We start from the raw sequence: 282,691 nt of genomic DNA on the forward strand, positions 1-282,691 counted from the left end.
GCTTAACTCCGTGCAGCCAAGGGGAGGGAGGGACTGAACCCACTGCACCCAGTAAGGTTCCCACTGGTGTGGGAGCAACGGACCCACTGGCGCTGGGTCTCTATCAGTCGAGGTTGTGGGGAGACACCAGGAGGCTGTTACTTGGGGCTGACGGCCTCTCTGCAAGCAGGGATCAACCCAGCCCAGGCTTTTGAGAAGGGAAACGGGTGAAACACCCAACAGCATGCTCCTCAGAGAGTGGGCTTCTTCACTTCAAGCACCCCCCGAGTCCTCACAGCAACTTCACAGCCTCACAACGCTGGGCAGCAGAAGGGTTATTTGCATTTATAGAGCCTGATTTGTAAAGGCTGAGGCAAAAAAAAAAAAAAAAAAAAACCAAACAAAAAACCCAAACAACTCCAAACCAACCCCACACCCTGTGCAACTGTAGAGCTGCCTACGATCGCTGCAATTCCACCTCGGTGGGACTCTTGCTCTTGTGCTCTTGTGTCACTAGGGGGAAGCGTTTGACTGCTGGATGGAGCTGGTGCTCTCAGGGTCCCCGCTGTCCCCGCCCGGGTGGTGGCATCCCCCCGGCTCCCTTCCCGCAGAGCCCCCACGGCCGGGCTCACTGGGACATGAAGGGCATGGCCAACCCCAAATGTCCCGGCCATCAGGCACTTTCCTGGCTCAGACTGCAGTTTCATTCGAGGGGCCAATCCTGGATCACACCCTGTTTCAAAATCTTTATTAACGATCTGGATGATGGGGAAGAATGTGCCCCCCAGCAAATTTGCGGGTGACGCCAAACTGGGATGAGTGGCTGATACACCAGAGGGTCGTGCCGTTGTCCAGAGGGACCTCAACAAGCTGGAGAAATGGGCTGGCAGGAACCTCATGAAACCCAACGAGGAGGAGTGCAACGTCCTACCCCTGAGGAGGAGCAGCCCCAGGCACCAGGGTGTGCTGGGGATCACCCAGATAGAAAGCGGCCTCGCAGAAAGTCTTTCTGGGGGTCCTGGTGGGCACCAAATCCGACATCAGGCAGCAATGTGGCCTTGCTGCAAAGACAGCAAACGGTATCCTGGGCTGGCTTAGGTAAAGTATTGCTGGTGGATGAAGGGAGGTGATTCCTCCCCTCTGCTCAACACTGGTGAGGCCACCCCTGGAGCGCTGGGTCCAGTTCTGGGCTCCTCAATACAGGTGAGACATGGACTTACTGGAGAGAGTTCAATGAAGGACCACAAAGACGAGGAAGGGGCTGGAGCATGTTTGCTATGAGGAAAGTCTGAGAGAGCTGGGGCTGTTCATCCTGGAGGAGAGAAGGCTCGGGGGGGATCTTATTAATGTCTGGAAATACCAGCAGAGAGGGTGCAAAGAGGGTGGAGCCAGGCTCTTTTCGGTGGTGCCCAGGACAAGGGGCACAAACCAAAACACAGGAGGTTCCCTCCGAACCCCGGGAAATGCTTTCTCACCGTGAGGGTGACCGAGCGCTGGCAGAGGTTGCCCAGGGAGGTTGTGGAGTCTCCATCCTTGGAGATATTTAAAACCCATCTGGACGCAGTCCCGGTCAACTGGCTGTAGGTGACCCAGCTTGAGCAGGGGGCTTGGACCAGATGACCTCTGCAGGTCCCTTCCAACCTCAGCCAGCCTGTGCTCCCGTGATTTCTGCGTGGCTTCCATCACCCCAGCGTGGTTCAGCAGAGGCAACATCAGCCATGGGCCAGCCTGCATCTCTGCTGCTCTTCCTGCAGCTTGAGACCCATTCCCAACAAACATCCCTGACCCTAAGTGGGTTAAAAATAGTTCACCCGGAGGCTACTGCATCCTTGGAGACCAAGCCCAATGTGGGAGACAGAAGACAGAAAAAAACAAAGACAGAAAATTACTACTACTAAATGATACCTTAAATAAACTCAGCTTCTCCTCTTATGCATTCAGGTCTTGTTTAAGATTTCCTGTAGACTGGGGATGCGAAGAAGCAATTTAAATTGAGGAGATTAATTAATTAGTGTCAGGCACACAGAGCCCATTCACCAAATGGGAATGCTTCAGAGAATTTAGAGCTGTTTCAGGCTTTTTTTTTTTTTTTTTTCCCAAAGATGGATATTTCTTAGAGGTTTGTTATCAACCAGCAATCTATGACAATAAAACAAGAAGCCAGGTCTTCTGAAACACAGATAGTGTCACCACTATTTCTTACTATATTTCTTACAGCAATTTATATTCTTCTGTTTAAACCATGGGAGGGGGGATTAATTGTTAATCTTTGCTTTCCTTGTTAAAAGAAAAACCTTACTATTTTTTTTTTTTTTTTAATCTTATGGTTGTCAAGCTAGTTGCAGAATGGAGAGGTAAGACCCACGAATATTGAATAAACTCTCATGATTTTTAAGAAAACGAGCCAGGTTCTTTGGGTGTTTGATGTTGTCAGTGTTGCTAGCCCTGCAGGAGGGCGTACGATGGCATTTTCAAGATCGTTTGGCCAGGAATTTGCACTGAAGGTGAACATAAATCAGTCCACAGTGATTTTTTCTTAGGCTGGAACAAAACCACGGCTGAATCCTGCAAGCCTTTCTCCTGTTAAATAAGGCAAAAACCCCAGTGTGAATCAGGAGCACGACCAGCTGAGGGGCTGGGAAAGAGATGTGGACCCAGGAGCTCGCCCAGAGCCCTTCCCACCAGCAAGAGGTTTATTAATCATGGAGGAAAGGTTTTGGTGACATGGAGGGAGGCTGCAGTACCCGACAGGGACCAACGCTCATTTTCCAGGCTCTCATCTCACCTGACAAATATAATAGAGCTCAGCACAGATAAACAGAAGTGACTGCTATTTCTAATGAAACTTTACAAGGGAGACAAAGCCATTTTACATGGCCTGCCCTGCATTGATCCACCTGGCAGCGAGAGAGGTCCCTGCCCATATGGCCACAGCAAGTGCTCCCAGAGGCAGGATGTGTCTATCACCCTGGCATGTCTCTCCTGAAAATCTTTCTTGACGTGTTTCCCAGCTGTGCTGCCATGGCATACGGTGTATTTTTAGCCTCTCCTCTGTACACATCTACCTGGGGACATCTGGTGCAGCGTGCGCCGTAGCGGCTCTGCACTTACTTCTGCCTCTCACTGAGCGCCTGTGACTCGGGCCACCGCTGGGCTCATGGGCTGGTTTTCCAGATTTGGAAAGACTTTCACCCTTTTGGTGGATATTCCAGTGGCCAACGTACATGGCGATGGCAGGGAGGATGGTGGCAAGAATGGGTGATACATCTCCCAAACACTCTTGCTCCTCTGACTGTTTTCATCTCCCCTTGAGCCCAGGGACATTTCAGCATCCACCATCTACTTCCATGAGGAGCCGGACCCTGGAGGAGCCACCTCCTCTTGTTTGAGTTGAGCTTTGTCCGTGCCACCTTCACTTGATTCCTCCCTAGGAACATCCAGTCTGTCTGGAGGAGGCAGCATCCTCCCTCTTGAGAAAGGGCAAGGGAACAGACCCAAAAGCCCAGTCTTTCCGAAGGACACATCTAAATTGCCCACAGAGGAGGAGCTGGGAGCCCGGGTTTGCTGGGAGCTCCTAAGCTGCTTCCAGCTGCCACAACAGGAAGGAAAGGCAGCAGTATCCCAGGAAAGCTGGCTCCCTGAGGACTGTCTCCCAAACTTCAAGGATTTGGCTGCAGAAGGGAGCATACGTTGAGTTTTAATTCAAATACCCAACAGTCTGGCACGTGGTGTGGTCTGGCATCTGCTCTTCTGGAAATGGGAGTGTTTCCCACGTGTGTCACCGGAATATGAGATGACTGGGATATGAGATCAGGGCTGGAAAGACGATGTCACTCCAAGTCATCCTCTCTGACATGCTGCTTGCCAAGATGTTAGTCTCCGCGTGAAGATACTGCCAGCATCCCCCCCTTGCCCTGCTGCTCTCCAAGTCCTGCCTGTGGGTAGCTGGCTCTGTCGCCAGTCAGCTTGGTGGAGCAGGGTATGGGATGTCCCCAGCACACCACGGAGCAGCCCTGAAGGCAGCATCTCAGACATGGGATCCAACAGCAGCGGTGTTCGAGCTGATCATTGCAGGCAGCAAGGGCCGTGGCGAAGAATTGCTGCGTACACCTCCCGGGGTGTGGTCCCATCACGGCCTCTGGAGGCATTTTCCTCCCCGGAAAGGGACATACTTGCCGTGCAAATTGAAAGATGAAAGTCTGCTCTAGGAGGTTGGTTTTTTTTTGTCAAAAGAGATAAATGTCCCAGCTTGTGTAGCAGGGAGAAATGGAAAGGGATTGACCTCCCTCATTATCTTCACTCATACTAGAGGAAAGAAGCTCTAAAAAGTAGTCTGATGATTTGTTCTCCTTTAAAAATATCCCTGTCATCACGCTGCATTATTTATACCAGCAGCATTGTTGGAACTGAGCCTAGTCTGGGAAGAAAAATAATATGGAGACATCCCCTCCTCTTTCTGCTGCTTTCCCAGTCTTCCCTCTGAAGGAGACATGGGTCTGCGCTAGGTTATGTGACAAAATCCCTGCCTGGGACTCTCCCAGGGCTGTCCCACCATTTGATGTGACACCCACCAAATGACTCTTTGGGACTCACTGCCTGGGGGTATGGGACACATTGTGGGGTGCAAGGGAAGGGCAGTTTAGGGTTGCACAGGATTTATAGGATGCTTAGGCTGGCTTAAAGGGTTGGCTGGGTCTGGGGCATGGAGCCACCACAGCCTCACCCAGCTCAGGATTCGGTGCGCTGCGTTATCCTTCTTCCTAAGCCGCATCCTTCACTCCCACCTCTTCCACCACCCCAGGCCTGTGCTCAGAAAATCATGATTTTTGGGGGGTTGCTGGTTTTAAAATTTGCTTTTAGGACTTCGCCTGTTGTTTCTGCTCTGCTAGTGGAAGTTCAGGTAAAAGTGTCGGTCACTGCTGTTTAACCCTAAAGCTTGTAAACCAAAGAAACCCAAACTTCACGTTTTATAGGGGTTTGACTCTAGGTTTTGGTGCTTCAAGAAAAAAAGCAATCCCTTTCTCCCCCCAAATGTCACTCACCAACTATGTTCAAAGACTGGGCAAAATTAAGGACAGGTGCTTCAATTTTTTGTGGAAAACACAAAAATCCTCATTTTTACACACCTTTTTAAACAAGAGGGAAACACATCACACTTTTCCCAACCTCCCTTCACTTCCCATCCTGCTTGGAGCATCCTCACTCTTAATTCCCACTGATATTGGCCCAACTTTCAGGTCTTTGACAAATTCTGTCTGCTCATCCCATGTGCAAAACTCCAGCTCAGATTTTCTGTAGAGGTCACCAGAGACACCAGGAGCAGTTAGTTTTCCTCCTGAACTTTCTCATCCCTCCGGAGCCAGCTGTGACTCAGCTGCCACAATCAGGAAATAACAGGGAATGGCAGGAACACCTGTGGGGAAATACCCAAAGAATCATATTTCTCTTTAAAACTGCTTTTACTGTGACCTGCTCACCAGCACAAATGACTGCTGCCTAGCCAAGTCCTGAAGTGCACTCCCTTGTTTTCAAAACATTAAAAAAATGTCACCTTGTCATCTGACTGGGCTTTGGAGGGCTGTGGAGGTTTCTGAAAGCTTGTTTCGCTTGAGTCTTTGCAAGGTCTTGGGAAATCTGTGCCAGGGAGGGCTCACGCCCCTGGTGTGACCTCATAGGGGAGTTTGGAAGAGAGAAGAGCTGCCCACAGGGGCATCATCACAGGTGAAGGTGGAAGCAGATGGGGTTGGTTCAGCCCCATGGTGACACAAAAGCACCATGACACAATTTTGAGCATCTCTGCATACCTCTAAACTCTCTGCAGAAAGGGGGCAAGCAGGGGTGCGTGGTAGCAATGGCCATCGGTCATGCGGATGATGGTGTGGAGCCCATTGTCCTGGGTTGAGTGAGTGGTGGAGTTTTTTTGGTGGCAGGGGAGGGGGCTATAGGGGCAGCCCCCTGTGAGAAGCTTCTCGAAGCTCCCCCAGCTCCAAGTCAGCTCCACTTCTGTTTGGGAAATTGAGCCCATCAGCTGCGCCTCTGCGATAACATATTTAAGAAGGGATGTGGTGATGGGCAGTGGGACTGGTGAGGAGGAGTTGGGGCAGCTGCGTGAACACCAAGGTCAGTGGAGGAACGGAGGAAGAAAGGAGGGGGGAGGTGTGCCGGAGCAGAGACCCCCCTGTATCCTGTGGTGAGACAGCAGGGCGGCCCCCCCTGCCACCCATGAAGATCTACGGTGGAGCAGACATTGATTTACGGCCTGTGGCTTCTACCTTGATGATCAAGGTGCTGTGCCCGAAGAAGGCCAGGGTCTTGTGGGAAAAGGCAGCCCCGCTGCTGTAATTCAGCGCTGGGAGGATTGCAGCATGCGGGGGAGTCCCACGCCGGAGCAGCTCGGGAAGGGCTGCAGCCGTGGGAGGGAATCCAGTCGGAGGAAGTTAGTGACCCATGACGGAGCAGTGTGGGGAACGCTGCGGCCCGTGTGAGGGACTCATGTAGGGGAAAGTTTGTGGAGGACTGTCTGCTGTGAGAGGGGGACCACGCTGGAGCAGGGGGAAGAAGTTCCAGAAGCTCCCCCCACCAAAGATGGAGGAAGTGGCAGTGCTGACTGCCCCCCCCATTCCCTGCCCCTGCGCTTCTGTGGGGAGGGGGTAGAGATATCGGGAGCAGAGCTGAGCCCGGGAAGAAGGGAGGGGTGGGGGGAAGGTGTTCTCAAGATGTGGCAATGCTTCTCACTGTCCTACTCTGTTACGTGTTGTTAGTGTCTGTAATAAATGTATGTTATTTTTTTTCTTCCCCTAATGAGTCTGCCTTTTGCTTGTGACCATAAAGTGGGATTTTTTTTCCCCATCCCAGTCCTATCTCAAACCCCAAGCCTGGCTCTCTGTCCTTTCTCATTGCTGGAAGAGAAGGAAGAGAGAGTGGCTGTGTGGTGGTTGGCTGCTGACCAGGCTCAAACCGTAACACCCATGGAGGTGGATCCACCCACAGACCGAGAAGAGCCGATGGCAATCATCAAGTCTTTTAGGGAGCGCTGGGAGAAGCTCGCACAGGGTGGCTGAGCTTCCCTTTCCCACTTGCGGGATGCCTGGATGCTCTGCCCCATCTCGACTGCTGCTGGGCACGGGAGGCTGCACCACTTACAGGGAGTTGAGGTCACTGAGGACCCCTGACCCTCCTGGAACACTGCTGTCACCATCTCAACCAGGGAAACCCAAGGATGGAATGAGGAGGGGACTAGAGCCCAGGGTAACCAAGGAGACGTGGAAGGCAGTCCCTAGGCCCAAGGGCCATCAGAATGGTACTGGGGAGTGAACCCCAGGAAACGCGCCCTTAGCCCCCCCAACCCTCCTCCTTCTCCCACACTAAGGCATCTTTCAGGCCACAAGCCCTCCCCCAACTCCCCAAACCGCCATATTTGGCCACAGGAACGTCACAGTGGTGTGTTGTCACAAACAGCCTCACTGCCTTCCGTCCCGGGCCCTATAAATGCAGGGACCCCGGCAGTTGGCCAACAGTTCGTTGAGCTTCAAGGACCTCTCGTGCCAAGAATGCTTCGTACCAAGAGGTCGTGTAGTGGCAAGGCGGGTGGGTGCCCACCTTTGAGTCGGAGAGAAGAGAGATGGCTGCAGGAACCATGGAGGAAGAAGAGGAGGTTTCAGACAGGAGGCCCCATCAGCTGCGTGGTAGCAATGGCTGTGGCTCATGCGGCTGATGGTGTGGAGCCCATGGAGGTGGATCCACCCACAGACCAAGAAGAGCCGATGGAAGTGCAGCCACCCCCAGCACGGCTCCCCTGGCACCGCTACACCGTGCCAGGGCTCCGCTCCAGGACACCACGCCGACACCAGCGCAGGAGAACCCAGCCAGCACCCTACCCTCGGCCCAGCCACCCCGTGGGCTCACCCATCCCACCTCCCGGCAACCAGCAGTGATTTTTCTGATTGCTGCGGGCAGCGTGAGCCCTTCTCTCCCACTCCCCTACCCTCTCCCCGCCTGAAGGGGTGCCGTCTCCTCTGCCCTGAGCCCCAAGGGACCAGACGACCTGGCTGCTGCCCAGCTGCTGTGCCGAGGCGAGAGGAGTTGTCCCCCAGAGGGCCACCGAGGTCCCTGGGGCCTGGAGGTGGGGTTCCTTCACCTCGAGGACAAGGGTGGTTGAAGATGAAGCCAGACCCTCCACAGCGGTGCATGAGGAACAGCAACAGATCAGGCAAAGAAGTTAGAGAGACAGTTCCTGCCCTGGAGAAGCAGGAGACCACAGGTCTGCTAGGAAGAAGTGCTGGCCTTCAGCATTAAGGTCCCTTTCCAGCTGCCCCATTAGGAGTTCAAGACTGAGTACTGCCCGATTTTTAAAATCCCAGTAAAAAGAATAGGAAAGATGCTTTCTGCCGCTCTTATTTGGTACTCGGGCAACTGCACCTGGACTCCGCCGTCCCCTCCTGGTCTCCCCAGTCCAGGAAAGAAGACACTGGTGGGTGGGGGGTGGGCCCGGCCCAGGGCCCCGGGGGTGGCGAGGGGCCGGGGCACGCGGCGCACGAGGGCGGGCTGGGGGAGCTGCCTCTGGTCACGGGGGCGGCGAGACCCTGGGGCGGGGGGGGCCCAGAGAAGCTGTGGCTGCCCCATCCCTGCAAGAGTTCAAGGTCGGGTTGGACGGGGCTTCGAGCACCCTGGTCTAGTGAAAGATCGGAACGAGCTGATCCCTAAAGGCCCCTTCCAACCCCAACCGTCCTGTCGTGCTGCTTGAGGCTTGCTAGCAAGGAATCCTTCCGTTTGGGTAACCACCGCTGACAGCAGGGTCTCCCAGCAGGGCCTGCCATTTTCAAGGGAGACAAAGCCATTTTACATGGCCTGCCCTGCATTGATCCACCTGGCAGCGAGAGAGGTCCCTGCCCATATGGCCACAGCAAGTGCTCCCAGAGGCAGGATGTGTCTATCGCCCTGGCATGTCTCTCCTGAAAATCTTTCTTGACGTGTTTCCCAGCTGTGCTGCCATGGCATACGGTGTATTTTTAGCCTCTCCTCTGTACACATCTACCTGGGGACATCTGGTGCAGCGTGCGCCGTAGCGGCTCTGCACTTACTTCTGCCTCTCACTGAGCGCCTGTGACTCGGGCCACCGCTGGGCTCACGGGCTGGTTTTCCAGATTTGGAAAGACTTTCACCCTTTTGGTGGATATTCCAGTGGCCAACGTACATGGCGATGGCAGGGAGGATGGTGGCAAGAATGGGTGATACATCTCCCAAACACTCTTGCTCCTCTGACTGTTTTCATCTCCCCTTGAGCCCAGGGACATTTCAGCATCCACCATCTACTTCCATGAGGAGCCGGACCCTGGAGGAGCCACCTCCTCTTGTTTGAGTTGAGCTTTGTCCGTGCCACCTTCACTTGATTCCTCCCTAGGAACATCCAGTCTGTCTGGAGGAGGCAGCATCCTCCCTCTTGAGAAAGGGCAAGGGAACAGACCCAAAAGCCCAGTCTTTCCGAAGGACACATCTAAATTGCCCACAGAGGAGGAGCTGGGAGCCCGGGTTTGCTGGGAGCTCCTAAGCTGCTTCCAGCTGCCACAACAGGAAGGAAAGGCAGCAGTATCCCAGGAAAGCTGGCTCCCTGAGGACTGTCTCCCAAACTTCAAGGATTTGGCTGCAGAAGGGAGCATACGTTGAGTTTTAATTCAAATACCCAACAGTCTGGCACGTGGTGTGGTCTGGCATCTGCTCTTCTGGAAATGGGAGTGTTTCCCACGTGTGTCACCGGAATATGAGATGACTGGGATATGAGATCAGGGCTGGAAAGACGATGTCACTCCAAGTCATCCTCTCTGACATGCTGCTTGCCAAGATGTTAGTCTCCGCGTGAAGATACTGCCAGCATCCCCCCCTTGCCCTGCTGCTCTCCAAGTCCTGCCTGTGGGTAGCTGGCTCTGTCGCCAGTCAGCTTGGTGGAGCAGGGTATGGGATGTCCCCAGCACACCACGGAGCAGCCCTGAAGGCAGCATCTCAGACATGGGATCCAACAGCAGCGGTGTTCGAGCTGATCATTGCAGGCAGCAAGGGCCGTGGCGAAGAATTGCTGCGTACACCTCCCGGGGTGTGGTCCCATCACGGCCTCTGGAGGCATTTTCCTCCCCGGAAAGGGACATACTTGCCGTGCAAATTGAAAGATGAAAGTCTGCTCTAGGAGGTTGGTTTTTTTTTTGTCAAAAGAGATAAATGTCCCAGCTTGTGTAGCAGGGAGAAATGGAAAGGGATTGACCTCCCTCATTATCTTCACTCATACTAGAGGAAAGAAGCTCTAAAAAGTAGTCTGATGATTTGTTCTCCTTTAAAAATATCCCTGTCATCACGCTGCATTATTTATACCAGCAGCATTGTTGGAACTGAGCCTAGTCTGGGAAGAAAAATAATATGGAGACATCCCCTCCTCTTTCTGCTGCTTTCCCAGCCTTCCCTCTGAAGGAGACATGGGTCTGCGCTAGGTTATGTGACAAAATCCCTGCCTGGGACTCTCCCAGGGCTGTCCCACCATTTGATGTGACACCCACCAAATGACTCTTTGGGACTCACTGCCTGGGGGTATGGGACACATTGTGGGGTGCAAGGGAAGGGCAGTTTAGGGTTGCACAGGATTTATAGGATGCTTAGGCTGGCTTAAAGGGTTGGCTGGGTCTGGGGCATGGAGCCACCACAGCCTCACCCAGCTCAGGATTCGGTGCGCTGCGTTATCCTTCTTCCTAAGCCGCATCCTTCACTCCCACCTCTTCCACCACCCCAGGCCTGTGCTCAGAAAATCATGATTTTTGGGGGGTTGCTGGTTTTAAAATTTGCTTTTAGGACTTCGCCTGTTGTTTCTGCTCTGCTAGTGGAAGTTCAGGTAAAAGTGTCGGTCACTGCTGTTTAACCCTAAAGCTTGTAAACCAAAGAAACCCAAACTTCACGTTTTATAGGGGTTTGACTCTAGGTTTTGGTGCTTCAAGAAAAAAAGCAATCCCTTTCTCCCCCCAAATGTCACTCACCAACTATGTTCAAAGACTGGGCAAAATTAAGGACAGGTGCTTCAATTTTTTGTGGAAAACACAAAAATCCTCATTTTTACACACCTTTTTAAACAAGAGGGAAACACATCACACTTTTCCCAACCTCCCTTCACTTCCCATCCTGCTTGGAGCATCCTCACTCTTAATTCCCACTGATATTGGCCCAACTTTCAGGTCTTTGACAAATTCTGTCTGCTCATCCCATGTGCAAAACTCCAGCTCAGATTTTCTGTAGAGGTCACCAGAGACACCAGGAGCAGTTAGTTTTCCTCCTGAACTTTCTCATCCCTCCGGAGCCAGCTGTGACTCAGCTGCCACAATCAGGAAATAACAGGGAATGGCAGGAACACCTGTGGGGAAATACCCAAAGAATCATATTTCTCTTTAAAACTGCTTTTACTGTGACCTGCTCACCAGCACAAATGACTGCTGCCTAGCCAAGTCCTGAAGTGCACTCCCTTGTTTTCAAAACATTAAAAAAATGTCACCTTGTCATCTGACTGGGCTTTGGAGGGCTGTGGAGGTTTCTGAAAGCTTGTTTCGCTTGAGTCTTTGCAAGGTCTTGGGAAATCTGTGCCAGGGAGGGCTCACGCCCCTGGTGTGACCTCATAGGGGAGTTTGGAAGAGAGAAGAGCTGCCCACAGGGGCATCATCACAGGTGAAGGTGGAAGCAGATGGGGTTGGTTCAGCCCCATGGTGACACAAAAGCACCATGACACAATTTTGAGCATCTCTGCATACCTCTAAACTCTCTGCAGAAAGGGGGCAAGCAGGGGTGCGTGGTAGCAATGGCCATCGGTCATGCGGATGATGGTGTGGAGCCCATTGTCCTGGGTTGAGTGAGTGGTGGAGTTTTTTTGGTGGCAGGGGAGGGGGCTATAGGGGCAGCCCCCTGTGAGAAGCTTCTCGAAGCTCCCCCAGCTCCAAGTCAGCTCCACTTCTGTTTGGGAAATTGAGCCCATCAGCTGCGCCTCTGCGATAACATATTTAAGAAGGGATGTGGTGATGGGCAGTGGGACTGGTGAGGAGGAGTTGGGGCAGCTGCGTGAACACCAAGGTCAGTGGAGGAACGGAGGAAGAAAGGAGGGGGGAGGTGTGCCGGAGCAGAGACCCCCCTGTATCCTGTGGTGAGACAGCAGGGCGGCCCCCCCTGCCACCCATGAAGATCTACGGTGGAGCAGACATTGATTTACGGCCTGTGGCTTCTACCTTGATGATCAAGGTGCTGTGCCCGAAGAAGGCCAGGGTCTTGTGGGAAAAGGCAGCCCCGCTGCTGTAATTCAGCGCTGGGAGGATTGCAGCATGCGGGGGAGTCCCACGCCGGAGCAGCTCGGGAAGGGCTGCAGCCGTGGGAGGGAATCCAGTCGGAGGAAGTTAGTGACCCATGACGGAGCAGTGTGGGGAACGCTGCGGCCCGTGTGAGGGACTCATGTAGGGGAAAGTTTGTGGAGGACTGTCTGCTGTGAGAGGGGGACCACGCTGGAGCAGGGGGAAGAAGTTCCAGAAGCTCCCCCCACCAAAGATGGAGGAAGTGGCAGTGCTGACTGCCCCCCCCATTCCCTGCCCCTGCGCTTCTGTGGGGAGGGGGTAGAGATATCGGGAGCAGAGCTGAGCCCGGGAAGAAGGGAGGGGTGGGGGGAAGGTGTTCTCAAGATGTGGCAATGCTTCTCACTGTCCTACTCTGTTACGTGTTGTTAGTGTCTGTAATAAATGTATGTTATTTTTTTTCTTCCCCTAATGAGTCTGCCTTTTGCTTGTGACCATAAAGTGGGATTTTTTTCCCCATCCCAGTCCTATCTCAAACCCCAAGCCTGGCTCTCTGTCCTTTCTCATTGCTGGAAGAGAAGGAAGAGAGAGTGGCTGTGTGGTGGTTGGCTGCTGACCAGGCTCAAACCGTAACACCCATGGAGGTGGATCCACCCACAGACCGAGAAGAGCCGATGGCAATCATCAAGTCTTTTAGGGAGCGCTGGGAGAAGCTCGCACAGGGTGGCTGAGCTTCCCTTTCCCACTTGCGGGATGCCTGGATGCTCTGCCCCATCTCGACTGCTGCTGGGCACGGGAGGCTGCACCACTTACAGGGAGTTGAGGTCACTGAGGACCCCTGACCCTCCTGGAACACTGCTGTCACCATCTCAACCAGGGAAACCCAAGGATGGAATGAGGAGGGGACTAGAGCCCAGGGTAACCAAGGAGACGTGGAAGGCAGTCCCTAGGCCCAAGGGCCATCAGAATGGTACTGGGGAGTGAACCCCAGGAAACGCGCCCTTAGCCCCCCCAACCCTCCTCCTTCTCCCACACTAAGGCATCTTTCAGGCCACAAGCCCTCCCCCAACTCCCCAAACCGCCATATTTGGCCACAGGAACGTCACAGTGGTGTGTTGTCACAAACAGCCTCACTGCCTTCCGTCCCGGGCCCTATAAATGCAGGGACCCCGGCAGTTGGCCAACAGTTCGTTGAGCTTCAAGGACCTCTCGTGCCAAGAATGCTTCGTACCAAGAGGTCGTGTAGTGGCAAGGCGGGTGGGTGCCCACCTTTGAGTCGGAGAGAAGAGAGATGGCTGCAGGAACCATGGAGGAAGAAGAGGAGGTTTCAGACAGGAGGCCCCATCAGCTGCGTGGTAGCAATGGCTGTGGCTCATGCGGCTGATGGTGTGGAGCCCATGGAGGTGGATCCACCCACAGACCAAGAAGAGCCGATGGAAGTGCAGCCACCCCCAGCACGGCTCCCCTGGCACCGCTACACCGTGCCAGGGCTCCGCTCCAGGACACCACGCCGACACCAGCGCAGGAGAACCCAGCCAGCACCCTACCCTCGGCCCAGCCACCCCGTGGGCTCACCCATCCCACCTCCCGGCAACCAGCAGTGATTTTTCTGATTGCTGCGGGCAGCGTGAGCCCTTCTCTCCCACTCCCCTACCCTCTCCCCGCCTGAAGGGGTGCCGTCTCCTCTGCCCTGAGCCCCAAGGGACCAGACGACCTGGCTGCTGCCCAGCTGCTGTGCCGAGGCGAGAGGAGTTGTCCCCCAGAGGGCCACCGAGGTCCCTGGGGCCTGGAGGTGGGGTTCCTTCACCTCGAGGACAAGGGTGGTTGAAGATGAAGCCAGACCCTCCACAGCGGTGCATGAGGAACAGCAACAGATCAGGCAAAGAAGTTAGAGAGACAGTTCCTGCCCTGGAGAAGCAGGAGACCACAGGTCTGCTAGGAAGAAGTGCTGGCCTTCAGCATTAAGGTCCCTTTCCAGCTGCCCCATTAGGAGTTCAAGACTGAGTACTGCCCGATTTTTAAAATCCCAGTAAAAAGAATAGGAAAGATGCTTTCTGCCGCTCTTATTTGGTACTCGGGCAACTGCACCTGGACTCCGCCGTCCCCTCCTGGTCTCCCCAGTCCAGGAAAGAAGACACTGGTGGGTGGGGGGTGGGCCCGGCCCAGGGCCCCGGGGGTGGCGAGGGGCCGGGGCACGCGGCGCACGAGGGCGGGCTGGGGGAGCTGCCTCTGGTCACGGGGGCGGCGAGACCCTGGGGCGGGGGGGGCCCAGAGAAGCTGTGGCTGCCCCATCCCTGCAAGAGTTCAAGGTCGGGTTGGACGGGGCTTCGAGCACCCTGGTCTAGTGAAAGATCGGAACGAGCTGATCCCTAAAGGCCCCTTCCAACCCCAACCGTCCTGTCGTGCTGCTTGAGGCTTGCTAGCAAGGAATCCTTCCGTTTGGGTAACCACCGCTGACAGCAGGGTCTCCCAGCAGGGCCTGCCATTTTCAAGGGAGACAAAGCCATTTTACATGGCCTGCCCTGCATTGATCCACCTGGCAGCGAGAGAGGTCCCTGCCCATATGGCCACAGCAAGTGCTCCCAGAGGCAGGATGTGTCTATCGCCCTGGCATGTCTCTCCTGAAAATCTTTCTTGACGTGTTTCCCAGCTGTGCTGCCATGGCATACGGTGTATTTTTAGCCTCTCCTCTGTACACATCTACCTGGGGACATCTGGTGCAGCGTGCGCCGTAGCGGCTCTGCACTTACTTCTGCCTCTCACTGAGCGCCTGTGACTCGGGCCACCGCTGGGCTCACGGGCTGGTTTTCCAGATTTGGAAAGACTTTCACCCTTTTGGTGGATATTCCAGTGGCCAACGTACATGGCGATGGCAGGGAGGATGGTGGCAAGAATGGGTGATACATCTCCCAAACACTCTTGCTCCTCTGACTGTTTTCATCTCCCCTTGAGCCCAGGGACATTTCAGCATCCACCATCTACTTCCATGAGGAGCCGGACCCTGGAGGAGCCACCTCCTCTTGTTTGAGTTGAGCTTTGTCCGTGCCACCTTCACTTGATTCCTCCCTAGGAACATCCAGTCTGTCTGGAGGAGGCAGCATCCTCCCTCTTGAGAAAGGGCAAGGGAACAGACCCAAAAGCCCAGTCTTTCCGAAGGACACATCTAAATTGCCCACAGAGGAGGAGCTGGGAGCCCGGGTTTGCTGGGAGCTCCTAAGCTGCTTCCAGCTGCCACAACAGGAAGGAAAGGCAGCAGTATCCCAGGAAAGCTGGCTCCCTGAGGACTGTCTCCCAAACTTCAAGGATTTGGCTGCAGAAGGGAGCATACGTTGAGTTTTAATTCAAATACCCAACAGTCTGGCACGTGGTGTGGTCTGGCATCTGCTCTTCTGGAAATGGGAGTGTTTCCCACGTGTGTCACCTGGAATATGAGATGACTGGGATATGAGATCAGGGCTGGAAAGACGATGTCACTCCAAGTCATCCTCTCTGACATGCTGCTTGCCAAGATGTTAGTCTCCGCGTGAAGATACTGCCAGCATCCCCCCCTTGCCCTGCTGCTCTCCAAGTCCTGCCTGCGGGTAGCTGGCTCTGTCGCCAGTCAGCTTGGTGGAGCAGGGTATGGGATGTCCCCAGCACACCACGGAGCAGCCCTGAAGGCAGCATCTCAGACATGGGATCCAACAGCAGCGGTGTTCGAGCTGATCATTGCAGGCAGCAAGGGCCGTGGCGAAGAATTGCTGCGTACACCTCCCGGGGTGTGGTCCCATCACGGCCTCTGGAGGCATTTTCCTCCCCGGAAAGGGACATACTTGCCGTGCAAATTGAAAGATGAAAGTCTGCTCTAGGAGGTTTTTTTTTTTTTGTCAAAAGAGATAAATGTCCCAGCTTGTGTAGCAGGGAGAAATGGAAAGGGATTGACCTCCCTCATTATCTTCACTCATACTAGAGGAAAGAAGCTCTAAAAAGTAGTCTGATGATTTGTTCTCCTTTAAAAATATCCCTGTCATCACGCTGCATTATTTATACCAGCAGCATTGTTGGAACTGAGCCTAGTCTGGGAAGAAAAATAATATGGAGACATCCCCTCCTCTTTCTGCTGCTTTCCCAGCCTTCCCTCTGAAGGAGACATGGGTCTGCGCTAGGTTATGTGACAAAATCCCTGCCTGGGACTCTCCCAGGGCTGTCCCACCATTTGATGTGACACCCACCAAATGACTCTTTGGGACTCACTGCCTGGGGGTATGGGACACATTGTGGGGTGCAAGGGAAGGGCAGTTTAGGGTTGCACAGGATTTATAGGATGCTTAGGCTGGCTTAAAGGGTTGGCTGGGTCTGGGGCATGGAGCCACCACAGCCTCACCCAGCTCAGGATTCGGTGCGCTGCGTTATCCTTCTTCCTAAGCCGCATCCTTCACTCCCACCTCTTCCACCACCCCAGGCCTGTGCTCAGAAAATCATGATTTTTGGGGGGTTGCTGGTTTTAAAATTTGCTTTTAGGACTTCGCCTGTTGTTTCTGCTCTGCTAGTGGAAGTTCAGGTAAAAGTGTCGGTCACTGCTGTTTAACCCTAAAGCTTGTAAACCAAAGAAACCCAAACTTCACGTTTTATAGGGGTTTGACTCTAGGTTTTGGTGCTTCAAGAAAAAAAGCAATCCCTTTCTCCCCCCAAATGTCACTCACCAACTATGTTCAAAGACTGGGCAAAATTAAGGACAGGTGCTTCAATTTTTTGTGGAAAACACAAAAATCCTCATTTTTACACACCTTTTTAAACAAGAGGGAAACACATCACACTTTTCCCAACCTCCCTTCACTTCCCATCCTGCTTGGAGCATCCTCACTCTTAATTCCCACTGATATTGGCCCAACTTTCAGGTCTTTGACAAATTCTGTCTGCTCATCCCATGTGCAAAACTCCAGCTCAGATTTTCTGTAGAGGTCACCAGAGACACCAGGAGCAGTTAGTTTTCCTCCTGAACTTTCTCATCCCTCCGGAGCCAGCTGTGACTCAGCTGCCACAATCAGGAAATAACAGGGAATGGCAGGAACACCTGTGGGGAAATACCCAAAGAATCATATTTCTCTTTAAAACTGCTTTTACTGTGACCTGCTCACCAGCACAAATGACTGCTGCCTAGCCAAGTCCTGAAGTGCACTCCCTTGTTTTCAAAACATTAAAAAAATGTCACCTTGTCATCTGACTGGGCTTTGGAGGGCTGTGGAGGTTTCTGAAAGCTTGTTTCGCTTGAGTCTTTGCAAGGTCTTGGGAAATCTGTGCCAGGGAGGGCTCACGCCCCTGGTGTGACCTCATAGGGGAGTTTGGAAGAGAGAAGAGCTGCCCACAGGGGCATCATCACAGGTGAAGGTGGAAGAAGATGGGGTTGGTTCAGCCCCATGGTGACACAAAAGCACCATGACACAATTTTGAGCATCTCTGCATACCTCTAAACTCTCTGCAGAAAGGGGGCAAGCAGGGGTGCGTGGTAGCAATGGCCATCGGTCATGCGGATGATGGTGTGGAGCCCATTGTCCTGGGTTGAGTGAGTGGTGGAGTTTTTTTGGTGGCAGGGGAGGGGGCTATAGGGGCAGCCCCCTGTGAGAAGCTTCTCGAAGCTCCCCCAGCTCCAAGTCAGCTCCACTTCTGTTTGGGAAATTGAGCCCATCAGCTGCGCCTCTGCGATAACATATTTAAGAAGGGATGTGGTGATGGGCAGTGGGACTGGTGAGGAGGAGTTGGGGCAGCTGCGTGAACACCAAGGTCAGTGGAGGAACGGAGGAAGAAAGGAGGGGGGAGGTGTGCCGGAGCAGAGACCCCCCTGTATCCTGTGGTGAGACAGCAGGGCGGCCCCCCCTGCCACCCATGAAGATCTACGGTGGAGCAGACATTGATTTACGGCCTGTGGCTTCTACCTTGATGATCAAGGTGCTGTGCCCGAAGAAGGCCAGGGTCTTGTGGGAAAAGGCAGCCCCGCTGCTGTAATTCAGCGCTGGGAGGATTGCAGCATGCGGGGGAGTCCCACGCCGGAGCAGCTCGGGAAGGGCTGCAGCCGTGGGAGGGAATCCAGTCGGAGGAAGTTAGTGACCCATGACGGAGCAGTGTGGGGAACGCTGCGGCCCGTGTGAGGGACTCATGTAGGGGAAAGTTTGTGGAGGACTGTCTGCTGTGAGAGGGGGACCACGCTGGAGCAGGGGGAAGAAGTTCCAGAAGCTCCCCCCACCAAAGATGGAGGAAGTGGCAGTGCTGACTGCCCCCCCCATTCCCTGCCCCTGCGCTTCTGTGGGGAGGGGGTAGAGATATCGGGAGCAGAGCTGAGCCCGGGAAGAAGGGAGGGGTGGGGGGAAGGTGTTCTCAAGATGTGGCAATGCTTCTCACTGTCCTACTCTGTTACGTGTTGTTAGTGTCTGTAATAAATGTATGTTATTTTTTTTCTTCCCCTAATGAGTCTGCCTTTTGCTTGTGACCATAAAGTGGGATTTTTTTTCCCCATCCCAGTCCTATCTCAAACCCCAAGCCTGGCTCTCTGTCCTTTCTCATTGCTGGAAGAGAAGGAAGAGAGAGTGGCTGTGTGGTGGTTGGCTGCTGACCAGGCTCAAACCGTAACACCCATGGAGGTGGATCCACCCACAGACCGAGAAGAGCCGATGGCAATCATCAAGTCTTTTAGGGAGCGCTGGGAGAAGCTCGCACAGGGTGGCTGAGCTTCCCTTTCCCACTTGCGGGATGCCTGGATGCTCTGCCCCATCTCGACTGCTGCTGGGCACGGGAGGCTGCACCACTTACAGGGAGTTGAGGTCACTGAGGACCCCTGACCCTCCTGGAACACTGCTGTCACCATCTCAACCAGGGAAACCCAAGGATGGAATGAGGAGGGGACTAGAGCCCAGGGTAACCAAGGAGACGTGGAAGGCAGTCCCTAGGCCCAAGGGCCATCAGAATGGTACTGGGGAGTGAACCCCAGGAAACGCGCCCTTAGCCCCCCCAACCCTCCTCCTTCTCCCACACTAAGGCATCTTTCAGGCCACAAGCCCTCCCCCAACTCCCCAAACCGCCATATTTGGCCACAGGAACGTCACAGTGGTGTGTTGTCACAAACAGCCTCACTGCCTTCCGTCCCGGGCCCTATAAATGCAGGGACCCCGGCAGTTGGCCAACAGTTCGTTGAGCTTCAAGGACCTCTCGTGCCAAGAATGCTTCGTACCAAGAGGTCGTGTAGTGGCAAGGCGGGTGGGTGCCCACCTTTGAGTCGGAGAGAAGAGAGATGGCTGCAGGAACCATGGAGGAAGAAGAGGAGGTTTCAGACAGGAGGCCCCATCAGCTGCGTGGTAGCAATGGCTGTGGCTCATGCGGCTGATGGTGTGGAGCCCATGGAGGTGGATCCACCCACAGACCAAGAAGAGCCGATGGAAGTGCAGCCACCCCCAGCACGGCTCCCCTGGCACCGCTACACCGTGCCAGGGCTCCGCTCCAGGACACCACGCCGACACCAGCGCAGGAGAACCCAGCCAGCACCCTACCCTCGGCCCAGCCACCCCGTGGGCTCACCCATCCCACCTCCCGGCAACCAGCAGTGATTTTTCTGATTGCTGCGGGCAGCGTGAGCCCTTCTCTCCCACTCCCCTACCCTCTCCCCGCCTGAAGGGGTGCCGTCTCCTCTGCCCTGAGCCCCAAGGGACCAGACGACCTGGCTGCTGCCCAGCTGCTGTGCCGAGGCGAGAGGAGTTGTCCCCCAGAGGGCCACCGAGGTCCCTGGGGCCTGGAGGTGGGGTTCCTTCACCTCGAGGACAAGGGTGGTTGAAGATGAAGCCAGACCCTCCACAGCGGTGCATGAGGAACAGCAACAGATCAGGCAAAGAAGTTAGAGAGACAGTTCCTGCCCTGGAGAAGCAGGAGACCACAGGTCTGCTAGGAAGAAGTGCTGGCCTTCAGCATTAAGGTCCCTTTCCAGCTGCCCCATTAGGAGTTCAAGACTGAGTACTGCCCGATTTTTAAAATCCCAGTAAAAAGAATAGGAAAGATGCTTTCTGCCGCTCTTATTTGGTACTCGGGCAACTGCACCTGGACTCCTGCCTGTCCCCTCCTGGTCTCCCCAGTCCAGGAAAGAAGACGCTGGTGGGTGGGGGGTGGGCCCGGCCCAGGGCCCCGGGGGTGGCGAGGGGCCGGGGCACGCGGCGCACGAGGGCGGGCTGGGGGAGCTGCCTCTGGTCACGGGGGCGGCGAGACCCTGGGGCGGGGGGGGCCCAGAGAAGCTGTGGCTGCCCCATCCCTGCAAGAGTTCAAGGTCGGGTTGGACGGGGCTTCGAGCACCCTGGTCTAGTGAAAGATCGGAACGAGCTGATCCCTAAAGGCCCCTTCCAACCCCAACCGTCCTGTCGTGCTGCTTGAGGCTTGCTAGCAAGGAATCCTTCCGTTTGGGTAACCACCGCTGACAGCAGGGTCTCCCAGCAGGGCCTGCCATTTTCAAGGGAGACAAAGCCATTTTACATGGCCTGCCCTGCATTGATCCACCTGGCAGCGAGAGAGGTCCCTGCCCATATGGCCACAGCAAGTGCTCCCAGAGGCAGGATGTGTCTATCGCCCTGGCATGTCTCTCCTGAAAATCTTTCTTGACGTGTTTCCCAGCTGTGCTGCCATGGCATACGGTGTATTTTTAGCCTCTCCTCTGTACACATCTACCTGGGGACATCTGGTGCAGCGTGCGCCGTAGCGGCTCTGCACTTACTTCTGCCTCTCACTGAGCGCCTGTGACTCGGGCCACCGCTGGGCTCACGGGCTGGTTTTCCAGATTTGGAAAGACTTTCACCCTTTTGGTGGATATTCCAGTGGCCAACGTACATGGCGATGGCAGGGAGGATGGTGGCAAGAATGGGTGATACATCTCCCAAACACTCTTGCTCCTCTGACTGTTTTCATCTCCCCTTGAGCCCAGGGACATTTCAGCATCCACCATCTACTTCCATGAGGAGCCGGACCCTGGAGGAGCCACCTCCTCTTGTTTGAGTTGAGCTTTGTCCGTGCCACCTTCACTTGATTCCTCCCTAGGAACATCCAGTCTGTCTGGAGGAGGCAGCATCCTCCCTCTTGAGAAAGGGCAAGGGAACAGACCCAAAAGCCCAGTCTTTCCGAAGGACACATCTAAATTGCCCACAGAGGAGGAGCTGGGAGCCCGGGTTTGCTGGGAGCTCCTAAGCTGCTTCCAGCTGCCACAACAGGAAGGAAAGGCAGCAGTATCCCAGGAAAGCTGGCTCCCTGAGGACTGTCTCCCAAACTTCAAGGATTTGGCTGCAGAAGGGAGCATACGTTGAGTTTTAATTCAAATACCCAACAGTCTGGCACGTGGTGTGGTCTGGCATCTGCTCTTCTGGAAATGGGAGTGTTTCCCACGTGTGTCACCGGAATATGAGATGACTGGGATATGAGATCAGGGCTGGAAAGACGATGTCACTCCAAGTCATCCTCTCTGACATGCTGCTTGCCAAGATGTTAGTCTCCGCGTGAAGATACTGCCAGCATCCCCCCCTTGCCCTGCTGCTCTCCAAGTCCTGCCTGTGGGTAGCTGGCTCTGTCGCCAGTCAGCTTGGTGGAGCAGGGTATGGGATGTCCCCAGCACACCACGGAGCAGCCCTGAAGGCAGCATCTCAGACATGGGATCCAACAGCAGCGGTGTTCGAGCTGATCATTGCAGGCAGCAAGGGCCGTGGCGAAGAATTGCTGCGTACACCTCCCGGGGTGTGGTCCCATCACGGCCTCTGGAGGCATTTTCCTCCCCGGAAAGGGACATACTTGCCGTGCAAATTGAAAGATGAAAGTCTGCTCTAGGAGGTTTTTTTTTTTTTGTCAAAAGAGATAAATGTCCCAGCTTGTGTAGCAGGGAGAAATGGAAAGGGATTGACCTCCCTCATTATCTTCACTCATACTAGAGGAAAGAAGCTCTAAAAAGTAGTCTGATGATTTGTTCTCCTTTAAAAATATCCCTGTCATCACGCTGCATTATTTATACCAGCAGCATTGTTGGAACTGAGCCTAGTCTGGGAAGAAAAATAATATGGAGACATCCCCTCCTCTTTCTGCTGCTTTCCCAGCCTTCCCTCTGAAGGAGACATGGGTCTGCGCTAGGTTATGTGACAAAATCCCTGCCTGGGACTCTCCCAGGGCTGTCCCACCATTTGATGTGACACCCACCAAATGACTCTTTGGGACTCACTGCCTGGGGGTATGGGACACATTGTGGGGTGCAAGGGAAGGGCAGTTTAGGGTTGCACAGGATTTATAGGATGCTTAGGCTGGCTTAAAGGGTTGGCTGGGTCTGGGGCATGGAGCCACCACAGCCTCACCCAGCTCAGGATTCGGTGCGCTGCGTTATCCTTCTTCCTAAGCCGCATCCTTCACTCCCACCTCTTCCACCACCCCAGGCCTGTGCTCAGAAAATCATGATTTTTGGGGGGTTGCTGGTTTTAAAATTTGCTTTTAGGACTTCGCCTGTTGTTTCTGCTCTGCTAGTGGAAGTTCAGGTAAAAGTGTCGGTCACTGCTGTTTAACCCTAAAGCTTGTAAACCAAAGAAACCCAAACTTCACGTTTTATAGGGGTTTGACTCTAGGTTTTGGTGCTTCAAGAAAAAAAGCAATCCCTTTCTCCCCCCAAATGTCACTCACCAACTATGTTCAAAGACTGGGCAAAATTAAGGACAGGTGCTTCAATTTTTTGTGGAAAACACAAAAATCCTCATTTTTACACACCTTTTTAAACAAGAGGGAAACACATCACACTTTTCCCAACCTCCCTTCACTTCCCATCCTGCTTGGAGCATCCTCACTCTTAATTCCCACTGATATTGGCCCAACTTTCAGGTCTTTGACAAATTCTGTCTGCTCATCCCATGTGCAAAACTCCAGCTCAGATTTTCTGTAGAGGTCACCAGAGACACCAGGAGCAGTTAGTTTTCCTCCTGAACTTTCTCATCCCTCCGGAGCCAGCTGTGACTCAGCTGCCACAATCAGGAAATAACAGGGAATGGCAGGAACACCTGTGGGGAAATACCCAAAGAATCATATTTCTCTTTAAAACTGCTTTTACTGTGACCTGCTCACCAGCACAAATGACTGCTGCCTAGCCAAGTCCTGAAGTGCACTCCCTTGTTTTCAAAACATTAAAAAAATGTCACCTTGTCATCTGACTGGGCTTTGGAGGGCTGTGGAGGTTTCTGAAAGCTTGTTTCGCTTGAGTCTTTGCAAGGTCTTGGGAAATCTGTGCCAGGGAGGGCTCACGCCCCTGGTGTGACCTCATAGGGGAGTTTGGAAGAGAGAAGAGCTGCCCACAGGGGCATCATCACAGGTGAAGGTGGAAGCAGATGGGGTTGGTTCAGCCCCATGGTGACACAAAAGCACCATGACACAATTTTGAGCATCTCTGCATACCTCTAAACTCTCTGCAGAAAGGGGGCAAGCAGGGGTGCGTGGTAGCAATGGCCATCGGTCATGCGGATGATGGTGTGGAGCCCATTGTCCTGGGTTGAGTGAGTGGTGGAGTTTTTTTGGTGGCAGGGGAGGGGGCTATAGGGGCAGCCCCCTGTGAGAAGCTTCTCGAAGCTCCCCCAGCTCCAAGTCAGCTCCACTTCTGTTTGGGAAATTGAGCCCATCAGCTGCGCCTCTGCGATAACATATTTAAGAAGGGATGTGGTGATGGGCAGTGGGACTGGTGAGGAGGAGTTGGGGCAGCTGCGTGAACACCAAGGTCAGTGGAGGAACGGAGGAAGAAAGGAGGGGGGAGGTGTGCCGGAGCAGAGACCCCCCTGTATCCTGTGGTGAGACAGCAGGGCGGCCCCCCCTGCCACCCATGAAGATCTACGGTGGAGCAGACATTGATTTACGGCCTGTGGCTTCTACCTTGATGATCAAGGTGCTGTGCCCGAAGAAGGCCAGGGTCTTGTGGGAAAAGGCAGCCCCGCTGCTGTAATTCAGCGCTGGGAGGATTGCAGCATGCGGGGGAGTCCCACGCCGGAGCAGCTCGGGAAGGGCTGCAGCCGTGGGAGGGAATCCAGTCGGAGGAAGTTAGTGACCCATGACGGAGCAGTGTGGGGAACGCTGCGGCCCGTGTGAGGGACTCATGTAGGGGAAAGTTTGTGGAGGACTGTCTGCTGTGAGAGGGGGACCACGCTGGAGCAGGGGGAAGAAGTTCCAGAAGCTCCCCCCACCAAAGATGGAGGAAGTGGCAGTGCTGACTGCCCCCCCCATTCCCTGCCCCTGCGCTTCTGTGGGGAGGGGGTAGAGATATCGGGAGCAGAGCTGAGCCCGGGAAGAAGGGAGGGGTGGGGGGAAGGTGTTCTCAAGATGTGGCAATGCTTCTCACTGTCCTACTCTGTTACGTGTTGTTAGTGTCTGTAATAAATGTATGTTATTTTTTTTCTTCCCCTAATGAGTCTGCCTTTTGCTTGTGACCATAAAGTGGGATTTTTTTCCCCATCCCAGTCCTATCTCAAACCCCAAGCCTGGCTCTCTGTCCTTTCTCATTGCTGGAAGAGAAGGAAGAGAGAGTGGCTGTGTGGTGGTTGGCTGCTGACCAGGCTCAAACCGTAACACCCATGGAGGTGGATCCACCCACAGACCGAGAAGAGCCGATGGCAATCATCAAGTCTTTTAGGGAGCGCTGGGAGAAGCTCGCACAGGGTGGCTGAGCTTCCCTTTCCCACTTGCGGGATGCCTGGATGCTCTGCCCCATCTCGACTGCTGCTGGGCACGGGAGGCTGCACCACTTACAGGGAGTTGAGGTCACTGAGGACCCCTGACCCTCCTGGAACACTGCTGTCACCATCTCAACCAGGGAAACCCAAGGATGGAATGAGGAGGGGACTAGAGCCCAGGGTAACCAAGGGGACGTGGAAGGCAGTCCCTAGGCCCAAGGGCCATCAGAATGGTACTGGGGAGTGAACCCCAGGAAACGCGCCCTTAGCCCCCCCAACCCTCCTCCTTCTCCCACACTAAGGCATCTTTCAGGCCACAAGCCCTCCCCCAACTCCCCAAACCGCCATATTTGGCCACAGGAACGTCACAGTGGTGTGTTGTCACAAACAGCCTCACTGCCTTCCGTCCCGGGCCCTATAAATGCAGGGACCCCGGCAGTTGGCCAACAGTTCGTTGAGCTTCAAGGACCTCTCGTGCCAAGAATGCTTCGTACCAAGAGGTCGTGTAGTGGCAAGGCGGGTGGGTGCCCACCTTTGAGTCGGAGAGAAGAGAGATGGCTGCAGGAACCATGGAGGAAGAAGAGGAGGTTTCAGACAGGAGGCCCCATCAGCTGCGTGGTAGCAATGGCTGTGGCTCATGCGGCTGATGGTGTGGAGCCCATGGAGGTGGATCCACCCACAGACCAAGAAGAGCCGATGGAAGTGCAGCCACCCCCAGCACGGCTCCCCTGGCACCGCTACACCGTGCCAGGGCTCCGCTCCAGGACACCACGCCGACACCAGCGCAGGAGAACCCAGCCAGCACCCTACCCTCGGCCCAGCCACCCCGTGGGCTCACCCATCCCACCTCCCGGCAACCAGCAGTGATTTTTCTGATTGCTGCGGGCAGCGTGAGCCCTTCTCTCCCACTCCCCTACCCTCTCCCCGCCTGAAGGGGTGCCGTCTCCTCTGCCCTGAGCCCCAAGGGACCAGACGACCTGGCTGCTGCCCAGCTGCTGTGCCGAGGCGAGAGGAGTTGTCCCCCAGAGGGCCACCGAGGTCCCTGGGGCCTGGAGGTGGGGTTCCTTCACCTCGAGGACAAGGGTGGTTGAAGATGAAGCCAGACCCTCCACAGCGGTGCATGAGGAACAGCAACAGATCAGGCAAAGAAGTTAGAGAGACAGTTCCTGCCCTGGAGAAGCAGGAGACCACAGGTCTGCTAGGAAGAAGTGCTGGCCTTCAGCATTAAGGTCCCTTTCCAGCTGCCCCATTAGGAGTTCAAGACTGAGTACTGCCCGATTTTTAAAATCCCAGTAAAAAGAATAGGAAAGATGCTTTCTGCCGCTCTTATTTGGTACTCGGGCAACTGCACCTGGACTCCTGTGTCCCCTCCTGGTCTCCCCAGTCCAGGAAAGAAGACGCTGGTGGGTGGGGGGTGGGCCCGGCCCAGGGCCCCGGGGGTGGCGAGGGGCCGGGGCACGCGGCGCACGAGGGCGGGCTGGGGGAGCTGCCTCTGGTCACGGGGGCGGCGAGACCCTGGGGCGGGGGGGGCCCAGAGAAGCTGTGGCTGCCCCATCCCTGCAAGAGTTCAAGGTCGGGTTGGACGGAGCTTCGAGCACCCTGGTCTAGTGAAAGATCGGAACGAGCTGATCCCTAAAGGCCCCTTCCAACCCCAACCGTCCTGTCGTGCTGCTTGAGGCTTGCTAGCAAGGAATCCTTCCGTTTGGGTAACCACCGCTGACAGCAGGGTCTCCCAGCAGGGCCTGCCATTTTCAAAGGCCATCCTCAGCGCAAAGCTGAGCTGAAGGCAAACACTTCAGCTCCCCTATTTTCATCATTCTCTGAGGAAGCAGCAGCGTAAGAGCGGTGCCTTTGCAAGAGCTTCGTATGCTAGAAATACTGATTTCCTCCAGATCTGTTAACCTTAACACACTTCTAGGCAAAGAAGACGCAATGGGCAAACCTTATAGTACAGAAGTCGAAAGAAGAATGTAATATTGAGAATATTATAAATACTGATTTAAATCAAAAAACAGCCATGAAACTACAAAAAGCATTCATTATTCACCCTGGCTGACCAGAATTTTTCAACTGAAATATTTTTAAAGTAAGCAAGGGAAAAAAGTAGAAACAATGATCTTATTCAAGTCTCTAGACACTGCCAACTGACTAAAGAACACAATGGCTCTTGTTTACCTTTGGTGGAAGCTTTCCCTCAGTTATAACCAAAGTATCTCCTCTGCAAACATTAAGTTCCTTCAGAGTGGCGTTCTGTAGGAAGAGAAAGCACAGGGCACTTTAAATCTCTATGTTTGTGCGCTTTGTTTCCTAAAGTATATGCTGGTGGGGGTTTTTTAAGCTGTCCAAGGTGTTTTGCTTTTCCACCGGAGAGCACACCAATGTCCATTTAACACCCTCTCTTGGAGACAGCTTTGCAGCAGCACGCAAGTATTGCCCTGACAGGAGGGGGCTCTGCAGGAGCCCTTCCAGAGCACCCTGGCCGGCTGTGGATTTCCTCTGCGCCCCCGCAGCTGGCCAGCTGACACCTCACTGCCTGTCTGGATGTGTCTTTGAGGCATCGTGAGCCTAGACTTTAGGAAAAACTGCGTGGATATGGCTTAATCCTCGTCTCTGGAAGTAAGAGGCAGGCGCACAAATTTACATTTTAACCACAGGTATCCCAACGCTGTCTTCACAAGGCCCTGGGAAACCAAAACAGTGTCTGTACCGGTGTAGCGCACACAAAACACCACGGGTGCGCTGTAATGCAGCTCTCTTTGGGGAAAGTCTCTACAGAAAAACAGAGTAAATAAACTACCGCATGATTCAAGTCAAAAATAGGATCCTCTTACTTCCTGACTTAATGCTTCCCCTGCTTCATAGCACCAGTCAATCCTCCTCAAATGCCAGTTGTCACCTAGCAAAACACAGAAACATACATATGGAAAACTAAGTAGCCAGCAATGCTGTTTCAAAAAAACATCACAAAACTCTTAATAAGTGTTAAGGGGTTCTTTTGCTTGTTTTCTGTTTGTTTTTTTAAACACAACTCTGACGAATGAAGTACCACCTTCATGTCCTTCACCAGACCCTAGAAATACTTTGCTGTTCAAAAATGGTTTTCTCTTACTTGCATAAATGTCTCTTCTTCCCCATAGCAATTTCTAGCATGGATGACAGGGTAGACGTATTGCAGGACGGCCAAAGAGTGGAAAGCATGAGGGTGCAGGGAAAACAGAGCCTAAGAAATCCTGGCCAGGAGGCAACTGGCATTGTTGACTTCTCTGAGGGCCAGGATTTCACTCTAATTTTAACTCTGCCTCCACTGGCTGGAGGGTCTGATGTTCTCCAGATTCAAATAGCTCATAAATAGCTTCTTGCAGGTAGCTTCCATTTCCTCACTAGAAGTTCAGCAAAAAAGCACCAAAGATGTTTAATATCTGGGACAAAGTGTTTCCCATCCCATGCCCGTTTTCATGGCTAACTGCTCTGGACCCATTGCTTTGCCTGCTGATGGTTCCCATGCGGTGCCCCTGGGCAATGCATCCTCCCTGGGTGCTCTCCTTCCCAGAGGAGTCAGTCTGTCCTGCAGCCCAGAGCCTATTCAGAAGAGATGAGGTCAGCACGGGCACTCCAGGCTGTGAAAGCAAACGTGGGCTCATGCGTCGGCCAAGGGGCTCCTTATCTCGTGGCCATTGCCAGGCCAGGGTGTCTGACCTGCATGCTGGGTGGGAGGCTCAGGCCACCGGGATCTGCAAGGCTCATGAAGGACAAGGCTCCAGAAAGCCATAGGGGATGAAAAGACACTTGAAAATTTACTTTCCATGCCAACAGTGAAAGAAAAATAACTGTGTGGCTCCTTCTGCTTGGGTGAGTAGTGCCCGCATGCCCAAGTGAGGAGGACATCCACACCAAAGCATTTATTCAATTCCTTAAGCATGCAAGAAAAGGAGCCCAGCCCTCCCTGTGATCTCAAATCCCAACGCAAGCTGAACACTGAAATTGTAATTGTGTGTGTCTGTGACTTTGCACAATTAAGGCTGAATAAAGCAAGGTCTGCAATCCAGGCATTTTTCTTATCACCAGCAAGGAAAGGAAAACATAAAATGAATGTGCCTCTAGGGAAGAAGAGGTGATGATTTAGGATTTTCGGGGGATAGCAGACAGTATTATAATAGATCATCGTATAAAAAAAAAGAAAAAAAGAAAAGAAAAATGAGGTAAGGCAACAGTTTGCAGTAACTATTTTACAGATACAGAAATGAAACTGCCAAGCAGCTTTTGGGGTAGAAAGAGTGCAATAGATTTTTTAATTGAAGATATATATTAGTCTGTGATGGTAATGAAAGTCCACTAGGAAAATATATGATATCTTCCTTGCCTTATTGTCAGAAGAAATTATTTAAATCTCAGGTTCCCACTCATTGTTTCACCTCAAGATTTGAGTCAGTGATTTAAAACTATCAATTTTATTCTCATTTAGTATTTGCCTTTTTTTTTTTTTTTTTTTTTTTCCAAATGAGTAAGTGAATCATTGGTTCCCATGCTACAATTTTGTCATTCTTATCGCCAGTTAGGATTACCAAGGTAATCACATACATGTATAATATATCATGGGCCCATGATAACCTCTACTTCTTGTATATTCAGCAGTTGGATGTTGGGCTGGAGCCACCATATACACATACATAGACATGTATGTAGGACATTTACATGTGACAGTGTTGGCACAGGTGGATTTCCCAAGCAAGCGCTGTTTTCCATCTCTTTCTCTCCCTGCTCATTATTTTAACCCATTGGGGTGATGGAGAGATGGGGGGTTCTCTAAAATCCTTGGTTTGCCAGAGGTTTGGGGAAGCTGGTGGCTGGGTGGAGATGCTCTGGGACAGGCTTCCAGCATCACCTCTGCAGACTAGCCATAGGTAGCTTTGCCAAGGAAAGCACAGTGTGATTAAATGTTCCCTATTCCTCTTGGGTACCACACTCAGTGAGCAAGAGAAACTGTGCCTGTATCCAAACTTTTCCCAGAGAGGCAAGTACAGCCTGCTTACAGCCACCACACTTCTCCCACAAGGATGAGACACACCACCTCCATTTGCTGATCTCCATGTTGATTTAAAATCTTCCAAGCTTAGGAGGTTTCCCAGCTCCAGATACATGGTCTTGCCACTTTATCATGCACAGCCCTGCCCCATGGGATGCATGAATGGGCAAAGCTTGTGCCTGAAAGGTGCTGCGACCTCCAGGGTCCTGCAGAAATCAGGAGGTGAACAGGGCAAGGGCAAAGCCCTTTTGGGAAGGAGCAGCGTTAGCTCCCAGAATAAGGCTGTTGGAAGCGAGTTTTGTCCCAGCACAATTTAATATCTGAACATTTGATGGTGCTGACCTGCAATGCTCTCTTTGATCTTGGTTTTTTTTTTTTTTTTTTAATTTCCAGGAGTGAGATTCCGTAAACCTGATGGTAACTGGGTAACTGCACCTGCTGCTGGCAATTGGGCTGTAAAATAAATCATTATATAAAGAGGGAGGAACAGTGATTTAGCTGCTTTTTTTTTTTCTTGTTTATTATTGAAGCAGTATGCAGTGTTTTGCAGCGATGAAAGATACCCACCAGAGAACAAGCACATCCCAGCGGCGCTCTCTGTTTGCTGCAAACGCGGGAGATGCATTGAAGCTGAGCATGGAGTTTTGTGGGGAAAATATCAGCTGCGACCTGCCACAGATCACCAGCAGCCTTACGTCCTCATCCTCCACACCAGCTTGGATGTGCAGTGGGAAAGAGTGGTCCATCACTCCCAATTTGCCTCTCCCCCCAGATGCGATGACTGTTCCTTCTTGGTGTCTCTCTCAGGAGCCTTTCCCATGGTGAGCCCTATCTCCTCACCTTCCCCAAGGTGAGCCCTATCTCCTCTTCTTCCCCAAGGTGAGCCCTATCTCCTCATCTTCCCCAGGTGCTGATCCTCCGTGCTCCTCTCCTTGCTACCTTCCCTCCTCCCACTCTTTGCCCTTGGCCTTTTCCTGTCATCAGCATCCCTTCCTTCCTTTCTTTTATGGCACTCCTCCTCATCACAAGACATACATCTGGGCTTCGCCTCCTTGATAAACCATTTCTCAGGGTGCTTCCCGCTCCTCACATGTAGGACTGAGCAGGAGAGGTGTCACCAGCCAGCATGGACCCTGGTGGAGGACCTGCACATGGTGGAGAAAGGGATACTGCACTGGGACAGCCACATTGGGCATGGCTCCACGACTGGAGATTGAGCTCCATGATTTTCCTCCAAAGAAACTGTGCTTTTCACTGAACATGGCCCAGGAAAATCCTGGTTTGGCCGTTCAAAAATAACCTTCCTCCCAAACCAGGAAAGGCTCCTCCCTTACTAACTGCCTGCTCAGGAGGAGCGAGAGAGCTCCTTTCCGTGGCTCAGCTCAACGTGACGGTTCTCCTCAGTAGAGGGAGTTTGTCTTTTGCTCTGTTTGCAGCATTTTTCTCCAGTGTCTCTGTATCAAAGACGTAACATCTCTATTCAGCCTTGCCCCGACACTTGTATTGCTGCCAGGAGGTGGTCAGTCCCCACCATGGGGCTTGCTCCTTACCCTTGGGGTCCCACCAGATCACTTCCACCATAGCACCCTTATTCCGGGGTGTGAAGAGGTACCTCCAGCTCCCTTGCGTTGTACAAAGCAATATCAGTAGCTGGTGTCTGTCTGTCCGTGGGCTGCAGCAGTTAGCAACGGAGGGTTTTTGCTGGAGGTCTCTGCAAAAACCTGAGCTTGAGGATGGCTTACAGCTAACCCTGCCTGTTAGAGTGGATATTGCTCTTTCTTGCTTTTCACCTGAAATCAGAGCTGCTTTGTTTACTTTGTGATGACTAGCTCCTAGGCAGCCAGGCTTTAATGCATACTAATGAACAAAACAAGTGTTTTCCGCTAGAAGTATCATGTGTTTTCCCAGACTTTCCTGCAGCTCAGCCAGAGAGATAACATCAAAGTAGTACAATTTAATGAACCTGCTCTGTTACAGTGTACAGCATGATTTACCGGCTGCTATGCAGAAAGAAAACCACCGATATTGAGACTTTTCAGTATATCCCTCTGATTTTATTAAGTTAAAAGTTACTGTAAGCCATTTGGGGAAAGAATGTGAGAGATGGAATGATAAAACAGTGATTCATCCCATGCTAGGAGGTTTATTTTTAAAAACAAAACAAAGCAAAACAAAACAAAAACCTGAGTTTTCAGCTACATCTAGAAAAAGGAAGAAAAAAAAAAACATTCTGTTTTACAAGATGCCTTACATGCCAAAAAGTAAGGCTGCATGGGCTCAAACACAACTCATTATGAAGAAGCACATGACTGCACATCATCCCCTTTGGCTGCAGACTGCATCCCAGCCCTTCTTCACCTGATGTCCCTGATGATGTGCAGGTCTCTTCATCACTTTATGAAGTTCAGTTTTGAAGGCCAGGAGGGAGAGCCAGCCGTCTCTTGACCATGGCTATTTCCCAGACAAGATAGATAATTAACTCACACAGCTGCTAATCAAAACCTCTGAGGGGTGATCGTGCCAAACCCACACTGTGCCCTGGGACATCCACGCTCTGGCTCAGCTGAGCAGAAAAGCAGGGGGCATGGAGTGGGAAGGTGGCTTGTGGATCATCTAGCTGGAGCAGAACATAGCATGCCCCTGGTTCCCCAGCTTCTCTGCCAGACGTGAACCCCAACTGCCCTCGGCGTCCTCTCTCCTCGATGACAGCCCACGGAGGAGCTACTGCAGAGGGGCCGGAGAGAAGGGATTCACACATCTTTTCCCCACCTGAGGGCTGAACTTTCTGCACCAGCACCGATTTGGGACACCTCTGGCTCTATGAGTGTTTCAGCATTTGGCAGGCGACCACAGCACTTCACAGGACAATAAATCTGCTAGGTTTGGGCTGTGCTGTTGGCCTCGGTGTTGTTAAGCGCCTGCAGCACACAATTTACCGACATCAGTGCGGATGTGGTGTGGGGTTATGTGGCCTTGCTCTGCTGGTCATGATTGCGCTCTTAAATATTCATTGAACTCCAAACATGTAGGGTTTTCTTTCAGCTTGGCACTGCGTCCTGGGAGGCCACCAGCAGTTATCCTTGCTGCTGCTCTGGAGGAGATGGACTAAAGGAGATTGCAGGACAGTCGTGGCTGCTGATCAAAGATGAATAAATGGTCCTGTTTGAAGACAGTAGACGTCTAGCAATGCCACATCTTTCCCAAGATGTGGTCACGTTGCTGAAACAGCTTGATTTCAAGAGGAAACTGTGATAGTTCGCTTGATAACAGCAACAATAACTGAAAAGCCTCATATGATGCAGCCCATCTCCTACATAACCAAAGCGTAGAAGAGCGGGGAGGGAGGCTTTAATTACACACCGGTTTCCATGACAACCTCTTAGAGCAAATGGTCGAGCACAAGGGCTCTCTCCTCTTCTTCTTGGTCTCGTTTGCCTCTGGAACAATTAGGCCAGGATAAGAGCCCAGCTGCATTTCAGCGTGGCTCACGCAGCTCTGCGCAGGCGGAGAAGACAGCCTGGTGCCTCCTCCCCACCCCGCTGAGCCCCAGAGAGGGGCCCAAGGAACCTACTTTTTATTTCCATTGCAACCTCTAATCACCTTCCTTGATGGCAAAGCCTTCCAGCTTGCTGTTGGCACAGCCAGGAGAGGCACTCTTCTCTGCAGGAGCCTCCTGGAGCTCAGCCTTGGCGGATGCCACCACCGCGGTGACATCCACAGGAGTGTCCAACCTGACACACGGCTTCACCCCTTTCTGGAGTCTGAACCTCCCCCTTCAGTGGACCCATCGCCATGAGGGTCTGGGTCCGCTGGCCAGGAGATGACTTTGGTCCTGCTAATGCACTGGTGAAGAGCTGAAGTGCAGCGGGTCTGATAAAGCCGGGCTGGGTTAGCAACACGCTGCCTGTGCAGGAGTAAAGAAGCAGCCAAGCCCTCACCTCCGCCTCTCCCTGAGGATGTTCCCAGTTTGTTGAGTCTCCGGGCATTTTGCTCGTCCTTTCTGTCAGGTTTAAGAGGAATTGGGCGCACGTGTTTCTTTGTTCAAGCCCTGCTCTCACCCCAGCTGATGGGAGTTCATTGCTACAGTCAAGATCAACGGGGCTCTCATTTGCTTCTGATTTCTGCTTCATGAGGAGGAGCATGATGTTGGCGGGGGGGGGGGGGAGTAGGGGGGCACAGGAATACATTTATAATTAAGTTGTCCTTCACTCTGGAACAGGAAAAGCAGGCAGCAGGGCTCCACTGGGCAGCAGGCAGCCCTCAGAGATCGCTTGCTTCATCCAAAGAAATCACGGGTCCTAAGATGACATTTTAGAATAAGAGGGGAGGAGGAGGAAGACGTCAAGGTGGTGTCCAACTGAAGGCATTGTTCTCTTTTCTCCGGGGCCATGTGAATGGCAAAACATTAATATTTGCTTTTCCATTTCCCTTTGGGCCCCATTGTTTGAGGGCTCAGTCCGGAGACAACTTTCCAGCTCACCTCTGTTTACTCTGAGCGCCGGCATTGCTCAGTCCTTTGCTGAGCCTTTCCCTTCCTTATATTGGCTCAGTGGGAAGGAAAGGCTTGCTAATTCTTCCCAACATGAGAAGAGTTATTGTCCCTCTTGACCGCTGTTCAAGAACAGCTGGTTTTGTTGTATTGTGGAGCTGTATATTTTCTTTTTAATGGCTCAGCACTACTTAAAAGGCAGGTCTGGCCCAAGCACGTCTGCCAAATAAAATGGTTGACTTGCTGTGAAACTCAGCCTGAGTCTTTAAGTGGGAAGAGGTCCAATGACAAAGCAGGTCAAAAATCCCACTTGGCTCAGATGCCTGTTTCTCTGTTCAAGACTTCTGACAGCAAAAGCACCATTTTTAGTAGTGACTGTGTGAACTTTCAGTGCGTGGACTCTTCAGAGAGCACCATGTATTCTGCTTGCATTGAAATGAACTAATCTCAACTCAAAACAAATTATTATTATTATTAAAAAAAAAAAAAAAAAAGACTTGCAGGGACCTTTTTCGATGCATTAAGGGTGTCATCAAGAGGTTTTTATTCCTCCTCCTTCTTTTAAATCCTGCCAACCCTGGTCTTTGCAGATGGTGCTTGAAGAGTTGATGGGTTCTCCACAAGGAAGATGTGCAGTGATGCTTCTTACCTATAGTTTTTGCCTCTTAAATCCCAGCAAGCTGATGGCTTTTATGGGCTTATTAAGAATTGCTTCCAGTCTATCTGACTTGATTTTTACTCACAGTTTGTAAGAGAGAAGGCACGGCAAGAGGTGCCAAAATGCAGCTGGAGAAGACCTGCGTCTTGCTGAGCCCCCCCATGCACCTCTGCTGCCCCATGCCCCAAAAAGCAAGGGTTTCCCCTCTGTTGGAGGCATGGGAAGCAGGCAATGATGTTGTTAGAGGTGCTGAGTGTTTCGCAGGAGAGCTGGATGTCTGAGCACAGCCAGCAAGCAGCAGTGACCCGTGCTGTTTCCCGCGCGGACCTGCTCGCTGGTGGTGGGACACTAAAATGGCAGGGCAGGACTGCTTCTCGTGCAGCAACGCGGCTCACAGCCTGCCAGGCAACTCGTGGCCTAATAAACACCGTGTCAGCTAGCAGATTAACTGCTGTATAAACACCAGGCATGCCTGAGGGAGGCATGGATCTCAGGGCTCTTGCCTGTGCTCGGGAGAGGCCGGGCAGATGGGCAGACAAGGCTCTGGGCTGGCAATCCGCATCCTCTCCTCAGCTTTGCCCACCTCTGCAGGTCAGGAGCATCATCCCTCAAGGGCCAAAATTTCTGCCTGCTGCGAAACAGAGAGGAAATCCCCCAGTCCTGTAACGTGGAGTCAAAACTCCAGTGCGCATGGATTGCCATCTTTGCACCACTGGCACCAAAAGAGCATCTCCTGTTGTTCCGGTGCAGGAGATGTCCCAGTGCAGGAGAAGGCCTGTCATGTATCTCCCATTAGATCAAAGGAGAGCTGGGAAAGTGAAGACACGTCTCCTGCCCAAACTAAACACTGCGTCTTAGTTCACTGCATGAAGGAATAATGGTTTTAAACTAAAGGAGGGCAGATTTAGACTAGATATAAGGCAGAAATTTTTTACTATGAGGGAGGCAAAACACTGGAACAGATTGCCCAGAGAGGTGGCCCCATCCCTGGACACATCCAAGGTCAAATTGGATGGGGCTCTGAGCAACCTGATCTAGTTGAAGATGTCCCTGCTCGTTGCAGGGGGGGTTGGGCTAGATGGCTTTTAAAGATTCCTTCCAAACTGACCCATTCTCTGATTCAATAATTAAGAACCAAACATACAAGTGCTCACGTGGTCAAGTTGGTTTGACCCTGCTTTCAGGGAAGGTCCTCACTGGCATTTCTCACCAACTGGAAGGGATAAAAGCCTTCCTCCTTCCCCTCACCCAAGCCATGGCATCTGCTAGCCTTTTTGAAGCAATTAAATGCCTCTTTGCTCCTTCAGGTTGGCTTTACTGTTCCGTGTCATTCCCTGACTGCACAGCTTTCATGCCTCCTTAGGCCAGCAATGGGTTTGCTAAGCAGAATCCCAGTTTTCTCCACCAGTGACAGACCCAATCCCACCACGGAGATGTTAAACCTGGAAATGGGGGACCGAGCTGTGTGAGCACAAGGAGGGCAAGGAAGAGAAGAGTGGGGGTTCCAGTGCAAAGTGTTGATGGTTATTTGCTTCGTTAGCACCACGTGTGCTGTGTGCCCAGGATGGCTCCAGGGTCCAGAAGCAACCCAATCCCAGCAACAAGAGCAGCAGCTCATATCCCTCCATCCTGGGGGTGAATGGCCCTGGGAGGTGAGTTTGGAGGCCTGGACCAAAAGACGGATGCCAAAAGGCATCTGTGGCACCCCGATCTACTGCTCGCGCAGCACCAAAACTGTGAATTGTGCACTGAGAGATGGGTGGGATCACAGCAGAAAGGTGGGAACACAGCATAGGGTGCTAACGTGTAAGCAGGGAGAGCCTGCTCCTTTTGCTTCACCTCAAATTCACAGTCTACCCCAAACGCAGATGTACACACTAGGCTCTGTGTCTGTGGTGAAGTACGTGAGATGCAATCCTATCATCAAGGGTAAGAGAGGATCTAGCCCATTCACAGCACTTGTTAATTAATATTAGCTTTAAGCTTCCTCAGATAAGGTGTCTAGTAATTGGAGCCAGGCAACTGGTTTCTTTTTGATGTGACTGCATATCCAGAGCTTACTGGGAACCAGCGTCACCGGTAATCCAGGGCAGATGTTCCTTCACCGCAGAGCAAGCCACACCACACGCTTGCTCTGTCTGGATGAAGGCTTTCAAGACCTGCGGTGTCTGCTTGAAACTCACGGTGAAATGAGGCGGGTGAGGGCTTTTTGTGTGCATGATGTGGATACAAATAGCTGGTCCTCACCCCCGCTGACCTCCTGAAGTAGAAAGGCAGGTGACTGGCAGGCTTGTGTGCAAACATGCTGGGCTGGAAGGAAAGGTTGCTGAAGTGAAGGAGAATCAAAGCCATCCTGAAGCCAATGGGGGATTTACAGTAGGTCTCTCAGCCCTGATTTACTGCAGGCATCATGATACTTGCTATTTTTCGTTAAATCTAGCTCCTTGAGCAAAGTGAGAATCACAGCTTTTGTTAGAGGAGGTTTCTGAGTCTCACACAAGAAGAAGAAAGCATGGAAACCTTAGACTTGGAACAGAAAGCAAAAAAAAAAACTGTAATACTTTGGCTTTGTAATAAATATAGTTATGTTTAAGCTCCTTGCATAATTCCGCAGTCATCCGAGAGTGCTGAAAGCTCAGAGCTTGCGATAGCAAGTACTACTGAGACACTGCATGCAGAAATTGGCCTTTTGACTCTATGAGGATATTGAAGATGTTCTGGTAAATATTTACATTTTTTAATCTCCAGTGCTAATCAGAGCTGAGATTATTTAACTCGCAAGAGTTTATTAAAATAAACTCTGCGCTGATTGCTTGCTTTCTGCGTTTGCTATTTTTTTCCCTACTGTCCAGATGCCAGGGAAGCTGGGCTTTTATCGAGGTTAGATTTCCTGGAGTACTGCAGTTGCTGCTATCTGCCATATTAGTTTGAATGGACTTGGCCCTCAGCGGTTGATGTTATTCCAAAAATGAGATGTCACCTGAAGATTTCTTGATGCTGAAATTAGTTAACAATGGGAATCTTGGAATAGAAATTATTCTGTGGGTTTTTTTCTTCTTTGAAGCTGTTGTTTATTAGAAAAAGGTGTCTTTACTGTGAAGAGAGGGCAGTACATGCGAGTTCTCTTGGCATCGTTTCAGGTCACGCGTGGCTCCGCAGGCTTTTTCTGCAGCCCCTGGAAGGGCTCCTTTGGCCCCGTTCCTGCAGAACTGGCCCATGGCTATCACCATTCATGCACAGTGCAAAGGAGATGAAAAGTCATCACAGAGCCCTGGGGGCTGTCTGAAAAATGCTCCCGAGGCCGAACTGCACACTTGGAGTGTGCAAGGGCTTTTCAGGGGAAGGGTTTGCATCCCTGAGCTGGTAAGAAGCAACGTTGATGGGTCTGTGCTCTTCCCCAGTTCTTGTAAACTTGCTCTGCAGCGAGGCAGGTGTCCTATGATGCTCTTACCAGGGCTTGACTTGGTAATTCAACTCGAACGGGAGCCTGGTTATGTCTGTGAGAAAACTCCTACCAAAGGAAAGGGTTCAGTGATTCTTTCTGCTTCCTTGCTTTGCAAGTTGAAAATTAAGCCCAGTCTGGGTCTGTGCAGCAGACCGACTCAGAACGGTGCCTGCATTTAATGGAGTAGGTTGACCAACAAGGAGCTAGAAAGGCTCAGGGAAGAGACCATTTTAAAAGCAAGCAGAACTTTGTAAATGCCCCCTGAAGCCTTGGATTTCTGCGCAGAGCCAGGGACTGTTGCAACAACTGTCCCTGCTGCCAGGACTTGTTTCACCCCTTGCACAGCAAGATTTGTGAGAGGGTAAAGCAAAAGCTGCATGCCCTGAGCTGGGAAAACCAAGGACAAATGATTGCAGAGTCTAGCAGTGAGGATAGAATAAATGAGCGATTTGAAAACCAAAGCGGGACTCGGCACTGCAGCTCCAGCAGTGCTGCCTGTGTCCCGGGGTCCGGGAGCTGTGGGCTCTCTCATGCCTTGAGGTATCTTTGTCTTTGCTTTTTAATATCAGCCTTGCAAAGTTTGCAACTTGTCCGGCCACATTCTTTCAGCACTACTGCATTTAGGCTCTGAGCAGAGGCGAGAAGCCCTCAATTTATCCTTAAGGGAAGAAAAGCATCACACACTGCTGCTTGACATGACTTTTCACTAACAATGGGCCCATAAGAAATAAGGGCAGTGCCACCAAATGAGCTTGTCTCTGGCTACTGCTGCTGAACCCTCAGACAAGCTGGAGACGGAAAACATCACCAGCATTGCACTGAATTAGGAATACCTGGGAAAAACTGTCTTTTAGTCTCCTATGTGGAAAAAACAAATAGCTGCTGTCATCTGTCCCCACCAGCATCAGGCTGTCTTGTAGCAAATTCCTGGACCATCTTTTCAAGTCTGTCAGCCAGTTTTGACCTTGATACGAACCATACTGGGTTTTGGTTTGTCACCAGGCAGGGTGAGAAAGGAGGTAGGGGAAGACATTCAGTTAAGTGCCGTGGGAATGAAGGCGGTGTGAAAAAGGGGGAGAAAACTGTGCTGCTACGGGGTGAGCAGATGGAGGGTGAAGCGGTGTCGCAAGACTCGTGGGTTCTGCCGCATTACTGATGTTAATAAGCGGTGAGGAATGATGAATGCATTATATCGCACTGATTGGGGTCAGCTGGGGACACCCGGGGGCAACGATGCCCCGCGCTTCCCCGCAATGCCTGGGGACAGGTTGGGCTGTGAGCTGGTGACTCGCAGCTCCCTTCAGCAGCAGCTTGAACCGATGGAGGCATCGGTCTGGAAGGTCTTCTCTTTGCAGCAGTGACATTAACGTCTGTGACAGTCTAATGCTGAGCTCACCGATTCATTGTTGGCAAAGCAGCTCAGGAACCGCTTTGAAGTTAGGAATTGAGTTCTGGGGAAATGGGTCCCTTCCCACCACCACACTGCGTTTTGGATCTGGGAACTCTTTCCCAGACTCCAGATAACCCCCCCGCCTGGCTGAAATGGCTGTTAACCTGCCCTGCACGGTGTAAACAGCACAGCGAAAAGAAAACATAGCGGCCTCCGGAGGGGCTGGCCCCAGGACCTCTGGAAACCTGATGCTCTCCTGAGTTTTCTCAGGTGCAGGACACATTAGAGCAGGCTTTGAGCGATGTGCGCAGGCGTGAGGGGCTGAGCATCGGAGGGGAAGACTGTGTTTCCTGGCTGATGGGACATCCACGGAGGATGGGGGGCAGCCACCAGGCAGGCTGGGGTCTGCTGCACTGGGGAGGAATGGGCACTGCTGGCAAGCCCTTCCTCATGGAGCTTCTAACCCAGGCTGGGTGAACGGTGCTGTCAATGCTCCTGTTTTCCTACCCTAACGGGTGCTGAGGGTCATGAGCTCAGATGAGAGATTTAATGAGTTCCGACTGCTTGGTGGCAAGGCTCTAATTGCCAGCCCCAGGTCCCTTGAGCGGCTCCAGGGCAGCTCCTCCTTCCACAGTGCCGCCGAGGACATGCAGGAGAGCCAGACTGAAACCATCACCAATGCTTTCCTTGTTCCCTTTGTCCAGCCCCTCTTTCTTCACAGCAGAGGACAGATTTCCTTAATGAACCCAAATTGGCCTCATATTGCCCGATATGATACCGATCACTCACCATCCCTGCAGCCTAAATGTTCTCCTCTGCTGAAGTCAGCTTTCTGCTCGGGCTGCCAGGAGCTGTGGTGTTTACTCATCACTTAATTAATCTCTGCTGCAGCCTGGGGAGCCCCTCGAGACACACAGGTTGGGCTGCCAGGCTCTGCAAGCAAGGTAGTACCTCTCTGGATTATGTAATTTTTTTCCAAAGAACCTCCTTCTGTGTGGACATGTGAAAATGACTTAAAGGAAGCCGATGATTCCCAGAGGAAAAATCAGAGAGGAGAAGCAGAAAAAGAGCAAATGAACTCCTCCATGGTCCCAAGTCAGTGGAGAGGAACATGCAGATGTAATTCAAAGCATCGTTAGCTTCATTGTTGATAAGACTGTCTGCCAGTGACAGGGGCAATGGGGCTGGTAGCAATGAAATGGAGCTCTACCCATCTCAGGTGGGTCCACAAGAGTTAAATCTGGCATCCGAGTGGCTCTCTGCACATCTAGGCTTATGCTGGGCAAAACACAGACAGAAAGAAAGAGGGGGTCAAAGGACCCTGGAAGCAGGTTGGGGATTCTGGAACAGGAGCTTCAGGGCTGTCCTTGTACTCATGGACAGCTGAAGTCCTGGTGAAGTATTTAGGAGGTCAGACTGCCAGGGAATGAGGCTGGATCCAGCAACCCGAGCAGGGAAGTGTCTTCCATGGCTCCGTGCCCCCACACCCAGCCAGCAGCACAGCTGAGCCTGTGTCCCGTGGGCTTTCCATATTCATGTTTCTGAAAGAATGGAGTTTGGAGACTCAGAGACTTGCCTAGGACATAGAAGATCCTGGTGGCATCAACAGAGGTGTGGGCCAGTTAGCAGAGGAAGCTGGGGCACTGCTTCTTTCTGCCTCCCATCAGTCCTCAGCTTGCACCATGCATCTTTTCGCTCAAGTAACAAGAAGCATCTTCCTCCAGCCCCTCAGGAGCAACTCAGACCCTGAATAAGGCAGGTGCCTGCAGAATAGAAAGGGGGAGGATCAGAAACACCATGCCATGAGGACTGCGTGAGTGCTGGCGAGAGCTGTTGAAAAAGAAGTGGCTGATTTGAGCTGTGCTGCTGTATCCGCTTTCACACACCTGCACCGGCACACAAAGGGATGAGGCAGCTTATCTGCAAGCGCAAAGCAGGCACATTTCAGGCTGTGAACTAGCAATTACCTCCAACACACTGCCAGCTGAGTTACGTTCCTCATCTCAGCTCCAAAGACAGCCTGGCCTGTATCCAACATCTTCCCCCTCTCCCTGTCCACAAAGAGCTCAGTCCTCTTGTATTGCTGGGGGTCCACAGGATGTAGAGGCCTGGATTAAGGAGAAATGAGCTGAATTTAATTGCAGAACTAGCAAAAGCTGCTGCCTAGATTGCTGTGACCTCCAGGAGCTTTAGGTCTGCTGGAAGCTGAGCAAAGCCACGGAGCAAATGAACTGCATCTCCCAATGCTTTTGTGTGACTTTCAAAGCAGCGCGCCCGGCCACACTTAGACCTTCATCGTATTCTGTCTGGGGCTGATCCCTGCAGCACCACAGCGCGTGGAAAGGGACCGAGGGGGGGGAGTAAGGCTCTCTTGTGTACCCCGGGGTGATCTGTGCTGGAAGTAGTGTTGGGGAGACACTGTGGTACGGTAACTCAGACTTTGGTTTGCAGATTTTTGTAGGGCTAGTGAGAGACATCTCCTCAGTCAATGGCTGGTCAAGTTTTTCAGAGCTTGCCTAAAACCACAGGTGATCTGGATTCCCTAACAGCAAAGTACTCAGCAGGAGCTTTATAATGGGTGTGTTGGCTCTTTTAGCAGTGGGGGTGTGCCAGGGCAGAGAGAATGAGAGCAAACAAGATGCAAGCCTCCTAGCTGCAGCTGAGCTCAGCCATTTGAGAGGAAGCGTGGCATGGAGCTTAGTGTGCTGCTCTGGGACTTGGGAGACCCAGATCCTGCTCCCTGCACTGCCACTGACCGTAGTGGAGCACCCAGTCAGAGCTTGTCCTGCATCTCCTTTGGGATGTGTGGATCCAAGAATGCGTTCAGGCCTCCTGCCATCCCTCTCCTGTGTGTCTGCTCCCACACGATGGCTATGAGGAGCCCAGCTCAGACACTTCCCAGACATGTGGTGCTGAAAGTCCCTGTGGGATACACAGTGGAGGACTTGCACAAGCAGGCTTGCACTAAGACAAAAGAGTAGAGCTAGTGTTTTGTGCCTTCCCACGTGCTCACCTAAAACCTTCCCCCTGAGCCCAGGTGGATTTGAGGGGAACGTCAGCTTGGGCCAGCAATCCTGCCGAGCTGTGGACACGGTGCTGGCCTCTGAGGAAGACTCAGCCTTTGTCGGGTGAGGAGCTTGTGCAGCCACCCAGAACCAGGTAGGTGAAACAACCCACTATTTCAAAAGCTAACAAGGGAACTCCTATCAGAAATGCTGTGAAAAGAGCTTATAGGTTGCCCACGGACACTGACATGACTCCTCATGGCATCTTCCAACTCCTCTAGTTGGGAACCCCCCTTTCCATCCCGGTTTCTGGCAGGTTTGTACCCAGGTGTTGCTGTATCCCACCTCGACGCATGGTACCCGGTGCCACACAGATCCTAACGTGCACCACGAGTAGCTGCAAACACACTTCTTGATTGGCAAAGTCCATTTCTCCTCTCCATCTCAGGCCAACGTTGAGTACCGTGGGGGGATGTGCAAACTTCTGGGCAGTGGGAAGAGGAAGCAGGGGCTGTTTGTCTTGTGTGTGGCTCATTTAACCAGGCGGGTCATGCGTGGCATTCAGTAAAAGTGGTGCCTTTCAATCTTCTGATCTCTGCCCTGCCTTGAGCAGCTTTGCCATCTGTTAAGATGCAATATAAGGTGACAATGCATGTCCCAGCAAAGGCCTTTGTTTCTCCAAAGCTCCTCTCCTCTGTCTAGATCTACCGAGCAGCTCAAGGAAAGAAGCTGTGCAGCACGTGTGACACTGAGTTATTTACCAATTGCAAAATTATTTCCTGGACTTGGAGCTGACCCTCTTAGGTAATCGCATGTGAAATACGACTTTTCTGTCTAGATTTCCCTAAGGAATTTGGTGCTTAAATGGTTTTATTCTTCAGTGTTTGTCACCTAGTGTCCAGTCTTGCTGCCAGATTAAGGTGGAAGTCCTCTAGTTTTCTTCAAGTATTTCTTGGGTGGTTCTGCTTATTTGGAAGCATGACTGACTTGAGAGAAAGTAATCTGAACGTACATTTCCACAGGTAAGATGAATCTGCAATAGCCCCAAATACTTTAAAAAAATAAATCCTTGACTGCAGGACAAGCTGCTTTAGACAAGACTAATTGCCAAAGGTTTCTTGAACTTGGATCATGACAACAGTGCTTGGCTCTTACGTTGCTTCTGCTATCAGCAGGTCTCAAAGCACTTTGCAAAGGAAATCAGTGTATTTTCCACCTATTAATGAAGGAGAGAGTGACTGCTCAAGAAGCCAATGGAAAGTGGGACTTGATCTCGCAGCTGCTGTGTCCCCAGACTCGTGTCCCTGTTAGGTGACACTGTGGTGAGGATTTACCCTTCTCCCTTTCAGCTTTGCACCTCCCTTGGGCTTGTTTGTGTGGTCATATCTGTGCGTGCTCAGCTGCCTGCCTGAGTCCACAAAGTCAGGACACCTGCATTTTGTCACTGGAAATATTTGTGGAAATTTGCCCGTCGGCAATGGAGCCAAGGGTGCAGCCTGGCTGAAATCTAACTGAAATGCAGCCTTTTTTGTCTCAGAAATGAATTTGTTGGGGTTCAGTAGTTTAAGCTGGTGTGCTATTAGTTTCAGGCTTTCCTTAGCAAGTAGGAGCTGATGATAACTGTGCAAGGCCAGGTGATGTTTGAAATAGGACCCGTGCTGTCGTTGTAACTGAATCTTGGCTGCTTGGGAAGCCTTGGCTGGCTGCTGAGTCCGTGCTGAATGGGTCTTGCAATACAAATATTTGCCTGTGGATAGATGCCTTATTATTAATTTAAAGCCTGACATAAATCATGAGCTCAGGAATGTAGACTTAAGCTTCATGGACAAAAATAGACGTGGCCTCTTGCATGGGGAGCCGTTCCGATTACGCTTCCATAATTGGATCATGCTGAAATGGATACCTTAAATTTAGTTACAAAAGGCTAACAAGAAAAAAATGCCAACAATTTATCACAGCCATGGTGCTATATTTAAAGCTGTCAGCGTTTCCAGGATATAAAGCTATTATAAATCCTAGCGATTTGTAACCGGCCATAGGAATCTGCCTTCATGCTGACATTTAACATTCGAGTTCTCCACGCTGGAAGCCCTTGATTCAGCAATGTAATTAAGCCTTCACCTTCTTTCCAGTTTAGGAATAGCCTTGCTGCTCTTACAGGCTTAAATGTAGGCATATATTTAAATGCACTGTTAAATCAAATTTATTTCCTTCAGTAATCAACACCTTGCTGTTGATTTGGAGCTTGAGGAACCAGAATGCTGCTCTCGCATTTCATTTAACTGAAATAAAGTACTGTTTGGTCCTGAGTTGGGTCTGAGCTTGTGGCAGCTCATTAGCTAAGAGATGAGAAGCGCAGCAGTCAAAAACCTGAGTTAAATGCAGTCCTCCATGAACCTTTCCTACGAATGGCTTGCACAGAAGCCTTTAGAAAAAACCACACAATGATCTCTATTAATATCTCTTAGATACCCTGAGCCTGCTGGCATCATCAGCCCAGTGCCATACCTCCAGAAAAAGTATAAAAAACTTGGAAGCGGGAAGGAATGACTGTCCTGGGAAGGTTTCTTCCAGGTCTTCACTAGTTCATGCCCTGCAGCAAGGGAGTTTATCTTATTTTAACAACTCATTTAGGGCTTAATCTTGCAACCTCTAGTAACGTGGTGGTTCTCTTCTCACCAGTTTGGCTAAGGACTTTTCCATGGATAAAAGCAGTAGAATACCTGTTAATTTAAAGTCAAATATGACTGCCCTTGATTCTGCTGCCTTTTAAGATTTTAAAACAACCTTGATTTCCACAAGCGTCCCCTTTTCTTGTGTTACACCAAAGCCAGGTTTGTATGTCAGAGCACCTCTGAGCTGCTGAAACCAAGAGCCGGTGCCAGCTCTCCATCCCTTCTTATCAAAGACAGAAATGGAGCACTGGCGTCCCCTAAGAAGTTCCATTATTTGTAATTAAATGATATTTTCACCTTTGCTTGCTGTGAGCTTGGGCAAAGGAGATATTTTAGCTGCTCAAGAGCCATACAATGGAAAAACATTTGCTTGAATCATGATAATACAAATAATCCTGAAAGAGCCTGGCATTTGGAAAATTCACCAAGAAATAAGACAAGGAGCTATGCCTCTGCCTGTGGCTCTGCTTTCCTTTGTGTTTTCATTTCCTACCTTCATTCTTTTTCCCTTAAGTGATGCAAAGCCTCTGGAATGCACTTACTTGTTAGCAGACTAAAGAACAATAAGCAAAAAAATGCATTAAAAAAAGAAATTGCTTCTAAACCTCCCTTGCCAAGCATGTGAATCCTTCAGGAAACTAATACATGCCACAGCTCAGCAAATCACTGAAGAATGTGAGTTGTCCTGTTGGAGTAAAGAAGCAGTTGGGAAGCCTGATGAGATGGGCGCTGGGGAAGCGGGGCCTCAAATCCTGCATCCGTACGGACAATGCCCCCATGGCCATCTGGGGGTCCCACAAGGCCCTGCATGACCCCTGCTCCCAGGGATGCCTTTGCCAGCCCCCTACCACATCACTTGCACTGCGCAGCCCCCAGGCCGGGTCTCCATTCCCTTTGTGAGCTTTGGTGGCCGAGGAGCAGGAGTTCATTTCCCCAGGTTTTAGCAGCCCCCAGATAACACACAACTGCCACGTTTGCAGGTGGCTTGTGTCGGTCCCCCCCGCCATTACACCACTCTTGAGGTGAGCAGTTTTCCATTTCTTGTAACAAAACGTGTGCCTACCAAATTTTTTTTTTTTTTTTTTTTTGTTGCAGCCCGAAAGCTCTTTGCTTGCTTGCTTCAAAGACAGGAGAGCCAGGCTGCCCATGAAAGCTGAATTTCTCCCTGGAAGTCCAACCATGCTGCAGCCCGGGCCTAGCAGTTGCTAGTATGAGGAAGGGGCTTGCTGCAGGTATCTCAGTGCTAGCGCATTGCACGAGGTCCTGCAGAAGACTGGGTTGTCCTTCGGAGCCCCGGTCCAGCCACGGATGAGAATCACTTGATCTCAGAATGGATGCCAAGACTCCCTTGGTGTTGAGGGAATGGCTCTACTGGCTCTAGTACCTTGGGAAACACTGTGTCACCCAGAAATTGTGCACCCTGGTGCTCGTATTCCTTGCCCAGTGGGACTGCAACCAGCCAAAGCGCTTTATTCCAGCAACAGCAGTTCCAGCCTCCAGAGCTCGAGCGAGGTGTGCAGGGGGCGATAACAAAAAAGCCCCAGAGAGAGAAAATGCAATTGTCTTAAATGACTTCCATCTGTCTCCTCCTGTCACGCACTGGAGGGATCAGATTTATGAAAGCTCTGCGTTAGCAGAAGCTCATTGGAATGCCAGGTACCAGCTCTGCCACCAGCGAGCCGTCAGGGACGGCACGGAGCGGGTGCCATCGCCCCCCTCCCCGGTTCTACTGCTGATGATGCTTTGGGTGCCTGCCCAAGATGCTCTCAGTTACTTACAGTGTTTCGCCGCTCGCTGCCAGGCGTTCTGTGCAATAAAATTTACACCTCCCAAGAGAGGTTTTTCAGGAAAGGCTGCGTGTCTCCATTCACGCCAAGGCAAAAATCCTCTTGCAGAGATGACTGAGCGGCAGGAAAGAGAGAGGTCAAAAATAGCCCAAGCTCAGCCTTGCTCTTACTGAAGCTGGAGAGAATAACAGCTTCCTCATCCACTCACCCAAGTTGAAGAGGTTTTGGAAGAGGGCCTTGCCTTCAAATAAACAGGGAGGATCCCAAGCTCACAGGAGTTATGGATGCGAGGAGAAACAGACTGTCTCCCCCAGCCGACAACCGAGATAATTCACGCTCTCCAAACAATTCAGCTCTTGTGCACCCCACTCCCACTTCAAGAGCCATTTGATGCTGCGCTGGCCAAGTGGGCTTCCCACCCAGTGCTCACCACCCGAGCAGGGTTCAGGAGATCGCACACCGCTCCCAGCATTGCCTGGGCAGGTGTGGGTGCTGGGTGCTCTGCAAGGGACCCGCAGAGCTGCAAAAGGCCCTGCATCATCTTTCACTTGTCTTTATTGGCAGCCCACCTTTGTGAGGCTAATTGCGTGCTTAAAGCGGCTTCGAGGGAATTAATTTTCCTAGGAATTAGTTTCTAAGGGAAGGGTTTCGGCAATGAGTATTTCCCAAAGCTGTAGCTGGGTAACGGTTCGAGGGGAGGAAAATACCAACGTGTGAGTTTACTTCTGTGCTGGCAGGGGGGTAATGCCAAAGGGCCAGGGGCCATTCTGGAGGGAGCAAGAGGCTCCCTCCATGGGTGAAAATCAGGCAGGGGATGGGCAGAGGCGGTGGCCTGCTCGCCAACGGACAACTCCCCAAACTGCAAACAAGCTGCCGGTTTCTAACAGCATTCAGACGCGGGGGTGCCTGGCAGAGTTTAATTCCTCTGCAGAAGCCGGTAGGTGATAGTTTGCACAACAAGTTCTCACTTGGAAGCTTTATTTTAAATGGAAAACTGGGGTCTCGGCTAAACTGAGCTGAGATGGAAAGCGTCTGTGAGGTTTTTGTTTGTCTAGCAACTGGCACAAGTATTAATGGAGGGGAAAGGGAGCCAAACTGGCAAATTGCAAGTGCCCTGAAGTAAAAAGTGTTCTCATTCTTCAGCCTAAACGTAAAACACATCAGCAGAAAAATGAATGATAGCATTTAACAGGAACTGTAGCCTTATTTTTCTACTTTCCTTGCAGGCTTATAGCCCCAGCAGACTATGTCTCCCATGCTGTGTCTCGACCACCACGTTCAGATTCTCTTTGCAGGCAGTAAGGTTGTCTGCTGCCATTGTATGTTGTACAAGTATGTGCAATATTGCCACCCGAGAAAGATGCTTGGTCTCTGGAGGAGAGCAGGACCGTGGAATGTTGCAATGGGAGGTATAAACTGAACTACATCCCTTCTCAGGCTTTGGAGCCCGGGTATAGTGGAGAAGGGGGTGGACACACTTGTAGCAGCAGCATCCTTGCTGTACCTACCACCAGCACAGAGGGCCACCCTACAAACAACTGGAGAGTCAAGGGGACATCAGGGAGCAAACCCAGCAAGTATCAAAGCAGACTTCAACAGGCTCATGTGCAGAGTAAGACTGAAAGGAAGACAGAAAGGCCTCCACACTGCCCTTCACTCAGAGTCGATGTTCTCGTGGCATCTTGCTCCAGGGGCCGTTGCTTCCCCAGGAGTTTCTGCTCCATGCAGTCCTCTCATCTTGAGACAGCCCCTCTCCCTGCTCTCTTGCATTTTCACCAAAATCAGCCCTTACAAACTGAGCATTTGTTTCTTAGCAGGTATTACATGTCTGCCCCAAATATCAACAATTCGCAGTTGATAGAAGCTCCACAGTGAAATTAATTTTCTTAGACATCTCTCTTGCAAAAAAATCCCAAAAGCAACAGTTTCCCTTCCCCCTCCACTCCTGGCTTCCTGGCTCCGTTTGAAATCTTAGGTTGCCAGCAAGACTCATGCAAGGTGCCAATAGCAAATGGAGAAAGGGATTGCTTTTGATGTTTCAGTCAAATTTATGTTCCTAATAATCATTCCTTGGACAGAGTAAAGAAGACTTAGTCAAGCAGACATCCCAACTGCAGGGTTAATAGCTGCGAGGAACGTTTTCCTCCCTCTGCGAAAACATCAAGTGTGTCGTTAATGGCAAACATTAATAAAGTCATTACGCAGAGATCGCAAGTACCACTCACGGGTTTGAACCAGCAGGACAGGCTGTTGCTTCTTATGGGAAACAGTTTAATGGCTCTGCTATTCAGTTGTGTCGCTGAATGCAGCATTGCACACGCGTGCGCAGACAAGAAACCCGGCCGTGCCTTAGCCCTGGGCTCAGCCCGGGTAGGGGACCACGCTCAGCCTGGATAGCCATCATCCTGCAAGGCCAGCACGGTGGCTTTGCGCATGCCACAGGTTGCTCATACCTTGTGCTAAGGGGACTGTAAAATGAAATACGTGCTATGATCTGATTTTTATCACTCAAACCATCTAGATAACGCAGAAGGAGACCGCGGCTACCTGGAGTGAGGAGATCGGGCTGAACTTACAGCAGAGAAGGAGCACGCCAAGTGACTGACACCCTTTGGGGAGTTATGAAACCTTCTTCTAGAAGGACCTTTCCACCATAAAAATAGCGTTCAGGATCCTCCTTCAAAGTGAGGTCGCTTTGGCTGTCTCCACGTGGCTCTGTGGGCTCCTGCCTGCAGAGACTTCAGAGCTGAGCTTTGAAGTTGTCCACCCTCCTCTCATGTGCCTGCTCTCACTTTGACCTTCCTTACACAAAAATAGCTCCTTTCAGTCACAGAAAATATCAAAGGTGTCAGACAATGGCTGGGTCCCTGTTCTCATTGAAGTCAGTGGGAACTCTGCCATGGTCTGGAGGAGAACGTGATTAGATCAGCGGGGTCCCATGACAGACCTCTTGCCTGAGGAACATTAGGACCACTGACAACAAGCTGTGGTGGCTCAGGAGATTAGCAATAAGATGGTGGGGGACCCCTTTCCTCTTGGGGACACATGGGCAAATCCAGCCTCCATTTGGTGGCCTGTAGGACAGGAGCTGTTCCTAGCACACAGAGATCGCAGCAGAGCACAGGATCTCCAAAATGAGTGTTAACGAGTTGGCCAGAGCCCGAGTTGCAGCAACAAGGCTGTCCCAACCTTCAGGCTCTGTACCACCCAACCAACAGGTCCTACACCTTCCCAACCAATGAGTCTTTCTCCATCCAACCCACAGGTCCTACATCCTCCCAACCTACCTGCCCTTCTCCATCCAACCCACAGGTCCTACATCCTCCCAACCTACCTGCCCTTCTCCATCCAACCCACAGGTCCTACACCATCCCAGCCTGCAGGTCCTTCTCCATCCAACCCACAGGACCCATACCCATCATTAGACTCACACGGGTGTTGTCAGCTCACATGACTTCGCTGTGTGCCTAACCCTATCTGATGTTTACTGAAAGCCCCAGATTCTGGAGTCACGTGAATAGGAAACAATCTCCACTCTCGTTTTTTAAAGTCTTTTGGGGAAATTGCTATCACATATTGGGAACCTTACCTCCTCATAGTGAGATAGATACTGTGAAAGCCCACCATGTATAAAATCTTTATTACCTTTTGGGGCTTGAGGTTTTTACTGGGTTGAGAAATATATTAGCTTTCCTCACAGACCTTACCTCACCCATGACCTTGGACTGTCACAGTCACAACAGCTCTGCCATTAGAAAAAAATTCTCCTTTGAGCCTGTGGCTGGAAATACCGCTCCCAGCCTAACTGCCAATTTCTCTGCTGGAGCTCAGGCTCCATCAGAAGAAACTTGCACTGCTGTTTCAGTTCACAACCTTCTTTACAGGCAACACAGTTCAACATTAGAGATGATGAGACAAAAATAAATGGAGGAAGCTAGACACGGGAACATAATCAAAGGCATTGAGCCTTTTAAGATTGCGTCTGTCCTAATATTTACAGAGTCCTTCCATAGCCAAGAGACTTCTTCTGGACTTCAGAGACTCAGTGCTGCTCTGTTCTTGTTTATGACCCCGGTGCCAAAGAAAATCAAGGGGCTGATAAACACCGTGCACCCTGCCACGCTCTGTCAATGGACGTCTTCCTTGGAATTAAGTGTCTGAACAACATAAAAGTATTTTCATTCTGCTTTATGTTCTCCTCTGTCTACTGAACAATTATTTTCAGACTTATACAGGAACACAAACTCAGTAGGACTTGGATTTTTTCCTGCTTTTCCATCAATCTGCAGTGCCAGTCCGTGTGTAGTGTCTCACTCTGGCACGGCATTGTCCTCGTGTTCATCTTGTAATTGTCCCTCGTGTGGGAATTTGCTCATCTGAATTCAGAGCAAGCTCCAGCTGATCAAGGAATGGCTCCCCTCAGAAAAGTGGGCTTATTTAAAGGGAACATTCACTGTAGCCACTTGATGTTCAGTCTCTTTGGGTATCTGGATCCTAATTAGAGAAGGGAATTGTGGACTGGGAGCAGGAAGTTGGCAGGACTCACAAATACAGGTTCACCACAGGGCTGCAATCTTCTGGGTTGCTGCTGCATCGGTGCGCGTGATTAGTGGCTCAAATCCCACTGTTTGGTTATAATGGAATAGAAGCCCTCTAACTGTGTGTTAATTAGAGCTAATTACTCACCAGAAAGGAACTCAGGCCTTCCTAGCTGATGGTCGAAAGCAGCAACAGATAGCAGAGGGCTCCTGGGCGAAGAAGGAGCCTCCCAAATCAGGGCTCTTGTGAAGGGTGATGCTTGGCAGGAGGCAGGGAAGGGCTGCCCAGCTCGCTTTCTTCCTCTGGCACTCGGGCTGCGTCTAACCCTGCCCTGATCTGGCTTGCCCGGGTCTGTGCTCTGCTCCCAGGCTGCTCTTTGGCTTGTCCCATCCCTCGCCAGCATGCCAGTGGCAAGTGGTTTCCAAGGGCTGTGTGGGAGAAGCGGCATTGCCAGAGGCAGGACCCGTAGAGAGGGCCAAGGGCCAGGGCTGGGCAGCTGTGGACAGCAGGCATGGCCTCCCTCCTGCTGGCACCCCTGCTCCTAAATTGAAGACACCCAGACCCCGTGCTGCCCCGCGTCTGCAGGAGCCCTGCTCTTCAACCCAACCTCCTTGAGAACGGAGGGCACACACCTCCTCCTGCTTCAGACCCCTGCACCGCAGGAGAAACTCTTTCGGATCCGTTTTCCTTGCGAGAATTTCAGGCCAGTACCAGCCTGAGGCTTTGCGAGTGATGTGGAGGGAAGGAGAGGCTGGGGGAAGGCGGTGGGAGCTGGGAGGCACGGTGGGAAGGGAGGGCAGACCTGTGCACAGCAGACGCCTGGCACCGAATTGCACCAAGCAACTGCGGCAGGAGTGCAGCTGGGCTGCGACTGGGGAAGAGAAAGGGAACATGCCCAGCAAAACTGAGAGCCTGAAAGCAAGCACCAGCTCAGATTAAATGTGTGGGGTCGGGGGCTTGGCTCTTGTGGGTTTGTTGTTGCAGGGAGGAATGCGAGCAATTTCTTGGCTCTATTTCTCCTCAGGATATTAGCATTATAAAGGGAGTCACTGAGGAGCAATAGTTCAGATAGCTGTTGTTGGCCCTGTTCTCCAGAGGTCTTGGGTGTGCTCTGTCCTTTTCCACTTAGTGTAGTCTAAGACTGATTTGGTTGCTCTGCGCTTCTCACATACAAAGCACCCCAAAACCAGCTGAGGAGGATGGCTGGCAGGAGCAGGCAGGATAACATCCCCATTCAGCATCGCAAAACTTCCCACTCGCCCCTTCTCTGCAGGAGGCGTGCAACCTGAGACCTGCAGGAAAGGGTCTCTTGGCAAGGACAAAACAACAGATTGATGCTTTCTTTCATTTTCTGACACATATGAGGGGATCCCAAATGGGCCTTTGTGTCTCTTCGGGCTCTGGTTCACATTAGGTATTTAAGCCTCATAAGCCTGTGATCATGTCCAGGCCACTCAGGGATGGATGGAGAATCCAAATCCCAAGGACAGGTATTTTTAAGGCACAAACATAGATGGAGCCCAGGGGGATATTTCTCCCTGTAGAAAGTTTGGACCCTCACTACTGGGTGGGTTTCCTGGGGAAAAAAAAAAAAAAATACCAAAAAAACCTCTGCACCTTCTTTTACAGCAAGTTGTAAAACTTTACTGCTTGTCAAGCAACTTTAGTTCCTGTCCTCCTGAGAAAAGGAGCTTTACTGTCATTACAGCAGATTCACTCGAGTGCTTCAAGGCTCACGGGATGCTGGACACAAATTCATGCCCTCAGGGATTTTTAGCAGCACCTTGGAAAAGATTTCTCATCCCTCCCCTTGAAGTCATACAAGTGACATGGCTGCTCTGGGAAAACACATTGCAACCAAAACAGAGTTGGAAGAACGGTTGTCCGTGATCTCCCGCTCCTCAGGGACATCACTTCCAATCCAGATTAGATTAAATTGAACCAAAAAGCGTCCAGATTGCGCAGTTGTAAAGCAGCTGAGAATTAATGAGTTTTCACAATCCTAGGTCCCCACTGCAATCGCTTTTGAATTCCTCTGGCCACCCACATGCATTGAACAATGAATATGCCCCATTTCAGGGACCACTGGGAGACGAGCGAATGTTTGTAAACTGAAAATGTGGGCTGTTGAAAAGGTGTTTTGTCCTCACCCAGAAAGACACAGCTATAGCAGAAATGGGAGCTGGCAGCTCCTACCGTGCTGTGCAGGATCCTGCAATGAGGGCAGAGAGGGAGCAGCTACATCCCTCTCCAAGCATCAGCCAGCAGGAGAAGCGTTTTTAGGCATTGAACTAATTGCTCAAAAACTGACATATTGTTTTTTTGCATTTACTGTTATCTCAAGGACATGGAGAACTTCAATCATAAAAAGCCACACACATGTTGTGTTTCAAACAGACACATAGTCAGGCTTTAAAAGTAAGACTTTGAAAGCAAGGCACGTGCCAAGAGTTTTGAGAGGTGGCATGGTGGCTCCAGGACCTGCTTGGGAATAGGGAAGGACAAGGACGATGAACAGCTGAGCAAACCTTGTCTCCTTGACTGCTGAGCGAGCCCACAGCCCTTGCTGGGTGTTCAGAGGTTGGACCGACAGGGAGATGAAATGGCCACCAGCATCGCTGCGTTGGCTTTGCTGGGCCACCAGTTCTGGCTCCTCCACCAGCGCTGCAGGTGGGAAGCAGCCCTCCAGCCGTCTCCTCTGACAACTTCTAAATGCTTCCAGGCAGGAGTGACCCCTTCATCAGCAGCGTGCACCAGTCCTGGGGCTGGAACAAGAAGAACTCCCTGTCTGGGTGGGGGGTTGGATGATTTGTGGCAGGTCAGATGGGCAGGTTGGGTTTTGCTGCAGACAGCTGGCAAAAGGAGCTCCAGAGGAATGAGCTTTGCTGCAAATCATTGCCAGGAGCAGTGTGTCCGTCCAGCCAGCACCCGGCAGAGCAGAACTGGATTTTGGCTTAGGCAATTCTCCCACTCTACATTTGGTGCAGCCACCCCAGCTGGTGACCTCGAGCCTGGCCTCCAAAAGCCACATTTGCTCAGGGCCCCAGAAGCCACGTCAGCCTGGAACAAGGCTGTGCAGAAGTGCTCTGTGCAGCCCCTGTGCTGGGCATGACCCTGGGGGGGCTGGCCAGCATCTCTGGGCCACGTCCCCCACCCTGCACAACTCTGCTTTGGCGAGGGGGGTGTGCACCTTCAGTTGTAGCCACAGGGCGACCACAGCTTCTCTCCTTTGGGCCACAAAGTTTTGGAGCCACGTTGCCCTGGAGGGAAGGGAAGCACTCCTGATTTTCTTGTTGGCTTCTTTCATGACTGCAGGTGGTGCTTCACCCTCCCTCCGCCTAAACCAGTGGAGGAAGAGCACCTAGCTGCATCCTTTGCACCAAGATGCCTTTAACCCTGTGGAGCTGCTATTCCTGTTCCTTGTTTCCTTCATAAACTCAGCGAGAGTCCTGCTTCCCTTTGGCACACTCCCCAGCTCTGTTTCCAGCCCTGCATGGAGGAAAGGAGCTGCAGAGCTACTGCATGGGTTGTCCAAGCCCCACGGCCCTGAAGGTACCATTGCAGCGGGTAGACGAGAGGCCACGCGTGAAACTGCAAGTGCTGGGTGGTGTACAGGGCAGTGCTGCTGGGAGGGGAGCTGGCATGTCTTTCCCCAGCAGCAGGAACAGCCCAGGAGCTTTCTGTCCTTCTTGGAGGGCAGGGATGGAGAAAGAGGTAACTTTGAGCTTCAAGGTGCTGGCACAGTTCGCACTGCATCCATCCTTGCAGCACCTCCTGCTAAATCCTCACCCACCTTCTGCTCACCCACAGCTGTCCATCTGTTCCCCATGGGTGGAGAGCGAGGCTGAAATGGTCACGAAGCTGGTGCAGATGAGAGCAGGCTGTGGCCACCAGCAGAGTTAGGCTCTGGGGGTACACTGAAAGCCCTTGGGGTGATGAATGAGCCTGCAGATATGAGCAGAGGATGGAGCCTCCAGTAAGTAAGTGTTGAAGAAGATGCGCGGGATGTCAGGTCTTTCCCTGTGGTGTCAGAGAATAAACATGTTGTCTTTCTTGCAGGACCCCTTGGGTTTCCTAGAGGCAGGAGAAAGCGGTGGCTGCTGGCCTGCTGCCCCCGTGGGGTCACTGCTCCTTGTCTGCATGCTCAGATGTCCCAACCCTCCACCCAGAGGCAGGAGAAGGGGCACAGCAGCACCCAAGGGTGCTGCAGGGCACCTGGCAGCATCAAGACAGTGGGCCCTGGAGGAACTGGGCTTATTCTGGAGCGGGAATAAGCAGCCATGTGGTGTGGTTCAAGTTAGAATGAACAGATCCCTCCACACCTAAGTACTGTGCACTTGGGGAAGAGGGTGTGAATGGGATTTGCTCCTCTAAGAGGTCTAGAGAGGCTTTGGAAAAGTTGGCCCAGTGTGTGAGCCCTTACTCCATCATGGGATACTGTGCACAGTGGGCCCTTCTCCCAGCTCAGCTCCTGCATAAGGGATCAGTTTGGGATGGCTGAAGGGACAGGGGAGGACCACGCCACCCTTCTGACCTAAAAAGGTTCATTTTCAAAAGAGATTAGGCAAACAGGATTTGTGCAGAGTAGCCCTCTGACGTTACTTATGTCTATTGGCAAATTAGGACTACCTCGTGACATCTTTCCCCATATTTCTTAAAACGGGTTGAGTTTCTTGGGCCTGATGTCTTCTGAAAGACCAAAAGGGTGAGGGTGACATGCTGAGGCTTTGCAGCAGATGCAGACATCTGACACAGAGAGAGCGATGCCGGCCACAGCACGCAGCAGCTCCATCCAGCCACCTTGATGGAGACTTATGCTGCATGACCATTGCTGTCAGCATCCTCTTCCATGAAAAGGCTGGCTGCAGCTTTGCTGGCAGACCAAAGCACTGCTGGTTTCTCAAATTGCCTAGAAACACGGCAAGTTCAGTTTCCCTGGGCCACGCTTCCCAAAAGAATGGGTAAAAATCTGTAGAGTTTTATGCACTCAGTAAATGATATACCAGGCTTGTCTAAAAAAGAGCAAGTAGTTTTATGAATAGTGACGTGAATGTTAATGGTAGATTAGTTAGGAAGTCCAATGAAGCGTGACACTAATCAGGAAGGTGATCGCATCTACACTTTAAAGTATGTGATTGCCCCTGAATCACCTGAATTTGCTGCTCAGCAATGGCTGGTGCAGCAGAGCCTGCAGCTGGAGGAAAGATGCTCATTGCTAAGGGGATGTTGTGAGTTTGACAGCTCTCATGACTGTCTCTTGAGACTGTTTTGCAGAACGCTGGGACTAATGCAAATGCCACTCGAGCAAGATTTGGTGTTCAGGGATGTAAAATATGGAGCTGAATTGCTTTTTCAGGGCTGAATGAAGGTGAAGAGTCTGAAAGTAAGTGGTCCACAGCTGGTACGGGCACCTGAAAGCCTAGCACAACCTTTGCCAGGTCTGGAAGGGACATCTCATTCTCTCCTGTCCAAGGAAGGTCAAAGGTCCTTTCTGGGGCTGGGCAAATCCACCAGAAGATGTGGATCTCTTGCCCTGGTGGTCCAGCCTGTCCCAGAGGCGTTGGACTCAATGGCCGTGATCTGAAGAGTGACCAGTGAACCCGAGGAGCAAAAGTCCTGTTCTCTGCTGTTGGGTTTTCCGGGGGAGAGGGAAGGGTTAAAATACTCTAAAGTAAGTGTGTATATAAATATACAGTTTTTAAAACACATAATATACATAGGTATATATAAATTATAACAAATAACGGTTTATATATGTTTTAATGAGCAAATAAAGAAAATAAGAGTGAAGTGAAACATGCCATTAATCTGTAGGCAAACTGGCAAGCTTCCAACTTTGCAAATGATTTACTGGAATCTTTAATGAAGTCTGCACGGGTGAATTATGGACAGCAAAACTGGGAATGGCATTTGGCACTGAAAAGGATGGTAAGATTAGAGAATTTTTGTAACTGTTTTCCTATCAGATTTATGCTCTTCTAAAGTTTTATGGTGCTTGGCCATAACTCCTGATATACTTCTAAAATGGTGTTTTCATCCCAAATTAAGATTGCATTGTAAAAATGTCTGCGACAACCCTATCTCATCACAGCTGCTACAACACCCAAGATAGTTTTGTCACTACCACAGCACTGAGTTATCCACCTGGGGTGGGCTGGGAGGGCTACAGGCTTTTCACATCACTGGTGCGGTCCTACCTGAAGCTTTTCACTTTCTGAAAAGCTGAGACGTGCAAAAAGAGCTACCTGCTTCTGCTCAGAGAGCCCATCTGCAGGGAACCAAACGAGTTAGCTTGGGGGTTCAATTCTTTTAAGTAAATAATCGATGTACACAACACCTACTTCCTGCTCAGCTGTGGCTTTCACGAGGCCTGAAGATGAAGCCATCAAGCAAAACCGAACAGCTTGCCGTATAAATGTTTATCCACCACCTCCTGCCCCTTCCCCGCCCCCCAAGGAGACAGAAAGGGATGCACACCCAAATCAAAAGGGTTGGTGGAGTTGGGTCCAAATGGGCCTGATGTCTCAACTGGGCTGTGGCTCCAAGGGAAGGTCCTTGAGCTTGGGCTGATGTTGTGCCTCTGAAGCCCGTCAGGGAAGACGGAGAAACGCAGCTGGACCTGCTCAGGGCCACGGTCCTGGGCTCCAGCAATGCCTGCTGGTTGGTGGTGCCTTAAAGCTGTGCGTCAGGTTGAGCCTCCCAAGGCGGTGAGTTGACTTTCTCATGCCTACCTGCAAAAATTGTTAGCCTCCATCAGTGGTATTGAAGCCTGATTTGGGAGGACCCTTGCCAGTTCCTTCCATTGGGACAGAAGCCAGCAGGCAGGCTTCCTCTGCGCCGGCTGCACGGCTGCTGCCAGAGTCTCTCCTCACTGGAAGGAGCTTTGCACTTTGCTGAGAAACCATCAGCCTCAACCTCCGAGTCCCTCTGCCCTTTCGCTGGGTCAGAAATCACAACAGACTGCCTTGAGGCCTTAGGAGCCCCAGCATCCTCCGAGGAATCTGCTCCCCACTTCTCCAGCATCCAGCTCACGCCGTCCAAGCGTAAGATGCAGCCTTGTAGTGTTAAAAGCTGCGATCAAAGTAAGTCCGTGCTTTCCTGTTTGTCCCAGCTCCTGACGAGTACTAGGGCTGCTGTGACCAGATAGGAGCAGCGAACGTGCTCTTGGGGATGTAAAAGCCTTTTGAACTGAGGACAGCATGGCATGAAAAATATATGACTGTTTCCCCAGCCCTCCCCGCTCCTGCAGGTCCTTCGGGGTGGGAAAACCTCCCTCGACCCAAAAGCTTTGCCATAAGAAGCTGAGGAGTAACACTTGGATGTTCAGAGCCCTGTGTCAGCCGAACCTTGCTTCTTCTTAAAGCCCAGGAAGAAATAACTCCCAGAAAAGCATTAGCGCTGGTTTTGTCGTGTTCAGCTCGGTTTGTACAGGAGTGTTTGGGGTATGGCTGCCCTGGGTTAGCTTACGATTTTGTAGGCTGTGTTTCTGTGCCAGCTGAAGCCCTGGAGGAGAAAACACCAGCATCATACAGCCCAATGCAGCTACAGCCGGCCTGTCTGTCCTTCTGTCTCTCCCAGAATTGCCCTCTCAACTCCTGAGGGTGTTGTGGGCTAAACGAGCCCTTGCTCCCTGGGAGAACGCTTTTGGATCCAAGTTGCTCTGCTTCCAGGCTTTTCATTACTGGTTTGTATTTGCCCAGCCAGCCAGAGCCAAATCCAGCCCCGCTGACCCCAGAGAGCTTCAACCAGAGGTGAGTTTGGCCCAAGATGTTTCTATCACAGAACTGTCAAAACCGATTTCCTCTGACTGGACTAAATTGAAATCCCAGCGGAGGCAATTCATCTACTGCTGGATGCTGGATATAACAGCAAATAAGCATCAGAGGCAGGAAAGCCTGCCTGGAGATGAGAAATCTCATCCTGTGATGAGGGGTTATGCACCTTTCTTACCTTACCCGTTTGGGTTTCATATCGAGAAGCCTGACGTGGCAGCTCACACCAAGCAGCCTGTCCCTGAGCTGGGTGCTGGGGTGCCTCGGGGCTGGCAGACAGACTGATGGCTGGGGGACAGACAGTTTTGCTTGTGTTCCCCCCCCCCCCCCCCCCCCAGTTTGCGGTGCAGGCTGGGGACGGGGCAGCCCTAGGGCATAGTGGCCTCGTGATGCTGCGTGGCAGGACGTGTCTCTCCCAGGATCAAAGGCGTGATCTTTGGGTCCCTGGGGCTGACTGCTGGCACAGCAATGTGTTTTCTCATGCCCTGGATGTGCGTATGAGGGGGGCGGGGTTGGAGGAGAAGGCGGGGAGGGAACGTGCCAGCATTAAAACCATGGTGGTTGTAACATCAGGTACTTTATCTGCTGCCAACATACAAGCAAACGCCTGTGGGAACGTGCCAGCCCTGGCCAAGGTCCTTCTTACAGAGCTCTTGTCCATACGCCCACGCCGACCACTGTTTTGGGGTTCAGGGGTGGGATACAGCGGCAGCAGCGGAGCAGCTTTGTTCCCTCCACCTCCTGCTCACATTGTCCTTAACGGTGGTATCTCCACAGGGCCCCTCTGAGGGCCACCTGTGACCACTGCTCCATGGTTCATCTCCATGCCATGCAAGACCCCACCACCTCTAACCCATCCCACCTCTCCCTGGAAACGGGGTGATATTTTTTTCCGATTTGTCTACAGTAGCTGCTACACGTCTGCTGAGTGAATCAACCCGTGGGGATGAAGACATTCCACCAAGCTCCCATGGAAGATGGGTGGCAGAACCAGGAGTGGCCACCCCATCCCTTGAATCCCGTCGCCACACGGCCTCACATTGCAGCAGCGAGGAGGAAATGCCGGGGCTTAAGCGATTTAGCTTGGGGAGCGAGGGAAGACTACTTATATGGGCTAATTGATAGCAAATTATTCCTTAATTAGAAATTATAGAATAGCCCCCTAACTTATGAGGAGGAACAGGACCAATGCGTTGAGCAGCTGACGGGGGTATTTTTTGTTGCTGCTATTGATTTTCCTTCAGAGATGCTCTTGCCAATTAACTTTTCATGACATAAATTTGTTTGCCTTAAAATATCCAGTTAGAAGCATTTTCAGATACATTATTTAAGGCCTGAAAATAAATATTGGATGCTCAGGCTGTGCTTTGTGAAAGCTCAGAGCAGCTTGCTTTCTCACTCAATTATTGATCATGCTTTCTGCTGCATTAGAGACGCTCCCACACGTACAGGGGAAAATCCCGGCTTGTTTATTTGCTCGTACTCTTTCTCAAAGTCTCTAAAAACTCATCCAACGATGGATTTGGGATGTTTATCACAGCAGAGAATTTATTTCCAATGCTAAGGCCCCAACAGGGAGCTGTCAGCCCCGGGTATTTCTCACTGCAGGCACTGAGGATGGGCTGATGTATTTTTATTAAAAGCAGGAATGCCGGTGATGGCACAACGCATTTCCACTGCCATCGGGAAAGGTGAACGTTGCATGCTTGCTAGCTCGACGAGCACAGAAGAGCTACCATAGCCTGGCTTCTCCAGCAGCCAAGGCTGACTGCATGGTCTGATGGATGCTTTGCTCACATTAGGGACTTTCATGTCTCTCTCGATGTGGGCTTTCTGGTGTTTAATAAGGTATGAGCATCTCATGCAATTTTTTCCTCGCTGAGACATTTACAGGCTCTTTCTTCTCAATGCAGGTGTTATCTGATGCAAAATTTTCCAGGACATATTTATCCTTGGAATTGCCATGCTTGTGTCAGATTTGATTGCGATTAGCCCTGGAGGCTCCTCGGGGAGGAGAGCAGCCTGCCAGCCAGCATGGTGGCTTGGACCTCATCTTCTGCAAGCATCAGGGCGGAGGAGCAGCGAAAGTCCACAGCGATCGAGAGCCAGGGAAGTGAGATTTGTAAAGGGGGAATAATTGCCTCGACTTCACCTTTGGAAGGCTGCAGATAGGTTCACAGGGATACGTGGGGGATGTGGTCCCTGGGCCAGCAGGCTTTCAGCCCTTGCGAGATGCCCGCACCCAGGAACTGTTCGCCCTTGGCTTTGCGTCAGGAGGGCTGCCAAAAAATTTGCTGGTGGAAAACTGGCTAGCCTGGCTGTCTTGCTCTGCAGCCAGAGCCTCGACAGAAATGGCATGTCTATGGAAGGTTTCCTCACCCCGTGAAACACTGCGTCTCACAGAAAGCTGCCCTGATGGATGCTTTTTGAGCAACGTGAATCCCAGCTTCACCCGAGATGGGTCCGAGCAGGACCGCTTTCAGAAGCGTTGCACAGGGGGAATTCACTTTGCATCCCTGCTCCCTCCTGCACGGAGAATTGGAGCCACAGAACTTGCAAACCCTGCGGACTCACAGCCCTAATTAAGATTGCAAACAAGCTGGCACCGGGCTCCAGCTATGGGCCTGACCATCAGCATGTCTGCGAAGTCCTCGTTGTGCCATGGCTGGTGGTCAAAGCCAGCGGGAATTTCACCACTGACGTCAAAGAAACCAACTTTTTGCCCCGAAGCCCTGCTTCTCCAGCCTGCTGCTCGCCTGCAACGCCAGCCCCGGCGTGGACCACGGCATGATTTGGCCACACGAGCCCCGAGTCCTTTCCACTCGATGCCCAGCAGGACAAACCAGCCCGACCGATTCTGCCTCCATCTGCTTTAACAACCTCCGGCCCCAGTTTTTCCACTTTTAAAATGGGAATAACGCTGTTTACGCTGGTGGCGATTCCTTCTGATGGGTGCTAAGGGGGAAGCTCAGTTTTTGGGTTGGTGTTGCCCAATTGTCACCATGACTGCGGTGAAGGGTACAGTTTCTTAGCACCCATGCAAATCATCCCATGGCACTGGGAACTAAATGAGAGCCCAGCGCTTGCCAGCTGGAAAAGAAGAGAACTGGGCATTTCTTTGCCATAGAAAAGGAGTGTGAATAATGGACTTTTACAAGAGGGAGTGCAAAAAAAATGGAAACCCGAGTGCTTTCCGTTCTCCTTTACATGCTCATAAGAAAGCAATTCAGGCTGGGCGCATACATTTATTAAACAAAAAAAAAAAATTATTGTGACTTCGTTTCTTTCCAGGGCAGTCGAGCAAACTGCACGATACGCCGTGACCTTGAAACATAATGAAGCATTGAAAAGCAAATCCGGCGGTACAGAAAGGAAGTGTGTTTTACCATGCAAGAGGAGGTATTGAGGTCCAAGCAAGAAACAGCCAAGCGGTTATCTCTAACAGCTTGAATCTCATCCAGGCAGCGCTTTTTTACAAGACCCCCTTTGTCGAGAGAGCCACAAACGGTGCAATGTGCGGAGGGCTCTGCAGAAGAGTACCTGGCATCGTGGCGTGCATCTGACATTTAACATCATTTTATAATGATATAACTGACTCGTGTTGTTCTTTGCCCTTGTCAGTGTGTGATAACCCCTAGGACAGGCACCCGCGCGCCCGGTACCGGTGACCGTTGCAAAATCGCAGCGTCCTTGGGGCAGGGGGGCAGAGGTTGCCTTGTGCAAGTAGGAGAGGGTTTGCACGTGGATTTGGGTTCAAAATCCAGCCAGGGTGCTGGGGGCTAATGGAGGAGTGCCGAGCCGGTCCATCGCACACCAGCATCACTTCTTTGCTCCCTCTTCCCCAGCAACAAATGTTCCCAGATTTCTCTCAGAGGCAGTTTTGGGTAGCCGGGGTGAGAAACCTGTTAAGGTAGCAAAGAAGCCAGGGTGGACGAGATGGGGGAAAGGGGCTGTGGAGCAGGAGCCCCTGGGGAGAAAGCGCTCGGGTGAGAGTGTTAGCAGAGACATTTCTTCCAATATAGAGTAGCCAGAGTTAAGAAAATTAGAACGGGTTGCGAGTCTGAAGGTATCTGGTGGTGTAGATTCCTGGGTGCCCTCTGGGTCCAGGCTGTGCTCAGCTTCTCCTGGATGAGACCCCACAGAGCCACACCTGGGTCACACGCAGGGCTTTTTCACATCAGAAGAGGAGCAAAATCAAGACTCTGTCCTGCCTGATGGTTAAATATCCCTCAGCACTCTGAAGAAGAAGAGAAGAGCGAGAAGCCCCACGTCCCATGTGAAACATTCCTAATTTCAGTGAACTTTAGCAAGGGAAAGCTTTACAGTCCTTCTGCCCCAATGTGAGCACCTGGGTGTCAGGGTGACTGCAGAGGCACCCCTTTGGGGCCAGCTTTGCTGGAGGAAGTTTAAGAGGTTCATCGCCGCAGCCAGAAACCTAAAACCGACACAGCAGGTAGCTAGAGGACACAATACCCGGAGCAGAAATGCAGATCTTCAGGTGATGTAGACTTCAAGCTCTCTCTGACCCGGGCTGTAACACGCTTAAGATGGATGCAGGTTTCCTCCTAGAGGGATTTTTCAGCTCCAGGTCTTTGGGATGAGAGGAAAAGCTTCCAAACCCCCTTGAAAATCAGCTGGAGAAACGCAGCCCCATCTGGCCCAACACTCTGGAGGATAGCCAAGGGGATGGCACGAGTTCTGCAGGGGCTGGCAAACACCACTGGAAAGGGATTTTTGCATTGCTGGCTTGAACGGGACGCTGAGAGGAATTTGTGGGAGAGAGCATCTCTTAATGGGGCAGCAGCATTCACATTAATTGCTAATTAATTACTAATTAGTAGAGTCATTATCTGCACAAGCCTTGCATCCAGGAAATCATCCAGGAGATGCTACACAGCTGACCAGCTTCTCAAGCTGGGTTAGCAGCCACTGACAACACCCTGAATTATGGGGATGCTGGCAAATTTTAGCACTGTGCCCTGGCTGTGCTAAATGGGAAAAAAAACGGGGATGATGTGTCCCCATCTGACACAGGAGCTGCGGAAATTCAGTCACGCAGGCTTCTACCTGAGCAAAACCGCCCAGGAGAAAATGCTAATTGCCAGGGCCTAGGTGGCTTTTGGTAAATAAGGACGAGGGGTCGCGGGTTGGAAAAGGAGGATGAGAGGAAGGGCTGTCCCTCCTGCATATGGGGGCAGCAAGGAGGAAAATAGTGTCCATCGGCCCGCTGAAAAGGGGGGAGAGCGCTGCGCTGGTTGTGCCCCTGGTCCTCGGCGCCTGGTGTTTGCTTTGGGAAGATAACGTTGCCATAAATCACCATCGCACGGGCTCTCCCTGCCGCACGTGCTCCGGCAGGTCTTGCTCCGGCCCTCGTTACTGCACGATTGATGGGTGTTCGGCGCTTCTGGGTTTCTGGGCTAATTCCTCACTCTCGTTTTCCTGTGGCTCTAAAGGCCTGGGAATTCTTATTTGTCCCTTTGAGCCCGGAGCCCTTTTGCAAGGCGGATAGCAGATACTTTTATCCTCTCCTTTTATCCTGGGACGCTTGCACCCAGTGTCCCTGGGATGAATTTGCAGAAAATCCTGCTTCTTTTGGGTTTGCCCTGTATTTCAGGGTAGTGGGTGTGACCTGTACATTCAGGCGCGTTCAGCCCTTGGGTTCAAATCTGATTTAGCTGTCGACAGGCACTAGAAATGAGACTGATGGCTGAGGCGTAGCATCTTCCAAATGTCTGTTCCTAAGCCACGGCTGGTGTACGGTGGGGAGACCCAGGATGTCCCACCGCTTCTATCAAGGTGGAGATGACTGTGGGCAGCTCTTCTGACAGATCATCACGTTAATTGGGGCTAATGATGTGAAACAGTTGCTCTGAACACGAGCCGGTGCAACCATCAATTCAATTAACTGCATTGATTAGTACAGGAGCTCAGCAAGTGTCATAAATGAGGCTGCCCGTCACTGAATATGGGAAATTACCATGTCTTACAGTATTTAAATGAGGAAACTGTCCCCTGTTTTATCACGGCGTTGCCTGAAAGGTGAAAGGGGTCTGGCAGTGGTTGCATGGAAGGAAATAAATGATGGGCGCATCACCCGGCAGCACAATTAAAAGGCTTTTGTTCCCTGGGTCTTTGCCCCAGAGAAGATCTTTAGATGTGTAGGGGGAAAAGTTGTGAGTCAGCAGCCAAAACTGGTGAAGAAAAAGCTGCTGCAAGTCTCTGAGGGACATGGAAAGTCAGCCTAGGACTTTGTGCTAAAGACCAAAGTCCTCCTTGGCTGGCAAAACAGGGCTTTCTGCTCCTCTAACTGCCTCCTGCCAGCCCTGGGCCTGATCCAGACCCACAGAAATCCACTGGAGCCTCTTCACTGACTGCAGCAGCCCCTGCAAATCCCACAATCCAGCTGAATTTGGCAGTTTCTCTGGGGGTGGAGGGTATAGGTAGGAGCCCACCTCTTGTCTCTCAACCACATTTCATGGTTCTCAGCGACGCGTCGATAATTGTGCCCTTTTGCACGCCTCCTGTGCTAGGCAGGGGTATTTGTCTATCTACAAAGCCTCCACAAATGGTAGCAATTTCCCCCTTCCCATCAGCCTGGCACTTTCTTCCCTAACGATGATAAAACAGGCTCATCTTGATGGTTAGTTTTAGATAGAGCTGTCATTGAGCCCTGGCATTTTTTGCAGCTTCCGTCATTCTGTTGCCAGGAGAATCTCCATCGCGAACAAAAGCTGTTTTATTTTGTGCAACCGGACTCGGGGAGGGAGAGAAACTAACTCTCTATGGGAAACCGCAGCGTTAACTCGTGGGGTGCGGGTCTCACCGTTGCAATCGGTGCTTTGGTTTGGCCAGGCAGGGTGGGAGGTACAGACAGGGGGGTTGCCTGGATTATAGCGGAAAAACGAAGCGTGCCATTTACTGGAAACGGTTGATTAAAATAAAGGATTTTTTTTTGGTCACAATAAAGGGGTTTTGCCACACGGAGTAGTTTTGCAGGCGGAGGGAGGCTGAGGATGCAGAGCTCCCCAAAGCAAACTCCAGCACCGCCCGTCCCTCCCCACGGGGCAGAGGGAGCAGCGGGCAGGAGCTGCACCGTTTGCTGCGCGACGGCGAGGATGAGGGATGCGACGGGGGCAGGAACGGTGTGCAAGGCTGCTGCAAAACCAAGGATGGCGGCGGCGGGGTGGAAGGAGGTTGTGGGCTTTACCTTGAGGAGCGGAGAAGCTGCAAGGCCGGTCCCCCGGGCCTCTCTGACCTCTCACCGCCGCCTCTTTGCTCTCCTTTGTTCATTCATTCATTCACTCAGTCGATGTCAGGCAGCCAAAGAAATTAAAAGCCGCTCCGGAAGGCCTGTCATTTACTTTGCGCACTTCCTCATCAGGCTTAAAAAAAATAATCCCTGTTATTAGTAGGAAGCGGTCGTTACCTGGCCGGGTGATTACCATCACCTTGCAAACAACATACAAGAGGGCTGAGTGGTTTGCACAGCGGTCACGGGGGACTTGCAGCCCCCTCAACCTGCAACTTTCCTTCCCCTTGGGCACCAACACGGCCCCAAATTTATGAAGGGAGGGGGTAATCACCTGCTGCAGCACAATGGTTACCCCAGCGAACGTGTCTGGGGGATGCCGTGCTGGGAGTCTTGAGGAAAAGCAAAAATAGAGGCCAGGCTTGCAAGCACAGCATAGGAAAGCGCTGCTTTCGCCTTCAGCCATTGCAATGGATGGAGACCTTGCATAACGTTCACAGGGCATGGCCGAGGAAGGAATGGAAAAAAATCCTCCAGACTCCAGATACAGAAACAAATTGGGTAAATGCACATTCGAAGCGGAGAAGGGTGTCAGAGGAGTAAATCTGCCCTACTTTCACTACAGTCCAGTGCAATCTAATTCAGAAAATGAAGTAGAAAAAATCCATTTGGGGAGTCTGGCAGAAGGAAGACGATGCTTTGTTTGCCAGTTCCAAATGCACCTAGACTTATTTATTGGAAACTTTTGTGGGTAATTGGTTTCGAAGTGAGAAAGTTATACATACTAAATAAATCTTGTCTGGATCATTTATTTACTTTATCCTAATCATAAAACCCGAGTACCCTGACCAAGAAGAGCTCAAACACCTGTAAGTGCTGCCTGTGTCAGCGATGCTCCGGAGCCTGCCTTGCTCCATGCCAAAGGATGCAAATAAATAGCGAGCTGCTGCTTCCCAGGAAGGCAGCAGTATCTCTGCCACTCACTTCCCTAGGAGATCTGTCTCGGTACAGCATGAACCATGAGGGACATCAAAAACCGTCAGTTATCTCTATCCCTATCCCTATCCCTATCCCTCATCATCAACCATCAGGGCTGTAATTAATTCGCAGCAAGGGGAAGATTGGCCTGGAAGAGCTCACCCCGGGGAGCTTGCTGGGCTCGCTGTACTAATGAAGCGTTATTAAACGTACCTTGGCAGCCAAGCACTCTCTTCCCCAGCTCCGGAAAGCAATCTATATAGCACGATACAGGCAAAGGGATTTGCTGGACTCCTACCAAAATTGGAGGCTCATGGAAAAAGCGCTCCCTCCAGCGCGTAGCAACAGGCTGCAACAAACCCGGGCTGCAGCGGGAGCTCGGACACTCCCACCGAGGGCCAGGATTTTATTATTAGATTCCATTTGGGAAGTAGATTTTATTAGGCTTAGATGTGGGAACACTCCCATCTGCAAGGTTTCGGGAGCTCGACGTTAGCAGTTGAGCCACCGCTTCACCTGCAAGAGCATCCTTCTGCGCTTTCAGCCCCGGCGAGGGGTTTGGTGCTCATCAGACCCGGGTGCATTTGCAGGGCAGCACGTTTCAGTATTTTCCTCCAAGCCAAGCAGATGTCCAGCTTCCATCTGCAATTTCAAAGGCAGCATCAGAGCAAAGATGATTCCTTCTCTTTCTGAGAGAGCCAGATACCCTCACAGATCGGAGTCATGGGTGTGTCATCCCGGACCAGCCCTTCTCCTTAAGCACTATTTAGGCAAACGCAGACAATTACCATTCAGCTTTGTGTAAGCGCTTCAAAAACACCATGGGCGAATGGACAGAGAAAGTCTTTGACGTGAACTTTAACATGGAATTCCTGCAAGATTAATTTCCAGCGCTGTATAAAAGCTTGAGCTCGTTAGGGCATCCTGTCCGGGTCTAATTGCTCACCGGTATCGCTTCCTGCCAGGGGAAACAAGAGTGGCACCCATCCAAAGGTGGGACGGCTCTGCTGCTGTGCCCAGCTCCCTCTCCCAGCTCTCTGTGGTCGTGGTGGGAGCAGAGGGGATACGGCAGCAGAAGGCAGCTGCAGACAGGACAAGGGGAGAAGCAGGGCAGGGAGGCAGGAACCCGGGGGCAGCCCCCACCAGCGCCTGCTGGAAGGATACTGGGGGAGCCTCTTCTCTCCTACCCACGGATTTTGGTCCCTGCCACGTACAGCACCCACCCTGCGACCAAATACCCCACGGCCCCTTATTGCTCCGAGCTGCTTCTGGGCATTGCGAAAGGCTTGTGGTGAAGCAGAGAGGGGGGGTGAGATGCGGGATGGGATGCTCATCCCTCCTGCCCCAGTTTGGCCGGACCTTCCCCCCCCAGCGACGTGCCTAACGTGGGGATCAGCTCCCAACTCCCAGGGTGGGCAGCGGTTGCGGCGCACAAAGCGCCAATTTTCAACTAAGCTGACAGTTTGGAGTTCAAGTTCAGTTTTACCGCCTGGAGACGCGGGCTTAACACAGAGGGATCACGAGGCTGGCTGAGCTGAAACGCCAGATGCACGTACACCTCCTCCAGCCCAGCAGCAAGCACATCGGAAAAGACACTTTTGTCCCCAAAGCCACTCGAGGCATCAGCTGGGACGATCCAGAGATCTGCACTGCTACTCCTCAGGGCTGCGGCTGTTTAGGAAATGATTAACATGAGTAAGAATAAACTGGGGTTTGGGCGGCACAGAAGGAAAAGTCGTTTTAAACTTTGCTGGGGACAGAAGAGGACGGTGTGATTTACCCCTAACACGGACTAACTAATTTAAAAGTGAAGCAGGACAATAAATAAATTTTGTGAAACATCAGCTGGTTGGCACAGGAAGCTGTTTCGATACTGAGATTTGATACTTCAGTATTTCTAACGTAAAAGCATCTAATGAGAGAAGTCATTTTGGACTTGATGGTATGAGAGAGCAATGAAATTGGACTAAGGATGTAAGAGGTAAATAAACCAGCAGCTCAAATAACACTTTTAATCAGAGTTTTGCACAACACGTGCAGAAACAGAGGGACAGGAGCACTTTGGTCTGGGTGCCCCGGGCTTGGTGCTGAGGTGCAGACGGCAGCAACACCCCGGTCCCCGCACGGCACCGGCCGCCAGCACAGGAGCAGCACCCAGCCCAGCCGCACGCTTAACCCCAGCAAAGCGAGCCGAAAATGCCCCGTTGCAATCAGAGAACCGGGCTATCCGGCTGAAGGGAGCTTTCCTTTGATAAACCCCAAACCTCCCAAAACAAGGCAACAGAAACGAGCTCCCGAGGGTGCTTTGAAGCGGTTACACGGCTCGTTTCGTTTGCGCTCGCTAAACGGAGCTGCCGAAGGGGCTGGATGAGGCCGGGGAGCCCCGGCTGCCACCCGGGATGGGGTTTGGCCACGCGAGGACTCGCAGCCCCCCCCGGCTGCCACCCCGCTTTCCTCTCGCCCTGGCGAAAACCCCGTCTCCTCCTGCGGCGCTGGAACTTTGGGAGCAGGAGGAGCCAACACCAGGAAGAGGAAATTTAATCATCGGATCCTGATTAAACCCAGGAAAAAACAAGGAGCGGGTAGGGAGAGCGGCAGCTCGCGTAGCCCGGGCCCTTCTGCTCACAGGGCCTGCTTGCCCCGATATTTCTCGCCCAGCCGCTTTTCTCCAAGGCTGTTCCAACACGAGATGGCCACCGGGATGGTATCGGTGGCCACCATCTCCAGCTGCACGTTGCATCCATCCCCGACTTGTTTCTTGCTCCCGATACCCCAGCATCCCTGTTGGGCAGCGCCAGGGTGTGATGCTCAATTAGTCCATGGGGTTTTAACGAGCACAGAGTGTTTGTTTTTTGATTTTTTTTTTTTTTTTTATTTTGGCTTTGGCTGCCTCGGGGTTGGAGCCGCTTCAAGCTTTGAAGCCGCCTCCTCAAACCGTGGTTAACTCAAGAAATGGGGTCGCGCGACTTGTTGCTTTAATAAGAATAAAGGTTTTGTTTTAGCGTTTTCCTCCGTGTTTCTTCCCTCTTGCAGGAATTCCCATCCCGGGAGAGGAGCACTGGGGGGATTTTTGCTCCGGTCCCAGACAGCATGGGGATGCGGGATGGGCACGGTGAGCTCCACCAGCACGGGCTGCGCCACGCCGCTTCGCTGCCCTCGCAGAAACGCATGAAAATGCAAAAAAAACCCAAAAAACAAAAAACAAAAAACCCCCCAAAACTAAAAACAAACCAAAACAACAACAAAAAAAAACCCTCAAGACCTAACAACCAGCCTGTAAAACCTAAATCGCCCGGTTTACACGGAAAAGGGCCCGCGGTGATTCCCACGCACGGCGCCGCGGCACCCCCCGTGCACGAGCGATGGCCCCCACCTGCGGGGGAGCGCTTTGTGCGGGGGCTCTCCTCGGCACCAAGGCTGCCCCCGCAAAGCCCCCACGCACGCCCGCTTAGCACGAGGACCGCCCCTCGCACAGGGCGCCCGCGCACCCGCGTTTTCCACGCTGGCTGCCCCTCGCACACGGACACTCCCACCCCACGCGTGTTACGCACCACACCACCACCACCCCCCCCCCCCCCCCAACCTCCTCCTTCCCCCTTAGCGGGGGGGGGGGGGGTGCTCTCGCTCCCTCCCATCTCAGCACACCCCCCCCCCACCCCCCCCACGCTCCCACGGACGGTGTGGGTTCCCGCGGTTGGCCCCGCCCCCTGACGTCAGCGCGGGCGCGGCGCGGGGCGGGGCGGGGCGGGCGGCGCGCGCGGCCCGTGCCCGGCGGGGAGGCGGGAGCGGGTCCCGGTCCCGGTCCCGGTCCCGGTCCCAGGTAAGCACCGCGCTGTGGTGCCGTGGGGAGTGGGGGGCACCACCGGCGGGAGCAGCTCCCCACGGGGGCTCTCGGTGCCGCCCCGCCGTCCACGGAAAACTTTGTGGCGGTGGCGCCGGGTGGGCGAGCGGCGGGAGTCGTCGTGTGTATGTCGTGTGTCGTGTCGTGTCGTGTCCCCCCCCCCCCCCCCCGCCACGCCGCGCTCGGATGGGAAAGCGGCTCCCGAGCTCGGCCGGTGCGGGCTCCGCGCCTCCGGTGACCCCGGGCTGCGCGGGGGGGTGCCACGCCACGCCACGCCACGCCGGGTGGGTGTGCGTGTGGAAAGCTGCGCGGGGTCGGGGGGCGCGGCGCGGGCGCGTCTGCGGGGGGGGGGGCGCGGGATGCGTGGGTGCGATCGCCCCGCGGGTGTGCGCGGTGGAGGTGTGCGAGGGATGGGGGACACCCCCCCCCCCCCCCCCTTCCAGCAGCATGTGCTTCGGGCTCTCTGCCCCCCACTCCTGCAGCCCCCCCCCCCCCACGGACACGCCTGCTGCGAGAAAACTTTTGCATGCGCCTGGGAGCATCGCCTGCTTTTTGGGGGGAGGGGGGTGCTTGCCCACCTCCCCCGCTCACTAGCCACCCTGCCAGCGCTTCCTGCTCGCCAGCCTGGCCCCAGACCTGTTGTCCCACTGGCAGGGGACCCGGGGGGGGGGGGGGTGATGGGGGCCAGGTCCCAGGGTGGGCACCCCGGCACCCACCGAGGACCCCGTGACAGCCGGGTGTCCTCCGGGGACAAGAATTTCCTGATGGGTTTGGCCCCTAAATTTGAGGTGATGTCGCCCAGCTGAGGCCGGAGGAGGCTGGGCTGGCTTTTCTTTCCTTCCTTATCTCATCAGCCACGGGTGGGCCGTTCCCTGTGAGTTTGGGGCTGGTTTTTTCTTTTTTTTTTTTTTTTTTTATTTCTTTTTTTTTGTCAACAGCGGGACGGTGGTGGTTGGGTTGCTGGTTTTGTGCCTCAGCCCTAGGTGAGCCGCGTTGCATCGAAGCCAGTTGCGGCCCCAGGGGTGTAAAAGGAGGTGGGATGCAGGAGCGTGCGGGTGCCCAGCGCAGCATCCGTGCTCTGCCGGGGGGGGGGAATGCTGAGGAAGCCCGTGTAACGCCCATCACCTCCCCTCCAGCCTGCCTTTCCTGGCTAACAGTACCTGAGATTTGCCATAATTAAGGCATGGCTACTAACGAGCGTGAGCGGCAGCTTGTGTAGAAGTTGGAGGGGGATGCGCGTTGTGTCGGTGTCCGTGTCTAGATAGAGAAACGTCCCCCTCCGCTCTGGAAAAATGACTCGTCCTTTATTTCCTAGTGCCGAACTGCACCAACAGGATGCTTAGATTTGCTTAAAAACAAAAAAAAAACCCACCCTGCTACTGAGAACAATGTCTTGTAGCTCTGAATACTTGCATCTCGTCCTGGCTCTTGCTCCCGTGTGGCAGCGTCGCTACCGGACCCTGCGTGGGTGCCCTCATGCAAAATCCCTGATAGCACCTTTTCTCTCTTTTTTTTTTTTTTTTTTTTTTTTTTTTCCCCTCTCTTTTCTCCTTTTCTCTCACCCTTCCCAACGGTTAGGTGCTCGCCCAGGGTCGCTGTGATTTTCCTACAGCGAGCTTTAACACCCCCAGCCACGAGCAGTGAGAGGACACGGTTGCCCACGGTGCTCACTGGTGCCCCACGCCACGGGCCTGGCAGCTTCCACTGAGCGCGTGTCCTCCCGGGTGGGGATTTTTTGCTGGCAAAGATGCCAGCTTTCCATATACATATATATATATATATATTTACAAAATGCCTCCAGTCGGGCCGTGGAAGAGAGTGTGCTTTTCAAAAATAGCAGCGTCGTTACTTTTAATCAAATAAAGCCTGAGCAGCGTGGAGTGATTGCAGCCGCTGCTTGCCTCTGTGCTTGACATCCTAATTATGTTTTCATTTTAATGAGAGGAAAACTATTTGCGAAGCAAAATATTTATTTTAGCCTGGTGGGGTTGTTCAGAAGAGCTTGTATCTATGTTAAGGAGGTGGTTTAGACACTGCGTTTTTTTAAATGAGAAAAGCATTTAAATACGGCAAGAAGCTTTTCATCACAGAAGCCTGTCTGCGCAAAGGGAGCTAGCAGCTGTAGAGATCAGGACGTGAAGGGGAATTTGCATCCTCTTTATACCTCTTATTTTCAAGAGGTCTGAAAGTTGCATCGCCTTCTGGTGGGGTGGGGTGGATTTCTGACAGCAGCTGAAACAGAAACGAATGCAAATAACCTCGCCTTGGAGTCTCTCAACCTCAGGTTTGGCACCTGCTTCTCCTCTCCTTTCCAAAACTCTGAAAACACCTGAGCTCAGCAAGCTGCTCTGGAGGTCCCCCCGGGAGATGCTGAGGAGGTGGGATGGGTTTCCAGCGGCTTGGAGGTTTGCTGTCCCTGCAAAGGGCGTGCTTTGGGGTGGCAGGGCTGGGTTGGGCAGTGTTGGGGCACCCGGCAGCATCGGGGAGGGGTGTCCGTGGTGGTGGAGGCCTCCCCCGAGCAGAGGGCTGGGCGTTTTTTGCACGTTGGCCGTGGATGGCAACTCCTCGAGGAGTTTTGCAGCCAAATGTTGGCTCCCTTTAGTGATGAGCGGCGAGCTTGAAAGAGGAGGGATCAGCCTGCTGGAAAATGTGTTTGCGCTTAAGTGGGATATATACAGCGAAACGTTCTTCAGGGCTTTGGGTCCGGTTTGCTCTTGAAAGCGGCTCGGAGGGGAAGTCCTGGAGGTGACGGGACAGAGGCCAACGTTAGGTTTTTGTAGGTGGCTTCGGTAGCATCACGAGCGTGTGGCTGCGGATGCCGAGCACCGGGTAGCGTGCTCCTTGCATTGCAGCAAAACGCCAGGCCCTGTGCCAGGCTGGTGGGTTCGTTGCAGGGGATTTGATGCAGGCTTGCAGGAGCAGCCTGGGGCGGGAGGTGGTGGATGCAGCAAGATTTTTATCGAGAGCGATGTGCTGCCTGGGGTGCCCTGCCCTCTGGACGATGCCCCGCCGTTGTTCGGGAGGCATCTTCGCCGTCAGTGCCAGCTGATGGACCCACCGGGGCTGCTCCCGAAAACACGCGGAATGAGATTTCGCCTTCGAAAGCACAAAACGTTAGAGCGCGCTCCTGGTCCCGGTGCGAGCGGGGGGGGGATGCTTCGCTTTTGCTCCCTTCTTGCGAACAAGCCCGGCGTTAACCCTGCCGAGGGGCCGGCGTCTGGGCACAGGGCTGTCATTGTTAGAGGACGTCAAAAGCACCGTGCCAGCCTTGGCCGGGGCAGGGAGCACGGAGCTGGCACGGGGAAAAACCCGCCGCCCGCCGTGGACGTGACTTGGGAGCAAAGCCCAGAGGGGCAGTGAAACCCCGGGTGTGCTGGGGTTGCTCCTCGCCGAGAGGACGGGTCCGATTTCTCTCCCAAAAGGACCTGAAGGGTTGGCACGGGGATGCAAGGGCAGCCTTGCTCCTTAATTACGGAGCTGCGGGGTTTATTAAATTCAAAAGTGCAAATCGCAGCCCGAGCTCGCTTTGTGGCCGTAAATAATGTTTGGTTTTTTTTTTTTTTTTAAAAATACAGAAGGAGAAAGCACTTGCAGGACCTGTAACTTTGGCTGATGGGAGCAGATCCTCCAGTGGGCACATGCATGTCCTGACAAGCCCCTCTCCTTCCAGCACAGAGACTCGGCTTTCTGAACAAGGTGGAGAGGCTTGCTCCCAGCAGGTCAGAGTCGCATCTGGTTTTCACTGAACGCTCGGGTGATGTCCCAGGTCCCAGTAACACCAGAAACATCCGCAGATCCACGCCAAGGGGTAATTTTTGAGGGTACCTGTGGCATCTATCCCTTCCCGTGGTCCTCATTTCTTCCAGTGGTCCTTGGGAATCAAGTGATTTCAGTGTATTTCGGCTCCCTTGGGCTTGTAAAGAAAAGTGTGGGAGGGTGTGTATGCTGCTGGCTGACAGCAACAGGAAAATGAAGGAGCACATGAAATCCCTTTGCTACTCTGGGCAGTTTGCAGGTCCAGCAGGCAGCCACGTTCCCCTGTGCGTTTTGATGGTGTTTCCAGGGTAAAATTGGGTTTTGATGGGTCAAAGAGCTGACCGTAAAACTTCCAACTCTCTCTCATCCTGTCTTTGGATTCACATTTTTCTTCCTCTGCTAGGAAGGTTGACGTTTTGGGTGAGGTGCATGTTTTTTGAAGAGATCACTGGTATCCCACAAAGCAGCATCTACTGGCTTTAATCCCGTTTTTTTGGTGGAAACGTAGCGCTGTCTGTGGGCCAGCCAGTCTGCTGCTCCTCCATTACAAACCCATTGGTCGACGTCTGTCCCCCACTCACGCAAAGTATTTCTATTTTTAATTTGCTGATTTCATTTAGATTTGTGCAAGGGATTATTTTTGGTGCCGAGAGGTAGTCATTCCCAGCTGGCACATCAGCAGGCTGCTGGGGAGCGTAACGCTCTCATTACCGATAGAAGAAAAGGAATTGCAAGTCCTAGGGCTAAATGTTCCTGCGTGCTCCTACGTGAGTAGGTGCTCCTGCTCTGCCCGGGCGAGGTGTTGCTTCAGACCCATCAGCAGGAAGGCGGTGCACGTTGCACCCCATCTCCTTTTTGCTGGCGACAGTTCGGCTGACGCACGCCGTCTTCGTGTGCGGATGATGGATGTGAGAGCAACTTCGTAGCCTCAAACCTGTAGATATTAAAAGGCAAAGGCGGAAGGTGGATGAGTTTTTTGTTTTTTTGTTTTTTTTTTTTTAGAATCTTGCCTGTGTTTCTTCATCTGGGTGCTTTGGCACAAGTTGGAGAGATGGTAATGCACGTCTGGTTTGCAGTCCTATTAAATGATGGGGGAAAACTATAATAATAATAATAATAATAATAATAATAATAATAATAATAATAATAATAATAATAATAATAATAATAATAAAATATGGAAGCCTTTCCTTTTCACAGTTCTCTGCAGGCTTTGAGGTTGCTTCCTCTGCCCCCTCCTGCCCCGCAGGAGGGTTGCCTTGGGGAGCATCCCATCATTTTCCAGAGGGGAGATCGCTGCCAGGAAGCAAAACCAGATGTTTTCTAGCTGACTCCAGAAAGCCCCCTCTCCACACAGCAAAGAGACGCGGCTGCGGTATGTGGTCGTTAGGCTGGGTTGCTCATCCCGTGCTGCAAACGAGCCCGGTGCAGCGCTATCCCTGCCCTCTCCCCGGTTTGCTCTCCGGGGGTAAATCCAGCAGCCGCCCTTCTCCCTTTCTGCCTGGCCAGCCTCACCGTATAAAGTGCTTTAGGTCATCTTTTTTTGGGGGGGGGGAAGGCGTCTGCATGGTGTGTGGCCTTGTTTGAACGACGCCGGCTGTTTCCTTAGGAACAGAAAAGGCTTTTTTGGAGTTGAACAATGGTGCGTCCCTGGCTCGGTCGGCTGGGAAAAGCAAGGCAGGAGGTGTTTGACGGTCGTTGCGGGGGGCTCGGGGGGGTGCGGGTGGGAGGGAGCACGAGCCATGTCACGTTGAGTTGGGGGGGGGGGGGGGATGAATCTGGAATAAGCCCAGGGATGGGTTGGGTTGGACCTCTTGGCAGACGTGGCTTTGGCAAGCGCCGGGGCTGGCCGGAGCATCTGTCAGTTCGCTCGGCGTGCTGGGAGAAGGTGCTCGAGTTGTCCATCTAAAAAACCACCCACGCCAGGTAAAGGGTAGAGGAAAGGAGGAAAAAGAGCAGGAATTTGAATAACTGATGCGGCAGTGGCCCAGGGAACTGAGACCGAAGCCTCCCAGGTCTCGCGTCCCTCCGGGAGTAAAAATAATCTGTTTGAGCTGGGGTTGGGTCTTTGTGGGGAGACGTTAAAACTTTAAGTCCCGCCTTGTTCCCGGCTCCTGTGCTGTCCTCTTCATTGATATCCGTTCCCAGAGCAGCAGGGGAGGGGGGACACTGGCTCCCTCGGCCCAAGGGCTACCGCAGCTATAATTAAACAAAGAGAAACTTTTTATTTTTTTGTAACTGATCCAGCTTCCGGAAAATGGCAGCTAGCTGAAGGGAGGGAAACAAAACAAGCCTTCGCCCGGCCAGAAAAAGCGTCCTCACCTCTGTGGCATTTCCTCGCTTTCTTTCCCCCCTTCGCCAGCCTCCCTCCCCAGCCCTTCGCATCCTGGCTGCCCCACTGAAAACCTGCCATCAGATTAGCCGTGCCGGGGTGGGGTTGCTCTCCGCCGGCCCGAGTAGCGGTTCCCAGCCGGCAGTGTGCATGCAAACCCAGCCTTGGAAATTGCTCTCTCTTCCCCCAAGCACCCTGCCTCCCTTCTCGAAACTCATGCTTTTTTTTTTTTTTTTTTTAACCCCCCTTTCCTGACAAAAAACCCCTACCCTTCACATTTTATTTATTTATTTTTCCTGTGCGTGTGGCTGCGCCTTTGGTGCAGTTTAAGCTATTAAAGTCCGTAAGAAAGGGCAGGGAGTATTCCCGGATGCACGTGGTCTGGGAGCAACCAGTCCTTGGCAATTCATAACGTTTGGAGTTAGGGGGGGGAAAAAAAAATAAAAATAAAAACAAAACCAACACTGTGTGGGTGCATCCCGCAAAAGAGGAGGAGGAGGGAGGGGATGTACGGGTGCATCCTGCAGCTTTTCTTCCTGAGTGCTGGCTCCTCCTCACCTGTGGATGCTTTTGGCTGCAGATTGCCTGGAATAATTTCCGGATGAGTGGTACCTCTGTAGGCATTCATCCCACCTTTGCTTGAACAGAGGAGGGCAAATAGGTTTGTTGGGGAAAGGGGATGAAAGCAGGGGGTCCCCAGCAATGGGGTGGGTTGTTTTTTGGGTGTTGTTTTTTTTGCTGTTTTTATTTTAATACCACCTTCCTGGGACCCGGCTCCTTTCTAGTACTTTGTAGCAGCTGTCCTTGTTGGGGAACAAAACAGCAGCAGCCAAAAAGCAAGCCTTTCTTTCGGCATTTGCAAGCGTTTTGCTTGGTTATCTCCAGGCAAGGGCCGCAGACAGACCAAGTATTTACTGTCCCTGGGAGATGGTGATTACCTCGTCAGCAAAATGGATAGCCCATGCTGCTGGCTCTGGCCTTGACCAGCTAATCATCCTAGGAGTTACGGGCAGTGTTGCTCATTGCCTGGAGCTCAGCACATCTGTTTTGCTCCAGACCAAGGGAAAGGTGCTCTGGATATAGGACATCAGCGTGGTGCATCTCCTTCCATGCATCCACCCTCCACAGCCTTGCCTGGGTCTTCTCCAGCTCTGCTGGGCATGTGGGTTCTGTTCTGCTCAGCTTGGAAGTAAAAAATTAAGATTTGGGGAATTTCTGGGGCTTGGGGGTGTTTTGGGGGGATTTTTTTTGTTCTTTTTTAATGTACTTGGAGTCAGCAAATGGGGCTGAGAAACAGCTTGGTGCCATCAATAAGTGCTTCCAAGTAATTTTTCCCTTCCAAGTCATTTTTCCCGTCTCTCCCGCTGCTCCCAAGGTGTGGCCCGTGCTCCCTAGAGAGAGCTGGAGCCGTGCTGGAGCGGCGTGCCTGAAAGTTAATTGCTGCTGAAAAACTCTTTAATTAACTCAATTAGCCAGACGGTCCATCTGGACTCTTGCAGTGCCTGGTGGGATCCCATGAAACAAGGCCACAGCTCCACCCCGGTGACAGCGTGGACACACTGACTCATTCAGGTCCCCAGGGGATGTGTTGTGGTCTCCAGTGCATCCCCTCTTGTGGACCCGCTGGGAATGTGAGGTGTTTTTCCAGGAGGAAAACCAAAAAATACCCGCGTTGATATTGAGCACAGATCCCAAATGCTTTTTGGGGTGGGGGGGTGTGCATCCCATTCCTGGCTCGTACCGCACACGTGGTTGCACCCGGTGCAGTGCAACTGCTGTGCAGTGCCGGCTGATTTTGGGGCTGTACAAGAGTGTCCTTTTGCCAGCACCTGCAATTATCTAGCAGAGAGAAATCCTATTTCAAGGCTGTGCCTGAAATCCCTTGAACTGAGGGGTTTGAAGGCCACTGAGTTTCTCAATCTCTGCTTCATCTCGTGGGTGGGTGGGTGAGTGAGCAGGGCTTGTGGTTTGTTTTTTTTTTTTTTTTTTTTTTGCTCCTCTTCCTGATTTTTAGCACCTTGCCCTGCAGCAGGACAGCCCTGTGGCTCCTCGGAGATGCGACTGGCCAGAGCAGCTGGTCCCTCTCTGCCTCCTGCTCTGCCTATTAATAGGAGCTATTAAAATGTTCACCAAATCCAGGATGCAGGACATGACTGGGCATGGAAACAGTGAGCAAAAAAAAGCTTTAGCCCAGCACGCTGTTTGAGCAGAGGAATGCAGGGCCCTGCAGCGGGGATTTGGGGAGGGAGGAGTGAGTTTAACCCCCTGTCTACAGTTGCCCTGCAGTGGGGGGTGACCTTTCTGTCCTGGCTTTACCTCCATGTGTTGACCCCTGTTTTAAACCATCACCTTACAAGCATTCCAGGGGAAAGCTGCTTGCCATCCTGCTGCTGGTTCTCCTGCTGCCTGGCCACAATGGGAAACCCCAGCGCAGGCAGGTGGAGATGCATCCTTTAGGTAACGGGGAAGGGTTGCATGTCCTGAGGGGTTTGGATACCAGTGGGTAACGCTGGGGGGGGGAAACTGAGGCACGGAGTATCGGCGTTGCCTGGGTTCGTACAGCAGTACAATCTGAGGGTTGAACCGTGGTCTCTACGGTCGTGGTGCCTGTGTGTTCAAAAATGGGCTCTAAAATCACTTTAAAAGTGCATTGGGAGAGAGGCGGGGGATGAATCGCTGTGTCCAGATCACTCTGCAGTCGGGCAGGCTGAAAAGAATAAAAATATTTGCAATTTGGCCTAATATTTTAAGGGATTGTGGCCGGAAGGCGGTGATGCCAGTGCTGCCTCAGATGGTCCCCTGGCTTGGAGGGGGAAGGAGAGGGGTTTGGCTTTGGGAAAGGGCGGGTGGTTCCCTGCTTAAGGCTGTTGTAAGGCAATTCAGCTTGTGAAATCAGGGCAGAGGGTAATTCCCTGCGGGGAGGCTGGCTGGCAGGCGGAGGCGATGCTGCTGGTCACTGCCGAGATGTTTGTATGCAGAGCATCCTCCTTTGGGCTGAGCATCCTCTGGCCAGCTCCTCCCCGGGTCCCCAGTAGTGCAAAGGAATCCGAGCGTCAGCCTTGTTTCTTTCTCCTCCTGTGGATGGGATGCGTAGGGGTCATTTGTACCCAGAGGTCTGAGCCCTAACAATTATAATTCCTACACGGTGCTGCAAACACCTCTTCCCCCCTTTTGCCTTTAAGCATAAAATCCTCATCCCTCTTCCTGCACAAAAAAATGTGAGTAATGCTAGAGAAATTTGGGATGAAGCCCAGCAGACATTCGGATATCCGGCTAAGCACGTCTCTGACTTCTGAACTAAAAGCTCCCAAATGAATAATGTGTCAGAAGAAACAGCAGATTTTGATGGGATTATATTTTATTTCGGTGCTCTGCTTTATCTCTCTTTAAACTTCAGTCTGCAAAACTTGGAAATGGCACTTTTTTTATCACGTCAGTATATTTGCTTTATGCTGAAGTACTAACACGTTATTAGTTGTCCTGTTGAAAACTAAGCTGACAGTAGTAAGCACAAAATTTAAAAAAAAAAAAAAAATAATTGCAGCTGTCGTGTAAATGCACACGATGAGTTTCGGTTGATAGTCTTTACATGGGCCCTGGGAGCTGTAAATGTTGTTTGTTAGCATCATGTGTGGACAAAATGCTGGATTCAGTGTAAAAGTGAGAGTTGGGGGGCTAAAATGCCAGTGGATGTTGCCCTTGGTAATAATGGGTGGCAGTGGCTGTTTCTCCCTTGGTTTTCTCCTCCTGGACGTTGCCAAAAAGTTTCCATTTCTTTCCTGTTGATCAAGTACTTAAGTAGTTCTTCTAAATATAAATCTGTCCTAGTGTGTGTCAGCTGTGCCTGGGATTTCACTACTTTTATGTGTCACTTCAAGCAAGTTTTAATTAAAAAAAAAAAAAAAAAATCCATCTGCATTGGTTTGATATTTAGGCTCTCTTTTCCCATCGAGAGCATGTCTAATTCTGGCCTGATCCTGCCCTTTGAGAGCAAAGTCCTTGAGGCTGCGTGTGGGCATCAGCTGGTTGTGCTGGAGAGCATCCCTCAGCTCCTGGAAAGCCCTTGCTGCCTCCTCTGCTTCTCCTTGCAGAGCTGCTCCACTGCTGGCCCCGAGATCTGCTGTGTTTCTGGACACGAGTGGCATTGAGATATGGAAGAGTTTGATCCTACAGGGCAGAAAATCCAGGGTGTTGCTGTGAAAGATGCTGAGAAAAGGGGGTGTTGTCTAGGTGAGATGGTGAAGATGGCCATGGATGGTGCCCTGGCATGTTGGTTGTACCTGGAATTGTCTTCTGTAGCCAAGAGCCTGCTGCTTATAGATTCCAACCCGTGCTTTAGATATAGAGCCAAAATTAAAATGCACGCATCGCTGTGGTTATCAAAGTAGCCTTGAAGGAGAGCTAGTGGTGGGATTGAAGTTGCTTTCCACAGAAATCAAAAACCGGAGCAGGTTCTCTGCTGCACGTGGCCAACATTCAGCATCTGTCCCTGAATACGTGTGGCTTTTTAACCTGATTTTAGTCCTCGCTTTCTAAAATGAGGCGTTCTTCTAGAGAAAATGGACAAGCCTTGGGCTTTTCTGTATCGCCCTGTCTGGCTGTCAGCAGCGGCTTTGTCTTTTTTTCCTCTAACACGGGCGCTTCTGTGTTGTCCTAAGACAACCCCGTACCACGGCTGAGAAATGCTTCACCCCTACTTCAGGCTGCAGTAATCCGAAATTCGGCGGTGTGGTGTGTTTTCTTAGAAATCTCAGCAGGAAGGATGGGAGCACCTGGCTCTCGGGCTCGATCAGGGAGGCTTGGAGGTTGCTCCGGGCCTCGTGTCTTGGGCTTGGGAAGTGGGGGCAAAGTACATCTCCTTGCAGCCTTGCCTGGGGCTGACCTCTTGGAGACAGCACGGAGGGAATAACTTGTCCTTTGGAAATACTCCCTCTGCAGTGGCTTAGAGTTGCCCATTTTTTAAGGGGATGCTCTTGCAAAGATGCATCGCCGTGGTTTGACGCGCACACGGGGAGGGTGTTTTGTGCTGGCGAGAAGTTCAGTGCAGAGAGTTGTAGAAACCGACTCCGGTCAACCACAAAAAGTCTGCTTTAAGCAGGGAGGGGTGGGGTGGGTGGAAATGATCTACCATTACTTTAAGATGACTTTCAGATGTCGTTTTCATTTCACCCATTGACTAATGCTGCAAAAACCTTGTCCGAGATTCAGCCCCACTTCGGCAACAAGAGGGATTTTGAGCAAAGGGGAGATTTTGACAAATTTTATGTAATTTAATGTGTCTGTGCCCAAGCATCTTGGTAGAGGGGGGCATCTTTTCCCCAAAATGGCTCACCCTTTTTGTCAAGGAGTATGACCTGGCACAGAGAAGCAGCATGTCTTTGGCATTGGCACATGGTGGAGGCTGCAGAGAATGGTCGCAGGCTCTCATTTCATACCACATTAATTCTGAGAGCGTCCCGACCAGGGCCTCATGCTGTTTTAACTGACGTAAAACTAAACAGGTCAAAGTGCGTAACTTTGTTTGCAGATAAACCCTTCCAATAAACGCTCGGGTCTTAAAATTATGAAATTGGTTTCTTATCAGGCATCTGACCCATGATGATGGGATTGAGCAGCTTTTAACCTGGCGAGACCAAAACAACAAACTCTGGGTGGGTGGTGTTATTTTGGGGTTTTCCCCTTCGTGGCACTGTTGATGTTATGGAAAGTGCTTGGAGCCACTGCTTGGATTGTATCTGGCCTCTCTCACTCCCAGGTTGCGTTCCCCTCAAGTTAATTTGCAGGTTGCACGAAGCCTCTGTGCAGTTTGACGGGCTTTAATTTCAGGGGTAACTAATTAAACAGTGAGGCGTGGCGTTTGCTCTTGGGTTGCATAAACACAAGCCTGTTTTGGTTTATCCCAGACAGAGGTGGGTGCCTGCACCTGGAAAGCCAATTCCCACCTGTGGACAAGCTCTAATCTAAATTAAGGCAGGGAGTTTGCTCCTAAAAACCACCTTTAATTAGCCACGTGGTCTTTTGTGCCCATGTAATGAGTCTGGTGTTAAAAGCATGCTCTGAATTGAAGCAGGAACGCTTTCTGGGATGGGTCTGCAACTTGCTGGATTTGCAGGTGAGATCAAATTGAAAGATGGGAGTTTTTTGCAGCAGGTCCTAATCCACGCTCTGGGTTGGAGCAGGCATCTGTTCTCACGTCCACTTCTTGCTCTACACCTCCTGAATGGCAGCGTCACCGGGGGGTTTGCTCTCCCGGGATCTTACTGCTCCCCACGAGCTTGCCCTCTTCCCAACATGGGTTTGTGGACCAGGGATTGGGTAGATCCCATGGAACGAGCAACCCGTGGTCCATCTTAACCCCGCACATTGCTTTCCTATGAGAAGACCATCAGCTCCAGCAAAGAGTTAAGCTGCTTAAACCCAGCTCGTGGGGAATCTGGTTTGGACATGTTTACCAAGGACAAGTGCTTAAAAAAGCCCCCCCTGTTTTGAGGAAATTCATTGCAATGTGCTGACTGCATTTGTTTCTGCCTAATTCAGGCTCGTGATGCTTTTTGGCTCCTGTCAGCATTTTCAGCGTAGCTGAAGGTGTTGTGTAATCCACCAACAGATCAGTTACCTGGACTAATCAGCAAGGTGTGTAAGAATATTAAATCAAGGGTAAGCTTTTGCACGAGCTCATTGCTTGAATGAGTTTTTTGGTTTGATAATCCAAAGAGGTTTTATTCATTACAAGAGAGTGGCTGCTAGGGGGTGGCTGCTCAGTGTCCGTGGGCATGCTCAGGCAGCCAGCTGGGAACAAAACCCCTTTTTTTCCCTAAAATGGACCTCCTGACTGAGGTCAGGAGCAAGTCCAGCTGACCTGGGGCCCGCGGCCGTGTCCTGGCTACCTGCTTATAAAGTCACCTTTATGGGTGGCTGCCACATCCCCATCTTAATCGTGGCATCTGTCTGGAGTGCAGCCCTCTCTTTTTAAACGCCGAGCAGGTCAGGTAAGTCCAGAGGACCGAGCAGGAGTGATGGTTCAGCCTTTGATGTTCTTTGAGCAGGGAAGTGGTCGGTGTGGAGAGGATGTGTCTTGGTGGAGTACTCGGTCAAGGAGAGCTGCACGGAGTTGGCTACGCGCTGGTCTACGGTTGAGTTGGAGCTAGCTCGTCTCTGGTGGACTAGCTCATCTCTGGAGCTTTTTGTTGTCCCCTTTGTGTGTCACTGCATCTGTTATGGTGCCAGCCTCCCCAGCCAGGAGCACAAGTGGCTTTCCTGTGCCTGCCCTTCTCTGGTCACGCTGGTGGGACTGGTTTCCCAACCTTGCAGCTGGGAACAAGGAGAGCACGTGGCTCTGCGCATTGCACCAGCAGTTCAGCTGAGAACAGCTACTTCTTTCCATCAGACAAAGACGAAATTAGTGGAGGGTGATGGAGACAGGGCTCTGAAGTGTTGATGCAGTTAAGCTCCGTCATCATCTCCATTTGGGGGGAAGCACAGCTTTTCACAGACTCGGTTGCTTCAGCTTTTGACAACTCTTGAAGTCCAAATTAGCATTCAAATTATCTAAGTAAGGAGACACTGCCGGTACTGTGGCCCTAAGGGTAGCGTGATAGTGAGTTGTTTCAAGATTTTTTCAATGAAAGCCTTTTACCGTGCTTCAAGTTTTCATTGCCCCGGTTAATTCGGTGTCTTGAGATGGGGAGGGAGGGGTTTGGGTGGCCCCCCTCAAGTGCACCAGATGTTAATGAGATGGTTCTTGGAGCACCCGTGAAGCCAGGAAACCATTTTCCCTCCCCTTGTCCTTAGCCTGTTCCTTGTGGATGTTGACCCGAGATCTCATGGGTGACCATGACATCTTTTCCACTGCAACATCACCCAGGGAGTGGTGCGTATGCTTTTTCCTGGTGATGATCCTAGGTGGGGCCACAGCACACTGTTCCTACCGTTCCTCCATCAACCGAGAGCGTGCTGGCAACAGCTGGAGAGCTTTGTCCCCCTCATCCCTGCTCCGGAGCAGTTTGTGCAGACATCTGTGCCAGGGTGCAAACGTGCCCTTAGATTAACCTGCCGGTTAGTCTGCAGTGCTGGAAAAAAAAAAAAAAAAAAAAAAGAGTTCTCTTCCTCCTCTTCCAAGGCAGAGGATGATGACTGTGAGCCATGGGCGGGATGTCTGTTGTCAGACAAGACCATTTTTTCTTTAAAAGTGTGTCTGTGTGGCCAGCAGCTGGATTGTGGCTCTGGAAATCTCTGTTTTGTTTCTCCTCTGCTACCGACTGCCTGCGTGAGCTTGTGCTGTTGCCTGATTTGGCTCAAATCTGAGTCCCTCTGGTTTGAAAGACACCTGGTCCTTGCTTTTGGCCCGAAGCACCCCTCAGGGGCAGTCTTGCTTCGGCCGTTGGCTGAGCTCTTGGGCTTGTGAAGGACTTCGGAGGGTCTGCAAGGGTTTGGAGGGAGAAGGTACCCTCCTGAGCTCCCCTTCCCTCCAAAGGTTTTAAATTTGAGTTTGCGGCTTTTATGTTTAACTCCCAGGACCTCAGCAGTGGATATGATTTTGAGTTGTCATGCTTTTGTTGGTCCACGTGGAGACTTGGCTGGAACAAACTCCTTACCTTGGCAGAGGAAGGTCCATCCACAGCTCCCTGTTAAAAAAAAAAAGGGAACACCTTTGGGACTGCCCCACTCGAATTAAGAAGTGTTTTTAGTTTTGTAAGAGCATTAAGCAGACAGTAGGGAGAGAATGGATATGGGCTGAACTCTGCCTCTTCTGATATGAGGGCTAGTGGACATCGGATGGAGCTTGTGAGAGCCTGTTCCTGGTGCAGGTGGGTTTTCTACTGCCCGGGCAGCAGACCCCCGGAGTTCCTTGCTGAAGGACATCGTGGAGGCAAAAAATATATGAGGGTTCAAGGCAAGACTGACCAAGTCCTTCCCTGGGAGAGAGGAGCAGCTGAGGTTGCAAAATGGGCAGAGCCCTCTCTGTTGAGGTCTTCTCCTTTGGTCACGTTGCTTCACCACCAGATGTTTGGACAGACACTATTTTTTAAATTTTATTTTTTTACTGATTTTGTGCAATGGAGAAGTCTGTTCTTAGGGTGTGCCAGGAGGTACCCCGCTCTCCGTGCCGGGGTTTTGGCAGCATCGACTGCACCGAGGACTCTGCCACGGGACACATCCCTCTGCCTTGTTTTGTTGGGGGTACCAGAGGGGGTGAGTGGTCTTGCAGCTTCTGGTAGCCTTGAAACCATGGAGGCAAGCGCAGCTTTATTTACTTCCCTGCTAGATTATCAGCACTCGCGTGCATGTGATGGTTTTATTGCTGGGAAGCATTGCTGTCGGGTAGTTGGAGCTGGGCTCTCAGCCCAGGAGCACCCTTTTTATGGCTCTATAAACCTTATGAGGGTTCCTGCCGCGTACAGCCCCTGCCAGCACCTTCCTACGCTTGCAGGCTTTCTAAACCTTTGCCACACTGGCACCGTTTTTCAGTGATTTGGGGGGAGGGCTTTGAAGCTGCTGTGGATGCTCGAGGGTGGTACCTGTATCTTTGGGAACCTCCTGCGCCTTGGCACTGAGCGCATCTGTGCTGCTGTCTGCCTGATGCCAAGACGCCCAACTTCCCTCGCCACGAGCGGCTCTCAGGCTGGACCCGACCCAGGCTCATTGGCTTCTGCAGTGCTTTCTGCTGACTCTGTGGCGGATTGTATGGGACACGGGTGACCAAAATCAGCGGGTGGGTGCTTGGCAGCAACAGGAGGTCCTGCAGGGAAAGCTCTCTCCCCCCCCTTCCTGCCCTCTCCAAAGACGCCTAATCTATATTTGAGTCACTTGAAAGTCAAGCGTTGGAGATGGATATCCAACGGGACTCATGCTCCAAAATAGTTGCTATAAAAGGAAACTTTCCCATCTTTCCTGCTTCGCTCACAACGGTGACATCCCCATCAAGGAGGCTGTAACAGACACCAGGTGCCAGCAGACACCGGCAACACATGTTTAGCCATAATCACTTTTTTTGATCTTTTTTTTCCCTTCTACCTCTGCCCCATCAAACCTGCCGTGTTTGGCTTGCCCTCACCTGGCAGCCGGCAGGAGCTGAGCCAAGCTTAAGCTTGTAGGCAGGATTATTCCCTGGGGCTGGGAGGGATGCTGTAGCCTGAGGCTGTGCTCTCCATTCCCATGAGCATCCCCACCACTTGCCACTCACGGTGGGGATCGGGTCCAAAGCAAACCCCTAGGAGATGAGAGTGCTGCTACGAGAGAGGTGGCAAGTCCTGATAATTCTGCAAGTCCCTTCTCTTTTGCTAGAAAAGGTAAAAAACCGACACAGCTTCTGTTCTGGCGTATCGGCAGCTCCAAGGCTTGTTCGGGACATGCGTGAGTTCACGCTAATGTGTTCTTTCTGGTACAAAGAGCTTGTGTTTTGTGTTGTCTTAAGGGGTGGTTTACCTTTGGTTGGGATTTTTTTGTGTTTTCTTTTTTGAAGATTAAAGCATTGGCTTTGCAAAGGAGTAGCAAAGTAAGAGGAGGAGATAAGAGAAAGTCGACAAGGTCAGGAATCACTAGGGTACGCGGCATTGCTGGCATGGAACGTGCAAAATGCCTGGCCCGAGATTCTGGAGGGGAAAAAAACAAGAGCAGCCAGGTCTTCCCCACCCACCTTCACCAGCAAGGCTGAAACTGCCTTACGGAAGAGGTCAGGATCGTGGGGAGCTGAGATGCTTTGTCTCCAGGACAGAGGAGAGGGAGGAGAGGAATTGTCCTGTACTCCCACCTAACCAAAACCTATTGTTCCTTGCTGGCACTCAGCTGCCACCAATATTTGGAGACCCCTGAGGGCGTCCCATGTCCAGAAGATACCTCGCTGTGCTGCAGGTCCATGGTGTCCTGCAGTGATTGCTCTGGGCAGGCGGGAGGTCCCTTGGTGGTGGTAAGTGATGGAGATGCAGCACAGTCAAGGTGATCTTTCCCAGCGCTGCACCGTGCCTTGAGAGGACCTTGGGCCATACCGCCCTCACGGGGGCTTTGCGTGGCCAGTCGTGGAAGTGGGGAGTCAGCCACGGATCCATCCTTCTGGGACTGACCTCAGAGATGAGCTGCAAGAGCCATCCGTCTGTCCACCTTGCCAGCAAGAGGTCTCCAGCAGTTTGGAAAGCTGTCCCAGTCTTGTAGGAGGCTGCAGAGGGCCTAGTGCTGACGTTACCAATGTAGAGGATGCTGTGTTTTTCATCTCCTGGTATGTGCTGGAGGATCTGTTAATACAAGCATGGAAAAAGCAGACAGATCTCTAGACGATCAGATCATTTTCTCCTAGGTGGAAGTGTGTTGAGCAACTTCAGCCCAGTGGCCAAGGTTGTGTTGTAGCATAGTCATGAGGAAGCTCTTGAAGGTGAAGAACCTGCAGGGCAAAACCCACAAGTTCCTACATGAGATTGTTCGCTAAAATTTGTCAATTTTAGCTGAAAAAAAAGGCCAAAAATGGCCTCTTTTGGAGGCCATTGCACATTGCAATGACAGGATCTGGTTGGTGTTGGTGCTCCCAGGCGCATCTTCTGGCATTTCCCTGAGCAGGCAGTCATCAGCTCCTTCAGGGCTGGGGTGTCCCCTGTGCATGTCCCCTGGGTTTCCAGGAGGAGTCTCTTCTGCGACTGCTTCCGTAGTCTCGAGTTACTTAAGGTTTTGAGGCTGTGATAAAAGCGACATTTTCAGTAAATTCGTTGTGTAGGATGAATGTGCTCTGTGGGTAGCACTGTGGCTCTGGGAAATGAATTTCTAGCTACAAAAAGTTGAATTCACTTGTATTTAAGTAAAGCTGACTGTTTTTAAAAGAAACCTCCAAAAACACTTCTGTGTTTGCAGGAGAGCCAGAGGAGCTTGACTTTGGAGAAGGAAAAGGCAAATTAAAAGCCATTAGCAAGAAGTGCTTGCAGTTGGTCTTGGCTTTGGTGTGGGCAGAGGATGATGAGTGATTGATTAGAAGCTCTTTCTTCTCTTTCCACCTTTCAGTTTTGTGGCTGAGGGTAGGTGGAGGATTTCCCCTGGAGTTGTACCATGGGTTTTAGGGCTTGAGGGGCTTTTTATGCATTACCTAGGGAGAACAGGCATGGTAGTTATTGCAAGGTTGACGTGTATTGTGTCGTCGTGGCTCCTGTTCCTGATGCTTCCCATGGACGCGTGTGCTGTGGTGGGATGGACCCTGCAGCCCCTGGCTGGGCCGAGCTCCAGGGAGGGCTGGGAGGTGTGGGATGGGCAGAGATGTGCATCAGTCCTCCCCACCTCCCTTTGCTGGTGGCAGGTACCACGTACTGCCCTAGCTTTGGCTGCCCGTGGAAGGACCTGGCTCCATCTCCAGCCCCGGTGGTGCTTGGTACCGCCCAGCCCTCCCAGGTCTTATCAGCCTGAATTCTTGGCAGTCAGGGGTTTTCCATCACTGAGGCTTTTGGAGGGGTCCTCTCCCCCTTACGCAGGACCGCAGTCAGTGCCTGTTGAAGACGTCCCCTTGGCCAGCAGCAGATCTTGCTTCTCGCCCTCAAGGTTTGGTCTTTCAGGTGTTCCCGTGTTTTTATGGCATTTCTTTGCTCGCAGACGTGGGGCTTAAAACTACCAGTGAGTATTTTTCCTGGGACTGCTTTTCTTTGCTAACCCTGCTCACGCTGGCCGGAGGCTCGCGCTGTGTCTCTGATTTATAGCTCGGTGTCCAGGCAGAGGTAGGTCCGTACCATAATCCCATCAGGACCAGCTTGGCGTGATGGATGGAACTGGGAGGACTGGGGGGGACAGGGCTCTGCTGCTGGCCCTGCCGTGCCACCGTCAGCCTGCGCTGGGGGGGCTCCCCTGGGCCTGCGGGGCCGGGAGGGGAAAGCCTGCGGTTGGGTTTCCGGGCTAAGCCATACCAGAGAGTTTGCAGAAGTTATTTTTAACCTTTTCTGTGCCACTGCACGCCTGGAAATGCAGTGATTTCAGTTAGAAAGCTGAATGCTGTGCATTCATTCAAATGCCGCAGGAAAAATACCTTTGCGGGGGTTTTTTTTTGAATAGGTTTTAATAAGCGTTTTGTTTTAGGGTTTTTTTTTTTTTGCCTTTTTTTTAATAGGTGCTACACCATCATCAGCTCTAGGCCCTCCCCAAACCTGCTGCTGCTCCGTGCCTGGTGGAGAGGAGATCCAGAAGCAGGTAGCGCACTGATTCAAGACCCTGGAGATCCTCGCTGCTCCCCAGCTTGCTCACAGCAGCATTTATACGCCTTGAGAAGTAGCCAGCCTCTCTGCAGAGAGGAGCACGGCGAGGTCTGTCTGCCTGTCCCATCTGTCCCTCCCCCCAAAACCTTATTCATAGCCCCAGCTAATGCAAAGTTAAATCCATGCTCCGCAAGTCCCTGCTGAAGACAGCTCTGCTGTTCCCCCGACGGGTGACTCACAGGATGGGCGTCCCCGGGGAGCAGAAGCCCAGCAGATGGGGAGGGGAGGTGACACAGCCGCTGTGTCACCCCACGCTGATGCCAGCGTAGGAGCAAGGGGCGTCTGGAGAGAAGCCCTGCAGCCCCCCCACCGCGCCGGTCCGAGGGCAGCAGCATCCCTGCCCGTTCTGTGCCCCAAGAAGCCAGTGAGGATTCACAGGGTGCCAGCCAGCAGCTAGCCGGGGCTTCCCTAAAGCTTTGCCCAGCCCTCAGCAAAGCCCGTTTAGGATTTTGGAAGGAATAGTGACGTGGCTGGTACCGTGGGGTGTAACCACCATGCAGCCCCCACCCGGGCGCCTGCTGCCTGCAGAGCTGCCTGTTGGATTTGTCGGGGTGGGGGGAGGCACACAGCACGTCCTCCTGGCTTGCACGGTTGGATTCTACCCTGCAGCATCGCCTTTTCCTTGTGGGAGGGGGGAAAAGAACAAAAAAAAAAAATGGTGTGAAAAGTGGGTGCCTCTGAGGTGGTTGCATGACGAGATGCTGTCGCCTTCCCCGCGCGCGTGGGGCGAGCTCTGGTCGCTTCACCAGTTTCCTTCCCTTCCCCCCCACCCTCATTCACTTCAGACGCTGTTTATGGCTTTGGGTAAACACATGGGGCTGGGTTTTTCCTAGTCTATATTTAATCTTGGCCTCTATTTAAAGTGCTTTCAGAGGAGTTTGCAGACCGTTGTCTCAGCTGTGGCTGCAGAATTGATTTCTAAACAAATCTCTCCTCGTCCACCTTTGTTTCCCCCCACGCTGCTCCTGACTGTCCCCTTTCGTTATCACATAGCCCAGGTTTGAAGGCTTGCTGGTTTTCTGTCCTGGCTCTGCGTTCAGAAACATCTCCAGCCCGTCCCCCGGGGCTGCCAGCTCCAAAACTTGGCTCCCACCCCAGTTCCACCCACGGGGGGCATGCACCCACATCCTTTCCTGTGTGTGAGAGCGTTACTACATCCAGAATGGACCGAAACGCAGCCAAGATGCTGCTTTCAGGAGAGAAAATACCTTTCCATAATTGCTCATTTTGATGTATGTTCTTGCAGCCTTTTGAGACTGTAGGGTGCGTGTAGGGTGGATCTTTCCAGCTGTTTTTCCACACAGTCACATCTGTCCAGACCTTTAGCATAAAGGTTCCCAAATAGTTACATAAAATCGAGACAGGGGAGCATCCCTGCAAATGCTAGGCACTGGCGAGGCGTGTGGATACATGGGTGAGAGTTGTCAATGCACAGGCTGTAATGATTGATACAAAAAATTATTTGGCACTGAACTACTAGGCAGGCGTTTAAAAATATATTCGTGGCTTGCAGTTTGATTCACGGGAGAAATCACCTGCCCGTCCCTGGTTTCCTTCTTGCTTTGTGCGGTGCTCACAAAGCAGAGGTGACCTTTGCGCTGTCAAAGTGTTGTGTTGTTTTTTTTTTTTGTTTGTTTTGTTTTGTTTTTTTAACAGGATTGTGTGCAAGCATTGCTAAAATCGGTGAAAACTTTGCCACTTGAGCTATTTCTGTGATGACGATGTTGCACACCTCATGCTGGATTTTTTGCCTATGTAGCTTGAACCCTCCAGCTAGGGAGAAAAAAAAAATCACCCTGCAGGAGCCTACCTCGTGTCTGCAGGGTCTCTTTAGGGGGAGGCAGTAAGTGTTTAGGTTCTTTGCTGGAAAACTTGCAAGCCCAAACAGTGCCTTGCGTTAATGAGAAACAACACCCTGCCCACCGTGGTGGTGCTTTGCAAAAGGGTGAGCTGGATGGGCAGCAAACCGTGTTAGCTCACCAGAGCATCTTTCCTCCCTTCCTCGCTTCCCACTGGCTGCTTACTGCTTTTTCTCGCCGCTGACGGCAGCTCCAAGTCCCCTGTTTTACCTGGCCTGGCTCTGATAAGCACAGTCTTGACTCAAAGCCTGGTTTCTCTGTATTTAGTGCCTGCCAAGCCCTCTCCCCTTGGAGTGCTCCCAGCAGGACAGGGAGCAATGCTCTTCTCAAAGGGAAAAGTGTTTGCCCACAAGTTTTCCCTTCCCTTTTCTGGCTGGAGCCTGGTGCATCCCTTCCAGCTAACTGCATTCCCGGCATACCGGCCCAGGGGATGGCTTGGGAAGCATTTCACGCGGGCTGGAGTATCTCCTGCTCAGGCTCTCCCCTGCAGATTCCCTCTTACTGCATTCCAGAAAAGGGCACAGAATCCTTCAGGGCTTGCTGCTCCTCCTCGCTGTGCCGGTGGAGAAACACCCGCTGGTTTAATAACAGCCGGCTGCAGCCAAAGCATTTGGCACTTGTCTTCGTGTTTCCATCAGCTCTGTGTTCCCACGTGAGGAATTTGGGTTTGGAGGTTATTTTCTGCTTGATCTGATTTTTCAAGCAGAGGGAGGGAAAAAAAAAAAAAAAAAAATAGAATTGCATGGGAGGGGGAGAAAGAAAAAGTAGTGTTAGGAGTGGATGAAAAGCCCTCTCGGTGCTAGACTAAAGCGAGGGATTTTGATACAACTTTTAATTGCACAGGGTTTTATTTTTAAGAGCTGTCGGTGCTTTGCAGCCAGGCTGGAGTTTTGTGGCAGGTCTCTAGGGAGCAGGATGGAGGGATGCTGGATGGCAGGATTTACCAGGGTGATGCCAGGTATGTCGGATCACATACCTCCTCCCTGGTGCAAACCTGGAGGAGCAGAGCAGGGCTCGGGCTCTGTGCTCCAGCCTTGCCTTCAGCTAGCAGAGAGGCACCAGGCTTGCCTGCTCGCCCACGTGCTCCTGGCCATTCTGGCCACCCTCCAAGCTCCAGAGAACACACATGGGTGACCCCCAGAAAGGATTTTACAGAGGGCTTGCTTCAGCCACGATGTTGGCGGTCGAAGTGCTGACATTTTCTGCGGGCAGCGGGAAATGGGTTAATTTTGCTCTCGCCTCTGGCATCCTGATGCAGCTGCTCTTCTGTGGGGTTTCTGGAAGGGTTTTGCAAGCATTTCTGGAGAAAAAGGAGAAGAAAACCCACCTTTATTTTTATTTTTGCTCAAGTGAAGCAAGGCAGTCGTTGCAAGAAGGGATGTTTCTCTGCCTGGTAGGCTGGGCGAGGGGGAGGGATGCAGCGAACAGGCGGGAAGAGCCAACCCCCATCTCAAGAGATCCCGGTGCTGCGGTGGGAGAGTGATGACCAGGTTGAACACACAAAAATTCCGAGTCCCGTGAGCCTTGCGTGCTCACTAAGCACTGCCCTGGCCTCCCACAGCATCCGAGTGCTTGATGCTTTTATAAATACGTATTAGAGCAACGTGCAAGTGCCCTGACAGCTCTTAGGAACTGGGGAGAAGGACCAGTTTAGGAGCCTGGGAGCAACATATCCCCAAATAACTCTTGAAGGCAAGACGGCTGCTTTGTACAGGGTTGTGGCCGGCCGTAGCGTCGTGCAAGACCGGGCTGTCCTCGCTCTCCAAAGCCCTGGTGATTCTGCTGGGTGATTTGCAGTCGGCGCCGTGCTTCCAGGGAGCACCTTCGCGGTGCTCGAGGGAAAAAGTGCGGGTGTGCTCCTCGGCGGGCGCCGCGGGGTTGCCATGTGCCTGGGGAGAGCCTCGTCGGGGGGGGGGTGGCATGGCGGGGCCTGGAGCTTTTGCTAACGTGTTGGGTTTTTTTTTGGTTTTTTTTTTGTTTTTTTTTTTTCCCCTCTCCCCTCCCCAAGGTGATGCTGGGGTTCCCCGTAGCCGGCTCGGCTCGCGGAGGGGCCATGGCTGCCTAGAGCTCCCCGGGGGACGACGGGGCTCGGCAGGCCGGAGATGGCGGCGCAGAGGATCCGGGCGGCCAACTCGGGCGGCCTGCCGCGGTGCAAGTCGGAGGGGACGCTCATCGACCTCGGCGAGGGCTTCGCCGAGACCAGCCTCTGCGACGTCAAAGGTGCGGGGAACCCCTATGGGGCGGGACGAAGGCCCCTCCTCAATTAGGGTCCGGGAGGTATTGGGGGGGGGGCTGGTTATTAATTAGCCGGCAGCAGCTAATGGGGAAGAGCAGCAAGTGCTGACAGGCGTGGACCTGACACCGGGAGATGCAGCTGGCGAGAGAGGTGACGGCAACAAGGCGGTTTGTTTTCCCCTTCCCCCAGAGCTGGGAGCCTGCAGGTTGCTTGAATAATCCTTTTTTCTTTCTTTTATTACTTTTTTCTTCAGCTATATTTGCCTTACCCAGCATAAAAGCCGTGTTCAGGTGAGAGGGGAGTTACTGCTCCCCTGGCAGAAACAGATCCCAAGAAATAACTCCAGGTGGAAGTTAACATGCGCCAAGGGCCTTTAAAAATAAACATGCACAACAGCGATTGCTTTTGCAGGCCTAGCAAGAAGAGACCCGGACATCAAAGGCTCTCACTGCAAATTAGGTTGTTTTTCATGCAAAAATAGGAATTACTCATATTCTCCGAGGGGTTTGCTGGTTTCAGCTCATCCCTGTTAACCCCGCCGCCGTGCCAGCCCTGTGAACAGCTGGGGGGGGGACACGGGGATGGCCATTTGCCCCCACCCCAGCAATGCCCTGTCCTTCCGATGGGTCTGGCTGCCCCGCTGGGATAACAGTGGCTTCTTACCAGGGTGGGAAAATAGTTTCAACACAGAGTTTATGTATTGTTTTATGCTAAGTAAATGTCCTCATGCCTTCGCCTACCTGGTGGTGGAAGTGGATTAATGATGAGTTGTTTTGGATGTTTACAAACTCTTCTCCTCTTAATATTTGATCCCCGATATATATTTAAAGACTTTCCTTTGCTTGTCTGTGTCTTCTCTTGCCTTGTAGTTTCTGTGTCCGAGAAGTGCTGCCAGCCTGCAGCTAGTGAACACAGGGATGTACAGTCTGACCTACCATCCCTTTGTCTCCGGGATTTTAGGGGCTTCCAGTGTTTCTTAAATCCCCTTTTTCCCCTCCAGAGAGCTCTCGAGCCTATTGAAGCAGGTGCTGTCCCAGTTCTCTTGCAGCTCCCTGTTGGTGAAAATCCAGCCCTCTTTGTTTTCTTAGGTCTGTCTAGCGAGATAACACACGTTTGAATGTTGATGTAACATCACCTGCAGCTTGCTTCTAGTGCTTTTTACAGAAATAGGTCCTAAAAATGAGAGCAAACCCAATAAATACGGTGACAGTGTGAGTATCTGTAGGCTTGACCCAGCTGTTTTGCTTGTAATTGGGATCCCCTGGCAAAACGACTTTCAGCTGGCACCACTGAAAGGGAGATTGAAGATGCTGCTAGGACCACGACAGCACTGGGAGGGCGACGCTCTGCTTCTTTCTGAGGGTTCAAACTCCACAACCTTCTTTAGCAATGGAGTTAATTTTTGTTGGGGAGCTTTGCAGTATAGGTGCTATGTAAGAGGAGTGAGATACTGGGCTTTTTGGCTGGTGTGATGTGAAAAAGTAGGTGTATGACGTGCCCTTAGTTGTTTCTTACACTGAAGCATGTTTCACATGTGCAGGAGAGGGGTTATGGCAGAGCGAGAGTGCTTTCAGCTTGTGCTGGAAGTTATCTTAGGTTTATGTTACCTTGGGTTATCACGTAATCTCTTTGAAGAGGAGGCATTCGCCAGCAGCAGCAGCACAGGTAACTATTTGCATGCAGAGTGCTGAAGAGCTGGTGGGCAAAGACCTTGAGATGCTGCTGAGCAAACTGCTAGGATAATGGCTCTTCCCATGTAGCAATTGTTGAGAACTGCTCCCTAATTAACTTCTGTTATTTTAAATGTGAACATTTAAAGGGGTGCTTGCCATTCTAGCATCCTTGCCCTTAGGAGCTTAAATCCCCAGTGTGCCAGGTGAAAAGGCGAGCCTCCAACACACCTTCCTGTGCGTGGTTCATCAGGAAGATAAGCGAGGCTGTGGGATGCTGGCATCTCGTGCAGCACAAGGCCCTGCATCGAGGGGGAGGCTGGTTGCTCAGGCACTTGGCTGCATCAGGAGGATAACAAGTTCCTGCTGCTCCTGTCTCGGCTCCTGCTCCCTTCCCAGCCGTGTTGATGCCTATCCCTTTAGGTCACGAACCCTTTGGGGAAGAGAAACGTGAATGTATCAGAAGTAGCAGAGGGAGAAGTTTTGTTTAAAAATGTTAGGGGGGCGGCAGAGGGGGGGAAGCACCTGCGGCTCTGAGAGGTTATAAAAGCTACCTTGCTTCACCGCTTAAAGTAGTGCAGATTGTTGACCTGAAATAAGTGATTACAAGTTGCGACTCTCTTGTGGATTGCTTACAGTGCTGTTTTCCTCTTGGCTTTGCAGTGCCTTCTCCTAGTGCCTTGCTGGTTGACAATCCCACGTCTTTCGGAAATGCGAAGGAAGTAATAGCAATCAAAGATTACTGTCCGACTAATTTCACCACTTTGAAGTTCTCCAAGGGGGACCACCTTTATGTCTTAGACACGTCGGGAGGTGAGTGGTGGTACGCTCACAACACCACGGAAATGGGTTACATCCCTTCCTCCTACGTCCAGCCTGTAAACTACCGCAACTCTTCCTTAACGGACAGCGGGATGATAGACAATCTACTGGAGAGCCCTGATGAGGGGGTCAAGGAGTTAGACCTGCTTGGAGAATGGACTGACATGAAGAGAAACTCTGCGAAAACCTACAGTAACAACCCGTTCTTGAATGGAGCCCAGACAAACCCATTTCTGGATGGGAATTTGCAAACAATGCCCAGCTCGGACAAAGAGTCCAATTCCAACGTCGCTGTTGACTTGCTGCTCTTCGACACGGGGGCTCCTACTTCAGCTATCTCTAGCTCGGCCACTAATAGCAGCTTGGGTAACATTTTTGATGAATTTCCGTCCACAAACCGGCTGGATTTGGAACAGCCTGTGAAAAGGGACAATCCCTTCTTCAGAAGTAAACGCTCCTACAGTTTGTCTGAACTGTCTGTTCTTCAGGCCAAGTCAGATGCTCCGGCATCGTCAGGTTTCTTCAGCGGTTTGAAGTCTCCCACCCCTGAGCAGTTCCAGAGCCGGGAAGATTTTAGGACGGCGTGGCTAAACCACAGGAAGCTGGCTCGGTCTTGCCATGACTTGGATTTGCTTGGTCAAAATCCTGGCTGGGGTCAGACGCAACCGGTGGAGACCAACATTGTCTGCAAGCTGGATAGCTCTGGTGGAGCCGTTCAGCTTCCAGACACCAACATCAGCATCCACGTGCCAGAGGGTCACGTGTGCCCTGGGGAAACGCAGCAGATCTCCATGAAAGCGATGCTGGATCCTCCGCTGGAGCTGAACAGCGACAAGTGCAGCACCATCAGCCCGGTCCTGCAGATCAAACTCAGCAACATGGAGGTGAAAACCTTCATCATTCTGGAGATGAAGGTGTCGGCAGAGGTCAAGAACGACATCATGAGCAAGAGTTTGGTAGGCCTGCAGTGCCTGCGGAGCGACATGAAAGAGGGGCCGTACGTGCCGATGCAGCTGAGCTATTCCTACGGGGACACGATCCAGGTGCAGCTGGAGAACCTGGAGCCTTGCATGTACGTTGCGGCAGTAGCCCAGGGGCAGAACATCCTCTACCCTTACACCGTTTGGGATTACATCAGCAAGAAGATCACGGTGGGCGTCTACGGCCCAAAACACATTCACCCTTCCTTTAAAACCGTCGTGGCCATGTTCGGGCACGAATGTGCACCCAAGACTCTCCTGGTGAACGAGGTCACAAGGCAGTCCCACAGCCCGGCTCCCGTCGCCCTCCAGCTCTGGGGCAAGCATCAGTTTGCTCTGTCCCGGCCTCAGGACCTCAAGCTCTGCATGTTTTCCAACATGACCAACTACGAGGTTAAAGCTAGCGAGCAAGCCAAAATTGTGCGGGGCTTCCAGATGAAGCTGGGCAAGGTCAGCCGCCTTATCTTTCCCATTGCGTCCCACGACCCCAACGAGCTCTCAGACTTCACGCTAAGGATACAGGTCAAGGATGACAAGGACGCCATTTTGACCCAATTCTGCGTCCAGACGCCGCAACCGCCTCCGAAAAGTGCCATCAAACCGACGGGGCAGAGGCGGTTCCTCAAGAAGAACGAGGTTGGAAAGATCATCCTTTCACCTCTGGCTGCCACCGCCAAGTACCCAGTTTTTCAGGACCGGCCAGTGTTGAGCCTGAAGTACGGTAAGCTGCTGAAGACAGTGGTGAGGCAAAGCAAGAACCACTATTTGCTGGAGTACAAGAAAGGAGACGTCATAGCCCTCCTCAGTGAGGAGAAGATCAGGTTAAAAGGGCAGCTGTGGACCAAGGAGTGGTATATTGGCTACTACCAGGGAAAAATAGGCCTTGTGCACACCAAAAACGTGCTGGTGGTTGGGAAGGTCAAGCCCAGCTACTTCTCTGGGCCAGATCTCACCACCAGCCTGTTGCTGGAGCAGATCCTGAGGCCCTGCAAGTTCCTGACCTACATCTATGCCTCTGTGAGGACTCTGCTCATGGAGAACCTCAGCAGCTGGCGGTCCTTCGCTGATGCGCTGGGGTACTTGAACTTGCCGCTCACGTTCTTCTGCCGAGCGGAGTTGGACAGTGAGCCGGAGCGAGTGGCCTCCGTCTTGGAGAAGCTGAAGGAAGACTGCAACAACACGGAGAACAAGGAGAGGAAGTCTTTCCAGAAGGAGCTGATGACGGTGAGTCTGAGGTCTGACAAGGGGGTCTCAGTTCCTTGCTGTGCGGAGTGATTAGGGTGAACAGGAGGTGGAAGTTTCCTGATTCAGTCTGTAGAAAATTAAGTCCATCTTTAAGGTCTTCTGTAGGCTGCTCAGCACAGCCAGGTGGGAATTCTGCCCTGTGGTTGTACGTGTTGGTGGGCTCCCGGTTTAATGGGATTGTGGCCATAAATGAGGGACGGGCTGGGTGAAATACCATGGTTTCATGTTGTGTGAGGGCAGCCAACAGGCTTGCTTTGGAAGGTAGCAAATCTGAAGCCTCCCAAGATCAGGGTGATTTTGGTCCAGTGTTTTCATAGCACTCAATGGGTCCCTGCTGCTGGATATTTATTTTTCAGCCTTCCATGGTGCACGCTTCAAGGAGTTACCCGAGAGCTGCTGGTCTCCTCAACCCTAATGTCAAAGCGTGCATTGTTGAAGGCAATACCGATGGAGAACTGGAAAAAGGGGCAAGAAACACAAAAGCTTTTCCTTTACAGAGTGGGATAGGTGAGCCACCTCTCAGGTCACATGCTGTTGCATGACTAGGTGTGTCAAAGCATTCTGGAGAGGGGCTTTACAGCTGCTGTAAAGGATGATGCTACACCTTCATGAAACAACCTCAGACTCCTTTATAATAATGTTAGGTTATGTCTGCCCTATCTCTCCTTGAGTGGCAGCTAAACCAAGGGCACCTCTTGGCCGGGATGCTCTACGTCCAACTGTGGATCGCGGTTGTAAATTGAAATGCATGGCTTGCTTCTGTCCTGAAAGGCATTTGGGGAAGCGCTGCCTGCAAGTATTTCTAGGATGCCGTTAGGAAGCCTCGTAAGAGAAATCATCTTCGTGATCATTTCTAGCATTTTGTAGGAAGCGAGCCAAAGAAAACACAGGACAAAGTGTCTGGAAGAGATTTGCATCTCCCGCCCTCTTCACAGGCTCTCCTGCAGAAGCAGGATAACTGAGTTAACGGCAAATCATGTGGTTTTAAAATGCCAACTGAATTAAGGAATAGCGACAGCTTCGCTTGGAGAGGATGGGGACAGGCGGCAGCATGCAAAATGAAATTACAAGTAGGCAGCCTGGGTAAAGAGGACTGGAGCCAAATGAAGTATTTCATTTCCCAAACTCCCTTTAATAAGAAGGGGGAAATTTGAGTATCGAGTATGAGGTGTAGGGTGTTATGAAGAATACAGAGCCCTTTGTTACGCGTGGAAGTACTGCCCAGTGAGTTCCCAGTGCCTGAGTACCACTTTATGGCCCGTGGGGCAGTGGTTCAGCTTTGACTTTCAGGTGCCAGGTCGTGCCCCCAACACAGCTTCTGTTGAGGGGTTTTTCTGGCCATCGTGTGCGGTTGTCTCTCTTCTTTCTGGGGCCATCCAGGAAGGGAAAATACCCGCCATGGTAGCCAAGGCTGGTGTCTGGCCCCGTGGTTCCCCCAAGGGAGGGTTTGCTCCTTTAATCATTAGCCTCGATGAATGAAGGGATGAAATCTCTGCTGCTTTTGCTGGATGCTTCCAAGGGCTTACCCGTTTTGCCTTACTGCTTCGCAAACCTGTAAACATTGCTTTTATCTATTCCCTTTGTCTCCAGAGATCCCAGACAGTCTGTAGGTCATGGAAAATCTATGCCAGGCCTCAGTGGGGAGACAATGGGAAAGATAAGGCTCTTTGGATACTCAGGGAGCAGCTGACTCAAGGGGAGGGCCGTAAATTGCAGGAAAACATCACGGTCCCCAAGGGATGCCTGGAATGCAGAGTCCCAGAGCAGGTTTTATTTTCCTTGTTTGAATGGAGGCTAATCCTGAGCGCTGGGCTCTGTTTCCTATTCTTTGTGAGTCTGAGCCTGTCGATAAAGGATGAGCTCTCTTCCTGGTGGACGATGATGCTTCTTCTAAACCCCTTGCTGCTGTCAAATCCTCCTTAGCTTATGGAGAAATTAGATTGAGCCTGTTCCTAAAAAAAAAAAAAAAAAAAAAAAATTCAGATGTTTTCATGATAATGGGAGCAGTAATGTATTTTATTGTGTTTAAATCTGATTTTATTTGTAACAAATGGGCTCGCTTTCTGGCATCTGCTGGCAAGAAGAACCGGCTGGATTAAGTGCTGGTCTGGCCATTTCATCTTAAAGTTGGTTGTTTCCTCTCAAAGCGACCGTGAAGGGAGAAATAGTAAGCAGTCTTATCTGACTTCAGTGCTTCATACACAAAATTGCAGTTGGCAGAGCTGTGCACCAGCAGCCAAGCATGGAAAAGCCTGGTCATGATGACTAGTTAATAAGTAATCTGCATTTAATTATTATTTTTCTAATCTAGCACTAGCAGTGGTGTGTGAAGGTAGCTGGGGGAATGTGGCTCAGAAGTTAGTCATCACATCAGAAAGAGAAACTTACCTCTCTGCCCATGGAAGGCAGGCAGCACGATGATGGTCTTGCTGAAAAAAACGGGGCACAGATGCGAGGAGCCCTCGTTGCAGCTGGGCCACCGCTACCTGGCCATGGAGTGGCTGCACTGCCTGGTTCTTGGGAGCTGGGGTTAGACCTATCACAAGAGACAGCATTTCTCTCTTTCTCGGGATTTTTAAGATGATCTTTTGACAGAGCCTCGCATTGATCTTCCTTTCCGACAGACACTGCTGTTGGGAAAAACATGGGTCTTCTGGGAATGCCATTGGGCACGTCAGCAGAGAGCTGCGGGAACTATCAGCTTTTTTCTTCTCCAGGCTACTTGTAAAGATCATATAGAAGATGATGTTGGGATTTTTTTCCTCCCATTGTTTTCCAGAATTTTTTCTGACTGGAGGTATTTGCACGCAGCCTTTCCTCTACCAAAATATACTGCTTGCAGACCCCAAAGAGCTGTTGGGGGGGTCAAGTAGTCCTTAATGTCCTGCAGAGCAGGGTGTCCGTGGCTTGGCCCAGAGCATGCCAGCCCAAGCTTGCTCATGTCGGGCCCTTCTTGCTCCTCCATCCCGAAGCAATCTGCTGGCTGCTGATGGTCCCTGTGCTGAATTTGGCTGCAGAGGGAAAGCCCGACTCCTGCCCTTCTTCTGTCTTCAGGGGAAGAAATCCCCCCACCACATGGATAGACCCTGGATGTTGCTCCCCTGAGGAACCGCGCTGCGCTGTGCTGAAGTTGGTGGGGCTGTTTTCTGTAGGGCATGGCTTGTCCTTGCACAGCCAAGTTGCTTGCTGCACAGGAGGAGGGGGAGTCGCTTGCAGGCTTCCAGCAAGATCTTTTCATGCACAGCGCCTGTAAGTCTTGCCCTGAGCCCCTATCAATTAACAAAAAGGTGCAGAAATGCCACAGGTGCCTTTCAGCCGATGTGTTGTCAGGCTCCTTGCTCCATGGGCCAACCCGCCTTGATTTTCTGGGGTTAGCAGGAAATCTTTACTGCCTTCCCATCCCCAGTGCAGCAGTTGCAGACCCCGTGTTCTTGCTCCCATGCAATTTTGCTCTTGAGGGGGGCAAAAAAAAAAAAAAAAAAAAAGGAGCTGTCTGCGTTTGCATTGATGGTACCTTCTCCAAGCCACTTGGGAGCGTGGCTGATGGCGCTTGGTGTGATTTCATAAGTGATGCCTTAAGCACCCCAAGACCCAGCTGGTCTCCACGTTCAGGGAAATCACCCCACAGAGCCTGGCTGTGTATTAGTATTTAAGATTGTGAGTGTGTAGTGCGGTATTTTAAATGTGTATGACTGGTGATTTTGGAGGTGCTGACAGCCAGAAGAAGTGAGCGAAAGAGATGTTTAATGCCTAAAGCAAGTGTTATTTTGGGGACCGTTCCCACAGAGCCGACTCGTTTGGGCCAAAAACCTGGCCTGCATCCCGGAGAGGATGATGGAGAGAGGAGCCTGTGCACGAGCATCCTCTCACCCTGTGGGTCTCCTCGGCCCCTTGGGGACACAGGGCTTTTCTCCCCATGTTTGAGGGGGTCCCAGGTGGGAGCCGTGGCCCGGGGCCACCCCGGGCACGTCACCTGCCCACCCTGCCTGCCACACTCGGGTCGCATCCCTGCTGTGGCACGCATCCCTGCGGTGGTTAATGGGACACTAAATATTACAGCTTACAGTAACCGCATCTCCACTTCCCCCCCTGATTTCTCAGAGGGGTGACTAATGCATGATAACACTTGGACCCCCTGGGTTCTTTTCATTGTAAATGATATTTAAAAAACAAAACAAAACAAACCAAAAAACAATAATTTAAAAAGTCCATTTTCCTAACAGCTTCCTTGCACTGTGCTCGGTGGGCACATGTGAACTTTCTGCTCCTGGGACAAAAGAGGAAGGTTTTGACTCCTTCAGTTTCGCTGAAGATGGGGAAGAAACAAGAGCTGCCCCAGCTCAGACAGCTCCTCCGGAGCACGTGGGGGTCCGGGCTGGATCGTGGCAGGCTGCATATTTGTGTGTGGGAGAGCAAGCCGGGCTGGAGGCTCGCAGAGTCAGGAGCGGACCGCGAAGGTTGTGGTGATGGGCGTGGGTGGCCGTGTGTCTGCAGGTGGTCTTCGGGGTTGCCTGTTCCTTCTGCCTTGGCTTGCTTTCTTCCAGATGCCTGTTTCCATCATTAGAGGATGGGAAATGGGATTCTGCATTTCAGAGCCGGGATGCAAATCCAGCCTCCCCTGGATGCTTTTCAAGTAGAGGCGTTTCTTTGAACTGGGATTTGAATATCAAACCATCTCCTTTGCTGTGTGCTAGTCTGGTGGAGTAGGCTCGGAGCCGCTCTGAGGTTAATAAATGCTTTGGAGGGTGCTGGCAAGGCACAGCTCAGGTCACGCCTGGGCAGGGAGCACGGCTGGGTTCTGAGGGATGGAGACGGGGTGGGTGTACCCAGCTCTCTGGGGAGGCTTGTCCAGGGTGAGGGAGGAGGGTGGAAAGAAATTAGAGTGTAATCCCAAAAACATCTGCTGGTGCATTAAGTCTGTTGTGAGCCCTGCTAATCCCGGCCGGGCTGTCAGGGCTTCCAGGGGAGCCCCGTGCCCGCCTGCCTTTCTTTCTGTGTCAGAGGGAGCGAGTTGTGCTCAGGCCAAAAAAGTGTGTTGCTGTTACCACTAATATTCCCCCTTTGGCTCCGACTTTAGTGGCTGTGTGTCCTTCTTGCACCCCATCCCCACCCGGCTCTGGTGCTGTCCCTGTCTCCCATCACCTCTGCCTGCTCTCCTGCATTTTCCCCAGCCCGTGATGTGTGTGTTGAGCCTCCCCAGCTCAAATTACCAGGGGAAAGGCACAGGACGTAGATGGTTCTGTGGCCATCGGTAGGTTTCAGAGTTAACGTGCTGCGCTGCAGGGAGCGATCCATCTCTCTTCCAAAGCTGTTGCTTTGCGTGATTATGCAGTTCTCGATTACGTGGCCTCCCAGCTGCTTTACTTGATGCCATTTTCTTGTGTACTTGGAGCAGCAGAAGGAACAGGAGAATCCGTCTCCTGCAGCTCTATCCGTGTCTCAACCCCGGCAGCGCGCTTTGCTCCCGGCGGCCTCCTCCGCTGCCTCGGACCTTCTCACCCTCCAGCAAGGGAGGAGCGGCTCATTTAGCCCACTTCTCTAAATACCAGGTGTTTTGGGGTTCACACGCAGGCGATCCAGCGGCCTGGAAAGGCAGGTTTGCGGATCCCAAACCTGCCCTTCCTTGGGACCATCGGAGTCCTCTCCGCCTGCAGAGGGAGAGGGTGATGAATCTGTGGGCTGGGTGGTGAGGCAGCGTTGCTGGAGAGGAGGTGGTTACGACACAGGTGTGAGATCTAAATGCTTCTTAGCGCCCTTTTTATTAAAAAAGCCCCACACTACTGCTCTTTTCAGTGTCTTTTCCTTGCTTGCTTAACAAGAGGGTTTATTACTTCTCTCGTAGTACAGGAAACCGGTGTAAGCACTTTGGAGGAGCAAATAAATGCTGGTCTGCAGCTGTAATTAGATTCGAGCCCAGCGTTAAGCTGAAAACAGATAAGGGAGAAATCAACATGCATTTGCTTTGCAAATTGCTGGAGTGGTTTCAGATGTTCCCATCTTCCCCCAGCTGTCCCTGTGAAACCTCCTACGTGAGGATTTAACCCTTCTTCTGCCCCAGAGCCAAACCAGCTGGGCTTTGCCCAGACCTTCCACGCCAGGAGAGGATGCCAGGACCCATGGCAGGAGAAAGCAGGAGGATCCTGGCTGCGTAGGGACCACCACATCCCCAGTTTCTGTAATAACCCATCCCGTGCTGTGTGAGTGGGGGGTTCCTGATGGGGATGTGTGTGCCAGCGTGGTTCTTTGGGTGCTCCCTGGTGGTCAGCATCCCTCAGGGTGGGGGGAGCTGTCCCCTGCGCCCCCGAGCTGTGGTTTGCCTTTACTGAAGTGGGTCCCCGTTGTTGATACACTGACCCCTTGGTGTTCACCCATCTTGGAGCCACCAGCCTGAGTCTGCTGCTGCCATGTAGGAAGACAAGAAGGTACTCAGCAAACTATCACCCAAGGCGTAGTCTGGGGCCTGTTTGCTCAATTTCCATGTTTTAAGAAGGGGATGCCCATTTCCTGATATAAATCACCTTTCTGCAGCCACTTGAGATTCGAGGTGGGATTCGCCATGGGACTGGGGTTGCTGCTGAGGCTGTTGTGGTTCCACAGGCTCTGGCAGAGGATGGGGGAGCCCTGGTGTCGATTCTGTCGGTCAGATCGTGTCTTCTGATAACTGCCACTTAAACCCTTCCTTTCCTGGGCTGCGTTGTGGGTTTTCCCCTATTGCAATTTGCTTTCTGCTTTGAGCAGATGTTAATGGGATTTGGTACCGCAAGACAGGGGCTAACCCTGCCCTGTCGTTTTTTTCCTGGCTAAGTTGTTGCTGGCTAGAAAGCCACGACTGCTGTGATTCCTTTTCCCTGCTTCTTCAAAACCATTTGTAGAAAAATCTCTGCTTCTAGGTCAGTAAATGATGCAGAAGGAGGAGGTTTCTGAACTGGCACGGGAAGGCAGAGGGTCGGAGAGAAGAGCGTGAACATCCCAAGCTGGGTGGTGGTCCTGCAGTGGTGTCAGCTGGCCCTTCGCCGGGTCTCGCCCCAGCCCATCTCCTCCCAGGGCTGATGGCTACATCCCATCCCAAAATGTTCTGCTTGGCCCGTAGCCACCCGTCCGTGCTGAGGGCTGGCGTTCCTCTGGGCTCGGGGAGGCAAGCTGCCCAGACCGCGCTCGGATTAGTTACCTCGATTAAAGGCATCTGTTCTCCTCAGTCCCTGGGATGCTTTAAACCGCTTATGTTGGTGCCTGAACATCTTGAGGGGTTGCCTGGAAAATAAGGCGGTGTCGGCCAGCCCAGGCTGCAAGCCTAGTTGAACAGGGGTAGGGCGCTTCGTTTAATTAACGGGATTCTTCTTCTGTCGAGCCTGGTGGCCTAATTTCACCGGCTGTGGCTAGAAAGGGGGCGGGAGGATTTTTTGAGGTGGCTTCTTAAGGGACTTCCCCGCACGGTCGCCTGCCATCTACCACGTGCCTTGACTCCCTTGTTTGGTTTTCACCCCTGTCCTTCAGGCCCTGCTGAAAATGGACTGCCAGGGGCTGGTTGTCCGGCTCATCCAGGACTTCGTGCTGCTAACCACGGCTGTGGAGGTGGCCCAGCGCTGGAGGGAGCTCGCCGAGAAGCTCGCCAAAGTCTCCAAGCAGCAGATGGATGCCTACGAGGCCCCGCACCGGGACAAGATGGGGACGGTGGACAGCGAGGTGAGAGCGGATGGGTCTCGTTCTCCGTGGGTCCCCCCTCGGGTCGCAGGCATCTCCAGAGCACGTTCTTCTGGAGCACCTTTTGGGGGGGGGGGGGATTTGGGCGCGCTTGGGAAATTTGGAGGTGGTTTTTTTTTTTTTCCCAGGCACGTGCTCGTCCTGGGATCGGGGGGTGCGTTGGGGGCTGGCGTGGCTTGCTTGCCGGCCATCTGGCCTGGCTCAGCCCCGATCTCTCCTGCTCCGTCACCGCAGGCCATGTGGAAGCCAGCGTACGACTTCCTTCTCACCTGGAGCAGCCAGATGGGCGACAGCTACCGCGACGTGATCCAGGAGCTGCACACCGGGCTGGACAAGATGAAGAACCCCATCACCAAACGCTGGAAGCATCTCACCGGCACCCTGATCCTCGTCAACTCCTTGGACATCCTGCGGGCAGCTGCCTTCAGCCCGCAAGACCACGAGGATTTCGCCATCTAGCTCCTGCAGCGATGGTTTTGTCCACGTCTCGTTTGCCGGGGTTTTTTTTCCTGTGCTTTTCTTCCCCGATTTTTTTTAAGCAATTGACTTTAAAAAGAAGCGGAGGCTGCTCTCCCTGGGTTTTAAGAGGCCAAAGTTTGCAAGTTCTCCACCAGGACTGGAAATCAGCAGGAGACATCCCTCCTTGATGGAAAGGCATCCAGAGGGGGGATGGCTTTTCATACGGCATTGATATCAGTGAAACTATTTCTTACTAAAAAAACTTCAGAGGGGGCAGAGGGGTGGGAAGGGATCGCAAAAGAGATCACATTTTCTAGGCATTTGCAAATAAAAGTCTAATTTTTGTAATGAGCAGTAAAGGTTGTAAGCACTTTGGGGAGAAGCTCTGACTGTTTTTTACATTGTAGAAACCACTTTTAAATTACGTTTTTTGCGATAAGCCTAAGTCATGTAAATATGTATTTTAAGAGGAGGCACAGTCAATGCCCTCCCCCACTGCCACAGTCAGGCTTTGTCAAACTCCCAGGCGTGATTGTAAAGCACTGTATGAACTTGGGATGTCCTCAGCCCAACAAGCATCTTACACCAAAAAGGAGCTTTTTTTTTTTTTTTTCTCTTTTATAATTCACAGGCCCTGTGACCCGTTTGGTTGATTTTAGTTGTATTTCCACGTCTCTGCCAACATGCATTTTCTCATTTGCGGGTAGGGGGATGCTCGTTGCCTGTTTTCAGATGCATGGGTACTGTTTTTAACTGGGAGAAGTGGCTGCTGCCCCTTGTTCTTCGTCCCACCCAGGTGCTGCAGGACATCTCTGGAAGAAGCTGGAGGTTTGGGGTTCAGCAGAGACCTCCTTGGGAGAGGGACCAGGAGGATGGTGAGAGTGGCTCACCCTGCCATGGCAGCAAACTCTCCAGGTGCTCCAGCTCTGGGGAGGAGGCCAGAAAAGGGGAGGGAATTGTTGCCATCCATCTATCCCTTTACACACAAAAAAAAAGAGAAGGAAAAGAGACAATATTTCTCCTAATTTGAAATCCAAGCTCACTGGAAGTGTTCCAGATGCGCTATGCCACTTAATGCCCATCGCATTGATTTCAGAGGGCTTTGAGTGGGGGTCTTCAAGGCTCCTAAAGTCCAGTTTAACTTGTAAATAGTCTTTGCTATAAACCTGGTGCCAACAAGCTAAATATTTGTGGCACCGTGTGCCCATATTTTTTCCCATTTGTTTTATAGCCAAGTCTTTGGAGTGACCTCCCCTCCTCTTTCTGCTCCCCAGCTTTCAAATATTTCACATGGGAAGAAAATATTTTTGCACAAAAAAGTTATTTGAAGTGCAGAGTGTCTTTATAGTGAAACGCTGCTACCATGGAAAGGTTAGTTGTTAAAGGATGCTTTTCTTTCAGGTTAATCCCCCCTCCCCCCCAAAAAAAAAAAAAAAGAGAAAAAGAATGTGAAAGGCAACCGACAGATCATGCTGGCATGACAGCCTCAGAAGGGAACAGTTTCCTTTCCTCTTCCCAAAATGATATCCCCAGAAACAATCTCTCTCAGTGGACCCCACAAGAAGAAAATAGCACCTTAAATTTCTCCTCGGGAGCTTTAGGGAGTTTCTGAGGCAACCTAACGTAGCACAGAGAGAAGGTCTGTCAGCAGCCGAGCCCGCTACCTGTCCCCTTTCCCTAAGCCACTCTAAAAGCACATTTTTCCATGCACAAGCAGAAATCTCCACTGCAATAACGAATACCTCCTGTCAGAGCGTGCGTGCAGGCAGAGGGACGGCTTTCCCCTGGGATTTTACCCAAATCTTGGCTTTTGCCATTCTCCTGGCAAGGAACTCTGCAGAACAGCCGCACGGGGAACCGCGGAGGGTGTCAGCGGCAGGCAAGGGCAGGAGTTTGAGCCTCTTGAGTTTCGGGGATGTCCCTGAATAATTTAAACTTTCTTTTTTGTTTTTTTGTTTTTTTTTTAACCCCCATCCCCAACCTTGGTTTTTCTATCTACCTCAGGTACTCCGTATCCCCAGCTTAACATTTCAGCAGCAGCCTAAACCATGCCGTGCTCAGCTCGCCAGTGCCGCTCGCCCTCCCTGAGACCCGCAGGGGCACAGCTGGCACGTTTCGGGGCCCGTGGGGTGACTGCTGTCCCTGTCCTCAGTCCAAAATTTAGTCCCTCCTCACATGCTGGGACTGGGCGTATGTCCTTCGGATGCCTTCTGCCCACTAAACATCAAGCCCTTCTCCAAATCTACTGCCTGGGCTTTGCATTACCACCCTTTGTGCAGTAACTGGTTATTGTACTTACCCTTTAATGTTCCTTTATTTTTTTTTTTCCTCCTTCCTTTTTTAAAGAAACATTTTTGGAAAAAAAAAAAAAAAAAAATATGATTAAAGCTGTTACTATTCCAGTGCTCCTGAGTAGATGTCTACTGTTGTCTCTTCGTCTCAAAGCAGCTTTGATGCGTGGGATTGATTTAATGGGTTTTCTACCGTGGGAATGATGTGTTTCTTGTAGCACATTTCCACACCTAGAGCCCGCAGTCCTCTGCAGCTAATCTCAATTCGATCCTCCTTCTCCATGCCTTTTCATTCTTTCTGGGGGAAAGTCGCTGGAAACGATCTGGCCTCCCAAGATGCTGCTTATGTTCAAGCATTAGGTAAGCAACTTTCTGAAGCGGGAAAATACTCCGTTGCGGGATTTGTTTTGGCACAGAAATGTTTTTCTGGTTGTTTTCTGAATGGAGAAAACATCCTTGTATTTAGCCAAGGCAGTTGTGGTGCTCCTGATAGGAATGGAGTTCAGATTTCAAGCCATCAAAGGGAAATATTCGGGTATCTGGCTGTGGTTTCGGTTTGGTAAGGGTGAGGAAGGGACACAAGGGTTTGATTTCATCCTTGGCAAATGCACGTGGTCCATCGTGGCAAGGCACATCTGGGCTGCTGAGCCAGGACCGCTGTGTCTCACAGGTCCTGAGGAGGGCACAGGGATGTGCTTGGAGCTTGCTTGGCACCCGTTGCTCCATCCATGCCTGGGGGGGGGGGGGGGGGTGTGACTCCTGAAAGCCTCGGTCCCTCCTCGTGAGGAGGATGAGCTTGTGGGAGGATGCACGCTGGTGGCTAATGAGTGCACGGAGCTGTGTACCAGGCCATCCAACTCATGGAAAGAGGCTGGAAATTTCCTTCTTGGCATAATGTGACTCTATCCAAAGCAAAACCGAGGCCCAGCCTAGGAGAAGATGAAGAGAGCAGGGAGGGGGTGGGAAGCTTTTTGTGGAACTCATGAGCTAAGGCAGTTACTGATCATCCCTGCGCATTGTCAAAAAGAATGAGCAAACACGTTCCTCCCAGGCTCTTCCAGGGATGATGCACCAGGAGCCAGCTCTGGGCTCTCCAACTTTCGCCTCCTGACCTCAGCTCTCCCTTGTTTCCCACTGACACCTTCCCATGGAACCCATTCCATTTTTCAGCCCTGCCTTCAGCAGGGTGTTGGCCTCCCAAGCCGGGCGATGGATGTCCTGCCAGCGTGCTTCTCCCTCCCAGGCTCGCTCAGCCCTTGCTGCATTGTCCCCTCCTTGGTTCCGTACCCGGATCCGGGGCCGTCGTGGGATTTGGGCTGTGGTTCAGACACCGCCCAGGCTCTTGGGGCTTCAGTCAATTCACGACCCCAGTTGAGGCTCCCTGGAGAGGGCAGGGCGGTGGGGTGAGCACCGCTGCAGCCCGGGGGTTCGGCCACGGCTATAGGAGAGCGGCCGTGTCGTGGCCAGCTTTAAAACTGTGCGTTTGGGGCAAAGTTGTAATTGGGAGGATGGTGCAGCTGAGCCACTGTTTTACTCACTGCTGCTGCTTCTCAGCCCTCCGTTTCCTACGGATGCTTCCCTAGAACGGCTCGTTGCTGGCTTTGTGAGGATGCACGTGCTTTGAGATGTGCACGAAGTGAAAATCAAAACGGGGCAATAACGATCCCGGATTAGATTGATTACACGTGTGGATCTGCTGGTCCGATAACGATGCCTTGGCTTGCTTCCTTAAAACCCACGGGTGGCTGCGTATCCTGTTGCCTGCCTTTCTTTTCCCTCATTTCCAACTGCTAGCAAGTTTCCACTGGTAAGAAGGTCTCTTCACTCATCCTGACTGGTTTCCTTGCCTCTGTGAAATTGGTCAGTGCCAGTAACCTGTGGCTGGGGCGGTTGTTGGTGTTGGGAGTTTCACAGCACAACGTGGGGTGAAAACCCATCCTCCAGCACGGTGAGAAAGCAAAAAGGTGTGTGAGGCAATGTCCCACTGGTGGTCTGCTGTGGTGTTTTCTAGATTATTTCTGAATGATTTACATAAAGGTTTGGTTCCTGCTGGGGTTACTAGTCCCCTCCTGGTAGCCCTGGCACTGCAGGTCCCCTCCCAGGATGATGCTCCACCACGTGCCGACCCTCTCCTACATAGTCCGGGCAGAAAGGGCACCAGCCGTCTGATTTGAGCAGTTCCCCATTAGCTGCTTCACTGCTGACTGACTCCCTCTAATATTTCAACTTCAAGGAAAGGATTTGGCTTTTTTTCCACAGGCCTATCAAAGGAATGAACTGCCTGAGTGCAGGTCACCTTGGAAATGCATTCGCACCATTTTCTCCTCCACTTCAGCCATCAAAATTGAATGATCATCTTGCATCAGCTCAGCTCGACACTAAATGGCTGAAGAAGATATGTCAGAAGGGGAGGCAAAAGAAAAGTCACCTCTGGGTTATCAGTGTCTGTACAGAAAAGCTGAGGTATTTTTGATTTTTGCTTTGTCCTCGCCAGCTCTGTGTGTCCGGATGCCCAGTGCAGTTTACAATGAAAACTAGTTTATGATTAAAGGCTCTGGAGGTCTCTGGGCATCTGCTTTCACCCCTAGAAATCCCTGCTGAAAATCAATTGCTTTGCTTCCTTCCCAGCTCTTAATTAAATGCTCTCTGTGGATTATCTGCTGTCAGGACACCCCTGTCTTGCAATATGAGGAGCTGGTCACGAGTGCTTAGAGGAGAGGAGTTGGTTAAAGGGTTGCTCCTAGGTCTTCCTCTTCTGCCACCAAAACCCCATCCTTCCCAGGGCTGTCCTCTGCACCTGCCCTTCTCTGATGGCCGTATCCCCTATGGCAGGTGGAGGCACGAAGGTTTGCTTTGTGAAAAAACGAGGTAGAAAACACTTTCAGCGAGGATCATGATGACCTCTGCCCCGGGTGCTGAGCTTCACCATCCCAGGCACCTCTGGCTCAGTCCTTTTCCAGGTTTGGGTTTGCTTCCTTATCTGCGGGACCCTTTTAACCTCCTCACCTTAATAACCCAAGCCAACTTAATCAGGCCTGATCCCTCATAAAACGTGGGCTTGGGTGACTGTAAATTAACAGAGATGGTCATCAGCCCTGGAAATGTAACTCCCATTGTGCATCGGTGGCCTGACCCACTCATGCCTCCTATTGAAAGCCCTCTTTTTTGGAGAACAGACTTTACATGAAGCATCCCCTGGGGCTTGCCTCTGCAGCTCATCAGGCTTAATCCCCCAGTGAAATTCGGGGACTTCCAAGCAACAAATGACACCTTTGGGCTCTTCTATTATAATGGGTGGGGGGGAAAAAAGCAGAATATTAAGTCAGGTTTTTCGCAAAGGCTGTGTGCAGGGAAGCCTAGCCAAAAGAGGAGCAAGCTCCACTCATCAGGCAGCCAGTTCTGCAAAGGGTGACTGGCTGCTTGCTTTGGGGTTGGACTTTTTCTGTGAAAAGGGAAGGAGCCTCTGTCTGGGGAGATGAATGTGTTATTTTTGTTGCCATTTAATAGACTCGCTGGATGTCAGGAGCGCCAACTGGTTGTGGTTTCCCCTGCCTTCCCCACCCCATCACCGAATCCATCCCGCAGGGTCCCTCGTGGTCTGCTGAAACCACCTCGGACCCCCCCCTCCCAAGGAGCTCAGACCAACCATTTGAGTCCCAAGCCTCAAAGGACGGCCTCACCGTCTCTTCAGCAGCTTGCCGGAAGATAACAAACCTTGGGTTCCTGCCCTGCTTTGATTACCCCCTGCTGAACGTTAATTAAAACTTCCAGCAGACGCTTTGCGAAGTCTTGGCGGGCACAAAGCGAGTCCCTGGGATGCGGTCTGGTCCCTGGCTGGGAGCAGGCGACGAGCCAGGGAGAGAGGGAGGCTTGGTAACAGATGCAACTTGCTTGGATCTGCCCCAGCAAAGCCGGGGCCATGTTTCCCGTCCACCCCCCCCCCCCCCCCCCCCCCCCAAGATAACCTCGGCTGGTAGCATTGCAGGGAAGAAATTTGCTCCATTTGCTCAGGCTGGCTTTTGAAGACAGGTCGCGTGGTTGGATAAGCCAGCCAATATCTGGTTGGGGGGGGATTTAGGATTTGCTGATGCTTGAACAGCCCGTGCTGCTGACTTGCTTTTATCATCCCAAGCAATCGGCTGTGGCGTGTGAAACCTTTCACCCATCCTTAATAGAAAAGGAATCGATGCCGGGAGCCCTTGCTGGTACCTGTCAAAGCCGAATTCCACGGCAGCAGCTTTTTTTGTGACGGGTTAGTGTGAGACGTGACACCCGCCGTAGGCAGGGCAGGAGTTCACCCTGGGAAAGCTGAGCTCGGGGGCAGCATCACCTCTCCCGGGAATACCGGCGTCCTCACACAGCGAGGAAATGCTTGCAGATGGAGATTTCATCTCCTGTTTCCCTCGTCAGCCTGGTTCAGCCCCAGCAGCCCGCGACACTGGCAGCAGCAGGGTCATGGGCCGAGCCCGGCTGCCACGTGGGTTTAACCTGGCTCCCTGAGCTTAAATGCTGAAGCCAGAGCAGTTTACTCCCTCTCTGGATTCAGCAGGGCACATTGCTCCCCGGGAGGGAGAGGCTGTCCTGCATTTTGTGCCTGGTTCACTTTGACAATGGCTTTTCCCCAGGTTTCATCACGCTCACCTAGAAATAACTCCTAAAAAACCCCACCTCTGCGGGTGATAATTAATTGGAGAGCTGCGTGCCCACTCCAGCTGAAGGTACCTGGTTTGCTTAGTGCCGGCTCCCCGCCATCCTCCGGGCAGCGCTGGGGACGGGAGCTGGCCGACATGCGGCGTGTACTGGGGTGGGACATCTCCAGTACCAAGCGCCAGGCCCACTGGGGTGCTGCAGAGACAGCTCTGGAGAAGGTTGCAGGGGCCAAGGCAGGTCTTGGGAGAACCCCAGCTGCTTCTGGGGGGGGGGATGACGACGGGGGACTGCGTGGTGCTGCCCCCCGGCATCACCCCTGCGCTGCTCCCCAGGCGTTCAGGGAGGAGGGCAGGGAGCTGGGCCATCGCCCTCATCGCACCTGCAATCCCAAAGCAACCTCGTTTGCAGCTGCACAGCCTTTTGGGATGTTTTTTTTTGCCTTTTTTTTTGTTTGTTTGTTTGTTGTTTTATTTTTTTTTTTTTTAAATGAGGCCAGTGCTGCTCCTGGCAGGTCGGCATCCTGCATCCACGCTGCTAAGGGAAGTGGGCACACACACATTGCACTTGCTTATCTCGAACTTTCAGTGCTTTCCCACAGTAGGAAACAAGACTGAAAAGAGGCTTGGGACCTCCTCTGTGAACCACCCCCCCCACCCCAAATTGGAGTCATGGCTGGCAGCAGTATTTCCTTTTTAAAAAGCAGTATTTACATTTTAAAAAAGCAGTTTTTCCCTTTCAAAAAGCAATCTTACCCAAAAGATAGATTTTTTTTTTTTTTTTTTAAACTTGTTTTAAAACAAAACCCAAACAAGTTAAATAATTGCAGGTCTGAGTGTGAGCATCCAAGTGAGAGCTCACAGGGTAAAGCAGCACCGGGACCCCTCTGCGGGTGTCTGGCCCTGGGAGCCCTGCGCAGGGGAGGAGGAGAGTGTGCTCGTCTGCAGGTCGCTGCTGTTTCTTGCTCTGCCCTTGAATAACGAGAATATTTAACTTCTCAGCGTGTCTTGCAAGGGGGGCCTTCTGAGTGCCATGTCCTTGTGAGCCCAGGGTCTTCTCAGACCCGCTCATCTGGGAGGTGGAGGAGCCTCACAGCTGCCTGGGGCTCCCACAGCAGCCGAAAAACCTCAGTGTTACCCTTGGGGATGGGAGGGCTGGGGTGAAGCTGCAGAAACCCTGTGGCTGCAGAAAAATGTCAGCAATTCCTGTCATTTCCCGCGGTCCAGCTGGTGGGAAGCAGCGAGAGATGCTGACTGCATCCTCCCACCAGAGCCAGGGCTGCTGTGTCCCCCAGGGTGCCCCCCACCCCGAAGCCAAAGAGGCTTTCACACATCTTTTGCAGCCAGGAGGGTCTGAGGGTCACCAGAAAAAACAGGAACAGCACTGGCTTGCACTGGCCTTTTTTTTTTTTTTTTTCCCAACCTTGCCATCGCAAGCCTGGGTATCAAAATCCAGGCAAAAATAAAATAAACTCTAAAAAAGTCCCTGGGTGGGAGCGGAAAGAAAGAGCTCTCCTCTCTTTTCGCCGCCCCGAAGGGGAGCCACGCAAGTACTCGGCGATGCTGAGAAGCTGCTGGAGGCGGGAGGTGTTTGTACCTCCTTTCTCTAAGGGCAGCAAAGGGATTTTGGCCACTGTCTTTTGGCAGGAGTTTAAGAACACAGGTTTTGAAGGGTTTGCTGGAAGAGCTCAGGCTGCAGGGCCTGCAGCCCTGGGGCGATGCGGAGCCTGTGCCTCAGTTTCCCCTTCTGGGAAGTGACCCATTTTCAACTCTCTCTTGCTTAGAAATACATCGTGGCTGGTGATTTCTCCTTCTCCCAGTAAAGGATGGCTTGGGGTTCTCTGCCCTGCTTAAGGGGCAGCATGGCTCCATATGGCACCCAATTAAGGGGCAATTAATGGGGACAGCATCCCCAGCGTAACTTTTCCCTTGAGAAGGGTTGGGAAAGCTGTGTTGTGAGGATGCTGCAGCCCCTCCGGCTCCCTTCTCTGCACTGAAGCTCCTTGTCTCACGCAGTTCAGCCCCTAATTCCCTCTGAAAATCACCTCCGTGCCGCAGGGTCCGTATTCCCAGAGCACAGGCGGATAAACAAGTCGTTGTCAACTTCCAGCGACCGAGCTGGGCTGGCTTGGTCGAAAGGAAAAATCTGAATTTTGATCGATTGGGGAAATCCAGACAGCCTGTTCCTTGCTCCCTCCTGCTAGCGATATCGTAGTGTCCTCTGCTGGGCACGATGTGATGGTTGTCCAGTCCCGGACCCGTGCGTCCCCGAAGGCTCCACTCCCCTCCTCGCTTCTCCAGTGAGCCAAGGGTAAATAAAGAGTGTGACAAAGTAGTCGAGGCTAAGGAGAGCAAAGGGAAAAGGAGAGGAGGAGGAGACCTGGTTTCTGCTGCTTTTTTGCTTCGGCTGTTAAAAGATCTTTCCAAAATGAAATGAAAGCCCTGGGATGGGCATTTTGATTTTTCCTCCCTTTCTCACAGCTCCTCTTTTTTCACCTGCACAAAAGGTTTTAAGTTGGAAAAAAAAAACAAAACAAAACAAACAGCTGCAATCAGGAATTTTTTTTTAGTTCTGTTCATCTGATCCGAAATCAAGATCTAGGGGTTTTTCTCTTGTCCATGCAGAGAAAGTCACTGGATCGATCCTGAGCCTGTTGGCAGCAGTATAACTTCTCGGTGAGGACATTTTTGAAGTGTTTTTTGCATCAGGCAGCTGCTGGAAGCCAGCCCCATGCTTGGCGGCGACTGAAAGCACCGCTGGTGGTGCTGAGATGGGCACTGCAAGGTCTCACCGGGTCTCGTTCCTAGAGGTGCAGATGTGCTGCTGCCACCTGGCTCCAGTCGGGACCGTGGGGACAGGCAGAACGGTCACTTCAGGAACACGAGGAGCTGCGTTTTAAGAGCAGGTCAGCTCTTAGGCACCGTGGGGACTCTCTGTGTGTGTCCCAAAGAGGGGTTTCCTTTCTGTTTACAGGGGGCGGGAGGAGAGGAGGGAAAGGCAGGGGATGCAAAGCAACAGTTGGCATCGATCTTGGGCAGGTTGCAAGTGGCGTGGATGCCCCTGAGAATCAGGCATGGCAAAGGGGACAGGCTGAGGAGGAGGAGGAGAGGGACTGTCTTCTTGAACTTAACAGCTTTCACTGAAGTTTTTCAAACAGCAATAGAAAATAACAGCGTTGGGTACTCAGCAGGGTGCCTGTAATGTCACGACATACCCGGATGCCCCAGGCTATTTTGAGCCCTGAATATTAACTTATGTTTAAGGTCTTCTCTGACTTTTTCTACACGTAGTAGTGGGGACTGGAGGCAGCCTCGGGACGTGACCTCTCAGCACGGAGCAAGTCATCAAGGAGTGAGAAAGTAATGCTTGAGAAATGGCTTTTGTGCACTGAGGTGGCTTTCACACACCGTGGGGTGCTGAGCCTTTCCCTTCTCCAGCTCTCTCTCCATGATCGAATAAGGGTCCAGCCCCATATCTCTCAAGTCAGAAAACACAAGAGCCATTATTGTTAGTATTGGGGTTTTATTTCTAGGACTGGGGTTATGGTCTTTACCTGAACATCATGTACAAAGAGCAAATCAGTGGGGTTTTATAACCATCGCTTACAAAGGTCTCATCACCTAACAAGGTAAGCTCCAGATACAGAACTCTGCCTGATGGGGAAACTTGGGTGAAACACCAGTGGCTTTACAACCATTTCCCTGCTGAAACCTTAATTTTGTTCAGGGTATTGCGCGGGCACACAGAACCCATTCAAGATGTGCGTCTAGCTTGGCTTATGTGACACATATTGTCAGTGTGTAACATTTGCCTCTTCGATGACAACAGCTATGTGAGGATTTCAAAGCGCTTGATAAACCCGAGAGTCTCACACTAGAGCAAATGGTTCTCTTAAAGCCCTTGGAGCAAAGTCTTATACATCTCCATTGCATATAGAGGTAAAAAAAAAAAAAAATAAAAAATGTCACAGCGAGTCCTTTGTACACCAAGACATGGAAGCCAGGAGCCTTGGACTTCACACTAATATCTTCCCAAGTGACTGAAGCACTCCTATACAAACTATTTTTAACAAGTGATTCTTAATTAAAGGCAAAAATTAAATCAGTGAAACAATCCCTCCCATGGTGCTAGTTTAAAGGAATGCGACTATTTCTTGACTGAAAGTCAGCAATTATTTTAGTGAAATCTGAGATGTTCTCTGATCCTTCTGGTCTGGAGCAGAGGCCTTATCTCCTACCGCCGGTTGCATCTGCTAATGAGACTTTGATTTGGTTGGCTTTCTTGTTCTTCCCTTCTTACAGCAGCACCTGCGGCAGCAGAACAGGCAGCACTTCAGAGAAATGAAGAGGGAGACGAGCACCACAGCGAGGAGGAAGGCGATGACATCCAGGGAGTGGTACTGGATCCAGTTCAGGTCATGAGCAGCGGGTCGCAGGTGTGGGGCCCCTTTGTGTCTCATTACAAACTCCACCCAGTGCACAGCCAGGTCCAGGGGGTGGATGGGTCTGTCGAGGTGAAGTTCTGAGAGACGCTTGATGTTCTCTTTGTACCTGTCAAGAAAAGTTGTTGGGTGTTTTCAGTGACTTGTGCTTCTGAGACTGAGTCCCCAGAAAAAAAGGGATGCAGTGTCAGGTGTCTGATGGCTCACCGGAGGCTTCTCTGATGGGGTTTCCCCACCACCACCCCTCCATGAGAACGATAATGGCAAAGTTACGGGCCGAGAAAAGTGCTGTTTTCAATGACCAAAAAAGAGGGAAAGGTATTAGAAAAGAAGAAAAAGAAAGAGCTTAGTTTGAGCTGTCAGCAAAATCTCTGGGGTGAAGGTACCTGGCGGAAATGTGAGACTGGGTGTAGAAAAGCCATCCAGCTTTTCAAGATCAAGATGCATTCTTCTTATCATTATTACTGTTGTTGTTATTATTGCTCTAAGAACAGTGATTAGGAAACAATGGCTCTAAGGTGCCATTTCTCAGAAACGTGATGGGGAAGAAGATGCTAAGGACTGAGAAGCCCTAATGACAACAAAGAATGGGAGGGAGAAGAGGAGGGTATGTCTTAAAGCTCCCCTTTGCTGTGACACCTTCAACCACCTCGGGCATGGTGACTGCAATACTGTGATGTCTAGTGTGGGTGCCTGTACTGCCTCAGCATACACCTGCATGTTCATCCTGCTCTGGGCTGGAATTGTCCAGCCTTTCTGAGCCAGGGCAGCAGCTGACTGTGCTCATACAGCTCCTTATGAGCACTAAAGGGGGAGAAAAATAACTGAGAAAACTAATCTGTAAAATAAATGAGTGATAACAGCTACGTTTAGTAAACCCCACCAGGTGGGAGGCAATGCTTCCTGATGCGCTACAGCCTCTGAACCATCCTGAGACACTGCCACTTGTCTCCCTCCTCCTGCTGCTGTGCAGACAGCAGCTCTGGGCAACCCTCATACGAAGAAAATCACCCAGGCAGCTGAGCCTTTTAACCTTTTCAGTCTCCCCACTGATTCTTGTCACCACTGATTTGGGGAGCAAAAGCAGTTTGCCACATCTCCCTTCACCGATTGCCTCATCCATGACATTGTGTCAAAGCCCTCAACGTCACTGCCTGGTAAATTTGGCTTTCAGCAGGTGGCACATCTTTTGTCAACTTGATTTCTTCCATTGCACTTATACCCCAACTTCTCTGATATCTGCATCCTCTCCTATCAGCCAGTTCTTGTCACCTAACGATTATAATCCCAGGCAGTGAGAAGGACGGCGCTGCCACAAGGAAGAGGACGAGGTTAACCCATGGCAAGCATTAGCTTCTCAGTGATGTAACTTTGATATAAGAAGGCGTTTAAGAACAGATTAGTATTCTGTTAAACTGGAAGCTAGAGTGCTGGCGTTACACAACAGTAGAAGGAGGAAGGCTGTGCTTCTATTACTGACTTTTTATCGTTAATAACCGCTTTCAGGGCAGTGGATATGTCCTTCGAAGTCATCTCGAGTATATTCAGCGTCAGTCCCGCTCCCCGGGACTCTACTCGCTTGGCGTTGTCCATCTGGTCTCCAAATAAAGGCATTAGTACCATGGGCACCGCATTGCATATGCCCTCGTAAACACCGTGTGAGCCTCCGTGGGTAATAAAGGCACGAGTCTTAGGGTGAGCTGTGGAGGAAAGAAAGACTTGCTCAGCTATTTGATTCGTTAAGTCGTAGTAACACATCCCTGGGGAAAAACCTGCGCATAAATGGCGCTGGTAGGTATAAATCAAGAACTTTGGGCTGTCACGTGCATCATTACTTACTGCAGGGAACAGGACATCACAGGGGATGGAACGAACCTTGAGTTGCAGAGCACTGTCTTGCTTTGGGTAATCTCTGGAAAGCTTTGCATAATTCTCCAAAGCTTCTCAGAATTTAGGATGAAATCACAGCCAAGTCAGGTTGAAGAGGATGTTACCATTGCTTACCTTTTTACCATGTCTTCCATTTGCTGGTTTTGCAGATCTTCCGCAGCCGATCCCTGTTATCTAATCAATAAATGCACTCCTGGCAGTAGCATGTACAATTTTACCACTTGAAAAGCCTGATGACCTGTCTGGAAATGCTCACTTGGGGACCTTAAATTTTCTTTTCGGTCCAGTAGACAAAAACATGACAAAACCCCATGGCTGGGTGTAAAGACTAGCTAGTCAGAGATAAAGACCCCCATTTTTGACAGTAAGGGTAGTCAAGTGTTGGAACACCTTTCCAAGCAGAGTTGTTTCACAATTCAGCAATTTTGAAGTAGAAGTCAGGTAAGTTTCTAAAAGATGAACTCTGTTCAAACAGCAAAGACTGTAAGGAAGTCCTGTGGCCCACAGTGATGCAGGGAGTCAGCACAGATGGTGCTAATGGGGCCTTACAACAGCAGCTTTGGATTAAAAAAAAAAAAAAAAAAAATGCTGGTATTGCTCAAGGTATCTCAGACCTACCTAGAAGATCATTCTGTGGCAGCCACTTGACAAGCTTTACGTTTTTCGGCAGGTTGGGGGGTGCCTGTCCCGTGTATCGCCACAAAACCTTTCAAGAGAAGTAAACACAACGTCATCTCTCAGCAACTGGCCTCTTGCTGCTCCTCAGTGGGTTTGAAAAGCACAGCTAAAAACATCTGTGGTGCACAAAAGCTGTTTCACTGTGCAGAACAGCTGGGGTGCTAGTTTCTTCTGGCATCAGGGAGCAGGAGAAAGAAGGGAGGACCAAACACACCGAAAGCCGAAGGTGATCATATGCTGTATTTGAAAACAGTCCTGAATTGCTGTGCTGGAAAGAGAAGAGGGAAACCATACCGTTTGGGGGACTGATCCCAAGGCATCTGCGATTTCTGTGGCTTTCTTCATAGGAATCTCAGAGACCATGGAGCCCAGCGAGAAGACAACAATGCCGTGTTCTCCAGAGGCATTCACAATGTCTTCAAATTCCTGCCAACACAAAGCATAGGCTTAGTCACTTCCATGTCATATGCTGTAACTTCCGTCACGTTCCCACAAAACTATCTGGAAAGGCAGTAAAATGAACAGTTAACACAACAAAATAATGATCAGGAAAATTAGTTATCTGGATGAAAACGAGTGCCAGGGGAGAAAAATGGGCACAGGTGGATGAACCAAGTTATGGAGGTGCATGAGTGTTTGCAGAATTGAAGCCCAAACTGATATTCGGTATGGACAGGAGAAAAAATTTACTTTTAAACAGTCACGTAGTAAAGCCTGCTTGCTCAAAGACATCAGTTTCTGCACGGTGAAAAAGATGCTGTACCAAATTCAAATTCATCATCGTACTTTTCCTGGCAACCAACCCCCAGGTGAATACATCGTGGTTTATTTTCACATTTATTGCAAGTCGGCTGCTTTAGAGTTGATGCTTTTCTTTTCAAACTATGCAGCTGCAAAAGCGAATTAAGATTTTGAAGTGTTCTGACAGCAGATGTCTCTAATTTCTAATATCTCGATTTATTGGGTCTGCTTCGACTATGAGAATATTGAACCACTGCCAGGGTTTTTTTATCTGTTTTGTTTGTTTGATTTAAATAAAAGAAGGACTAGGAGATCTGTCACTGGAATCCAAGAACAAAAGGATTCCGATGAAGCATAAAAACAGCTGAAGGCTGGAGAAAAAGTCCTGTGCCATAGAAAAATATTTGGTAAAGCCAGGGAAGGAAAGACAAAACTGGAGGGAATTGCTGCGGGCAGAGTTAAATGAGTGGAATAAAATGAACTAAACGTTTCTGTAAGTCTGACAATTGAAATGTTGTTTCTAGGGTCTGAGGGGATAACCAAGACTGACCCTCTTAGTTTACGCTCTGTTACCTATTTTCGTGGCTGACCAGAGTGCCACGGCCCTTCGCTTGGACTGGATCCCAAATAGAAGGACCCAGCGAAGGTCTGCTGATAGTTGCACACTGGACGGCAGACCTGATCCTCTCCTGGGGGCAAACAAGGTGAAACGCAACTCATTTCAGGACTTGGTTCTGTCTTACCAGATTTCTCTGAAGAAATGTTCTCTATTAAGGTGTCGTAGATATCTGGTTGGGAACTCGGGGCTCAGTTCTGTACAAACTCACAGACATCTGGCAACAGCAAAATCCTTCCCAAACTACAAATGTGCTTTTGGTACAAAATTCATCTGCAGTTCCTGATGCAGTGGAACAGATACGGCTATTTTGGGATGTATTTAGCCCTATTTATTTTCTGTGGGACCAGTCACAACAGTTTTACTCTGTTCTTTAAAAGTTTTTCTGTGCCAAGGTCTGACTTTCTGCTTAGAAATGCCACTGCGATTATGAAACCACTATTTGCAGTCCTTCCTTTGGAATAGGTGCGTAGCATTAAGACGCAGAGCTGCTCGAGCGGGGCCAGAGGAGGCCACGGAGATGCTGGGGGGGCTGGAGCAGCTCCCCTGGGGGGCCGGGCTGAGAGAGTTGGGGGGGTTCAGCCTGGAGAAGAGAAGGGGCCGGGGAGCCCTTCGAGCGGCCTCCCAGGGCTTAAAGGGGGGACAGGGGAGGTGGGGGGGGACTCTGGGTCAGGGGGTGGGAATGGGACAAGGGGTGACGGTTTTAAACTGTCAGAGGGCAGATTTAGATGAGATCTAAGGCAGAAATTGTTCCCTGTGCGGGGGGTGAGGGGCTGGCCCAGGGTGCCCAGAGCAGCTGTGGGTGCCCCCTCCCTGGAAGGGTTCAAGGCCAGGTTGGACGGGGCTGGGAGCCCCCTGGGCTGGGGGAAGGGGGCCCTGCCCGGGGCAGGGGGGTTGGAACCAGATCATCTTTAAGGTCCCTTCCAACCCAAACCATTCCGTGATTCTGTGGTTTTACTAAAGTCTTTTTAACAACCAGCTGCTTGTATCAGTGGGACCTTTATGAATTACCCACAGTAGACACTCACTGGAAAATAAGAGAAGGCACTAAGAATTAGGAGGATTTCTTCGTGGAAAGTGACAGGCATCCCATATTCAGGAAGCTTGGCATAGTTCAACCAAAATACAGTTGCAGCCCAGATCTGGTACAAAGTACTTTACACAGAAGAAGCAGATCTCTTGCTGCTTCACTGGGTGGTGGGGATTTCATCTGGGTCTGCCAGTGTTTGAAATTCTTGCAGAAATGGTCCTCTTCCCTTGAGCAGGGGACTAAGAAGATTTGGCCTGCTGCATTACTCTAGCTTGCACCAAGTCTTGTAAGCAGGTATACAAAACAAAATTACTGGAAATAAGCAGCCAGGAAATACCGGGGGGGGGGGTGGGAACTGGAAAAGCCCAGCTTTGTATGCCTGCTTGTCTGGGAATCTGGAGGTCTCCCACAAAGTAATGTACTCCTCCATGCACAAGGGATGCACGCAGAGCTGCAAAGTGCTTCCTTAGCCACTTCTACCTTGCTCTTTCATCTGTTATTCTTTAATGCTGCCAGGAGCTCCATCTCATGGTGAGAGCCAACACTGCAGCCACAGCTAAACTAGGAAAAATAAAGGTAACTAACCTGTGATAATGCTTTTTCCTGAGTGCAGCTTACACCTCCGATCAAGACCATATTAGGCATTAAGGGCCTGGGGTACTCAAACACAAAGTCATATTTCATGAGCCAAATAGACGCGTGGCTGAACAGCTCAAGCACTGTTGCCTCTCGTTGGAGGAATTCTTTGATCAAATGATCATATGGTGAATAAAGAAAGCTGCAAGCCAGGGAACTGCTTAGGCTAGCTATGAGATTGCCCACGCGCTGGAGGAATGCCATGCGGTCCGTGTAGCGAGTGAAGAACCTAGGAATGTAAGAAGGAGGATTTGGACAGAGGGTAGCGTGGAACTCTAGACTGCATGGCAGTCCCCGTACGAGGTACACAGAAGGTAGGGAGAGATGTTCAGCCACTATCTGTCCACATGGAAAAAAAGGATCCATAAAGACAGCATCAAATTTTCTCTCTTCAAGGTATTTGACCAGCTCTTTGTTAGACAGAAGACGTCTGCAGGAATCAAAGAACATGGTTGTAATATTTGCCATTTTTGAGAATTTTTCCAAGAAAGGCTGAGGTGTGAAACTCCTATAGCCCAGCTTTTTAAATTCTGTCTCCACATACTCCTTGGTGTAAGGCACGGAGTATGTTTTCATGGTATAATGCACCGACGAATTGATCCGCAAATTTATCTCGGGCGCAACCACCACGATTTCATGTCCCTTCTGTCTGAGCCGCTCCACAACCGGGCGCATGCTGAGCCAGTGGCTGCCATCGATAGGTACAACCAAAAGCTTTCCACCTTCAGAAAAGGTCCACAGGAGCAGGAAAACCACAACCCAGGAGGCAAGAGCATTAAATCCTGGATTTGAAGAAGCCATTTTCCTTGTGCTGTCAGCAAAGTTTTAAACGGCTGCAAAAAACTACTGCAGGGGACGAGTGAATCGTGAGGTACTTTGCACTTTAATCTTAACTAAAGTTAAGTGTTTAATTTTTAACGGATTGTATGTTTGTGGGCAGAAATTAGGGTAATTTTTAACTGTGGGTAAAGGTTCGGTTTATCATCTGTGCACACAGAGAAGGTTTTTAGCAACTGGGTGCTGCAAGGTAAAACTGAATGCTTGAATTAACATTAGAAGATTCCAATGCTTGAGGGAGAAGTGTCAAGCAATTGGCCACGTGTTGCACTGAATAGCTGGAGACAGTTATGAATGGGAGGTAACACCTGACCAAGCAGTCACTATCTTATTAACACGCAGTTAATGATGAACTCCCTGCCTTGAGTCTGCTCAGCTGATTGGACACAAAACTTGGAACAAAATCTGACCTTTGGATTACCTTGTGCTGTCAGAGTCTAAACAAGAAGCAATGATTGACAGAGATTTGATATACAATAGGTTGATAAAGTTTATCTTCAGATTTGTTTCTGTATCGTCACAGTTATCAAAGTGAAAGCCCTGAATCTACAGTAGTAAATGCGATGCAAGCTTAGCAATAACTTCTGCTGTTGCAACACCACCGTGGTCCAAAAACCAGAATAAACAGCTGACATCTGCTCTATTTGCATAGCCCACTACGGAGATTTAAACAAGCTAGGGAGGCAAGGTAGATAATTACAATCCTGATGGCTTCTTTTTTCCTAATCATCTTCTTATTTGCTATCTTACATTGCTTCTTACACAAATTCAGAGGCAAAAGAGCTCCCTCTACCATCTCTGATTGCATATCCCGGGTCTCGGAGTGTTCACATGCATTATCAATCTCTATGGCACACTATGAGTGCCTGGGTATATACAAAGAGCTAGTTCCACATGTTCATTTCTCATCAAATCAAGTCTCCTGCAATTAACTGGTATTCCACAACTGTTAGGGATATTAAGTTGTATGACCTAGAATTATTTTGTCATTTATCTAGCTATAGCACATGTTCCATGATTGTCTAATATTACGGCGATATGCCTGCAACAAGCTAAACTATACCTAGGCAGCTACATAGCTTAGGGAACTTCACCTATGGCCTCCCAGGGAGAAACTCTTCAGCTGCTCGGAGTGCAAGTCTTGTGACTATAAGAGCCTGAGATTCCTACTTCTAAATCATGCCTTTCTGATATTCAATCCCATATTGCCTCCAGCACAAATACTACTATAGGAAGCACTTAAAAAAAAAAGCAAATCTTAAATAATCGCTGAACAATGACAAACCTTTGATAATGGCTTCTTCTGCTCACAGTTGATGCCTCCAATATAGACCATATTTGGCATTATTGGGCGCGGATACTCAAAAACAAAGTCATATCTCATCAGCCAAATCGATGCTTTGCTAAATAGTTCCAGTATTGTTACTTCTCTGTGAAGAAACTCAGAAGCTAAGTTCTCATATTTTAAGTAAAACAGATAGCAAACCAAATGCTCTGAAAACCCAACCAGGAGGTTCTTCACACGCTCCATAAATGCCATGTGATCTGAACTAGATGTGAAAGTCCTCGGCACATAAGAAAAAGGACTGGGACACTGGGTAGCTTTGTAGTCTAAGGTACATGGAAGACCACGCATGAAGTACACTGAAGGGAGAGAGAGATATTCAGCAACAATCGGTCCACAGGGCAACACAGGATCCATCATAACAGCATCAAATTTGCTGTCCTGGAGGTACATCATTAGTTCTTCATCATATAAGAGATGCCGACAAGTAGAAGAGAACATGTTGGTCAGTTCTGATATATTGCTGAGTAAAATTGTAAATTTGTCTAGAAAGGGAGGGTTTTCAAAACTTTTTTCACCGATGGACTGGTAGTATCTATCCACAAACTCCTGTGTGTAAGGCACAGAGTATGTTTTGATGGTGAAAGATTGTGAGCTTTTCATGAGCAAAGTGGCATCAGGAATCACTGCAACGATTTCGTGCCCCCTCTCCCAGAGCTTCTCCAGAACCACACGCATGCTCAGCCAGTGACTTCCATCCTGAGGCACGACCAAAAGCTTCCCACCTTCCGCCAAACTCCAGAAAGAAAGAAAAAGAACAAGCCCAGCATATATCTGGTACCTCCACATAACTATCATGGGGCTGTGAACAGGAAAAGAAATTAATTGTTCCTTCATACTTCTCCCAGGGAACATATGAAAGCAAAAAATAGCTGTACCTCATTTATAACTTGATGGTTTTTAATCTTTACCTCTATAAAATGTTTACTAAGGTGGGTTGTTGGAGTTCAAAGATCACGTTTTAAACAGTAATAAACACGCTGATAAGCGTGATATCAAGGGATCTAAAGCAAGAAGCATTTCCATGCATTTAAGTTATCTTAAATGATTCAGATTAGCAGGGCCTTTGATTAGCAGAGGTAGCAGTTGTTTGCCGAGGGATTTTTCTGGGTCAGGGTTGTTTTAAGTAAGTCACTGTGAACTTGACTGTCCTGTGCCAGATTTAAGTCAGGAATCAACTTTTATGGCCACCGAGCTTCTCTGGGGAGCTTATAATACAAGAAACATGTTGTACTATTGACATGAAGGACCTAAATCTCCAACTTTCTCTTTTACACCTTTGCTCAGAAAGGTGCCTGGAGTTCATACAGGACATTTCTACACGGTAAGCAAGATCTGGCATGCCAAGCAGTGGTGTCACCAAAGTTTGGGTAACATATTAACCAAACACCTTTTCATGTAAACAGTGATGCAGCAGAATATGCATTCCCTGCTCAAGAGGAGCCATAAGAGTTCACAGGTCAGTGGCCCGAGGCCAAATGTCTTTTTGAAAGCAATGATGCGTCAGAATACGCAGTTCTTGCTCAAGAGGGGCCGTAAGAGTTCACAGGTGAGAGGCTACAAGCCAAACATTTTTGAAAGTTTTTAATAATAGTTACTTTTCAAATTAAGTTAACAAGGCTTGCCTGTGGTATGAGCCTACAGAAGTCCAGACTTGTGCCCTGTGCTTGCCAGAAGAAATGGAGAACGAAGTTTCTCAGCTGCTTCTGCATGTGCTATGATAATATTTTTAAGGCAAAAAAACCCCAAACCATGTTAGAAGTCCTGTTCGCTGTAACACTTGACTGCAGCCTACAGGTACTTGATGGGAAATAACAATGACGATGGAGCCAGACTTTTCTGGGTAGCAGTAAAGAGTATAATCAGGGCCACAAATGGCAGTTTGGGAGATTCAGAATGTGGAAAAAGCTTTTTACCTCTGAGGTTTTGAAGGTTTGCCTGTATAACATGGTTGACACGATCTAACGTGCAAGACTGTCCCACTCCAAGGACTTGTTTAGATAGCCAAATCCGGTTGATTTAAATGAGATGTGCCTAATTATTCTTGAGAACCTGGGTTGAAGCTGCAGCAAATGATGCAATGGAAACCCAAAGAGTAGACAGATGAATGAAACAGGTGCCTATAAACAAAGTAGTGGCCTTAGATAGGGAGACCATGCAAAGGCACACGAAAACTTTCAAGATAAACTTAGAAAAGCAGGTATCTGAAGTTTGTGCTGAAAAGAAGTGCCTGACCACGCAGATCTCGTCTGCCATTAAGGCATATTTTATGGAAAGGGAAAAGGTGGATGCCAAAAGTCTGCAAGTTTACAAAAGCAAAACAAGCTACAAGAATGGTAGCTGAACAAGAACTGGAAGGGAGAGGCTGGTTTAGATCCCCCGAACCAAGCACACCTCATCGGAGAGAGCGCTGAACAGTGTCTTCATGGTGTGCAGCAGCCTGGAAGAGTTGTCTTGGAGCAGGTAGGATTGATAAAAGAAGTGATTCTCACAAGCCAGCAAGGACTGTAACGTCTAAGGAAACTGCATTAAAGAGGAAGGAGTTTCAGACATCAGTACAGTCCTATTCTAAAGCCTATTTAAGCAAAACTTTCTCTCTAGCTGACCGTGAGGTGACATTAAAAGACCAAACACTAAAGGAGGTGGACAGAAGGTATTCTCACGTGCCAGAGAACTAGCTGCAATACCTATGTGTGCATTTTCATGTTTCCCTGATAAAGAGGTAAAGATCTCACATAACAAGGCAATGCAGCATTACACATGCCCTAAGGTGGCAGTATACACTCGGGTAGTCAAGCTGGAGTTGCAGATGTGCTGTTACTCTATGCTAACTTAACAGGCCCGTGTAGTCTCTAAATTTTACTAACACTTTAGTGTATTATCTGTGTAACACTAATATAAAATGCTATACAACAACATTAAACGGGACAAAAACCCCAAACCAAGCCCTTAAGGCTAACAGCACTTTCGTAAGAATTTAAAAGTTGTGTCACTGGAGCTTGAGCAACACAGAAAACACCCTTTCACATGTATATGAGTCCAGAGACTGATGTCCACAAGTTCAGGCCATTCCAAAGACAAAGGTGAAAAGAGATATCTATTAGGAGAAAGTAAAGCTAAAGTACAGAGTTGAGTACCAAGGTTGTACCCTAGAAACAGTTCAGGAAATATCCCCAGTTAGGGGAATCCATGATTACCTCTTTTCTAAGTCTACAAATCCTGGCAGTCAGAACGTACCTCTTATTAACCACCCAAATCCTTTCTAAATTTATAGGGTTTCTCTAAAAAAAAAAAAAATCTGCTGGAGTTGAGAGGCAGGTTTTATTTTTTTGTGCGTGCATGGTGTGATAAAGTACTCCCCCCTTTTGTCTGCTTTAAGCTTGCTGCTGCCTCATTTCAGTGTTAGTCATAGGTCAAGTATTGGGAGAAATTGTCTATCAGTTCCCCTTTCGCCTTCATTACACTTTTCAGGATTTTACTGACCTCTGTCACAGATTCTCTGTCACAGTTTTTTTCATGGGTTTAGCCATATGGTTTATTCCATCTCTGCTTTTCTAGACTGAGTGCCGAGTTTGAAGCCTCTTAGAAATGCTTAATTTCTCCTGCGTTAGATTCAGAGATTCAGCCTCTTCTGAAAAATAAGCCCTATTTCACTGTTTTGCAAAGTCAGTATCTGAAAAACTTAACAGGAATTGTTATTTCTGAAAATAGAAGCTGTGGAGCTATTCTGCAAACCACAAAATATATACGAATACACAGTAAAAAAAAAAAATCTGAAATAAATCCAACATTCATTTTATAAGAATAAAGTAACTTAACTTATACTTTATTTTTATGATGCCAGTTGATACTTTAAATAAAGAGCATCACTGTCCTGGGATATGCAAAAAGAATGCCACAAGCTGGAGAAATGGGCCAACAGAAGCATCATGAAGGTCAGCAAAGGCAAAAGCAAGCAAACTTCTGCTGCTGGGATGGGATAACCTCATGCCACCGGACAGGCTTCATTCCAGCTGGACAGACAGCAGCTCTGCAGAAAATGACCTGGGGTTCTTGTGGACAAAAAGATGAGTACGAGTCAGCAGTGTGTCCTTGCAGACACAGAGGCAATAGCATCCTGGGCTATTACGAGTAAGAGTGCAGGCAGCAGATTGAGAGAGGTGATCCTTCCCTGCTCAGCACTTGGGAGACCAAATTTGGAGACGTGTACCCAGTTTTGGGCTCTCCGATACATGAAAGACATTGATGTGCTGGAGCAAGTCCAGCAAAAGTCAAGAAGATGGTTAGGAGCTGGGGACCATGATGTACAATAAGGGGCTGAGAAAGATGAGCTTGCTCAGGATTTAGAAGAGAAAGGTAACAGGCGATCTTATTGCTGTCTGTAACTACCTTAACAGAAGGGCAGAAAGAAGACAAAGCTGTACTCCTCCAAGAGATTGACAGTGACAGGACAAGAGGCAAGAGACACAAGCTGCACATGGGAAATACAAATTGGATATAATAAAATGGATATAAGGGTCATAATTGATAATCAAAACTAGACAAGACATAGAATGAAACAAGCTGAACTAGACCTGCTTTGAGTAGGAGATCAGCTGAGAGGCCTGCAAATGACCTTCCAACCTCAGTATTTTATGAGTCTATGACAATTCAAAATACAGAAAATCCTTCTTCAGAGAAATAAAGACAGGAACGTAGAGGAAATCAGCACTGACAAGGTGGACCACAGGATCAGCAAAGGTCTCAAATGAAAGTCTGCCTTGCACCACATCAACGGTCCTGAGCAAAGTGGCCTTGAGCAACGTGCTGTAATGTCAAAGATGGCTTTGAGCAGAGGCACATGACCAATGGGGAGTTGCCCACAGCTAAATTCATTTACAACACTTTCTCCATTTTTATACTGTGATATTCAGATGCCTTCACTGAAAGGAGTACTGGCACCTCCTTGCAAAGCAAAAGCAGAACAGTTTGAAATCCTTTTACCCACAGAAAGAGACCTTTGTAACAAAACCTGTGTTACAACTTTTCAGAGTATGGAAAAGCCTGCAAGAACGACAAGAAAAAACGTAGTGTGACCCACCTGAGTAAGTGTCTTGTGAGCACAGTTTACTCCGCTAACCATAATCATGTTGGGCATCAATGGTCTCGGATAGTGTAAAACAAAGTCTAGCTTTATGAGCCAAATGGAAGCCTGGCGTAAGAGATCCAGCACTGTCACGTCCCGCTGGAGGAACTCAGAAGCCAGTTTTGCATACGGTTGAAAGACAAAATCACAGAGAAAATTATTTGAGATGTCAAAGATGAGATTCTTCACCCGCTGGAGAAAGCTCATGCGGTCTGTAAGGACTGTGAACAGCCTGGGGACATAAGAAGGGGGATTGGGACACTGCGTTGCATCAAATTCTAAATCACATGGCATTTGCTGCAAATAAAACACAGAAGGGAGTGAAAGATGTTCAGCCAGGATCTGCCCGCAGGGAAGTATTGGATCTGTAAAGACAGCATCAAACTTGCTCTCCTCAAGGTATCTGACAAGCTCTTCGTTGTACAGTAAGTGTCTACAGGTAGACAGGAACATGGCAGAAGTATTTTTCACTCTTTCATATGTTTTAACAAATCTTTTCAGAAAAAATCCTTCTTCAAATACATCCTGGCTAGTACTCCAGAAAGCATGATCCAGATCTTCCTGTGTGAAAGGGACTGGGTACGTTTTCATGACAAAATTCTTTGTTGGCTTTATGTATAAATTGATTTCAGGTGCAACGACAACTATTTCATGTCCCTTCTGCTTGAGGCCTCCCAACACTTCCCGCATGCTGAGCCAGTGACTCCCATCCAGCGGCACCACCAGCAGCTTCCCACCAGCAGCCAAACCGAGCAGGGACAGGAGCAGAACCAGCGTCGCCCTGACTTGCGGATAAGGACTAAGCACTGGAGCCATTGCTGCTGAAATCCGGTGGGTGCTGCCCAGAAAGAAAACCACTGGTGGCACTGAAGCACCAGCACCAGCTCCGTGCTTTTAAGCAATCTGTGCCACCACATAACTTTTGATCCTCGGAGGTGTTTGCTGTGTGGTGAATGTATAATCATTCATTTGATAAAAGGCTGGATAACAAGTACTAAGTTCAGCTAATTTCACAGGCTGGCGGTGTGTGGTGGATACACCAGATAAGCCCCATCTGTTTCCATGAGAGGAACAGTAATGAGTGTCCCAGGAAGGAGGCACCAGTGGATCTGGGTTCTGATAGCCTCCCTCTGGGTGAAGCTTTTGCAAGCATAGGAGAGGTGTCACATCCACATCACCGTTCAGCCTAGCAGAGGCTGCTCCCTGCCCCCTGGCCAAAACGTGCTGCCCACCCACCCGTCTCTTTGAACACTCATTTCTAAGGTGCTTACGGCCTCATAGCAGACGTGGATGAGCTGTTTCTGGAAAGAGAAGACTGATGAAGGTGGTGATAAAAAGTGCTATGTTAAGCATCAGAAAAGTACTACAAGTTCCTGCAAAGGCACAAATGAATGAGGATTTTTATTAAGTTCCCCCTCATGAGATGTGTGACAGCCTGAAAGGCTGGACTCAGAATAACCCCTGGAGGCTGATGCAGAAAGTGTGCTCTTTTGTATACAATGACTATGCCCACCCCCAGCATGAAAGCTAGTGGATTTGGAGGGTTGAGCTGTTCCCTCTTCAGCCTGTTAAGACAACTTTTTCTCTGAGACCTCCTAGATGTGAAAGGCCCATCAATGTCTTATCTTGGGACTAGTGCTGTGTCCAACTCCTTCCTTTTCTCCTTGACTTTTAGTGGGAGACCTGTTCTTGCAGATGCAGGGCCAGCCATTTCACACCACTTTTTCCTGCACTCATCTGCAAGCACACAGAGACACTGACTCCTACCTAGCAGCACCATCAAGCAGCTTCTGGTATGGGGCAAGGAGCCTCAGAGAGAATCAGCCCTGCTGTGATTTGAGACAAGTGAAGAAAGTGGCACCTTCTCAACCAAACTGTGGTGAGGGATGCACAGATAAGCTCTTGTCAGTTCTTACTGTCAAGAAGCTAAGAGCATTTCTATTACAGTGACATAGCAATGATGATGATTCCACTGAGAAGCATTACTGGCCTAGGATATGGAAAACAAGGTAACATTTCTTCAGCCAAATAGAGGAATGACTGAAAAGCTGTGCATTGCCAAATCTGATAGAATTCATGAGTTATACTGCTAAACTGTGACTATATCCATCTGTAAATCAAGCACTCCGGTGACTGATGGCACCTTGCAAACTAATATATTTTTTGAGTCTACCATATTCCAAACCACAGGAAAACCTTCTTAAAATAATAATTAAAAAAAAAAAAAATGCTGAGGAATATGAGGAAATGCTGTAGGGCTTGATCCATAAGGCAGAACAGAAGATCAGGAAAGGGCTTCTCAAATTAGTCTCTCTCTTGCAAAAGATATTATCATAAAGGCCCTGATCAACTGCTGTAATGGCTAACTTGACCTGTTTTTGGGCAGAGAGTTTGGCCGCATGCTCCTTTGAAGGCCCTTCTGGTATGAAGTATTTGGTGTCTAATAACACAAAAAACCTCTTCTTGTGCTGTCCACCCTTCCCCAGAGTGGAGACTATCAAATATACCTTAACCAATGGCCTGAAATTGCACATCCAGATCTCCCTGCATCCTGAGATGTTACTTATGTTTCACTCACTGGTGCCTGATGATATTCTCATAAGAAAATTCTTCTCTGGTAGATCAAGCTTTTTTCATGTCCCTTCGGGATGAGCAGCTCCACTGCCTGACTCATGCTGGGCCAGGGAATTCCATCCACTGGGTTTTGTAACAGACTTCTCCATCCTCAGGAATGCTGAAGGAGTCCTGGTGCAGCTGGGACCCAAGGCTGAGAGAAAAAAACCTACTCATCCATACCAGAGAAAAACAAGAATCTTCTGCCATAAAGCAATAGAAAAACTATTTTTTCTAGGGGGTACTTGGCAGTGAAAGGTTACTAGTTCTAAAGAAGATGTTTGCTTAATCTCAGACACTCATCAGCTCAAGCAGGGCAAAATGCATTGTAAAAGATAAGGAGGATGCCACAGCTGAGATCTAGCAGGTTCTGTCAAGGTGTTGTAAACCCAATAATGGAATTAAATGTCAGCACAGAACTTGCAGCTTAGATCCCAGAAACTAGCTTTATGTCTATGGGCAATTCACACAAAGCAGAAACACGGTATGAGAAGCAGTGTCCACAAGATCAGCAAGAGGAGGAGGAGAAGATTCACAAAGCATATGTTGCCATGGATTCTCGCTGCTGCAGCAAGTCAAAAGAAGAATCTGCTATAGGAAATTGGTTGTTCTCCTACCAGCAGACAGTGAGAGAAGGACCACAAGCACAGAGTCATCCTCTAAGTAAAGACAAATGTGAAAGAGCAAACTCAAAGTTTCACAGGTGGACTATAAACAGTGCTCTCGTGGATATCAAAACATCTTATGTCCTTCCCACCATCTTTTCTTTCTCCCAGCTCTACTAAAGAAGTTGAATTCATTGCTTGGTGGTAGGAGGTTTTGGGGAGAGGTTTCTGAGCAAAGTGATCACATTCAGATCCTCCACAAATCTATGTGGACTTCAGAAGAGCTATGCCCATTCAAGACACCACTTCAACTTTTATACTATGATACTCAAGATATCTTCACTGAAATGAGTACTGGCACCTCTTGGCAAAGGAAAAGAAGTTTGAAGCAGTTTACTATCACTCAGTTAAAGAGACCTTCCTAACAACGTCAGTGATACAAAGTTCTCTAGTGAACACAGGAACAGATGAGAACAAACACTGGGCATGATCCACCTGAGGTAGCTTCCTGTGAGTGCACTTTACTGCTACAATTATGATCATGTTAGGCATCAGTGGTCTGGTATAATGCAACAAAAAATATAACCGTAAAAGCCAAATGGAGGCCCAGCAAAAGAGATCTAAAATAGTCATATCCCACTGAAGGAACTCAGAAGCCAGTTTTTTGTATGGTTGAAAAAGAAATTCATAAAAAAGAGAATTTCGAATATCAAAGATTAGATACTTCACCCTCTAGGGAAAGTCCATGTGGTCTCTATGCTCTGTAAATATCCTGGGAACATAAGAAGGGGGATTAGGACACTGAGTGGCTTCAAATTCTAAACCACGTTGTATTTCCTACAAGAGCAACACAGAAGGGACAGAAATAGGATCAGAAAGTATCTCCCCCCAGGGTGGTAACCAGAGACAGTGCTCCTTAGCCTAAGAGTCCACAGCCTGCAACATTCCTCCTGATTCCAAGTTTGGAAATAGCCATGTGAAGAAGCAGAGAAATTCACTGGCAAAGAAAGAAGTGGTAAGGCAGCAAGGGTGCACCGGGACAGACGCCTGACATGCATTTTTCCACAAACACCAGACCCTACAGCAACAATTTGAAAAGTTGTATGGATTACACCTCACTGCAAGGCCTTGACAGCCCCTAGACTTGCCTGCTGCTCTTCCATCACCCACTAAGTGAGAAGGAGGGTACCAAGTTACACAGCGTTACACAAAATGGCTTGGCATACACGCAACAAAAAAGGCACCAACCGAGCCTGTAAGCAAGAAGGTATGGTTGCTTGCGCAGAAGATGGAAAATGAGGAAAACAGTGAGAGAAAAATAATTTCTTTCACAACTATTTCACTAACCCACCCTAAATGGGAACTTGATTCCTACTGGCAACACAAAATTCCACCCTTGTGAACACCGAAGCCTATCAGAGCATAACTTAAAAACAGAGCATGACCCACCTGAGGTAGCTTCTTGTGAGCACAGTTTACTCCTCCGATTACAATGATGTTCGGCATCAAAGGTCTTGGATAATCTAATGCAAAATCTAGCCTCATGAGCCAAATGGAAGCCTGGCGTAAGAGATCCAGCACTGTCACGTCCCGCTGGAGGAACTCAGAAGCCAGTTTTGCGTACGGTTGAAAGGCAAAATCACAGAGAAAATGATTTGAGATGTCAAAGATTAGGTTCTTTACACGCTGGAGAAAGTTCATGTGGTCTGTATGCTCTGTGAACGGCCTGGGGACATAAGAAGGAGGACTGGGACACCCAATGGCATCAAAATCTAAACCGCATGGCATTACCCTTAAAAAAAAAATGGAAGGAACTGAAAGATGTTCAGCCAGGATCTGCCCACATGGTACTACAGGGTCTGTAAAGACAGCATCAAACTTACTGTCCTCAAGGTCTCTGACAAGCTCTTTGTTGTACAGTAGGTGAGCACAGGTAGAAAGAGTGATGGCAGAGATGCTTTTCAGTCTCCAGTACACTTTAAGAAATCTTTCCAGAAAAGATCCTTCTTCAAATACATCCCGTGAAAAAGAATTGATACTTCCATCCACCTCTTCCTTTGTGAAAGGTGTTGGATACATTTTCATAATAAAATTCTCTGATTGTTTTATATGTACATTGATTTCAGGTGCAACGACAACTATTTCATGTCCCTTCTGCCTAAGACCGTCCAACACTTCCCGCATGCTGAGCCAACGACTCCCATCCACTGGCACCACCAGCAGCTTCCCACCAGCAGCCAAACCGAGCAGGGACAGGAGCAGAACCAGCGTTGCTGTGACTTGCAGATAAGGACTAAGCACTGGAGCCATTGCTGCTGAAATCTGGTGGGTGCTGCCCAGAAAGAATATTCCCAGCTCCACAGTTTTAAGCAATCTGTGCTTGGTTCTCTGAATGATCTTTAGACTTATTTGCTGTGTGGTAAATATATAATCATGGCTATGGCAAAGTTGGACTAAGAGATGTTAAAGTTCAGCCTATTTGGCAGACAGTAATCAGAGCAGGTGGTAGACTGAGAAACACCCACCTCTTCGTATTGGAGGAACACAGGGATTTAAGGAAAGGAGGGATCCTTCAACAATTGGTCTGCTCAAAAGTGCCGATGAACACATCATTAATTTTCCAAACAAGAATTTTCAGCATAAAATTCCTCCCCTCCTGCCAATCTCAATCATTTTCTACTTGTAAAAGATTAGAAAAATATTAATGCTTCACATGGGAAATGGTCTGGGGTTTTTATCAGTTTTATATCTTGACACTGTAATGAAAATGGAGAGTTGGCTATGAGAGTTCACTACAGTGAAAGGCCTCTTTTCTGAAGGACAAAGTAGGGGCTGGAAGGAGGAAAGACAAGGGCATGCTTTTTTCCAGATATATTCAAAACTGGATTAGCAACTCAGAAATACCGTTCTGGATCATTCTGCAAAGAGTATGCCCCAGGGCCATGAAACCAAACAATACTAATACATACGCAAGATTTGCAGACAGTCAGCCCTAATTATGAAAATTATTGAGTAAAAGTAATTTTGACCATACAGTAATTTACTATGGAGGTTGCTAGTATGCACTGGCATTTTTTTAAGGACATTTAACGAACTACTGCATCTTTCGGTACACTCTTTTCAGGGAAACTCTCAGTGCTGGCTAGCAGCTACAAAAAACCCCAACAGTTTTGCAGAAAATTGCGTAAGGAATCCATGAGGTGAAAGGATAAGCCTAGACTGAAAAAGCAACCAGAACATTACCTGCCAACTGATGCTTTATGACACTTTTTCTATTAACTGAAAAGATTTATTGTTTTTAAAAATCAGTTGTGACAGTAAAACAAATAATTTCAGATAATAATATGGATCTGGCAAACATAAGCAGCAGACCTGCCTGCTAAAATGGGGATCAATCTCACTGGTGGATGTGTGCCTCATTAGCAAGAGTGCAGTGATGAGCCATTTTCACCTAGCCCAAAGAAAACAATTGTTTTAAGTAAAAATACTTAGATCCTGCTATTTCTATAGAATACTACCTGCAAGAGTGGAAGAAAATTAAAGTCAATTCAGTTTTTCACCTATTTGCTTTGTCTTTACAGTATATCTTGCTGCACCGTATAAATCCCATAAACTCATGTACACAATTATATACACACAGAGCACTTACAAACAGCATTCCCTTCAAACCTTTATATATTTTACCGAGGAAGTCACTGACCTGAGATAATTGCTTTTTCTTTCCACAGTTTATACCTCCAATGAAAACTATGTTGGGCATCACTGGCATGGGATACTCAAAAACAAAATCCATTCTTTTAAGCCAGATGGATCCATGGCTTAAGAGCTCCTTCATTGTTACTGGTCTGTGGAGAACATCTGAGGCCAGAAGTTCAAATGGCAAATAGGCAAAATTACAAAGAAAGGATTCTGACGACTTGAGAAATACGTTTTCCACACGCTGGATAAACGTCATGTGGTCTGAGTTGTCTGTAAACGTTCTTGGGATGTAGGAAGGGGGGTCTGGACACTGGGTAGCCTGCAAATCAAAACTGCAGGGGAGTCCCCGTAAAAAGAAAACAGATGGGATAGAGAGATGCAGCGCCAGTATTTGTCCGCATGGTACAACAGGATCTGTGAGAACAGCATCAAATTTACTCCCTTCAAGATACTGCATCAGATCCTTACTGTGCAGTAAACTGGTACAGGAGGAGACGTAGAGACCAGAGATGACTTGAACTTTTTCATAAAGCGCAGCGATTCTTTGAAGAAAAGGTCTTCTCTCAAAAAGATCGTTCGCAAAGGAATGCATGCTTGCTCCCAGTTCTTCCCTCGTTAAAGGCACTGGATATGTTTTGAGAGTGTAATATTCAGATGCTTTCACGTTCAAGTTTACTTCTGGTGCGACAACAGTAATTTGGTGCTGTTTCTGGCTGAGGGCTGCCAGCAGCAAGCGCATGCTGAGCCAGTGACTCCCATCCATTGGCACCACCAGCAGCTTTCCACCATCGGCCAAGAAAAACAGAGACAGGAAAACCAAAACCCTCCCAGAAACTAAGTAATTATATTTACTTACAGGAGCCATGTTTCTAGAAATCCAAAGTCTGGTCATCTGCCCTGACCTCACAGATTTTAAGTAGACCCACAGCCCCCAGCCAGATTCTCACATTCCCCCTTAACGATCCGGCTTTTCCAGCAAAACCAGTCACCAGTAACCACTCCAGGCGTTGATGAATCATTTAAGGAACGCTTAAATCAGCTTGGGCTGGGCAGAACTGGGCTTGGTATCTGAGGCACCCTTCCGATGGGTCCCTTCTGATTGATTCCCTGTGCTGATTGATGTTAGATTTAAAATAAAATGAGACTTTGCAAAAACAAAATCTGAAGTCTTTGAAGAGTGCTGGCACTTGGAATTAACTGGGCTTGGTTAAAGCAGGTATTAAAATGCTTTCTTGTTTTCCTTCTTTTCATTCTTTCTTTCTTTTTGATAAGCATTTCACAGCTGTTCTGAAATGCTTGTCGAGTTTATGTTTAAAAAATTATGCCACTCTACAGCACAACCCTGTGCAGATCCTAAGGAGGAGGCTCTGTGATTGACATACAGCTCAGCACTGGGGCCAGGTACAACACCAGGTACAAATTTATTATAATAAGCAGTGCTGCAGCAGAGGCTTACATCAGTGAAGGAAAACCACGGAATCCATGCTGTCATGCACAACACTTCTTTGTTCTTATCCTGACCTATCTCTCTGTGCCTTTCTCAATCATTTTCTTCTTCCAGGAAAGCAGGAAGGAAAAGCCACTCAGTTCCCCTTGTACCTAATTAAATACAGGAAAGCCTGGACAGAAGTAACCTGTAACAGTCCTCTGGCTTCAAGCCAGGAATTTATTTTAAATGGTAAGAGGTGGTGTTATTACTTCAGATAAAGAACTAAAAGTAAGACACCAAGTCTGAGCAGTTAATAAGTATTTGTGATGAGTTTGCCAACCCACAGGATTATATTTTGCCATGAGATGTAACTGTTTGATTCCGAGGCATAATTGGAAGACCACAAGAAATCAGGACTGATCAATCAGTACTTTTGCAATAAATATTGCTGCTAAACTATGATCTTTAGCTCCTGATCAAGATGAAAGTGAGAATGAGCTTTGCCTCCAGAGAGTCTGAATTTAAGCTGGAGCTGCCACATGGCCTTGCCTGCAGGCAGGGTTCATCTTGCTGCTTTCCCAGAGGATCCGCCCTGGCTTTGTCCCTGAGGAGCCATTAAGCAGCTCTGATGGACAGAACAGATAGGAAAAAGCACTGTCATAGTAAAAGTGGCCATGTGGAGGCTTGACGGCAATTTGTTTGAAAGAGACTCTTGTGAAAAAAAAAATCGTTCTGCACACTAGCAGCTCAACAGAACTAAACAGTAGTTTCAAGGAGCAGCATCAGGTGAAGTACTGGAAGGAGTAACGCAAAGCCTGAGGGCAGTTAAGGTTGGCTCTGGGGAAGATGTGCCAGGCTTGCAAAATGCAAATCTGTTCTCTTGTGCAGCTTCACTCATTCATGTTCACAAAGGCCTGTGAATTTGGGGAAAGAGTAAGAGTCGTGTTAGGCAGGATGAATCCATTCATCCATTCGCTAAGATTGAGGGAAGGCTGGCCAGTGAAAAACGTTAAAGGGAGGAACAGAGGAGAGTGTTTATTTATAAGTAACATTCACAAAGGATAAAACTTTATCCTTTCTAGGAAGTAATGTGATTTATTGCTGAAACAGCTGGATGACACTAACTACAGATTCATCATCTGCTGAGGAGAGCTGTCTCCTCCTGTATCTCCTTTTCCACTTAATCTCTGGCTTCACATGAGGCTGTTCTACTTACAGCACAAGCAAGTAAGAATATACATCACACACAGCAACAAGCTAATGTACATCATGAGCACCAACAAGGTAACATACATCACATGCATGCCTTTATCAAGTACTTTTTAGATCACAGATGCCCAAGCAACCATCCATCATCATTTCTCAATCCAAACTAGATGTCTCCTAAAAATGCAGTCGAGAACTCAGCTGTCTCTTTTTTGTGATGGAAGATGTTGTTAGACCAAAAACTTCACCACAAAGTGTTAGCTTTCGACTCAAACACAAGACTGCTCCTACATAAAAGAGCACATGATGCTATTGCACATAACCCAGTGAGTTATTTCTCTAACTGGATAAGCAACTAAAGCTCTTGAAGAAATACTCTGCTGCCTCTTATGAGAGGCAAAGAATTTTTGGAAGCGCCATTTATAATTCACCTGCCCTTTTTCCATGAATTCCTGAGTGAGATGGTGTTCATGTACCTGACTTCAGCTGGAATTAAACACAGCATAGCAGATGATCCCCTCATCGAACAAAATCCCCATGTTGGGCAGACCCAGTGAAAGGAGGTGGAATCACATCTTGTTCTCCTGGTCTATTTTTCATGTGGTTTAGCTACACAGAAAGCATTAATTTAAATTAAGTCTTTAGGGAAGAAACATCCATATCAAACACACTATTAAACCTCACTCAGATCATGGAGGTATACGGCTGCCAGAACTTTCCCCTTATTATACGTTTCCCAGCCAGTCACTGACCTGAGATAATTTTTTTTCCGTCCACAGTTTATGCCTGCAACGAAAATCATATTGGACATTACAGGCATGGGATAGTCAAAGTCAAGTCTCTTCAGCCAAATGGATCCATGACTTAAAAGCTGCGTAATTGTCATCGGCTTTTGGAGAAAGTCTGAGGCCAAGCTTTCAAATGGTGAAAAGATCATACTGCAGGTGAAAGACTCTGAAATGCTAATCAGGAAGTTTTTCACTCTCTGAGAGAACGTCATATGGTCTGTATTGAGTGAGAACATTTGTGGGATATAAGAAGGTGGGTCTGGACTCTGAGCAGCATGAATGTCTCTAGCACGTGGACACCCCACAAGAAGACAGTAGGGATAGAAAAGTGCAAAGCAATTATCTGTCCGCAGGGTGTCAGAGGATCTGTAAAGATGGCATCAAATTTGCTTTCTTCAATGTATTTCATAATCTCTTTGTTGTACAGTAAGGAACTGCAGAAATCATGAAACATGGCAGAGCTCTTTCGGAAATTATCCCAAATATTCAAAAATCTGATCAGGAAAGGCTCTTCGCTAAAACAGTTTGCACTAAGTGAGCGCATAAATTCTTCCATCTCTTCCTTTTTGAAAGGCATGGGATATGTTTTCAATTCATATACCCTCGAGGAATCTATCAGCATTTTTCTGTCTGGAGCGATAACAACTATTTCATGCCCTCTCTTGCTTAGCTCATCCAGCACTTCCTTCACACTCAGCCAGTGGCTGCCTTCCATCGGGATCACCAGCAGTTTCCCAGCAGCAGCAGGACTCAGGCAGCACAAGAGGGGGAGCAGCACTGCCACCAGCATGTTTCCAGTTGGATGGACAGGAACCCGTGCAACAAGAGAGGCCAGGGGCGCTTCACAAGCTTTTGTAGCTTTGCTCCACCTATGCGACACTCCACTACTTGGCAATGCTTCCTAGCTCTGCCCTTTTGACTTGCCTCCCGTTTCAAGTGTTCACAAGTTTGCACGCAATGTAGTCACGGTAGGTGATTAATGATTATGAAATGTTGAGATGTGGTTTGTACTTCAAAAGCGGGCCTGCGTGATGGCAAGAAAGGTGTGTCTCCTATCATACACTTCGCTCGCCCAAGCTGAGACTACAGCTCAATGCCTCGGCCTTCTCTTCTTCCCGCAGTAGGATCACAGGCTCATGACACTTCTTACCGCCAGCAACCCAGCAACTTTTGCTGATATTTACTGGCAACATGCTCTAAGCCGCATGGGAACCCGTAAAAGAAATGTATACACGGAGCGGATGGACAGAAAAACTACTGACCCCTTATGGTAGTACTGGGTCTATAAAGATCACACTAGAATTACTCTTTCCCAGCTAGTGTTGGAGTTCCCTATGCCACTGAAGGCTGATAGAGTTGTTACAGTGTATAGTAAATTGGTATTTTTTTATTACTGTTTTCATTTCTAGTAAAGCTGAGGCAAGTTGTACAGTGAAACATAGCTTATAGTAAAGTTAAATATGAGAAATCAATGTTAAAGTACCTGGGTTTTGTTTTCTACTTTTTTTAAATAACCAAAACCAGTTGGTATAACTCAGAAAAATGATTTTTTTTTTTTTATTGATGCAAACATGCATTTTTTTGAAGATAAGTAGCCAAGAGAAAATTTTTCCCCATCTCTACATATAACTTCCATCTAACCTCTTAGCCTATTGGATATATAACTAAGTAGCAAAACAGCAATTCACCATTGCACCTCGGGTATCATAAACCAACAACACCTTTCTAATTCATGAACTCACGAGTTCATGGCCAGTGTCAGCTCAGTTCATGACTGCAACAGTTCATCAGCTCTGTGGGTCGAGGTCCTTCTTGGTTGTAAGTTGTTGGGGTTTTAAATGTTGGTGATAACCTCTCACCATAAAAGTTTATAAGTAGGTGGCTGGACAGGTGCCTTTGGGATATAATTTTTGCCTCCAGGGCACTCAGAGCTAGCTCTACACGACTGGTGGAGCTTTCTTTCACATGCAGTTTCTGCATGCTTATTTTTAAGTCCGGTGGGAAAGCTTTGACCTTATTGACAACCTGCCCTCCAAAAAGAACAGCCAGCTCCATCACCTACACTGTCCCCATATGGTAGTTTACAACATAGGATTAATTTAACTACATACGGTAGTTTACAACATGGGATTAACCTAACAGGAATTTTCAAACAGCTCAGGAGAAGGTGATGCACAGGAACAGACTTGTTGCTCATAACCTCTGAAAAGACTGTCAAATGAACACTAGAAGATGTGTCCAAGCTTGCCCACTCCTGACTCCACGTCCTTTTGAAAGACCAACCCCCTGTGAGAAACTGCAACCCCTTTTCCTTCATTCAAACATATATAACCAGTTAGAGTGAACCAAGTGGCACTAGAAACTGTCCTGTCACTCCCAACACAAGCACTAAACATACTTACTTGGGCAAAAGTGGAGGTTATTAGGGCTTTCTTCTACACTACTCTGTTTCAGGAGTACTCACAATTTGTATTAATTGAATATACCTTTCCTGCTCTCAATATGATATAGAATACACTGTACTTGATTCAGAAACCTGCTTGGTACCCGCAAACCTGAATGGGAATTTACAGAAGACATCTGTGCCCAAAAAAGCTTAAAACCTAATTAAATAACCTATAAAGGAAAGAGAAGGTACAATTTAAAAAGGCTTTCTTTTGGGGTTTAGATATCGACACAGTGACATAATATCAGGGATGTAAATTAATCAATCTGCCAGATGGAAGTGACAGAAAAAGAACTGATGAACAGCTAAAATCTTAAGTCCCATGACCTTCAATGTAGATGGAAAGAGAATGGGTGTATGGAAGTATGGACGGACAGCTCTGAGGGGAAGACACTACAGGGCAGAGAGCAGACTGTGCTTATGGGTGTTCCTCAGGCTACTCTTTCAGATCAATATAGCAAAGTCCCCCGAGCCCGGCTTTGGTTGCAGGGACAGCTCCTACATAAGAAACTTAGATGAAATGGAAGCTAACTAGTCCAGCTCCTGTTGGGGAGGAAAGTTTGCAACTCACCAGAAATTATATGAGCTTCAGTTCAACAAAAGAGCTTACCATTTGCATGAAAGTTACGTGTCGCTTAAATTCTCATATCTGATAAGGCTTTAGGTTTCAGAAAACGATATAATCTGAATGATGGATACTAGGAAATAACAACTCTGCATCATGCAGGATTTCTCATTAGCCTTCTGTCTTTAAATACCAAGTAGTGTCATTTAGGTTTTGATAGAAGAATGTTTAAGCATTTATGTTCTTGCCTTTTCAATACAAAACAAAATAAAATTTTATACCTGAGACAGTTTTTTCTTCTGACCACAGTTTATCCCTCCAATAAAAACCATGTTTGGCATCACTGGTCTCGGGAAATCAAACACAAAATCATATCTCATTAGCCAAACAGATCCATGGCTTAGAAGGTCTGCAGCTGTCAACTTCTTTTCCAAAATCTCGTATGCAAGTTCTTCAAATGGAGCAAACATAGGCTTACAGTAAATTAACTCCAGCATACGGACCAGCATGTTTTTCACACGTTGAGCAAACGTCATGCTATCTGAATTATTTAGGAATAATCTGGGGACATAAGAAGGAGGGTTTGGACACTGGGTAGCATCAGAATCCAGACCGCAAGGGAATCCCCGCAAAAAGTAGATGGAAGGAACTGAAAGATATTCACCAATTATAGGTCCACACATCATAATTGGATCCGTGAAAATCACATCAAATTTGCTCTCTCTCAAATACTGCATCATGTCTTCATTGTGCAAAAGGCTCTTACAGCTGGTGAAAAAGTACTTGGAAATTTCTATCACGCTTTGATACATTGTAATAATAGTATTCAAAACAGATTGTTCAATAAAATGAGCATTAATGAATGACTTGATCACAACAGCTAAATGTTCCTCTGTGTAAGGTATTGGATATACTTTCACTGTATAATTCTGAGGGTCCTTTGACTTCATATACAAACTTGTTGATGGTACAAGCACAACAACTTCATGTCCGTTTTGCTGGAGTTTCTCCACTACTGGGCGCATGCTGAGCCAGTGACTTCCATCCTGAGGTATCACGAGGATCTTTCCACCTTCAGCAAAGATCAAAGATGATGTCAGAAGAAGAAATATCCCAGTACCTTGGTAAAAATGCTGAAATGGAAGAGCCATTTCGGTGGACGTAGAGAGTTCTGCTGTGGAGGCATCCGACACAGTCCTTTATATGAAGGTCCATGCAAGCTTTAACATTTCTGCAGAGAACTTATTGACTTGCAGAAATAAATATTTAACTTCCCAATTGCTCATACAACAGGGAACTATTCTTGAAAAAACATGCTGCCCTTTGTACTTTCTGTTAATTTTTAAGCTTGGAAGTCAGCACATTCCTTCCTTCATGAAATTAAGACCAGGGATGTCATCTTGTAATAATAATTGTGACTAATACCATTGACTTGGTAAGTACTCAGTGAGAAAATAAGCCTAGGTTTGCTTTCAAAATTCAACCTTTAAAATACACCCAGAAGAACGAATGGAAATTGCAACACCATTTCTTTTATGGACTCCTAACTGAGAACACCTAACCAGTATGTAGAAAGCTGATGTTAAATTCCCACCTTCTGGAAGCAGTCAAACCCACAAGTCTTATGAATATATCACAGCTACCAGGATGTACCACGCAATCCCAAATCTGAGGAGAAGAACGACAAACCTGTTTGGCTTTTCTCCCCATGGTACTAGACAAAAAAAAAAAACAAACTAAATGATGGGTTCAAGGCAAGTGAAGGGAAAAGAGGTGGGCATAGACCTTTTGGGACACCAAGAAGGAGCCTTGGTCTTCGGTCACTGTCCCCAAACCCCCTTTTATATATTGTGTGCAAGACAAAATTTAGGAGGAGATATTGTATCTTTTATTAATCCCACTGATAACACGCACATGGAAAACCCCAACAAGCAAACTAGGCTTCTGAGCTCTCCTCCCTTTGCAGATAGAGGTGGTAACATAAGCAACCACATATAGGTGTCTCCTGGAGCCCTTCAGCTCTGAGCCCTGACAGAGCTGCAAACTCTCCTTTCCTCTTTCATGTTCCCTTCTGAGCAGCAGCCCAACTTTTACGAGAAAATAGAGCCTCTCTCGATTAAATTAATCAGGAACTTTGTAGTTGGACCTGTGGGTTTGAATCCACTCACAAGGAGGCACAAGCTGTCCCTAGAGTTCATGTTTTCTGAGAGAGGAACTGATTGCTGGCCGTTATAGAAAAACTCAGTGGTGATACCCCAGCTTGGGTTTCCAAAGAAAGCTCTACTAGGGTGGTGTGACCCCTTGTTTGCTGGCATTCCCTGCTGTCCTCTGGAAAGTTGCAGTGAACTAAGGCCCTCAGGGTTTTGCTGGAGAAATGTTTTCTTTATGCAAGTAAAAGCAATGCCAGACCAGTGTCTTTTGGGTGGTGCTAAGGAAGAGGTCCCTGCGAAAAGCTGATGCAAAACTATCAGCAGCACATTCTCCCTGTTCCTTTCTCTACTGAAGAGTTTTCTACTAGAACTCTCTCAAACTGCTTATCTCTGAGTTGGACTGGTTGTGATGTGTGGATTTCTTCTAGCCCGGGCAGCAAACACTGAGGGAAGAGGATAGCAAATGGAGCTCAGCAGCTACTTGTTATATGAGCAGAACTAAAACTAGAACTAGAATGTTTGTTGAGGGAGCCTGAAATGTTGGTTTCATCTACTGGATTTGTTTTCTTGTTGCTAGATGACATCACACCCTTATGCTCTGGGTCTTGCAAGCAGGAAAAAGTTGTTCAAATGCAAGAGTGTGTGAATGATGTAATTTGATTTCCCAGCTTTCTGGATGGTGGATCAGGCTTACACATTTTGTCAGCAGAAATCCTTGTTTAATTGAACTCAGTCCCTTTTTGATGCTAAACAGTGTCAGGCATAAGGATTACAGTAAAATGCAGATTGATAGCTGCTAACACAAACCTGCCTGATTCCCCCCTTACATTTTACATAGCTATGGAGATACACTGGTGTTCGCCTGCACAGGATGAGATAGTATGTAGTTTGGCTAGCATGACTTCAGAGGAAAAACAACCCATGAAAGTGATGACTGCAAGTCAGAAAGTAACCTTACTCTAAGCCTTTGTGGTAGCAAGAAGCAGCAGGCAGCTAGGGAAATCACAGAACACAGATTATTTCTAGAGCAGCTCTTTCCAAAGCAGTGAACAGAAAGCATATGAAAATGATTGCATGTGATCTTGAAATTAATGACTGTATCCTAACAGAAAAAGTGACATTTAAGGCTGCCCAGGTAACTGTAACTGGAACATTTCCTAACTTCTGTAGGGCAATGTATTTGATATTTGTAAATTTAATGCTCTTACAGCCTTTCTAGAGTTTTGTGCGTAGACCTCTGTCAAATACTGTACTTTTAGACTCACATTAGGGAATGTATTTTAATTTAACCAGAAGACAAACTTCCCATGGAAAGGGAAACTAAGGGAGTAGTTCCATTTGATATTATGGACTTTCTGTCAAAAGAACTGTGTTTTACAGCTTCCTTCAATATCTCTTTTGCAAATTATGGGAGACAGCGGAATGTGGACAAGAGCAAACTGAAGAGGACAGTGAGATGAATGGTTTGGTTAGAGCAGTTGCTTCAGGTTGATACATCCTGTGCATCGAAGATGTACAATGCACGATAGTTAAACTTTCTCTTTCACAAGTAGAGCTGCTTTTACTTGCCTGATGTTGTGTATTCTGCCATTGCAACATAAGGCAGATGAATATTATTGTCAGCTTTAAAGGCACTCAGCATCCTTTACAAAAACATAATAGACAGATGCTGACGTGGTATCAGGTTGCTCTGAAGCACCGCAAGGCTCATCAACACCTTGAATATTGCATAAAAAAACCGACCCTAGTATTTGGTTCATGAACAGAGTGGTGACTACTGCTTCAGTGCTGAAAATGAGCGTTCCCCTATAGCTGTACTAATCTTAGCTACCCATGTTAGCAAATTAACAGTACCTGCAGACATGATGGGATCCCTTCTGAGGTCACGCAAAGTGATGTTTCGGTTGTGCAGGCTTTTGAAAAGTATGTCTCTGTGTACCAGGTATGTGTGGGCACTTTGGTACTTCTGACTGTATTCTTTGGCTTCTTGCCAAAGTCTTTGGTTTCTGCTTTAATTGCATATTTCAGAGGGCCAGTTAGAAATGTGTCCTTATGGGATCTCCCCAGATGCTGCTGGCTCTGGCAGGAGGGTTTCAGAACAGGTCCTGTTTTCCTAATCCTTGTGCTAGAAGGACAAACCACAGGGTTTTTATTCAGTTACACTTCTCATTTACTTGAGTAACTACCTACTTAAATCTGGGGTTACTCTAATGTTTAAAGTTAATCAGTTGTTTAAATAAGTAATGGGTGTGTTAGGTTAAAAAGAGCACAAACAACTTTGGAAGGTTGCTATAGCTTACATTTCTGAACTTTGCTTTGATCAAATCATACGAGCTTTGTTTTTATGAGCTGCCCAAAAAAAGCAGCTTTGCATTAACCTTGATTAAAGACGAGATATTCATCGAAGTGTCTCAGGGCTTACAGTCCGAGTACATTTGGGATGTCCCCTAATGAAGGACCACTTACCGTTCTGGCCTTCAGGTATTTCTGGACTCATTAGAGGATCACGCTGGCACTGGACCTCTGCTCAGTCAAGATATTGGGTCTGATTTCCTGCAAGCCTTGTATTAAACCTCCAGACACATTAGGACTTGGCGACTGGATTTAACGTGCCTGTTAGTGAATATGTAATTTCTGCTGATACAGGTGCCCATGCAAAGTGCTGGGCAAGAGGAAATCCAGCCTGAGACAGCCAGTGAGGTTATCTCAATTAGTAAGCTTATGTTCCCCCAGGCCCAGTCCTGTGGTCACATGCTCTCCCACTCCCTCTGAGACTGCAGACTGTGGATGATGCTTGTGGCTCAGGAGAGTCAGAGAATTTAGGATTTAATCCCCAGCTCTATGCTGTATAAGACCCATATGCACAGTTCTGCAAAAGTATGAGCTCCTTAGCACCCCAATGTCTTCAACTCCAGAGCAGGGACTCCATGGGGCCACATCTTAACTTTTTGTTTTCTTGTACATTGAGCAATAGGCTACTGGGTTTCAGAGACTTATCTATTCTTATGATATGATTATACTTTTGAACAGTAATGAACAACACAGGGTTTACCACTGTGTATGAACTGGCAGAATTTTTCTCTCTTCTATGACTCACTTCACATTTGTTTACACTCTACAGCATTATTGCCTTGTTTCACTGTTCAGAGTGAAATAGGAGAAATTTCTCTGCTCTCTGTAGAAAATGTAGCTAGAAAAGGCAGGCGGAAGATAGGAATAAACAAGGTTTTTCCAGGTTTGGAACATGTCATTTCCACCAAACGACAAACATCAGTGTAAAGACAGGAGATGCTACATATAAAATGAGGGCAGGATGGCTCTACCCTGGTAGCAAGCTTACAAACTGTTTGCAGTTCCCAGACCTTCTAAGATATATAAATGAAGACTTGTATCATACAACCAACTAGAATTTGCCTCTTAAATCTCAAACTATTAAGTGCCACTCTCTTGAGCCTAGCGCGAGTGAATGCCTTATTTATATTATTATTCTAATATTGTAATTTATAACATTACTCTTTATTTGCCTTATTCTTTATTAAGTTTAGTGGACTCCGCATAAGCCTGTCAAAGAGTATAAAAGGAATACAGAAGAAAAAGAAAAAAACTCTTCATCTCAAAGATATTGTACTGCACTAGTGGGTGCAGTGATACTGTGTGACCACAATTCAAAAGTGAGGGAGTCATTTCATAGGAAAGAGATTTATGTCCTGCTTTGTGCCTGGAAAGAAATGTCTAGTGCTATTAACTGTTTTAGAGACTATATGGTAACTATCAAAACAGATTTAAATTTCTAGATTAGCTTTAAAAACCTTGCAGAACAATTCTGGTAAAAGCAAATGCCAAGAAATAGGTATAAAAACCTATCTGAGTTTTGCATACAAGTGTCATGAAATACAGTATTTTAGATTTATTCTTCCCATTTCAACATGGCATTTATGTTTCACCGTGGTCTACAAACAGAAATAACATTGACAGCCAGTTTGGAAACCATACGTTACAAAAACACAATCAAAGCAAATTAAATGACTTTGACCCTGGAGTTAAAACCAGAAGATGACTCTCAGTGCATGGTCTTTAGGTTTTTGGTCAGGTGAAAGAAATATATGCTAGACTCCATGAAAATGAAATCAAAACTGTGTCTGGTGAATAATATACATTCGCTGGGGACAGTCATTTGTAGCTTGCAGATGAAGCCCATTTGTTGTTGGACTTGTCAGAAAATCCTCATTAACTAAAATAAATCATGTGACTTCAGCAAAGTAATTTGATTTCAGTCTGTGGAGAACAACTATCAAAACCTGGGTGTATTAAATCACTACCAGAAGTTTAAAAAAATTCAATAGCACTAAACTTCCAGAGATGATTTAATCACATTTCATTGGCCAATGTATAATTTCAAGGAAAAAGAACATACCTTAGAAAGTGGTTTCTTCTGAGCACAGTTTATACCTCCAATAAAGACCATATTGGGCATCACTGGTCTGACGTACTCAAACACAAAGTCAAATCTCAGAAGCCAAATGGAAGCAGAGTTCATGAGGTCTAGCAGAGATACATCTCTCTGAAGAACTTCAGACGAAAACTTTATTGCATCTTCATAGAAACCGTTACAGTACACAAGCTCCAGGAGGGAAACCAGTGCATTTTCCACTCTCTGGAGAAAAGTCATGTGGTCTGAGTTGAAGGTAAATAGTCTTGGGGTGTAGGACAAAGGACTTGGGCACTGCGGTGCTTCATAGTGTAAGTTGCAAGGAAATCCTCTCATGAAGAACACAAACGGAAGAGAAAAATAATTAGCAAGTGTTGCTCCACACATAAAAACGGGGTCTGTTAGGACTGCATCGAAGCCACTTTGATTCAAGTACTGCAGGGTCTCCTTGCTTCTGAACAGGTCCTTGCACTGAACAAAGAATGTACGGAAAACGTGCACTGAGCTGTTGTATAGTGCTAGAGTGTTCAGTGGGAAAGGCAGGTCCTTCAGGTGAGTGGCAACATACTCATTAAAGGCATTATTCAGCTCTTCTAACGTGTAAGACACTGGGTATGTTTTCATGTATGCCTGTGTAGTTTCCATCTGCCAGTTTACTTCTGGTACAACCACCACCACTTCGTGTCCTCTCTCGGTGAGCTTTTCAACCACTTGCCGCATGCTAAGCCAGTGGCTTCCAAGCATGGGCACCACCAGGAGTTTCCCTCCATCCGAGAGGCCAGGAAGGAGGAAGATAAAAATCCAGCCGCAGCAAAGCCTCAAAGTCATGTTCCTGTGATCAGAGTACAGACTGGGGAAGAGTCTTCTCCTTTGGGCTGCAGATTGCAGATGCTTCTGAAAGAAGCCAGCGGGTTTATCTGTTGAGTTGTGCTGCTTTGTCATATTCTTCTAGTTAATGATTTACTGCTTTGGATTGTGGGTGGTTTGTTTGTTTTGCTTTGTTTTGTTTTTTCTCAATTCTTGTAAAGCCAAACACGGTGACCCTTCTCCTGTGCTGAGTCATCAGAGTTCCTTATTGTTCATACATAGAACTAGATCCTCAACATGCTAGTCAGATTTCTTAGGACTTCTCTCTTGATTGTTGATGTGTCCTGTCTTACACCTTGGCCAGGACCAAGGAAGGCAAGTCTGGTGCAAACAACTCCAACACCACAGTTACAAATGAAAAAAGCCTGAACAAATTTCATTGTGCTTGTTGATGTTCAGGTAATTTCTCTGAGGACAGAACAGGAGACCCTCAGGATAAGGGGAGAGGACAGATGAACCAACTCTTATGAGCTAGCAGAAATCTCCTTTGTCTACAAGGACACCAAGAAGAGACACTGAGAGAGGCTGGCCTGGTTGCTGAGGCAGAGATCTGTGAAACTGAACCCCAGGTTTTTGCTTCAGAGCGGTAATGTAGTTCTTTCACAGCCTACGAGATGGCCCTCAAGCAGTTGAAAACTCCTCACCACTTGCCTCTACATCAAGACACAGCCTCTGCCCTGAGGCACGCTTCTTTTCACTCCCTTTCATACCAGGGTAGATGCAATGAAACTAATTATGTATCATTTCCTTATGTCTCCTTATCAGCCTTTTTATTTCTTTTTTCCTATTTTACCAATGTCTGTAACTTTTTCCTTGTGTAGGGAAACTACTGAGTAAGTGGCAAAATGCAGTTTTCTTTCAGGCACTTGATAACTTTTCTGAAAACAAAATATTTGAGCTTCAGAGTAAGGAGAGAAGCTGTGATGTAAAAGTGAAAAAATACTCACTCTTTTGTGTTGTTATAAATAGAGAGTAATAATTAAAACTTGTTATTATTTCCAGCTTTATATAGACTGTACTTAAAAATGATCACTGGAAAGTTGACCACTTTAGTAAACAGCATTTTCTCACAAAAAGGTTGATTTTTTAAGAGTTTTTCTTTGCATCCCCCCCTGCATTTTATGAAGAGGGGTAAGCAGACAGCTGTTAGTGAAATGTCCTGCCCTCTCCTCCCTTCTGCAGCAGAATGAATTTGCTGTCCAAACCTTGCAGCACCCTTAATGTGAAGGGACTGGGTGCAAAAGCAAGTGCAGGACGGATGAAGTTAGTCAGTACCTTAGAGGCGTTTCTGAGTGAGAGTTTGCCAGTGACTCCCTCCGTTGGCTTGGCTATCTGGCAAGGGTTTCTTGATGAGTTAAACGTTGCTGTGTTCAAGAAAGGGCGAGGTAAAGAGTTGTTCACCTCTCACATGGGGGCAGCGGTGCAGGAAGACAGTGGGAACTCTGAATTTGGGTAAGGAGTCACATAGATGGGGGGTGCTGGAGCGTGCATGGAGACAACCTCGAAAGAAAGGGGCTGTGCTGGCTGGTTGCGGCAGGAATGTGAAAGAGGGGTGTTGTGCCAGCACGACTGCTGCCCGTGGCTCTGTGGCCCTGCTGGCATGATGTGCGTGATCACAGCAGATTAGTGAGTCTCTGCTGGCAGCAAGGGAGGTGCCAGCTGAGCCACTCCAGGCTCGGTGGCAGCATTAGGAAGGCGGCTGCGAACACCTCGTTTCAAAGAGGGAGCTGGTCTTCCCTGATTACAGGCCAGGCTCATCTGTATTTGAAATCCCAATGCCGGTACAAGCCCTGGTCTGCACCTGATGGGGCCACACGACCTCAGGGCTGGAAATGGACCAGAAGGTGCCGAAGAAGCAGCAGCCCCAGCTTCATCCCTGGCTGTGTTTTTCGGAAGGCTGGTGACCTGAGAGGTTTCGGGTGGTGTTGCTCTCCTCCCCATGCCAGGTCGCCCACACAGCAGCAGGAGCTGGGCCGGGACCACCCGGGCCTCCCTCTTCAACCCCTCGGGGCGGGAACCGCGGGGTCTCCATGGCAACCCCGGCCGCCGGCTCCCATCATGCGCCGCGGCCGCCAGGAAACTACAACCCCCAGAATGCCCTGCGGAGGGGGGGGGGGGCGTGCGCTACCGCACTACCACTCCCAGCAGGCTGCGTTACCGGCTGCTCTCCGGTTCGCTTCGTCGCCCGCGCCCGGCGCTTCCTTCCCGCCCCTGGCAGGAGGGGAGCCCGCTGGTTTCTCTCTTTCTCTCTCTCTATCTCTTTCTGTCTCCGGGGCTTGGCCAGGTGGGTGAAGTCCCGGCGGCCCCTTCAGGTCCCAGCGTGCTCCGCGCGGCGCCACAACAAAGATGGCGGCGGGCGCGGGGCCGTGGCGCTAGGCGCCGGGCCCCGGTGCTGGCTCTGAGCGGTGAGTCGGGCTGGGCGGGGGACCGTGCCCTTCCAGCCCCCGGCGCTGTGAGCCGGCAGCCCCGGGGGCACTGGTCCTTGTCCTCTCTTCGGGACCGGTGAGCCCGAGCCTGAGGGCTGGGCCCAGCTCCCGGGCTGCAGCGTGTGGGAGGGGGAGGCGGGCGGGTTCAGCCTGAGGGAGGGACGGCGAGGTGGGGGCTGTGTTGCTGTGGGGAGGGCATAGCTGCAGCCTGATTCTTGTGTGCATGTGTATGGGGGGGGCTCTGGGGTAGGGTGAGGGGTGCCAGAGCCAAGTTACAACCTGCGAGGTTCCCAGCAGAGGTCAGGAACATAGGGCAGGGGCTTAGAGGGGGTTTGGGATCTTCTTTCCTGGAGTTATTCCAACTTTGGCAGGACAAGGCCCTCGTAAGTGATGTGCTCTTGAGGTGACCCTGCTTTGTCAGGGCGTTGGAGCAGAGCTGCCCTCCAGAGATTTGTTCTAATCTGCATTCCTGTATGATTTCTAAAGCGGGGGGGGGGAGGGGGGGAAGCTGCTAAGCAGCAGTGCTCTGAGGATTGAGAAATAAGGAGCGAAGGAGGATTTGGCACTGTGCTGCTGAAATGCTTCTCTGGAGTGGTGGGTGGGTGCAGCAGACTGTTAGTAAGATGATTGCTGTTTCCTAGATATATGTTTTGTTTTGTTTTTTTTAATGGCGAACAAACTTCTTAGGAGCAAGCTGTTGTGTGTTCCAATGAGGAAAAGAGGAAGGGCCAGAATATTTGGATGGTTAAATGGTAAAGTGCAGCAGGTCTAACTGGAACAATGAAGGCTGTGAGACAGTTTGGGAAGAGTGCTAAACCTAATAATTTAATCTGAAGCATGGGAGGTGGGACCTTTACAGACTTTTATTTTTTTTTTTTGCAGTCAGGGTATAATAGCTGCATTCAATGGAGAAAAACCTAATGCAAATAGATCAAAATGATTACTTTCCTGTCTGTGTTCATTAAGAAGTATCCCCAACCATGTTATTTTATTTTATGTAGGGTTTCTAAGGGGATATTTATTGTATGAAGTGCAGAAGTGTTACAGAACAAGCATAGTGAACACTGTCACCAGGCTTCATAGTCAGCTGCTCTGAGTGTAGCCTTTTGCCTAAAAGCTATTCTACTGTGGGAAAGATTAAAATGAGCTTTATGTAATGTTATTTTATAAAAAGAGGTTTAGGAGATGCCTGATGAACTATTAGTTGGTTCAGTGGGGAGCTACATTCAGATTTCCAAGAGTCATTCAACAAGTTTTTGCCACTGAAAACTCTTAAAGAAATTAAGTTGACACAGGAGAAGAAAAGAAAGTTATTGCTAGATTAAATATTTAGCTAAATAATTAGCTAAAAGATAGGAAGCAGCAGATCAACAGTTGCAGAGGGGAGTGAAGGGGAGTTTCTTCATATTTTTGCTATGGCCTGTGTTCAGCATATCATAAACTATCAGAAATAAACAGTGAATGCTGAGATGATTAATTTTTGTGAAATCGACTGATGTACTTCAGTAAAGACAAGTGTCGTTAGTGAAGCTTTAAAGTCTTTATGCTAACAGGTAGCTGAATGAAACAACAGCAGATAATATTTATTGTAGGTGAGCCCGAAGAGGTGTAGCATGGGGCAGAGACGGTCACAGCTTTATGGCTATATATATAGGCACATGTATTTCTGTAAAGTGCTTCTATAGTGATGGGGTTTGAAGTGAATGTACAGGAATAAGACCTTGGTGTAATAATAAACATTACTTGAAAAGAAGTAGTTTAGTGCTTAGCAGTTGTACAAAAAGAGAACAAACCAGAGCAGCATTATTTAGCTATGGATGGCCATGGCGTGCGCACGTCTCGAATGTTGTAGGCAGAGGTAGTCCTCTGATCTCAGAAACAGGTAAAGGAGAAGTTTAAGGGGTTTGGAGGAGATGGATAAGAATAATCAAAGATAAGGAGCAAGTTCAGTTGCAGGAGTGAATAAGTCTTTGTGGAAGCTTTTGTCTGGAAGAGGTGTCTGAGTGTAATATGATAAAGATCTGTAAAATTGCATGCAGAATGAAGGTGAATAGGGGAATGATTATTCACTGCTTGGATATAACTATTTGATTGCTCACTGCTTATGCAAGAGCTACAGCATACCAAATGAAATTATGGGGTGACAAGTACAAAACAAAAGGGAGCTAGCGTTGAGTCCTGGTGCATGCTAAGAGGTCGAAAGGCTTCTGAAAAGGACTGAAAAAATGTCCATAAGAAGAATTAGTTGCCATTGAGTTTGACTCAGACATCTGGAAACAAAGATAATATTTTCATAAAATATCACTGCATTTTTGACTATTTAATACACTTCCCCCCTGAACTGGGCAATACTAGAGACAGATTACTCGTGCACATGGGTTTATTGAGAGCCAGTGTAGGGGTTATGATGAGTTTGAGAGGCCTTACATACCTTTCGTGCAGGAAGCTGGGCAACTTGAGCACCAGTTAATGATAGGTGTTTAGAAAGACCTATTTATTTTGCTATTCATGTTTTTGCATATGCAAAATTAAAATAAGATGTATTTGATTCTAGATAAAAGTCTGTTCAGACCTGTGCGAACATAAATATTTTTAATTCATCCTTTTTTTGTTATATTAGTGCATGCTTTTGTATGGATCTGACATTCATTTCTAGAATGAACAGAGTAAGATGAAAAAAGTTATAACTAAATTCTTCAGTCAGGGCTCAAAGGTTTATTTTGGGGGATTAGAGGTGGGTGGATTCAATTGCATTTTTTATAGTAAATAGATTATTTTGTATTTTTAAAGGACTATTTTGCCTTCACAATGTTTGGGAATTTATTTGAAGAGGATTTTTCCTTTATTTCAAACAATCATTGTGGAAAAGGGACGAAACCAAAGCCCAGAGATTCTGAGCCTCCAGCTCCCAGGGATTTCACCAATCTAAGTGGTATCAAAAATCAGGGTGGGACCTGCTACCTCAATTCCCTTCTGCAGACTCTGCTTTTCACACCTGAATTTAGAGGTAATGTGTTCTAAATCTTCTTAAAATAATATTGGAATTGTTCTTTTACGGTGACTTGCCTTTCTAGTTATTTATTAAAGAAGCACTACAAACACAGATGGTTTTCAGGAACAGTTTAGTTCAGTTCAAATTATTATAGAATACGCAGAGCTATTAGTCTGTAAAATTAGTATCATTGCTTCTGCACAAAATATAAGTATTCTAAACATTACCTTTTCTTCCAGGTGGACAGTTACAGTTTGTGCAAATGTGAGGTTATTGCTGTCTATAAAGTGTTGCTCTTTTTTTTTTTTTTTTAATGCAGCCACTACAATTCCTGAAAAAATATTTTGCCATCTAACCACCATCATGCTTACTTCTGCTTTATTGTTATAGCTTGAAACAGTTGGAAGGATGAATGATGTTCAGAAAAGTTGTTCAGTGTCTTAATTTGCCAGAAAGAATAGCATCATAATGCTTGACGAAATACAAGAAATCTTTAAAGAGGGGATATTATCGTTTTTTAAATAGGCATTTTTCTTTACATTTACAGAGGCGCTGTTCTCTTTAGGACCTGAAGAACTTGGGACTCTGGAGAATACCAGTAAACCAGATGCAAAGGTATTTAAAATTTCCTTGTCATTATTAACTGCTGAATGTTGATTGAGAGGAATATTGTTTCAATTCATGTGAAACTTCTTATGAGAATGAATGAAAGCCTAACTTTTTCATACTGAAAGACACTTGGCAGATACTTGATTTTTCACAGTTGTAAGTTTTCGGTGCCCAGAAGCTTTTGTTTCAGAAGTAAGGTATTGAGCCTGTTTTTGCTGAAATTGATGCCAGAGATCATTTTGTTTTCAGGAGGTGCAGGAACAGTCCCAAATTCTGTACAGATTTTTTTTTTTCTCTTCTGTAATTGAAGCTGCAGTGCTTTGACTGACTTGTCACCAGATTTAAAAAGTAAATGTGTGCAGCCTAGATGACTGCACTGAGGCTCTCTGAAGGTTTAACAGCTCACCCATGAACAAGACTGGAATTTAATCTTTGTTTAAAAAGTGCTTATTAAAGTAGACTACAGGATTTCATTCTTTAGTTCTCAGGCTGAAGTGACACAACTGGTTGCTTGGAAAATTTTTTTCTTTGTAAGTCAAAGATAAATATAGGTAGCTGATCAAGCCTGTTGACATTGACCATTCTCCTTCACATCTCATTCCACCCCACCACCAAACCCTTCACTGAGCAAGGAGTAGCACGTGTTAAATCTGTATGTCATGATGTCTTGTAGCTGAGTTCTTAGAGTTTAGTACTGTGAAAAATATCAGCAAAAATGGTCCTTTTTTACTGTGGTGATGGCTTAATTTTAATTCATACAGTTTTCCTTTATCATAGAACGTATGTTCCGCGAATGTATTTGGCAGAGCGAGGTAAGGCACTATAGATTTTTGGGAACCAAGTCTGACGGGTATTCTGGTGTGAACTGAGTAACCCATGCTATGAAAGGCATAGACAGTGGTGGTTTATTACAAGTTTTTTATTAAATTATTTTTCTTTTTATTTAAAAGATTGGTTTGAAAACTATTTCTGATCTGTTGGGTGTATATATATATTTTTTTTTCCTAGGTTCGAATAATTCCATTACAACTTCAACGGTTATTTGCTCAACTTCTGCTCTTGGACCAGCAAGCTGCATCTACAACAGACCTTACTGAAAGCTTCGGGTGGAATAGCCATGAGGTACAAATCAACACCAGTAACACCATCACTGCTAAACTTTCTCCTGAATGGAGAGGATTTTTTTTTGAAGTCTGACATTTAAGAAATATCTTAAAATACCTAAAGCTGTGGAGATAGTATTGAATTGGGTCAGCTGTTGTTGTATAATGTTTTATCTCCACATGAAAGACATGTCAGCTGTGTACAGCAAGCAACAGAAGAAAATTACTCTGTTAGATACTATTTCAGTAGCTTTTGCTTTGTTTATACAGGAATGTTTTTCTAACAGTAATTAGGGTTCTTGCCCTCAAATACTTAGATTCTTACCTAAATTGCATGACATAGCTCATCTTAGAGTTTAGTCTAAACCTACCCAAGTGAAAGTGTCGTGTGTGGCTTATAGTTATGTACTTGTAGCTACTTGGAGAGCATAACTACATTAAGAATAACACATAATAATAAAGGTAGTAATTTACTACTCAAGGTAGTAAATATATGGGTAGTCATTGAGGCAGCTGCCTTTGTCACACTTAATGTATGTTGTTTTTAAGCAATAAGCAAAGCAGATGGCACTGTTTTATTTTTTCAAGTTTATTTTTTTTATCATGCAGGAAATGAGGCAGCATGATGTGCAAGAATTAAATCGGATTCTGTTCAGTGCTTTGGAAACTTCCCTTGTGGGGACTTCGGGTCATGACCTTATTAATCGATTGTACCATGGGATTGTTGTCAACCAGATTGTTTGTAAAGAATGCAAGAATATCAGTGAGAGACAGGTAAAGCCAGACAATTTTCCAGGATAAGTTTCTCTACAGTCTGATAAAGATACTTTAAATGTTGTTTGTTTGGTTTGGTTTGGTTTTGTTTTTTTAAACTCCCAAAATAATGACGTCTTTCTTCAGTGGCACTGGTGGCCTTGTTGAATCTAGTTAGTGTGTAATGGTTAGGGTGCTGTAGACTTGAAAACATGAAAGTTATGCATGACTCTTGTTAAGTCTTGGCTGGCATTTTCTAAACCACCTACATCAGGCTGTGACTCAGAGGTGAAAAAACAAGTGTTATTGCATCTTCTGAGTTGGCAAGCATTGCCTTTAGTAGATGTAGCTAGTAGAGCTAAACAGTGGGTTAACAACAGTAAAATATGTATTTACAGTCTCTTCTGCTCTCTGTGATTTTAAAAAAAGTTGTTCTGTTTTTTTTTTAATTATATTCTGTGGCTATATGGGGGCTTTTCCCCCATCAGCAATGAAAGCAAAATGGATGCTTACATCTGCTGTAGTGAATGGGTTGAATATCTTTCTAATGTACTATGAACTTACACCACTTACTACCTTACTCTTTCATTGTACTTCGTCATAGGAAGATTTCTTAGACCTAACAGTGGCAGTAAAAGGTGTTGCTGGCTTGGAGGAGGCCCTGTGGAACATGTATGTAGAAGAAGAGTACTTTGAAAATGAGAACTTGTATCGTTGTGGAGCCTGTGATAAACTTGTTGAAGCTTCAAAGGTAATGTTTTGGTGATTCTCAGTGTTCAGTTTGCTGACAGGAACTTTGTTTACATTGCTGTGTCTGCTCTCTAACTCCAAGATAAAAACATCTTTAATCAGATGGTTTAACAAAAGGATGACAGAATCTGACCTGTTTTTTAAACCTCAGCAGCTGTGTCAAGAAAAGCTTGTGTGACTCGTTTCTTGACTTCAGTGTTGTTGCAGTCTTTAATCTAGCCAATGGTGAATGGGATGGTGTGTAGTTTCAAGAGTATTACCTCACTCACACACCTCTATGGGCACCTGACTTTGGGCATTTCAGATGATTGGCTAAAAGATAAGCTAGAACATGAAGAAAAAATAAGCAGATCCATGTAATTAAGAAAAGCATGGGAATTCTCTCAGGAAGAACCCAAATGGGAGACAAGAATAATGAACACCTGTTGCTCTGCAGAGGGAAATGGAAACCGTTGATCCAGGTATCGCGTTGTTTCCCTCATGCTGAACACATTCTTGCAGTGATAAATTAACACCTTAGTAGGTGTTTTCAATATGTTCTGTAGTGCTAGAGCCTTCGGGTGAATATGAATTTATTCACACAAGGAACCATCCAGCTCTTCAGTTGTGTAAGACACATGGTGTGTTTTCACTGTGTATGCCTGTATCATTTCTGTCTGCCAGCTTGCTTCTGGTATAACTACCATTTCTTTGTGCCCTCTCTGGGTGAGCTTTTCAGCTGCTTGCCACATGCTAAGCCAGTGATTTCCATCCATGGACATCACCAGGAGTTCCCCTCCATCTGAGAGTCCAGGAAGGGGAAGGAGGAGGATAAAAATCCAGGCAGCAGGCAGACAGCAAAGCCTCAAAGTCATGTTCCTGTGATCAGAGTACAGACTGGAGGAGACTTCCCCTTCAGGCTGTAGCTTGAAGATGCTTTTGAAAGAAGCCAATGGGCTTATCTATTAAGTTGTGCTGCTTTGTCATAATTTTCTAGTAAACGATTTGCTGCTTTGATCTGTGCTCAGCTGTGGGTGAGAACTGTCGGTTTTGAGTTGTTTTTTTTTTTAAAATTACTTGTAAAGCCAAATGCGGTGACCCTTTTCCTGTACTGAGTCATTGGAATTCCTCAGTGTTCAACAGAGAACTGTTGACATTAAGCCTGTGATGGTTATTGAACGTGGTCCCCAGGAGCTCAGGCACATCTGGAGTACTCCTTTGTCTGGCCTGGTTCCCTGCCTTCACTTCTGGGCACTTTGGGAAAGCTGCAGATGCTTGACACTAGTCCACATTGGTATTCTCCAGAGGAGTTGTGTATGTGATCCTGAGTGCTTTGTTAAATGGTGGTGGTGCTGGCAACACTGGTCACTGTATGTCAGTGCAGTCTGCAGCATCCTTGTGCTGACAGTTTGTCCCTGTTTGTTGGTTTATGGCAGTTTGGACTGGTTTCTCTAACACAGAAATTATTCAAATAATCAAATTAAAGACTTTTTATTTTTCTTCTCATCCATCCCCTTAGCCAGGGAAGGGTAGCCCGGTGAGAGCTTTGAGAGCTGTAGGTCTCTGAATTGCATTTTTCCAGAATCACACAAAGTGCTGTTTGGTTTTCCTCTTTCATGTTGTAAAGTTTTTTTTAAAAAGTTGCTCCTTTTTTCCTGTTATTCCCACTGTTTTTTATAAAGGGGAAAAAGACATAGACAACTATTAGTGCACTCTGATATATTCTGCCATCTTCACAACAGCAAAACTCTTTAGATTACTGCAGTGACTCTCTTCTGCAACAGGATGAGTGTAGTCCAAACCTTGCAGCAGCCTTACTGTGGGAGGGAGTGGGTGCAAAGGCAAGCTGAGGACAAGTGAAGTTAATCAGTGATTTGGGAGTTCAGGAGCATTTGCCAGTGCCTCATGTGGCTTGTTTGAGTTAAACTTTGCTGAGTTCAAGATAATAGTTGCTCACCTCTCACATGGGGGCAGCGGTGCAGGAAGACAGTGGGAACTCTGAATTTGGGTAAGGAGTCACATAGATGGGGGATGCTGGAGCGTGCATGGAGACAACCTCGAAAGAAAGGGGCTGTGCTGGATGGTTGCAGCAGGAATGGGAAAGAGGGGTGTTGTGCCAGCACGACTGCTGCCCGTGGCTCTGTGGCCCTGCCGGCACAATGTGTGTGATCACAGCAGATTAGTGAGTCTCTGCTGGCAGCAAGGGAGGTGCCAGCTGAGCCACTCCAGGCTCTGTGGCAGCATTAGGAAGGCGGCTGCCTAATGATGTGACCACCTTGCACACACCCAGCCTATTTCAAAGACAAGATGGCCCATACCTACACACTCCATTCCTCCCTCCCTTCAGTACTCTGTGGGTCATTGGATGTTATTCTTCCCTCCGTTTTGTCTTGGCCTATAGAGACATTAGTAGTTGAAGAATCTCATGTTATGGAACTTTTATCAAATTCTAGTGGTGGTACAGTCTGATTTTCACCCTAAACCTGGAAGAACATGAAAAATCCTTTGTCCCCCTAAGCTCTGCAGTGTAGTCTTCACAGCTGATGGAAATGGAATACCTAATTCGGGGGGGGTCCTTAACCATATGTGTGCTCCTGTGTTGTGGTTTGAGCCCAGAGGGTAACTGAGCACCATGCAGCCACTTGCCTGCGCCTTCCTCCTCAGGAATGGGAAGGAGAAAATAAAGCAAAAAGATCAGTAATCAAGATAAGGACAGGGAGGGATGACTCACCCGTTATGGTCACAGGCAAAAGACAGACTCATTAGGGGAAGAAAAAGAACATCAATTTAATTCAAACACTAACAACACTTAACAAGTGCAGTAAAACAGGGAGAAGTATAACCACATCTTAAAAACACCTTCCTTCCACCCCTCCCATCTTCCTGGCCTCAGCTTTGCTCTTGGCTTCTCTCCCTCCTCCCCCCAGCCCGAGCAGCACAGTGGGGCAGGGGATGTGGGTTGTGGTCAGTTCATCACCCGTTGCCTCTGCTGCCTTTCTCCTCAGAGGGAGGACGACTCATATTCTTCCCCTGATCCAGCGTGGTGTCCCTCATGGGAGACAGTCTTCCATGAACTTCTACATGAGTCCTTCCCACAGACTGCAGCTCTTTTCCCAGGCTGCTCCAGCGTAGGGCCCTCCTGCATGTTGCAGTCCTCCGAGTGCCAAACTACAACAGCGGGGGCTTCCCTCAGAGTCCTGGCTTCCTTTGGGTGCAGCTACCTGCTCGGGCATGGGGTCTTCTGCAGACTGCAGGTTGGCATCTGCTCTGCTGGTGACCTCCTCCATGGGTGGCAGGGCACAGCCTGCCCTCTCACCACGGGCTGTAGGGGAGGGTCTCCGTTCTGGCATATTTCCCCACCTCCTCGTCTTCCTTTTCTTTCACTGACCTCAGTGTTTGCAGAGGTGTTTCCCTCACAATTCTTCACAACACCAACTCTTCCTCCTAGGTTCCTTCTTAAAAATGTTATCGCAAAGGTACAGTCACTTGCTAATTGGCTTGGCCTCGGTGCAGAGATGGGTCTGAGTTGGAGCTGGGGAAGCTTTGAGAAGCTTCTCACACTCCCCCCTGCTACCAAAACACCCCAACACATCCTAGGAGTTTCTGTTACGGCTCTGCAAATGGAGAGTTGCATGGAGACATTGGAAAGACTCAGAAGGGTGTCCAGTGTATCGATGTTTAAATTCAGAGTTGCTGTAAGAGGCTTCATTCTGCTTCACACCAAGTTGTTTGATCTTGATTAGTATTCTCCCTTAATAAGATGGATTGTTAGCTTTCCTGTCTTAAAGGTCCTCTCTTGTATAAATGAGGGAGACTTTAACCCTTGCTTGGTGGTTCTGTGGCTGGCTGTAGGGTCTTCTAGGATAAACCTACCCCTGCTGCTCAGGCACAACACTGTGCTCATTTACTGTAGCCCACAGATCTTGGTCAAGGCCCTTTTCTTTAAGCAGCCTGGCAGATCTTAAGCAAAATGCTACTGTGATATATTTTGGTGACATTTTTCAGACCGTTTCTGTTGTATTCCGAGGCAGCCCAGCAGTCACTCAGCAGCAGGCTACAAAATACATGTGGGAGTAATCACTTTTTATGGACAATATACACCTGCCAGAGCTAGTTATGTTACAGATAGGACCAGTTCTGACTTCTGCATTTGAAAGTACTGTGCCTCTATGAGTCCTGACCCATTCTTGGCGCTACACAACCCCCGAGGACTGACAGACTCCTCAAAGGTCATTGAAATAAATCTCAGGTGATGTACAAATGCTGGAGGAGATGACTAGGAGGGGTCAGCAGAGTAATAGCCCCAGCCTCAGTTGAGGTCCTTTCCTTGGAGCAGAAACAAGCAAGTAGGCTACATTTGTAGTTTGAGCTTCATTTACAGCTATTTTATTTTTTTTCTGGGTGGTTTCAAGGCCTGTGCCAGGTGCTGAGCACCACACTGTTCATCTGAGAATGGCAAAGTTACTACGTATTGCTTTTGAGAGTGCTTTTTCCTCTGGGCTCTCAGGGCCTGGGTGAGTCTGGTGGTGGCAAGTGTTCTGCAAGGGGCTGAGAGCAGAGTTGCTGGGAAGATGCTGTACAGTCTGACTTCACATGTAAGCACGGATCCAGGGGTTGGAAGTGGTTGCTTCTTAGTATAAAATGCAAGAAAATCCTCTCACAAAGAACATGAGGGCTATGGGAATGTGATTACTGACTAGAATTTCAGCCAATGTCCTCCTTTGTTTTCTGTAGCAGGATAAAATATGGGACTGGTGATCACTGTTCAATGAAGACGTAGGGCTTAACAGAGTGGAAAGATCTTGATTACTTTTAGGATGTCTAGTTGGTAGGGAAATTGAGAATTAGGGTAGAAATTTCAAAAATGAAGACACTGATCGTGTCTGCCTGGTTGTAATGAAGCTTTGTTGGAAACTAAAGAGTTGGCCATAGCAAGGTAGAAACACTATTCTATATAACTTTGTGCTTACAACTTTTTTTTTTTTTAAATCATTTTACAGTCTGCTAAACTACGGAAGTTGCCACCCTTTCTCACCATTTCTCTCCTGAGATTTAACTTTGACTTTGAGAAGTGTGAACGATACAAGGAAACGAGCTGCTATACATTCCCTATCCAGATAAATCTGAGGCCTTTTTGTGAACAGGTTTGTACTGTTACATTTTTTTAAAGTTTCTATATACTCAGCAGAGAACCAATGTCTCAAGTAGAAGTTTTATTTTGCATTTTGCCAGGGCAAGGTATTCAAGAAACTTTATGGGGTTCTCCTCTGTTCCCAGTTCCAAATTTTTAGAATTCCAATTTGTTTCTGAAAGACTACTGTCTAAGTGGGTGGAGAATATCTGTAGCTATACAAGAGGAAAGGGTGTAATAATGACATAAAACTTAATCTGCCATTTGGCTGAGAGGAAGATTATCATCTGGAAATGGAAATCTATTTTTATATTGTTATTGTCTGATAACTTTATGTATAAATTTAGCTATATATGTTTTATGTGCCTGTAGTTATTTCACTTTTCTTGGGAATCTCTTTGCATTCATGTATATGTATTTTGATTATAAACTGAGCTATACTAGTGCTTGATGCTGATTTTTGATCCTTAAAATATATAAAGAATATACTCACTAGAGGCACTGCTATTAAAAAAGACATGTTTCTTACTGAAATATTGAAATACAAGCTTGGAAATTTCTCAGTGTTTGCATTTGAGGAAGCCTTTTTTTTCAGTTGGTTTGTGTATATAGATATGTTGTTTGTTTTTTCTCTAGTCTTTTAAACAAAATAAGCCTGGTTGAACAAACAGGTTGAACTGTTCTATTATCTGCATCGATATTTCATTATTTTAAATTTTGAATTTTCAATATTGTTCAGAAACATGCTTAAAAACTTGCTTAATAAGCCTGTGCCTTCGCCTGTGGTTTGTGTCGGTCCATAGTTGTGTTCCCCAGCACTGAAAAGCCATTTCAGTCTCTGCATGTGCGAATGCACACTGAGAAATATCTGAAGCTATGCTGATGGTGTAAAACTGTCCTTGTGTGAAAGACTTACTGATATATATTATTGTTACTATTGTTGTTTTTCTTTTTAAAGACTGAAATGGATGATTCAGAGTACATGTATGAGCTCTTCTCTGTTATTATACATAAAGGTGGCTGCTATGGAGGACACTATCATGTTTATATCAGAGATGTGGATGAATTAGGAAACTGGCAATTACAAGTAAGTCCTAAAGGTTTTTCTTCCTTGCTTGATCTCATTTTTTCAGAAAAGTATCAAGAGCCTAGTAGATGACATGTATATCCAAACTAATGAATATTTTAGTGAGGCATTTGGTCTCTTACCTCACTGAGAAGGCTAGTTTTCCACAGTTTGTGATTGCTATCAAAATTTTGTAGCAAATTTTAACTTTCCAATCTGCTGTGTTATCTGATGTTACTGGGCTTACTTTTTCTTTCCCAAAGGAATTAATATCTTTGCTCGAGACTAGCACAGTCATTTTAGTGGATGACCCTGGCTGGCTGTAAACAACACAAATGCCTTTTCTGTTAAAAAAACCTGATAGTGGATATTCTGTATGGCAATGTACAGGCCGTAGCAGGTGACAGAGGCAGTTTATCAGAACTTCCTTCACACTTCTAAATTGTGCATGCTAATGTTAGTACAGACTATAACAGGAAACTGCTAGTTGTGTGTGAAACTGCAGTATTGTGAGTCTCTTATTTTTCTTACACAGGAAGAAGAGGATAGGCTGATTGAAGATGAGGCTTTAAGAGATACTGAAAATGCCAAAGTAGTAGAAAATCCATTGGTGGTGCTGAAAGGGATTTTATCAGAGGTATGGTATGTAAGGAGTTTCTTGCTTTGATTTTGATGAACCCAGAGGAAGGGGTTAGTGTATGCAAGAATGGGCAGGCTTAAGTGTATGGAACTCTTCTGAACTTACTGTGAAGCTGATAAAACTTGTAACTTAACCTGACTTTAATAGTGCCTCTTCATACAGAAAACGGCCCTTTGGGTATTTCTTAAGTTGCTTATCTAACCTGTTGCAAAATGTGACGTTACATTAGCTTATTAATAAACGGGAATGATTTAAGCACTTCAGAATTGGCTTCTTTGTGTTGATCCCTTGACGTTTATAGCCTTCGTTATCCTAGTTTTTAATTTCTCTTTAGGAAGAATCTAAACAAATTCCTGTGGATCAGCTAGGGCAGAAATTGTTGGAGAAAAAAGGGGTGTCTTGGAATAAGAAATACCGAAAACAATATGGAGCATTGCGAAAGGTAATATGCATGTATGTTAATTTTGGTTTTTTACTGTAAAGATAACTTTACATTTATATTCCTATTGAACAGTCAGTAGGATGGTAATTGAAAATACTGATCCTTGGACTAGCAAGACAGAGCATGTGTAAGAGAGGTTTATGAGATAAAATTAGTAGACTGGGGAACACAAACAAGGTTCTCAAGGGATCGTCTGCCTGAAAGCTTGTGTATTTTTTTTTTTATGTTGCATCTATATGGCTGGCCTATAAAAGAATTAACCTTACCTGCTGAATCTTGTTTCACTTGTGTCTGTGGATGAAACTGCAACAACACTACTACTACTGCTTGATCATATAAGCACTGATGAGAGTTGAAGAAATACAGTACCTCTTCACAGTTATAACAAAAATGAGGGTTTGAAAAAGTATGCCACTTTTTGGTTGATCAGGGCATGTCCATAAAATTAACACTTCCAGTAAAATCTTGTTTGTCAAGTTGATTATTGTATTTTCTAATGTTTTAAGGAAAGTACTTTAGCATTTGTGTTACAGACAGGTGGAAAATTCGTGTTTGACTGTTTTTTGCATAGAACCAACAATGCAGTTTTCACAATAATTATTTAAAGTAGTTGTGAAATCTGAATGTGACTCTTACGCAGAGGTAGGTGCTTTTCTGACTCTGACATTTCAAGGTTTGAGTGTTGACTGAACTAAAGCTGACTTTTCAAAAGTCCTGGATCTATACCAAAAGCACATTGATCAATGCAGGACTTGCCTTACTGAAATAACTAAATTATTTTACAATTTTTGAAGTATCAAGTGAAGTTTTGATTATGATTGAAACTGAAATTCAGATTTTGGGGGCTTGGTTTTGGTTTTTGTTGTTTTTGTGGTTTTTGGTTTTTTTTTTTTTTTTTTTTGAGGGGTTGGATGTTTCTTTTTCAGTTTTGTGAGGGGGTGGAAGGATGGTTGGTGTGCACACCCTGCACTGCCTCATCCCTCAAGAGCCATGATTCTGTTTTGTGTCATCTGGACACCAGGCTTGTTTGAAGGATTTGCATACTACTAAAAGGAGAGTAGAGAACAGCGTGGGTAAGCTGGGCAAAACAAAACGACTAGGTTTTAAGTTCTTGAAGTACCACAGTGGACTGTGTTAATTTGGGTAAGGTACAACTCAGCAGACCAGAGTTGAGTTCAAGATCCCTGGCTGGTAAATACAGGAGGGATCAATTCTGCAGAGACCAGGGAGCAGAAAGTACTGGTGTTAGAGGGCTAAACTAGTTGGGATGGTACTCTGTGTGTCTGATAAAGCAGAAGCTTTTGGATTGCCTGTAAAGCATCACTCCCTATGCTGCCTTCCCAGGGACAGAGAGTATGCACTTGTGAGAAATATTTTAAAAGGACTCTAGTGTCTCAGGCAATCCTTGAAATTCAGGAGTTGGTCTGATCTGTTTGTTAGAGATGCATGAATGTCAAAACCAATTCTTTTTCAATTTCTTGTTACATAAGAAATCAAGCCAACAACAGCATACACAAGGTTAGGCAGATAAGTGGTGATAGGAAAATTACATTTTTCTATCTAAACTGAGGAAATACATGAGGAAACATCATAAAACCAAGTCTGAAGGAATGAGGTTTGTGTATCAATCTGAAAATGATTCAGGTGAAGTAGCTAATGCAGTCTGCTATATTTAAAAGCCTGTATCTACTTCATCTTGTCCTTGCTTTCCTTTCAGTATTTGCAGAATCATCCACAGATATTTCAGTTCAGTCCTGATGAAAATAAGGTTGGTCTGAAGGAAAAACACAAGCTCCCGTTTAAGTCAGATTCTCAAGGACATGATCTCCAAAGCCTTCCTCAGAAGAATGATGTCCAGTGGAATTCAGAAAAAAACCCAACAGGGCTACGGGACAGTTCTGCTGGTTGCCATTGGTTTGATCTGAATGATTCAAAAGTCCAGCCAATCAAGGAGAAGGATATTGAGAAACAATTTCAGGGTAAAGAGAGTGCCTACATGCTGTTTTATCGGAAATCTCAGTTAAAAAGACCGCCTGAAGGTACACAAAGCTCATCTTGATATTCTGGGGGCTTCATTGGCAGTTTGTTTTCTGGAGAGCAAAGGCTGTTGGACATTTCTGTCCTTCCAAGAACTGAAGGTAGAGTTTTACTTTTAGTCATCATTTGGAAGAAGCATTAACTGAAGGTACACTGAGGTTACCTCAGAGGAAGTAGTGACCAGTTAGTTGGCTATAGCTGACACTAACTTTCTTCTAGTATGCTTCACAAATACTAGCAGAACATCTCCTGAGACAAATCAAGTTATTGCTAACAGCATTTGTGTATCAGTTTCCCGTAGGGAAGATTGATGGGATGAAGTAAAAGCACTTGTTTGTTCTTTGTATCATCTTGCAGTTTAATTTTCTCTATTACAAAAGGATGCAACAGTATTGCTCTGAATTTTCAATGATTACCGTACTGTAATGTCTCATCTTGATCACTTTTCTTGTTTGCCAAAACACATTTTAAGCAGCTGAGGCCAAACTAGCCTATATTATTTGTTGCAGCGCGAGGAAATCCAAGGTACCAAATTCCTGAACACCTTCTGAATGAAATGAATGCTGCTAATACTGAGCTGCAAAAAAAGAGGTATATTAATGTAACTGTACCAATCTCTTAAACAGCATTCTTAATCTGCACATCTCCAAAGTGATTTAAGATGAAAGAAACGCCTTGAGTAGAGCCAGATACTAAAATGATTCAGTGTCATAGGGGTTAACTGAGGAATACAACTTGTGTGTTCAGATTCTGCCTTGTACTGGTTCCCTGCCTCCCTGCTAGGCATTCTACAGAATTTCAAGGGAAACTTACAGTTTAAGATTATACCAGTTTTTTGGGAAAATCAATGCAATTCTGGAAGGAGAATGGAATACGTGATCTCAATTATGTTTGTAGGGGGAGTTCTCCATTGAGAGAAGGGGGGAATGACTTGCTTCACTGTGAAACAGCAGGTAAACGATACCCGTTGCCAGAAATGTAGAGGAAAGAGCTAGTGGTATTCAGGCTGGTTGAAACTTTTCTTTCTGTTGAGGAACACAAGGAACTGATGATATGCCTGAATCACAGTTAAGCTATTAAAAATATAGACGCATACAAGAGACACAAGTCTTGCTTGATATCTCTATACTGTGTAAATTTCCCTCCATTAATTTTTAAGTGTCATATTTGCTGCTACATTTAGCTAATAGAACTGGGTACAGGTATAAAGGAGAAAGGCACAGCTGTATCTGTCCTGACTCAGTTTCCCTGCAGTTTTTCTGTCTCTGCATTTCAACAGAGTACTGATCTGGAACACAACCTGAAAAAACCTACAGTGTCCATATTCCTAAAGATGAAGTTTGTCATTCTGTGTAGAAAGGTAGAAGCAAGGTATAGAAGCGTGCAGAAGGTACTATTAGAGTGCTTACGTGGCGGATGTCTACGCTAGCTCTGTATTGTACAACATATAAATCACTGTCATCTTGGAACACCTCTTTGCATACCCCCTTGATGGAGGGGGGAATGTGACAGTGAACGTAGCCATGAGGGTATCAGTTCCAGCACAACTGCACAGCAGAAGCATCTCTGAGATACGCTAGGCGTTTGCGGGTGTTAAATTCACCGGTTTATTATTGTGTTATTCTTTCAAAGAGCGGAATGTGACTCGGCAAACAATGGCATTGATGTACATCTCCATTTGAGCTCATGTTACAAATTTCACAATGGGGCTTTGCATCCTTCTCTTACTTGGAAAGAGAGTGTTGTGGATTTGACTATTGATAGAAGAAAAACGCTAGCAGACCTTCGACAATCAGTGTTCCAGGTATTTGCTATAATAAATGAACTCAAACACTTCGTTTTTACTTGAGCCACGACAACATTTACAGATGTATTTATGCTGCAATTTTTATCTCAGTGACAAATTTTTGAAAGTAAATGTAGTTTTAGGGTGCTAAAAACTGTGTGGGTTTACACATACGGAAGCACCGGTTTGAGGTCTGTTATCAGAAGAAGCCATGAAATTGCTGAAACTTTAACTATGTAGACTTTAAACCTCTCCTAAGCTAATTATTTATATTTGGGCACATGTACATGGGCATGGATTGACACTTGGCAGAACTCAAGGCTTATTCTTAACATTTCAGCTGGTGAACAGATTTGTCTTTGACTTTTCAAGGAGCTAGCTGGCCTTAACAGGAAATAGTCAGAGTAGTTTAAGAAAAAAGAAAATGAGTTAAAAGAAATATTTAGCTTAACTATTTAATGTGGTATCTTTGCATTTATTCTCTGCTATGTTAAAGGAATGTGACAGTTTGTAAGATGCTTCTTCATAGATATCTAAATCAAAGCTAACTTAGCATCAGGAAACACTGTATGCTTTCCCTGTACCTCACAGCCTTTGGTTAGTGGCCCATTGAAACTTTATTTTCATCTATCTGGTAACTAGCTGGAAAGGCCAAGTCCTAAATGCTTGACTGTTTTTTGTGTTACTAGGCTTGTTGAAGTCAACAGCTGTGACTTAAGTGTCAAAGTGAGCTTGGTAGCCATGCTGTTATAGCTTTCAGCCAAGTTTTAATTTTGAGTGATGCGAGTTATTGCTTGCTGGTGTTTTATATTTTTTTTTTTTTTTTTTTTTATTCTTCCCAATTAGATGTTGGAATCTTGGGAAGGAGACATGATTCTCAGTGTTGCCAAGCCTTTACCAGCAGGGCTGCATCTTTACCAGATACTTGATGGTAAGACTACTACATACAAGGCTTCCATGTTATTTATCTGTTGCATTTACTGCAGACATCAAGGATTTCATACGTAAAACATCTTGGAGACAGTATTACTGAACACTCTTTAGACTCAAACTTATGTTTGAGTCCAGTGCTGCTAAGTTATTTAGTACATTCTTGTTAGCGAAATGAAGGGTTTTGAGACTTCTGTATGTAATTTTTGATGCGAAGTGCAGTAAGTTTTGCAGGTATTATGCACGTTAAACAAATCTGCTGACGAAAATGTATCAGTCTGTATTTTGACCTTGATTTGCTTATGGATGTTTGCTTTCATAGTAGTTACCGGTAGGTAGAGTTGAGGATAGAAGAGAGGAGCCAGGTTGACATCAAAGAGAAATGTAGATTAGACCTAAGCTGAAGTAGGAATTTTGTAAAGGAAAATGTTTACATAAATAGTATGCTAATTTATTCAGAGTACATTAGTATTTTAAAATCATGAGTTCTGTCTCCAGTTTTGCATTGTTACTCAATACTAAGTGTTAGTCTTCAAAAGCCTATTTAGCCATTTTAAAATTTTATAGTCTTTGTGGTCTGTTTCAGAAAATGAGGGTTTTACCAGAACATAACTCAGCTTTCCATGGTGTTGACATTAAAATACAGATGCACTCATAGCTGCTGTAAATATTACTCCACATGCTAATACAGGTCTTTAAATTACAATGACTTTAAAATAATCTGAATCTGACTTTATGGTAGGAAGGTAAAAGAAACTGCAATATGGGCATTAGTACTTCAAAGAATGGGCTTGGAATGTACATTATGTAACTGGTTTATTAAATCCAGCCTTTTTATTTTAAGTATATTGATTCATTGTTGAATCTCCTGTAGATAGTCCTGACCAAGGAGCTTTGCCGAGTCCTGACTTGAGCCTCAGTTTGCAAGGGAAATTGAATTGAAACCTTCATGCTGCAGTCTTCTTTACTTGGTGAGAGTGCTGTAGGGGCATGTACCCACTTGTGTTCCTCTTGTTACATGAGTGAACTCTAACTTACGCACCGTAAATGCTCACCACACAGCAGCTTTTGTGATGATACACTTGAGCCAGAGTAGAACATGCCAGCATATTTGAATTTATCAGCTGACCCTGCTTGTCTGTTTTGTGGGGGGCAAGAACTTGATGATTTGCTCCTTTTTAGGAGATGAGCTGACACTGGATGGAATTGGGCTGACTGATGGAGCAGATGTCTTCGTGTGGAATGGGAAAGAGGTAAAAGAACCAAATACCTTCTCTCCTTGTCAGTTCTGGAGGGATAAGACACAATTTCCAGACACGTTTTAGGTAATGTCAGTCTGTTCTGCAGATGTGCTGCTGACATACTAACATTGGCTTTGGGGACACCTCTTCAGCCTCGTCTAGGATACTATGTTTTTACAGCTTGTCAGTGTGTCTTGAATGTTGTACAATGTGCTGCTTGATAAAATTATAAATAGAATTAAACTATGCAGAATGCAGTATGGTCAGATTGACAGATGCCTGTAGATATGCAATGCCAGTTCCATTGGAGTATGTTCTGAAAACATCTGGTGTCTCTTGGAAGATCGGTTGGTAGTAATGCAATAACAAAAATTTATGCCCTGTAGTGCATCATTTCACATATAAAATTAGACCTGTCAATAACTACTTTTGGGTATGGTCTCCCTGAAATACTGTGCTCCTTTTCTAGTGTTGCATCTTCCTTTTAATATTAAGGGTTCTGCTGAACTTTCAGATGCTTGCTTCTGGTTATGTAACACAGCATTTTATTCCATCTCTCTAATGGAATAAAATACTACTTTTAAAATATTTTTGTTGTAAAAGTATTTATTTTCTTTCTGATTTATCGAAAAAGAAAACCAAACCCAACTCAAAACCTAAAGCAAACATCTAGTAACAGTGTCGTTCTTGTCTGGTTGTACTTTTTGGTATGGTCTTCACTGCTCTAGCTTCCTGTATGATTAAATTGTCTTTGGCAAGGAACTATGTTCTTTGCCTAGGTTGAATATCAGAAAGGCCAAATTTTAAAATCTTAACTCTCTTGATCTGCCTCAGTCACACTTTTGGGTAGTTCTTTAATATCCCAAGGGATTAAATTCTTCTATTCTTTATCTGACGGTGACCAAGCGTCCTCTGGTTTTCCTGCTACTGTTACCAAAATATTTTACTATACATCTATATATTTACTATACAAGCAGACTTGAAACAGACCTTAGCATTATGCTTTCTCTTCCTAACACCTTTGAGTTACTCTAATTGTTTGTTCAAGTACGCATTTTGTCCAAGGTGGTTTATTTCTAATGAGGAAGGAGTGTCCCTCTTTTTGTCTCAATTTTATTGTTGTCATTTATTGCTGTCCAGTCTTTTCTGTATTTTCTTGATCACCACTGCATAAGTCTTGCATTCCTTACTTCAGGTCGGTGGTACAAAGGTGATGACAGGCCCTGATCATGAACCTGTGGTCGTAAACATTCTTCGTTTAGCAGAGTATAATGAAGGAGGGAAGGGTCAGCATTTCACAGAATCGCAGCACGTCTTTTCATGCAGCACAAAACTGGGTGATCTGCGCAGAGCCTTAGCACCGTTAGGAGGAATTATTCTAAAGAATGGCTCAGGACCAGATAAAGAAGCCAAGAACTGGGAGGTTTTTCTTGAAGAAGATATGAAGGAAACAGTCAAAAGCGTTGGCCTGACAGATGGGTGCTCAGTACTAGTCTTAGACAGCCATGACCAGAGGTAACCGTTTTGATTACAAGTATAATTAGACAAAAAAGCAATTTTGACAAAATCTGTTTAGTTAAAATTATGCTAGCTATATATATTCTCCTAACTAATTGTCACTTTGAGCTTTTTAATTCAAGATAATCTTAAATTTTGGAGATCAGGTACTTATCAACTATTGGATGATTCTCTGCTCTTGAGGTGCAGATGCGGTCACATCCTTGGACTTACACTTGTAAAGGAAAACACCTAGTGAGGATGACTTGTGCCTACTGTGCTGGCACATCTTTGTCATAACCTGAATTTCTGAGGGACTTGATGGGATGAGAGAACAGAGGAGTATCAGAAGAGTATGCAGCTTTGCTGAATCTCCCAGTTGAATCTGAAGTTGCCAGAGGAAAATTTCTGGTCTCATTTAATTTCTCAGTGTATAGCCCTGAGGTTAGGTTCCCATTTTCAGACACATGCATATGTGCTTGTTACATAAATTCTGACTTCCTAGTTGAAACAGTACTGAAAAATTGAGATTAAATCAAGCAGTGAGAGGGCTCTTCACCAAGAACTGTTTCTGTGTTTATATACAGTAGCAGAGAGACAGATAAAATCTCAAATTTTAGTTATGACTAGGTATGCTTTTACAGTATTTTTTCCAGAAACCTTAAATCCAGCCTCAGAAAGTGACTTAGACTCTGAAGTGCCTTCAGAAGCTCAAGTCCCCTTGAAAGCCAGTTACCAAAACATAGTTCATGGTTTATTCAGTAACCAGCCCAGAGGTGTTTGGGTGCTGCCTGAGGCCTCTGACTCTTATTCTGTGATATGTCATCATTATTAATGACCCAGGAATTACCTGTTTATTTGAGGGCTTTGGTATGTAGCAATTTAGCCCAGACAGCGTGTAGTTTTTCTGTCTTTGACCACCATTGCACTGCCAATTTTTACAGCTTTGTGAACGTGTCGAGTGGCAATTTGACTGCTTTTACACACGACATTAGCTGGCTCCAAGTTAAAAACTTCTGCAGAACAGAAGATGAAGAGCAACATGTTAAAATTACTGCCACAGTCGAAACGGTAAGGAGTCTGATTGTTCAGGGATATAACACAGGTTGTTTCCCTGAAGAGCTTGGCCAGTGCCCTTGGGCCAATTAATAAGGAGTGAATTTAGCCTCAGGGCTGAAGTTTTTCTGTGGTGAAAATAGTGTGCAACTTGGAGTTACCATTACTGGAATACTTCGACTGCTGTGTAATAAAACTGTAATGTGGGTAATGTAAACCAGCACTGTCTACATCAGTGTGTTTTAGTGTGAAACAGTTTTCTTTTTCGACCATCCTGTAAATGTATGTTTGGTGAGACTATGTCAGTAGACAAAAGCTAAAAGAGAAGGAAAGTATTATTTCTCGCTTTCAACATAGGATAAGAAAAAATGCAGGTTTTCCCCAAGGGGTGGGCTTCTCTGGTTCCTCTTCTGTCTTTTAAATTATTTCCTCTTACTGAAAATATGTAGTAGTAGCTAGTTTCGGTCACAAAATTGCTATTTCTGAAATATTAGTCTTTTGATAAATCCAGAAGTTAAATATCACAGTCTTTTCTTTGGAATACTGTTTTCGAGGAAAATTTCCACAAATGCGTTGTGATATCAATCCATTTATTCTATATATTTGATATGATAATATTAAAGAAATGTTTTCTCAGCTGTGTGTAGGGTTAACAGGAATAACTAGGCTGCCTTTCAAGTGAAGGTTGCCTTTTGCGGACTGGCATTTGAACAGCAGGTGTCTTACTGGCATTCTGTATTAGAGGTGTTAATACCGCTTTCTTCTAGGTGATGTCAGATATCAAAATGAAAGCAATACGGGAGCTTCAGCTAGAGGAGGAACTAGGTAAGTCTTCAGCTGCTGTACTTTTAGATCTGATGTTAGAATTTGCTGGCTGGCTTCCTGCTTTTTGTATCAGTGTATTCAAAACAGAAGATCCATTGCTGTTAGGAGTTTTGGGGAAGAAAGAGGGTGCAAAAGGCTTAAAATTTATCTAATTTTGAATACAATTATTATTTTTTCCTAGCTTTAAAAAAAAAATCAGTGTAAGTCTCGATTAAAATATATTTTATGAAGCTCTTATTTTTGAGAAGCTGTTTGAATAGGAATAATCGTCATTTTACTAAAGTATTACACTAAGAATTGAAGATTTTTTTTTTATTATTTTATTCGCTTTAAGACACTCCAGTTTTATTTTTTTAAAGCTTTTGTTGATGCCTTTAACTTTGGAAGCACTTGGTGAGTTCTGTAGTATTTTACTGTGGCTAACAGCTGGCTTCAAAGAGAAAGTAATCTTTCACTGGAAGGATAAAAACTAAGACTGTTCACACAGTCTCTAGGAATCTCTCTCTAATTGTACTTTTGATGTAATACCTCCAGAGGGAGGCTTCTAAGGTAAACCTGTGGTTGTCATTAATCATAAATATGTTACCTGTCTAAGCTTCTGAGCCAAATTTCTTCTTATTTGAATTCCTTAATACATCTATCTCTTTCCTGCCCTTTTTGTTACAGCAAGTGACAGCTGTCTTAGACCTGTTAGCGGAAATGGGAAACTTCTTTCTCCAGGTAAATTTATTTATTTAATCAAACTCTGTAAGAGGTTCAATTGGGAGAGTTTAAGCTTCCCTTTGTCCTTTCCTGAGAGAAGCACACACATGTAACTCCACTAATTTCCAGGCTTAACTGAAACAGTTGTGTGGTGTTTATTTTCCAGTTTTACTGTTTATTAACAGTACCAATACAAAGCTAGAGGTTTAATTTAAATGTTCAGCTTGAGTTTATTACTTCCATCCATAATGAGTTAACCTGATTAGCATACCTACTGTTGTTTTTTGACCACTGGCCATGTGCTTCAAGACTGTGGGAATTAACAGAAAGTTCTGTTTCCCATACTTATTTTATAAATTGAAAAGTCTCTGAAGGATCTAGTTTGAATCATATTTAATGCATTTACAGAGCAGCGTCCTAGATGTTTCAGGAAGGAGAGTCATAGCTCCATGTCTTTCTAACTTCTGTTTCCTGAAACAAAATGGACTACATGTATTTGTTAGAGTATTGATGAACAAGACTGGATTTCAGAGCCATTTGAGCAGCAAACTTGAGTCCTGTGGTGATGGTGGAAGCACTTGTTAGGTTCCTCTTTACTGTGAGAAAGCAGCTTGTGTCTGATGTGTGAAGCATGCTGAATAACGTGTGGATTTCTGCTTCTATGAGTGGAGGGAAGTGTTTATGCCATAGCCTCTCTTCGATGTAGATAAGCATGCAGTACCACGTGTCGCTAGATAACTGGGTTCCTGATGGGCAGTGTTCAGCAGAAAAGCACCCCCCAGCTTTACTTTTGCTGTTGTTGGGGCAGTGGTGAGAAACTGAGTGGGGCTCAGCTTTGTGCTTGCTGGGAAACGTTTGCTGTGTCTTTGCTATTTTGCTAATATATTGCCTTAGTAAAACACAGCCAAGAAGTCAAGGAGAGATTACTTCCCCTCTGTTTGACGCTTGTCAGACAACAGCTGGAGCATTGTGTCCATTTTGGGGGCTCCCCAGCATGAGAAAGGAGCCCTTGCAGACTAGAGCAAGTGCAGAGGAGAGCACCCAGGAAGGATGGTCTGGGAGCTGGAACATATGAGAGAGGAGGGAAGCTGGGTTTTTCCAGCCTGAAGAGGTAGAGGCTTGAGGGGCGGAGAGGTAACTGCCACCTTCAACTCCTTAACACAGACCTATAGAGAAGGGAGAGCCAGATTCTTCTCGGAGAAGCACCTGGAAAAGATCAAAGGCAGCAGACACAAGTTTCAGCAGGGGAATTCCAGCTGGTATGGTCGGGAGGAAAGGAATTTCGCACTGGGAGTGGTCAAACAATAGACAGGGAGTCCTGGGAGATACCTCCAGGGATGGGTATTCACAGCTTGCCTGGGAAGAACCCAGATTGAATTTGCCTTTCTTCAGAGCTGGTTCTGCTTTGAGCAGAGGTTTGGACCAGCCAACCCACAAAGATCCCTTCCAACCAAAATTCTTCTGTCGCCCCGTATACATGGGGTGGTGGGGAGGAGCCTTATACAAATACTGCTTTTTCTCTCATCATAGGAGGCTTAAGATCTGATGTCAACACTGTGGAAGTGAAGTTCTCTAAATGTCACTGAACATTTTTATCTTACTCTAAAGAGCAGCATAATAGAAGGGATATTTTCAGGAAGCAGAAGCTTATGATGTTCTTCATGTTTTTGTCCTCCCTGAAGTGCCTGAGGATTACACTGTCAAGGAAGCAGAACTAAAAATGGGAAGCTTGCTAGGGCTGTGTCGTGGGAAAGCTCCAACTTCCACTCAGGTATAGTAGTGCTGAAACTGAAGAGAATCTCATGCTGCTTCTATGCTTTGTTTACATTTCCCAGTATTTCCTTTAGTCCTCTTTTTACTCTTGTAATAGTTGTAAATGGCATGGAAAAACCATGCTTGGTGACACTGAGAATTGTACATATCCGCATGAAGGCTCACACTGTTCTATCTCAGTTGCAGAGGGCCAAAAGCATATACATGACCAGTTAATATAGCTCATATGACTAATGGTAAATCATTTATCATTTGTCTGTTTGTGGTCGTCCAACTTCTGTGCTCTGATGTGCATATACTTTTGCAGAGAGCATAAAGAAGAGGGGGGCTATTGCTCTGGATATCTACAAGTTGTAAATATGCAAGAGGAAAAAAATAGTTGTATGTTTCTAAGGATCAGAGTGCTAGCAGGTTTTATTTCTCATTAGCAGCAGACATGTAAGGTGGTTAATGAAGCTCTACAGATGGCCATAACTTCATTGCATCTGCTCCTCTGTTTGTCCTGCTTGTATTGTCTGCTTTAGCCTAAAGTAGTTTCAGTGCTGTTAGATGGCAAGCTTGCAATAGCTAGTACTTTTGTGCTTAAGGGGTGTTATTTCACAGTATTTCCATACTTACATATGTATTCTGATAGCTTATGCTTGCTTTTTTAGCTCTTCTTATATTTTATTGTTGGGAGTGACCAAAATGCAAGCCCCGAGATGGAGATAGTTGTGGAAGAGACTGCCTCTGTCGAAGAGGTAAGTCTAGCTGCTTTTAAAAGCTTTTGTCATGCCTGGGGCAGGTCTTCTTCTCCTGGAGAACTTTGCCTTATACCCCTGCGTCACTTCAGGTCACCAGGAGTCACCGAGGCAAAGGGAGTGTTTTGACTCCAAAAAGTCAGCGGGGAAGAATGCCTCGATCTTTCACCAAGTAGTAAAGAGACATTCTTGCTTTTTCCCAAGAATGAACATAGCCCGACTGCTTCGTGCATGGCTAGCCACTCCTTTTCTGTACAGCAGTCCCCAGCAAGATAGGCAGTCATGGCACAGCCTGCCACGGTTCTCTTGTAGTTCATCCAACTCTGAATGCTCAGAGTTGGAGTGAGAGGAGTCAGGAGGAGCTGGGCACAGAGCGGAGGATGCAGTTGGTGGTACTGCCGGTCCAGGCGTCTGGCACAGAGTGCCAACACCGACGGGTAGTGGCTGGAAAGTGTTAAGTTTGCAGGTTCGATTTCTAAAAGGTGCATCTTCAAACTCTGGGACAGAATTTGTTCAAGTAAAGCAACAAACTGACAGCCCAGATTATTTTTTATTTTTTTAACAGTTTGTAAAAGCTGACTCACCTGATGTAGTAAATTTTTTGCCTGAAAACAACCTCATACCTGAAAGGTATTAATATATAGCTCAAATACACCATGTCTGTATAATTATATTGGTTTTTTTGAATTGGTCAGAAATCAACGACAGTTTTTATGTTAGGAAATCTTAGTGTAATTTGCTGAAAACTTTGTATTTCCCAACCTATGCATTGAGACAAGTCTCACCGTATGTTTCTTTTTTCAGTGTCTAAATTTAATGCTGGAAAAATCTGGATTATCAGGTTAGTTATATTGTATTGTTATTTAATGATTTTTTTAAAAGGGATTTCCAGATTTCTAAGACAGCTCTTGCTACCCTAAAGCATATAAGTCGTAAGTTTGTCACAATGATCTACGTGTCACTGTAATGTGAGGAGAGGAGAGAACTGTAAACTTGCAGTCTTGCTCTGATAAAAGCTGGCTGTGCAGTTGCTTTTGAAAATCCCTTTTCAGGCTTTTTATTTAATCAAAATATTGCAAAATCCACAGCTCCTAGAATATTTGCTTGGCTGCATGTGCAGGTGGAGTTGTTTGGCTGCTTTGACAAGATTTTGTGTCCTAATGGGAACCATCGCATGTGATTAACTGTAAAAAAATAATTCTTGGTCACTTTGCAAAACTGAGTTATTTAAAATGAGATCACAGTTTGGCCATTTTGTGGGGATCTGAGTGGTAGCAGTTAGTTGTTACTAAGCTTTTACATGAGGATTAAGATAGAGAGGGTAGACAGCACCAGCATGACATGAATTTCCTGGCTGAACATCTCTTTCTGTTGGTGCTGATGGGGAGAAAGGAGGAGATGAGTGACTTGGAGTGACATTGTTTTCCAGCTTTTGTTCTGAACATCCATTGAATACTGACTTTGTGTTACAAAGTAGTGATGGCTGCAAATTCAGCCACGCTCAAAAAAACATAAAAGTTCACCTGAAAGACATTATTGTCACAATATACACTGAGTAGCTCAAATGAAAATTAAACATTGTGCTCTCGTGTACATGTATGTGTGAGTTGAAGTAGTTAATAATGTCTTGAAATAAACTTAACCTTTTTCATTTCCCTGTAGTGTAGGTTTATTGCCAAGAAACAATGGTTCTGTTTTTATTGCTTTATTTTATATTGCCATTTTTGAACAATTGAATTTGGGCTTGTGTAGAGATTCGTGGTCTGGCTGCTCTCGTTCAAAGAAATGTCAGACTTCAGTGGATTTTGATGTCCTTGTTTAAAAAGACTGCAACGTGGGGTTTTTCTCCCCACAGAATTTATTGATGAGATTTCTTCTGGGCTTGGGTTTTTAGTTATGAAAGTCAAATTTTGTACCTTGCAAAGGATAAAGTGCATTTTCATCACTTGTTTTGGTCAAATTAAAAAGTTCAGTTGTATTTGTTCCTTCCGTACCTGATGTGCTTTATATATAGGTACTAAATCTCAAGTATTGCAGTTCCTGGACTACACCATCTTTTTGTTTTCTCCGGTGTAAAGTCTCCTGCTAGACATTTGGGGGAGGGGAAGTTGGATTTTTCCTTAGAATACAGTTTTCATTTTAATGAGCCTGTCATTGATTTAAGTGGTAAATTGACATGGCAATTCCTTCACTTTCCTCTTAAACCAGGGAAATTAATTGGGTAGGTGAGGAAGAGACATTTATGCAAATAAGAGAAGACCCTTTCTGAACAGCAAAATGTGTCTAGGGTCTGGTGAAGGACATGAAGGTGGTACTTCATTCTTCAGAGTTGTGTTTAAAAAACAAACAGAAAACAAGCAAAAGAACCCCTTAACACTTATTAAGAGTTTTGTGATGTTTTTTTGAAACAGCATTGCTGGCTACTTAGTTTTCCATATGTATGTTTCTGTGTTTTGCTAGGTGACAACTGGCATTTGAGGAGGATTGACTGGTGCTATGAAGCAGGGGAAGCATTAAGTCAGGAAGTAAGAGGATCCTATTTTTGACTTGAATCATGCGGTAGTTTATTTACTCTGTTTTTCTGTAGAGACTTTCCCCAAAGAGAGCTGCATTACAGCGCACCCGTGGTGTTTTGTGTGCGCTACGCTGGTACAGACACTGTTTTGGTTTCCCAGGGCCTTGTGAAGACAGCGTTGGGATACCTGTGGTTAAAATGTAAATTTGTGCGCCTGCCTCTTACTTCCAGAGACGAGGATTGAGCCATATCCACGCAGTTTTTCCTAAAGTCTAGGCTCACGATGCCTTAAAGACACATCCAGACAGGCAGTGAGGTGTCAGCTGGCCAGCTGCGGGGGCGCAGAGGAAATCCACAGCCGGCCAGGGTGCTCTGGAAGGGCTCCTGCAGAGCCCCCTCCTGTCAGGGCAATACTTGCGTGCTGCTGCAAAGCTGTCTCCAAGAGAGGGTGTTAAATGGACATTGGTGTGCTCTCCGGTGGAAAAGCAAAACACCTTGGACAGCTTAAAAAACCCCCACCAGCATATACTTTAGGAAACAAAGCGCACAAACATAGAGATTTAAAGTGCCCTGTGCTTTCTCTTCCTACAGAACGCCACTCTGAAGGAACTTAATGTTTGCAGAGGAGATACTTTGGTTATAACTGAGGGAAAGCTTCCACCAAAGGTAAAACAAGAGCCTTTGTGTTCTTTAGTCAGTTGGCAGTGTCTAGAGACTTGAATAAGATCGTTGTTTCTACTTTTTTCCCTTGCTTACTTTAAAAATATTTCAGTTGAAAAATTCTGGTCAGCCAGGGTGAATAATGAATGCTTTTTGTAGTTTCATGGCTGTTTTTTGATTTAAATCAGTATTTATAATATTCTCAATATTACATTCTTCTTTCGACTTCTGTACTATAAGGTTTGCCCATTGCGTCTTCTTTGCCTAGAAGTGTGTTAAGGTTAACAGATCTGGAGGAAATCAGTATTTCTAGCATACGAAGCTCTTGCAAAGGCACCGCTCTTACGCTGCTGCTTCCTCAGAGAATGATGAAAATAGGGGAGCTGAAGTGTTTGCCTTCAGCTCAGCTTTGCGCTGAGGATGGCCTTTGAAAATGGCAGGCCCTGCTGGGAGACCCTGCTGTCAGCGGTGGTTACCCAAACGGAAGGATTCCTTGCTAGCAAGCCTCAAGCAGCACGACAGGACGGTTGGGGTTGGAAGGGGCCTTTAGGGATCAGCTCGTTCCGATCTTTCACTAGACCAGGGTGCTCGAAGCCCCGTCCAACCCGACCTTGAACTCTTGCAGGGATGGGGCAGCCACAGCTTCTCTGGGCCCCCCCCGCCCCAGGGTCTCGCCGCCCCCGTGACCAGAGGCAGCTCCCCCAGCCCGCCCTCGTGCGCCGCGTGCCCGGCCCCTCGCCACCCCCGGGGCCCTGGGCCGGGCCCACCCCCCACCCACCAGTGTCTTCTTTCCTGGACTGGGGAGACCAGGAGGGGACGGCGGAGTCCAGGTGCAGTTGCCCGAGTACCAAATAAGAGCGGCAGAAAGCATCTTTCCTATTCTTTTTACTGGGATTTTAAAAATCGGGCAGTACTCAGTCTTGAACTCCTAATGGGGCAGCTGGAAAGGGACCTTAATGCTGAAGGCCAGCACTTCTTCCTAGCAGACCTGTGGTCTCCTGCTTCTCCAGGGCAGGAACTGTCTCTCTAACTTCTTTGCCTGATCTGTTGCTGTTCCTCATGCACCGCTGTGGAGGGTCTGGCTTCATCTTCAACCACCCTTGTCCTCGAGGTGAAGGAACCCCACCTCCAGGCCCCAGGGACCTCGGTGGCCCTCTGGGGGACAACTCCTCTCGCCTCGGCACAGCAGCTGGGCAGCAGCCAGGTCGTCTGGTCCCTTGGGGCTCAGGGCAGAGGAGACGGCACCCCTTCAGGCGGGGAGAGGGTAGGGGAGTGGGAGAGAAGGGCTCACGCTGCCCGCAGCAATCAGAAAAATCACTGCTGGTTGCCGGGAGGTGGGATGGGTGAGCCCACGGGGTGGCTGGGCCGAGGGTAGGGTGCTGGCTGGGTTCTCCTGCGCTGGTGTCGGCGTGGTGTCCTGGAGCGGAGCCCTGGCACGGTGTAGCGGTGCCAGGGGAGCCGTGCTGGGGGTGGCTGCACTTCCATCGGCTCTTCTCGGTCTGTGGGTGGATCCACCTCCATGGGCTCCACACCATCAGCCGCATGAGCCACAGCCATTGCTACCACGCAGCTGATGGGGCCTCCTGTCTGAAACCTCCTCTTCTTCCTCCATGGTTCCTGCAGCCATCTCTCTTCTCTCCGACTCAAAGGTGGGCACCCACCCGCCTTGCCACTACGCGACCTCTTGGTACGAAGCATTCTTGGCACGAGAGGTCCTTGAAGCTCAACGAACTGTTGGCCAACTGCCGGGGTCCCTGCATTTATAGGGCCCGGGACGGAAGGCAGTGAGGCTGTTTGTGACAACACACCACTGTGACGTTCCTGTGGCCAAATATGGCGGTTTGGGGAGTTGGGGGAGGGCTTGTGGCCTGAAAGATGCCTTAGTGTGGGAGAAGGAGGAGGGTTGGGGGGGCTAAGGGCGCGTTTCCTGGGGTTCACTCCCCAGTACCATTCTGATGGCCCTTGGGCCTAGGGACTGCCTTCCACGTCTCCTTGGTTACCCTGGGCTCTAGTCCCCTCCTCATTCCATCCTTGGGTTTCCCTGGTTGAGATGGTGACAGCAGTGTTCCAGGAGGGTCAGGGGTCCTCAGTGACCTCAACTCCCTGTAAGTGGTGCAGCCTCCCGTGCCCAGCAGCAGTCGAGATGGGGCAGAGCATCCAGGCATCCCGCAAGTGGGAAAGGGAAGCTCAGCCACCCTGTGCGAGCTTCTCCCAGCGCTCCCTAAAAGACTTGATGATTGCCAAGTGTTGCGTGGGCCCTGCTTCCCCGGCCCTGCCCTCGGAGCGTGGCGAGGTGCCACCTCTCCTGCGCCGAACCCCGAGGGAGAGGGGAGGAGGGAGCCTGGCATCCTCGGGGCTGCGGTGCCAGCGTGACGCAAGGAGCCTGCCAGAGGGATTCTTTGCAAGTGAACATCTTCAAAAATAGCATCGGTCATGTTCCTAGGACAAACTTTGAACTGTTGCAAGCTGCCAAGAGGTATCTTCTAGGGCTGGTTGTAGGGGGAGTTACGGGAGGCCACCGATGCTGATTATTCCCGTAGGCACATTATAGGACTAGCTCCAGTCCTGTCTAGTTTGAGAGCTGTGGTGTGCCTGTCTTCATTTCCATTAACCCCTTCCCTGTGAACTTGTGTTTTCACATAGATCATGCTTTTGTGATTTTCACGCCAAAGCTTTTCTGCACATAGATTTCCCATTTATCCAGCAAATACTGGAGTTCTTTGCAAATGTTGTTCATAAAGCATCTGATCTTTGCACCCTGTATAGATTATGTAAAGCGCAGATTTTTGCCCTGTACAGACAAAATCTGTGGCTGTCTTCACACCCTGGCACATTTTCATCAGACTGTGACCCCAGCTATGGCTGTGGAGGGGAAGGAGAGAAAGAAGTAGAGTTTCTGTCTTAATGAGCAAATCCAAGTGGTATGGGAAAACATGGGTCTGTACCCCTGCTCTATCCCCTGAACTCCAGGGCATTGCAAGTTGAAACGGAAGGCTAAAAGACTTTGCAACACCAGTGGGATTGGATCCAATGCTACATGGATCTTAGGAAGTCCATGGTGAAGAAAGGTCCATAAGGGAAAAACGGATCTTTTTTAATATCCCACATTTTTCTTCTGAGAACAAATGTAAGAGCTTACGGCAGCAGTGCAGTGGGTGTTAACATCCCAGCTCAGAGCTGCATCTGAAAGAAAAGCAAACCTCTCCTGCTCAGGAAAGGAGAGAGGTCTCAACTTAGTGTCTCTTCCTGGCCATGCAGAGCAGGTGAGAGTTTCTGAAGCAGCAGAGCAGCATTGTAGTTGATGACCTTAGATGAACCCAGCTTCTTTTGGCAGGGTGGTGTATCTGTGTCCAGATCTTCAGACAGCAGTGTCACTCAGTGGCATCTGTAACGTTAGATGCAGAGACAGCTGAGCCAGGATGGTGAGGTTAAGCTGCATGAGGCTGGATTTTTTTCACTCTTGTCCCTGTAAAAGTAAGAAGTGAGAGTTGATGATGTGTGATCCTAGATGAATGCCGTTACCTTTACAAAAGCTCAGAATTGAACAAGTCTTTTCCTTCTTTGTGAGATGAAAGTGAAATTTTTCATTGTCTGCATTGAAACACATAAGCTACCTCGTACTTTTTGTTCACTTTTCAGGGCTTCCTGAAAATACCCATCTGGTGGTTCAAGTCTTCCAGTCATAAGAAATACGGAGAGAATGCACAAGACCAAGTGAATGGGATGACCTGCAAGATGGCTGCTTTGCAGGTGTCTCCTGCAGGAGGTGAGCTCGATCGGGTTTTGAAAGGCCTGACTGCGCTGCAGGCTTTGTGTCAAAAGCAAAATTTTAATCCAAAGCCTTAAAATCCTTCTGAAACCTGTGAGCGACTGTACAAGTTTCAGAAGGTTTATGGTGAAAGTGGCCACTTAGGAGACTGATGCAATTTTTTACAAGGCCCTGAATGCTGGATGGTACTGTTATGATATTCCTTAGCTATATTTGGTCAAGGGTAGGACCTCCACTAAATTGTGAAGCAGGGGCTCTTTACTTGTCAGTAAGTAAAAGGGCTTCTCCGTAGGTGAAGGTAGCGGCAGTAACTGTAAAACATCTGCTCAATGAGCCTAGAGGTTATTGGCTTCAAACGCCAGACTCCTAATATCTCATTTAAATTCACTTCAAGCTATGTTGCTTTTTGAGAAGCTGTAAAAAGATTGATGAGTAAATCTTATATAGCATAAAATACATTACATACGGTATGTAACAAACCTGCGTTTGTTCTTAGGTCAAATCACCAGCTAGGGTAGGAAAATCAAGTGAGGGTTGAGAAGCAAGAAGAAAATGAAGTGGGGGCAACTGTGAATTGGCAAATGGGAAACAAACTGATTTTCCTTTCTACAGGACAAATTATATTCTTCCTTTGCTATTGAGTTGTGCTGCAGAGCAGGACCTCTCTGCTTTTAGAAGGTTTATTTGCATTTTTCTCCTTTCTCTCAAACCTTTTCTGAGTTTTATTTTTTCCCATGATGATTACAGTAGCACAGATAAGAGCAGATTTCACTTTCCTTGCAACATGCTCTCTATGTCAGTCGTAACCAATAATTAATATTATTTACAAATGTGAATAACTGGTCTTAGTTTCAAAATTTGCAGTATGTAATCAGTTGGAACTTTTCCTGTTTGACAACTAACAATGTATTTTATGAACTGTATATTATGTTTCTTGAACTGCCCTCCAAAAAAATTGAGGTCAGGTCCCTTCTCTTAAGTGAAATCTCACCTTGAAGTGGCAGTTACCTCTTAGGACAATAAAGTCATATTGACTCTTCTGTTGTTTGTTTCTTCTGCCTCCCCTCTTCCCCCCATCTAAAGATTCACCAGAACACATCCACAGAGACATGGATCTTTGTTATGCTGGCAGTATAGAAATAGCAGGAGAAGCTTCTTTGGAAGAGCTGAAGATTCAGGTTAGAAGTTCTCCTGTATTGGAAATGTACAGCAACACTGTGCTTAACTGAGCTCTATTAATACCTATTTTTTATTTCCTTTTCCCTTGTCTCCAGTATGTTCTGATATGGCATTTGCTTATATGCCATGTTCAGTGGTAAGTACCAAGAGGCAGTTGGAGCATGTAGCTCAGATACTTCCTTAGTATGTGCCCTGCAGTTGCCATTCTACCTGTCATGTGTCCTGACCTGCAAAAGCCTTGTTGCACTTCATCTGGAACTTTGGCTTGCAGCCCTATCTTTATTTCACAATGTAGAAATGCTTCATGAGAAGCACACACATACAAGCACTTCCTAAAAAGCCACTTTCCATTTCCACATTGTTCCTGTATCAGTTTCCTACGTTGTTTTTTTTTTTGTTTTGTTTTTTTTTTATTTTTTTGTATGTTGACTCTAATGAATAAAGAATTCCTTTGATGCACAGAAAGTCATGTTTGTCATTCAGGAAGGTATAGCTTAGTTTCTTTGGCCAGAAACTAAGGTGCCTTTTTACACTTTTTTTAACCATAAAAGTATGTTTTAATACACTAAAAAGCCCCAAACCAAATGCCAAAAAAAAAAAACAAAAAAAAAACACCAAACCCCAAACGAACAAAAACCCAACCAAAAAATCCAACCCCAAAACCCCAAAAAAGACATAAAACAATCCTATCATAAAGCTCTTTGTTGTTTAGCCAGTTGATTATTCTACTTAAACTGCACAGAGAAGGATATCTCACCTGATTCTGATCAATACCAACACTTAGTCTTTTGGGTATGACTTCAGTTTCAGTTTCTGCCAAACTATTGCTATGAAAAACTGACCATTTGCACCTTGTGAACAAGGAGAATTGTCTTAGCATGGGAAAAAGTGTTGTGTCCTTATAAGGGCTTAAAGGAGCTTGCTCAGCACTTGGCTAGAGACTGGGGCAACGATTGTCAGCCTCATTCCCTCCCAGTTGTTTGAATTTTGGTTAAAAAAAGAAATTTGGTACTTTTGAAATGTAAGTGAAGTTGAGAAATGTTGGGAGGGAGTGAAATCCGACTTGCGTTGAGGTTGAAAATCGAGTATGTTGATCCTAGCCACTACCTGTAAGTCACAAGCAACAGCTGTGTGGTATAAATCTAAATACCTTTCCCTATTTCCGATTGCTTCAGCATTGCCTTGAGAATTAATCAGTTAGTTTTCTTTTTTTCCAAGGAGTCTGGCTGCTAAAAGTACTGAAAAACCGTTGACTTTTTTTCAGGCTATGACTTTACCCTGCTTCCAGGAGCAGGTCGTCCCCCTGCCCTCGTTTCTCAGAGCATGGACAGTGGACAGTAAGCGCCCAGGCAAGCTTTTACGAAACAACAAGCAGCACCTCAGGTAGGTTTCTTATTAAACGCACAAGTAGCATTGCAACAGACTGACTGTTGACTGGATTGTGAGGTGGGTTGCTGGAGAAATAAATAAGTTCAGTCAAACGTCAGCAGAAAGCTCATTTCTGGTTTCTTCAGTTTTTTGCCAAGCATGTTTTTGAACTAGAGAGCTGTGGAAGGGTGAGGTGTGAGCCTAAGTAGATCATATCATGTTTATTTTGCTGAGCTTTATATGAGGTATTTTTAAATGCCATTTTTGTGCTTTTCTGGGTTTTGCATTTTCGTTCCAATAGCTTCTTGATTTGGTTTTTCAGATAAGCACATGTCTACTTGACTAAGAGAGTGATTTTTTTTCTACTCAGGAACTTGGAATATATGACTGGAAATGTATAGAACCTTTGTTTTGTTTTCAGTGACTATAAGCTGGGTGCCAGAGTGGAAATCTGCATAGAACCTTTGCAAAAAGAAGAGAATTTGGGGTAAGATCTCAAGATACTAATTTCTTACAGCAGTGCATTTGAGATGAGACTTGATTGAGCAGCTTTTCACTTAAGTGCTCTCTGTCAGGATTACAGATGTCAGTATGTGAGAAGATTTTGGGGCTTATTTTTTGCTTTCCACAAACAAAAATAAGGGAGGGCAGGAGGGAGTGAAGACTGGGAATTCGGGATTCTGAAAGTATGACTCACAAGAACGGTCTTTTTTCTCTGCCTGATGACAGCCCCCATGAACTGCTGCTTCGAGTCCAGATGGGCATACCAGGGCAGAGGGACTACTATGACTCCATGGATTTGGTGTGGGATATCTCCAAAGAATGCACAGCCTGGGCACTGAGGCAACGAGTGGCTTCTCACTATTTTCTCCCTGTAGATAAAATTGAAATAGCCAAATACTTCCCTGAAAAATTTGAGTGGCTGCCAATATCTAGCTGGGTAAGATCTGGAATGACAGAATCGAAGTGTTGTTTTGAGAAGAGTGTGTGTTGGTTTGTGCTGCAGTTCTTGAGCGTACGTATTTAAGCAAATTTCTGAAATCTGCCATGTATGAATCTTCTGCTTTGATTTTATTCAGACCCAGCAAATTTCAAAGAGGAAACGGAAGAAAAAACAGGAGAGTTTACAGTCAGCACCCTATCACCTGAAAGATGGAGATATCATCGGGGTGAAGGTGAATTAACTTGGCTTTAATTGTTGCACGAAGATTAGGTTCAGGCACTGTCCCCTTTGCAGTATCTTAATTTCTTCTTGATTTTCTTGCATCCTGCTACATCTCTATGAAAGTACTGGTTTGGGAATCTGGACAACACATTGTGTGGATAGGAAATTTGTTGCCACTGGTGCTTTTTCTTCTTTTTCTCCTCTTCTTAACCAACCTGACTGGAAGTTTCATGCTTTTTCTCTTTGTATCTCAGTACTGGCACTAGAGGGAAATAGCTTAAAGGCTCTTGTGCAGTGCTCAGCCAGTGCAAGCAGTCACTTTCTGCTCTGGGCTTGAACACTATCCAGGATAAACCAAGTCTTTTTTTGTGCCCTCATTTTATTGACTATTGTTTTGGTTTGGTTTGTTTTTTTCCAACTGAGTAAAATCCAAGAACAGTATTGTAAATTTAAACCCATCACATTTTCCAAACAATTAGTACAGATCTATTTAATTATTTAAAAAAGAATTACACAGCAGCATGTTGAGCTCTGAATTAGCAATAAGGCTTATTTAGGAGACCTCTGGAAGAGCATACTCGATGGGTTTTAAAGCAGTAGGAAAATAGTCTGATGTCCTATCCTGTTGCATTACACTGTGGAGAGAAATCTCTGAATAAGGCAAATTCACTGCTAAATGCAAAAACTAGAGAGAGGAATTGAAAAAACTTCTTTGCCTTTTTGAATCTTTCCCACTTAGTTAACTTCAAGTTAATTGCTGTAAAACTAGTTAGAGGAAATGCTCTGAAAATTAATTGTGTAAACTGAGCAACACGTGGGAAATAGTCTGACCTTACAGTTTTCATCTACCAAATAAATCCTTTTTCACAACAGAACCTTCTCCTTGATGACACTAAGGACTTCAGCACAGTGAGAGATGACGTTGGAAAAGAGAAACAAAGGCAGCTTGCGTTAGAAAAAAAGAAAAGGTATTGAGTGTTTACATTAATTTTTCTTTAAAATATGCAAACCGTGGCTTTTCAGACAAGCTTGATACCTGGATAATTTTTTGGGACGGTGCTAGCTGAGTGCTCTCAAAGCACACAGTTCCTGTAGTCCTGAAGGAAGTGCTCAGGTAATTTAAACTCCTGGCTTTAAGTGCTATGTTCTTACACTGAGCCTCGTTGTGGGTGGTTTGTTTTTTGTGTTGTGGTTTTTTTGTTTGTGTGTTTTTTTGTGTTGTTTTTGGTTTTTTGTTTTTTTCCCCACCTCTTGCAGCATTTGTCCCTGCCTCTGGAGATAAAAAATGAGCTCCTTGGCTGCACTGGCCCTGCACAGGTTGCAAGTGTGAGCTTGCAGTGTCATTCCTACAACTAAGTGGAAATCAGGTTCCAGTCCAGGCTTGTGCTGCTTTTGGTGCTAAAGCTCAACACTAATATTAAGCATCTTAATTTTCCTTTTTTTTTTTTTTTTTTTACTTTACTAGTCGGCAAGCCGAACGCTTACAGGACCATGTTTTCTGTGAGGAAAAGCCGAATATTAAGCACCGTAAACCAGAAGTGGCTCTTTCTATCAATGTGGGTGTTTTCAGATAGCACCAGGATATGATTTGCTGACCAGACCATACTATCGACGTACTAAATTGGCATAGAGTACCTCAACTGGACCAGCAGAGGGTCTTTCCCGAAGTGTCTTCAAGAATCACCGAGACAAACTGGTTACAGGATTCAGGATAACTCTGATTTTCTTCTAATCTCTCTTGGGAAGTGCTTTAGCATCCCTTTATCAATGTGGTACTTACTCTCAGGCTAGGTAAATGCACTTTATCCAGGAGAAAATGGATTAATATATTGTATAACCTTATGGTGACAGTTTTGTAATCACCCTAAATGCTTTATTTTTATTTTTATTTTTATTTTTATTTTTTTTGGTCAGATGCTAATGTCTTGCACCATCACTACAGAGTTTGCTGAGTTTTTTCATGCAGTCATAATCATCTCTTTAGAATTTTTTTTCCATCTCTGATCACTGAAGTTACTAACGATGCCAGAACTGGCTTTTGTCTTTATATAAAAACCGAAGTCTGTAGTAGCTGGAGTCAGATTTCTGGAATGAAGGAAATGTGGAAATCTCTGGACAAAGTGTACTAGATTGGCTTAAAAAAGAATAAGTTCAGAAGCTGTCAAGCTCTGAAACCTGGAGACATTTTGTGATATGGAACAAGAGTGCAGTAACCGTATATTTTAATGTTCCCAGGGCTTTCTTGTTGTCCATAAGGTTCATTAACAGACAAAAGGGATAGAAAAAATTGGCAGATCTGATGTTTAGTCTTAAGTGGGTTTTATTGTACTCAGGAAAAAGGCTTTTGTATTTATTTTGGGTACCCTTATTCAGAAGACCTTCCCTCATTTCTTACCTTTCCAGTTGTTCAACTATTCTTTGTTACCTTTGAGATAAAGAAAATGTTTCTCTTGGTGTCAGAAAGCCGATTCACAGCCTCTGTAGCAGAAGGGGAGGTATGCAGCTGACTGCCAGGTGAACTCAGTATCAAAGGTTCTTAAGTACAATGTTTACCAAATGCTCGGGAGGTTGAATCTCAAGATTGAGAATGCGCATAAGTAGCTGATGAGAGACCATATTTTTCTTACCCCTGAGGCTGGAATCGGGGATTATGAGAAGCTGACATTTCAGCATCTTTATCAAAACTTTTCGAACTCTTACAGTACTTAAACTATGCTTCCCCCGCTGTTACATGACTGTTCATAACTTAATTTCCCATCAGGTTCAGAATTTTCTCTGAGCACAGCTAGCAGTGACAAATTAACCCGAACTCTTAATGGAGTTAATTGTTTATAATCAGGTCCTAAACACGTTTTGAATAAGGTGAAAATGGACTGGTGGAAGATAACACACTGGCTTTTCTGTGCAGCAGTGATGTGCTGGTGGCATCAAATTCGTTTGGCTTTTGCGGCTTTTACCTGTGCGAATGGATCGCTGTTACCATGTGAAGTCTGCTATCCAGCACACTACAGAGCCCCAGTGAACTGCACAAATAGCCAGAAGCCTGTTCTGAAATGAGCAAAGCAGTTGTTCAAAACCGGCTTTTGAACACAGCCTGAAGTATCCTTAATTAAATCTGTGATAATGAGGGGACAAAATCCAAGTCACTTGGGGGGACTACTGTAAATGTTTAACTTGTTTCCTGTATGTGTAGAAGGTTTTCTAGAAGAAGATGCCAGTACAGCAGACTACTAAAATGTTGGCTAATGTAAGATCTGTCATAGGCTAACGGTATATTGGTATTTCAGACAGCTTCAAGACAAATCTGACGCACAGCTATCAGAAAAAAAAAAAATCAAAAGCACCTTGAAGCATATGGTTATTATTTATTTCTGTGCATATCTTTAAAATGCAGCAGGTGCTTCTCTGCTTTCTTAGGCTGATTCATTCAAGAAGGGGGTATTTTAATTTCCTCACTGTTTCAGTTGTAGGTAGGCTTTACTTGAATCTTGAAATCCTGGTTTTATGGGTAGATTTTGTGCTTGAGGTGAGGGCAGCCAGTTGCTTTCCCCTCCTTATTTGGCATCACCTTCTTCCATATCAGTAAGTGTTCTTGCCAGCCCGGAACGATCGCACGTGCCGATTCCCAAGGTAAGCAAGAAAAGTTTGTGTTTGCAGATTGTTCCACTGCATTGCACTTACTTTGCTGTCACTTTAATTCCTCCAGTTCCTTGCTGGTCAGCTGTACTGAGCTCAGCCTTCCCACCTACCTTTAATGACACTAGTCTCTTCCTGAAAACATGAAGTTTGGAGAAACTGAAATATGGATTCCAAGTACTAACTTGGGGATTTTAGTATGTGCCTTTGTTAAAGTGTAATGTAGCAGCGCCTGCACTGAACCAATCTTGGAATATTCCTAACGTTGGCTCAAAATGCCTATTTTTTTCCTTAAAACTCTTGTGGGTCATTCCACAATGAGAGACTTCATTAAAAACGGGGGTGGGGAGAGGGAACACCTTTATAAAACAGAGTCTTTGTGATTCCACGGTTTATGATGGTTATATTCCAAAGCCTGAAAAAGCTTTCATCTTTATTTTTCAAGCGTTCTTCACAAAATAAAAAGTCATTTATATATGTCTAGTTGATTTGTCTATGTATGTCTCACTGATACGTTGACTGAGAACAGCATGAATTGGTTTCTAACACTGGATGGGGAACAACTTTCATTAAGCTTTGATTTCCAAATCGGTTCCCAAGACAGCAGCATTCCGATCGCTGCGAGAAGTTTCCCAACGTGGCCGGGGTTGCACCGTGCAAGGACCTGGCTTCGGTTGGAGGACTGGGATTTTGATGCAAGTTAAAGTGATTTTTGGCTTGTGTTTTTCCTCTTTTTCAGAAAGCACGGTCTAGTATTAACTGCCCGTTATTTCGACTCCATATTTGTGCATTAATCTGGTCTATTTTTCAAGTATAAATCACCCAGAGGAGCGTAGCTGTGCATAGAGTAAGAAACATTGCCGAGGAACGGTTGTCTTCTGTATCTGCTCCTGGGGCAGTCCTTGTAAAAGAGCAAGCGTTCAGCTCTGGGAATCTTACTGTGAGAAAACACTGTGTTTTCTTTTTCTTTCCCTCTTAACCCATTCCAGTTTGCTTCAGCGATCACGGAGCAGGAGGAAGTGGCCAGTTTAAAAAGCAAAGTCCTTCTCAGCCGCTTTAATTCTCCCTCAGCGGGCACTGGTCGTGTTCTGCAGGTCCAAACCCCAAGAAGGAAGAGCGATGGTGCAGGGGATGGAACTGGGTAATGATACAGCTCCTTCCCTGGATCTTTATTACAGCCAGGCAGTGGAGACCCATCAGCTGTGTTTATTGAGGGGAGTTTGCAAGCTGCTCCTGTTTGATCTCGGCGTTCGGGCCTTGTAAGAGCATCGATCCACTTGCTAGTTTGTGGGTTTCTTGCTAAGGGCGTACCAGCTTTTTGTGGTTAACAGATTTAGAACTTTCTGCATTACAGAGCGTTCCCATGAACTTTAGCTCAGCCCAAACAGATTTTGATCCTGGTGGTTGTGTTGGGATGGGGATCAGCAGGGCTTAAACACCTGCTTTTGCTAAAATTGCTGGGCTGCGAGGTGCCTCCTCGCTCCCCTCCGACCGCCCCGTGGCATGTGGCCCTACCTCCTGCCTCTGCTCTGAGCTCCTACCAGCCCTCCTGCCTCCTGCCCTGAGCTCCTACCCGCCCTCCTGCCTCTGCTCTGAGCTCCTACCAGCCCTCCCGCCTCTGCTCTGAGCTCCTACCCGCCCTCCTGCCTCTGCTCTGAGCTCCTACCCGCCCTCCTGCCTCTGCCCTGAGCTCCTACCAGCCCTCCTGCCTCCTGCTCTGAGCTCCTACCCGCCCTCCTGCCTCTGCCCTGAGCTCCTACCCGCCCTCCTGCCTCTGCCCTGAGCTCCTACCAGCCCTCCTGCCTCTGCTCTGAGCTCCTACCCGCCCTCCTGCCTCTGCCCTGAGCTCCTACCAGCCCTCCTGCCTCCTGCTCTGAGCTCCTACCAGCCCTCCTGCCTCTGCTCTGAGCTCCTACCAGCCCTCCTGCCTCTGCTCTGAGCTCCTACCAGCCCTCCTGCCTCTGCTCTGAGCTCCTACCAGCCCTCCTGCCTCTGCTCTGAGCTCCTACCAGCCCTCCCACCTCTGCTGGGTAACCCCCAGCCTTGTTCTTCTCCCCTGTGGCTCATCCCTCTCTTTATTCGCCCTTTTATCTGCGGCTTCTCCCCGGGGGCTCAATGTGCCGCAGGCCTTTGCCTTTGAATTCCTCTCCAGTTTCCTTTTTCCCCGGTGATGGCAGGGAACTGCCGATCGCCTCTGAACACGTGCACTCTTCTGTTCCACGCAGAAGCTGCTGAGACCTCTGTGTAATTCCGCTGCCATCGCTGGCCAGAGCCACGTTGTGACTGCAAGGCCCTGCCCGTGCTTACGGAGCAGCTCCCGGCTGTTCTTAATGCCCAAGGAAGCTGAACCCTCCTCCCACCCACCAGCCCTTCTGCTCACAGAGCAAAGGATACTCCTTCGTTTTGTTCCCACTGGATGCTCAGGACAAGGACAGGCTGTGATGGGTTTTGGGTGGTTTTTTGCATCATAAGTAGGTACAGCCACCTCTTCGTCTCATTTAGCTAATAAACTGAGTAGTATTACTGCAGAACGACTACGCCTGTAGCTGTAATGTACCTGTGGGGCATATCTTCCTTCGAGGTGGCGTGTAGGACTGTTCAGAGATTCCCCAGTCAGATTTTGCTTGCAGTGATTTACAAATTCTTGATTTTTTTCATATCCTTGTCTCTGTGCACGGCTGGTGGCCGAATGCACTTGGTTAACGGCCAGGTTGTGGTAAGAAGGACTTGCTCAATTCTGCAGAGGATCAATTTTTTTTATTATGGCCGTGCCCATAAAACAACATGGAGAACAAGGGAGGGAAATCTGGAAAGGAAATGGGCTGATCCTTTATTTTTGTTAGTTGAATTATGCAGCAAAAGTTTTAACAAATAGTAAAACAATTTTCTGAAATTCACATTAAGAAGCGTGGCAATTCACAAAGCAATACAAATAGAAAACCTCTTCATATAGACTACAATTGCATGCTTTTCTTTCTTATTATACTGAAAGGCTTTCAGACTAAAAGACTTACGGCTTTAAAAAAGAATTAAAAAACCCCCAGACAAATTGTTTCGTGGAAAAATGACCAAGTACACGGTACCTAGGCACACAAACAAGATAAACTTAGAAAATGTATTTATCTAAGTATCCTTTCCAGAATTATGCCAATTGGAGTAAAGAAAAGTTTGTAAACACTACGATTATCATTAATAAAGAAGCATTTTCTTTCGTGAAGTCATTAAGATAAACTGCTACTTAAAAAGCAGTGGTCAGTGCCTCATTCTGGGTCCCCACGGCCCGGTGTGGGGAGTTGTGGCGACGGTGGCTCCTCTGCGGTGCTGCGTCTCCCGGGGCCGCTGCCCCGGCTCAGAGCTCGCTGTGCGGGAGCATCTGCGCTCGTCTCACGTTTTCAATCACTGTGGAGGAAGCACGGAAGGTACGGAAGATGACAGGGAAGATTCTTGCATCTACACAGCTCAGGGTCAGAAATGAAAGCCGCTCTGGCTAGCTCGACTTTTAAAGAGCCTTTAATTTTTATTATTATTATTATTATTTTTTATTTTAATGACTGATTATTTTGTCTCAGCAACAGTGTTTGACCGCAATTAGCGATTGGCCTCTAGGAGCTATTAAGCCACTGGTTTGGGAGGAGAAATTTTCTTTCCTCTTGGACTGTTTTGCTAACTTGCCTTGGTAGCAGAAGTATCTACAATGCCAGGCTTTGCTCGGAGCTCCAGCGCCAGGGTGCCATGTGAATACACCCGTTCATCTGCTGGAGAGCATGGGTGGCACTGCTGCTCTTTGTGTTCTCCAGGCATCCCATGAGGTTCAAAGCTCTTAAGAGTCGGGCAAAAGCGTGTGCTGCTGAAGTGGAAAAGCTAGGAAAGAGGACTGTGAACCCAAATCGCAGTACTGTTGTTAGCCCGCTTGCCTGAGGAAGGTGTTTGTTCTGTAACCCTTAGCTTCTCAATCTGGCTCATCCCAGCTTCCTGTGATCTGGGGATCGAGACCTCAGAAAAATAGTTTTCTAAGTGTTATTACAGCGGGCAGCCAGGAGAGGGGAGTGCAGAGACACCAACCCGTAGGAATTAATCCCACTCCTTGCAGAATATGTATTTTTAAACATTGGTTACCCCCTAGGGCAAGAGCTATTGAAATAGCTTCAGCGGTTTGGGTTGTGAAGCAGAGCAGCAGTGCACTGAAATCTGTATCTGCTTTGAACCAAAGTGGTGGGGTTTCGGGGCCAAACTTACATGGTGTTTGGAAACTCCACCAGCAGGGTTCAAACATGGAGGACAGCTCTCCCTGTACTTTACTGCCCAGTTTTTCAGAAATAGTCAGCAATGGATTTTTTTTCCCCAGAAGGCGCTTACACTAAATTTACTTGTCATCTTTATAAAGGGCTTTGAGCAGATTTTACTGCAGAAACAGATTCATCGTTTCTCAAGATTCTCTTACACTCTTTTCCTTGAACCACATTTGTCTTATACAAACTTGAGATGGCTAAAAGGGGATCAGTAAAGGGCTCATTTTACTCACAGATCAAAGTATCTTCTGGTTTGTAAGTGTACACCCTGTTCCCATATTTGCCAGTTAGATCAGCTCGAACGGTCATTGAAGGATCTTGGAGGGGGGGGGGGGGGGGGAAGTACAAGATATTAGCAGCTCCAGCTTTGTGAAGTGGGGTGGTGATGAATAATTTTGTGAAGTAAAAGCCTTTTCAAATGCTGTTGATTGGCCTTTTTCTGGCCAGAAAGGTACATCTTGAAGCATCGCGCTCTTGGCAGCTGTAAGTTAATGAAAGAAGTTCTACTTCTGAAACCCATCACAAGCAGATCCTCTATGTACAAGCCTCGTCTGGTGGTCCGAGATGATTGCCCCTCGTCCCCCTCACACCCAGCAGTTTGATGGCAAGTTTGCCTTTTGTGCAGTTGTGGGTCTCGGTCAGCGATGGGCCTTTGCTCTGCCCTTGGACAAAGCGTTTGTCATTTATCTGAGGACAGGTTTGGAGCATTCAGGACAAGATGTTGTGGCTCGGTGTCACGTAGGCAGGACCAGACTCTTAGGGGATGTATGTTAGTTGTTAAGAGAAGTGATGTTTGTTTCCACTAGTAGAATGTCGCAGTCCTGCCTTTAAAAAGATGGTATAGTGGTTTTGGATGCCTGACTTTAGGCCTGATTGCTAAACGAGTACTCTGAAATAAGGTCCAATTTGTGGATTTTTTCTGCTTGGGCTGTTCCCTTTGAAAGCCTGGGTTATTCTTCCAGCTTCACCGCTCAAAAGAACGTGGGCTGTTACTTGGAGCAACGGGAATTCAGTGGGGACTATATAGAAAAAAAAGCCACCCTGCTATCCCCCTGACCCCAGAGACTCACCCACGGAGAGGGTCCGAGGGATGTAGTGGCCCTTGGGCGCCGTGTTGTCGTGGCTGCTGGAATGCTGGCGGGAGTTAGGCGGCCTCTCAGTGACAGGTCGCCGTCCCCGCGCTAGAAATGGGCTGAAGAGCTGAGCTTGCCTCGTCTATCACCAACTCACGGGGCTGGTGTGACCAAATACGGGCTTTCCCTGTTCTGTCCAAGCTGGCCCCTGCTAGGTGCTTGGGGATGAGGACAGAAGCCCCGGGCACGAGACTTCAGAAAGTCTGATGGCTGGGTATTTTTGTCCTGTATGAGAATACTACCTGTGGGTGGAGTATACAAAATGGTACTTCCATACACACATACTTATTGGTATGGAAATGTCTCCCTGCCCCCTCTCCAAAGAGGAACTGTGGTGGTGTTTTGCAAACCTTGTAAGTCCCCAGAGAAAGTGGAAGACAAAAGGGAATTTCAAATACCGTTTCAAAGATGTCTGAGGTGAATCAGTTTCTGCTTTTAATATGACTTATTCCACTCTCCAGTAAACATTTCAATTAACATCTTAAAATACAGACTTACCACCAGATTGAGCATGATAAAGTCCTCCTGGGCCATCTGCTGGATCTGTGGGCTAGAAGCAAATGCTTCTCTTAAAGCTAAAAGAAACAGATTATTTGGGTGGAAAAAAATATTCTGGATCACTGTTTTTCATGGCTTTGCATCATCTTACTCTGATTCTAAATGCACCAGTAAATGACCGGCACTACTTTCCGACGTGCACATGGCACACAAAGTTTGGAGGACGTGGTTCTCACAAAGTAAAATGCAAAAGACATTTAGTCCTTGAGAAACTGAAATGCTGGTGTACATATTTTGTTCCCAGTGGCTGAACGGGTCGTGAATTCATGTGGCTTGGCTTTATCAGGCTAGCTGTGGCCCTGCCCTGCAGAGCGTAGGAGTCATCTGCACAATTTATGTTGCATGCCTTTAGGGTAGCAAATAGAGAAGTTTTGTAAGAAATGGTGGGGCCAGACTTCCCCAAACAGATCAACCTCGCTTTGTTCTCGGTAACCTAGGAGGTTATCAAGTGATAGTGAGTGGTCTGACACACGCTTTGGCAGGAGGCCTCGAAAGAATAAGCGGGAAGTGTATAAAACAGGTGGCAGCAGACTGGAAGATGATTTGAGCTTTCTAAATGCTGTAAACTATCGCACTTCTAAGGTTTTTCTCCGCAGATGAAAATACGCTGTTAAAGGTGTGTTGTAGTCCCTGTGAATCAGTGTACATGAGGCTATAATTGTCCTGATGTCTGACTCCCGCTGCTTGCGGGATGCCTGTGATGTCAAAGCCACGCAAAGCAATGCAATGCAGGCAGCGGGATGCCTAACCTCCCTGGCTTGACACTGTCTACTTTCAGGGCCTCTTTCAGGAAGGCTGCAACTTCCCCGAGCTTTAATCACACGAGCTGATGATTTCCATGCTTGCTGGCGCCCAGGACTGGAGTTGGGAATATGCAGGAAGGAGAACTGACAGGAGATCAGGGGTGGGAAAGAGGATAAAGGAAAGCTTGGTGTCTACCTGCCTGTTTCATAGCAGTGTGCCTCTGCCATGGAAGTTTTGATCTAGAGCACATTACTGCCCAGAAAAACTTTACAACTGTTTTATTCCCCAACTCTTCTCAAGGGTCCCCAGTGAGTTTTGTGTCTCTCCAGCTTTCCTTGCATGTGCTGGAAAGGCTTCACACCGAATGCTCAAATGCTTTGTAAGGAATGAGCACTGACAGGAAGACTCGGATCCGCCAGGTTGTTTGGAAGGGTTTGCTTTGCTCACCTTGGCTGTAAGGACACCCTTCCAAGTGATGAATAACCATCAGCGGCTTCTTGCTGAAACGACATTGCAGGAAAGGAGTGGGGAGGCAACTCGGACCTTTTACAGACTGCACTTGCAAAGCGTTAAGGCACTGAGTTGCTCCAGGGATGTGTTTACATTGTGAGGAGCAAAAGCACCCGGGCTAGTAGGGAGGTGTTGTGGCCACGGCCACGTACAGAGGGGCCTATCATTGAGAAGGAAAGACTGGAGGCACTGCAAGGACGTTTGCTCATCTCCCAAACCGTGTGTTCTCACCAAAAGCTTGTTCAGCCTCCATACCATACAGCAAAATACTTGTATCTTGCTTGCGAGACACAAGGCACAGTCTGAGCATCCTGGTACAGAGCACAGCTTTGTTCAGTGCAGTTAAACGTAGGAACTGGCATAACAAAAATCGAGGATTACCTGTATTTTGATCGTGCTAAACCTTCTTCGTATGTCTGCACCCATTCAATGTCATCTCCCCAGCCTGTTGAGAGCACCCTTCGTTAATTTTCTGGTCAGTAGGGATGAGGATGTTCTGCTGAACTGAGAGCTGGAGCCACACGTGTAATCAGGTGACACAAACTAGGCATCTTCCCTCAGGGTGTCCAGACCCTCAAGGTCGTCTGTGGGCACCGGGAGAGCCCTGAGCAGAAAGGTGCAAAGAAACAGCTGATAAGGGAGTAGGGGGAAACCCCAGCCTTGCTAGGGCTCAGCTGGTGGATTAGATTTACAGACAGGTATTTCCAACGGCTCGAAAGCTGGAGCCCAGAGTTCCTTCCTGAACCTGTCCACCCTCCCAAAGAGCTGAACCAGGCTGGCTGCTTGCATATGGCTTCCTGCAGTAATGGAACAAGGGATTGCTCGACAGGCTGGGGGCTAGGGAGGGTAGAGATGTAAGCCTGTTTTTTGGTGTGAGGTTGCCTGGATCTTACTTGATGGAGCCGAGCTTGGACCTGAGCCTGGGGCTGCCTGTTGAGCTCAGCCTCTGCAAAGCTGAGCAGCAGCAGCTCAGCTGGGAAAGGCAGGTCTGGGCTTCTGCTTCGGAATGGGAACATGGGAACAGGAATCTCCCTGCCGCTGCTCTCAGACGTTTGCCCGCCCGGGTATATGGGGGGAGGTGCACACTGGCCACCGTGCCAGAGGGAAACAGGGGTGCTTCAGGACTGCCTCAAACATCCCAGCCACTTGCCTCGAGAGAGAGTCTGCGGGGTCCGTGTCTGTGTCGGGCTTTCTGCCTTTTCACTGGGGAGCTGCTTCTGTGCAGCCACCATCATGCCATTGCAGAGAAGGAGGGAGCACGGTAACGGAAAGGCGTGCATGCTTCTGGCTGGCAAAAACTATGAGAGAAAGGGTCAACTCAGGAAGACGGAACTTGACAAATACCCAAAAGCTTCAGGCAAAGGGAAGAGAGGGCCATTCATCTCCCTGATAAAAATGGGCTGACTTCAAGGCTGACGCTTGAGCAGAAGCTTGGGGAGCCTCTGGAGCAATTCTGAGAGTTTGTCTCGCTGGCTGATCTCAAGAAAAAACAGCTGTATCTGTCTGCACTTATCTCCACAGCTTGCCCTGCAGCTGAATTTCAACATTTGTTTGCATGTTTCCTACCATTCATCGAGATACCGAGATAAGCTGCTCAATCCACTACAAAGTGTGTATTTTCAGCCAAGCACGGGTAAGCCAGAGGTCCACTTCGGTTTGATGTGGAGGCAGAGAAGCAAGGCAGCTCAGGTCATCTCTATCTGAGGGCCTGAATGCAGTCGGAGCCTGGTGGGTGACCTGGAGAATGCAGGCTGAAGCAGCCATGTGGCAGGGGGTACTTTGTCCCACCAGCCGCCCCTTTTCACCAGGTGAGATCTCGATGCATGGTAGTCGTTTTGGCCAAGCAGTTCTCCTCACTTGGGTACAGTTCAGCAGTGTGATAACCAGCAACCACATTTAAAAAAAAAGCCCACCCACAAAGAGCAGGTACCCTGGCAGAAAAGAAACACCCGGTCCTCCTCAGAGGCAAGGGGGTCTCCTAAAGAGCCACTTGGAACTGGTCCCTCACCTGGCAGCTCCGGCTGAGGCCTCGACAGGGGTGTCCTCGCCGCAGCCTCTCTCCTCTGGCCCAGGCAAGCTGAGGTCTCTTTATACCTCTGTGTTTGCACAATAGCTGGGTGTGGGCGTCAGCTGAAATTCCAGGATATCCTGCTCCCGCCAAGGTGCAGAACAACCTTTTTACAAAAGCTTTCTTCAGTCAGCCTGGCCATATGCATGTTTTTAATCAAAGTATATTGATTTATGAAAGCATTCATGCAGAGTTCATGCTTGACACAACTAGCACCTTGGGGGTGGACTGTGGGTCTCCTGGTACAGTGAAGTCTCCCAGAGTGAAACTGAGACATACAGAGGAGATGCATATGCCTCTCTGGATGCCCTTCACACCAAGAGTGGTGCAGAATTCATGGCACTTAGAAGAGGTTTAGCACATTTCTGTAAGAAAAAAAAAAAAAAAAATCACAATGTAAACAATGTGGTGTGAACCGAACCATGTCCCAGGAACAGGGAACAGCAGCATAATGAGAGGGCCATGCAAGGATAAAATGCATAACTAAGGGATAAACAGGACTTGTGTAATGGCCTAAGGAGACGGTCTTCTCCCATCATAAATTTTAAGGAAATTAAACACCAGCTATCCATGGAAAGCTTCTGCGGTATCAAGTAAAAAAGACCCTAATTTCCATTGTGGAACCAACCACTGGCCTATTAGGAAATCCTAGCTCTGCTTCTGTACACAGTATTATTGTGGTCTTTGTTTCTATCTGCTCTGTTCTGCTAAGAAAGGCTCCTTGTGAGGACCCCCTTCTGGTGTCCCGTAGGATGGGCTTTAGTGCATCTTGTGGGCTCAGGAGGTCATGGCAGGGTTGTAGAAGAGCTGGAAATAGGGTCCCCTGTGTTTCCAAGGCTTGGTTGCTCAACCAGAGGAATGCTTGTTCTAATGCTGCTTTGTGTCAATGCCTTGCCTTGGAACTTTTTGAAGTAACAGCATTTGCCTGTATTTAAGGTCCAGCAGGACCTGGAGTTTCAACTTGAGTGCTTGCTTTTGTTGCCTGAAGGGCAAGGGACAACAATCCTGGGCTGTTTCCCAGCTAGACCTTGGGGCTGGCAATGGCTGTGATCGCGGAAGGGAGGCATCTTCATCTTTGGAGTCCTCAGAGTGAAAGGAAGGATTGGAGCCAGCACAGCTCACGGGAAAGGAGAAACCCCTTCTTTCCTTTGACTCACCTTCTTTCCTCACCTCTTCATACCTCTTCATTGAGCCAGTGAACCAGCTCCCAGGGGTGGAGGCTCATGTATATACATGTCCTCCTACATCACCAGTGGTGTTTAATCTCTCTCCAGTTCACCTGCAAGGTGAAGAGGCCGCATCCAGACCTGGAGTGTCACAAAGCAAGCTCAGGAGCACTGCCAGTGGCTTCCAGCACACTGCTAGCTCGAGGCCGAGGATTACAATGGATGGAGAGTTGCTGAAATGTGCAAACATCACACATTTATTGAACCAGAATGGTACTGCATGAAATCCGGATATAAATTGCATGGGGAAGTTGAGTTGTGCAGGGGAAGATGGATGGTCATTTCAGTAAAATTCAAAAGCTCTGTTTATTTGCAAAACTAGACTATTAAAATGCAAGTATGCTGCTGTGCTCTCAATGGGAAGCTTTTCTGATTACAAGAGAAATAAAAGCCAGCCTGGACAGCTTTAACAGAGGTTGGTGAAAGGAAACCAGCACACAGACAAAATTAAAAAAAAAAAAAGGCAAGTGGATCCAGAGAATTAAGTGGCACTTTGTAGAGACCCATCTTTCATGAAAGTTACTGCTTTCAATTTCAGTTATGGCAGGGCAGATTGAACAGATCCACGCCGTAACTGTGGGCACAATATATTACATGGCTTCAGTAGACCCAGAGGGAACTGTTTCTCCTGATAAAAGAAAGCTGATTGTGCACCATACACCCATTAATGGCAAAAATTCTTTTTATATGATTTAACAGAATAACCAAACAAGCCTTTCCATTAACACTCTTTGAGGTAAACATGTTGCAGCTTCCAGGCTGCTTATTGTGGTTTGGGTCTTATCCAATACACCAAATTCAACTGGCCAAACCAAATTTACGCTAGGGTCCTAAACGGTCTTTCCATTACATAACTTGAGCAGGTAAAGATAAGAAAACCAAAATATTTTTTAAAGTTTTGTATAGAATCTGTACTGAAATGATTGAAAGCAGCAGGAAATAATCTATCTAGGAAACCACACAGCTCTGTTTGTCTAGCCATTATCTCTGCACAAAATGTATTTAAGATGTGTTTATCAACTGATTGCTTTCATATCTGAAAAAATAACTCGCAAAGGCAAGTCACTTCATTTCTCCTTTGCTTTCCGTAAGGCAGTGCTCCTGGGACACAGCATCTTTTTGTTGCTTTGAGGATGGCAAGGCCACAGCAAGCCTGCTCCACCCTGATCCAGGCAGCAGGATCAGCCAGTGGGCTCTGTCCGTAGCTCTGGGTCGTGCCTCACAAGCTGGATTGCTGCTGGATGGCAAAGGCAGGGCAACAGAGCATCTGCAGAGCTGCACCTCCTACAAATAAGTCTCTTGGCAAGCAGCCAGGAAATGAAACAAATACCAGGAGCCATGCAAAGTCCCGAAAGAGGGATGTCAGAGGCCAGAACCTCAGCTGGCAGAAGAAAAGTTTGCTGAGATTCATCCCGTATTCAAGAAACTAAAAAGTTGTGGAAGGTGCCTACACCTGTGTATTACTTGTCACCAGGTAGGCTGGTAGAAAGAAGTTCCCTCTGCCAGAGACTTTATCCTGTTGGATGTGGTTCAGATTTTGAAGTGACGTGTGAAGTGTGAAGTCTCTTTCACAAGAGATGCTGAGCACTTTAAAATGTCTGCCTACTTCGTTACAGTAAGAGACTGCAGCCAAGCAGTCACTAGCATCTGCCAGGGCATTGCACTGGTGAGCTGGAGCCCAGCTGCCCTGGAGCTGTGGGAATATGTTCTGGAGATCTCTATCCAGCACACAGGGGAAAGGAGAGGAGGAGGTTCAAGCAATTGGTGTCTGAACCTGGATTTTGCAATCTGCAAGTCCAAAGTTTTATGGAATAAAATGACTTTTCTTAATGCAAGTGCTGTTTTAGCAATGGGGAAAAGCCTTGGTGTCAAATGCCAGCTTTGTTGGACTTTCCAAACTTTGTAGGTTCCCCATCATTGACTTGCCTTGCAATTAGAATTAAATAGTGAATGAAAATGAGAAATCATCAGCCCCAGAGCTATAGTCACCAATTTCTTCATGGCTTACTGGTGAGAGGACGGCTAATTAATATGACACAGAACACATGGAAAATCTCACTGGTTTCCATATTGCAGGTGTTGGGCTCATGCAACTACCTTTTAGGAGAAGGGAACTGCGTAAGCAGTCCCAGGTGGGAGCTCTGCTCGCTGTGAAGTCCCATCCTTGGAGTGTGCTTTCTGAAACATTTGCAAGATGATGCCACATCCAAGTGTCTCTGGTATGTCCATGCTAAATAAAAAGTTTTCCACTGCAGTGGAGTTGTGCTATTAAAGCAGCAGGGAAGAGCGGGCACAGTCACAACCCTTAGTTTTTCCATGCCAAGGTTAAAAAATTGCAAGTGTAGCACAGAGTGTAGATGCATTTGAGTTTATTTGTCAAAGAAACCTGGGCTGCTGGTGGAGCACGATTGTTCCCAACCTAAGTGGGTGTACAGATATGAGCCCCCATGGCTTGTCTGGTAAGCAAACTCTTGCCATTGTCAGGAGAACCAAGCTCAGGACTTTAGAGTGGATACCAATTTTGTGAATCATTTTGGAATCCAAAGACCATATTTATGGTAAAGATTAAAGATATGTAAATAGGCATTCTTGTAAAAGAATATAAGCTGCTCTCAGGGAGTGCAATACACACTCCTTGTAGTTTTGTAACTTTGGCAGCCACTCTTCTCATGGGGAGATGCTGTGTGGCAAAGCTGGTACCAGTTCTGGAGTTGGCAGCAACAGGATAGGAGAGAGATCCTTAACAGAATAAAGCACATCCAGAGATGTAGACAGTATGGACTTCTACAGAACTCTGTGGCATCTAGAGGCTATTTTAAATCTATGTTTTTCAAGGCACCTTGCAGAACCTGCCAACTAAGTATTTCAGGCCTGTGCAGCATCAACATACAACTACTTCAAATCGCCAAGGAGCAAAGATGTGCAGCACGACAGTAGTTTGTGTTTCATCAGTTTCCTGCTGATCTTCAGAAGCATGCTGTCTTCACAGTGTTTTGAACTATGCATTTGATATGTTTACCTGATGGGCTGGAAGTAATTTTGATGGTTGATAATAATCCAAAATGTGTGGGACTGTTGGACAAAATTCCAAATTCCACATTGACTAGCAGCTCAAAAAGCAAAACATGTCTGTAAGGGGTGGTAGTAATTTAAAAGGCAAACAAACCCGCAGCTGTTTAAAGGAGGCTGGGGGATTAGAGAGTTCAAGAGCACGATGAGAGTGGAAGGCCATCTCCCAAGAAAATGCCGCTGTTTCTATGTCTTGGGCTCTTTCCATGGACTTGGTTTGGTTGCTGTTCTTGATGTTAGGGTAAGGGGTATTGGGTGAATGTTTCTTTCTGCCTGAGGAACTGATTTTAATGTAAACTTCCCAAATCCTATGCTGTGGAGATCTTTGGAGCAATCCCCACTTGATATAGAATTCTGCAAAATTACAAAGTGTTTGGTTTCCCTTTTTTAAAAGTCTTGAAACTGCGAAACCCAGTGAAGCATGAAAACCTGCTAATATTTATCTCAGTCAGCAACAAATACCTTGTTCAAAGATATTGCAGTCAGTGTGTCCTTCTATGTTACCAGTATCCCAATACCGGTACCGTCAGCTCTGAACTAGATGTCTCTTTGACTAAGACAGACAGTGGGTGCTTTCGGTTGTCAAGCTGCATCTATATTTTACAGCAGCATTTGGTAGCTCAGCTGATAGGGGTTGGAAACTGCACGTATATATGTGTGCGTACGTAAGCTACCGAGTTCATAAGGTTATTTGAGACTGGGGATGGTATCCTGCTGTTTGTGGTATGTAAAAAGAAGCAGAGGTAGGGAGCTTTACATTCCCGCTGCTGGGCCTTGAATATTTGGCCACCCTGGTGCTGCCTTGCTGCTTTCCAGCCTACTTCTGGAAAGTTCTGCTGTATTAAGACGAACAAGTGGCTGGAAAGGTCAGAGTCCCTTCCTCTGGGACGCAGCAAAGCTTGGAGGAAAAGGAAGTGTGCATTGACATCTATTCCTGCTTGCGATGGTGGTGAAGTGCTCAAAACAGCAAGTTCCTGTGCCATCCTTTTGGTGTTAGGATGGCTTTTGGCACATGTTGGAGATCTGTGAATCTTTTCTTGAGCCGTTTGGTACGCTGCTTTATCTCTTCCTGATGTTGTGTGGCCAACTGAATTTCCTACTGACATCTTCAGGAGGGTTGGTCTCAGCCTACCCAATGTCTATGAACAATTCTAGTGCAAGGTCCTCAAAAAGACTAGGCATCCAGACTAAATTTAAAGCTATCTGGTTTATGGTTTTAGGGTACTTCTTTCAATCCCAATGCTTCCCTTTAGGTCTATAGGGATTTGTGGAGACTTTGTGGGTTGCTAGCTTTTGGTTCTTCAGTTAAATTGAGCTGAGCTTCCTCTGGGTATTACCTCTTCAGCAAAATAAGCATGCCAAAGGCCAAATTTAACAAAACCCCTGAGATTCCTTCTCAGGCATCTCAGACTCTTCATAGAGAGCCAGTGGCAGAAATCCAGATAAACCACACAATTCCAAAATAAACAACCCTCTTCCCCAGAGCAGCTTCTTCCCAGTCTTCTCACTTCCTCTCAGATTTTTTCTGATGCCCTTGGCTGTAGAAGCTGTCAACACCTTCCCTTCTTCCCAGGCTCAGCAGATCCTGGAGTCACAGCCTGTCTGGGAACCTTGTCAGCCCACCAGCATGTCCGGCTGGGGAAAGACTGAAATTGCTTCCCTGCAACCACCTGCTCTCAGGAGCCCAGGTGTAATTACCCAGTCAGTGTGGAAGCCATCCACTTCTCTTCCTCTGCTGAAAAAGTAAGCTCTTTCCTTGCCTGAATTTATACCAGATAGATTTGGTTTGTAACACCTCTCTTTTTGTTCTCAAATCAGATTGATTCTTCTAAGGTTGTTTAGCCAGGCAGGCGGGCTGGAGCTGTAAGCCTCTGTGCAGTCCTGTTGGAAGTTCAGCTTGCAAACACTAGTGGTCACGACCTGCCGAGCAGAAAATCAGTATTTTCCTTCTCCGGTTCCCAAACCTGGTCAGGGAGATTGGCAGCAACGTAGTAGTCTGGGGCACAGCCAAGTTTTTTGCTTGTTGATGGGGCGAGGACAAAGCTGGTTGCAGGGAGGGTGTAGTGTGCCGCCTGGTGGCAAAAGGCCTGCAGGAGACGAGGACGGTGCTGGGGGTCCTGTGTTCTTTAATGGCCTTGCTAGGGAGCGTGACGCACGATCCGGCAATCCTCCTTCTCCCTCATCCATCACTCTTACGTTCTACTTCTTTACCTCAAGGACGATTAAAAAAGAAACCACCAGAAGATACGGCTGAAGTTTCTGAGCGCTGTTTATCTCCTGATTATTCAAACAAGGGGCCGGGGTGTGACTAGTTCCTTGGGACAAGAGGCGGGCAGGGCCTAACCAGGCCAGCGGGCCGGTTGCTAGGGCCGCGTCGTGCCTAGCAACCGCCTGCCCCGGGCTCCGCGCTTGCGCAGAGGAGGCGCCCCGCGCCGCGGGGCAGGCCGGGAATGCTCGGTGCCGGCGGTGGCGGCGGCGGCGGCGCCGTCCCGCCGCCGCCGTTATGAACGAGGCGGTGGTGCGTCGGACTCAGGAGTCGTTAGGCCGAGTGATCCGCAAGCCGCCGCTGACCGACCGGCTGCTGAGTAAGCCGCCGTTCCGCTACCTGCACGACGTGATCACCGAGGTGGGCCGGGAAGCGGCCTGCGGGCCCTGCGCCGCCGTTGCTAGGCAACGGGGGCCTTCCCTGGCGGGCTCGGCCGCCCCCTGGCGGGCGGGGGGGCTCAGCCGCGGGGTGGGGGGTTGAGGGTGAGGGGGGACCCCCAGGAGTGAGGCTGGGGGGGGGGCTCAGCCGGGAGTGAGGGGGGATCCCCAGGAATGGGGCTGTGTGGGGGCTCAGCCGGGGGGTGGGGGGGGTCCCCCAGGAGCGGGGCTGGGGGGGGGGGCTCAGCCGGGGGGACACCCGGGGCTCTGCGCTCCCCTCGCTTGGGAGGGGGGGATCTCAGCACCAAATTGGGGTCTGCGCAAGGCCGGGTGGCGCATGCAGGTCACTGCTGCGGGGGGGGGGGACACCCTCCGAGTAGCAAGTAAATCTTCAGGGGTGTTAGGGTGGTGAGTAAATCTTCAGGGGTGTTAGGGTGGTGAGTAAATCTTCAGGGGTGTTAGGGTTGCTGGTGGTCATGGTTAAGACCAGACGAGGGGGCTGACTCTTTTCCTCTTTCTGCTGTGCATTTGATCTTTCATGAAACCAGCTAGTAGGTTGTTCTTCCACCTCCTGTTTAAAAAAGAAAAACAAAACCAGTCTTAATTTTTACATTTTATATATAGTCACTTGTAAAGAAGCCAATAAGGGAATAATACAGAGCTGTGTCTAAAATACATATGCTGGCGTTTACATTGTCAGTCTCCCAGATTCACCAATTATCAATGTTAAAGATGGAATTAAATAGGAAGGGAGGCCTGAGCCATAAGCAAGGATTAAGCCTTGTTCCAGAGCACGTTCAGAGACACAGCAGACCTCTGAACCTGCTCTAGAAGTAGTTCTAAACAAGGTATCATCTCTGAAAGCAAATAAGGCCAACATATTTCCTATTGCCACACAAGCTTTATTGAACAGAGGCCTTCAAGTGTTCTTAACTTACTCCTTTTCTTTTGTTTCGAAGGTAATCAGAGTGACAGGTTTTATGAAAGGACTTTACACGGATTTTGAATTGAAATCAGATAATGTTAAGGTGGGTATGAAACTTCCTTGTTCATTTAGCTTTAATAGTAGTGTTCTTTGAACCTTGCCACAAGGTACTTTTGGTCTTTTCTGTCTTTGATGTCAAGCACCTGTTTTTAGGTTTGTGAAGAAATTGTAAAAGCTGTTGCCTGTTGGTTATATTGTGCAAAGCATGAGGTGAACACATACAGATTACAGTTGTAGATGTGACACAAACGAGCTGTTGTGTGTAAAGAACTATTTCTGTACAGATTTTAAAACAGTGAGGGTTAATCTTATGACCAGATAGAGGTTTCCAAAATACTCTTGTATTACAGATGAAAAGAACTGTTATGTAGCAAGATTTCCTTGCAGTAGTTAGGCATTGATAATAAATCACAAATGCTAGAAATCCGCATACGGCTTTTTAAAGAGTCTTGTGGTCTCTCAATGGAATATATGGGTTTATACTTACTGCTTTATATATGTGTTTATATACACATATATCTGTATATACAATGTATACATATATACAGTATATATTCTTGCTTACTATCCCAGGACTTGCTGAGGCATTTGTATAGTATATGCATTCCACAATAAGTTTATTACAGTATATAAACGACTAATTACTGAAAGAGGACGTTAATGTTATTACTGAAGACTGGTTCTCTTAAGTTACAGGGGTGATTTTAGTCTCCATTTGCTGCTCTTCTATTATCTGCCTCTTTGCTGAGCTGATGCTGACTTCTTCAACTGCTGGCTTGATTGGAAACTTCGGGCGCTTATTCATGACAAATAATGCAGTGTTTGTATGTTGCTAGTTAGACAGCTACATCCCTTGGTGATTAACATAGCAACTGAAGATATGAGGTCTGTGAGCCTGGCTTGTCATCCCTCCAGCCAACTGCATGGATGTTTTATGCACTTCTTGCAATTAATTATCGGTCTGATATAAACATTTATTCCTGTGACTGTTCTTATTGTTGTCGGGATAACTAAAGTTATTTATACAATGGATTGTTGTCTTTGTTGGTACTGTCCCTGTTGAAGCTTGTCAGTAGGTTCTGTGAGGAAGAGCAGCTTAGCACATGCTGCCTCTTCTTGGGAGAGCACTGTGCATTTTATTTGTGGATCAAAGAAGCAGATTTCCTAGCAACTCGTGAGTAGGCCTTTGTATCTACATACTGTGATAGCTGTGAAGTTGCACCAATCCTGATTACCTCTCTGAGAATTTCTTTCACAGTCTATGAGATCATGGTTTTCAAGAGTTCAGGCAGAGGAGATCAAAATGATGTAGTGTGGAGGAAAGCATCTCTAGCTTGTGTTCCTCTTTTCAAAACACTGGTCAGGAAAAAGACTTGGCTCTCACAGGATGCTTCCTCCTGTGATTTCTGTTGGAGTTGTAGAAAATCAGGAGAGTAATCTTTATGCAGAGACCAAAACTACCCACAGAGAGCTAGAGTCTGAGCGCAGCAGCCGGAGTCCATGTTGTGAGTAACTGTGTATATTTCTGGGCGAGGGTGATCAGCTTTGTGTAACGCTAGGGAATGGTACTCATCTGGTGTGATCATCTGGCAGTAGATGCACAGACTTGGCACAGGCAGGATGCTTTCAGAAAAAAGAAAAGGTTTGTACCCACTGTGAAATAGTCCCAGTGCTATCTGTTGTCCGCAGTCTGCTTGCTGTGGGCTGGGAAAAATTGACAGGTGCTTTTTGCAAGCTGGCCATGCTGTGCTGTTGCAGATCACTAGGTGCATGGGCTGAAATTAGGAAAGCCCACAGCTCGTGCTCCGTCCCCTGTGGCAGCTGGGGCCGGCTCCTTCTCTGGACATCCCCTTACATGCTACGCAGCATTGTGCACACATTATGTGCAGCCAACTGTCTTCGTTTCTAGTTTCAACTCACCTCTCTCACCTGGACATAGTGGGGACCTGAAGTACCCACCATTTCTTCTGCGCTACGTTTTATGTCTCCACTGTTGGGATAGTGCATTCTGCCTGGATAGCTGGTCCCCTCCTCCTCCACAGAAAGATGTGGGAGACAGACTGGAAGCACCCCGGGAGCCCAATCTGCCCTGCAGAGCAGGCACGTGGACCTTAGCGAGTTCCAGTTTGTTTCAGGGATGTATAGTCACAGCAGTCAATTGGAGAGAGAGGTAAGGGGAATTTAAAGCATGAGGATTCCTTAATTGTTGGGACTTCTCTGAAACAGAAGGCACCTCTTTTTTCAGCTGTCTGCATGTTTATCAGAAAGGTTCATCTTGTTCGGTTTAGTAAAAAGTTGTTCTCTTATAAATGGAAAGATTGGATATCAGGCTTGTTCTTTTAATCTTTCACACCAGCTTCATATATATACAGACACAAAGAAGGTCTTTATATATATATATATAAAGTTCTACCACTTGAAATAGGGCAGATACCTCTTTTGGAAATCTACACAATAAAAAATACTTTCTTAAGCTCTCAGCACTGTTTCAGATGTTTGTTTCTATTTTGATAGGATTTTATTTACTGACGCAGGTGGGAGCTGTAAATTTCTCATTGGGTTCATAAGGATTTCTTACATGGATGGAACACACTGATAATGTAACTGCTGAAAATGATAAGCATGTAGGAGGAAATTTTGGATCTTTATTTGAAAACATCTTCGGTTTAGAATAGTGTCCTGTCTTCTTCCCTATATTGATAGACTGTATATGCCTTTGGAAGGACGGACGGACAACCATTTTGATAGAGGGAGGTTGCAGTGTTTCCTTCCTCTTTATTTTTTGAATGCAGGGGGCACTGGTGAGGGTGAAGTGCTCCTGATGTTAATGGAGACAATCTGAAAATCCCAGCTATGCGGTGGTTGTTTTTTTAATCCGTTTGGAGGAGCTGAAGACAGGAAGTACCCTGACTCTGGAGACTGTCTTCCCACGCGTATAACTATCATGCACACGATGAGATGCACTTGATATGAATGTGATATCATGTCCTTGAGATACCATATGAACAGCTCTGTTAAGCTCTAGTGCCTCAGGAATAGATAGTGCTACCAGATGGCCTGTAAGGAGTGTTGGCCTTGCTCAGCTGAGGAAATACTGGCTTCTGTTGCTTTCCTCTGTTAAATTTGATCCAGGTCATTTTGGATCTGTGTGCCTGAGATATTCAGAAAGTAAGTGTAGTGCAAAATCAGGTGTTTTACTGGTTAATTACAACCGTTCCTTTTCTGAATCAGCTGAAATGGCAGTGGTCCGCTTTGCAGTTATCAGTTTGAATGTGGTAGTTCATATTCTTTTGAACCGATGCCTCTTAAAGCACGCATAAAGTATTCTTCTCACACGGGTTTACTTTTTAACAGACTAATAAAATACCTTCTTTATCTCCACTCATGGCTGCAAAGGATGAGTGAGTAGACTTCTGTGCTGGTTCTTGAGTTTTATTATGTTGTATTAATAAAAACCTCTTTTTTTTCCACTCCAAGTATTCTGCAGCTGCAGAGACTTCACACCATGATTTCATTCTCTGGGCCAGGAACCCTCCAATAAAATTTTACTTGGTGGGGGGTTTGTTTATTTTGTCTTATTTTTTTTTCTCATGATTTTGCATAATGACTACAAGACATCATCTTTACTGAAGGGCACTTGGGGAAAGTTGTTTGTAAAGTATAATTATAAAACTAAAACACATCTGGTAATTGTGGAGATAAAAATATGTGCCTGTATCCCTTTCCCACCAACTTTCGTATGTTTTCTTTACTCTCTGTTAAGTCTGGTTTGTAAAGTGTGTGCACAAGCATGTAAGTCCCTCAATTTAGACTCATATTAGTCCCGTAAGTTTGGGACTTCTGTGCCGAAAAATATTCAGGGCAAGATCTGTCCTTCTGAGCAATATCTGCTGTAACAGTCTTTTTATAACTCTTTAGTGATTCTTTTGGTAATACTTGCAATAATTTCTTAAGCAAACCTTTTTATCTTCTTTAACATGTAATGGTTAAAAATCGAGCACCAAGGGTCTTACAGCAGTCTTGAAATGCACTGGAGCTAAATGATAAACGTACTAAAAAGGAAAAGTTATACTTTCACTTGAGTCATTCCAGTTCAATGTTCATCCATTACCAAAATTCTCATTTTTTAATCAGAAATAAATAGCTATATAACTCAGGGGTAGCCCTCTCTCCTGACCTTACAAACCACATGCTGCTCTTGTTGTACAGATATATTCTGCAACTGTTCTGCCCATCAGAGTTTTTCTAGTCTTTAGGTGGTACATGGAATTATTTTGGAGTCTCAATATTATTTCTTAATTGCTCTTTTACCAGGATAAAGATGCCAAAATCAGCTTCCTTCAGAAGGCAATTGATGCTGTTGTAATGGTAACAGGAGAGCCACTGTCAGTAAAACCAGCACGTGTTGTGGCTGGACATGAACCAGAAAAAACCAATGAATTTCTTCAAGCAATTGGGAAATGTTGCTTAAATAAGGTACGACATCACATATATAGATTTTATACACATGGTGATATATTATCAGAGTTTATTTGCAACAGACTTTATTGACACTTATCTGCTATTTTCAATTACACAAGAAAAATGTTGGGTCACCCCTTATAACAGTAACAACAGAGAGATAGTGTATGATCCTTAACAGAGCTTGAGCCAGGTCCCTATGCAAATATGTTCTGAATGTTTTTGTGCTTTTAATGTATACCGGTTTTTTACTTTTCACCTTACTCGTTGGTCATTTAATAACATCTATTAGATTTGAGGAGGAATATGAAGCTTCAGAACTTTTAAAACTTTTGGATGCAGACACATCAGACACATTAATAGTATGAGCTGATGCTGCCACCTTTGACTTTATTTCCTTTAAAATTTCAATCAGATCTCTAATTCTGTAACGAAAGCAATTTTTCCAATGTGCTGCCTTTTTTTTTTATATAATTTTTAAACTTTTCTGAATATGGAAATGCAGCAAAGTAGAAATTTGATAACCTGTTAAAAGTAACTGCAGGGGCACTTCTTAAAATAATTGTTGCATTCTTAAAATAATTGTTTCATTAAAAGCAATGGGAATTCTTTGCTTATGGGTGTTACAAAGATTTTTGAAATACAAAGGTATTATCTAAAGCCCTTGAGTTAATGAATGTGAAGAAATTGTGTATATTTAACCATGAAATCCTACAGTGTTTACAGGCTTGTCTGCAAGTTTAGTTTGGATTATCTTTGTCTGATAATCTACTTGTTATTTTTTTTAATTAGCTGAGTGCTATGAGTTTCTTCCTTAGGAATTGCTTGAGAGCAGGTAGGGGGGGAAGTTGATAAACACACATGGACACTGGACGAGTTTGAAAATGTGCTTGATGGAACATCTTTATAGAATGTTGTGATGAGATTTAATATCCAGAGGGCATAGTCTACACATTTTGAGCTAAGATAATTAGCCCCTTGGCATTTATTGTGAAATATAAGCTTGATGTGCATTGTGGAAAAGATTTCTTTCAGCTTGATACTTTTAGTTCTGAGCTGAGCATGCTACTTGGAGTTATGTGGTTCAGGCGAAGGTTGCTAATGTGGAGAAGTTTGTGTCCAAATGTGAAAACCCACAAAAATTCATAGTTTTACTTTTACAAACCAGGAGAGAATCAGGAGTCAACCCCCAGGGCAGTATCAATTTTAGTGATCTAAAAGCTGTTCCTGTTTCAGGAAGGAGAATTCCCTGGCAGTGTGATTTATTTTCTTTTGTTTTTGTTAATGTGGTCAAACTCTTTGGCACTTGGACATGAAAACATGACATTAACTTGCTGTCTAACTTATCTAATTAATAATTGCTTGTTGTCTTAAGAAATTAACTAGATGCAGGAGCTTTTTAAACTGTAACTGCAGCTTACTGAAATTCACTCAATGTAGTTTTCCTTAGTGACTGCTGCTGATTAAGCAAGTATTAAGTGAAAGTGGAGTGGCCTAAGAGTGGATGAAAATACAACATAATGTGGTTTTAAAAGTGTTGAACCAATCTAGCAGTTGCGGTATAAGGATTTGACAGTCACTTATCTTACCATTTTGAAAACTATTTAAATTTTTGCAGTGAGAATTGCTGTTGTGCTATAATGCATAAAAAGCACCCTATATTTAGTTAGCTCTGGTACGTATAATTAAATTATTACAAGGAGGTGTTTGACATAAAAGAGCGTTATTACTCCTGTGAAAGAATGTTTCCAAAAGAGCAGAAATATAAGCTTTACTTGCAAAACGACATCAAAAAAACAAACAAAAACCCCAACCCAAGTCATATTGATTACAGAGTTAGGGAGAAAGGAGACATTTAATAAAAGAACTTACTCATTTCAATGATGTTTTTCTATTCCTTGCAGCTGTCCAGTGATACTGCTGTAAAAAGGATCTTAGCTGGGGAAAGAGCTGATGCTAAAGGGAAACCTCCATCCTCTAAATCTCGAGATAAAGAAAGCAGAGAATCCAAAACAGAAGAGAAAAAAAGCCATAAAGAGGTAGGCAATTGCAACTTTTGCGTGGGTACACTTTGAGTTCTTTGGGGTTTTTTTGGCTTGCATTTTTGTCTGTGTAAAGTAACTGTGTTGTAGGATTGCCATGTATTGGAAATAATTTTTAGTTTTTACTTTCTCTGTAGGGTAGAGAAGACACTGAAATTAAAGACAGAAGCTCAAGCAGAGACAGAAAACCCAAAGGAGATTTGAAAGAGAATGAAGAAAGAGAAAAGGAAAGTGATAAACAGAAGGATAATGAAGACAGGCACAAAGACCCTGAAAGAGACGCTTTTAAGGAAGGAGAAAAACAAGAAAGAGAAAGAAACAAAAGCAGAACAACCAAACAAGGAAGAGAAACAGAAAAAAGCAAGGGGAAAGGAGGCACAGAACAAGAAGATGATCTTGAGCGTGATAAGGGACAGGAAAGAGAGAAAAAAAATGAAGGAGGAAGAGAAAAGGACAGACTGAAAGGAAGAGACAAAGATAAGGCTAGGGACAGAGAACAAGAGAAAGACAGAGATAGAGGAAAAGATCGGGAAAGGGATAGACAGAGGGATAGAGAAAAAGATGGGGAGCATCTAAGAGAACATGGAAAAGATAAAGCAGAGAAAAAGGTAATTGAAACTTTATTTCAGAGAATAACGTTTCGCATGCTGTGGTAGGTTCTGATGACCTTGAATGTTGGTATTTCTGATTTAACAATTAAGTACTTTCTTTAACAGCAATTACTCTCGTGAAGTGAAAGTGTCGGTGTGGCGTGACTGAGGTTGTATGTGTAACTTCATGTCTCTGTCATGATATACGTTGACTTGAGCCATCAGACTCAGATCTGACTGTGATTCCTGAACATCTAATAAGCAGTTTCTTTTCTGAACCCTGCATGTCTGAATTCTCCTGATCACATCAGATTATGTTTGGCAGAGAGGTGACAATAACTATTGGAGCTGTGTACTTCTATCCTTGTGTGTCTTCCCAGTAATGCATGTGGTCATTGCAGCCAGAGCCAGCTTTTGGGGAAGATGGGGCTGAAGAGAGTTCCTTTGGGCCATAATGAGTTATTAATATCTTTCCTGAGCTTACTTCTTCTGTAGCAGGACACACAGGATGGAATTGTACATCTGTATTTTTTTTCTGGCTTTCTAGATTAAGCTGCTCACTTCCAGCTTGATTTTTTTTTTTTTTTCTTCCCTTGAAAGAACAGTTGCGAAGCCCACCTAGATCAAATCATTTCCCTCTTGCAATAGTGCTCTATTTGCAGTGGACTCCGCATATCACGTTGCATCTATGGGAATGAACACGTCCACCATTGCCCTATATTTCAGGCCTTCTCAGAGTAAAGGCCTAAATTGCCTTAAAATCCAACTCTTCGCTCCCTTTCATTTTACTGTTCTTTTTTATCTTTTCTCTTCCTCCTTTAAATATTTCCTATTCTCATTTTCTGTTCTGTTGCGTGCTGGGTCATGGTAGAAATTTGGACTTAATGGACAGACATCAGAGGTACTTCCGTTAAGGAGTAGTTTAATTTTGTTAGATGTGAGAAAGCATTTCTGTCAGTACCTGTCTGCTGGTCTTAAGGATCCTTGTCTTCCTGGTACTACTCAGAGAGAATGATGTTTAACTGTTGATTTTGCTCAGTCAGTCACCTGTGCAGGGGGAGGCAAAGTAAAGAGGGCAGCTAGATGGATAAGGTAGATGGATGAACGTTGTAATGTGCTCAGTTCAATTCTATGCTTCTTTCCCCTTTCACATTACTCAGGTAAGTAGCTCACTCCTCAGCACACTGAATCTAAAGCAGTTAATTTATTTTCAGTCCACAGGTTCTGAGGAATCCATGCTTAGAAAAATGCAAAGGCCAACAAAAGACAGCAAGTGCCAGCCAGATAACGAGGTTAGTAGTGTAGAAGATCTGGGAAGGTGAATATTGAAAGTGTTGCATTTAGAATGATTTGGGAGTCTGCATGAAAAGAATGTAGGATTGAAAGGTAGGTAGATGACAAGTTTTAGGTCTGTAAAATACATGCTTGTCTGGTTGTTTTTTCTATTGGTTGTATTTGTGTTGTGGTTTTTTTTTTTTTTTTTGTTATTAATTTCTCTGAGCTTGGACCAAAAAAAGTCTCAGTTTATTTAATTTCCTGGATTTTACTTTTGTGAACTGATACGTTAGGTATTTCTGGAGAAATATCTATCTAATCAAAGCTTTTTGTTTATTCCACTGGATCTTTCCTGGAAAGCTGTTAGTTTGTGTGTTTTTTTTTTTTTTTTTTTTTTTTTTTGTGTACTTTAATAGAAGTTACTGTTTTGGAAAGCAGATGTGTTCAGTGTTGTGTCTGAGCCCATGTTTTGCATCTGAGTAAGGGTAGGGCAGAATAGGAACTCACTGATTGCCTCTGAACAGTAGCTGTTGCTTGTGATACCGTTGTGTCTGCATCTGCTGCCTCTCAATGACCTGAGGCAATTTGGGAAATTAAGGAGCCATATGGCTAAATGTTTAAAGAGTGAGCCTTCAATAAATTAACCTAAAGCAGCTAAGGCTAGAAAAAAAATAGGCAGGATCCCAAGTCTAGCAGGAGTCTCTGTTGAGAGTCTATGGGCCACTGACATCATCCTGTCTTCTACACAAGATGACAAATTTATAGCTATTCTTTGTCTGAAATCCAACCGAACTTTTAAAATTATTGGCACTTGGAGGGAGAGCTTATAAAATAGATTTTAGCCTGAAGCAAATGTTCATGGCCAAGTTAAACTTCCTGCAAATTGGGTCTCTAATGGAAATTCTGAGCCTCATCCCAAACTATCGCAGTGCTCTTGGGCACCACAATAATACACTGGGGCAGTAAAGTTTCATTTCCTGTCTTAAGTACTTTTGGGAGTGATTCCAAGACATGTGGGTTTATTACCTTAAATTTAGATGACATGCTTTCCTCTACTTGCTTGCGTAACAGTAGACGCTGCTTAGTTTTTAGGTGATGAAAACACCCACCTTGGACCAGTGCGTGACTAATGGTCATCATCTTAAGACTGTGGAAGAGAAAAATGAAATGAAAATGTTCCCAATGAATTTTAGAGCTGGAGAGCTAAGATACCTGCACAAAGTGATTTAGAGAAAATTCCACCATGAAATAAAGGGAAAGAGCATCTAATGGACTGTGATTGATCTTCCTGTCCTCACAGTAGTTTCACAGCAGGGTAATGCCTTTATTTCCAGGGATTTACCCTGATTTAAACTACTGTAACTCTATTCACATCACGTGGCAGTGAAACGAGTGTATTAAAAAGGAGGGAAACAATTTATGTCTTCATGCACGTGAAGAGTATCGAATTATATTTTGTAGTCTCTGCTGCACAATTAGTAAGTCTTCAGCATCTGTCTTTAGCTTTTTGTAAATATAATACAGGTGCAACAATTTGAAGCAGCCCCTCTCAAGCAGCAGCAGATATGCCAGTACCTAACATGTCACCCACTCTTTTCTGCCCTAAGAATTAACCTCTTCATCCTTTCTCGTTTGTTCTTGTCATGCTCTTTTACCCACTTACCGTGGCTCCTAGTCCTGCTTGCTTTATCCTCATGCTCCCAGCCACAGCTTCTCTTTCTCTCCAAGCCTAGTCTTACGTGGCTTCACGTCGCAGTGAGCTGTTTGTCTTCCACTTGACTTCCATCTTGCTTCCTCTCTATTTGAATCTGGTCCTTTCTTCAGACACGCTGCTTGATGGCATAAGAACATGGAAACAATGGAGGAAAAAGCAGTGGGGAAATGGGAACTTTTAGTTCATTTGAGATATCCATGAAATTTCAGGCTGAATGGCTTTTATGCTGCATTTACTTTAGAGAACAAGTTAATTTAGGATTGGGTGGTTTTGTTTTTGTTTTTCATATTCTACATGTACAGCAAAGCTATCCCTAGTTCTTGGCTCTGCTCATATGAGATTAGGAGTCTTAATAAGTTTGTATCTATATTCATGAAAGTCTTAATTTTTCTTGCTGCTAATTATTAGAGGCCAGCTTTAAAATGCTACTTAAATTTTGACAGGTTGACTTGTGGTTTTTTGAATTCATTTTTCTGGTCCTAAAGAATCTCTGTATGTTACTCAGCATGTAACAGTCATCACATGGGTGTCTGTAATTTTCTGGAACTAAAAGAAAGCAAGTGTAAGTAGGAATTAAGAAGAGACATTTGGCTAACACATGGCAATCAGAAGACTACTTGTTGCTTCAAGGCTAGTGGTTGCATACCACCCTGTTTGTGATCAGATCAAGTTGAGTTGTATTTTGTTAGCTCTCAGTCCATCTCAGGTGAAAATCTTTTTTTAAAATGGACCCTTCATAGCATGACTCATTGAACTTTTAAATAATAAAGATAACTTTGTCTTTTGACAAAAGGTGATTCAGGTCATAGAGCTTCTGAGTGTATGGTGCTGTTTATATGAAAGTGGCTGCAAAATAGGTATGTCATTTACCCCTGAGGCCAAACGTGTTGGAAAAGTCTCTTCCATTTTGCAGATGGCTGCTGAAACTCTTGGCTAAGGCTTTTTGTAATATCCTGTCACTTTTGGCCACTTCTAGAATGACTTTTATTTTTGCCCTACAAACTGTATTGCTCTGAAACCGGTCACTTGAATCAGCCTCTAACTCGTATCTAATAAAATTCTATTTCTGTTGAGGCTCATCTCGACTATATAATGAAATAAGATATAACTGCCCTAGAAGCAGCAGAGAGAATCGTTCCATGGAAATCCGCTCATTAAAACTTACATTTTAAAAAGTAGGATTTTTCTAATAGTTCTTTTTGTGTTTGAAAGGTTTTAATTAGCGGAAGCTAACACTAGTAGAACGCCATCTTGCGAGCCTTCATTTGAGGAAAAGATAACTGATCAATATTTTCCTAATAAGTTTTATCTCCACAGTGGTCAAGTTGACCTTAGCAAGTACAGATCTTTCCTTGTTGCTGTTGCACACTAATAAATTCTGCCTGTTAATCGTGATAGCCATTTTAGGAATAAATACTGAAAATATAGAGAGTTTGAGGGAAAGAGTAAAGAAAGTCTTTGAGGGATACATAGCTTTCAGTAAAAGCATCAGAAATCAGCTGTGTTTATTCATTGAGGAATAGACTTGCACAAAATTATGTAATTGTATTTAGAAAACTATATATAGTTTTATTTATATAAAACTTATACACACACATGCTAATAACTATGCATGCAAATACACCTGGCACTGTGCATCTAAAGAGCAGAAAAGTATCAAGGAAGGTTGTTTGAATTAGATTTCTGTTCACAGACCCAATTCATGATTATTATTAGTGAACTATCAGTAGATCTGATAAATTAGAGGGGAAAAATCCCAGTGGCTGATTTATATAATGAGTTGTCCTCCTCCCTTGTTTGACTGTTGGTACACGGAGTGGCCGTGGCTAGAGGAGATAGATGTAAGCACGTACAGAATTATTTACGAGATCAGTATACAAGTCACTGACAGAAACTGTTCGTGACATCTTTTCATGAATGTAGAGTTTGGTCCTTGCATGGAAAGAAGGAAGAATTAACAGTTTGGCAGGATGTCTTTTCAAAGCATAGTCCTCCTCTGGACCTGCTGAAACATCAGAAATCATTGTTTTCTTATGTTTTGAAATGAAAGTCAACCTATTTACAAGTTAATAATGAGGACAAAGCAGCAGATGGGACAGTTTACAGCAGGCTGCTGTATCCTCTCCAAATATAAATGTAAGTGCTCAAAACTGGGAAGTGGATCCATCTAGGGTTCTACTTCAGTATGTTTTTTTTCCAGGATGGTGTGAGATGAAGTGTAAGATGTTTTTTTAATGGCTCCAGTGGCAGCTTTTCAAAGTCTTGGAGCCTCTGAATTTTTAAGAAGAATAATGACCTATTTTATCTCCCTTTGGAAAGACTTAAATCATAAATATTGTGGGATTTATGTTTTTGTGTGCTACCATAGTGATTAAATTTTAGCTTTTATTTTGCACCTGTTGCCAGTTGTGCACATGTGGCTCTACAAAAATGTTAAGTGGTGTTTGTAGTCACTACCTGACATAAATAAATGACTGAATCCACTCCTCCAGAAGCCTCAGTGCCTATTCCCAAGTCCTTCCCCACCTGTGCTAATAATTACATCACCCAAAGAGCTGCTGAATTTTGAGTGTACCAGATGTGGCCTGTGGGCCTGTAGAGCCAGACTGTGATGGTATGTGAACTTTATTTTTGCTCCTTGCATAATGTTGTGATTGTGGAAGATGGTAGTAATTAAGATGAACTAAGATTAACCACTTCAATATTAGCTATGCTTTTTAGACTTCTGTCTATTTTTCTTTATAACTTGTCACTATTTCCTAATGAGTGAAACAAAAATACTGGTAGGTCTGGCTATGGGTCCAATAATAATTGCAATAGTCCGGTGAAGATAGCATAAAGTCAACACTAGTTTATGTTGAAGCAGGATCATGTACTGTCCATTCGGATAGTTTTTTATGAAACGTAGGCTGTAGGGCTTTCTTTTGGCCGACTGGATACCTGAAATTCTGGGTGTGTATGTTGTATTACAATCAATCATGGAGGTGAAGGAGATGTAGTTTCTGAGGGACCTAAACTAACTGTTGAATGTGACTCTTGTGTAGACCGCTCACTTTCCTATAATGCACCTCCAAATAGTTCAACTTTTCAGTTTATCACAATTTGCATACCGTGATTGTCTGTTGTGACTAAGCATTTCCCCTTTGTCAAGAACAACTTTTGAGCTCGTGGTACATTATAGCATATAAAAAAAGCAACATTTACCCTCAAAGCAAATTAATCACCATGTTCCTGACGTGTAAACTTCCTTCCCCTCCTTCATGTAGCTGTCTCTCTGGGGCCAGTGGGTATGTTGTTGTAAGCTTGTAGAGGTGGGATATTTCTTTTAAATGGTCACCTACAGTAGTTTGAGTAAAAATACTTACCAGTATCCTGTATTTTTAAACATCTTGTAGTGTTATTTTCCATTATGACCATATGGTCTAAAGTCCTATATGCAAGGTATTATGGAAAATGAATGTTTTACATTGTATAATTTGACAATTTTCTCTTGTAGGTTATTGGAACATTTAATGTTAACATTTGCATAGAAATAGAAGAATTTGCAATTCTCATTTATGGTATTGTCATTATCAGCAGTGTTGACAATAAATCTTGGATGCAAACTGCATGGGCTGTATTTACACAGACTTCAAAAAAAGCAGATGAGAACGAAATCCTGTGAGGTGCTAAACATTTTTCAGGATTTTGAACGAGATGCAGAGATGTATTATAAGGAGAGCAAGCATAGGAACAGAATGGTATTTTGTAAATCACCTGTACTTCACCTGTTGTGTACAGAGGTGGTTGCTTCCTCTTTAGCAACAAATGTCACTAATGGAATCAGGGAGTTAGGTGAAAAGAGAGGAAAGTTATTAGAAGCACGAATGGCTTGTTGGAAGATACTGGTTTATTACTATGTATGATAAAAGTCCTGTGTGTGTACGTAGTGGGCCAGATCCTGTCACTGGCTCCATCCTCTGGTCTACACGCAAGCAGAAGTCACAGGATCATTTAGGTTGGAAAAGACCCTTAATTAAGGTCGTGTCTAACCGTTAACCTCGCACCGCCAAGTCCACCACTACCAAGTCTGCCACTTCTGCTAGCCAAGATTGGTTTGAGGGGATGGACTGCCTCCTTCCCACCCTGATCCCATACCCAGGAGTTTTGCTGGGCTGGCAGGGGTCCTCCTTTACACCTTGTGCCTTCTCTGGAGGCATCTGAGCCCCAGCTGTGCTTCAGGTCAAGTGAGTAGTAAATCTGTAGTATACCCTACCTATAGTAGTGGCAGCTCTCACGGACCTGCCCCTCTGCCTGCTCTTGCCAGAATGTTGTTTTGAGCCTTTTTGTAGGGCAAGTGCTGTTGGTGCCTTCAACCCCTCTAGCGCTACCTGTGCGTAAGCTCTGTTATTCCTCTGCACACAGGGGACCTCACGGTCCTGAAGGCGAGGCCACCTCAACTGGTGTTGATCTCATCTCATGAGAGGATGCTGCTTATGCATCTTTTTTTTTCCAGCCTCCAGCCAAGTGGATTTAACTTGTCCATTTCCAAGGACGTGTGCCCATTGAGATGTGTAACATAGTGCCTTTGCAGAAAGTATTGTCAGTCAGGTGTTCTTGACTCTGGGCAGTGAAAGCCATATCCAGAGAAAACAAAATAATTCTTGTGTGTGCTTGCCTGCTTTCATTTCCTGGCCTGTCTGAATCACTTTTGGACTAAGGTCAGATTCCTGAGAAGTACCCTGAATTTTCTTCCAGTTTAATCTTTTCTGCTTTTGAACTGTTATCCTCCTTCCTGTGTACCACTTGCACCTTCAGATCATCCATTGCTTGTTTGTTGGTCTTTCTGATGGGACCCATTTCTTCATTTGTCCAGGGTCTTTTTCCAGGAAAGTTGCCCTTTGAGTAAAGGATTATGCAAGTCTAGTGACACAGTTTTTCAGTCTTTGCTTCTCTTTTGGAATTAAATTTAAAAGACTTCCCAGGAGGTTAAAGAGGAACTGTGAATCTGATGTAGCTGAAATATAGAGGTGACTGTAAGTATCTAAGTCCTTTCAGTAGCTCACTGGTATCTAAGCATTTGTATCCCAAGGCCAGAAGTGGCATCACGGATGCTCTGCAGGTTTCACAAGATGGCCCTGTCTTGGATACCCTTAGTTCACATTTGGAAGTTGTCTTTACGATAATGAAATCTAGTCATCTAGGTTCATTTAAAAAAAAATAGCTATCGTGTATCCGGGAAAAATACCTTCAGATTTTGAGGAAAACACACTTGACATTCTTAACCTTATATGTGTGGGTCAGTTTTGTAAGTGAATATTTTTAATGTATAGTGCATACAGGTAGAAAAGCAACACATGTAAGTAAATCTTATTTATAAATAGACAATTTTTTAATATACAATTATATAAATTTATGGGCTTTTTTTTTTTTTTTTTTTTAGAGTGGAAGTGCTGCAGGAATATCAAGGCAGCCTTCAACAAAAGGATCAAGGCAACGCGCCAAACCCGGAGGAGAAGGTAACTAGAGGGAGGATATTATTTCTATTAAATATGCTGGAGAGTTATTGAATAGGAATAGCATAAATACTTAAATATCCATGTTTATTATTTTTGGTGCTTGTTTTATACTCCCAGTCTGCATTTATGAATCCAGCAATTTTTCTGCATGGATTTGATACACAGAAAGTGGTACTCAGTTCAGTTTGCTTGCATTCCTCATGCACAATTGCAGATACAAATTCAGTCTGTTCTTGGTATTTATTGTGTTCTCTCTGAATGGGTTTTTCTAGTTGGTCTACAACTATTTCTGTTAGTTTCACAAGGACTGTTTCTTTGCTTAATAATCTAGCAAGTTCAGACAAATAACACCTTGCAGAACGTTAGCTTTTTTTTTCCCTATCCCTGAGGATTAATGGACAGTATGTCTGAGTTGATGAAATTATTGCACATTACTTTTACATAAAGTCACATATAACGGTTTATTAAATGTTTACAGCAGAGCAATAGTCAACACAGTATTTTTATTTTAGTAACACTTAAGATATGTTGTTTAAGATTGTTTTAGTAAGATGAAAGACATTTGTGAGGCAAGACATGCTTTTCTGTGGGGACAAATCATACAGGAATCCAAACTTCACTGTTTTTTTTAATTTTTCAGTTGTTTCTCAAAGATCTGAAGCCTTACTGTTTGGTCTTTGGAAATTTTGGCTTTATAAATTAAAAGAATGTATTGGTTGCCTTCTCCCCTCCCTCCCCCTTCCCCCCCCCCCCCCCCAAAAAAAAAAAATAAAGGCACGTTCCCTGGAATTAACTGAGTACTGGCCAGTGCAAAAAGGAATTTCCATGGGTATTTGTTTGATAAGCAACACATAAAACTATGTGCATTTATGTTAACTTTCTGTGGTTTCTTCAGTGAAAAGATGGTTGGGTGAATTCGAAACTAGCCAAACCTTTCTGAGTGATTTCCATAGCTTGAGATGCTTAACATACTCCAGGTGTGAGCTGGAGAACAGGTGAAGATAAGTTGTTAACTTCTGGCTTGCGGCCCATTTGATGATTAGAGAAGATTCCTCTGAGTATCGAAACAGCAGCACATGTGTGTAGATCTTTGACTTTCTCCAATGTCGTCATTACAGCTGTGGTCAGCTGTATTGCACGTGGGCTGGTGTCAGGCTAGGACCTTGGGGTTTGTGTTGGAAAAGGGAAGGTGATCCAGGTATCACCAGTACTGAATCCTGTCCCATGTCATCTTCCACGGTAGCTCAGCCAGGTGTAAGAAAAGCCTGCTGCATTTCTGCTGAGAGTGCTGGGGAAGGAAGGAGAGATACTTACTTGTTACAGAGGAATTATCAGCAGGAAATGAGAAGCTGTGAAAGGCCAATCTCTTTGTATTGGCCAGGAGTCACCACTGGTAGTGGTGTGGCCACCACCCTGAGTCTTGACAGCAGCCGAGGAGATAGCTCTGTAGTCATCTCCTCCTTGCTTCAGTGCAACGTCTGTCGAGACTGTCAGTTGTGATAAGAGATTTGTGCTTGTCCATGAGGAAGTGGATTGATAGCAGCTCTGATTGTATTGATTACTGTCCTGGGTTGAGTGAGTGGTGTAGTTTTTTTTGGTGGCAGGGGAGGGGGCTATCGGGGCAGCCCCCTGTGAGAAGCTTCTCAAAGATCCCCCAGCTCCAAGTCAGCTTCACTTCTGTTTAGAAACTGAGCCCATCAGCTGCGCCTCTGCGATAACGTATTTAAGAAGGGACGTGGTGACGGGCAGTGGGACTGGTGAGGAGGAGTTGCTGCAGCTGCATGAACACCAAGGTCAGTGGAGGAACGGAGGAAGAAAGGGGGGGGGAGGTGTGCTGGAGCAGAGACCCCCCTGTATCCTGTGGTGAGACAGCAGGGCGGCCTCCCCCTGCCACCCATGAAGATCTATGGTGGAGCAGACATTGATTTACAGCCTGTGGCTTCCTCCTGGTTGATCAAGGTGCTGTGCCCGAAGAGGGCTGGGGTCTCATGGGAAAAGGCAGCCCCGCTGCTGTAATTCAGTGCTGGGAGGATTGCAGCATGCGGGGGAGTCCCACGCCGGAGCAGCTCGGGAAGGGCTGCAGCCCTGGGAGGGAATCCAGTCGGAGGAAGTTAGTGACCCATGACGGAGCAGTGTGGGGAACGCTGCGGCCCGTGGGAGGGACTCATGTAGGGGAAAGTTTGTGAAGGACTGTCTGCTGTGAGAGGGGGACCACGATGGAGCAGGGGGAACAAGTTTCGGACACTCCCCTCACCGAAGATGAAGGAAGTGGCAGCACTGACTGCACCCCCCATTCCCTGCCCCTGCGCCCCTGGGGGAGGAGGTAGAGATATCGGGAGCAGAGCTGAGCCCGGGAAGAAGGGAGGGGTGGGGGGAAGGTGTTCTCAAGATGTGGCAATGCTTCTCACTGTCCTACTCTGTTATGTGTTGTTAGTATCTGTAATAAATGTATGTTCTTTTTTTTCTTCCCCTAACGAGTCTGCCTTTTGCTCGTGACCATAAAGGGGAATTTTTCCCCATCCCAGTCCTATCTCGAACCCCAAGCCTGGCTCTCTGTCCTTTCTCATTGCTGGAAAAGAAGGGAGAGAGAGTGGCTGTGTGGTGGTTGGCTGCCGACCAGGCTCAAACCACGACAATTACAGGCCATTTTACCAGCCCTTGGATGATAACCTCTTCTGAGTCTTTGGTGACTGGAGCTATTTAACAAATGGTATGATCATCAATAAATATTTCTCCTCATCTGCCTCATACCTGCCTTAGTCATTTCTCTTTGTCTCTTTGGACAAGATTTAAGTGAAGATTTTAGTCGTGAGATGGTTTTAACTGACTTTAGTAGACAGTTGTGCCAGGCTTTGTAAATAAGTAAACAATTTTATTAAAATTATTTATTAAATATAGTTTATATAAATTATTTATGAAAATTATTATATCTGTTAAGGTGCTTCATTGCAATTAAACAATTGCAATGTCACTGGCTTTTGTATGTAAGTGTATTAAATACTGTATTTGCATACTAACTGGAAACTAGATTCTCTTCAGTATATCCCAAGTACTTAATACTTTCACATCAGGAAGAAAGGAATCTAAACTTACTACTGCTAGCCCTTTGTATAAGAAAGCCAAGAGAAAAAGCCTAGAGACAGATGTAGCTAAGGAATAAAACTGGCTGGTACCTGGACCTCATGTAATGACAGTGTAACTGCAATTTCTGCCAGTTTTTAAATGCCTTTCCCCGCCCCCCACTCTTATTTCAGTGACCTGATTATTTACTCTGATTCAAATTTTCTCTCACTGGTTTCACTGGGAGCCGATATTTTATTTCTCATGCAGAAGTCACTGTATTATTCAGTTTAACATCTCTGTTCAGAAGATACAATAACACCTGTGAATTGAGACCTATTAAATAGCTAACTCTGGCTAAGGACATGCTGTTTAGACTAATAAAGCATGAAGATCTTCATACACTTAATTTGCCAATGCCACTACTGCTATTTTATATAAAGAGATTGTGTGTCGCTGTGTGTCTTCCCAAGCATCCATGGTTTTTTGGGTTTCTGTTTTCATAGGTTTCCGTGTGTCTGAGGCAAAATACTGAAGTCATATCAGAGCTTGGGTAGTGTTTTCAGAACAATCTATAACCATGTTTTCAAAAGGACTTTGGGGAAAAAAATTAAAAAGATGTTTAGGCACCTTAAATGCCTTGGAAAAGATCTGGCACTTTGGATATGAATGGATGTTGACTTAGGAGCTTAATTCAAGTTGGTGCTTGAAAATTGAAAGTTTTATGTCACATCTCATGTACTTATGTGCTGTGAGGTTTTAATAATTTTGCAGCTGAAAAATACCGTCTGGATTCCATTAAACATAGTCTTATTTTACTGCTTAGTGATCCTTAGCTGATGCTATAACTTTTTTTATTTCCCAAGATTTGAATATTTATTTTATAGCCTGAACTGGCACTAAACTACGGTGACCAGACATGCCCCATTTTATAGGATCGTCCCTTTAAAATCAGGATCCAGTTTTTCTGATAAATTAAATACGGTTAACTACTTATCCTGTGTTTTGCCTTTAAGGTAAATATTTTAAAATACTCCTCTCTTCATGATGCAGGAAGCCAGGGCACTCAAACTTCAGTTTACCTAAGAGATAAATACTTCAGGGCATTAGCCCTCTTTTTGTTCTAACACAGCAGGACTCCAGTAGGTGAGTAGTAAGTCTCATAGGTGCTCCAGTGAGTCATCCAGAGGGTAGTAAAAACCTTCTGGAGCTGTGATGATGCCTGTTGCACACTGTTCTCTGTAGTTACTGGTGATGATGACCAGAGCTTTCTATATTTTTCTGATATTAACTGGAGATAAAAAAAAACGCACAACAGGAGAACACAAAAAGGATAGTGTCCTGACTAAACTTATAATAAACAAAACAAAAGTGGTGAATGGAGGACTAGTTAAACAAGAGGTATATTTGCTGTCCTGGTAATTAAAACAAGTTACACCAGCATTTGCTCACCTCTATTATGAACAAATTCCTCATGGTATTGGAGCAAATGTTTTGGGGTTTGTTTTTCTTTTTCCTTAGTTAATGTTACATTTGTTACTACGAAGGCAATGACTGCTTTTATAGTTGCAACGTGCCTTGCAGCAAAACTTGTATCATACAATAGAGACCATTTTTGCTCATTTAGGAGTTGATTGATAAATCGAACAATTTTTTTTTAAACTTGCAGTTGCTCTTAACTGAGATCTGAACAGGTTTCCTTTCAGACGCTGAATTACTTCCTAAACGGAAAATATGGAGTAAAATGCTTCACTTTCCACTGTTGGTTTGGCTTTTCTGCTAAGCTCTAGACCTTACGGATAACTTGTAGCACTGCTGTATAGGTTGGTGATGAATGTTTAAATGGTAGTTTCAGTTTTATTAAATGACAATTCACCCTGGCGTTAGCACAGGTAAATGAAAGTGCTGGTTGACCTTTCTCTGCGGTGTGGTTAATCTCCTAAACTAGCAGAACTCAGTATTTCTGCTGCAGTGGACTGTGTATCTTTGTGGATGTTTCCTGTGGCGTGGGTAGAGGAGTGGATCCTGAGCTATTGATCTGTATGTCCTGAAAGCTTCAGCTTTCTGCTGCATGCAGTGATTTAATCACTGGTTTTGTAAGTGTTGGATGTTTTACCCCAAGCATTAGGCAGGGCTCTATCTAGTAAATCTTTTTCCATGCTATCAAAACTGTTTGCTCATTTGTTCTGGTGGTGGAAATGTTACCTGAGGTGTCCTGGCTGTAGATAGGGTCCCTATAAATCTGTTCTTTACCTTTCCACTTTAACTTTCCACTACAGTTACCTGTTTGCAGAGAAGGAGATTTGGAAGCCCTGGGTTCAGCTCTGGGGCAGTGCTTTGGGTACCTCAGTTTTAAACGCGCATGCTCCTTCTGTACCTGTATTGCCTATTTCTGATTTTATTGTGCTTCTGCTGTATTTTGAGGAATGTGAGAACTGAACATATACTCCAAGTGAAGGGGTGTGTGTGTGGGGGGTGTGTGTCTTTTTGATGAGAAGACTAATTATACCAATTCTATATGTATCTTGACAAACTGTATGAATAGTTTAACTTTTCCTGACCACATGCATGTGTATATTTTCAGGAATGATGTACAAATGGTGCTGAATTATTTCTTCTTTCCATCCCTTCACACTGAATGTCTCTTTTCCCTGGGCAGATAATTTAGAAATCAGATGTATAACTGAATATTTCAGCTTTATTCCACTGTGTGTTACTTTGCTTTTGTCAGCATCAACCTGTTGTAACTGGGGGAATTATTTTAAGATAATTGGTAGATGAAATGGTCTTTTTTTTTTCTTTTTCTTTTTTTTTTTTGTTTTCCAAAAATAAAACTGTTTTAGTTGGCATCAAAACTGAACATCATTTGTGGACTAGGCTCTTCTATGACATTACCAGCAAGTTGTGCAGTTCAGCTACCAGAAATCAGCTTTTCTTGCTTGAAATTTCTTAATGGCTTTAGTATGAAATATGATTAAAGCTAAAGCCTGTGAAACAAACCAAAATGCATTATGCCTTCCAAGTAGTATACAAAGAGAATTATATATTTTAGCAATTACTTGACTTTACTAGATAAATATTGTAATTTTTCACCAGCTATCAAGCTAATAAATAATACCTGTAAATCATTTCTGAATTGAAGAAGTTGCTGTTAGTTTGCAGTAGCATGAGGAGTTCAATCAGCGGTCATGTAAAAAGTCTGTGAACTTGGAATGTTATTTATTTACACTCAAGATGGCTTATTAAACTAGAATAGTCCTTAAAGAAATAGTTAAGTGTAACAGGTATTTAGCATGACGTTTTAGTTTCAATTTTTGTTGTGTCTTTGGTTTTATTTGACTATAAACTGTTTTGTTACAGGAACTGTGGAAACAAAGAGCGTGGCAGATAGGATTTCAGAGGACAGTGCTGCTAAACTGCAAGAGAAAGCTGAACCAGGACTTGCAGTAAAGCAGAAAGGTAGGGAGAATAAAAACTTGACTGCCTTGGAGAGTCTAACTTGAGTGCTTCGAGGTCAAACTTGAATCCATTCAGCGAAATGATTAAAGGAGGGTGATTTACACTTAATCTAACTGCTGCCCTGTGTTTTAATCACATCTTGTGATTAACGTCCTGGTTTGGAAAATGTTTGTTCCCTGATAAAGCAGTTACTTGTATTTTCTCTTTCCTGATTCTTATGCAAGTTTTCAGAGCCACGAGTGCTTACAGTGTCCCAAGGAAAATGCAGGGCTGCTGCGCCTGACTCCCCTGGCGACTTGTTCTGTGTAGGAACTGAATCACTACACGTTGCCTTTTTGTACGAGTGGTTGGGAGTCTCACTTAGTCTTTGCATTTTACAAGATTTTAGAGGAAAATTCCATCTCTGCATTCTTATTTCTCCATTTTTTTTTCCTAGTTGTATATAGCTCCCAAGACATACGTTGTTAATGAGGTATTTCTATCCAGCTACAATATACGTGGAGCCATAGAGGCAAAATGTAGGAGGAAGAACTGAGATTTAAGCAAAAAGCTGCGTTTTTGTTTTCTCCAGATCCAGATGCTTGACCTAGTTGAGAGAGTTGATACCATGTATATGGGAGGTCAAAGGCTGCTTCCCAGTCCACCTGCGGCCTTCAGGGCCTCGTAGCTGTGTCAGTCCAATGAAATGTAGATGGTTGGCCAAGACATTTGTGTGACCTTACACAACTGGGAGAACTTCCATGCTAATTCCTTTTAATATTTTGGAGCTGTCTTGTCTATTGGAATGTATCTGTTATGGAATATAACTTTATGTTCCTCTGTTTACAATTTGAATGCATGTAAGAGGGAGTACCCCCAGATTCATTACTGATTTGGATTGGATTCTCAGGTGGTAGAAGAACCAAATATTGTATTGACCGTTCTTTATTTTCAGCTTTATTCAATGAGATAGTGTAGCATAGTATCAGTAAACCTTAATTTTATGTCAGTTCTTACAGAGATGAAATCATCATTCACACTTTTAATAGCTTTCACAGTTGGAATGTGAAATCAATTACAAGAGTCAGTGAGAATAGTCATTGCAGATGGCTAAATTGGATGATATTTGGAGTAATCAGAAGGCAGTGATCACCTGTCCCTTCTTGCTGTGTGCTTGTGTCGTTAACTGCAAATTAAAGTTTCCAAAGGAAGAATAACTTACAGGATTTTGAAAACGTTTACTGGCTGAAATAAACTTATTGTCCTAGGTCTTTTGGAGTATTCTGCATTCTGCTTCAGTCTTATGTTATGTTTCTGAGCATTGAGGCTCTGAACCTTTCCATTGTGTTTTGTTTTGTTTTTTTTTTTTTCTTTATAAATGAGAATTTGTTAGCATATCTGTTATTCTCCTGTGATGTCCTCCATTAGAAGTCCTCATTGGCTAGTTCATGGTAGCCTCCTAGATAAGAAATACGTGTTTTAAAGCTTTCTGGCAAATGGGTATTTTGACCTGCTCCATCTATTTGCTCATACACTCATGAGGTTACTTAGGTTCTGCTTTCTTCAGACATGTACACGTAAAGGCACCCACTGTGGCAAGAAGAGAGGAGGAGTTGGATTTCACGGTCACTCTATAAAAGTGTAGGCCTGCATGAGGCTTTTTCAGAAGCTGATGATTATGTAAGATTTTTCTGAACCTTGTTAAAATTCTAAAATGAGCTTTTTTGGGAGTTTCACTGGTACAGTTTATCTTCTCACAGTTTTGGTAATTATGTTGAGGTATACTTCTCTGGGAGGAGTAATGCCAGGCTCCTTTCTAAAGTTATTTCAAAGTAACCTTAAGATGTTGTCACTCATTCAGTCGAGCCATCGCAGCCACCTACCACCCATCTGCAGAGAACTGGTGTATGTGTAAAATATGAACGTTCCTTCCACCACCTTGGCACAGGGGCTGGGAGGGCAGTATCTTAAACCGAGTTGTGCTGATCCAGTTCTTCAGGCAGCGTGTGAATGCATGTACTAACTGGAGGGAATGGGAAGTGTGAAGGCAGGAGTGCTTATTTTGGTGGCAGTGCCAGTTAAAACTGGTGGGAGGGTTTAGGAAACTTCTGAAACTCTGCTTAGTTCGTCACTACATCCTGGAAATCACAGTCCTTACAAGGTGCTTAGGCACTGTCTTGCTTATGTAGCTGGTCCACGATACTGTTTGATTGGTTAATTGTGCATTAAGATTTATACTCCAGCTAACTCTAGTAGAATGAAACGGAAACTGAGTGTTGAAACTGCTTAAAAATCCATCCCTGTCCTGCAACTCCAAACCTACCTTCGGAGTTAGTTGGACAGGAGCTGAAGATAGTTATTCCACAAGGTTTTCAAGCGTTTAGTGGGTACTTGGAGCTGCTTAAAAAAAGTATTACATTCTGTGAACTGCTTCTCAACTTCCTCTGGACCTTTAATTTTTATATTTCTGGACTGTGTAAACTTACTTTGAAGGGTGAGCAGTCCCTGTGCTTTCCTACTTCAAAGTAGATTGGCATGCCTTTGCCTCTCAAACCTCTTGTACAGATTTGTACAGTTCACCTTTTACACATTTCATTTAACTTTCAGGAATATCTGTTCAGATATTCGATCAAGGCAAACGTTTCGATCGTCCACTGTCTTTTGAGTTTTTTAAAAAGTTGCATATCTGATGAGTGTGTTCAGCTTAGCGATCAGCTTAGCGACCAGAACGTTGGTGTCCTTAGCACAGAAGGGTGAGTTTGTTGGAATCACTCCCTGATGTTTTTGTCCCTATTCTCCAGGCCCCAGTAGTAGCTCTCAAGTAAAAAGCTGGCTCTAGTTCTTGTTCTGTGCTTTATGCCTAGCTTGGTCAGAATGGTATTCAAGAATTTATATAATTTATCTGAAAAATCAATGTATTTGTTATTTTGAGGTGAATTTGCCAGTGACTCAGGACATTATAATGACAAAAGACCAGCACTGAGCATATCAATGATAGTTAAAAACTTGTAATAGAAAAAAAGTGCTTTTTAATAAATAAATCACTTTTCCAGTTCAGTGCTGTTTTCCCTGTTCTATATATTAAAGAATTTTTAAACTAACAAATCATAGTTTTGCTGTGTTTGAATGCTTTGAGTAGACTTTATTCAAGTAGTTTCTATTTAAAAGAATAATACCAAAAAGCCGTGCATGAAAGTGCTTTGTGTTAAGTGTGGAGAAAAAAAAAAAAAAAAAAAGTAATAGTTTATGAGCACTTTATGGGTTCTAACTTGAAAATAAGGGGAACCCGTGGAGAACTTTTTGCAATATATTACAGGTAGTTATTGCAGCAACCAGATTAATAAAAAGTAAGTTTTCCATTTTCTTCTTGTCAGTACATGACATTGTTTCCCTCCTCCTCCTATTTCTTGATGTGTTTGTGGCTTCTGTTCATATTAAGAGTGACGGTCATCCGCAAAACCTTTCCTCAACTAACTGGATAATTTCACCATTAATAGTGAATTTGGAAATCTCCTAGAAATCTGATATATGTGAGGTGCTTGAAGCATCTCTGTCTGCTCTGTGTGGGTGTCACAGCACTGTGCTGCGACACCGTCACTGCTCTGTCTCCACTGGTGCTGCGGGGCTGGGATGAACCAGGGAGACGAGGTTTTAGAGATGCTCGTTTTTCACACAGAGTAAATGAATGCTTGCAGGACTCCTTGCAGCTGTTGGCTTCCTACCTCGTGAGCAGCTGCTACGTCAGCGTGATGCATGTCGGGATGTAGCGAGAGCACGAAATCAGCCGAGACCTTGACTATGGCCGGTAACTGCTCCAGAAGCTAAATTTCTTTAGCAGGCTGCCCTCCTCGCTTAATGGTAGCTGTTTCTTGGAAAGCAAAAATAGTGGTTCCTGCAGGCGTTGTTTCCTGGGAGCTGGGTGTGTATAGGGGCAAGGGAGGACTGTATGTGCTTCTACAAACCTGCGGCAACCTGCTGTGATGAAGATCAGTGATGGCTTTCCAGCAGAAGTGAGGCTGTACTATTAACGGACTGAACATAGCACACAGAAAATTAAACATCTTGGATGTGTTCACGCCTCTCCCTAAGCCTGTCTGCATGAAGGCTGCCAAAGCGTTTGGCCTGACTTACCCAGGGTACCCACGGTCACCAGTGGGCTGTCTTGGCTTCTGTGATTGCATGTGCAGGCTCCAAGCAGAGCCTTTATGCAAAATCAAATGTTTGGGGTTTTGTTTTTTTTTTTTTGGTTTTTTTTTTTTGTTTTGTTTTTTTTTTGTTTTTTTTTTTTTTTAAGGAGCAGACCTCTGTTTTTTATTCCTCCATCCTTTTTTTGATCTCCATCACGTGGGAAAATACCTTTCGTTGTGCGGAAGGGGAATTTTGAAATCCTTATCGCGTCAGTTAGGCGGGGATGCTAAATTAGGGAAGTGCAAGAAGCTCACGGTACAGCCAGCACCACAGCACAACGTTCTGACTTGGGCCTGGCTCGGTCTTAACACAAGGACCACTTGAGCTCGTGTCCCAACGGCTCAAAGATAGGTTGATGCACGGTGCTTGTTGCTGTACTGGTAAGACTGAGGGAAAACTTAGCACTTACAGTTGTTAGGTGTATTTACGTATCTTGTGTTCTCCAGTGGACCATATGTAGAATTAATATACTGTATAAAAATGTGGTATATGTAGTGTCCGGTAGTTTTAAATCAGAAGGCCCTATCTGGGAAGTGACTGCTCAGAAAATATGCATCAAACCCATTAGGGAAGTGGAATGCAGTAGACTCTCTGAAAGATACCTACATTTCTTTGCCTAAATTTGGGCTGGTAAAAACCCAGCTGCCATGGCCTTTTTTCTTTCAGTAGTGCCATTTTTTGGTGATTTCAGAGCAGAAGGACACTGAAGTGGACAGTAGTGTTAGAGGAGACCTTTCCGTGTGTGCTGTTACACGGAAGAAATACTGACAAATTATTCATCTGAGCAGGCTTTCTAGATGGAATATAAGAGCACTGAACACTTTTTACCTACTAAAATTATCTGTAGAAGCGTTAGAGCAGGGAGTGGTGAATGGTGTCTGTAATCCCACACAGGTTGTCAAGGCAAAGATGTCATTCAGCTTGTTCTCTGCCATTTCAGAGAATGGTCTAACCTGAGCTTGGCAGGTGGGGGTTCGTGTCATTAACTGCACTGGTCAGAATAACTCAGAGGGAAACCTTATCAACTGGGAAGGAGCGGTTAAACTGATTCTGTCGGATTTAAATTGCAAATGGGGTCAACCCTATGGAGAGCATAACTATGGTGGGATTACAGAAGCAGCCCTCGTCCTCAAATCATACAATCCTTGATGTTGAAAGGAACGGACAGATGGAGGTCAGCCAGTCCAACCCCCTGATCAAATCTGGGTCAACTAAGAATACCAGGAAAATAAGAAGTTAAACAAAATAAAGGTTTTAAAAAAAACCCAGCATAGAGAATATAGGGGTTTTAAATACATTTTTCCACTTATGATTTTGTATAATGAGCAACTCGAATATTGCAAATGTTACCATGCAGCTTTGGAAGAATTGAGTGAGATGATGTCATTTTTACAGATGAGGGAATTTCACAATATTAAGAAACAAATAAAGAATAAAGAAATTTTAAATGTTTTTTCAGTGTCCCTTTTGAATTGTGAATGCTCCAAGATGTTTTAAAACCTGGAAGTTCACAAGATATTTAACTTTTATATAAGCTCATGGAATTTTATTTCTAATTTTAAAAGTTTGTCATGTGATGTGTTTCAGGGGTGCACACATTCAAGTGTAGTGCTGATAAGATTCAAAATACTGTTGCAAGGAAAATTAGAATTGCCTTGCCAGCTAAACCAAAATTACATGTTTGTTTTGTTTAATAGAAGGAGAAGCGGAGAATGTGGCTTCTGAAAAGCCTACAGCATCTGAAAATGGGGTAGTACCTAATGATCTTCCACCTCAGCCCGTCCAAAGGTTTGTTCCTGTCCTTTATTCTGTTGGAGTCAAACTATGATGTGTCTGGAGGTAATACAGTCAGTCCATTTGAAAACAGCAAGGAAACTTGGAGCAGTATGTTTCTGCTAGTGGTACCGAATAATAATAAATATTATCCCACGTATGGTTTCCCTTTATTCGCTTTCATTTCCTTCTATAAAGAAAACTTGAACATTGTGAAGTGTTTTGGACGTATTTTCTTAATCCACCAAGTGCTTCGATGTAATGTTATTAAAATATGAGGGACGTGTGGAGAGTCTAATGAGAAGAACATTACATTACATACGTGCATTTCATAAGTATGGTGTTACGGGTAAGATGAACTTGCCTTTTTAAATCCCAATTTTCTTTCTCTTTTCCCAGCAAAGGCTTGTGTAATTGTTTCACTTGCAAAAAAAAAAAATTTTTTTTTCTGTTTACATTGCGCTGTGTATTGTTAATGCTAAATTTGTTGTTAATGGTAAACAAGCGTGCTTTATACAGGTTATTTTTTTAGTGAGACAAATCAAGTGGTGGTTTTACACGGAATCGTATTTTTTCTGTTTTAGGACACATTTTCCAGATTCTCCTAGACTCCTGCTAGGATAGCAAGTACTGCGATAGTGGATAGTATATTGGGGTTGTTTTCAGCGTTGTTATGCATTGGCTAATTTACTCAGCTTGTGTGTGTACACGTCTGTTGCTTTGGAGGACATGTGAGCCTTCCTTTTATAATATAAATGAAAAAGCCTCTTTGTTATTGCAGACGTATTCCCCGTCCTAGCAGTGCAAGACCAGCACCGCCTCGAGTAAAACGTCAAGAAAGCGCAGAGGTCTTACTTCCAGAAAGGTAAGGAATGTGGGAGATGCAGAGCAGATGTTTCTAGCTCTTGTGCCACACTATTTTCAGATCTTCTGTGCCTCACCTGCTGCTGAACAGCTTTAGGATAGATCACCTCACTGCTTGCTGCTGCGGACGGGGAAAATTCAAGCCCGCTTTATTTAGTTTATTCTTCCTGCACATCCAGTGCATTATCTAAAAGTTGTGGTTGGTAGTCATGTCTGGAAGTGCAAAAATATGATTTAATTTTTTTGCCTTTGGGAACTCTGAAACTGAAAACCCTAGAACATTGATCTAAACTATCACTAGAAGAGATCTGTGTAACATGCACTGAATATCCCATGTTCAAAAAAGGCTGGAACAGCCGTTTGAAACTGCAAACAAAACGGCCTACTTGATCTCTGATAAGTGCCAGTCCCTGAAGTAGTTAGTGTGTTTAGAAGGAAAATACGCATCCTTTTGCAAAAGAAGGATGGCTACCTGTTTTTGAGAGTTGGGCAGTGAATGGAAGTGACAGAATTTGATGTGATTTTAATTGGTGCTGCTTTATTTTATGGGAGGAAGGGAGGGTACTGCGGTCTCCTCTATTCTGGGTAGATCTTAACATGTTTGGACAGATCTTAATAGGTTTTCATCGTGTCTCTTCCAGGAGTGGTAGTGGTAAAACAGTCTCAAACGTGATCACAGACCAGCAGATCTCTGACGATGATGATGACCAGTTTGTGGTGGAGGCAGCACTGCCGCTGCCAGAAATGCCAGACACGGAAACGGTCTGTTCGTGTTGCGAATTATAGAACCTTTCGCCATACTTTGTTTGTAACTTACTTGTTTAAGTAGCTTCTAGCTGAGTATTTTTGAATAGCTGTGTATTATAGCAATGCCAACTTTTTGCAACTAAAGCTGTCTTCCTGCATGTGTAGGAGCCAGAAGGGGAGCTGGTTGAGGATCAAAAGCATGGTATGTTTGCATTTACATATATTTATATATATATAGAATAAAATCATGGGTTTCAATCAAATGCTGAACACTTAAAATGCTGAACAAAGCAGCAAAATGCCTCCTGAGGGTAGGAGCTTGCAACTTTTGCAAGAAAACCAGAAATTATTTATCAAATGCAGTCTTGTTTACTTGTGCAGCTGGATTTACAACTGAAGCACAGATTTTCTATACATCTTTAATGTCAGCAGGATTTAAAATTCTGCATAAAACTCATAAATTAGTGTTTCTACAGTGTCAGGTACAGCTTGTCAGCTCTGAGATACGAGATGGCATTGGATGTTCAAGGCAAGTTATAGAAAAGCTTTCAGAAAAAATCGGTGGACCGGCTCTTAACAACATCTGTGCTTACGCGTGACCTGCGATCTCTGATTCAGGGGCTTTCACTATGGTTACACTGGATGTGATTTAGGCAGATATACTTAACTTGCATCCAAAAATTCCTCGCAAAGAAAGATCTATCTGTATACTTACCATGCAGTTCTTGGTTTTATCCAAAAGAGGGGTGCAGAGGAAAAGCCTTTGTGTTAATACAGCTCAAGGACCTGGTTCTGTACCAAGGAGCCGTTCAGTAAATGACACTGATGATACGGTTAAATTTAGAGGATAGTGGAGAAAATAAATCAAATAAATGCCTCGTATCCTGGTAATTAAAATGCATAATCGACTGCTTTTCATGTGGCTCTAAAAATTGTTTACATAAAAGAAAAATTAAGCAGTTGGTTCTGATTTTATTGTCTGAATGTTTAAAACAATGTTTTCGTGCCAACCAGTGCTGAGAAATATACTGATTTTTCAACAGGTGGGCTTGTAAAAAGAATCCTAGAAACAAAGAAAGATTATGAGGCGTCACAGAAATCATCAAAGACAACAGAGAGGGTAAGATGATAATGGCCTTCAAAGAACTGTGAATTAAATACTGTAATTGTGACCTTTTTTCTCTGATTTAAATGTGTTTTTTGCCATTTAATATCAAGCTTTCTTGCTTGATGTGTTAGACTGCTTTTTTTCTCCATTAGTCTTTCAGATAGTTGCCTTCTCTGTGTAGTGCTCTCTCTTTCTCCCCTTTAATTTTTGTGGTTTGTTTTCTTTTCGTTTTTTTTTTTTTCAGTATTTCAGTAAAATTTTTCAGGGAGTCTTCTTTAGCCTATTTTATTTTTTCCAGAACAAAGTCTGCTGATTTCAGCCTTGCCCTAGATGTAGTAGGGCACACTGTGCATTTGTACAGCTGCACCATTATTGTTTCAATCTTACTTGTCCTCCAGGCATTTGAAGAGCAGTATTCTATTGCCCAGCAATTATTATCATTGTCTTAAAAAAAAAAAAAAAAATCTCTGGGATCTCTGGTACAGTTAACATATAAAGTATTTCCGTTTCACCAAGTGTTTCTCTAGTAATGTCCTAGCATACCCCAGCATTCAGGTCTGAATCTATGAAGTTATTTGATTTGATTTTTTCCACAATTCATAGCTGGGAAAGGGAAAGTATGTTTTGGTTTTAGTGGGGTTTTATGTTGTTGTTTGTTGTTTTGATCACTTATAAAGGGTCTGGGAAGGGTCCACCAGTGGTCAAAAACCAAAAGCAATCACTAAGCTAGGTTGATGTGCTGGTGAGGAGGCACTGAGGAATGCATTGCAGAGTGCTGTCGTAAAAATACAGACAGGTGCATGTTGTTTTGTAAAGGCAAGTGCTTTTCATGAACTCTTAAATCTTCAGTCACATCATCCTTTTTTTTTTTTTTTTTTTAATGTTAATTCAGTACCGTAGGTTTTTATTACCTATAGTCTCTTTCAGTAGTGATCTGTAGTTTGGCATACTGTTTTAAGATGCTGCGTTTCAGACCTCAGGCGTCCAGCTTTTCACAGAGCATCAAGTTCTTTCAAATAGCTGGCCGACATCAGTAGTGACTTTTGAAACCTTGACCACTTGACTGCCTCTTTTGGCTTTATCAACTATAGTAATTTGGCAGTGATTAATGATTTGATAGGTTACGAGCAAAGTCTGCAGCAGAAGGAAACAAAATGTCACCGTGGACTAAAACCGTGGTAGACAGAACACTGTTTTAAAAACCTGGTTTCATCTAGAACCTGTATGACTTCACAATCACCAGTCTGCAGCAAAAGTGACACAGTGTTAACCTTTAGGATGGGAATTTTGGGAGGGCAAGATCAACAATTCTCTCCTCTTAAATAGAGATACTCCCATATGCTTTTGTGTTCGGTGGTAATGGGTTATGCTGCCACACAGACCAGCCTTTTCATTTCTTCCCCAGCAAGTTGAGAAAGTTGGGGTGGCAGATCAGACCCTTGGGGGGAGTATCCTCCTCTCTGAAGTTTGGGACTGTCTGAGATCCCGGCCTGCTTGGCTGGAAGAGAATTCCTTTCATGTATTGCAAGGGCCGAAGCTAATGAAGAAAATTAATCCTCCTTAAAATAGGAAAGCACCTTTAGTTTCCTACTCATAATCTGTTGTAAAGCTTTATCCAACTTGCCGAATCACATACCATTTGGTATAAATGTGCAGCTTGTAGTATCTGTGCACTGGCCACTGAAATAGCATTGGCTTTTTCTGATGAATACATCTGATACGCAAATTTGCCTGCTTGAATAAGTCCTGCCTTTTATCTAACTGCTTGGAGAAAAGAAGGGGGTAAAAGTTGCTATTGCTGTGTTTATGCAGCAGCTCTAAAGCTCCTTACTGAGTTGGCGCTTGCGAGGACAAGCGATAGGGCTGTTCCTGTTCCTGGTTCTGTAACTAGGTGGTGCTGTTGAATCGTCAGTCTCGAGTCTCAGTTTTGGTAATAGTTCATTTAATAATGTCTTCTGCCAGTACATAACTGTGCTGTAGGCTGTACTGTTCAGTCTTTGTCCTGTCAACTTAAACACTGGACATAGAAAGGGACAATGGGGGAGGGTTTACAAAACTGCATGGATTTCATGCTCGGGAAGCTTCCTCTGGTGTTAGTGCTAAATTTTCTGTTGGTTTTTTTTTTTTTTTTTTTTTTTTTTCTGAATAAGAGTAACTAACTAACTGAAACGATTCCCTTTTAACCCCTTAGATTTTTTTTTTTTTTTAAATGCACGTGGACAATTGTCCCCTTCTACAATAACCATTTAGTCCCATTGCCCATTTTCAGTCTCTAAAACATTCATTCAGTCCTTGTTTATCTTTTGTTGCATCTTTTGAAGCACTGATCTGTGGTAGCAGCACTGATAATAGACAACTAATTCTGGAAAAAAACGTGCTGACTTCCTGGTCCATCACGTGAAAACTTGCATACAACGCTAAGCTCCTGGAATATCATCTGATCTCATATCCAAGCAGCTGGCTGCTACTGCAGTAAGTTTCTTTGCTGCTACTGCTTTTCAAATTATGTTGTTGAAGTCATTTCGATCCAAAGAGGAGAAGCGTGGTTTTCCTGACAGCAGAGGAAAAAAAAAAAAAAATCACTGGAAAAGATGATTAAAAATGCTCAGAGTTAGTGACTGGGACTTGACAGATGTAGTTCAGAAAACATGAGCTGGAGACGTTACTGAATCCTGGGAATTTATTTTAGAGGATGGAGACGTTGTGACGCAGGAGAGAGTAAAAGTAAAAAATACCTTTCCAACATGGTGTTGCCTCTGGGAATATTTCAGGGACTAGATATGCAGAGGGTCGCAGGTGGGGATCTGGCATCACGAGCATGTCTCTCTGAGAGATGTTCCTAACATCACGAGGAAGGCAGTGGCGGGATTTTTTTTTTCTTGCGAGACTGCAGACCAGCAGTTCTGGGAGGAATAGTTACTGGTCTGTGGAACGTCTTTGGAGAGAGGCAGCAAAAGTAATTAAAAAGCAGGAAGGGTTTCAAGTGGTGGATTCGTGCCAAGTGGTCTAGGCAGGCGAGTGGAACCACGTCCTGTTATGTTGGTGGGACTGCGAGAATGGGTCAGAGAACTCTGGCCAGTGTGCTGCGTTCAGATGGCCGTAGGTTTTGTGCCAGGTCCAGCTCTGCAGTCTGCTGGGAAGCAGTATCAGTCTGGGGTTTGAGCATTTCTCCCCAGACTGTCAGCTCTTTTATTTAATTTGTTTTCCATCAGACTCTCCAGAAGAAATATGTTCTGCATCAGTATGCAACTGTATTCCAAAACATATTATGCATTGGAGAGTAAAATGTAATTGTACTTCTGTATTTTGCAGCAAGGTAACCAAAAGTCCAGGGAAAATTTGAAAGAATACTTGCTTCGGGAAATTACGTCTGGTGAAATTAAGGTTATCCTTGTGTCTGTCAGTAAGAAAGTTCATCTTCCCTCATTTTGTTAAACTCTTCAATACATACAAAATAAATGAAATATTTTCCCAGTCTTCATTAGTCGTTAAAGCCTTGTTCTTCTGCCAGTGGGGAAAATGAAGGGAGAAAAAAAAACATTTGTAGTCCAAGTGCTGGAACTTTTGGCTAATACTTTATGATGTCCCATATTCAGCAAAAAAAAAAAGAATCAATGGATCTACCTGATTTTTTTTGTGGATTAATCAGCTAGCAATTGGGTGAGGTTGGTGAATTAATACTTAATCCAAATGCAACACTGGTGAGCTTCTGGGGATGTTTCACACCTTTACTCCTAACTGCTGATTGCCGAGGAGCATTTATTTGTGTTAAAAGCATTCCTCTGGAACCTTTTATGTGCTGCGTTTCCCAAACATGCATTTGCTTTTTAAGAAGTTTTAATAAAGAAAGAGAAAAGGAAAGAAGACTGGGACTTTCATCATCTAGGTTTTGCATGTGCAGAAACTTAAAATAATATACACAATTTTCAGGTCAAACAAAGAGGTCATTCTGGAAATACACAAGATTTTTGCTGCCTTGATTAGCTGTGTTCAGCCTGACAAATTCCTAAAAAGACTTTCTAAATGTATTTGTTTAGAATCTAACCCTCTAATGTTAAACAGAGAAAGAAACAGATGTTACATTTTGTATTCCACTTCATTTATTTGATGTGTGGAAAATGTAGGCAGGTTATTAAATAGTTTAAGCAAGTGGGATCACAGAATTCCCATCTTTGCACTACCAAATGCAGTTCACGGGCTTCAGAAAAGAAGCAGCTTTGAGGTTTCTGTGAGGAACAAGTGATATTAAATAGCTTAGCACCTGGGTAATGTTAACTTTAATTACCAGTGTGATAAATTAAGTACGCGCTTCTAAGCTTAGAACAAACACAATCATTGCTGATTCTGTTTGTTTAAAGTTCTTCAGGCCGTTGATTTTTACAGTAATCCATCAGCTACATTGCGTTGGTTGTCCCCTCCAGTCAGTGATATGTCATGTTAACCAGATGTATTCATGTGCCCCCCCCACTTAAGTATTTTGAAGAGGCTCACCACTCAAGACCACAGCTTCTCAGCATCCTGCCAGCTTAATATGTCGTAAGAAATGCTGACAGTAAAATGTAAGAGGAGTTACCTGCAGAAAGGCTTTCATCTTTGTGCGACAGCTCTGTTCGGGATGACGTGCCGTTAGCGCGGTGATCCCGATAAAGCTACAGTGAGAAGTTTTTTGGTGCAAGCGTGCAGTTCCTCAAAACTGGGAACGGTACCCAGCAGTCCGGTTACAGACAAGCACCACAGGAGCCTGGACTGAATGACTGCATTCTTGAGTGTCCTTGTTGCGCTGCCCCCGACTCTCAGGAAAAAACCTGTGGTCCCCAAGTAATTGTGTTACAAACTCTGAACACAAGGACGGGGTTTCTTCGTCGCTCTTGTGATATTCCTGGTGTCAGGGCTCCTTTGCTGTGGCCTTTGCGCACAAAAACACAAACTGTGCTCCCCCGTGGGTCCGGTATAAATACAACAGGAGACAGCAGATGGGTATGTTAAACAGAAAGGATGTGTAAAAGCGCAGTGGGACAGCTGTGATTTCCATCCCTAGGAGGGGATGCAGCGCTGTGTGGCAGCGGTGTGTTGTAGGACACAGGACAGGTGACTTTGCCATATTTCAAGAGGCTTCTCAGTGGATTTGGCTGGGGCATAGGCTGGTGTGGAAGCAGGTGTTTAACACAAGGAACAGGTTTGTCGCGAATTCGCCTTGACCGGGAAAGAGGCCGATGCTTCAAGAGAAGGAGGTTGTAGACCCAGAGTTTCAGCAGTGGGGGCAGAAAAGGTGAAGCTGGGCAGGCCTGGCACCCAGTATGCCACGATGGCTGAATTATCACTGTCTGCTGTCATTAATTACCGCTAGAGTTGTCTCTTGGCACGTGTGTGGTCAGACTCGTAGGGTTGTGCTGAATACTGCACCAAATACACGACGCTTTATGAACTGACCTCTCCCCAGCACGGACTGAATGTGAAGTAAAGCAGACTGGCTCTGGGGGCTGAGGGGGGCTGTTTATATACGTCTGAAAAGTCCAGCTCTTTTTTAGAGGTATCAAATGTGAACTGGGGGGGGGTGGGGGTGGCGGGGGGTGGAAACTGCCACCACTCCACCCCCAATCCCCCCCCCCCCAAATAATAAAAAACTCCCCCTTTAAAGAGCTATCCTTTTATTTTCTTTTGGTGCCTTCCAACTCAGAAGCAGGTCAGACCGACTGGTAAATCTGAAGGTAAAGAACACTGTGTCTCCGATTCCTTGGCCTGTTAGTGAACTCGGTACCTGGCATAAGCAGAAAAAGCATCCTGTTCATTTGAAATGATTTAACATTTACTGTTTTCCCTGTGTTTCTGTAAAAGAGTTTCTTATGGTGATCCCTAGTGGATAGTTACAATCTACTTAAAATGCAGACTCTGTAAAAACCAGGAAAAGAAAACACCTTTTATGATCAAAAAAATATTTTGTACAATAAAAAAACCCACCTTGTTGTTTTTGCATTGAATGTATCAAAATTACTTGTCCAAAATGAAGTTTGTCCTGTCCTGTAGAAAGAGGTAGGGGGGAAATGGTGTAGCTCAATAAAACCATGATTACTTGGGTCTGTTTTCATAATGGGACATAATACAATAGTTAAAAGGGGCTGTAGAAACTATTAAGTGCTTGATGGATGCTTGTTCTAATTTGATTCATATTTAAAAACTGTTAATTAAAAAAATGGAAACAAAGGAGAAGCTATATAAAAAATAAGCAAATACCGTTTCTAGAAATAAACATTTCAAACAGTGGGGAAAAGAAGTATCTTATCACCTCCTTAGCTTTGTAGACATCAGGCACTTCAGATGCCCTCAACAGCTCGGCTCTTGGAAATGGATGTTTTGTGAATGATACATTTTGATGGAGCTGTGCACACTGCAATTTTATACTAATTGCTTGAGGGAGGGTAAATTAAACACAAGTAAATTCTGGTGGTTTCTGGAGCCCCGTTGAAAATTTCCACTTTATTGATGAAAAAGAAAATTCTTGCTTTTCAATTTCTCAGGTCCCTGCACCCGAGTCCACGTTGTGTTCTGTTCACATTGAGGTAATGGGAAAGGCAGACTTTTTCCCAGGGATCCAAAATAAACATTTATCTTGGTGCCTTATGAAAAACACGAAGGAAAGGAAGCGTGTTGGGTCTACAGAAATGATACAGTCTTTTATATGGGGATAATTTATTGATTCTTGGGCTTTTGTGAAAGGAGAGTTCATTGAGGTGTATGGTCTAATTAAATAGACTGGAACAATTCTGATTCTGGCATTTTTCTTAAAACTGAATATATCCTGTTACATGTTTGTGCAAAACGAGCAAAGGTGGCATTCAGGACTCTTACCACCCACGTTGCCTGTTGCAATAAACCATCTGCCATAATTCTTAGTGATTTAAAAGTGTCCCGAGTAGATTTTAACCCATAACTGTAACCGTGAAACTGAGAACAGACAGTATGGCTTTTTTTCCTCCCTCTTAATTACTTCTATCAGGAATAGTTGGCAAAACTTGAGGGCTTCATGGTGATGATTCTCTGTCCTGAGCTCAGCTTTCTGCAGACTGCAGGAAATGTAACGTGGCATCTTGGTAGCACAAGCGTTAGTGAAATGAAAGAAAGAATCGATGGTTATTTCTTAACTCGCGTGGGGAGGGACAGCACTGGGCCAGTTGAGCTACTGCGCCTTCAGCTGCTGGGAAATTTTAGTTGGGAGCTTGAAATTTAAGTGCTTCTGCTTTAGGAGAGATACACTGAAAAACTCTTGCATGTTCTTACACCACTTTGATATCATATAGCATGTTTCAAAGACACAGGGGTTTTTTAACAAGCCTATTGATGTACCTGTTTAAGTCTGAATAGTATTAAAAAGATTTTTAGTGGTAGTATGTTTCAGTACTTGCAATGACTTTGGATAATATCTTGTGCTTTTTATGTCAGTTTTGAAGAATTGAACGACGCTAAGAGTATGCTGGAGTTACAGGGACACTAAAATTATTTGTGAATATTTACTAATACTAATACTTATAATATTTAAGGGCATCTTCCTGATTCATAGCAAATATTCCACAGCGATTTATTTCCACCTGAGCTTTTCAAGCAGCTCTGTGTTTTAGCATGGAATATTTCAGATTGTTAGCAGGATCTGTGTTTTAAAGTAATCAGTTCTGGTTTTCTTGTTTACTGAATTGTGGGATTTTCTTTTTTGATTGTTTATTTTCCTACCATATTTGCTGACGTTGAGAAGTGTGGCTAGGTAACCAGGTCACACCAGCGCTACAAGAATGTGAAACATTGAAGTTGGCATTTGGGAAATAAAAATGAAGCATTCTTCAGGTTTTCACACACTGAACTGTATCCTCAGGCAGTGGACTGGATGAGCCTTCTCGCTTCCGAGATAGTTGTATTGGAAACAAATTCCTTGTCTCTTGGCTGTGGCTTCTTATAACGGGTGGTGGGGAAGAAAGTAGTAAGGGTTTGGTGCATTCAGGAGGAGAGGGGAAAACAAGGCAGTGGGGCTTCTTCCTGGGAAGCCGTTGGATCTGATACAACCCTGCTCCGCTGCTGAACCCAAGGTGATTGTCTTCAGAGGTAACTTCCCAGTTACCTGCAGAAGGTATGGTGCCGTGGATTAAGCCTTCCCTTTGGCTTTGGTAGAGGACAACACGTAGCCAAGGACTGGGAAAAGAGAGTTAGAATAGAGGGCAAAGGGTTTTGAAACACTGCGAGAGCGCGGATCTGTTCATACATCTTCACTCGCTGCTGCGAGGCGGTGGGGCACCAAAAAAAAAAAAAAAAAAAAATATTTCCAGGAGAGAAACTCTTGTCGACAGGAGACGTGCGCTGAGCCCTCGTAAACGGCTGGTGTGCGGGACCCGGTGCTGTGATCTGTGCCTTCAGGGGGCACCCGGGCAAAAGCCCTCTGCTCTGCGGAGCCGCAAGATCAGCGGGGAGATGACGGCGCTGGGAGCACCGCTGGCCACGGAGGAGAGCCCGGGGGGGGGGCAGGACCTGCTCGCCCCGAAGCAGCTGTGCGTGGAACAGGGCTGCTCACCAGCCCCCCGGGGGGGATGAGGTGGGTCAAGAAGCCATCAGCTCGCATCAAGAAGCCTTTCAGCTTTGCGTCGTAAAGGGTAGCGACCACACGGATGGCTCCAGAAAGCGTCTAAATAACGTGTTTTGTGTAGGGTAGTGTAATGAAACACCTGCTTCTGTGAGAGGGGTAGGGGTTGTGTGAGAAGGAATTAAGATGAGTGTTACTTTTAACAGTTTAGCCGGCGCTCATGGATTGACTTAGGAAGCGAAGGCCACAAGTTCAGCGGCGTTTGTCGCTTCAGCCCAGTTCCTAATTAAACAACTTTCACGTTATAAAATCCCAGTCAGCTCAGAAGTCCCGCGGTTTTCATGCGCCGCGTGTGTGGTAAAACACAAGCATCAGATGTAAGTAAATCTCAGCCTCCAACTCTTTAGAAGTAATTTTTTTTTTTTTTTTTTTAAATATATATATATATATATATACACGTATCTGAGTTCATCAGTAAGCCAAGGGCTGCTGAAATGTGTTTGGCAGTAGTCCCTGCTGCCTCCAAACGCAGCTGAACAAACAGCCCCGCAGGTCGCGCAGGAAGCCAGGGCGAGTGGGTAGGAGGGCAGGAGGGGACAGCGCGGTAGGTTCGGTGCCCCAGCGCTGCCGCCTCGCTGTGTACCTGGCCGCTGGGAACGGCGCGCAGGAACTGGCTGATCCTGTGCTTCGGGTGGCAGAGAAAGACCTTTCTAGTTCCCTGGTATGCATTAAACGGCCGAAATGACTTTAAATAAACTTTACTTAAAGCTTCGTGTGTCTTAAAAGCTTCGTGTGTCTTAAAAACTCGGATTGGGAATTCGACCCGTAGGGCTCTTGGAAAGAAAGAAAAAATTAGGTTGTTTTTCTTGATGGGGGAGGAAAAAAAGCCCAGCAGACTTTTCTTTAATGGTGATTGTTGTCTTCGGGGAAGGCTTTCCTGGAAGAAGATTATTACAGGGTGTTAGTAATGTGGCATCACTTTGCTTTTTTTATGGCATCTTTTTGCTCTTCGTGACTTTGCCGCTGCAGCAAACGCTTTCTCTGTTATTTAACTTGCAGCAAGCTAGGAAACTTCAGGAGACTGACCACAGAGACTCTGCTGGCTGCACATGAGGGGAGCGCGCACAAGACCAAATTATTTTTGAGTAGTGGAGTTTATTGAGGCCACATCTGCAGCCTGCGTGATTTTACAACCACTGTTAACAGAAGTACAAGGCATGGAATAACCGCCGTCTATTTTAGCTGTGCAGCATGAAGTGCTATTATTAGGACCAGCATTAGGAGCTGGAAATCCAGATGCAGACAGCGGAGGGAGAGGAAAGCATCTTGGAGGGACCGATGTAGAGGAGGAGGAGGCTGTGCCCTTCAGCATCCACTGTAGCTCCCAAGTGGCAGCAAAACCATGACTGCCTTTCAGATTTCATAATCCTCTTCCTCCAGAGTTTAACGTGACCTTTTTTTTTTTTTTTTTCCCAGTGGTGTTATGCCCTGTGGCTTGCAGCAGTATTGAGTAAATGTCAATCCACCGAGGCCTTGTACTGGGCTCCGGAGGGATGTGGGGTCGGTCCAGCCTTGCCCCGCGGCGAGGATGTGTGATGTACACAGCAAACATAGTTGGCAGCCACTGGCAGCAGCAGATTGATAAGCAAAGCGTTGTTGAGTATTACATGGCTGTTGAGAGCTTCTGTTGAATGATGCCGCATTAAGCCACGGAAATTTCCCTTTCAATGTATAGAAATAGTTGGAGTAAACCCTGGCTGCATGTGAAGGAGGTTCCCCCCGGCCCGCTACGCCCGCTGCTTGGGAAAGATCACGTGGAGAATCAACAACATCAGCGAGATCATTTCGGGGATCAAATGCTAATTTTCCTTTTCTGCGCTCGTGATCTGAAAAGCCATTTAATATTGCTGATGTTACCGCCCCGTTTTGTAGCAGTCCTCCGTAGCAGTGGTGACTTGGATACGGCGTGCACTCTGTTCATCTAATTCCAGGCTATTGCTGCTTCTCTCTCAGTGCGGACCATCAAACATTTCTCCAGATACTTCCCAGTTAGCAGTCTCCAAACCATTCTTCATTCAATACCTCGTGTGCAAAACCTGTTTTCCCTAGTTTTGATGCTTTCCTTCTTATTCATCCTTTCCTATTAGGAGAAGCCCTTTGTATCGGAAGCAGCTAGGAAGAAAGAGAGAGACTTGGTAGCCAAAGAAATTGAGAAATTTCAGGTCTCTATTCAGACTCTGTGCCAGAGTGCCCTCACGCTTGGCAGGATCATGGATTACATTCAAGAAGACATGGATGCCATGAAGAACGAGTTGCAGATGTGGCGGCACGAGAACAGAGAGCATGCAGCAGCTCTGCAGAGAGAGCAAAGGTGAGTGTGGTCATGGAAAGTCTGATTTATCTCTCGAGACAGATTTCTGTTTTGAGGAGCGGGGAGAGTTTTACTCATTTTTCAAAGCAAATTTGTCGTCAGTCATTTTTTGTGGTTTGGGGATAAGTTTTTGCAGTCTGAATGGTTTTCTGAAGTGTTAAAGTCTGAAGGTCTTCTCAGCTCAATTTCACGTGCCGGACATGACAGCAGAGGTGCGAATGTTTGTGTGATATGAGAGGGCTTGATTTTGGTTTCTTCTCACAAATATATAAGGAGCAATGGGGGAGGAACTTAGTAAACGAAGTCGATTTGGGACTGGAAGCGGATTCCTGAATCACAACCTGCTCCATTTGTGCCACTGAATTCAGCGTGTTCTGCAGTGGTTTTAATAACAGTTGTTCTCTGTGCAAGGTTAAAAACCAACATTGGAAAGCCGGGAGAGTGAAGGCGATGTGTATAATAGAAACAAGGAGGTCAAGCCTGGAAACAGTTTCTTTGGCCTTACTTGTCTCAGCAGTGTGTCCTTAATGCTTCTTGAAAACAGAATGTCCCTTCCAGTTGTGTGTCCTCTCATTTTAAACATCAGCTAGACATCGATCTTCTTGGAGTCACGGTCAGCCTGGTTAGATTTGCTGCTCCCTGCATCGATGTGCTTCATTCATGCAGAAGCAGCTATGGGTGGTATTCTGAGCTAAGTCCTATCTTGGTAGGTAGCAATGTGTTAAACGTTGGAAATTTACAGCTGCTGGCTTAGTCCACTGGCCGGGGTGGGAATTAGGGCTTTGGTTCACATATAAAGTGTAATGATGTTAATTCCTTGCGCTTACATAGCACCTTCTATCCCCCAACCTTGTCAGGCTTTAAAACTCTGGTTGACCTCAGAAAGCACCGCCCCTGAAAATGGAAAGGAAATGTTGTTTTTTTTTTTTTTGCCTTTATTTTACGGTCGGAGAAACTGAGGCATTGACTCATTCACCTTAGTGCCACAGCTAGCGACGCGGAGCAAGTCTCAGGCCTTTCTCCAGGCATGTGCTTGCTCAGTGGGACCCACTTTGGCCTTGCCACACAAGGTGTTTATACTTCAGCTGGTTTCCCAGCACGGTGAGTGTCCACGCTTCGCTGGGCTCGCGTGTCCCCCGAGTTCCCAGGCGTACCACGGACAAGACCGCCTCCTTGTCGGGGGTGCGGAGGGAGAGTTGGGAGCGGGAAGGAGGGAACTGCCCCGCTGATTTTGTTTGCAGATTTATGTCCGACCAAGCTCTACAGCGGCCCGCTGTTTCGTGCAAGCCTGCAGGCCTTCGGCAGAGCCACTCGGTTGCCTTTCGTGAGCCAAGACTGCTGCAGCACGGCTTCAGAAAGCTTCGTACGAGATCCTAATCGGATCAGTGTAGTGCTAAGGCATGTCCAGTCCTTCAGGAAAGAATTACAGAGTATCAGACATGAAGAAGACAATGCTTCCCATATGTACTGGAATTTGGATGCACGTCTCTGTTTTCTTTGCTTCTGTGAAAGACAATTGAAGGGATCCCATTGGGGAAATGTTAGTGCAATTTCTAGCAGTGCCTTTTGTGATTTATGCTAATGTGGTAGAAAGGAGGGGAAAGCTAAATGATTTTGAGATGTGGACTTTAGCTAATGAGTCCTCAAAGTGACTGGGTAATTCAGAATGACAGCAGGCTAGTTCAGGCTGTCATTCCCCTGGCTGTTCAGCGTTCCTGAAGATCAGCAAAGCATTATGGAAGGGGGCACATTTGTTTTAAAGCCAAACAGCCCCATTCACTTCAGATGCATCAGTGTAGTTGTGGTTTATTAGCCTAGGATTTCTTAAATTTCCTACTGGTGTGGGATTGCCTGCCCTTGTCAGCAGCTAGCGATGGGTCAGTTGCCGTACACCTTGCCTGCTGGAGCTTGGTGCTGCTGGCAGCTGCTGCTGCCTTGCTGGTTTATTGTAGGAAATAGCAGTTCTATTTGCCCTCTCAGCCACGTGTTTCTCTCCTTTAAGCACTTGCGGTCAGGCCCTCGGGGGTGGCTGTTACCGTGTGTATCATGGTAGGACCCAGGAGCTCCTGTAAATGGTGGGTGTCCTTAGAATCACGGAACGGTTTGGGTTGGAGGGGACCTTACAGATCACTTAGTGCCAACCCCCCTGCCCCGGGGGCAGGGCCCCCTTCCCCCAGCCCAGGGGGCTCCCAGCCCCGTCCAACCTGGCCTTGAGCCCTTCCAGGGAGGGGGCACCCACAGCTGCTCTGGTCCTTGTTGGGCCGTATCCCACCGAGCCAGGAGCTGCTTCATCCCTGGGCCAGGCGGCTGCAGCTTTTGGCTGGGCAGGATGGAAGTGGTGCTTGACGTATGGCTGGTGCAGGGTGAGATAACTGCAAAGGGCTTCAGTAGAAAAACCAGATCAGCCAAGAAGTGACTGTTTACTGTTGAAATGTGGGTGATCTCTCTTGAGCAATGTTCTCCTCTGTCCATGTTGTTAGCTTTGCCTTTGTGCTTCTTTTTCCAAACTTTCTTTCGGGGAGGGTGGGCGCGACTTAAATCCTTTGTGAACTTTCAGGTATTGAATGTACTTTCTTGGAGGCTTAAGTAACCCGAAGCAGCATAATGTTTCCAATAACATTGCGCTCTTTGTGTCTCTTTCAGCATCACAGACAGTGCTGTAGAACCATTAAAAGCTGATCTGGCTGAACTGGAACAGTTGATTAAAGACCAGCAAGACAAGATCTGTGCTGTAAAAGCTAATATTTTAAAGAACGAAGAAAAAATCCGGAGGATGGTTCTTAGCATAAACCTGTCTTCAAGAAGGTGAAGAAGAGGGGAAAAAAAAAACACCAAAAAGACTTGAGACTGACTGACATTCCTACCAAATAAAAGCAAAATAGCAGAGAAAACTGAGATATGCCTTGTTTAGCTATAAAATGTTTAGGGACCAGAAGTCTAAAAATTATATAAAATCCCACCATTGCATTGCTCTTTAGATGTTGATATTTCCCAGGGTAAAATGATATTAATTTGAACGCTCAAGTTGCAGAGCTATTAAAAGAACTTGTTTGTTTAGATGTGAACTGCTGTTACTTGCTTTCCAGGTCTTCACAGCCGTCTTTTCCACCCTGGCCTGCTGAGCACAGTTTCTGAGCCACTTGCCTCTCCGTCTCCTTCTTCTCATTTCCACCGGGGTTACTTCTGACCACCCCGTCATGAAAAATGAGCACTAGTTACTTCTTTTGCCCCCTTAAAAAAAAAACGCTCCAGGCTCCTGCAGGTCAGAAGGTTCCTGAATCCTGTTTGTTATGAACAGGGAAAGTTATTTACAAAACAGTGCCACAAGATCAAAAAGTAAAGCCTTGTGTACCTTGCAGCACTTTGCACCATTACAGAGATGATGTCATGTTTTCAGAGCTATCAGGAATCTTATTAGGAACAACTGAAAACGCAGTACGAGCATCGCCATGTAAGGGAGCAGAAGTATTTTATCTGCACAGGTGTTAATTCCATTTTTATTGCATATGTTCATTTGGAAAGGATTAATTTAAGTACCTGTTTCCTCCCAAATGCACGTTCCTGTAACTTTTTGTACGTGAATAATTCCACTGATTTTTTTAGTTGACTGCAGATGTCTGTACTGTTTTCCTAATGACCTCTTGAGTGTACTGCACGTTGGAGTCCAGCTTTACTTATTCCTAAATCTGCAAAGTGTATTAGCGTCGACACAACTATATGACACTGCACTGAGCAGAGAAGGCTTTTGGCCCCTGCAAGGCTGTTCTCTCAAGATTTTTGTCCCGTTCAAGCACATCTTCTCCTCCCATGTTGTTTGGATTGTGTATGAAGTACTAGTGGCCTTCCCCCCCCCCCCCCCCCCCCCCCCTTCTTCTTCGATTGGCAAATCTGTGGGGTTTATTTTCTTGGTTTCTTTTTCTGGTATCTTGACCTTGAAAAACCTACCAAATGGATCATCACCAAACAGCATGAGTATTTAATATGTCAAATACAGACATTTTAAAGGGCAGAATGCTTTGCTGCATGGGGTTTTGGTGGGGGTGGAGAGGAAGTAGGGGACTTTGTGAAGGAATAGGAGAAATATTCTGGTCTGTTCTTACCAGCATCTGGCGCTATGGTCTTTGCTTTTGAATTGTTACTTTGATTTTTTTTTTTTTTTTAATTTCAATACATGAACTTAAAAGGTGAAGTAATATTGTGGGTAGTGTCCCGAGAGGCAGGACCCCAGCAGAGACCCGGCGCTGCGTTGCCACCCTCTCCTCCCTGCTTCTCACCCGGGGCTGGAGCCTGTCCGCTGCTCGCGCAAAAACGCTTCTCATCGCACCAAGGAAAAGGGGCTCAGGGTGGCCACCAGCATCCTCGGAGCCCAGGACTGATGCTCAAAGCCTGTGTGGGCCATAGATAGCTTTGGAGTGGTTTGGATGTTCCCTCCTTCTCCTTTTCAATACTCGCATCAGAAAAACACGGCGTTGGGTTGGATTGCTCAGACCCCTGCTTTAGACGGTGGTTGGCCCCGCGAGCCCCAGGTCCCGTGGTGCTCCTGTTGCCTCTGCTAGAATCCTCCCTTCCGAAGCGCAGAGGGATTTGTTACCAGTCCCCCAGCCTTTGCCATCACCCCCTTGGGGCCGCTCCCACGCCCGTCCTGCATCTGCAGACAAGACCAGCGCGGTGCTGCTGGAACACGGGGCTGGCGAGAAAGCCAGAAGAGGAGCCCAGGAGCGGGGTGTTCCAGGGACATTGAAGTCATTTCGGCCCTGCCCTGCCTCAAACAACATTTAAATTGCAACTCTTCCCCCCCCTACCTACTCAATTTCACAGAGTTCCCCTCCCCAGACCGCCTCCCCTCGGCTTCCCGCTGCTGATGGGCGCTGCCTGCTCTTGGCGTGGCGACACGACCCGCGCATTCATCTCTCCTCGCGTTAGGAGCGACTGTCCCCTGAGCTGGCGTGGAAAGCCTAGGGCATCATATAAACCTGGGGGGCTTGGAGGCACCGATTTGCTCCCTGGGAGACCTGAGGGATGCCTTCTTGCATTTTTATGCACCCGTTTTCTTACGCTTTCTGCATCAAATATCACTTTAAACAAGAATCGGTTAGCGTTAGGGTTTAACAACGTCTCTAACACCTCCCGCAGTCCTAGCTCTGTCTCCGTTCGCTTGCTTTTCCGGCATGATGGAACAAAGCCTAGTGCCTTGGAACTGAGGCTTGGTTTAATTTTAAAGGCAGGTTGAGGATGCAGCACTGAAAAAGCAAATAATCAGCTGTGCGTCGCGACGGGGGGAAAGGAGCCTCTCTGAAAATGGCTAGAGAAGAATGTCTGTGTGCGCCTCCGCCTTGCACACGACGCCTTGCCCGTGCCTTGGGCTGGCGTTTCAGCTTGTGGGTGGTTCATTAGCAAGGGAAACTTTGCCAGCGCGGTGGTTTGGGGTATAAAACCCTTACATTGTCAGGCCCCTCTGGCGCTAATGGAGCCTGACGGTTCTGGGAAGCAGGACTTGTATTTCACGACGTGCCTGACATTCCTCTCCTGTGCAGGTTGGGAGGTGGCTGCCAGCCCCTCGGGGTTAGGGCTGGGGAATGTTTCTCAGCTGAAGAGGTAGAGCTGCTGGCAGGATCCTGAATCGGTGAAGGGACACGGGTGGGGCGACAGGACCTCCCCAGATCAGGGCTCGGGTCCAGGGGCAGAGGAGGCTCCAAGGGGATGGTGGGGTGAGCTCAGAGGTCTCCCCTCCGAGGACGTCAATGAGCGCTCTGGGCGTTGGAGACTCTTCCCCAGGGTGGGAATGGAAGAGGCTTAGTTCTGTGTTCAGCGGTGCAGGAGGGGAAAGGAAGCCCGAAGGGCTTGAGGGCTGCGAAATGGGACTCGGGGTGTAGGTACCAGAGGGTCCAACTGTGGTTGTGGGGGAGCCCCTACTCACCTAGAACCTCAACCCTCAATTCCGGAGACACCAGTGCCAGGTGTCCCCCGTCCAAATAAACGCTGGGTGTCTAAGCTGCTTCGAGGTTCAGCCCATTTCTTGAGCATTCTTCAGCTCACCTCGTTGTCAGGCTCAGCTCAGAAACAGGGCTCCCTAGAAAAGCCCATTTTCTCTGCGTTGTCTGCAAGAGTTGCCTGGGGCAAGAAAGCTCAGGTCGGGCTGTTTTTTCACCACTTCAGACACCTGAAGTGGTGAGATTTGTCTCACCCACCCATGCGTTTGAGCCCGGGGGGCTCAGATCCCTCACCTCAGCTCCGAGATCGGCTGTGTCTTCCCATCTCACGCAGGCTGCCTGCCCAGCCCAAAGGTGGATGCTCCGGGGTAGCAGGCTCTGCGCACCCCTTCCTCCCCCAAATCCTCACTCCCACCCCTCCAGGCGGAGGCAGCTCCAACCACCTCGCTCCAGGGCAGAGCTCGCTCTCGTTTCGGTCCTGACGGGACGTGGCCCTGCTTGGAGGCACGCGGATCTGGAATGAAGAGGTTTTGCAAACGAGCGGCTCGCTGCCGGAGCTGGCGCGGGGGCGTTTGCGCTCCAGCCTCGGAGGTAAACGCCGCGTGGTTTGTCTCTCCCCAAACTGTGGCTCCAGGCTGCCTCCTGACCTGGGCAAGACCGTTCTACCGCCGTTCACATCTCATTATCCTCCCCAGCTTGGGCAAAAGGAACACCGACATCGCTATTTTTGCCTTGAAAGCTGAAATCCCTGAGCGCGTGTGTGCGACCCAGGACCTCCAACACAGCCGTGACCCAAATGTCCCCGAGTCAGATCCGGGTTTCTCCACTCGGTTGAGCTGGTGCCTGGTCCCTGCTGTAGCTCCCTCTGGTCTGGCCCAGCGATACCAGTTTGTTGTGCTGCCGGGGTTCTGAAGAGGGATGGAAACTCCTCCTGCTCGTTGAGCCAGGAGGACCGAGAGAGGGGACATGTTGCTTCCTTCCCCGCCTGCTCTTGCTTCCAGCTGACTCCTCGCTGCGATTTGCTGTATTGGATTTCTTCCTTCTTGAAGCCAGAGTAATTCAGAGGCCTCGTAGATGGTTTCTTGCCTATTGGGTTACTCCCCATGAGCACATCTTGGAACGTAAAGGGAAAAAGTGCCAATTACTTTTTAAATGCTTTAGAATTGCAAAGCTCTAGCTCTATTTCTGTGTCAGCAGAGGAAAGCCTGGCATTTGTAAGCCAGCCAGCCCCTTCGTGCTTTAGGGGATGCAGCCCACTGAAAGCTAATTGAAACTGGGCTCCTGAGCAGCTTTGGTTTAAAAATTAAAAAGACTTGGTGTTTTTTTAGGTTTGGGTTTTTTTTTTGTTTTTGTTTTTTTTTTTTTTTTTTTTTTTTTTTTTTGTTGTTTTTGTTTTTTTTTTCCAAAGCACCTTGGGTCCATCCACTGATCCAGCCGTCGCAGCCTGACACTGCAGAAGAGGAGGGCAGGACCGTGGCTGCGTAGAGCCCAGCAACTGCAGGGCTGCTTGGGCATTTCAAGGGTTTTTTGGAGAGCTTCCTTCTCTGCTAGCACCAGCACCTTGCGTATCTTAGACAGCTGGACCCTCTCTCAGCTGAATTTGCGCTCTCCCCTCTTCCCAGAGTCCGAATGCACGGGTGGAGGTGAGTCAGTCCTAGTACAGGTGATGGACTCGGGAGCTGCCAGCCACGGAGTGATCTTCATCTATCAGAGAGCCCCCGGCACGTCCCACGACGCCCTGGATAGCTGCCTGCAACGCCGAGGCACACCTCTTCCAAAATGCTTCCTGCCATGTTTTTGTGAAGAAATCCTGAGAAATAACATTTCCGTTTTCCAGTGAGAAATTTAATTAGAAGGAATTAAAAGGTATAGTTTATAGTTTCATTTAATGTGATGAAAAAAGGATTAGCTCCCTCCTCCTCCTCCCCCAATCCCAACCTGAGACGATGGCAGCCTGGCCTCCCATTGCATCCGACAGTCACAGAAGGGAAACGCTTACCAAGAAGAAAAGGGAGAGAAATTCCCCCCCAGATTTATGACTTGCGAAGCAGAGGTTGCATGGGTTAGCCTTATTTTAAGGTGGTGCTGGGTCCCACGGACTTGACTTTGTTGTGTGCCTGGGAATGGGCTGAAAAGTGATTTTTTTTTTGGCTGCTTTTGCAGGTCACTTGTGTGCTCAGGTGCTGTTTTGGGTCACTGAGGCTCTTGCTTGTGTGCACGTGGCAAAGTGTGTGTTCAGACATGCGGGGAGCGTGTGCTTGTCCCTGCAAGGTGGGGTTTTTCCCTCTCAGGCAGTTTCTCTGGGTTTGGTGTGTTTTTTTTTGGCTAGTGATAGTGATTTAGGGGCAGAAACGAATGGGAGGGGTCCATTGCCATCGTAGGGCTTCGCCCCCTCACCGTGCTCACGCCAGTTGGGCGGCAAGTTTTGGTGTGTAAAGAGAAACGCTCTGCCTGGTGGCTCCTGCTCCAGCCCTTCTCCATCGTGGATTTTACAAAGCAAACATCTGCTGCTCAGGGGAAGAACCCAGATGTGGCTTCTTCCTTCAGGATCTGTCAGCCTCGTAGTGCAACCCGATGCAAGGGAGCTTCCCACACCCTCCCAGCCCCGGTGGTTTTGCCCTGAAACCACCTCTGGGGAATCCTTGAACATCTCAGGACTTTGGCAGAAGCAGAAGGGCTGTCAGCAACGGGTAACAGCATAGCTGTGACGATTATCTTTGATTGTGCCATTTATTTTGCTCGGAGGCAAGGGGTGGGGATGGGAGCCCTGCTCTGAGGTGGCACAGGGAATCCTTCCCCTCTCATCCAGGTCGTGCCTTGTTTCTGCTGCAAGCTGGGACCAGGATGGAGCCCGCCTCTTCCATTTACGGGAAGTTTGGGAAGCAACCTGTCAGGATCTAAATGGGTCGGCATCTCAGCACATATGGTGACAACCTTCTCCTTGAAGCCAGCGAGAAAACGGACCTGTTCTGCGAATGAGTCTCCTTCTCCAAGGAAAATGGACGTTGCCTTCTTTTTCCAGCTTTTGAAGAAGTGCAAATTTCCTTTGAAGAAAAGTGTTGGTGGATTTTTTTTTTTTTTCTTTTTCTCTTTTTACAATCTTTTTTCTTCCCCGTGTGTGCGAAGGCCAGGTGATTTCTGTCTTTTTCAATACTGGAAGCACCTCCAGGTGCGCTGGCTCTGCAGAGGGACAGGGCAGGGCTGGTGCTAACTGCTGCCTGTCCCCCACCCTGCAGGTGACAGGCCTCCAGAGGTGACAGAGGCCGCAGTCTCCCTGTGTGGGGGGGCATCACTTCGGCAACTCTTTTCTACAAACCAGAGCAGCTACAGCCCCGTGGGTTCACGGTCACGTCCTGAGGCCCGGTGCTTTCCCAAGGAACACGGAGGAGCGCACGAGCAGGGTTAGGTGCTCGGCTGCTGGAGCAGGATGGGCCTGGGGACCTCGCTGAGCATCGCTCTCCCGCGGGGTGTGTGGCTGGGGGGGGTGGGGGGGGGCTCCCTCCTCTCTCCTTCCTCTCTCCTTCCTCCCAAGCGGATGTTGTAGAGGCAACGACTGACAACAAGTCTACCCCAGTGGGCCCGTATGCCCATCTTCAAGGTCGGCTAAAGGTTAACAGTGTAAATAACAGCGAAGGAAATCTACACGGGAGAAACTACTTAAATACCTAAAACAACTGATACAACCCAAAACCCGAGGCAAACCAGAAGGAAATCAATTTTCCTGAGAAGGACAGCAGATACAGCCTGTGTGCCCAGGGTGTACCAGGACCTGTCCTCTCTGTCTCCTGCTGAACAACGGTCAGGGAGGTCTTGTGCTGCAGTGCTGTGGAAGGGAAAGGGCCCTTGCTTTCCATCCAGTGTAACTGCTTTTGTTTGAAAGACTAATTATGGATGTAAATTCCTCCCTCCCCAGAAGTCCAGAAGAGCCTGTTCCAGATGACCGGGATATAAACCGAAAGGACTTCTGTTGATTTAATGGAAAAGGCAGATTTGAACAGAGCTCTTTTTGTTTCAGAAGACTGACTCGGTCTAGAAGGAAATGGATGGGAAGTGGTACAGGCAAGCAGCGTGGAGGAGCTGCACAGTATCTCCCAATTCCTGGGCTGGCAGCCTAGCCACAGGGACCATTTTCTGGCCAACAGCTTTACGTCGGATTAGGTTGGTGGCGAGAGGTGCTTAATTTCTCCTGTGCTTTCAGGTTTCTCTGTTTTGGAACAGCATCTGCTGATGCTGGAGACCAAGTGTCGGCTGTGCTTGGGCGGAGCTGGGGCTACACAGCGTACTGCAGGGCTGTCTGGGGAGGAGAAGCTGTTTGGATAAGAAGCAGTTGCTCCAAGCAGGAGGTTCCAAGCTGGTCTGGCTTTAACCTTCAGCGAGAGTAAGGAAGTCTTTCTGTCCAATTCAAATAATCTCGGCGGTACTTTCAGTGCACGTTACAAAGCTGGAAACTGGAGTCAACCTGAGGTAGGTCCTGGGTCAACATCAGTGCATGGAGCATAGGAAAAAACAGGTAGGAACCAGAAATGACCACTGATGGATCGTGAATGGGCAGCCAGAACAGAGATGCTCGGCTTGGTCTCATCACATCCTCCTAAAGGCAGACAAGCAGCCTTTAATCTTTTGCATGATACTTTTTCCTTTTTTTTTTTTTTTTTTTACTGGAGAGACAGCAGTAGGAAGAGAAAAGAGTCCGGGATGCTCCTCCTCTCCACAATACCTGCGTTACTCTGTTGACCATCACAGGTGTCTGTGCTGCAGTTCTCATTGTAAGGGTAGAAGAGAAAGAAATGAGAGTGCTGTTTTCATAGTTCTCAGCTACTATAATGTCTGAAGATGCGGAGAGTGGCTCCTCCAGCATCTTGAAATGTCTTGTGAGTCTGATGACTGGGCATCAGAAAAACGGCGTTCCAGTCAAGGACGTTTGAAACAGGTAGCATCAACAAAGCACTCATGGTTAAATGTCTGTATAAATGTGAACATAAATTTTATCACGGGGACAAAGGTGAAAGTAAACAGCCTGACAACAAATCAAGAATATAAAAAAGCCACTACCAGCTCCTTTCTGTTGGCCTTCATTTGCACAGGTATTAAATTCTGTAAGTTTGGGCAACTGGAATAAAAGGCTTGTGAAACTAAGTGTTTCGACGTACATGTTAGCCTGAGAATAATCGCTGTAATAGAGCATTTTGACTTTGCATCAGTACTGACAGAACTAGCTAAAGACGTCCTCACCCCACTGGCGTTTGTATCTGGGAAGTCCCAGGAGGTGCTGGGAAATGGTGGATCTGCCTTTAGAAAGAGGTAAAGCCAGGCAGGCGTGAGCTTGGTGAGCTCTCGCCTGGCGTTCCTCACTCCAGCCTCTCCTGGAGCAAGCCCAGAGCCCGTTTCTTTTCGCACGGGTTTTATAGCCGCCTCGGTTCATGGTCAGCCACGACACCGCCGTCACCGATTCGCTGTCCAGCGCAACACGTACACCTGCACTGCCAGGCCTCTGGGTTTGTCCGAACTGCAGACCCGCACCCGGATCTTTGTGCATCGTCTCTGCAGAGGTCTGGGAGAAGAAGGGAGGACAGGAGAGGAACAAGTGACTCCCTTTTACATGTCAGTTAAGATCTGGAATTCCTCCGCAGCTGGTGCAGAGCTTGTCTATCTTTCAAGATGACTCTTGCTGTGGTATATTTAGCCGTAAAACTCAACTGTGCTTGGATTTTCCTCGGCAGTTCTTGCAGGAGGGATTTTCTTCCTGTCCTCTGTTTAGCATCCTTTCCAGACCTCACTCCGTTGTGCTCACCTCTTGCAGGCCAGTCTCTTCACTGAGAGTTACGCTTGGAGGGGGGAAGGAGAAGAGGACTGAGGAGAGATAGTGTTATTTAGGTTGGACAAAGATGCACAGCCCTTCCTGGGGTGTGCAGCTTGACGTAGCAGGAAGGTTTATTTGTTCTAGTCACACTAAGGGTCTTATTCATGCTTCTTGTTGCTCCTGGCAGGGTGGGAGCTGAATAAAAGCGCCTCTCTATCCCAACACTGTGGGTCTTCAGCAAACAGCCACGGGTCCAAACAAAAACGTCCTGAACAGGAGAGCAAACGGATAGCTGTTTTGGAGGATGCGCCAAGAGACCTTGATTTAAAGCGATCCTGAGCAGCCTGGATGCAGAGAAGCTGCTGAGCAGAGAAAAGCCGGAGGAGGTTTCCCTGCAGTGACAGGTTTTCAGCGTGGTGAAGCTGTGGCCGTCGCCACGCACAGGTAGAGTGGGACGAGGCAGGGGAGAGCGAGAAATGACCCCTCGATGGCCTCAGCATCCCTGAGGGGATCCCGGCGGCTGCAGGGGCAGCTCGGCTGAGGAGCACCTCGTGCTGGAGACTGGCCCCGGAGCCGGGAGGGATTCGTGGGCCACCCAACATCCCCTGTTCATGGGCAGCCCTGTGCCGATCAGGTAGCCTGGAAGGAAGGAAAAGTGCTCTCCTCCAGTTTTAGTGCTCCCTGGCTCTCAGCTTTCTTCTTCCCGGCCGCAGAAGTGTCAAGAAGGGGCTGGTTTTGTGTTTAACTCCATTAGGTAGAGGGCTGTAAACTCAGAGCCCACGTTAATAGGATACTTGTCTTTCGGAGCCAAAATGGAGGGTGAGAGACCCGGGTCTCTCGCAGCTAAATACTGTTCTATTGTGCTCCGGTTTATATCTGCTGGTAGGAGGGACCAGAAGCAAGCTGTGTGGGAACGCGCCTTAAATGTGTGATTTCGTTAAAATGTCACTTTCTCAAGTATCCTGCGCCGTGTTTGCACGGGGCTTGCGGGCTCTCAGTATGAGACTGCGGAGAGCAACCGGAGCGCAGGACCACCCGAAGGCATCCAGCTGCTTCCAAGGCAAAGGGGGGGACAGCCCGCGCTGGAAGGTGCGGGCGAACTTCCACCGCTGGTCTCAGCATCTGCTGCCGCCTGGGCAAGTGTGCGTGGAGGGGGAAGGAGCCCCTCCAGAAGGGGTAAAGTCCTTCCCACGTTCAGGTAGTTGGGGTGGCTTTGATGGCCACGCGGGGCTGAGTCCCGGTCACCTGCTGGTGCTTCTGTGTAAAAGGAGCAAGGGGAGGGTGGTTCGTTGCATCGCTAAGGGCAACAGCATTTTTGGGAAGCGTTGGGCTATTCAGTGCAGATTTTGGTGACCGATTAAGGCTGAGATTTGCTAAGGGGAGGGGGTTTTGTGTGAGGTGTCCAACGCCCACTGGAGTTCCCTTCCAGCTCACTCCCAGAGCCTGGCCAGAAAATTTGTCCTTAATTACTTTTGGGCAAGCGCAAAGTGCCCTTTCTTGTGTCAGATATTGAATTTGTGGTCCTGCCACACCTTTCCCTCCCCTACTGTGAACCTGTACTCTTAGTGCTTGCTCTGAGTGTCCCCTGGAGCTTGGCTCTCTTTTTACACCCGGGCACTCATTGTCAAGACTGTAGCCACACTTGACTGGGAAAGCTGCAAGGTCAAGGGGATCAACTGCTGGTGTATCTTCTTGGTGATGGTCCTTTTGCTTTCTCTGAAGTCCCTGGTAAAGGTAAAGACCACCACAGCACTGTGATCCTGCGGGAGTTGTTTCCGAATTCGGCCTCTCTTCAGCTGTGTCTTCTCCACAGCTTTGGGAGATGGAAATGGAGCATCCCAAGAGTGTTCCCAGCCGTGATTAACCAACATAGACATACCTGTTTATATCCGATCAGCTCTGACTTCCCTGACTGGAGGTAGTTGCCTTAGAGGTCTCGAGGCTTTTTTTTTTTTTTTATTTATTTGCTGTACCAGGAAGCACAGCGTTTGGTATGGCGCTAGCCTTTATCTGGCCAAGATCATCAACATCTCTGCAGACATCCAAAAGCAGGCAGGCAAATCTCAGGCTTTGGAAGAGCTGCTTGTTACTGGACTCACAAGGAAGGAATCCTGGAGTTGGGCCCAAGCCACCCTTAGCCCAGTGCAGAAGAGGCTGTTCGACGGGCGCTGCCCGGCTTGGCAGAAAAGGCATCCAAAACAGCGGGGTGGCTTGAAAGGGGGGGTGGGGATAGAGCTGCTGCTGAGTCCCAGGACTGCCTCAACGCGTCTTCTAGGAAAGCGGCTCAGCTGCCTCCTGACTGCTGAGAGCGGCTTTTGCAGAGGGGCAGGGGCCTTGTGCATCTCGTGAGCACGTCGGAAGAAGGCTGGCTGCCCCAGCGAGCCTTAGGTTTGGAGGAGGGATGGTCTGACGGGGTTGGCCTGGGACACGGGAGCTCTGCAGGTAGCTCTTTGCTGTGCCCCAGCCCTAGTTCACGACCCAGGAATGTTCCTGCCTCGCGGTTCTTCTGACCCAATGGTGGTACCAGGGATTTTTTCCCTCCCACATCCTTTTCTCCTGTCTTCTGGCAGGCAGCTGCAAGCTGGACATCTGGGTTTCCAAGCCGGAGCTCAGAGTGAAAGAAAGACTTGCACCACCAGAAATTAATCTGTGGGGGTGATGAGTGGGACAACTCTCCAGGGCAACCTTTACAGGGCAGGAGGAGCGAAACGTTGTTGGAGGCAGCTAGAGCCCTACGTCAGGGTTGGGACTGTTCTGTTAGCCATGGCTGGGGCCCCGGGGGGTGGCTTGGGACCAGTGTGCTGCTGTAACAGGAACGAGGACAAATTCAAATAAGACAAGTGATATGTTACCTTTGACACTGGGGAAAACAGAAATGGCTCAGGGAAGCTGAGACAACATTTCTGGAGCAACGTAAGGTTTTTTAAAACAATTTCCTGATTACTTTGACTGCTTGATCTTACAGCCTGAGTATTGCCCTGGTGTTTTTTCTTTGCATTTCATTTCCTAAGACGTCCTGAAGAGCAGGGAGTGAAAAATAAAAGAAAAACCTGGCATGTATTTTACAAGCTGTGCCGGCTTCTCCCACAGACCCCGTCAACCCTTTGAACCACAGCTGCTCAGATAGCTGAGGTCACTGGAAAGACTCCTACTGACTTCAGGGGGTTTTGAACCCACCCATAATTAGTGAGGCACTTGCAAACGTGCCTGAAAGTCCGTTTGGGAGGAAAAGCTCCCACTGGCTGCGGGAGAGGCTGGGTCACAGCCTGGCCATGGGCTCTGGTGGTGGAGGAGCCACCTTCGTAACACCCTCGCTGCTGACAGCAAGGGAAGGAGAGGCACCTCGTTTGCAAGTCTTTGGGGAGGATCAGGGTTTTCAGCCCACGGCTGGGCTCCAGTCACCTTCCTAGAGTGTTTGTGGCAGCTCCTGAGCATCGTTTCTTTTTTTCTTTTTTTTTTTTTTTTTCCTTCGAGCTCCAGAGCAAGAAGTGTGGTTAGAAATTTTTTTGAATGGGGAAAGTTTCTTGCCTCAGGCCAAGCGCAGAAATGTGGAATGGATTTGGATCAATTTTTTTTTTTTTTCTTCTTTTGGAATTTTATTTAAAGAAAAAAAAAAAAAAGCGCCTTGGGCAAGAGCTGAAGCATGGAAAATTTTATCCCAAAAGGTGGATGCCTTGTGAAATTATGAGCGTGTGAAAACAGGTGGTTAAACTGAAATGGTTTTACAGATTTAAGTGCAGAGGGTGCTACCAAAAACCTGTTGTAAATCCTGGAGTGAACTCTTCTCGAAAGGCAGAGGTAGAAGAACAGGCCATCAGCAAGTTACCTGAACCATTACCAAACCCACAGGCGGCTGCAGAACCAGTAAAGAAGCCAAGCAAAATGAGAAGAGGCTTTCTGAAAGGTCAGCAAGGGAGCCAAGTCCAGGCCCAGGCTTCGGTATTTAAAATCAGTCTCAAAAACTACACCCTAGTGACTGGTATCTGCCTGGGACAAATTTTACTGGCAGCACCTGATCCAAAACCTGCTCAAGTCGATGGCAAGAGCTCTGCAAACTTCTCTAAGTGTTGGATCAGGGCCTTAAATGTGCAGCCAGGAGGAAAAACATATATAAGGACTGTGCTGCAGCACGTTGCACGGTGGAGGAAGGGCTGGAGAGCCAGAACCACGCTGCCCTTCGCCGTGAAAGCCAGTGGATGTACCGCTGAAGGTGGGAATAGGGTCCTGGGTAGAATAAAGTCACGGTGAGTTGGAGGGCTGCAGCTGCGAGAGATCAGGAGGGTGTAATTGCTGGTGTCATTACAGCTGAAGGGGCTAATTACATCCAGGCTTTGCTGTGCAAGGTGGTGTGTAAACACCTGACAGGAGAGGGGCCCCATCCCGTGCTGATCTCGGCACAGAAAAGGGGTAGCAGTGCTTTTCTGATGACTGGATGGTTTCCAGAGAGCACGATGTGCGGCTGTCATCGTCCCCTTTGTGATGGACTGTTCTGCCGCTGGAGCCCGGGGCCTCAGAAACCCATCTTCTGGGTGGATTAACTTAAAATAAGTAAGAAAATACAGTTGCTCGTTCAATTAGCAGAATGATCCGTGAGCGAATGTCCGTTATTGGCGGATGAATGTGCCTACATGTGTGTGCATATGCTCTAAAGGATCCTCGACTCAATTTTCTACACTGGCAGGCTGTCTATCGTCTTCACGTGTCCAGATAGTTTCCCTATGCGCTCTTGAGATAAAAAGAATCTAATTATTTCGCCCTTTTGCCCTGTCCCTTCTTCACAGAAATGCAGGAGCCCCCCTCCCCACGTGCCTTAGGGAGCCCAGCTTAACCCACCGGTTAGCCGCAGAGCCCCGCCAAGAAAACACGCACTGGGAAGCATCCACCTTCATGCAGACCCGGTGTGGCTCAGCAAAGACCTCCCAGGGAACGGGACGCTGCTGCTGGTTGCCCCCTCCCCGGCTCCCTTGGGTTCAGCCTCGTCCCACCAAGGTCCTCCCAGTAAGGACAGCAGCGGGGGGCAGTGGTGCTCCAGCCTCGACGCCTCACTCCCAGCTTCGTTATTAACGTGCGCTGGCGTACTGCTTTTAGGCTCTCCGGGTCGCTAGGAGTGAGCTGATTTCTGTCGTGTTACTAAAATGTAAGTGTGATTATGAAGTGTTATGATATACGGTCTGCAGAGTTTTACAGCTGTGTCTTAAAGGGCTCATAACAAGAGGAAAAAAAAAAAAAAAAAAAGGGGGGGGGGGCGGGGAGGAGGCTTAAACTGGAAGCCAGGAGTATAGTCAAATTAAGGAGTACAATGGCAATGCTAATTAAAACCCCGTGGAGAGTAAGGGGGAAGGAAATGACCTAACTCCCAGTGCTGTCACAGTGCCTGGGGACAAAACAAGGGAGAGGCAAGCCAGAAGCTGGAGAGACTAGCTTGGGCGATGGGAGATATAGAAAGCCTCAACACCTCCCCGCTCTCCTGCCACAGAGCAGGTGGGTATTACCCTGGCCTTGTCGGGAGAGCCAGGAGGGGCACACACACCAGCCATGGAGAATTTGCTGGTTGCCTGAACCCTTTGGTGCATGGAAGCTGTTAAAGAAGACCTCAAGCAAGTTGACGAGTTGCAGCCTGCAGCACTTTGCCCTAAGCGTTTCCATTATTTTCTTCTCACGCTAGATAATGATACTCTTCTCTCAGGAGAGTGTGGGTGCAGGCTCCGTGCTCTCCGCTTTGGTAAAGAAGGGTGTGCTGGCATCTTCCTGGGAAGTCCAGTGACCCAGAGATGGTGGGCTCCATGACAGCCTACAAGGGCTTCCTCCAGCTCTCGGGTGTAGGTAAGGTGACCAAGCCCCCGGGCTGTAAAGCACAGCTTGCTTTGCCGAGTAGCAGTGGAAAGAGGGTTTGAGATTTAGGGCTTATTTTGGACCCCTCACAGTGAAACCATGAAAAAATTAATAAATGAGCATGGCACTCATCAGAGCAAAAGGTGGAACCTTGTCTTTACCAGCAAGAAAGACACATAAGACTGCCTTTTTCCTGCAGAAGCGGATTGTTTTCCTATGCATGCAGGAGTTAAAATTGCTTTTTGCCCTGTCGTCTTGTCCTTTCTTCACATGTCCTTGACAGAAATGCAGCGCCCCACCACCACGCTTTGACCCCTCGCAGCTTCATCTTCACTCCCTGCGAAGCAGGATGGGTCTTCGGGTTTCTCCACCAGCCTCTCCAAGAAGGGATTTGTTGTCCCACCTAGTTTTGACTCAGAGTAGCATCTCTCATTCCCAGTCCAGACAGATATGGCACAGCGTCAGTTGGGCAACTGTCGCTCTGACTGCTTGGGCTTTCTCTTTGTGTATCCAAGCCTTGCAAAAAAAACCTCCCAGAAAGTGTGAGCCTGAAGTATCCCTCTGAGGTCAGTCTGAAATCTGCTGCAGGGGGGTGAGATGCTCCCTTTCAGCCTTGGACCTCACATTCCTCTGGAGACCTCCAGGCCTTTTATTCATGCCTTGGCTCCAATCTTGGATTTTTTCCTTCAAACCAATCCAACTGGAAAGTGTTTAGGAACTGCTAGCCCTGCTCTTCCCACATTTCATCTGTTCAACACAGTATCTTCCACTCTCTTTGAATTTTAGTTCATTAGGTGAGTTGATAGTTTCTGATCATAGTCATAACTTCAGCAGCTGCCGCGGTGAAGGTGCAGCCTTCTGAGATGACTTCAAGTCCACCATCCAGGTTTTCTTAGAGGTAAGTAGGAGTGGGTGAGACTTTTTTACCTGGTGCCACTCAGCTGGGCTGCCGGATTCCACAGCTCGATCCAACTGAGTCCAAAATCCAGATAAATTTAGATCAGACATCAAGTCCTGCCAAAGACTTGCAGATCAAAGCGGTAAGAGTACTGGCATGGGAACACAATAACATTCACTACATCGGCTTCCTCTCCAGTTCTGCAGGAGACCTCTGTCAGCCTGGGACAGGTCGTCTCCCTTCCATCACTTTAATTTAAATGCCTAGCAACTCACAGCACCATCTTTGTGCACCGTTTACACCAGTTGTAAGCCCTAGCTCCCTAGAGCCAAGAGAGATCCACAGTGATGATGCAGAAGAATTAGTAGAGGCTAATAATGACTATTTCTCCATCTGTTAGAGACTAGCTTTCTTATATGATCAGGTACAACTATCTTTCTCCTCCCGTGTTACTGGCCTACAGCACTTTCTGCGTATTTCACAAGTGTATATGGCAGTGTGAAATGCCATGCCACATTTTGTGGCACCGAAAGGCTCACTGTCCTGGAGTTAAAGAATGGTCTTTACAGACTAATCTGTGGTACCGCTAACGCACAGTCTCAAGTGAACAGTGAAAAGATCCTGTCACCACAATGAGTAAGTAACCAGGACAGGTTTTTATAGCTGGCAAAGCTGATCCACCATATTCTGAATATGGGAAAGTTAATTTCTCTGTATTTTTTTTTTTTTTCCCTATGTCTAAAATGACTCAAACCCTTTCCTCTGTGTTCTGGAAGGATGTAATTTTCAAGGCGGTGAAACCTCGCAGCAGCAAGAGCTGAATAAGCTCGCAGATTGCTGATCACACCTCCTTGCAAGAAGCCGTGCTACATTTACTTCTTCTGGTTTAATGGTGGAGTGGAAAAGGAAGGAAGGGGACATTTCTGACAAAGGATCTGGCAGCACAGCATGTAAGGTAGGGCTGATTTGAAGGCAGTGCCCAATCAGGCCAAGGCAATTAAGACCAAAGATGCAGCAGAATGTAACTAGTCTTGAAGACACTGTCTTCTCTTAAGCTGAAGGACTGTTTTTTACTAGGACAACTTCCAGCCATGTGGGATTTTCTTCAAGCACCGGGCACAAACCCAGTCTGTTTCCATCCATACAGCCAGCCACTCTTCTGGAGCCCAGAGTCTGGGAAGGGCAATGGACCCTTCCCTTGTTTAACCAGAGCCTGTTTGCACACCAGCTGTCCCTGTCCCACATCCCAACGCATCTCCTTTGCTCCAGCACCGGGATCTGGGTGCCCAGCAGCAGCCCTTGTTTCAAACCTCCCAGAAGAAAACCAAGTGCAAAGCTGCACTTGAAGGTCGGCGAGGGTCACGCTTGTTCTGTGCTGGAAATGCCTCGCTGGCAAGGGGCCACTCTGGAGTGTTCAATTCCTCGCCACTACCTAGAGGAAAAGCTGCTTTTGCTTTCCTTTTGGCTTTCTTAGAAGCTGGGCCCTTTTCCTCAGGTGAGGAAAGGTGCTCTCCTCTCCAAGGTGACCTGGTGCAACTCCTCACACCAGTGCCCAGCGGATGTAAGGCAGAGAAAGGTTTCCCAAGAGGGACATCACAGTGCTGGTACATGACAGAGGCTTTCCACCGGGCTGTTGGGGTATGTCTGCTCTTAAACAATGATGAGGCGCAGGGCAAAATCTGAGCAGGATGAGCTAAGTGTTACAGAGTAAGTGACCAGGGAAGAAGCAGCTGATTTGCAGGCTCCAGCAACAGGGAGCTAACAGCTTTTCCATCACCTTGTGTTAGAAGTCAAAGCTGCTGAAGATCTGTCCATGAGCAGAACCTGAGCAAAGTCAGACTTGTGCCAAACGGGGAGAGAAGAGACGGGCAGGGCCAAGGACCCAGGGAGCGCCTGTCCCTGCAGTCTCTGTTCAGTCACCCAGAGGAACACGGACTCTTTCTTGGCAGAGGAATGAAACGTCGCTAATTGCTAACTCCCCAAGCTGAGGATCAAGTTAGAAGGTGAAATGATAGGTGCAAGCCCCCAAAATTAGGAGTTTAAGGGTGACAAAGTGGCCACGGGCTGGAGTCTCCCGCTGTCTTTCTTGCTTCCTAGGAGAAAGAAAGAAACACTCAAGCCTGACCAAAGACCCTCCTGGAGGATACATTTCCTGGGAGCTCTCACTTTGATGGGCGTGAAATCCATAATTTTTTTCTTCTTAGATCTGGGAAACTACAGTCAGGCTCCTCTGTGGGGCTGTCCTGGGTTAAATAAATGACGGTAGAAATAACTCACAAATGCAACACCAACATGGGCACGTAGATCCCCGCCTGGAGTGCCCGTTAAGGTAAGGAGCCTCCTTTTGGGGGGTGTGTCTGTGAAGGAGTCAAGTGAAATCCAGTCAAGCGGGAGGAGGTAAGGTCCCATCAAGATACGACTCACAAATCCGTCAGCAGTTTCATTTCAGAAGAGATACAAGGATTTAACACGGCTGTCAGCAGCATTCTTCAGGTCACACTGCTGCATAAAAGAGAGTGTTAGAACCTGGGACTTAAACTAAACAGATTTCCTATAGGAAACACACACAAAATTACATTGCTTCTAAAGTTACTTTTATAGACATTTTCCCTGAGAAATATTTCTCCCTGGAAAAATAAATTCACAGGATGTAATTAAAACAGTTATATGTGTACACTGGAATGGCCCCCTTTAAGTGCTTCACCAAATGCACCACAAAATAAAGAATGAAAGCCAGCTTTGTTTAAATCTATTAATAACAATATGTATTAATTACAAAATGAGACATTGTTCTGTTAGTTTATGGTTATGAAAATAGCCTTTAATAAGGCTGAGACTGGAGTACTCAGCTTTTCAGTTGTCTGCGCTATTAAAAGGGCTTTGAAAATCGACCATAATCTACTACTTTTACTTGTCAAACCCTGACCCGATAAAGGCAATGGGTATCAGGTTCCATACCCCATGGTACGGTTCTTGTAATAACCAGGTGCTGATGACCGTATTTTTTCAGTTTTCCTTGCCATTTTCTTTGCTTTTAGCTTTTGTTTAAACAAAAAAAAAAAAAAAAAAAAAAAAAAAAAAAAAAAAAAAAGAGGCAACTACATTGTAACTTTCACGCTTTGGGGAACAAAGCCCTAAGAGGTTTGTATTAATCCATCTTTGCACTGAGCGGGGTGCATTGGTGCTCCCAAATCTGCTCAGATAATTAGGGATAATAATTATCTCCACACCACCCCCCCCACCCCCCCTTTCAATGACCCACTCCAGCAATGTGTGGCAAATCTACTCACCCAGCTTTGCAAAGTGCCTAGGTTACAACAACACCCCTTTTCTGCCTGGAAAAAGGGTCCTCCAGGGTGCCGGAGATGTTGCAGCCTGATGCCAAGCAGGGGGGTAGCTTTTTCCTCGTGTGTTTTCCTGCTTTTGGAGACGTTTTGTGAATCATGAGGAAGGGAAGGCAGCCTGCTTCCTCAGTTTTTATAGCCCAGCTAAAATATTCTTGAGAGGCTATTCTGTCTTTCCTTCCCACTTCTCACACCAGAAGGATTGTGTAATGTGATACTCCTGACCCGAGGAAGGGATGCTGGTGTTATTAAAAGCAGGCTGAGATCGCCCTGGAGATGCTGTTCACGTCGTGGCATGGTGCGACGTCGCCCGTCGGCTCCCGCAGCCCTCGCAGCTCCGGTGGAGCTGGGCAGGGGTGCATTGCTCCGTCCTTTCAGGGAGGGATTCGGAGGGCCCAGGGAAAGTGCTCGCTGGGCTCTTGCAGGAGGGAATCGGCGCAGCGGCGAAGCAGCATCCCTGCCTGCCCCCGTTCTCTGCGTGCTCCTTACGCAGGCCATCTCCCGCCTTATAATTTATTACGCCCGATCGGGTACCTTTTATTTTCTCTTTGATTAGTTCACCTCACCTTTTATTCTTTCTCAGCAGGGATACAAGCCAAAAGCCCAAATTACACCTTGATACCAGTGTAACTACAATATGGTTTTTATTGCTATGACCGTTACTGCTGTTCTGATCACCAACAAAGCATTTCCACGTCCTTCAGGGGTGACTGGCCATATTTTCCGTATCTCTCTCAAGCAAAGCAGGGTGACACTCCTAACGCACCTCCAGTCCAGGACTTCATTTTGAGGGGAGAAGTAAGAGCTTAGGGTCATGTGTTAAATGCTGCATCGCTGTTAGCGCTCGAGGGAGGAGAGAGATACTGGAAGAGGGATTATCAGAACAGTCAACGTTATTGCTTTACTGGAAGCTGGGTTTTGGTAACTGAAACATTTTAAATAGCCTCTCTGGAGCCACTTCCAATAAGGGGAAGGAAAAAAAAAAAAAAAAAAAAAAAGAGACAAAAGAAGCAGGGAAAAATGAACAGGGGTTGATCTGAAATACCTTGAAACAGAAACCCTCTTCCCTGGGAAGGACTGGGAGCAAGGGGAGGCGGTTAAATGTGTGGAGTCGAGAGTCAATTTTCATTTCTTAATTAGCTCTAAACTCCTGCGCCCTGCCACCGCAAGCGAAAGGCAGGCCAGGGACCGCTGCCCGCGCGTCGCTTCGCAGCTGTTCAGCATCGCCGCATCTGAGCGGGGAAAACAATTGGGGAAATGTTTTATGTTCACACTCCACCTCGGAGGTAGGCCGGCGTCCAGAGCGTGCCGTAAAACAGGCAGGAATGCCGCTGGTTGGAAACACGCTCGTAATTCTTGTGCCCCTCTTTCCAAAAGACACCTTTCTTCATGTAATTGTTTTAAAACCGCAGCATGTTCACATTACCCTCTGCGGAAATCACATCTGCAAATGACTTTGTAGTTTCTTTTTTTAGCGTTGGGATTTGAGTGTGTGTGGGGGGGTAGTTCTTGCTTTGTCTCGTTTCCTTAAATCCCCCCCTCACTGCAATAGCCAGGGGCTTCTTTTCCCCTTTTATTCTCCTAGGGCTCAATTCAATAAATATACATCCGTCTCCTTCGCAGTCGTAGTCTGGCTTAATGAAATTGTGCTAGGCACTTCCAAGAGGAGGATGTTTATTTTTCTCCACTGATTTGGTTAGGCTGGTCCAGGTCCTGTGTGCCCGGAGAGTCGCTCTATAAAGAGACCCTTGTGATTGCAGCGGGGATGCTGTGTCAGCCGGTAAGTGCCTGCACTCACTCAACACTGGGATTCTCTTACTGCAGAGCCGGGGTGCGGGTGGGCGGCTGAATTTTCTATATACAACGCGCGGGGAAAAAAAAGCATGCTAAGAGCACAGTGTTAAGGTGGGAAAGTCAAGCACTTGCAAAGCAGATATAGCTAGAACTGTCTGGAGAGCAGGCTTAATTCATCTGTTTATGTGAGCACATTATGAAACAGTCTCTTATTTTTGCACAGTCTCGTGCCTGTTTTTTAGTTAATGGCATTTCCTAGCTTTTGCCAGGACTCGCCACCTTCACAATGGGATTTCTCCATAGCTGTCCAACACCAGGGAGATCCTGATGCCTGTTCCTAGTTGGGTGCAGCAGTGAAGTCGGGCACCTCTGAAGGAAGGTGGAGGTGCCATGGGGGGACTCGGGTGAGCCCTTTATCACTAACACAGGTTTATGAGCTTGTTGCTCAATGCTGGTGAGACCGAATTTCATGACAGACCTCATTTGAGACAGCAGCGCTATTCCAAGTCACTGGGAGCTGCACCCTTGGGCCCGGATCTGGACTGCCTTCCAACCCAAACCGTTCTACGATTTCTATGAAATATTCCCCGTTTGACTTCTCTGTGAGTCAGGAGACAAATGCTGGTTTGGGACACTTTTCATCTTTGCAGTGAAGTATGAGAGCCTGGCAACGTGCAGCACGGATGGGCTGGTGCAGAAAAGCCAGATGCATTCAAATGCCAGTAGTTCAGGGTGATTCCTGTTCCCTTTGGGCCTGGCACTGAACATTCACAGCATAAAGCATGTTCTTGGCCTGAGAGACCTTCAGCCAAAGCCACAAAGCAAAGGAAGTGGCATGCCAGTGTTGCCAGCAATAAGCACTGGGAAATCAGGAGTCAGGTCTTTCCTGACCCTTAGTTCCCGATCTGAAATTGATTTTGCAAAGCATCAGATTAAAAACAATCCTGCCTTCCCATTCACAATTTCCAAGTTTTCTACCCAGAGATGAGGCCTGCAATATATTTTTGAATGAAAGCTGAATGCTTTTTACAGCATCTCTGGCTCTGATTTCCATGACACGGGGGTTAGGAAATCTCCATCTTCCCATTGAGGTGAGGGGGGGTGTGTGACACGGTGGCTCAGGGAGCATCAGAGACCTGCCGAAGATCATGAAGTGAGAGGCAGGGGTGGGAACCCACATCCTATGAGTGGCAGTCTGCATTCTTCCTACTTGTGTTACTCTCAGCTTCTTAAACCACCGCCTTGCTTGGAGACGAGCTGCTCTTGCTGCTTTGAATTAGATTTGCTTCCCACTTTGCTCCTGGTGGAAATGTTTGATAGTTATAAAAAAAAAAAAAAAAAAAAAAAAAAAAAGAAGTGATTCCTTTCAGATTAGGTTCTCCTCCTTTTTGATCTGCAAAACCCAACTGAGTGTTTCCATTACAGCAGCTGCCTCTCCCTTCAGCTGAGGATGGCGGCGGCGTGCTGCAGGCTGGAAAGGGTGTCCATCCATCGACAGATTGCTATCAGCTGTTGGGTGAGCTGGTGTTAGCTCTCTGGCGGGTACATCTCAGTGTACAGGAGAATTCCGGTCCAGAAAAAGAGAGGAGGAAAACAACTGACTAACTGTAACTTTGAACAAAGATTCTGATCCTCTCTGCTGCTGTTTAACATTTTAAAAACGAGAAAGGTTTTCAGATGAGCTTTGTCTCCTCTGCATTAACGCTCCTCTTGTGACACAGAAAGCCCCAGGTCCTTACCAGACCTTTCCTTTGCTAGAGACAGAGTCTACAGCCTTGCTGTAGCTTATATGAAGGCACTGGAGATGCCTTGCATTTAACATTTTTGCCTAGGAGCTTACATTTTCAGTGTTCTCAGCAACGGTGCTAGCGAAGTGAAGGACAAACACTTCCATATTGTCCAGCAATTTGTGTCACGGTCTCTTTTTTTTTTTTTTTTTCCTCTATTTGGGGATTAATTTTGGTCCCACCAGGGCCAGCATCTTCTCTAAGCCTAACCGAAACACCCGTTTTAAAAATTGTCCCTACAAGTACAATTAGTTGATTTGGTTTGTTGAAGGGAATGTATGAATCGGGGTAGGATTTCCACTGTCAGCTTTACATAGGGATGTATCTGCTTGGTGAAAGGAATGAGAGCTGTGGGTCCAACAGGCGAGGGAAAAACCACCAGAGATTGGGCATCAGGTGATGGAGCTGCATCCCCCACCCCACATCACCTCTGCTTATTGCTTTAATCAATAATCCATGCTGCTGGATAGTTCTCACTGCCGATAGCAGCACCCCCTCTCCATTTCCTTGCAGATATACTGTCTGTAACTGATTTATTTTCCTCTGATGATTGAACAGCCAAGATACTGCTCCAAACATTGCCTCTGCTTACTTAACATTGCAAATGGAAAACCCTCAGGGGGCTGTAGCCATTTGCTTTGCTCTTCGGCACAGTGTCTCCGGCATTTTTCAGCACTGACGCTAAATGCAAGAGGGACCACCTGCCTGAGGGTGAAACCTGCCCCATCTCGTTGCTTGGTGGACCCTGGCTACCTCTCCTCTGCAAGAGAGGGGGTCCAGCCCTGGGGAAAGGGTGCACATCCTACTGCCCAGGGGTTGAAGATGGCTTTGCTCACGGTGGCGGGATGAAGCGGACAATGGCCAGACTCAGAGGAAGAGGGAGGGACAGGGAAGGTTGCAGAGAAGTGTTTTGCATACGCATTGTGTATGTTGGAAATGGGACTTTTCTCCTCCCCAGCTTTTAAGGTTTCTTTCTTTTACCTTGAGGTACTTCCGACAATTCCGCAGAAGTGGTGAAAGACGTTGTTCAAAGGGCAAAAACGAAGGGGAAAAAAGCTTTCCAGTTTTATTTTCCCATCAAAATCTGAGTATTTTCTGAAGAGAAAAAATAGCAAAAAATATACATAAATCCCTTTGGTCTGCAAATCCCCTGGTGGGAGTGGTGGGGGTTTGACTGAAATGTTCCTGCGTGACTCATTTCTGGGCAGCAATTTGCCGTCAATGGAAACTTGTCCTCAGCAGATTTTATGTTATTTCCTAACCTGCCTGCAAGGAGGTGTTTTGTTTGTTGACCGAGGTAAAGGAGGCGCCTGCTTCTCCTTTGATATTCCCACATCTGCCATCAGAGGAAGGCTCCAGATGGCCATTTCTCCTGGAAAATGGTGATAAAAACTCCAGAGGTGTTTTCCTCCCCTGCCTCATGCTGGGGATGTCTCTGATGCTGCTTCAGGGTGTTGATGATAATTGTTGATGATCACAGTAATGCGCCTGAGAAGGTAAATACCCGCAAGCACGCTTGCTCCATGAGCTGGGGACCATGCCTGAGAGACTGGACTGATGCAAGTCTTTCCTTGGGTCCTTCGTGCTTTGAGGTAGGTTCTTCTGAGGAGTTCCTGCAGGAGAGTACTGGGCTACAGAAAAAGGATTTCCAGGGCTGGAGCCTTTCGTGCTCTCAGCAAAAGTAAATGCTGGGAAAAGAATGAGGAAAAAAAAGCATGAAATTCAGCTCTCTCTCAGGTGGTCCCATAATTTTATTGAGAGGAATTAAAGGGGCACGTAGGACAATGATTGTTCTGTTTCCTTATAAACAGGCATCATCTGGTCAAGGGTAAAAATACTGAAGAGCAAGGAGCAGAGAAGAGGTGTGACCCACACCTCTCTGGGCACAACCAGTATGAAATACCTTTTTTTGGAGGGGGGAGCTATTTTTCCTTAATGGTGTTGTTGCATGGTGAACCCAGTGAAAACTTTTCTCTGGGACCGTGTTGGGGCCGGCACCTTCCATGCAGGCGACTGATTTTATCTGCGTTTATCCTGGTGTTTCTTTACTTGATTTTAACCCTCTTTCCTCACTTGCAGGACTGATTGTACCAGTCTGCTGGGAGCAGCACGGTTACTGTTCATCTCTTCCTCATTTTGTGCCATGCTGAAGATGACAGATGGGTGAGATGTTCTAGTCTCCACCTTTCTGTGGTGTTACAGTTGTCCTCTGCCTTCTCACGGGCAGGATTGAAGGAGCAAAGTCCTGGACACCTCACGGCAGGTCAAAATACAGCTATCTGATGCATCAGTCCTGCCTCTTTTCCCTCAAGACAGTCATATTTGGGCATGTCAAGGCACAGTTGGAGCGTAATTAACTTACTGGCCTCCAAGCACCCCATCCGTTGTAATCCTTGTGATTACAGCCCCCGTCCTAATGACAATCCTGGATGCTGGGATTAAGTTCTCCTCCCATCTCATTCCTGTTT

General features: G+C 47.1%; 5 protein-coding genes across 15 annotated transcripts; 3 read left to right on the plus strand and 2 right to left on the minus strand.

Moving 5' to 3' along the window:
• Window positions 1-71,718: 71,718 nt before the first annotated feature.
• On the plus strand, window positions 71,719-108,459 carry SH3BP4 (SH3 domain binding protein 4). Of its 4 annotated transcripts, none has more exons than XM_042784247.1 (7): window positions 71,736-71,785; window positions 75,382-75,525; window positions 90,964-91,156; window positions 94,976-95,187; window positions 97,537-99,899; window positions 107,415-107,603; window positions 107,856-108,459. In XM_042784247.1, the coding sequence occupies exons 4-7, from the start codon at window positions 95,070-95,072 to the stop codon at window positions 108,078-108,080; spliced, it is 2,895 nt and encodes a 964-aa protein (XP_042640181.1). In that variant the 5' UTR covers window positions 71,736-71,785; window positions 75,382-75,525; window positions 90,964-91,156; window positions 94,976-95,069; the 3' UTR covers window positions 108,081-108,459. The 4 variants fall into 4 exon arrangements, with proteins under 4 accessions (XP_042640182.1, XP_042640181.1, XP_042640183.1 ...); XM_042784249.1 differs by lacking the exon at window positions 71,736-71,785 and adding an exon at window positions 74,904-74,919; XM_042784248.1 differs by lacking the exon at window positions 75,382-75,525 and having other exon boundaries at window positions 71,719-71,785.
• A 10,061-nt stretch (window positions 108,460-118,520) lies between these two features.
• On the minus strand, window positions 118,521-153,140 carry LOC104360199 (UDP-glucuronosyltransferase 1A1). 2 transcript variants are annotated; one of them, XM_033007399.2, is made up of 6 exons: window positions 152,273-153,140; window positions 145,990-146,064; window positions 122,322-122,453; window positions 121,968-122,055; window positions 120,940-121,159; window positions 118,521-119,568 (listed from the first exon to the last, which is right to left on the minus strand). In XM_033007399.2, exons 1-6 carry the CDS (start codon window positions 153,113-153,115, stop codon window positions 119,271-119,273), a joined length of 1,656 nt encoding a protein of 551 aa, XP_032863290.2. In that variant the 5' UTR covers window positions 153,116-153,140; the 3' UTR covers window positions 118,521-119,270. The 2 variants fall into 2 exon arrangements, with proteins under 2 accessions (XP_032863290.2, XP_032863291.1); XM_033007400.2 differs by lacking the exons at window positions 145,990-146,064; window positions 152,273-153,140 and adding an exon at window positions 127,173-128,021.
• Window positions 153,141-155,292: 2,152 nt separating this feature from the next.
• On the plus strand, window positions 155,293-196,399 carry USP40 (ubiquitin specific peptidase 40). 4 transcript variants are annotated; one of them, XM_042784114.1, is made up of 32 exons: window positions 155,293-155,559; window positions 158,371-158,587; window positions 159,120-159,187; window positions 160,190-160,303; window positions 160,894-161,058; window positions 161,642-161,788; window positions 166,767-166,910; window positions 167,856-167,984; window positions 168,499-168,600; window positions 168,938-169,045; window positions 170,763-171,084; window positions 171,592-171,673; window positions 172,715-172,886; window positions 173,715-173,799; window positions 174,981-175,051; window positions 176,235-176,554; window positions 177,481-177,607; window positions 178,360-178,417; window positions 179,084-179,137; window positions 180,802-180,890; window positions 181,546-181,632; window positions 182,437-182,473; window positions 184,093-184,157; window positions 184,739-184,813; window positions 188,447-188,573; window positions 189,660-189,754; window positions 191,020-191,138; window positions 191,545-191,610; window positions 191,853-192,063; window positions 192,203-192,298; window positions 193,162-193,256; window positions 193,754-196,399. In XM_042784114.1, exons 2-32 carry the CDS (start codon window positions 158,389-158,391, stop codon window positions 193,860-193,862), a joined length of 3,738 nt encoding a protein of 1,245 aa, XP_042640048.1. In that variant the 5' UTR covers window positions 155,293-155,559; window positions 158,371-158,388; the 3' UTR covers window positions 193,863-196,399. The 4 variants fall into 4 exon arrangements, with proteins under 4 accessions (XP_042640048.1, XP_042640049.1, XP_042640050.1 ...); XM_042784115.1 differs by lacking the exons at window positions 182,437-182,473; window positions 184,093-184,157; XM_042784116.1 differs by lacking the exons at window positions 191,545-191,610; window positions 191,853-192,063; window positions 192,203-192,298; window positions 193,162-193,256; window positions 193,754-196,399 and adding an exon at window positions 189,851-189,891 and having other exon boundaries at window positions 191,020-191,132.
• Window positions 196,400-199,273: 2,874 nt separating this feature from the next.
• Window positions 199,274-204,438, minus strand: LOC104367548 (anterior gradient protein 3-like). Its single transcript, XM_009974700.3, has 7 exons — window positions 204,309-204,438; window positions 203,540-203,603; window positions 203,096-203,148; window positions 201,845-201,921; window positions 201,284-201,347; window positions 200,447-200,530; window positions 199,274-199,323 (listed from the first exon to the last, which is right to left on the minus strand). The coding sequence occupies exons 1-7, from the start codon at window positions 204,436-204,438 to the stop codon at window positions 199,274-199,276; spliced, it is 522 nt and encodes a 173-aa protein (XP_009973002.3).
• A 7,511-nt stretch (window positions 204,439-211,949) lies between these two features.
• TRAF3IP1 (TRAF3 interacting protein 1) lies at window positions 211,950-257,903 on the plus strand. 4 transcript variants are annotated; one of them, XM_042784255.1, is made up of 15 exons: window positions 211,950-212,147; window positions 213,124-213,192; window positions 217,464-217,625; window positions 219,515-219,649; window positions 219,790-220,260; window positions 221,457-221,534; window positions 228,654-228,729; window positions 235,150-235,248; window positions 241,113-241,203; window positions 241,970-242,053; window positions 242,694-242,814; window positions 242,965-243,001; window positions 243,843-243,919; window positions 254,615-254,838; window positions 257,482-257,903. In XM_042784255.1, exons 1-15 carry the CDS (start codon window positions 212,025-212,027, stop codon window positions 257,645-257,647), a joined length of 2,013 nt encoding a protein of 670 aa, XP_042640189.1. In that variant the 5' UTR covers window positions 211,950-212,024; the 3' UTR covers window positions 257,648-257,903. The 4 variants fall into 4 exon arrangements, with proteins under 4 accessions (XP_042640189.1, XP_042640190.1, XP_042640193.1 ...); XM_042784256.1 differs by having other exon boundaries at window positions 241,116-241,203; XM_042784258.1 differs by having other exon boundaries at window positions 211,997-212,106.
• Window positions 257,904-282,691: the final 24,788 nt, after the last annotated feature.

Source organism: Tyto alba, unplaced genomic scaffold, assembly GCF_018691265.1.
Source record: "Tyto alba isolate M040663 unplaced genomic scaffold, T.alba_DEE_v4.0 Super-Scaffold_7, whole genome shotgun sequence".
Lineage (NCBI taxonomy): Eukaryota > Metazoa > Chordata > Aves > Strigiformes > Tytonidae > Tyto > Tyto alba.

Bases quoted from the DNA above. Each gene is read 5' to 3' on its own strand.
- SH3BP4 (XM_042784248.1), top strand. From the start codon at position 95,070: ATGGCGGCGCAGAGGATCCGGGCGGCCAACTCGGGCGGCCTGCCGCGG. The intron at 95,188-97,536 runs GTGCGGGGAACC...TTGGCTTTGCAG, and splicing joins CAGCCTCTGCGACGTCAAAG to TGCCTTCTCCTAGTGCCTTG. The intron at 107,604-107,855 runs GTGAGAGCGGAT...CCGTCACCGCAG, and splicing joins TGGGGACGGTGGACAGCGAG to GCCATGTGGAAGCCAGCGTA.
- LOC104360199 (XM_033007399.2), bottom strand. From the start codon at position 153,115: ATGACTTTGAGGCTTTGCTGCGGCTGGATTTTTATCTTCCTCCTTCCT. The intron at 122,454-145,989 runs GTATAAAATTTT...TTGTGTTGGCAG, and splicing joins AGAAGAAAAAACTGTCTCAG to GAATTTGAAGACATTGTGAA. The intron at 122,056-122,321 runs GTATGGTTTCCC...TTCTCTTGAAAG, and splicing joins TGGGATCAGTCCCCCAAACG to GTTTTGTGGCGATACACGGG.
- USP40 (XM_042784114.1), top strand. From the start codon at position 158,389: ATGTTTGGGAATTTATTTGAAGAGGATTTTTCCTTTATTTCAAACAAT. The intron at 158,588-159,119 runs GTAATGTGTTCT...TTACATTTACAG, and splicing joins TTTCACACCTGAATTTAGAG to AGGCGCTGTTCTCTTTAGGA. The intron at 161,789-166,766 runs GTAATGTTTTGG...ATCATTTTACAG, and splicing joins AACTTGTTGAAGCTTCAAAG to TCTGCTAAACTACGGAAGTT.
- LOC104367548 (XM_009974700.3), bottom strand. From the start codon at position 204,438: ATGCACGCCTTTCCGTTACCGTGCTCCCTCCTTCTCTGCAATGGCATG. The intron at 201,922-203,095 runs GTGAGCAAAGCA...TGTTTCTTTTAG, and splicing joins AGGGTGTCCTTACAGCCAAG to CTTTAAGAGAAGCATTTGCT. The intron at 201,348-201,844 runs GTAAGTCTGTAT...AACTCCCGCCAG, and splicing joins TTATCATGCTCAATCTGGTG to CATTCCAGCAGCCACGACAA.
- TRAF3IP1 (XM_042784255.1), top strand. From the start codon at position 212,025: ATGAACGAGGCGGTGGTGCGTCGGACTCAGGAGTCGTTAGGCCGAGTG. The intron at 219,650-219,789 runs GTAGGCAATTGC...CTTTCTCTGTAG, and splicing joins AGAAAAAAAGCCATAAAGAG to GGTAGAGAAGACACTGAAAT. The intron at 241,204-241,969 runs GTTTGTTCCTGT...TTGTTATTGCAG, and splicing joins CCACCTCAGCCCGTCCAAAG to ACGTATTCCCCGTCCTAGCA.